Source organism: Salmo salar, chromosome 16, assembly GCF_965601325.2.
Source record: "Salmo salar chromosome 16, fSalSal1, whole genome shotgun sequence".
In the NCBI taxonomy this organism is placed as follows: Eukaryota; Metazoa; Chordata; class Actinopteri; order Salmoniformes; family Salmonidae; genus Salmo; species Salmo salar.
In genome coordinates this window covers 19029105-19317462 of record NC_138306.1, presented here as the reverse complement: position 1 = coordinate 19317462, position 288358 = coordinate 19029105, and the positions used below count along the sequence as shown (strand labels likewise).

Genomic DNA, 288358 nt, shown 5'->3' with positions numbered 1-288358 from the left:
GGAGCGGGAGAAGACTAGGATGTCATCAATGTAAACGAAGATGAACTGGTTCGACATGTCATGGAGGACATCATTCACCAGAGCCTGGAACACAGCAGGGGAGCCAGTGAGGCCAAAGGGCATGACCAGATACTCATAGTGGCCACTGGCTGTGGTGAAGGCGGTCTTCCACTCGTCCCCCTCTTGTATCCGCACCAGGTGGTAGGCGTTCCGTAAATCCAGATTGGAAAAAAAGGACTTTATCGAACAAAACAACCATTTGTTATGTAGCTGGGACCCTTGGGATTGCAAACAGAGCAAGATCTTCAAAGGTAAGTCATTTATTTTATCGCTATTTCTGACTTTCGTGACTCCTCTGCTGGTTTGGAAAATGTTTTTAATGCTTTTGTATGCGGGGCGCTGTCCTCAGATAATCGCATGGTATGCTTTTTGAAATCTGACAAAGCGGCTGGATTAACAAGAATTTAAGCTTTTAAACGATGTAAGACACTTGTATTTTCATGAATGTTTAATATTATGATTTTTGTATTTTGAATTTCGCGCTCTGCAATTTCACCGGATGTTGTCGAGGTGTGCTGCTAGCGGCACGTCTAGCCCAAAGAGGTTTTAACGGAGAGCCAAGCATCTGTCGGGGGTTTTTAGCTCAGTGTGCCCTCATTTTCGAGCTTCTGCCCTCCTCCTTCCACTCGGATCTCTCCAAGATAGCCTACCTCATCACGCTGTTGTCTGGGAGGGCTCTCACCTGGGCTACCGCCGTATGGAAACAACAGCTGGCCATGTGCGTGAGTCTGGAGGGGTTCGTGGGAGAGGTGAGGAAGGTTTTTGATGCCCCGTTCTCAAGGAGAGAAGCTGCTGTCGTGGAAATATACAGTCAATCATATTTCTCAAATTCCAGAGCCTGTGAGTTCAAATAGACTTTTATTACAACATAATAAAAGTCAAGCTGGTTCATGAATACAACTAACTTTCCAATCTTGGTACAGACTTCTTATACATTTTTCCTCCTTACGTCACACCCATAGTAACTCCTCCTAATGACTCATCCCCGCTGGCATTTAGCCACCGTTATCTGATAGCCTTGCACTAAGTTTAGTTTGGTTTCATGTTAGGGCATGGAAAGTGTAGAGCATCACCAATAGTTCAAAAATAGACATGTACTCACCTGAACCTCTCTGGGCCAGTGGGACGTTTATGTCCCACCCTAGTCAACAGCCAGTGGAATTGCATGGCGCGAAATACAAATACCTCAAAAATGCTATAACTTCAATTTCTCAAACATATGACTATTTTACACCATTTTAAAGATAAGACTCTCGTTAATCTAACCACGTTGTCCAATTTCAAAAAGGCTTTTAAACGAAAGCAAAACATTAGATTATGTCAGGAGAGTACCCTGCCAAAAATAATCACACAGCCATTTTCCAAGCAAGCATATATGTCACAAAAACCAAAACCACAGCTTAGTCTAAATAGCTAGCCCTGTGATGCCGGGCTATCTACTGAGAATATGGCAAAATGTGCTTTCACCGAAAAGCTATTTTAAAATCGGACATATCGAGTGCATAGAGGAGTTCTGTATCTATAATTCTTAAAATAATTGTTATGTTATTTGTGAACGTTTATGTGAGTAATTTAGTAAATTCACCGGAAGTTTGCGGGGGGTATGCTAGTTCTGAACGTCACATGCTAATGTAAAAAGCTGGTTTTTGATATAAATATGAACTTGATTGAACAAAACATGCATGTATTGTATAACATAATGTCCTAGGGGTGTCATCTGATGAAGATCATCAAAGGTTAGTGCTGCATTTAGCTGTGGTTTGGATTTATGTGACATTATATGCTAGCTTGAAAAATGGGTGTCTGATAATTTCTGGCTGGGTACTCTGCTGACATAATCTAATGTTTTGCTTTCGTTGTAAAGCCTTTTTGAAATCGGACAGTGTGGTTAGATAAAGGAGAGTCTTGTCTTTAAAATGGTGTAAAATAGTTATATGTTTGAAAAATGGAAGTTTTTGTATTTTTGAGGAATTTGTAATTCGCGCCACGCCCATCATTGGCTATTGGAGCAGGTGTTCCGCTAGCGGAACGTCTAGATGTAAGATTAAGGATGAGCTTGCTGCTCGGGAGTTACCCACGGATCTTGACTCCGTCATCCCTTTGACCATCCGCATTGATGGGCAATTGCGGGAACGACAGATGGAGAGGAAATTTGATTTCGCTCACACGTCCAGGGATTCCACCTCCCCACTGTTTCCCAAGCCTATGCAACTGGGCAGGGCTGGGCTGTCGCCAGAAGAACACAGGATCAACACAAAGAGCTGTCCGTATTGTGGGACTTTTGGTCATTTTGATTCCTTTTGCCCGGTAAAAGACCAGGCTCGCAGATAGGAGCTAGTACTCTAGTGGGCCATTTGGAGAACTTTTCTGCTTCCCTTACTCACACCCCTTTTCATATCATTCTGCAGTGAGGAAACCAGTCTAAATCTCTCCGGGTCCTCATTGACTCTAGGGCCGAGGAGAGCTTTTTGGACGCCACACTGGCTTCCGAGCTGAATATCCCCACTCAGCCCCTCTCCATCCCCATGGATGTTAGAGCACTGGACAGGTGCTCTATTGGTCAGGTCACCCATAACACCACTCCCATTAATCTACATGTGTCAGGGAATCACAGCGAGACCATTCAATTCCTGCTCATCAAGTCCCCCCAGATTCCCCTGGTTTTGGGATTCTCCAGGCTCCATCGACACAATCCTCTCATTTTTTTTTAAACATTTTAGTCATTTAGCAGACACTCTTATCCAGAGCGACATTTCATACATTTCATTTTTTTGTACTGGCCCCCCGTGGGAATCGAACCCACAACCCTGGCGTTGCACACACCTTGCTGGCGTTGCAAACACCATGCTCTACCAACTGAGCCACAGGGAAAGGCTCATCAGCTGGTCTACGAGTGCTATCATGGGCTGGAGTTTGCTCTGCCATGCCCATTGTCTGAAGTCGGCTCAACCTGCCCAGGGACGTCACCCTGGGGGCTTGGAAGTTGTTCCGGACCTCTCCGCCATTCCCGCGGAGTACCAGGACCTCCGGGAGGTGTTCAGCAAGTCGCGGGCCACTTCCCTTCCACCGCACCGCCCCTTATGACTGCGGGATTGACTGTCTCACAAGCACCACGCCGCCCTGGGGACGTCTGTACTCTCTGTCGGGACCAGAGACCAAGGCTATGGAGACCTACATTGGGGACTCCCTAGCTACAGAATTTATCTGTCCCTCCTCCTCTCCCGCTGGCGCAGATTTCTTCTTCGTGGAGGAAAAGGACAAGACCCTGCACCTGTGCATTGACTCCCGGGGACTCAATGACATTACTGTGAAGAGCTGTTACCCGCTACCACTCATTTCCTCTGCCTTTGAGCCACTCCAGGGAGCCACTGTTTTCTCCAATCTGGTTCTACGTAACGCCTATTCCCTGGTGTGGATACAAGAGGGGGGAGAGTGGAAGACCACCTTCAACACGGCCAGTGGCCATTACGAATATCCTGTCACGCCGTTTGGCCTCACCAATGCCTCTGCCATGTTCCAGGCTCTGGTGAATGATGTTCTCTGCGACATGCTGAACCGCTTCGTCTTCGTCTACATTGATGACATGCTTGTCTTGTCCCGCTTCCCCCAAGAACATGTGCTCCACATCCGACAGGTTCTCCAGCACATTCTGGAGAACCAATTGTTTGTTAATGCAGAAAAGTGCGAGTTCCATCGCTCCACCATTCCCTTTCTGGGCTAAATCATCTCTGCTGTGAGTGTCCAGACGGATCAGGAGAAGGTGAGAGTGGTGGTGGATTGGCCCCAGACTACATTCAGGGTGCAGCTGCAACGCTTCCTGGAGTTCGCCAACTTTTATTGCCATGTTATGCGTGGTTACAGCACCCTGGCTTCCCCCCTGTCAGCACTCACCTCTACCAAGGTTCCGTTCACGTGGTCCTCTGCCGCTGACCAGGCGTTCTAGGACCTGAAACATAGCTTCACCACCTCTCCTATCCTGGTTCATCCTGACCCCTCCCGTCAGTTTGAGGCGGAGGCCGACGCTTCAGATGTTGGAGTGGGGGCTGTTCTGTCCCAACGTTCTACCCTGGACCTTAAGCTGCATCCCTGCGCCTTCTTCTCCCACTGCCTCAACGCCATTAAGAGCCTTCCCTGTGGCTCAGTTGGTAGAGAATGGTGTTTGCAACACCAGCATGGTGTGTGCAATGCCAGGGTTATGGGTTCGATTCCCACAGGGGGCCAGTACAAAAATATATATATATATATTATGAAATCTATGCATTCACTACTGTAAGTTGCTCTAGATAAGAGCGTCTGCTAAATGACTAAAATGAAAATGTAAGAGGAAATACAATGTGGGGAATCGGGAGTGTCTTGTGGTGAAGATGGCGTTGGAGGAATGGAGGCACTGTCTAGAAGGGGCAGAACATCTGTTCATTGTGTGGACCGAGCACAAAAACCTGGAGTATCTCTGCACCGCCAAGCTCCTCAACTCCAGGCAAGCGAGATGGGCCCTGCTGTTAACCTGGTTCAACTTTTCCCTCTCCTACAGGCCGGGGTGCAAGAATGTCAAGCCGGATGACCTGTCTCGCCTCTATAACCCCACGGTTACCACCCCAGAGCCCGAGACCATCCTTCCCAACTCATGCCTGGTGACGGCACTCAGCTGGGGTATAGGGAAACAGGTCCAGGAGGCGCAGCAGTCCCAGCCGAACCCTGGGGGATGGCCCAGATGTTTGTGCCAGATGCTGTCCGCTCCGATTTCCTGGTGTGGGCCCATTCCTCCAAGCTTGACTATCACGAGATACTCGTTGGAAACTGTCTTTCGTGCGACACCGCTTTTGGTGGCCTACTATCATTCCGGATGTTGCCGCATTTGTCGCCGCCTGTACGGTCTGAGCACAGAACAAGACTTCTCCAACAAGACTGTCCCTCACCGTCCCTGGTCCCTAATATCCCTGGATTTCGTCACGGGTCTCCCCCCGTCTGAGGGCAACACTGCCATCCTGACTGTAGTCGACTGGTTTTACAAAGCCACCCACTTCCTTCCTCTCTCCAAACAACCCTCGGCCAAGGAGACGGCCCAGGTTATGGTGCAGCATGTCTTCCGGATCCACGGTCTCTTCGACTGGGATCCGCAGTTCTCGTTCTGGAAGGCGTTCTGCACACTCATCATCAGACCCAGGGCCCTGAGTTTAGTGATGAGCTTGGAGGGCACTATGGTGTTGAAGGCTGAGCTGTAGTCGATGAATAGCATTCTTACATAGATATTTCTCTTGTTCAGGTGGGACAGTAACCTGACGACTCACACAAAACGATTCTGCTGCTCTGTTGTTCGCTACATACACTACATGACCAAACAAAAATATGTGGACACCTGCTAGTCGAACATCTTATTACAAAATCATGGACATTAATATGAAGTTGGTCCCCCTTTCCTGTTATAACTTTCTCCACTCTTCTGGGAAGGCTTTCCACTAGATGTCGGAACATTGCTGTGAGGACTTGCTTCCATTCAGCCACAAGAGCATTAGTGAGGTCGGGAACTGATGTTGGGCTCGCAATCGGCATTCCAATTCATCCCAAAGGTGTTTGATGGGGTTGAGGTCAGGGCTCTGTGCAGGCCAGTCAAGTTCTTCCACACAGATCTCAACTAACCATTTCTGTATGGACCTCACTTTGTGCATGGGGGCATTGTCAAGAAAGGGCCTTCTCCAAACTTACAACAAAGTTGGAAGCAGTGAAATGTCTAGAAAGTAAATGTGTGCTGTAGCATTAAGTTTCCCTTCACTTGAACTAAGGGGCCTAGCCCAAACCATGAAAAACAGCCCTAGACCATTATTCCTCGTCCCCCAAACTTTAGATTTGGCACTATGGATTCGGGCAGGTAGCATTCTCTTGGTATCCGCCAAACCCAGATTCGTCCGTTGGACTGCCAGATGGTGAAGCATGATTCATCACTCCAGAGAAAAAGTGTCTCCACTGCTACAGAGTCCAATGGCAGCAAGCTTTACACCCCTCCAGTCAACACTTGGCATGAAACAGTTATTGTGCTGCCATTGCTTCCAAAGGCAGTTTGGAACTCAGTAGTGAGTGTTGCAACCGAGGCCAGATGATTTTTACACACTACACGCTTCAGCACTCGGTGGTCCCGTTCTGTGAGCTTGTGTCGCCTACCACTTCACTGACACTGTCACGGCTGTCGTATAAAAGAGACCAAGGCGCAGCGTGCGTATCGTTCCACATCTTTATTCTTATGTGAAACTTTGCAAGACAGACAAACTATAAACAAAAAACAACAAACCGTGACGAAGAGGTGCTACTTGCATAAACTCAGAATAATCTCCCACAAACACTAGTGGGAAAAACAACAACTTAAATATGATCCCCAATTAGAGACAACGATGACCAGCTGCCTCTAATTGGGAATCATACGGAAACCCCAACCAAGAAAAAAGAACCTAGAACACAACATAGAAAATGTAAACTAGACAAAAAACCCAACATAGAAAAAAGAACCTAGAACACAACATAGAACATTTAAACTAGACAAAAACCCCAACATAGAAAAAATTAACTAGAACCAAACATAGAAATAAATAAACTAGACAAAAGCCCGCAGTCACGCCCTGACCTACTCTACCATAGAAGAATACGAGATCTCTATGGTCAGGACGTGACAGACACATTGCTGCTCCTAGACGTTTCCACTTCACAATAACAGTACTTATAGTTCACCAGGGCAGCTATAGCAGGGCAGAAATTTGGCAAACTGACTTGTAGGAAAGGTGGCATCCTATAATGCTACTTTGAAAGTGCTACTTTGAAAGTCACTGAGCTCTTCACTAAGGCCATTCTACTGCTAATGTTTGTCAATGGAGATTGCATGGCCGTGTGCTCAATTTTATACACCTGTCAGCAATGGGTATGGCTGAAATAGCCTAATACACTATTTTGAAAGGGTGTCAACTTACTTTTGTATTTAAAGTGTACTTTAGTCTGATACGGCAATCATTGTAGTCGTTTGTGATGATGAGGGGCACTAGGGGCATTGTACTAAACAAAGTAATCAGCGATTGGTCTCAAATCAGAGTATCAAAGCTAATGACACATTTTCTAACTGCCACTTTACCCACATGTGTTCTGGCTCTGGCCCAACCCATCGGTTTCTGGACCAATCAAATGGCCCTGAATATGTTCGCATTTGGTGAAAGGTCCGGGAGGTACTCATTACAGAGAAGAAAGTAATGTCGGTGGGTGTGGCGTAGCATTTAGCTAGAGCAAGGAGTCTTGGTAGCCAGGCAAGTGGGATAGGGTAGTGTACGGTCCAATGGCGATTGCGTCTTCCGTGGATCTGTTGGGGCGGCATGCGCATTGTAGTGGGTCTAGGGCAGTGGTTCCCAAACTTTTTATAGTTCCGTACCCCTTCAAACATTCAACCTCCATCTGCGTACCCCCTCTAGCCCCAGGGTCAGCACACTCTCAAATGTTGTTTTTTGCCATCATTGTAAGCCTGCCACACACTATACGATACATTTATTAAACATAAGAATGAGTGAGTTTTTGTCACAACCCAGTTAGAATGATTGATTATTATTATATTATTATTTGTGCCCTGGTCCTATAAGAGCTCTTTGTCACTTCCCAAAGAGCTCTTGTAGGACCAGGGCACAAATAGTAATATAATAATAATCAATCATTTTGCTCTTTATTTAATCATCTTACACATAAAACCTTATTTATTCATCGAAAATTGTGAAAAACTCACCACAGGTCAATGAGAAGGGTGTGCTTGAAAGGATACATATGCAGTTGAAGTCAGAAGTTTACATACACTTAGGTTGGAGTCATTAAAACTCATTTTTCAACTACTCCACAAATTTCTTGTTAACAAACTGTAGTTTTGGCAAGTTCGTTAGGACATCTACTTTGTGCATGACACAAGTCATTTTTCCAACAATTGTTTACAGACAGATTATTTAACTTAGAATTCTCTGTATCACAATTCCAGTGGGTCAGAAGTTTACATACACTAAGTTGACTGTGCCTTCAAACAGCTTGGAAAATTCCAGAAAATTATGTTATGGCTTTAGAAGCTTCTGATAGGCTAATTTACATAATTTGAGTAAATTGGAGGTGTACCTGCGGATGTATTTCAAGGCCTACCTTCAAACTCAGTGCCTCTTTGGATGACATCATGGGAAAATCAAAAGAAATCAGCCAAGACCTCAGAAAAAAAAGTATAGACCTCCACAAGTCTGGTTCATCTGTACAAGCATCCGTCATATCGCTCAGGAAGGAGACGCGTTCTGTCTCCTAGATATGAACGTACTTTGGTGCGAAAAGTGCAACTCAATCCCAGAACAAAAGCAAAGGACCTTGTGAAGATGCTGGAGAAAACGAGTATAAAAGTATCTATATCCACAGTAAAACGAGTCCTATATCAACATAACCTGAAAGGCCGCTCAGCAAGGAAGAAGCCACTGCTCCAAAACCGCCATAAAAAAGCCAGACTACGGTTTGCAACTGCACATGGGGACAAATATCGTACTTTTTGGAGAAATGTCCTCTGGTCTGATGAAACAAAAATAGAACTGTTTGGCCATAATGATCATCGTTATGTTTGGAGGAAAAAGGGGGAGGCTTGCAAGCCAAAGAACACCATCCCAAACGCGAAGCATGGGGGTGGCAGTATCATGTTGTGGGGCTGCTTTGCTGCAGGGGGGACTGGTGCACTTCACAAAATAGATGGCATCATGAGGATGGAAAATTAAGTGGATATGTTGAAGCAACATCTCAAGATATCAGTCAGAAAGTTAAAGCTTGGTTGCAAATGAGCCTTCCAAATGGACAACTAACCCAAGCATACTTCCAAAGTTGTGGATAAATGGCTTAAGGACAACAAAGTCAAGGTATTGGAGTGGCCATCACAAAGCCCTGACCTCAATCCTATAGAAAATTCGTGGGCAGAACTGAAAAAGCTTGTGCGAGCAAGGATGCCTACAAACCTGACTCAGTTACACCAGCTCTGTCAGGAGGAATGGGCCAAAATTCACCCAACTTATTGTGGGAAGCTTGTGGAAGGCTACCCGAAACATTTCACCCAAGTTAAACAATTTAAAGGCAATGCAACCAAATACTAATTCAGTGTATGTAAACTTCTGACCCAATGTGATGAAAGAAATAAAAGCTGAAATAAATAATTCTCTCTACTATTATTCTGACATTTCACATTCTTAAAATGAAGTGGTGATCCTAATTGACCTAAGACAGGGAATTTTTTACTAGGATTAAGTGTCAGGAATTGTGAAAAACTGAGTTTAAATGTATTTGGCTAAGGTGTACGTAAACTTCCGACTTCAACTGTAACTCTGCAATGTTGGGTTGTATTGGAGAGAGTCTGTCTTAAATAATTTTCCACACACAGTCTGTGCCTGCATTTAGTTTTCATGCTAGTGAGGGCTGGGAATCCACTCTCACATAGGTACATGGTTGCAAAGGGCATCAGTTTCTTAACAGCGCGATTTGCCAAGGCAGGATACTCTGAGAGCAGCCCAATCCAGAAATTTGGCAGTGGCTTCTGATTAAATAAAATTTTCACAGAACCGCTTGTTGCAATTTCGATGAGGCCCTCTTGTTCAGATATCGGTAAGTGGACTGGAGGCAGGGCATGAAAGGGATAACGAATCCAGTTGTTTGCGTCATCCGTTTTGGGAAAGTACCTGTGTAATTGTGCACCAAACTCAGGTGTTTCGCTATATCAAATGTCCATAAGCTTGAATTCATTTTCACACAAAAAAAATCATAAAATGATGGAAGGACCTGTGTATTGTCCTTGTTAATGCAGACAGAGAAGAGCTCCAACTTCTTAATCATAGCCTCAATTTTGTCCCGCACATTGAATATAGTTGCGGAGAGTCCCTGTGATCACAGATTCAGATCATTCAGGCGAGAAAGAACATCACCCAGATAGGCCAGTTGGGTGAGAAAGTCGTCATCATGCAAGCGGACAGACAGGTAAAAATTATGCTCAGTAAAAATAACTTTAAGCTCATCTCTCAATTCAGAAAGACGTGTCAGTACTTTGCCCCTTGATAGCCAGTACACCTCTGTATGTTGTAAAAGCGTTACATTGTCGCTGCCCATATCATTGCATAGTGCAGACAATACACGAGAGTTCAGGGGCCTTGCTTTAACAAAGTTAACCATTTTCACTGTAGTGTCCAAAATTTCTTTCAAGCTGTCGGGCAGCAAGAGCCTCTGTACCTAAGTGGAGTCGAGAGCAACTGCTTGCACTCGCGTTACCACTCCACTATGTCTCCCTGTCATGGCTTATGCGCCATCAGTACAGATACCAACACATTTGACCGCCAAAATCCATTTCATGTCACAAAGCTGTCCAGAACTTCAAAATATCCTCTCCTGTTGTCCTGGTTTCCAGTGGTTTGCAGAAGAGGATGTCTTCCTTAATTGACCCCCCCATAAACATAACTGACATATACCAGGAGCTGTACCAGGCTCGCCACGTCGGTTGACTCATCCAGCTGTAATGCATAGAATACACTGGCTTGTATGTGAAGCAGTAAATGTTTCAAAACATCTCCTTCCATGTAACTGATGCGTCGTGAAACAGTGTTGTTTGATAAAGGCATTGTGTTTCTTTTGGCCTTTTCCCCCAGCATTGTCCCAGCCATATCCGCGGCAGCAGGAAGAATGAAGTCCTCCACAATAGTATGAGGCTAGCCTGTCCTAGCCACTCGGTAGCTCACCATATAAGATGCTTCTAGCCCCTTCCTATTAATGGTATCTGTTGATTTTATACATGTCTTACAACTCAAAAGTTGTCTTAATTCTCGCTCAAATAACTCTCGTGGCTTATTTTTCAAATTGGCATGTTTTGTTTCTAAATGTCTGCGCAAGAGTGAAGGTTTCATCGAGTTGTGAGATAGTACTTTTGCACATATAACTCACAGTGGCTGAGGAAAGGCACTACTCCCAATATAAGTGAACTCCAAATTAATGTAGATCTCATCATATATGCGCCTCTTCGATGGTCCAACGTCCCTGTCTGTTGTTCGGTGCATTCCCGGGTAAAGGGGCAGTAGCTCTTCGGCTGCATCAGATTCACAACTATCAGTGTCCATGCTAGCTGGGCTAACAACAAATGTAGAATTACTGATGCTAGCATTGGATGTGCTCGTGGAAGCAGAACAACTTGTGTCATCGACAGGTGCAGGTGTAATACTGCTGGCAGTACTAGTCTCTAGGGACACATACTCTAGGGCCATACTTTTTTAACCATTTATCAATTTTCAAGCAAAAGGAATGAGCAGCAGCTACGTTTGGCTACATACAGACCGTTAGTGGAATTCCCGTGAGAGAGTAACAGTTAATGTGATTGGATGTTAATTATTTGACTAGGCTACCTGTATTTGACATTGTGTTGTTATTTCGCTGAACACTAGATGGTTTAATTTATTTTTGGCAGTTAAACGAGACTACTCATGCGAGAAAAAAACCTCACCCAAATGTATAGCCCCGTTGGAAAATATAAATGGACTGTTTAAAAATGTGAAGAAAAATATACTTTTACTTTTTTTTACTTGTATATATATATTTTTTAAAATGTGTATCACATTTTTATTTGGCATACCCCTGACGGCATTGCGCAAACCCCTGGGGTGTCAGGTAAGGTGGAGGTGATTTGGTCCTTAACTATTCTCTCAAAGCACTTCATGATGACAGAAGTGAGTGTGACGGGTGATAGTAATTTAGTTCAGTTACCTTTGCTTTCTTGGGTACAGGAACAACGGTGGACATCATGAAGTACAACACGCAGACACACACACATTCACTCACACACACACACACGCATGCACGCAGACACACACACACACTGTCACGTCCTGACCAGTAAAAGGGGTTGTTTGTTATTGTAGGTTGGTCAGGGCGTGGCAGGGGGTGTTTGTTTTATGTGTTTCGGGGGTTTTTGGGTAATGTTCTATGTTAATCTATTTCTATGTCTGTGTCTAGTTTTTCTATTTCTATGCTTAGTTTGTTAGAGGCAGCTGTTCCTCGTTGCCTCTAATTGAAGATCCTATTTAATAGGGGTGTTTGTCATTGGGATTTGTGGGTAGTTGTTCCGTATGTAAGCTGTGTGCCTTACAGGACTGTTTTTCGTCGTTGTTTTTGTTTAAGTGTTTATTTTGGTTTTCTTCACAATAAAGATGAGTATTCACATTCCCGCTGCGCCTTGGTCCCATCTTTACGACGAACGTGACAGAACTACCCACCACCAACGGACCAAGCAGCGGGCCCAGGAGGAGCAAGGATCCTGGGCCAGGGAAAGAAGGGAGTGGAGGACATCATGGACATGGGAGGATGTAATGGCAGGGGACAAGACCCTGCCATGGAAACAGGTGGAGACAGCGAGGGAGGAACGGCGACAGTATGAAGAGCGTGCCCAACGACGGAAGCACGAGAGGCACCCCCAAGACATGTCTTGGGGGGGCACACGGGTAGTTTGGCTGGGCCAAGGGTGAGCCCTAAGTCAACTCCCCGTGCTTATTATGGGGAGCAGCGGATCAGAAGAGCGCCGGTCTATGCGGAAGTGCGCACAATCTCGCCCATGCGCACGCACAGTCCGGTGCGAGCGATTCCAGCCCCTCGCAAGTGCCGTGCTAGAGTGGGCATCCAGCCAGGTAGGAGTATGCCTGCGCAGTACATCTGGCCACCAGTGCATCTCCTAGGCCCAGGCTACCTTACGCCTGCTCTACGCACGGCAGCCATCAGGCCTCTCCTCAGCCCAGTTCGCCCTGTGCCAGCACACCGCCTGTGCAGGGCTACTGTTACCACCCAGCCAGAACGGGTTGTGCAGGCTGTGCGCTCCAGATCTCCAGTGCTTTTCAGTCCAGTACGTCCTGTTCCTGCTCCTTGCACTAGCCTTGAGGTGCGTGTCTCCAGTCTGGTACCTCCAGTACCAGCCCCACGCACTAGGCCTTCAGTGCATCAGCCCAGTCCAGTTCGTCCTGCTCCTGCTCCTCGCACTGGCCTTGAGGTGCGTGTTACCAGTCTGGCACTTCCAAAGCCAGCCCCACGCACTAGGCCTGTAGTGCGCCTGTCCAGTCCAGAGCTTCTGGAGACAGTTCCCTGTCCAGAGCTTCTGGCGACAGTTACCCATCCAGAGCTTCCGGAGACAGTTCCCCATCCAGAGGTTCTGGCGACAGTTCCCCGGCTAGAGCTTCCGGCGACAGTTCCCCGTCCAGTGCTTCCGGCGACGTCCTACAGTCCGGAGGCTGCAAAGACGGCCCACAGTCCGGAACCGACAGAGACGGCCCACAGTCCGGAACCGGCAGAGACGGCCCATAGTCCGGAACCGTCAGAGACGGCCCACAGTCCGGAGCCTGCAGAGACGGCCCACAGTCCGGAGCCTGCAGAGACGGTCCACAGTCCGGAGCCTGCAGAGACGGCCCACAGTCCGGAGCCTGCAGAGACGGCCCACAGTCCGGATTCTGCAGAGACGGCCCACAGTCCGGAGCCTGCAGAGACGGCCCACAGTCCGGAGCCTGCAGAGACGGCCCACAGTCCGAAGCCTGCGCAGCCAGAGTCGCCCTCCAGTCCGGAACCGGCGCAGCCAGAGTCGCCCTCCAGTCCGGAACCGGCGCAGCCAGAGTCGCCCTCCAGTGCGGAACCGGCGCAGCCAGAGTCGCCCTCCAGTCCGGCACAGCCAGAGTCGCCCTCCAGTCCGGAGCTCCCAGAGTCGCCCTCCAGCACGAGGTCTCCATCGACGCGCATCAGCCCGAGGTCTCCATCGGCGCGCATCAGCCCGAGGTCTCCAGCGACGCGCCTTAGCCCTAAACCTTCAGCGGGGGTGGACAGGTTAGGTTGGGGACTAAGGCCAGAGCCTGAGCCACCTCCATAGTAGGAGGATTGGGGAGGAGGGATGTAGCACAAGAACCGTCGGTGACGGTGGCCACCCTCCCTTCCCTTCCCTCCCATTAGTTTGGGATTATTTTTGTTTTGGGATTTATTTTGTTTGTTTTTTGTTTTGAGGTGCATCCGTGGTCTGCACCTTTGGGGGGGGGGGGGGGGGGTACTGTCACGTCCTGACCAGTAAAAGGGGTTGTTTGTTATTGTAGGTTGGTCAGGGCGTGGCAGGGGGTGTTTGTTTTATGTGTTTCGGGGGGTTTTGGGTAATGTTCTATGTTAGTCTATTTCTATGTCTGTGTCTAGTTTTTCTATTTCTATGCTTAGTTTGTTGGGTTGACCTTCAATTGGAGGCAGCTGTTCCTCGTTGCCTCTAATTGAAGGTCCTATTTAATAGGGGTGTTTGTCATTGGGATTTGTGGGTAGTTGTTCCGTATGTAAGCTGTGTGCCTTACAGGACTGTTTTTCGTCATTGTTTTTGTTTAAGTGTTTATTTTGGTTTTCTTCACAATAAAGAAGATGAGTATTCACATTCCCGCTGCGCCTTGGTCACATCTTTACGACGAACGTGACACACACACACACTAGTGTATGTTTCATCCTTGGCATATACACATGGACAGACACCACTAGGAATGTAACACATTGGTCCCATATTCACATTTTTTATATGACTGCATCAAACCCCAAACTGATTCAAATTAAGCATGCATCGGTCAGAAAATCGATTAAAATGTTATGAATTCACTTACAGTTTTTGCTCACTTTACATTCTTTCTACCTCCCGAAAAGACCTTATATTTTGTGACCACTGGTGTGTCCTATCCTTCAGTGTCATACTAAGCATGTAACTGTATCAGTCATTGATCTACAAGTCATTTTGCCAGCCGAACAACCCCAGGAAATAGCAGTAGCCTTGTCAAACTGTGCAAAGAAAGAAAATCACTTGTTGGCCGGTTTTGGACCGCGGGCCACCTGTTGCTGACCCCTGATTTACACACACAATGAACGAAAACTAGATTCAGGATTTGGCCGATTTTTATATCAGCCCCAAACAAAACTAAGGGTGTCATTATAATGGTACATAAAAAACTCTAAATCACCATCCTTGTTAAAGGCTAGGGCTGTGGTGGTCATGGCATTTTATCAGCTGGTGATTGTCAAGAAAATAATTGCCGGTCTCATGGTAATTGACAGGTAATTAACAAACACATTTAGCATCTCCTGGCTTCTACTGATAGGGCTTCCACTTATAGCCTACAAGCCCCTGATGCAGACCTTTGGAACATCTACATTTGAAAATGTCTAATAACTTCATGTAATATAGCCCCCGCTATATGCAACTTTTCAGGGAAGTTAGGAACCAATATACACAGGCAGTTAGGAAAGCAAAGACTAGATTTTTCAAACAGAAATTTGCATCCTGTAATAAAAACTATAAAAAGTTCTGGGACACTGTAATGTCCATGGAGAATAAGAGCCCCTCCTCCCAGCTGCCCACTGCTCTGAGGCTCGGAAACACTGTCACCACCGATAAATCCGGTCTCACGGTAATTGACAGTTAATTAACAAACACATTTAGCATCTCCTGGCTTCCGCTGATAGGATGCAGATCTTTGGAACATCTACATTTTAAAAAGTCACCTCCTCCCAGCTTCTCACTGCACTGAGGCTAGGAAACACTGTCACCACCGATAAATCCACGATAATTGAGAATTTTAATAAGCATTTTTCTACGGCTGGCCATGCCTTCCCCCTGGCTACCCCTACCCCGGTCAACAGCTATGCACCCCCCACAGCAACGTGCACCTCAGCCATGCTCAAGGTCCTAAACGATATCATAACCGCCATCAATAAAAGACAATACTGTGCAGCCGTATTCATCGACCTGGCCAAGGCTTTCGACTGTCAATCACCACATTCTTATCGGCAGACTCAACAGCCTTGGTTTCTCAAATGACTGCCTCGCCTGGTTCACCAACTACTTCGCAGACAGAGCTAAGTGTGTCAAATCGGAGGGCTTGTTGTCCAGACCTCTGGCAGTCTCTATGGGGGTGCCACAGGGTTAAATTCTCGGGCCGACTCTTTTCTCTGTATACATCAATGATGTCGCTCTTGCTGATGGTGATTCTCTGATCCACCTCTACGCAGATGACACCATTCTGTATACTTCTGGCCCTTCCTTGGACATGTCACGGTTGTCGAAAGGAGAAGAGGACCAAAGTGCAGCGTGTGTGTCGTTCCACATTTTTATTTACACTGTGAAACTATGCAACATATAAATACACTGAAATGAAGAAAAAAAAATCGTGACGCAGAGATGAACACCTACACAACTCAAAATTAATCTCCCACAAACCCTGGTGGGACAAACACCAACTGAAATATGACCTCCAATTAGAGACAACGATGACCAGCTGCCTCTAATTGGAGATCATCCCAAACAAAGCCCAACATAGAAATACAAAAGTAGAACAACCCAACATAGAAAATCTAACCTAGAAAAAAACCTGTCACGCCCTGACCTACTCTACCATAGAAAATAACAGCTTTCTATGGTCAGGACGTGACAGGACACTGTGTTAACTAACCTCCAGACGAGCTTCAAAGCCATACAAATCTACTTCTGTGGCCTCCAACTGCTCTTAAATGCAAGTAAAACTAAATGCATGCTCTTCAACCGATCGCTGCCCACAGCTGCCCACCCGTCCAGCATTACAACTCTGGACGGTTCTGACTTAGAATATGTGGACAACTACAATACCTAGGTGTCTGGTTAGTCTGTAAACTCTCCTTCCAGACTCACATTAAGCATCTCCAATCAAAAAATGAATCTAGAATCGGCTTCCTATTTCGCAACAAAGCATCCTTCGTTCATGCTGCCAAACATACCCTCGTAAAACTGACTATCCTACTGATCCTTGACTTCGTCGATGATGTCATTTACAAAATAGCCGCCAACACTCTACTCAGCAATTTGGATGCAGTCTATCACAGTGCCATCCGTTTTGTCATCAAAGCCCCATATACTACCTACCACTGCAACCTGTATGCTCTCATTGGTTGGCCCTCGCTTCATATTTGTCACCAAACCCAATGGCTCCAGGTCATCTATAAGTCTTTGCTAGCCCCGCCTTATCTCAGCTCACTGGTCACCATAGCAGCACCCACCCGTAGCACGCGCTCCAGCAGGTATATTTCACTGGTCACCCCCAAAGCCAACACTTCCTTTGGCTGTGTCAGGCGGTGGGTGTAGCTGGTGCATGAAGTCAGGCACAGGAGAGCAGAGATGAGTGAACAATGCACTTTAATTGCAAAAATAGCACAAAGTAACAAAACCAATGTGCGAACTATAATGGTTGCCATACAACACGGGTGAACACAGCACCCGGAACAAACCAGCCGGAAATGTACCGACCTAACAATAAACAAACACACACAAAGACATGGGAGAAACAGAGGGTTAAATACATGACCAGTAATTGGGAAATGAAAACCAGGTGTGTGGGAAACATAGACAAAACCAATGGAAAATGAAAAGTGGATCGGCGATGGCTAGAACACCGGCGACGTCGAGCACCGCCTGAACAAGGAGAGGAACCGACTTCGGCGGAAGTTGTGACAGGCTGCCTTTCCTTCCAGTTCTCTGCTGCCAATGACTGGAACGAATTACAAAAGTCATTGAAGCTGAAGACTCATATCTCCCTCACTAACCTTAAGCATCAGCTGTCAGAGCAGCTTCCAGATGATTGCACCTGTACATAGCCCATCTGTAAATAGCCCATCCAGCTACCTCATCCCCATATTGTTATTTATTATTTTTATTTTTATTTTTATTGTTCCTTTGCACCCCAGTATCTCTACTTGCACATTCAGTTTCTGCACATCCATCACTCCAGTGTTTAATTGCTAAATTGTAATTGCTTCACCACTGTGGCCTATTTATTGCCTTACCTCGCCAAATCTTACCTCATTTGCACACACTGGTTATAGACTTTTCTATTGTGTTATTGACTGTACATTTGTTTATTCCATGTGTAACTCTGTTTTGTTGTTGTGTCGCACTGCTTTCCTTCATCTTGGCCAGGTCGCAGTTGTAAATGAGAACTTGTTCTCAACTGGCCTACCTGGTTAAATAAAGGTGAAATTAAAAAAATGTAAGAAATATAGCCTACACCATCACAATAAATCCATTATTTATGTTAGACAGGTCTAAAGAAACATGATATGTTAGGCCCTGATATAGGGTATGCCATAATGCTGTGGGCTACACTAGTTCATTTAGCAGACAAGATTTGCTTAGAATTCCATGGCATTATTTTATATTATTTTATAGTATGAAGAATACAATTGAACATAGCTGAATAAAATAGAAAGGATATTTTCTCCTAACGATTTGAGGGAGTGCACACGTGGCTATTCTGTGTTGAGCGGATAACAAAGGAACAGATCCTCATATATGCTTTATTTATTTATGCAACTTCATAAAGTGGATGGGTCTAATCCTGAATGCTGATTGGTTAAAACCGCATTCCAGCCGGTGCCTATTCTATGTTAAATGAGTAAATGTGAGTAAATGTTATGAGTAAATGTTAATTGAAAAAAGGTAAAACGAAACAAAGTGCAGCTAGTTTGCAGTCTTTCCAGCTTCAGTTTGAAGTGATTGTGTTTGCTGTGTTGTTAGCTAGCGCCTCTGTACAGTGTCCTGACGAGAGAGAACATTTTCTATGCCAGGCAAAATCGTGCCTCATTAGCTCATAGTTATGGATGTATTCAAGAATGTGTTATTAGAAAACAGCTTAAACATATGCAAATGCAGCTACTGTTGTTATGCTGGCTGCAATGTTTGAGGTGACTGTATGTTAGCCGTAGATGGCTAGCTAGCAAGCAAGGGATAAGTACTTTGCCAGCCAGTATGGCAATGCAACAATTAGAACGAACGACTGGGTCGTGTCCATAGATACAGAACATAAAGACTGAATGACTGGGTCGAGTCTCTTGCAACCGAACCGAATTGCTTGGGTAGCAACCCTAGATTTCTGCCGGGACTATATATTGTGGAAGATTGAAATAGTATGAATACATTCATCAAAATAACGTTTTTATTGAAAATATGTCAGTCATTATTTGAATATGTTGGTAACCCTTTGTATAAAAGTGGTAATGCTCTCGAAGCCAGTGTTTAGAGGATATTTTGGCACGATTTGCCAGCCAATTCGACTTCATCTCGGGCCTAACAACACCTGTGCCAATATATCGTCCAAACACCGGCTTCTCGGGCATTATCACTTAATTATTTGTAATTAAGCAAAATGTATAGCGCATAGAACTAAAAAGGTATTGTCAGGTATTATTCATCCTAATCAGACAGGTTTTTAACATGGACGATATATTGGAGATAATACAAGACTGGAGATAATACAAGTACTGGAAACAATAGAACATTATGAAAAATCTGGGAAAACAGGCCTGGTATTATTAGCTGACTTTAAAAAGGCTTTTGATAAAGTGCGACTAGAATGTATATATAAATGCCTGGCATATTTCGATTTTGGAGAATCTATTATAAAATGGGTTAAAGTTATGTATCGTAAACCTAGGTGTAAAATAGTAAATAATGGCAATTTCTCAGAAATGATTTTTTTCTTCATCAATCTACAGTACACACAATACCCCATAATGACCAAGCAAAAACATAAGAATTCAGACCCTTTGCTATGAGACACAAAACTGAGCTCAGATGCATCCTGTTTCCATTGATCACCCTTGAGATGTTTCTAAAACTTGATTGGAGTCCACCTGTGGTAAATTCAATTGATTGGACATGATTTGGGAAGGCATGTCTATATAAGGTCACAGAGTTGACAGTCCAAGTCAGAGCAAAAACCAAGCCATGAGGTTGAAGGAATTGTCCGTAGAGCTCATGAGGCACATGACAGCCCACTTGGAGTTTGCCAAAAGGCACCTGAAGGACTCTCAGACCATGAGAAATAAGATTCTCTTGTCTGAGAAAACCAAGATTGAACTCTTTGGCCTGAATGCCAAGTGTCACATCTGGAGGAAATCTGGCACCATCCCTTATGTGAAGCATGGTGTTCGCAGCATCTCGCTGTGGGGATGTTTTATAGCAGCAGGGACGGGGAGACTAATCAGCATCGAGAGAAAGATTAACAGCGCAAAGAACAGAGAGTTTCTTGATGAAAACATGCTCCAGAGCACTCATGACCTCAGACGGGCGAAGATTCACCTTCCAGGACAACGACCCTGAGCACACAACTAAGACAATGCAGGAGTGGCTTCAGGACAAGTCTCTGAACGTCCTTGAGTGGCCCAGCCAGAACCCGGACTTGAACTCGATCGAACATGTATGGGATAGACTTGAAAGTAGCTGTGTAGCGACGCTCTCTATCCAACCTGACAAAGCTTGAGAGGATCTGCAGAGAAGAATGGGAGAAACTCCCCAAATAGAGGTGTGCCAAGCTTGTAGCGTCATACCCAAGAAGACTCAAGTCTGTAATTGGTGCCAAAGGTGCTTCAACAAAGTACTGAGTAAAGGGTCTGAATACTTTTATAAATGAGATATTTCAGTGTTTAATTTAAAAAAATGTTGCTTGTTTTTTCTTTGTCACTATGGGTATTATGTGTAAAAAACGATTTAATCAATTTTAAAACAAGGCTGTAAAGTAACAAAATAAGGAAAAAGTAAAGCGGTCTGAATACTTTCCGAATGCTCTCTCTCTCTCTCTCTCTCTCTCTCTCTCTCTCTCTCTCTCTCTCTCTCTCTCTCTCTCTCTCTCTCTCTCTATATATATACACACAGTATCTCACAAAAGTGAGTACACCCCTCACATTTTTGTAAATATTTGAGTATATCTTTTCATGTGACAACACTGAAGAAATTATACTTTGCTACAATGTAAAGTAGTGAGTGTACAGCTTGTATAACAGTGTAAATTTGCTGTCCCCTTAAAATAACTCAACACACAGCCATTAATGTCTAAACCGCTGGCAACAAAAGTGAGTACACCCCTAAGTGAAAATGTCCAAATTGGGCCCAAGTATTCATACACCTTGACTTATTCCACATTTTGTTGTGTTACAGCCTGAATTCAAAATGGATTAAATGTAATTGTTATCCTTTCCAATCTACACACAATAAGTGAAACATTTTTGACATTTTCGCACATTTACTGAAAATGAAATTTAGAAATATCTCATTTACATAAGTATTCATACCTTTGGCAGTGATTGGCAGTGATTACAGCTGTGAGTCTTTTTAGGTAAGTCTCTAAGAGCTTTTCACACCTGGATTGTATAACATTTGCCCACTATTATTTTAATTCTTCAAGCTCTTAAGTTTATTGTTGATCATTGCTAGACAACCATTTTCAAGTCTTGTCATAGATTTAAGCCAATTTAAGTCAAAACTGTAACTAGGCCACTCAGGAACATTCAATGTCACTGTGGTTAGCAACTCCAGTGTAGATTTGGCCTTGTGTTTTAGGTTATTGTCCTGCTGAAAGGTGTATTAGTCTCACAGTGCCTGTAGGAAAGCAGACTCAACCAGGTTTTCCTCTAGGATTTTGCCTTTGCTTATAGCTTAATTCTGTATATTTTTATTTAAAAAAAAACCTCTTTAGTCCTTCCCGATGACAACCATACACAACATGATGCAGCCACCAGCATTTTTTTTATTTATTTTTTAAATATGAAGAGTGGTACTCAATGATGTGGTTTGTTGGATTTGCCCCAAACATAACAGAGTTCATTTCTTTGCCACATTTTTTGCCATGTTAATTTACTGCCTTATTGCAAACAGGATGCGTGTTTTGTAATATTTTTATTCTGTACAGGCTTCCTTATTTTCAGTATGTCATTTATGTTAGTATTGAGGAGTAACTACAATGTTGATGATCCATCCTAAGTTTTCACCTATCATAGCCATTAAACTCTGTAACTGTTTTAAAGTCACCATTGGTCTCATTGTGAAATCCCTGAGCAGTTTGCTTCCTCTCCGGCAACTGAGTTAGGAAGGACGCCTGTATCGTTGTAGTGACTGGTTGTATTGATACACCATCCAAAGTGTAATTAATAACTTCACCATGCTCAAAGTGATATGCAATGTGTGCTTTTTCATTTTACCCACCTACCTATAGGTGCCCTTCTTTGCAAGGCACTGGAAAACCTCCCTGGTCTTTATGGTTGATTCTGTGTTTGAAATTCACTGCTCGATTGAGGGACCTTACAAATAATTGTATGTGTGGAGTACAGAGATGAGGTAGTCATTCAAAAATCATGTTAAACACTATTACTGCACCCAGAGTGATTCCATGAAACATATTATGTGACTTGTTAAGCAAGATTTGACTCTTATTTAGGATTGCCATGAAGGGGTTGAATACTTATTGATTCAAGACATTTCAGCTTTTCATTTTTTATTAATTTGTAAAATTGTCTACAAATGTATCTCCACTTTGACATTGTGCGGTGTTGTGTGTAGCCCAGTGACACAAAATCAAAATTTAATCCATCTGAAATCCAGGCTTTAACACAACAAAATTTTGAAAAGTTAAGCGGTGTGAATACTTTCTGAAGATGAGTTGTGGGGGGTGACTGACAAGCAAGGCACACTTATTTCATTTTCCTTTAAATACTAATTTTATTGTTACTTTTCCTGATAGGACATTATGAGAAAAAAACATGAAGAATAAGGGGAGATCTATGGAAATAGGTGGGGAGAAACGGTTGTGCCCATGGACAGAAAGAATGATAGAAAGAAGGAAAGAAAAGGAGAGAAAGAAGGAGAGAAATAAGGAGAAGTGTGTGAATAGGAAACTATTTTGTTAAGTTTCGTACCATCAATGCACTCATGTATTGAGATGAACTTGAGTGCCGAGAGGATACGCCGTGAACACAGTGATGTACTTGTACATGTCAAGTCGGCCCCCTTTCCCCCGATCATCAATTCATCCAAAAAACTAGTGATCAGGCAGGAGCTGTGGAGCTCTCACACAGGCCCTGAACTTTTCCTGAGTCTTCCAGTCCTTCAGAGTTCAGCTGTCAAATGGGTAGGAGAGAGGAACCATTATGGCCTTTATTGTGCTGTAACTGTTCATTGTGTCCCATCTCTGTGATGCTTCCCCCTCAGAGCTCAATGGCTCTCAATGGAACTGACAGGCATGCCCCTGAGAGAGAGAACACTAAGAGAGAACTCCTCTCTGAGAGAGAAGTCCTGTGCCAGTTCCATCATCCATGGAACACATTGTCTCACCACTGTCCTTCACTGCTCAATTCAGTGTTCTTCCCAGTTATGTCATTAGCACAAATTATTTTTCTCTAGAACTGTTGGCAATACGCTCAACATCTGTTTGTATAGTTCTGAACAGAGGACTCACAAAACGGAAGGACACTCATATTAACTATGAAGTGTAGGACGCGTGCTGATCTAGGATCAGATCCCCCCTTAACTGATTCTAGAATATCACTCACTGGTTGATTCACATGACAAGAAGCCATGCCTATAACTACTTACCTGCATATGTATTTTTAAATTATTGCTGCCAAATTGTCAGCAAGCCATTTCTCTCTAGTTTGAATTCTGGGAAATCTAACACTTCTACTAATGGCCTCAGTGACTGAAACACAGATACAGAGCTGCTCACGGTTACTGTAACATCTCTCCTAAAGAAATGTTTGTAGTGTTTCAGGGGGGAAATATTTTTTATTTTGAACACTGAAAATAACACACTTACTCTAGCTGCTGAGATACGGTGTATATAACCAGCCCATGATTTTATAACTCCAGAGACTCTCCTTCTCCCTCCACCAGCCCTGCATGCTCCTCTCATCTGTAACATGTTCAGGTCCAGCCGACATAAAGACCAAAGCACCACCGCCTGTGGCCTCTTTGATCCCTCTCCTCCTCAATAGGAGCCTGGATCTCCTCCAAGCCTGATGAGGGATGGAACAAAGTAGAACAGTACGTCACCCCCCTGGGATAATCTATGGGCGCTTTGCATCTGGGCCTCTCAGGTGAGCCATGAGCAGCGGTTACTGTAGGTCTCTGGTGCTGCCTCTCTCTCTCTTTCTCTCTCTCATACTCTTTCTCCCTTTCTCTAGCTTTCTCTCTCCACTCCATCTCTCCCCCGCTCTTTCTCTCTGCAGACCATGTCTTGGTCCTTAAGGAATGCCATTGGCTGCCAGCTCCAGCCTCTTGCGTCCTACTAATTCACACCACCAAAGGCAGAAGAGCCAATATCTGTCTTCATCCAGCCCACTAAACTGTTGAAGGTGTGCACTCACAAGGAATAGAAGGGGAGTTGTTTGGATGTTTTTTGTAAATAACGATTAAAGGGCTTTAGATGAAATTACACCCTGTAAGTGGCATTTGATTAGTATTTTACTGTTAAGAGGTTTATTTGAGTGGATGTCAGCTGTTTTACAGTAGTATTGTAAATAATTTTAGCTGTATGATACGGCGCCAGTGCTTCAACAATGTCTCGACAATTTGTATAAATGATCTACTGTATGTGTGTATAGAAGACTTAGAGGCTAAAGGCATGGCTGAGTGTGTGTGTGTGTGTGTGTTGTATGATTAGTATAGCACACCAAAAGGGTGAATGTTTGTGTCTGTAAGCATGTGCATTTGTATAGGTTCTGTTGTCATTTGTGTAAAGTTTGTATTTTCTTTTAGGAGTGTTTTTCAAATCAAAGTTTATTGATTGCGTACACAGATTTACATATGTTATCGCAGGTCCAGTGAAATGCTTAAGTTTCCAGCTCCAACAGTGCAGTAATACCTAGCAATACAAAACAATAAACAAAAGCAAAAAAATTAAGAAATTAAGAAATATCAGATCCATTTTGAATTCAGGATGTATTTGGAATAAGTCAAGGGATATTAAAACATTCTGAAGGTACTGTAATAATATACAGTGCCTTGAGAAAGTATTCATCCCGTTGGCATTTTTCCGATTTTGTTGCCTTAAAACCTGGAAATAAAATAGATTTTTGGGTGGTTTGTATCATTTGATTTACACATGCCTAACACTTTGAAGATGGAAGATATTTTTTATTGAGAAACAAACAAGAAATAAGACAAAAAAATTGAAAACTTACTTGAAAGCATACATAAGAATTTCCCTGTATTTAGCACCTTCCATCATTCTGTCAATTCTGACCAGTTTCCCAGTCCCTGCCAATGAAAAACATCCCCACAGCATGATGCTGCCACCACCATACTTCACTGTGAGGATGGTGTTCTCAGGGTGATGTGAGGTGTTGGGTTTGTGCCAGACATAGCGTTTTCCTTGATAACAAAAAAGCTACATTTTAGTCTCATCTGACCAGAGTACCTTCTTCCATATGTTTGGAGAGTCTCCCACATGCCTTTTGGCAAACACCAAACGTGTTTGCTTATTTTTTTCTTTAAGCAATGGATTTTTTCTGGCCACTTCTGTAAAGTCCAGCTCTGTGGAGTGTACGGCTTAAAGTGGTCCTGTGGACAGATAATCCAATCTCTGCTGCGGAACTTTGCAGCTCCTTCAGGGTTATCTTTGGCCTCTTTGTTGACTCTCTGATTAATGCTCTCCTTGCCTGGTCCGTGAGTTTTGGTTGGCAGCCCTCTCTTGGCAGGTTTGTTGTGGGGCAATATTCTTTCCATTTTTTAATAATGGATTTAATGGTGCTTTATGGAATGTTCAAAGTTTCTGATGTTTTTTTATAACCCAACCCTGATCTGTACTTCTCCACAACTTTGTCCCTGACCAGTTTGGAGAGCTCCTTGGTCTTCGTGGGGCAGATTGCTTGGTGGTGCCCCTTGCTTAGTGGTGTTGCAGACTCTGGGGCCTTTCAGAACAGGTGTATATATACTGAGGTCATGTGACAGATCATGTGACATTTAGATTGCACACAGATGGACTTTATTTAATAAATTATGTGACTTCTGAAGGTAATTGGTTGCACCAGATTTAGGGGCTTCATAGCAAAGGGGGTGAATACATATGCACGCAGCAATTATCCGTTTTTTATTTATTATAATCTTTGAAACAGGTAGTTTTTTTTTCATTTCACTTCACCAATTTTGAATAATTTTGCAAGGCACTGTACAGTTGAAGTCAAACATTTGCATACACTTAGGTTGGAGTCATTATAACTAGATTGAAATGACAGTTCAACATTAGTCATTGTAGCCAATGTTATATAACTAATATACATCAGCTATACATCTAAAACATCCATCCATCTACATGCATCCATCAACATGAAGTCGGAAGTTTACATACACATAGGTTGGAGTCATGAAAACTCGTTTATCAACCACTCCACAAATTTGTTGTTTACAAACTATAGTTTTGGCAAGTCAATTAGGACATCTACTTTGTGCATGACACAAGTAATTTTACTAACAATTGTTTACAGACAGATTATTTCACTGTTTCACAATTCGAGTGGGTCAGAAGTTTACATACACTAAGTTGACTGTGCCTTTAAACAGCTTGGAAAATTCCAGAAAATTATGTCATAGCTTTAGAAGCTTCTGATAGGCTAATTTACATAATTTGAGTCAATTGGAGGTGTACCTGTGGATGTATTTCAAGGCCTACCTTTAAACTCAGTGCCTCTATGCTTGACATCATGGGAAAATCTAAAGAAATCAGCCAAGACCTCATAAAAAAATTGTAGACCTCCACAAGTCTGGTTCATCCTTGGGAGCTAATTTCCAAACGCCTGAAGGTACCACGTTCATCTGTACAAACAGTAGTACACAAGTATAAACACCACACAGCCGTCATACCGCTCAGGAAGGAGACACGTTCTGTCTCCTAGAGATGAACGTACTTTGGTGCAAAAAGTGCAAATCAATCCCAGAACTACTGTAAAGGACCTTATGAAGATGCTGGAGGAAACTGGTACAAAAGTATCTACATCTACAGTAAAACGAGTCCTACATCGACATAACCTGATAGGCTGCTCAGCAAGGAAGAAGCCACCGCTCCAAAACTGCCATAAAAAAGCCAGACTGCAGTTTGCAACTGCACATGGGGGCAAAGATTGTACTGTTTGGAGAAATGTCTTCTGGTCTGATGAAACAAAAATAGAACTGTTTGGCCATAACGACCATCGTTATGTTTGGAGGTAAAAGGGGGATGCTTGCAAGCTGAATAACACCATCCGAATCATGAAGCAAGGGGGTGGCAGCATCATGTTTCGGGGGTGCTTTGCTGCAGGGGGGACTGGTGCACTTCACAAAATAGATGGCATCATGAGGTAGGAAAATTAAGTGGATATATTGAAGCAACATCTGAGGACATCAGTCAGGAATGTAAAGCTTGGTTACAAATGGGTCTTCCAAATGGACAATGACCCCAAGCATACTTCCAAAGTTGTGGCAAAATGGCTTAAGGACAACAAAGTCAAGGTTTTGCAGTGGCCATCACAAAGCCCTGACCTCAATCCTATAGAAAATGTGTGGGCAGAACTGATAAAGCTTGTGCGAGCAAGGATGCCTACAAACCTGACTCAGTTACACCAGCTCTGTCAGGAGGAATGGGCCAAAATTCACCCAACTTATTGTGGGAAGCTTGTGGAAGGCTACCTGAAACGTTTGACCCAAGTTAAACAATTTAAAGGCAATGCTACCAAATACTAATTGAGTGTATGTAAACTTCTGACCCACTGGGAATGTGATGAAAGTAATAGAAGATGAAATAAATGATTCTCTCTAATATTATTTTGACATTTCACATTCTTAAAATGAAGTGGTGATCCTAACTGACCTAAGACAGGGAATTTTTACTAGGATTAAATGTCAGGAATTGTGAAAAACTGAGTTTAAATGTATTTGGCTAAGGTGTATGTAAACTTCCGACTTCAACTGTATGTACAGTTCCGTGAAAATGTATTTGCCCCCTTTCTGATTCTCTGTTTTTGCATATTTATGATACTGAATGTTAACAGATCTTCAACCAAAACCTAATATTAGATAAAGGAAAGCTGAGTTTACAAGTCACAAAAAGAAATGGTACTTATTTTATTTATTCATTTTACAAAGTTATGCATCCCTTAATTCCACTGTGTGAAAAAGTACTTTCCCCTTTACACTAAAGTCCTGGTTGTGCCACCTTTAGCAGCAATGATTTCCACCAAATGCTTCCTGTACTTGTTGATCAGTCTCTCACATCGCTGCGGAGGATTTTTGGCCCACTCTTGCGTGCAGAACTGTTTTAACTCATCAACATAGGTGGGTTTACAAAAATGAACTGCTTGTCCTGCCACATCATCTCAAGTCCTGCCACAACATCTCAATTGGGATTAGGTCTGGACTTTGACTCGGCCATTCAAAAACTTAAAATGTGTTGCTTTTTAACAATTTTTATGTAGACATGATTGTGTGTTTTGGATCATTGTCTTGCTGCATGACCTAGCTCCGCTTCCGCTTCAGCTCACAGACGGATGGCCTGACATTCTCCTGTAGAATTCTCTGATACAGAGCAGAATTCATGGTTCATTCTATTAAGGCAAGTTGTCCAGGTCCTGAGGCACCAAATAATCCCCAAACCATCACACTACCCCCACCATGCTTGAATGTTGGTATGAGGTTCTTACTGTGGAATGCAGTGTTTAGTTTTCTCCAGACATAATGGGACCCATCTCATCCAAAAAGTTGACTCAAGTTTGCAAAAAAGCAGCTGGATTATCATAAAAACTCTTGGAAGAATGTTATATGCACAGATGAGTCAAAAGTATAACTTCTTGGATGACATGGGTCCCATTATGCCTGGTGAAAACCAAACACTGGTCTGATGAGTCCAAATTAGAGTTATTTGGTTCCAACCGCCGTGTCTTTGTGAGACGCAGACTAGGTGAACGGATGATCTCCGCATGTGTGGTTCCCACCATGAAGCATGGAGGAGGAGGTGTGATGGTGTGGGGGTGCTTTGCTGGTGACACTGTCTGTGATTTATTAGAATTCAAGGCACACTTAACCAGCATGGCTACCACAGCATTCTGCAGCGATACGCCATCCCATCTGGTTTGCGCTTTGTGTGACTATCATTTGTTTTTCAACAGGACAATGACCCAACACACCTCCAGGCTGTGTCAGGGCTATTTGACCAAGAAGGAGAGTAATGGAGTGCTGCATCAGACGATCTGGCCTCCACAATCACCTGACCTCAACCCAATTGAGATAGTTTGGGATGAGTTGGACTGCAGAGTGAAGGAAAAGCATCCAACAAGTGCTCACCGTATGTGGGAACTCCTTCAAGACTGTTGGAAAAGCATTCCAGGTGAAGCTGGTTGAGAGAATGCCAAAAGTGTGCAACGCTGTCATCAAGGCAAAGGGTGGCTAATTTGAAGAATCTCAAATATAAAACATATTTTGATTTGTTTAACACTTTTTTGGTTACTACATGATTCCATATGTGTTATTTCACAGTTTTGATGTCATCACTATTATTCTACAATGTAGATAATAGTAATAATATAGAAAAACCCTTCCGATACTGTATATATATATATATATATATATAGACACACAGTGGCAAGAAAGAATATATGTGAACGCTTTGGAATTACCTGGATTTCTGCATAAATTGGTCATCAAATTTGATCTGATCCTCAGCTAAGTCACAACAATAGACAAACATAGTGTGCTTAAACTAATAACACACAAATTATTGTATTTTTCTTGTCTATACTGAATACATCATTTAAACATTCACAGTGTAGGTTGGAAAAAGTATGTGAACCCCTAGGCTAATGACTTCTCCAAAAGCTAATTGGAGTCATTAGTCAGCTAACCTGGAGTCCAATCAATGAGACAAGACTGGAGATGTTTGTTAGAGCTGCCCTGCCCTATAAAAAACACTCACAACATTTGAGTTTGCTATTCACAATAAGCATTGCCTGATGTGAACCAAGCCTCGAAACAAAAGAGACTTCAGAAGACCTAAGATTAAGAATTGTTGTCTTGCATAAAGCTGGAAAGGGTTACAAAAGTATCTTTAAAAGCCTTGATATTCATCAGTCCACGGTAAGACAAATTGTCTATAAATGGAGAAAGTTCAGAGCTGTTGCTACTCTTCCTAGGAGTGGCCGTCCTGCAAAGATGACTGCAATAGCACAGCGCAGAATGCTCAATGAGGTTAAGAAGAATCCTAGAGTGTTAGCTAAAGACTTACAGAAATCTCTGGAACATGCTAACATCTCTGTTGACGAGTCTACGATACGTAAAACACTAAACAAGAATGGTGTTCATGGGAGGACACCATGGAAGAAGCCATTGCTGTCCAAAAAAACATTGCTGTATGTCTGAAGTTTTCAAAAGTGCACCTGGATGAGGTTTTGATGTTGATGTGCTGTGCCTTTTTTTCCTCCACGCATAGTGTTGTGTGTTCCTTCCAAACAACTCAACTGTAGTTTGGAAGGAACACACAACACTATGTGTGGAGGAAAAAAAGGCACATCACATCAACATCAAAACCTCATCCCAACTGTAAAGTATGGTGGAGGGAGCATCATGGTTTGGGGCTGCTTTGCTGCCTCAGGGCCTGAACAGCTTGCTATCATTGATGGGAAAATTAATTCCCAAGTTTATCACAACATTTTGCAGGAGAATGCTATGCTATCTGTCCACCAATTGAAGCTCAACAGAAGTTGGGTGATGCAACAGGACAACGACCCAAAACACAGTAGTAAATCAACAACAGAATGGCTTCAACAGAATAGTCCTGACCTCAACCCGATTGAGATGCTGTGGCATGACCTCAAGAGTGCAGTTCACACCAGACATCCCAAGAATATTGCTGAACTGAAACAGTTTTGTAAATAGTAATGGTCCAAAATTCCTCCTGACCATTGTGTAGGTCTGATCCGCAACTACAGAAAACATTTGGTTGGGGTTATTGTTGCCAAAGGAGGGTCAACCAGTTAATAAATCCAAGGGTTCACATACTTCTTCAACCCTGCACTGTGAATGTTTACATGGTGTGTTCAATAAAGACATCAAAATGTATAATTGTTTGTGTGTTATTAGTTTAAGCAGACTGTGTTTGTCTATTGTTGTGACCTAGATGAAGATCAGATCCAATTTTATGAAATCCAGGTATTTCCAAAGGGTTCACATACTTCTTCTTGCCACTGTATATACACCTCATGACCAAAAGTATGTGGACACCTGCTCGTCGAACATCTCATTCCGAAGTCATGAGGATTAAAATGGAGTTGGTTCCCCCATTGCTGCTATAACAGCCTCCACTCTTCTGGGAAGGCTTTCCACTAGATGTTGGAACATTGCTGTGGGGACTTGCTTCCATTCAGCCAAAAGAGCATTACTGAGGTCGGGAACTGATGTTGGGTGAATAGGACTGGCTCTCAATCAGTGTTCCAGTTCATCCCAAAGGTGTTCGATTGGGTTGAGGTCAGGGCTCTGTGCAGTCTAGTCAAGTTCTTCCACACCAACCACACAAACCATTGCTGTATGGACCTCACTTTGTGCATGGGGGCATTGTCATGCTGAAACAGAAAGCGTCTTCCCCAAGCCTGTTGCCACAAAGTTGGAAGCACAGAATCGTCTAGAATGTCATTGTATGCTGTAGCGTTAAGATTAAAAACAGCCCCAGATTATTATTCCTGCTACACCAAACGTTACAGTTGTCACTATACATTGGGGCAGGTAGCGTTCTCCTGGCACCTGCCAAACCCAGATTGGTCCGATTGGTCCGTCAGACTAACAGAGGGTGAAGGGTATCAATGCATAGTCCCATCACCCCTACCTACATGTACAAATGACCTTGACTAACCTGCACCCCCGCACATTGACTCGGTACCCCCTGTATATAGCCTCGTTATTGTTATTTTATTGTGTTACTTTTTATAATTTTTACTTTAGTTTATTTGGTAAATATTTTCTTAACCAACAGTGCAGTTCAAGAAAAGTTAAGGGCTTGTAAGTAAGCATATCACGGTAAGGTCTACACTTGTTGTATTCGGCGCATGTGACAAATAAAGTTGGATTTGATTCATCACTCCAGAGAACGCGTTTCCACTGCTCCAATGCCGAGCTTTACACCACTCCAGCTGAAGATTGGCATTGTGCATGTGGACGTTAGGCTTGTGTGCGGCTGCTCGTCCATGGAAACCCATTTCGTGAAGCTCCTGATGAACAGTTATTGTGCTGACGTTGCTTCCAGAGGCAGTTTGGAACTCGGTAGTAAGTGTTGCAATCGAGGACAGACAATTTTTATGAGCTACGCGCTTCAGCACTAGGCGGTCCAGTTCTGTGAGCTTGTGTGGTTTACCACTTTGCGGCTGAGCTGTTGTTGCTCCTAGACATTTCCACTTGACAATAACAGTACTTACAGTTGACCAGGAAAGCTCTAGCAGGGCAGAGATTTGACGAACTAACTTGTTGGAAAGGTAGCATCCTATGACAGTGCCATGTTGAAAGTCACTGAACTCTTCTGTAAGGTCATTCTACTGCCAATGTTTCCCTATGGAGATTGCATAGCCGTGTGCTCGATTTTTATACACCTGTCAGCAACGGGAGTGCCTGAAATAGCCGAATCCACTCATTTGAAGGGGTGTCCACCTCATTTTGTATATACTGTATGGCCAAAAGTATGTGGACACCCCTTCAAATTATTGGATTTGGCTATTTTAGCCACACCCATAAACATTATTAAAGTGGCCAGTGTTCAATGACTCTATGTACATAGGGCAGCAGTTTATAAGGTACGAGGTAGAGTACTGGGTGGTAGCCAGCTAGTAACTGTGACTAAGGTTCAGGGCATGGTACTGGGAGGAGGCTGGCTAGTGGTGACTGTTTAACAGTCTGATTGCCTGGAGAACGAAGCTGTTTATCAGTCTCTTGGTCCCAGCTTTGATACACCTGTAATGCCTTCTAGATGATATCTGGGTGAACAGGCCGTGGCTTGGGTGGCTGAGGTCTTTGAGGATCATCTTGGCCTTCCTGTGACACCAGGCGGTGTAAATGTCCTGGAGGGAAGGCAGAGTGTGACCCCACACCACCCTCTGGAGAGCCCTGCGTTCTCCCTGCGTTTGTGGACAGTGCAATTGCCGCACCAGGTATTGATACAGCCTGACAGAATGCTCTTGATGGTGTATCTGTAGAAGTTTGTAAGGGACCTATGGGGCTTTTGTGTTTGTTTTGTGAGAACAAATTATTGTGTGTGTTTTTTTGTGTTTGTTCACTTGTACATATGTTTTATTTTATACATTTTCTTATTTCACCTTTATTTAACCAGGTAGGCTAGTTGAGAACAAGTTCTCATTTGCAACTGCAACCTGGCCAAGATAAAGCACAGCAACTTGACACATACAACAACACAGAGTTACACATGGAATAAACAAAACATACAGTCAATAAAACAGTAGAACAAAAGAAAACAAAAAGTCTATATACAGTGAGTGCAAATTAGGTAAGTTAAGGCAATAAATAGGCCATGGTGGCGAAGTAATTACAATATAGCAATTAAACACTGGAATGGAAGATGTGCAGAAGATGAATGTGCAAGTAGAAATACTGGGGTGAAAAATAAATACAGTATGGGGATGAGGTAGGTAGATAGATGGGCTGTTTACAGATGGACTATGTACAGGTGCAGGGATCTGTGAGCTGCTCTGACAGCTGGTGCTTAAAGCTAGTAAGGGAGATATGAGTCTCCAGCTTCAGAGATTTTTGCAGTTCGTTCCAGTCATTGGCAGCAGAGAACTGGAAGGAAAGATGACCAAAGGAGGAATTGGCTTTGGGGGTGACCAGTGAGATATACCTGCTGGAGCGCGTGCTACGAGTGGGTGCTGCTATGGTGACCAGTGAGTTAAGATAAGGCGAGGCTTTACCTATTAGAGACTTGTAGATAACCTGTAGCCAGTGGGTTTGGCGACGAGTATGAAGCGAGGGCCAACCAACGAGAGCATACAGGTTGCAATTGTGGGTAGTGTATGGGGCTTTGGTGACAAAATGGATGGCACTGTGATAGACTGCATCCAGTTTGTTGAGTAGAGTGTTGGAGGCTATTTTATAGATGACATCACCGAAATCGAGGATCGGTAGGATGGTCAGTTTCACGAGGGTATGTTTGGCAGCAGAAGTGAAGGATGCTTTGTTGCGATATAAGAAGCCGATTCTAGATTTAATTTTGGATTGGAGATGTTTAATATGAGTCTGGAAGAAGAGTTTACAGTCTATCCAGACACCCAGGTATTTGTAGTTGTCCACGTATTCTAAGTCAGAGCCATCCAGAGTAGTGATGCTGGACGGGCGAGCAGGTGCGGGCAGTGATCGATTGAATAGCATGCATTTAGTTTTACTTGCGCTTAAGTGCAGTTGGAGGCCACGGAAGGAGAGTTGTATGGCATTGAAGCTCGTCTGGAGGTTAGTTAACCTCTTGGGGCTAGGTGGGACGCTAGCGTGCCACCCGTGGTGCACTCCATCAACAGCAGGTGCATTTCAAGAGCGGCAAATTTGAATCCAAATAAATGTCAAAATTCAAATTTTTCAAAAATACAACTATGTTACACCATTTGAAAGATAAACATCTCCTTAATCTAACCACGTTTTACGATTTCAAAAAGGTTTTACGGCGAAAGCATAAATTTAGAGTATGTTAGGACAGTACATTTACAAGAGTTGTGTGTAATGTTTTGTCAAGTCAAAGACAGGGTCACCAAAACCATAAAACCAGCTAAAATGATGCACTAACCTTTTACAATCTCCATCAGATGACACTCCTAGGACATTATGTTAGACAATGCATGCATTTTTAGTTCTATCAAGTTCATTTTTATATCCAAAAACAGCGTTTTACTATGGCATTGATGTTGAGGAAATCGTTTCCCTCCAATAACCGGCAGTCAAGTCAGCGTCAGAAATTAAATAATTAAAATTAGAAAACATTGTTAAAATATTATATTGTCATTTAAAGAATTATAGATTTACATCTCTTGAACGCAATCAACTTGCCAGATTTAAAAATAACCTTACTGGGAAATCACACTTTGCAATAATCTGAGCACTGTGCCCAGAAAAATACGCGTTGCGATACAGACTAGACGTCATGTTGGGGAGATCTAAAATCGAAAATACTATGTAAATAATCCATTACCTTTGATTCTCTTCATCAGATGTCACTTCCAGGTATCACAGGTCCATAACGAATGTAGTTTTGTTCAAAAAAGCTCATCATTTATGTCCAAAAATCTCCGTCTCGTTAGCACATGATGTAAGCCAGCCGGACTTCTCGTCATGAACGAGGGGAAAAAATATATTTCCGTTCGTTCAAACATGTCAAACGTTGTATAGCATAAATCATTAGGGCCTTTTTTAACCAGAACATGAATAATATTCAAGGTGGACGAATGCATAGCCTTTTATAACGTATTGGAACGAGGGTACCCAACATGAAGTAGCGCGCCAGGTGTCTAATGGGACATCACCGTTCCATGGCTCTTGTTCGGTCAGATCTCCCTCCAGAAGACTCAAAACACTTTGTAAAGGCTGGTGACATCTAGTGGAAGCAATAGGAAGTGCCAAAATATTCCTAAACCCCTGTGTTTTTCAATGGGATAGGTTTAAACTCAATACAACACATCAGGTATCCACTTCCTGTCAGAAAATGTCTCAGGGTTTTGCCTGCCAAATGAGTTCTGTTATACTCACAGACACCATTCAAACAGTTTTGGAAACTTTAGAGTGTTTTCTATCCATATATAATAAGTATATGCATATTCTAGTTACTGGGTAGGATTAGTAACCAGATTAAATCGGGTACATTTTTTTTATCCAGACGTGCAAATGCTGCCCCCTAGACCCAACAGGTTAACACAGTGTCCAAAGAGGGGCCAGAAGTATACAGAATGGTGTGAACACCAGAGGTGGATCGGAGAATCACCAGCAGCAAGAGCAATATCATTGATGTATACAGAGAAGAGAGTTGGCCCGAGAATTGAACCCTGCGGTACACCCATAGAGACTGCCAGAGGTCCGGACAACAGGCCCTCCGATTTGACAAACTGAACTCTATCAGAGAAGTAGTTGGTAAACCAGGCGAGGCAATCATTTGAGAAACCAAGGCTATCGAGTCTGCCAATAAGAATGTGGTGATTGACAGAGTCGAAAGCCTTGGCCAGGTCGATGAATACGACTGCACAGTAATGTCTCTTATCGATGGCGGTTATGATATCGTTTAGGACCTTGAGCGTGGCTGAGGTGCACCCATGACCTTCTCTGAAACCAGTTTGCATAGCGGAGAAGGTACGGTGGGATTCGAAATGGTTGGTAATCTGTTTGTTAACCTCTATGGGCTAGGTGGGACGCAAGCGTCCCACCCGTGGTGCACTCCATCAACAGCAGGTGCATTTCAAGAGCGGCAAATTTGAATCCAAATAAATGTCAAAATTCAAATTTTTCAAACATACAACTATTTTACACCCTTTGAAAGATAAACATCTCCTTAATCTAACCACGTTTTACGATTTCAAAAAGGTTTTACGGCGAAAGCATAAATTTAGAGTATGTTAGGACAGTACATTTACAAGAGTTGTGTGTAATGTTTTGTCAATTCAAAGACAGGGTCACCAAAACCATAAAACCAGCTAAAATGATGCACTAACCTTTTACAATCTCCATCAGATGACACTCCTAGGACATTATGTTAGACAATGCATGCATTTTTAGTTCTATCAAGTTCATATTTATATCCAAAAACAGCGTTTTACTATGGCATTGATGTTGAGGAAATCGTTTCCCTCCAATAACCGGCAGTCAAGTCAGCGTCACAAATTAAATAATTAAAATTAGAAAACATTGGTAAAATATTATATTGTCATTTAAAGAATTATAGATTTACATCTCTTGAACGCAATCAACTTGCCAGATTTAAAAATAACCTTACTGGGAAATCACACTTTGCAATAATCTGAGCACTGCGCCCAGAAAAATACGCGTTGCGATACAGACTAGCCGTCATGTTGGGGAGATCTAAAATCGAAAATACTATGTAAATAATCCATTACCTTTGATTCTCTTCATCAGATGTCACTTCCAGGTATCACAGGTCCATAACGAATGTAGTTTTGTTCAAAAAAGCTCATCATTTATGTCCAAAAATCTCCGTCTTGTTAGCACATGATCTAAGCCCGCCGGACTTCACTTCATGAACGAGGGGAAAAAATATATTTACGTTCGTTCAAACATGTCAAACGTTGTATAGCATAAATCATTAGGGCCTTTTTTAACCAGAACATGAATAATATTCAAGGTGGACGAATGCATTCTCTTTTATAACGTATTGGAACGAGGGTACCCAACATGAACTCGCGCGCCAGGTGTCTAATGGGCCATCATCGTTCCATGGCTCTTGTTCGGTCAGATCTCCCTCCAGAAGACTCAAAACACTTTGTAAAGGCTGGTGACATCTAGTGGAAGCAATAGGAAGTGCCAAAATATTCCTCAGCCCCTGTGTTTTTCAATGGCATAGGTTTAAAGGTAATACAACACATCAGGTATCCACTTCCTGTCAGAAAATGTCTCAGGGTTTTGCCTGCCAAATGAGTTCTGTTATACTCACAGACACCATTCAAACAGTTTTAGAAACTTTAGAGTGTTTTCTATCCATATATAATACGTATATGCATATTCTAGTTACTGGGTAGGATTAGTAACCAGATTAAATCGGGTACATTTTTTTATCCAGCCGTGCAAATACTGCCCCCTAGCCCCAACAGGTTAACTTGGCTTTTGAAGACCTTAGAAAGACAGGGTAGGGTAGATATAGGTCTGTAGCAGTTTGGGTCTAGGGTCTCACCCCCTTTGTAGAGGGGGATGACCGCTGCAGCTTTCCAATCTTTGGGAATCTCAGATGATACGAAAGAGAAGTTGAACAAGCTAGTAATAGGGGTTGCAACAATTTTGGCAGATAATTTTAGAAAGAGAGGGTCCAGATTGTCTAGCCTGGCTGATTTGTATGGGTCCAGATTTTGCAGCTCTTTCAGAACATCAGCTATCTGGATTTGGGTGAAGGAGAAATGGTGGGGGCATTGGCGGGTTGCTGTGGAGGGTGCCCGGGCAGTTGACCGGGGTAGGGGTAGCCAGGTGGAAAGCATGGCCAGCCGTAGAGTAATGCTTATTGAAATTCTCAATTATAGTGGATTTATCGGTGGTAACAGTGTTTCCTAGCCTCAGAGCAGTGGGCAGATGGGAGGAGGTGCTCTTATTCTCCATGGACTTTACAGTGTCCCAGAACTTTTTTGAGTTAGTACTACAGGATGCAAATTTCTGTTTGAAAACGTTAGCCTTAGCTTTTCTAACTGCCTGTGTATATTTGTTCCTAACTTCCCTGAAAAGTTGCATATCACGGGGGTTATTTGATGCTAATGCAAAACGCCACAGGATGTTTTTGTGCTGGTCAAGGGCAGAGTGAACCAAGGACTATATCTATTCCTAGTTTTTTTTCAATTGAGTGGGGCATGCTTATTTAAGATGGTGAGGAAGGCACTTTTAAAGAATAGCCAGTTATCATCTACTGACGGGATGAGGTCAATGTCATTCCAGGATACCCCGGCCAGGTCGATTAGAAAGGCCTGCTCGCTGAAGTGTTTTAGGTAGCGTTTGACAGTGATGTGGGGTGGTCGTTTGGTCGCAGACCCATTACGGATGCAGGCAATGAGGCAGTGATCGCTGAGATCTTGATTGAAAACAGCAGAGGTGTATTTGGAGGGCGAGTTAGTTAGGATGACATCTATGAGGGTGCCCGTGTTTACAGATTTGGGGTTGTACCCGGTAGGTTCATTGATCATTTGTGTGAGATTGAGGGCATCAACTTTAGATTGTAGGATGGCCGGGGTGTTAACCTCTTGGGGCTATGTGGAACGCTAGCGTGCCACCCGTGGTCCACCCTATCAACAGCAGGTGCATTTCAAGAGCGGCAAATTTGAAACCAAATAAATGTCAAAATTCAAATTTTTCAAACATACAACTATCTTACACCCTTTGAAAGATAAACATCTCCTTAATCTAACCACGTTGTCCGATTTCAAAAAGGTTTTACGGCGAAAGCATAAAGTTAGATTATGTTAGGAGAGTACATTGACAATAGCTGTGTGTAATGTTTTGTCAATTCAAAGACAGGCGTCACCAAAACCATAAAACCAGCTAAAATGATGCACTAACCTTTGACAATCTCCATCAGATGACACTCCTAGGACATTATGTTAGACAATGCATGCATTTTTAGTTCTATCAAGTTCATATTTATATCCAAAAACAGCGTTTTACTATAGCGTTGATGTTCAGGAAATCGTTTCCCTTCAATAACCGGCAGTCAAGTCAGCACCACAAATTAAATAATTAAAATTAGAAAACATTGGTAAAATATTAATATTGTCATTTAAAGAATTATAGATTTACATCTCTTGAATGCAATCGACTTGCCAGATTTAAAAATAACCTTACTGGGAAATCACACTTTGCAATTATCTGAGCACTGCGCCCAGAAAAATACATTTTGCAATACAGACAAACGGCCATGTTGGAGAGATCTAAAATCGAAAATACTATGTAAATAATCCATTACCTTTGATTCTCTTCATCAGATGTCACTTCCAGGCATCCCAGGTCCATAACGAATGTAGTTTTGTTCAAAAAAGCTCATCATTTATGTCCAAAAAGCTCCGTGTTGTTAGCACATGATCTAAGCCCGCCGGACTTCACTTAATGAACGAGGGGAAAAAATATATTTACGTTCGTTCAAACATGTCAAACGTTGTATAGCATAAATCATTAGTGCCTTTTTTAACCAGAACATGAATAATATTCAAGGTGGACGAATGCATTCTCTTTTATAACGTATTGGAACGAGGGTACCCAACATGAACTCGCGCGCCAGAGTCTAATCGGCCATCACCGTTCCATGGCTCTTGTTCGGTCAGATCTCCCTCCAGAAGACTCAAAACACTTTGTAAAGGCTGGTGACATCTAGTGGAAGCAATAGGAAGTGCCAAAACATTAATCAGCCCCTGTGTGTTTCAATGGCATAGGCTTAAAGGTAATTCAACACATCAGGTATCCACTTCCTGTCAGAAAATGTCTCAGGGTTTTGCCTGCCAAATGAGTTCTGTTATACTCACATATAATAAGTATATGCATATTCTAGTTACTGGGTAGGATTAGTAACCAGATTAAATCGGGTACGTTTTTTTATCCAGCCGTGAAAATACTGCCCCCTAGCCCCAACAGGTTAAGCATGTCCTTGTTTAGGTCACCTAGTAGCACGAACTCAGAAGATAGATGGGGGCAATCAATTCACGTATGGTATCGAGGGCATAGCTGGGGGCAGAGGGAGGTCTATAGCAAGCGGCAACAGTGAGAGACTTGTTTCTGGAAAGGTGAATTTTTAGAAGTAGAAGCTCGAATTGTTTGGGTACAGACTTGGATAGTAATACAGAACTCTGCAGGCTATCTTTGCAGTAGATTGCAACACCGCCCCCTTTGGCAGTTCTATCTTGACGGAAAATGTTATAGTTAGCGATGGAGATTTCAGTGTTTTTGGTGGTTTTCCTAAACCAGGATTCAGACACGGCTAAGACATCCGTGTTGGCAGAGTGTGCTAAAGCAGTGAGTAAAACAAACTTAGGGAGTAGGCTTCTAATGTTAACATGCATGAAACCAAGGCTTTTACGGTTACAGAAGTCAACAAATGAGAGCACCTGGGGAGTGGGAGTGGAGCTAGGCACTGCAGGACCTGGATTAACCTCTTGAGGATACCGTAGGATAGGGGGCGCCACAGCGCATTTTGAAAAAAAATCGTTCCCATTTTCAACGGCCTACTAATCAAACTCAGAAGATAGGGCATGCATATACTTATTATATATGGATAGAAAACACTCTAAAGTTTCTAAAACTGTTTGAATGGTGTCTGTGAGTATAACAGAACTCAAATGGCAGTCAAAACCCCGAGACCGATTGAAACAGGAAGTGGAATTCTGAATTGTGGACTCGACTTCTCATCTTTCCTTATTAATCACACCGTTAACCATGGTTCAGTGAGCACTTCCTATTGCTTCCACTAGATGTCGCCAGTCCTTTCACAGTGGTTTGAGCCTTATAGAGTCAAAACTCAGTGAATGACACGAGTTTGAAATTGGTCACAGGGGATGGGCCATCACCATTATGACGCCGGCGGCCATGTCTGCCCCCACCTTTGGATACGGTTTTAAAGGCCATGACATCATCCCCCTCGAATCTTATTGGCTCTCTTGGTGTTAGAGGCCCTGAAGATTTATTTTATACAACGTTTGACATGTTTGAACGAACCTACATGCGCGAGCATTGCATTTATTCTGAACTTCAGACCTGCGCTTGGAGAGAGCCATAGGACGCGCTACCAACATCAGGCTAATGGAACGTGAAGTATGGACTTTTTGACCGAAAATACATCTGTTGTGGACCTGGGATGCTTTCTGATGAAGACAACTAAAGGTAGGCGATTATTGACAATATTATACAAGATAAGATGTGACATGCGATTCTTTCCAAGATGGCGCCGAGCTCTGTATATTAGCTAATTTTCTGAGTATCGCATCTCCTTTTATCGCAAAGTGTGATTACCCAGTAAAGTTAATTTAAAATCTGGTATGACGGGTGTTCTCAAGAGATATTCATCTATAAATGTTAGATTGACAATATACATTTAAAAAATCGTTATAGGATAGTAATTTAGGGAAATGTAGCATTGTTTACCGGGACGCTTTTGAGGGGAAATTATGTAGTCAACCTCAGACAGAGATGTAAAATGCTGTTTTTATATATAAATATGACCTTTATTGAACAAAAGAATGCATGCATTGTATAACATGATGTCCTAGGGGTGCCATCTGATGAAGTTTGTAAAAGGTTAGTGCTGCATTTAGCATTTTGATTATATGTGATGCAAGTGGTTGGTCGGAAAATGGCTATGAAGCTGCTTTTTACGATGGACTCATCTAATATAATCTAATGATTTGCTTTTCCTGTAAAACCTTTTTGAAATCGGACGACGTGGGTCGATTCAGGAGAGGTGTATCTATAAAAAAAATATATATATATTATTTTTTTTTATTTTAAATTATGATTTTTTTTTAATGCTAATTGGCGATATGATTTTTCGCTGGATTTTGATCCCGCTAACGGGATCAGACGCTGAAGAGGTTTTAACCTCCACATCACCAGAGGAACAGAGAAGTTGGATAAGGGTACGGCTAAAGGCTATCCGAACTGGCCGTCTAGCATGTTCGGAATAGAGAGTAAAAGGAGCAGGTTTCTGGGCACGATAGCATAGATTGTGTGTGTGTGATGCCTAGTGTTCTTGGTAGGGACACTGAACTAGTAGCTAGCCCTGCTGGCTCCAGCAGTGTTTTGTTTTTGTTTGTCTTCTCAGTGGGAAGAGGTTGGCCTGCCTCTCTTGTTTGGGATAATTGTAACCTTGGTCTGTGGTCCGTTGCTCTGTCTCCCTATGGCCCAGGCTGCAGGATGCACATATGTGAACGACCGGCCCGATTTGGTCTTATGTAGCAAAATGTGAAATGGTGTTTTTTACATTGGATAAAAGTAGACTCAGAGCTACAAAATGGTATATCATACACTACAGTTGAGGAACAAAGGGAAAGTAATTCTCCTTTGAAAGTTGATAAACATGTAACCTAACTTTTGAGAAAATGGCCTTTGAATTTTTGATACCTACTGGAGAGCTCTTCTTTTGTCTACACCCATTCAACATCGTTCGCACCCTCGTAAGTTTTAGCCCCACCCATCTCTTTAAGGATTCACGTGAGGCTATGTACTAAACAACCAAAGATTTCAAGACTAAAGGCTGGTTTATACTACGGGTGTGTTCATAAATTCAATCTGGAGTGCCAGAGTGTGCTCTGGGCGTTCGTAAACTCAGAGTATTGTCAGATTGTCCGTTCGTAAATTCATAGCATTTTGGTCTCTGAGTATTCCGAGCGCACACTGGATGCTCTGGCAGAGGAGGATGGTTGATCCGAGCGTTCTGGCCTTACAACAGCAGTCAAGCACCCAAGCTACCTGGCTCTCATTGGCTAGCTACTTCCAGACACAAATTAGAGAACAGCTCAATCTGACTATGTTACACTCCCTAGCAGAGTTGGTTAGGCTATTTTTATGTTATCTAGAACGTTGGTGACTGCAACTGTGCTGCTGGCAACAATTTAATTACGCTTTTTTGCCAACGTTTACTGAGACCGGCCATATTAAAGGGATGTTGAGAATTTGTAAATTCGTCAGTTATTCTGCTCTCTGGCACACTCAGACGAGAGTGCTCTGATATCGGAGAAGATAGCCAGAGCGAATTTACCAGCTACGTCTATCGACAGTTGTTTCAGTGACATCATAAATATTCTATTGAAATTGCATATTGGAGTATTTTGTTTATACATGTAGCTAGCTAGCTAAACAATGAACCATAATCCCAACTCATAACGTTACTACATTGCATGAATCTACATGTAGTTAACCAACCAGGTTCAATGTTATCAAGCTAACATTAGGCTATACCTAGTAATGCAAATGGCTCTGAGATACAAATTATTTTACTACACAGATCATACGTAACATTAGCTAGCTAGCCAACCAGCTAACATTAGCAAGCTAGCTAACAGTACACTTTAAATTGAAATGAAAATGACTTTCTGACTAAATTAGAAACATGTAATATCTGAATGGATGGACGCTTCTCCCTCTCTGTCACGGATGCCATGGTTGCCCTTAGTTTGATGATGTAATCCGGAGACAGGTGTTTTATCCAACAGCCTTCTGCGTGTTCTCTTTTCTACTCTGTCTGCAAATTTGCAATCAAAATGCCAGAATTTTCTTAATCTCCTTAGCTATCATACTCTAATTCCACTTATTTCAAAACTCGGTCCACCAGAAAGTGGAGAGCAACACCTATGCAGTTCAACTACGTAATATCTTTAAAAAAAGACGAATTAGAAAGGATTACCTACACATACTGACCTGCTCATGTTATGGACAGAAGCGCGCTACATGGCAGACCAATCCGAACTCATCTCTCAGAAGGTCAAGCCCACTCATTATCTTAGTCAATCATGGCTAGCGGAAAGGTTGCTGTTTTTTTCCATGGCTAAACAAACTCTTAATTTAACAATTGTATTCATATTTACAGATGGCACACACGTTTGTTGTTAAGGCACATGAAGGTTCACATGTTCCAGAGCCATTTCTGCCAAAAACCGCATTTTGATTTAAAAAAAACAGTTTACGTTCAAATGGCGCTCCTGTGAAGTAGTGATGTGCGACATATGCCTACGTTCCTGAAACGAGTCACATATTTATATAAAGTCCCCTCATCGTCCCATGCTGTCCTTATCCTATCCCGTCCCGTCACTGGCTCACGCTCCTCTGTGAACCCAGTGAGGGGTTGTCTGTCCGGGAAACACAGTCACACAGCAGGTGCTGTAAGGTAACGATAAGATGTTTCCATTTTGGTCCTACATGCCCATTAAACCGAAAACCTTCACAAAACATTAGCTCAGATTCCCATTAAGTTCTAGTTAAGGTTTTTATCTAACATTAGGATGATAACATCCCCCCCCCCCCAAAAAATAATGTCTTTGATAACAATGTTTTTTTTTTTTTTTATATATTTTTTTATGAAATATCCTTGGGAATGTTCTCAAAACATTCACTAAAATGTTCCCAACACACCAAAACTTATTCTCTGAAATATCCCAGAACATTGTTAGGTTTTGGCAAATCTTCTCACAACACAAAAACTGTCCAGTGGAACACAGTGGAACACCGCACACATTTTTCTGTTCTTTAAAGGTTCCGAGATGTTTCATTAGGTTGTGGGAACAGTCTGGTGGGAAGATTGTGGGGACATCACAAAAGACTGTCCAGTTGTGCAGATGATTATACAATGGTTTTTTTTAAGAACATTTATGTTCTTTACAAGTTTCTTAAACATTTCTTTAGGTTGTATGAACATTGTGGGTACATTACAAGAGATAGGTTTCCAAATAACAAAATATGCTCAGTTGTGACTTTCATAGAATGTTTACAGTGCTTCAGAAAATAGCTAGATGACTCCAGCTATCTCCAGGAGTGAGACGTATGGTGTTTGTCTTAATCTGTTGTTGTGTAGTACTGTGTTTTTGCTAGTTAGGGCCTTCTACTTTAAGTGCTGTCTGTCTTTCCAGTAGCCTACCTTTAACATATGCATCAGATACATATCAACCCGCAAGGTGCAGCAAACAAGCACAAATGCTTGATAAATAGAGCATAAGCTATTATAAATGTGAAAACTTGACTTCAGTGAGTTCAAGACAACTGGGAATTCCGGAAAAAACGAGCTGCGACTGGGAAATACGTTTTGAACCAACTTGGAATTGTAAGTAGGGAACTTGGGCCTCTTTCTAGAGCTATGACCTGAAGATCAATGACATCATTATGATTCAACCTTGTTGTTTATTTTCGAGTTCCCAGTTGTCTTGAAAGCACCATAAATCCAGAGAGTGCCAGACTTTGATGACAAAATTTGCCCACGAAGAACCGCCGTGCCACCTTCCTGTTCAAGTGAGCAAAGCACAACAAGGTGAGTCCAAAAATGTGTTGTATGCTGCTGCATAAATTATGTAATATGCCAGGGCGATTTGTACAGTGGTTCTTCCTTTAAAAGTTGCGTCATACTGCAGCACACCTTGCGGGCTGCCGCAGAATTCTATGGCATGTTATTTAACTTCACTAGGGTAGGGGGCAGCGTTTGGATTTTTGGATGAAAAGTGTGCCCAAATTAAACTGCTTGCTACTCAGGCCCAGAAGCTAGGATCTGCATATAATTGGTAGATTTGCATAGAAAACACTCTAAAGTTTAATAATGTCTGTGAGTATAACCTGTTATGGCTAGGGGGCAGTATTTTCGCGGCTGGATAAAAAACGTACCCGATTTAATCTGGTTACTACTCCTGCCCAGTAACTAGAATATGCATATAATCATTGGCTTTGGATAGAAAACACTCCAAAGTTTCTAAAACTGTTTGAATGGTGTCTGTGAGTATAACAGAACTCAAATGGCAGGTCAAAACCTGAGAGATTCCTTTACAGGAAGTGGCCTGTCTGACCATTTCTTGAACTTCTTTGCCATCTCTATCTTTTACAAAGGAACTCTGCTCTAACGTGACACTTCCTACGTCTTCCATGGGCGCTCAGAGCCCGGGAAAAACCTGAATGTCGTCATCCCAGCCCCAGGCTGAAACACATTATCGCCTTTCTCAAGTGGCCGATCAAGGGACTGTGGGCTTTGTGATTTTTCCTCTGTTTGCCGAAAAGGAGATTCCCGGTCGGAATATTATCGCTTTTTTACGAGATAAATTGCATAAAAATTGATTTTAAACAGCGGTTGACATGCTTCGAAGTACGGTAATGGAATATTTAGAATTTTTTTTGTCACGAATTGCGCCATGCGCAAGACCCTGATTTACCATTTCGGATAGTTTCTGGAACGCACGAACAAAACGCCGCTATTCGGATATAACGATGGATTATTTGGGACCAAACCAACATTTGTTATTGAAGTAGCAGTCCTGGGAGTGCATTCTGACGAAGACAACAAAGGTAATAACATTTTTGTTATAGTAAATCTGATTTTGGTGAAGGCTAAACTTGCCGGGTGTCTAAATAGCTAGCCCGTGATGGCTGGGCTATGTACTTAGAATATTGCAAAATGTGCTTTCACCAAAAAGCTATTTTAAAATCGGACATATCGAGTGCATAGAGGAGTTCTGTATCTATAATTCTTAAAATAATTGTTATGCTTTTTGTGAACGTTTATCGTGAGTAATTTAGTAAATTGTTAGTAAATTCCCCGGAAGTTTGCTAGTTCTGAACGTCACATGCTAATGTAAAAATCTGGTTTTTGATATAAATATGAACTTGATTGAACAAAACATGCATGTATTGTATAACATAATGTCCTAGGTGTGTCATCTGATGAAGATCATCAAAGGTTAGTGCTGCATTTAGCTGTCTTCTGGGTTTTTGTGACATTATATGCTAGCTTGAAAAATGGGTGTCTGATTATTTCTGGCTGGGTACTCTGCTGACATAATCTAATGTTTTGCTTTCGCTGTAAAGCCTTTTTGAAATCGGACAGTGTGTTTAGATAAAGGAGAGTCTTGTCTTTAAAATGCTGTGAAATAGTAATATGTTTGAAAAATTGAAGTTTTTGTATTTTTGAGGAATTTGTAATTCGCGCCACGCCTATCATTGGATATTGGAGCAGGTGTTCCGCTAGCGGAACGTCTAGATGTAAGAGGATAACAGAACTGATATGACAGGCGAAAACCTGAGGAAAATCCATCCAGGAAGCACTATTATTTTGAAAGGCTGTTTTTCCATTGAAAGCCTGTCCACCATACAAAGACTTAGGACCCAGTTCACGATCTCTATGGCTTCTTCTACATGTGGCCAGTATTTAGGTATTGTTTCAGGCTTTTACTCTGAACAATGAGGGAGATACAGAACTTACAATGAGTGGACAGTGGAAATTTCCAGATATGAGTCCAGCGCGTGATCGGGAGCGCGCCTTTATTGTTTCTCCTTTTCTATTGACGAAGCTTTTGTCTGGTTGAAATATTATTGATTATTTATGACAAAAACAACCTGAGGATTGATTTTAAACATCGTTTGACATGTTTCTACAAACTTTTATTGTATTCTTGTGACTTTTCGTCTGGATGTTGAGAGCGTGCTTTGTGCCTTTGGATTACTGAACTAAACTGAGGTTGTTGGACATAAAGAGGGACATTATTGAACAAAACAAACATTTATTGTGTAACATGGAGTCCTGGGAGTGCCACCAGATGAAGATCATCAAAGGTAAGTGATTCATTGAATCGCTATTTCTGACTTTTGTGAGTCCTCTCCTTGGCTGGAAAATGTCTGTATGGTGTTTTGTGGCTAGGCGCTGTCCTAACATAATCGCATGGTGTGCTTTCGCCATACAGCCTTTTTGAAATCTGACACAGCAGCTGGATTAACAAGAGGGTTATCTTTAATCCTATGTATAACACTTGTATCTTTCAGCAATGTTTATGATGAGTATTTCTGTAATTTGATTTGGCTCTCTGCAATTTCACCAGATGTTAGTTGAGACAATGCAGTACTGAACATAACGCGCCAAATTAAACTGAGGTTTTTGGACATAAAAAGGGACTTTATTGAACAAAACGAACATTTATTGTGTAACATGGAGTCCTGGGAGTGCCACCAGATGAAGATCATCAAAGGTTAGTGATTCATTTAATTGCTATTTCTGACTTTTGTAAGTCCTCTCCTTGGCTGGAAAATGTCTGTATGGTTTCTTTTGGCTAGGCACTGTCCTAACATAATCTTATGGTGTGCTTTCTCCGTAAAGCCTTTTTGAAATCGGACACTGTGGTTGAATTAACAAGAGGTTTATCTTTAAAATGGTGTATAATACTTGTATGTTTGAGGAATTTTAATTATGGGATTTCTGTTGTTTGAATTTGGCACCCTGCAATTTCACTGGCTGTTGTCGAGGTGGGACGCCAACGTCCCAATGATACCAGAGAGGTTAAGTGTCAGCCATTGTTGCCATTAATTCTAGTTAGTGGTAGTTTGACTACCATAGGGCATCTTTGAGAAGTATTTGAAAGTTTTTAATATTGGCTGTACTAGAGAATTTAAAACTTTTTTGTAAGCGTCACGTCTGCTCCTGCTCCTCCCCTCTGGCATACGACATCGCCAGAATACTAACCACCGGTCCTGGGATTCATCATTACGCACACCTGGCACTCATCATTACGCACACCTGTGAATCATTATGATTCACACCTGGACTCCATTACCTTCAGCATTTCCTCCCTTTTATATGTCACTCTCCCATGTTCACTCGCCAGTTGGTATTGTTCTTGTGTATCAGCGTTCTGCCTTATGTTGGTGTCGTGTTCTTGGTTTTGTTGTTTTATTAAAATGTTTCACCTGCACCTGCTTCCGACTTACAGCCCCATCATTACAGTAAGAACATAGTATATGGGACTGATTTGAAGAAATGTAGCTTAATTAATTTGATTAATATTATGGTGTTTCTACTCCAAGAAAAATTGAAAAAAATGAAACCATCAGTGTTTCAATTAGGAAAATATGGCGCTGTACAACGTGACCAGTCGGGAGTAGGCTACTAAGAGAAAAATAATCCTAACATTCCCCAACCCTAATTGTAGGCTAACCAATACCCAAACTGAGATTCAGTGAAAATAAAGCTATTATTGATTTATCAAGACCAGTCCCCATGCTTGTCTCAGAGCAGCGCGAAGCAATGCTGAAATAGTTGACCACACACGGGTAGGTTATTGCTTCAGTAAGCAACAATTTGCTGTCTTCATTAGCCTACTTTATTCCAATATTTCTGAACATACTTTGGTGCGAAAAGTGCAAATCAATCCCAGAACAACAGCAAAGGACCTTGTGAAGATGCTGGAGGAAACAGGTACAAACGTATCTATATCCACAGTAAAATGAGTCCTATATCAACATAACCTGGAAGGCCGCTCAGCAAGTAAGAAGCCACTGCTCCAAAACCACCATAAAAAAGACAGATTGTACTTTTTGAGAAATGTCCTCTGGTCTGATGAAACAAAAATAGAACTATTTGGCCATAATGACCATCGTTATGTTTGGAAGAAAAAGGGGGAGGCTTGCAAGCCGAAGAACATCTAATCAAACCATGAGGCACGGGGGTGGCAGCATCATGTTGTGGGGGTGCTTTGGTGCAGGAGGGATTGCTGCACTTCACATAATAGATGGCATCATGTGGTAGGAAAATAATGTGGATATATTGAAGTAACATCTCCAGACATCAGTCAGGAAGCTAAAGCTTGGTCGCAAATGGGTCTTCCAAATGGACAATGACCCCAGGCATACTTCCAAAGTTGTGGCAAAATGGCTTTAGGACAACAAAGTCAAGGTATTGAAATGGCCATCACAAAGCCCTGGCCTCAATCCTATAGAACATTTGTGGACAGAACTGAAAAAGTGTGTGCGAGCAAGGGGTCCTACAAACCTGACTCAGTTACACCAGCTCTGTCAGGAGGAATGGGCCAGAAGCTTGTTGAAGGCTACCCGAAACTGTCAAGTGTCTGTGTGCAGCGGGTAGGACGGAGTCAGGCACAGGACACAGAACTGAGTAAAAACCTACTTTGCTCGAAAATATGACAAAAACTAATTCCATACAGGGAATACAATCCAGCTCTACACAAAAGAGCGAACACTTAACATAGAACAAACACGCACAAAACCTTGTGCGAAACAGAGGGTTAAATAGGGAATAAATTATAACGTAATGGAAACCAGGTGTGTACAATCAAGACAAAACAAATGGACAAAGAAAAGTAGATCGGTGGCAGCTAGAAAGCCGGTGACGTCGACCTCCAAACGCTGCCCAAACAAGGAGAGGCACCAACTTCGGCGGAAGTCGTGACAGAAACGTTTGACCCAAGTTAAACATTTTATAGGCAGTGCTACCAAGTACTAATTGAGTGTATGTAAACTTCTGACCCACTGGGAATGTGATGAAAGAAATAAAAACTGAAATAAATAATTCTCTCTACTATTATTCTGACATTTCACATTCTTAAAATAAAGTGGTGATCCTAACTGACCTAAGACAGGGAATTTTTACTAGGATTAAATGTCAGGAATTGTGAAAAACTGAGTTTAAGTGTATTTGGCTATGGTGTATGTAAACTTCCGACTTCAACTGTATATTTGTAGTGGTTGATATAAAAAATTGTTAGGGCAAATCTGGTTTTAGAGTACTTAAGCATCGAATATATTGCAAGTTTGTCCATTTTGGAATTTAGGCTACACTTTACAAAAGGATCAACTTATATTATTTACTTCCATAATTTTTTTTTTTAAATGTATATGTTTTATTAATTAGTCTTGCTTGTCTCAGAGCAGCGCGAAACGGTGCTGAAATAGTTGACCACACGCGGGTAGTCTATTGCTTCAAATCCTATCGTAACAATTGGATGACTTTGGGTGTTCCAGTAAGTAAAATTTGTTCCCTTCATTAGCCTACTTTATTACAATATTTCTGTCATTCAGTGATATTTATTCCCATAGTAATTCGTTATGGATCCATCCAGATGTGGTTAGAAAACAATGCATTTGGTGGACTCGGTAAGATGGACTCGGTAAGATGGACTGCTGGTTGAAGATGATGAGCGATGGGCAAAGGCAATCAACATCGCTCTAATCGCAGTCAGAAGACAGTTGAAGAAACTTGAGTGGACTTAGGGAAAGGCTCTGTAAGACATTTTATATACAATTATGTTTTATTTTTTCAGAACATTAAACATGTGTGTTCTCTTGTTTTGTACTGTTCTGTAGTTTCGACCCAATGATTTGTCTGACGAACAAAGATCTTTGCGTGCTGCTGGCCCATTCATTGATCAAAGCTGGCGAGACATTCAATGACATCATCAAGAGATATGCTGGACCCTATGTCAGAGAGGTGTTTTGGGGACCACATCATGTCTATTGTCCTGCTAATAGCCCTTGTGAATAACAGGTGTTTGAAAACATGTTTCAAAATGCCTCCAGGGCCGACAGAGAAGTTTCTTTCTTTTTCCCCCTTCCACTTGCCTTCCACTTGCCTCTTCCATTTATTCCCATAGTAATTCGTTATGGATCCATTAATATGTTTAAAATCCCTAAACTCGGCAAGAGTCCAATGTCCTGCTGATAGTTGGAATAAACATGTGCATTTTGAAAGAGTTTTATATCATTATTTTATCAACAAAAGCAGAAAGATGTTGATGATGTGCCATGGAATCTGTACATTTAAAAAACTATTTTGCAATCTATATGGCACAGCTGTCAATCGTTTGGTCCTCTTGTCCAAATGCAGACATTGACCCAAAACACATTGCCGCCCGGGTTTGCATTGCAAATGAGGGCATAAACTGGGTCAAGATGCCAGCAGAGTAAGTAGACCTTTGTGTAGTAAAGGTTAAATACAAGACCTACAACACTTTTAACAGCACATCACTCAATACTAGTGAGACTCATGTTGCCTATGGTAGTCCTACAGTATATATATATATATTTTTTTTTAAATCATCTCTACATGTAGGTCTCCTGATTTAAACCCCATCTAACTTGTTAGGCATCAACTGAAAACATTAATCCGTAACTCTGCCAAGCCTACAAGCAAACATGAACTGGTGGAGGCCATCAAGACGTTTTGGCTTGAGAAACTAATGATACAACAATGCAACAAATACATTGATCTGATCATCTCAGCAAGGTTTGACCCGTGGTCTTGGACCTGGGGGGGAAGTAGTTGAAATAAACATCTGCATTTTTAAAGAAATTGTTATTGTTATTTTATTCACGAAAGCATAAAGATGTTGATGAACAGATACTGTGTAAAACTTTAGAGTACTTAAGCATCGAATGCATTGCAAGTTGGGGGATTTTCACACCTACAGTAGCTATTAAACTAATCGTTGGATAACAGATCGTCCCTCGGAACTCATTAAGAGGCGGCTTCTATCTTCAATATGCTTTAAAATGCCACAATGTCACAAATAATTGAACGCACACAACATGAGCAGATTAATTTGGTCAAAACAGTCAAAATATTTATTTATTAAAGACTATCAGAAAGAATGTTGGTACTTATTTATTTTTGATCCAAGCCATTAATGAGTGAATAATCCAATAATACTAATGTCTTGCTTGCCATTCCAAATCAAAGGTAATATTTTTTGCACATATTATTTAAACAGGTCGCTAGGTGTAGGTAAAACCATAATTGAACTTGTATTTAAATAGGCAAGTCAGTTAAGAACATATTCTTATTTACAATGATGGCCCACACCGGCCAAACCTGGACAACGCTGGGCCAATTGTGCACCGCCCTATGGGCCTGCGGCTATGGAACCCAGACCTGTTCACCGGACGTGCTACCTGTCCCAGACCTGCTGTTTTCAACTCTCTAGAGACAGCAGGAGCGGTAGAGATACTCTGAATGATCGGCTATGAAAAGCCAACTGACATTTACTCCTGAGGTGCTGAACTGTTGCACCCTCGACAACCACTGTGATTATTATTATTTGACCCTGCTGGTCATCTATGAACATTTGAACATCTTGGCCATGTTCGGTTATAATCTCTACCCGTCACAGCCAGAAGATGACTGGCCACCCATCATAGCCTGGTTCCTCTCTAGATTTCTTCCTAGGTTCTGGCCTTTCTAGGGAGTTTTTCCTAGCCACTGTGCTTCTACACCTGCATTGCTTGCTGTTTGGGGTTTTAGGCTGGGTTTCTGTACAGCACTTTGTGACATCAGCTGATGTAAGAAGGGCTTTATAAATAAATTTGATTGATTGAAATTTGATTGACTCCCAATCACGGCCAGTTGTGATACAGCCTGGAATTGAACCAGGGTGTTTGTAGTAATGCCTCAAGCACTGAGACCACTGTGCCTTAGACCGCTGTGCCACCCTGGAGCCCATAAGCAATTAGTTAAACTGTGATATGACTAAAGAGTTAGTCAGGGGGATTTTTCCACAAATAGACAGGTATTTTCATCAAGGACACGTTTTTTGCAGAGTCCACAAACAAGAGGTGGAATTCCAGAGCTCATAGGTGTGCCTGGCATGGATTGTGACTCCATCTCATTCTTTGCCCTCTTCAACATGTCATTCTCTGCCTTACTCTCCGCCATCAAGACGTTCTGGCTTGAGAAACTGACGATACACAAATGCAACAAATACATTCATCTGATCATCTCAGCAAGGTTTGACCCGTGGTCGTGGAGCTGGGGGGAAGTGCAATTAAAATGTAGCTGATATGTACTGTACAGTAGTTGAAATAAACATCTGCATTTTGAAAGTCTTTTTTATCATTATTTTATTAGCGAAGGTATAAAGATGTTGATGAACAGATACTGTGTAAAACTTTAGAGTACTTAAGCATCAAATACATTGCAAGTTGGGGGATTTTCACACCTACAGTAGCGGGGCTATTAAACTAATCGTTGGATAACAGATCGTCCCTCGGAACTCATTAAGAGGCGGCTTCTATCTTCAATATGCTTTAAAATGCCACAATGCCACAAATAATTGAACGCACACAACATGAGCAGATGAACTTGGTAAAAACGAACGATATTTTGGAGAAGATTTCATTTCAATAACCGAAAGTGAGCGATTGTAATCTGAATAAAGGGAAAAAGGCCATTCTGGGGTGAGACATTCTTACTGATTTGTAAATAAAGCCAGTTTGTTATTTTGAATTATTTATTTCTATTTTTAGAGGGAGATAAACCAAAAGCCCACCGTGCCTATTTTTCGAAAATCGTCAGTCCACATGTCAAGTGAAATTCCCTCATTGTATTTACTCAAGTTCTCTCTTAACTCCAGGACCACCGACAGTTTTTGTTGTTGTTGTCTGATGCAGGACTCTAGTGCCAGAGGAGAGACTCAGACTGAAAACACCTCCATTAATTGCCACAGTTTAGACTAGATAGATCAGTGTTCTAACTCCCCCTTGTGGTATTGTGGTGCAATAACAGAATGCCACAATCTACCACAAACAGTCGTGGCATAAGCTTGTAACATTTAAAGGAAGAACCACTGTATACTGTAGCTAAGAAAGTAATACTAAGTGTATGTTGTGTAGTAAGCTGTTAGTAGCTCATATGCCTCACCGTAATAATTTGGTATATTTACCCTCTTAATTTTGTCTACTGGTCTGACCTGGTGGTGCACATTTAGCCTTTAACCTGTTTTAGAGAAATGTAATCATCAAATTTTGTAAGAGCTTTCATTGTCTGCTTATATGCCCCCTTTTTTCATCCTATGGTTCTGACTTGGTGTACGGGGAGTACAGTTTTATAAACGGCCCATGTTCTGAATTCTGTTGCTGTACATCTCAAAAGTGCTAAACAAATAGTTAAATTGACTATGTCCATCCTGGATTGCTCATTAATGTCTTAATCGAAATCACAGATTGCCTCTTATCCATTTGTCGTCCCCTTATGCCATAGTTTGTACATCTCAATTGTTTAAGCAGGTCAGCCATATCAGCTATGTTTTTTTAGAAGACAGTAAATGAGGCTGAATGAACTGCTTCGCTGCCAGACAAGGCTCCGGTCTAGAAGTGGTTAGATGTTGGGACTGCTGTTGGGACAGCTTTAATTAAGTAGGCCCCGACAGTTTGTGGTCACCGTTTGTTACCGTTATAGTGCAATTAATGTATTTTTAAGTGTTGTGTAGTGGCTTTGTTGGATTGCATCCAACATTATTATTATTTTTTGCCCCACCAAGATTTACATGCTAAAATTGCCACTGTATGTATATATATAATTTTATTCATATATCTTTGATAAATACATTTTCCCAATATATTTCAATATTATTTTATTTTATTGAAATATATTTCAATGTAGTATTTTTCCACATGGGTTGTCTGGGATGTCACAAAAATATTTTTGTGACAGAACATTCCCACAATGTTGCACAATGCACCCTCACAAACATGAATGTCAGCACAACTGCACAGTTTTAGTGTTTTGGGAACCTATCTCTTGTCATATCCCCACAATGTTCCCACATGTGTTCTGGGAATGTTCTTGTGACATCAGATTAGTTTTTTTTGCACCCTAAAACAAACATTGTATAATCATCCGCACAACTGGGCAGTTTTTCTTTTGTGATGTCCCCACAAAGTTCCCACCAGACTTTTCCCACAACCTAATGAAACATTCTGGGAACCTTTACAGAACATATTAATGTGTTCTGGGAACGTTCTTTCAGGATCAGGTGATTGTATTATACAAACATTGTATAAGCATCAGCACGACTGGACAGTGTTTGTGTTATGAGAACTTTTGCCATAACCTATCAAATGTTCTGGGAACTTTCACAGAAGCAATTTTGGTTTGCTGGGTGGTCTGTCTACGGTTTATAGTAGTATTCAAAGCCTTTGTTTTGGTTTAGGACCTGTTTTATGGATCTAGCTTGAGCTGCATGTTTTTTTTATTACATCAATTGTCTTTTCGGGGTTCTTTATGTAACCAAAGATATTTCTATATAGTGTTTTGAAATGGTGCCAGTTTACATATCTTGTTGTTCTTCTTTTGTCCGTGATATCATGGGGAAAGTGGCATATGTGGAAGAGATGGCCAATGTCCATGTGTGTTTGAAACTGTTTGTGGTGGTAGAGATTTTAGTTCATCCAGATGGGCAGGTTGAACACACATAATTAGGCCCCTCTCATCAGTACTTGCTCTGACTCCACAACATAGACATACTGTAGATCATAGACATAGATACCATCTGTGCACCTCATTTTACCTTATTATACCTTCAGACCTTTATTGAAATAGATGAGAAAACATCACCCTTTACTCTACTTCATATAGAAAACTAACTAAACCAGAGCTCCACTCCGCCCAAGATATTTCACAGTTTCAAGGCTACATTTAAACATCTATCTGAAATGTCCATGTTGAACCCTATGAAACTTAATTGTAATGAAGCCCGCTGATTACAGCAGCCTCTGTACAGCAGCCTCTGTACTTGTGAAACTACCTTCCGACTGTCTCCTCATATCTCTCCCTCTTGTGACTTTATTGTGTCTCCCAGCCAGTCTCCGCCCAGCCATTACTGGCAAACAGCTCTCTGAACAGCACAATTGATGGCAGTTTGTTTTCAATTAATAACCGAAGACTAAGATGAAAGGAAATGGTCTTATGGGATTGCTTTATCCTCCGCTCCAAATGCAAGAAAGGCAGAACAAACTGTTATATTCTTTCTAAAAGGATCCAGATTGTGTTTCTTTTCTGTCCCATTGTTCATTCTGCTTGTCTGAGGCAGAAGGCAGAGAGGAGCACACAGGACAGGCAAGTCTTTCATCTGGGTTTGTGTTCCAGAGAAGGAGGGGAAGAAGGAGAAGCTACCACGGATGGTTGGACACGTGCTGCTGCTGCTCACCACCAGACAACTACTAGAGCAGTGGTATTCAAACTTTTTCAGTGAGCAGCCCAAATCTAAACCCCAAAATATAAGCTTGTTATACTCTGTAAACAAGTATATAAACAAGCTAGGAAAAACTCCCTAGAAAGGCAGGAACCTAGTAAGAAACCTAGTGAGGTACCAGGCTCTGAGGGGTGGCTAGTCCTCTTCAGGCTGTGCCGGTGGGAGATTATAACAGTACATTGCCAAGATGTTCAAATGTTCATAGATGACCAGATTGGTCAAATAATAATAATCACAGTGGTTGTAGAGGGTGCAGAAGGTCAGCACCTCAGGAGTAAATGCCAGTTGGCTTTTCATAGCCGAGAATTCAGAGGTCAAGACAGCAGGTGCGGTAGAGAGAGAGAGTCGAAAACAGCAGGTTCGGGACAAGGTAGTATGTCTGGTGAGCAGGTCAGGGTTCCATAGCCGCAGGCAGAAGAGTTGAAACTGGAGCAGCAGCACAACCAGGTGGACTGGGGACAGCAAGGAGTCATCAGGCCAGGTAGTCCTGAGGCATGGTATTAGAGCTCAGGTCCTCCGGGAAGGGAGGGGAGGGAGAGGGAGCGAGAGAGAGAGAATTAGAGGGAGCATACTTAAATTCACACAGAACACCGGATAAGACAGGAGAATTACACCAGATATAGCAGATTGACCCTATCCCCCAACACATAAACTATTGCAGCATAGACACTGGAGGCTGAGACAGGAGGGGTCGGGAGACACTGTGGCCCCGTCCGACGATACCCCCGGACAGGGCCAACCAGGCAGGATATAACCCCACCCACTTTGCCAAAGCACAGCCCCCACATCACTAGAAGGATATCTGCAAACCATCAACTTACTACCTTGAGACAAGGCTGATTAGATGCCCACGAAGATCTCCACCACTGCACGAACCCGAGGGGGCACCAATCCGGACAGGAAGATCACGTCAGTGACTCAACCCACTCAACCCACTGACGCACCCCTCCTAGGGACAGCATGGAAAGCACCAGTAAGCCAATGACTCAACCCCCGTAATAGGGTCAGAGGCAGAGAATCCCAGTGGAGAGAGGGGAACTAGCCAGGCAGTGACAGCAAGAGCGGTTTGTTGCTCCAGTGCCTTTCCGTTCACCTTCGCACCCCTGGACCAGACTACACTCAATCATAGGACCTACTGAAGAGATGAGTCTTATAAATGATGATAAAGACTTAAACGTCGACCCCGAGTCTACGTCTCTCACATGGATAGGAAGACCATTCCATACAAATTGAGCTCTATAAGAGAAAGCCCTGCCTCAATCTATTTGCTTAGAAACTCTACGGAACAATAAGGAGGCCTGTGTCTTGTGACTGTAGCGTACGTGTAGGCATGTAAATCTGAGCGATAGTTACAATTGGAGCAAGCCCATGTAATGCTTTGTAGGTTAGCAGTAAAACCTTGAAATAAGCCCTAGTCAACAGGAAACCAGTGTAGAGAGGCTAGCACAGGACTAATATGATCACATTTTTTGGTTCTAGTCAAGATTCTAGCAGCTGTGTTTAGGACTAACTGAAGTTTATTTAGTACTTTATCCAGGTAGCCGGAAAGTAGAGCATTTCAGTAGTCTAATCTAGAAGTGACAAAAGCATGGATTAGTGTTTTTGGACAGAACGTTTTTGGATGATTTTGCCAATGTTACAAAGATGGAAAAAAGCTGTCTTTGAAATATTCTTGATATGTTCATCAAAAGAGAGATCAGGGTCCAGGGTAACGCCGAGGTCGTTCACAGTTTTATTTGAGACGACTGTACAACCATCAAGATTAATTGTCAGATCCAACAGCTGGATCTTGCTCTTATAGAAGGACTGTTTTGCTTCGTCAACCTGCCTTTGAACTGTATTCCTTAGGTGTTTGTAATTTGTGAACCCTGGATCAGGAATCTGGCCATTTTGACCTCTTAAAAACGTTAAGAGCGTTGTTTCATATGGTGATGTATTGAAGGATTTCCCTGATCCAGGGTTCTGTCCTTCATTTGATCCTCATCACCTTGGAAGAGTCAACATGCTCTATCAACATCCTTACTTTCCATAACATCAGACCAGTCTACCTGTCCTAGCAGTTCATTAACTTGTTCTTTGTCATAGTTTTTTAGGGATCTGGTCCTGATGGTACTGTGACAATTTACAGTTTATTTTCTTTCATAGTGCAGTGTATTAAGAAATGGTCACTAATTACATATGCAGTTACACTACTTTGGGATATCGTGTGATTATCTGATACCATAATGAGATCAATGGCATTCTGACTGGTGTTACAGATTCTTGTGGGCTCATTTATCACCGGAGTTAAACTGGTTCGAGCCCAGGTAAGGGCGAGGAGAGGTACGGAAGCTATACTGTTACTGATGCACACAACCCTGCCTCTCTGATTTTTGATTTCTGAGTCTTTGACGGAAGGATCCAGCCAAGTCTCTGTAACATCACTTTCTGGGTGTCACGTCCTGGCCAGTATAAGGGTTAATTAGTATTGTAGTTTGGTCAGGACGTGGCAGAGGGTATTCATTTTATGTGGTTCGGGGTGGTGTGTTTGTTAACCTAATGGGGCTAGGGGGCAGTATTTTCACGGCTGGATAAAAAAACATACCCGATTTAATCTGGTTACTAATCCTACCCAGTAACTAGAATATGCATATACTTATTATATATGGATAGAAAACACCCTAAAGTTTCTAAAACTGTTTGAATGGTGTCTGTGAGTATAACAGAACTCATTTGGCCGGCAAAACCCTGAGACATTTTCTGACAGGAAGTGGATACCTGATGTGTTGAATTACCTTTAAGCCTATGCCATTGAAACACACAGGGGCTGATTAATGTTTTGGCACTTCCTATTGCTTCCACTAGATGTCCCCAGCCTTTACAAAGTGTTTTGAATCTTCTACTATGAGATCTGACCGAACAAGAGCCTTGAAACGGTGATGGCCGATTAGACTCTGGCGTGCGAGGTCATGTTGGGTACCCTCGTTCCAAAACGTTTTAAAAGAGAATGCATTCGTCCACCTTGAATATTATTCATGTTCTGGTTAAAAAAGGCCCTAATGATTTATGCTATACAACGTTTGACATGTTTGAACGAACGTAAATATATTTTTTCCCCTCGTTCATGACGAGAAGTCCGGCTGGCTTAGATCATGTGCTAACAACACGGATCTTTTTGGATATAAATGATGAGCTTTTTTGAACAAAACTACATTCGTTATGGACCTGGGATTCCTGGAAGTGACATCTGATGAAGAGAATCAAAGGTAATGGATTATTTACATAGTATTTTCGATTTTAGATCTCTCCAACATGGCCGTTTGTCTGTATAGCAAAGCATATTTTTCTGGGCGCAGTGCTCAGATTATTGCAAAGTGTGATTTCCCAGTAAGGTTATTTTTAAATCTGGCAAGTTGATTGCGTTCAAGAGATGTAAATCTATAATTCTTTAAATGACAATATAATATTTTACCAATGTTTTCTAATTTTAATTATTTAATTTGTGGTGCTGACTTGACTGCCGGTTATTGGAGGGAAACGATTTCCTCAACATCAATGCCATTTTTGGATATAAATATGAACTTGATAGAACTAAAAATGCATGCATTGTCTAACATAATGTCCTAGGAGTGTCATCTGATGGAGATTGTAAAAGGTTAGTGCATCATTTTAGCTGGTTTTATGGTTTTGGTGACCCTGTCTTTGAATTGACAAAACATTACACACAGCTATTGTCAATGTACTCTCCTAACATAATGTAACTTTATGCTTTCGCCGTAAAACCTTTTTGAAATCGGACAACGTGGTTAGATTAAGGAGATGTTTATCTTTCAAAGGGTGTAAGGTAGTTGTATGTTTGAAAAATTTGAATTTTGACATTTATTTGGTTTCAAATTTGCCGCTCTTGAAATGCACCTGCTGTTGATAGGGTGCACCACGGGTGGCACGCTAGCGTCCCACATAGCCCCAAGAGGTTAAAATGCAAACAATGTAAACCTCTGGAGGCGAGGGGCCTAAAAGAGTCTAGCTACCTCAGGAAGATCCGTTTGGGGCACTTGGTTGAGTTCGCCCCCAGAGTCCTCCACTTCCCCAAGGAAGGCTGCTGACTCAATTGATTGGTCCTCTGTCCACTGTCCCACAAAGGGTTCAACTCTGTCCATCTTCACGCAGTGTTGGGCCTTCACCTCTGATGGTGGAGCGACCACCCCCTCCAACTGTCACCTGCCGGCTTTGGTTGCAGCGAGTCTCTTTAGCCGTTGCCTCACTCCCCCTCTTCTCCCTCGCTCCCAGGGCTGTCCAGTCTGAACATGGGCTTACTTGTGTGGCTTGACTATGTCCAGTATCTCATCCAGTCCTGGTGGAGAGTAGAATTGATGTCTTAGAAGAATAAGGCTCTCCCATGTGTACCAGTGTCTAGTTGCATCTTTAGTTTCCATGGTTACCACAGGTGAGAAGCACATCAAAATGCAGCTAAAAGTCCTTTGATTGAAAAATACCTCCCTTCAGCAGTTGAAGCAACCATTCCGAAGCAATGTACAGAAAACTGAAAAACACAATAGTCCTTGGCACCAGGATATGAGATGATCTAGGCTGGTATTTCAAAACAAGTAGTCAAATATCCAACCCAATTCAATCTTTTTCATAAAAAACTAGATTTCTGTATTCTATACTTGAATAGCTATCAAAAAAAGAAAAAGTTGATAAAAAACAATGCACATAAAACACACTTAAAACAAATACAGTGAGGGAAAAAAGTATTTGATCCCCTGCTGATTTTGTACGTTTGCCCAATGACAAAGAAATTATTAGTCTATAATTTTAATCGTAGGTTTATTTGAACAGTGAGAGACTGAATAACAACAAAAAAATGCAGAAAAACGCAAGTAAAAAATGTTATAAATTGATTTGCATTTTAATGAGAAAAATAAGTATTTGACCCCCTCTCAATCAGAAAGATTTCTGGCTCCCAGGTGTCTTTTATACAGGTAACGAGCTGAGATGAGGAGCACACTCTTAAAGGGAGTGCTCCTCATCTCAGCTTGTTACCAGTATAAAAGACACCTGTCCACAGAAGCAATCAATCAATCAGATTCCAAACTCTCCACCATAGCCAAGACCAAAGTGCTCTCCAAGGATGTCAGGGACAAGATTGTAGACCTACACAAGGCTGGAATGGGCTACAAGACCATCGCCAAGCAGCTTGGTGAGAAGGTGACAACATTTGGTGCGATTATTCGCAAATGGAAGAAACACAAAAGAACCGTCATTCTCCCTCGGCCTGGGGCACCATGCAAGATCTCACCTCGTGGAGTTGCAATGATCATGAGAATGGTGAGGAATCAGCCCAGAACTACACGGGAGGATCTTGTCAATGATCTCAAGGCAGCTGGGACCATAGTCAAAACAATTGGTAACACACAATGCCGTGAAACACTGAAATCCTGCAGCGCCCGCAAGGTCCCCCTGCTCAAGAAAGCACATATACATGCCCGTCTGAAGTTTACCAATGAACATCTGAATGATTCAGAGGACAACTGGATGAAAGTGTTGTGGTCAGATGAGACCAAAATGGAGCTCTTTGGCATCAACTCCACTCGCCGTGTTTGGAGGAGGAGGAATGCTGCCTATGACCCCAAGAAGACCATCTCCACCGTCAAACATGGAGGTGGAAACATTATGCTTTGGGGGTGTTTTTCTGCTAAGGGGACAGGACAACTTCACCGCATCAAAGGAACGATGGACGGGGCCATGTACCGTCAAATCTTGGGTGAGAACCTCCTTCCCTCAGCCAGGGCATTGAAAATGGGTCGTGGATGGGTATTCCAGCATGAAAATGACCCAAAACACATGGCCAAGGCAACAAAGGAGTGACTCAAGAAGAAGCACATTAAGGTCCTGGAGTGGCCTAGCCAGTCTCCAGACCTTAATCCCATAGACAATCTGTGGAGGGAGCTGAAGATTCGAGTTGCCAAACGTCAGCCTCGAAACCTTGTCCCACTCCTGCAAAGAGGAGTGGGACAAAATCCCCCCTGAGATGTGTGCAAACCTGGTGGCCAACTACAAGAAACATCTGACCTCTGTGATTGCCAACAAGGGTTTTGCCACCAAGTACTAAGTCATGTTTTACAGAGGGGTCAAATACTTATTTCCCTCATTAAAATGCAAATCAATTTATAACATTTTTGACATGCGTTTTTCTGGATATTTTTGTCGTTATTCTGTCTCTAACTGTTCAAATAACCTACCATTAAAATTATAGACTGATCATTTCTTTGTCAGTGGGCAAACATACAAAATCAGCAGGGGATCAAATACTTTTTTCCCTCACTGTAATTATAGAGAAATTCACAGGAGTAAACTACCAAGGCTGCGACTAGGAGCCACGGCAACCACGGAACCATGTAGGTGTAAGTATAAGAGAGAGAGAAAGAGGAGCCCTGCCAGATTCTCACTGGCTAAGCAATGACTCATGGGTTCAAGGCCCCCTTGTCCGTAAACAGCATTTTTCTCATAATTTGGCCGCTGAATCACAAGCCAAGCATGCATAATCTCAAATCATCTCAAATTGCATCCTATTGCCTATGTAGTGCACTTCTTTTGACCAGGGCCCATAGGGCACTAATGTGTGTATGTGCGTGCGTGTGTATGTATTTTCCATCTGTAGATGCTCTACAGGTTATCATACTATGAACAAACTACATGTTGATAAGCAACTGCTTGCTAAGTTTAGAACTAGGGTTAGGTTTAGTAGATAGTTAGTTGAGAGGTTACTAATAGTCTGTAGTAAGTCTGAGGAGCATCTACAGATGGACTATCCAAATAGTGTTACCAAAAGTGGTTGTCAACACTTTTCTCACACCTCTGATGACCATAGAGGATGATTGGGCTAATGTGAGGTACCACTGTGCTGTGGGATAGCTCTGGAAGTCACATAATTAATTAAATAAAGTCCAACTGTGTGCAATCTAAGTGTCACATGATCTGTCACATGATCTCAGTATATATACACCTGTTCTGAAAGGCCCCAGGGTCTGCAGCACCACTAAGCAGGGGCACCACCAAGCAAGCGGCACCATTAAGACCAAGGAGCTCTCCAAACAGGTCAGGGACAAAGTTGTGGAGAAGTACATATCAGGGTTGGGTTATAAAAAAATATCAGAAACTTTGAACGTCCCATTAAATCCATTATTCAAAAATGTTAAGAATATGGCACCACAACAAACCTGCCAAGAGAGGGCCACCCACCAAAAGTCAAAGACCAGGCAAGGAGAGCATAAATCAGAGAGGCAACAAAGAGACCAAAGATAACCCTGGAGGAGCTGCAAAGCTCGACAGCAAAGATTGGAGTATCTGTCCATAGGACCACTTTAAGCCGTACACTCCACAGAGCTGGAATTTATGGAAGAGTGGCCAGAAAAAAATCCATTGCTTAAAGAAAGAAATAAGCAAACACGTTTGGTGTTCGCCAAAAGGTATGTGGGAGACTCTCCAAACACATGGAAGAAGGTATTCTGGTCAGGTGAAACAAAAATTTAGCTTTTTGGCCATCAAGGAAAACGCTATCTCTGGAACAAACCCAACACCTCTCATCACCCCGAAAACCCTATCCTCACAGTGAAGCATGGAAACTGGTCAGAATTGAAGGAATGATGGATGGCGCTAAATACAGGGAAATTCTTGAGGGAAACCAGTTTCAAATCTCTGTCTTCAAATCCCAAGAATTTCTTGTTAACAAACTATCGTTTTGGCAAGTCGTTCAGGACATCTACTTTGTGCCTGACACAAGTCATTTTTCAAACAATTGTTTACAGACAGATTATTTCACTGTATCACAATTCCAGTAGGTCAGAAGTTTACATACACTAAGTTGACTGTGCCTTTAACCTGTCTGGGCAAGGGGGCAGTATTTTCACGGCCGGATGAAAAACGTACCCAATTTAAACAGGTTACTACTCTGGCCCAGAAACTAAAATATGCATATTATTAGTGGATATGGATAGAAAACACTCTGAAGTCTCTAAAACTGTTTGAATGGTGTCTGTGAGTATAACAGAACTCATATGGCAGGCAAAAACCTGAGAAAATTCCAAGCAGGAAGTGGAAAGTCTGAGAATTGTAGTTCTTCTTTTGATTCTCTATCGAAACTACAGTGTCTGTGGGGGACGTTGCACTTCCTAAGGCTTCCATTGGCTGTCTAAAGCCTTCAGAAAGTTGTTTGAGCATTTTCCTGTCACTGGGCAGATAATAGGAGCTCAGTTTCTGAGTGGACTGCCTGGCAACAAAGGGATTGGATATGCTCGGTCACGCGAGCACGCCGTTCCTTCTTTTTCTTCTTGAATGAATACGCTATTGTCCAGTTGGAATATTATCGCAATTTTACGTTGAAAATAACATAAAGATTGATTTTAAACAGCGTTTGACATGCTTCTAAGTACGGTAATGGAACATTTTGACTTTTTGTCTCTCTCTGACGAAGATCAGCAAAGGTAAGAGAATATTTCTAATACTAATTGTGAGTTTAGGTTGCCCCGAACTTGGCGGGTGTCTGAATAGCTCGCCGTGATGGCTGAGCTATGTACTCAGAATATTGAAAAATGTGCTTTCTCCGTAAAGCTATTTTAAAATCTGACACAGCGGTTGCATCCAGGGGTAGTCTATCTATAATTCTTAAAATAATTGTTATGTATTTTGTCAACGTTTATGATGAGTATTTTTGTAAATTGATGTGCACATTCACCGGATGTTTTGGTGGGAATACATTTTCTGAACATCATGCGCCAATGTAAAATGCTGTTTTTGGATATAAATATTACCTTAATCGAACAAAACATACATGTACTGTGTAACATATTGTCCTAGGAGTGTCATCTGATGAAGATCGTCAAAGGTTAGTGCTTCATTTAGCTGTGTTTTGGGTTTTATTGACACATGTCCTTGCTTGGAAAATGGCTGTGTGATTATTTTTGTCTATGTACTCTCCTAACATAATCTAATGTTTTGCTTTCGCTGTAAAGCCTTTTTGAAATCGGACAATGTGGTTAGATTAACGAGAAGTTTCTCTTTAAAATGGTGTAAAATATGTATGTTTGAGAAAGTTGAATTATGAAATTTTGTTGTTTTTGAATTTTCCGGCCTGATATGTCACTGGCTGTGTCCTGCAGGTGGGGAGCTAGGGTCCCACGTAGCTCATAAAAGTTAATACTTATTATAGGCAGGGTTAGATGAAGACCACTTAGTACCCACAGGGCAGGTAGCTGGCATCCCACCTAGCCCATAGAAGTTAAGTGTTTTCTTTAATAAATTAAAAAGATGAGCACTTTACCCCGCTGCGCCTTGGTCCAATCCTTACGACGCCCATGACAGAACCACCCACCAAACAAGGACCAAGCAGCGGGTATTGGATCACCGAGGAGAAGGATGGACGTGGAAGGCAGAACGACGTTTCTGGGAGAGGAAATTAAGGGAGCTACATGAGGCCGAGAGGCATCCCCCGAAAAAATGTTGGGGGGGGGGGCACACGGGGAGTTTGGCAGAGTCAGGTTGGAGACCTGAGCCAACTCCCCGTGCTTATTATGGGGAGCGACGGATAAAGCAAGCACCTTGTTAAGCAGAAATGAACACAGTGTCGCCCATACGCACGCACAGTCCGGTGCGGCCAATAAGGGCTCCGCAGCGTTGCCGGGCGAGAGTTGGCCGGCAGCCAGGAAGAAGTGTGCCGGTACAACGGATCTGGTCTCTAGCGTCCCACCTAGCCCATAGAAGTTAACCTGTTGGGTCTAGGGGGCAGCATTTGCACGTCTGGATAAAAAAAATGTACCCGATTTAATCTGGTTACTAATCCTACCCAGTAACTAGAATATGCATATACTTATTATATATGGATAGAAAACACTCTAAAGTTTCTAAAACTGTTTGAATGGTGTCTGTGAGTATAACAGAACTCATTTGGCAGGCAAAACCCTGAGACATTTTCTGACAGGAAGTGGATACCTGATGTGTTGTATTGACTTTAAACCTATCCCATTGAAAAACACAGGGGCTTAGGAATATTTTGGCACTTCCTATTGCTTCCACTAGATGTCACCAGCCTTTACAAAGTGTTTTGAGTCTTCTGGAGGGAGATCTGACCGAACAAGAGCCATGGAACGATGATGTCCCATTAGACACCTGGCGCGCGAGTTCATGTTGGGTACCCTCGTTCCAATACGTTATAAAAGAGTATGCATTCGTCCACCTTGAATATTATTCATGTTCTGGTTAAAAAAGGCCCTAATGATTTATGCTATACAACGTTTGACATGTTTGAACGAACGGAAATATATTTTTTCCCCTCGTTCATGACGAGAAGTCCGGCTGGCTTACATCATGTGCTAACGAGACGGAGATTTTTGGACATAATGATGAGCTTTTTTGAACAAAACTACATTCGTTATGGACCTGTGATACCTGGAAGTGACATCTGATGAAGAGAATCAAAGGTAATGGATTATTTACATAGTATTTTCGATTTTAGATCTCCCCAACATGACGTCTAGTCTGTATCGTAACGCGTATTTTTCTGGGCGCAGTGCTCAGATTATTGCAAAGTGTGATTTCCCAGTAAGGTTATTTTTAAATCTGGCAAGTTGATTGAGTTCAAAAGATGTAAATCTATAATTCTTTAAATGACAATATAATATTTTACCAATGTTTTCTAATTTTAATTATTTAATTTGTGACGCTGACTTGACTGCCGGTTATTGGAGGGAAACGATTTCCTCAACATCAATGCCATAGTAAAACGCTGTTTTTGGATATAAATATGAACTTGATAGAACTAAAAATGCATGTATTGTCTAACATAATGTCCTAGGAGTGTCATCTGATGGAGATTGTAAAAGGTTAGTGCATCATTTTAGCTGGTTTTATGGTTTTGGTGACCCTGTCTTTGACTTGACAAAACATTACACACAACTCTTGTAAATGTACTGTCCTAACATACTCTAAATTTATGCTTTCGCCGTAAAACCTTTTTGAAATCGTAAAACGTGGTTAGATTAAGGAGATGTTTATCTTTCAAATGGTGTAAAATAGTAGTATTTTTGAAAAATTTGAATTTTGACATTTATTTGGATTCAAATTTGCCGCTCTTGAAATGCACCTGCTGTTGATGGAGTGCACCACGGGTGGCACGCTAGCGTCCCACCTAGCCCCAAGAGGTTAAACAGCTTGGAAAATACCAGAAAATGATGTCATGGCTTTAGAAGCTTCTGATAGGCTAATTTACATAATTTGAGTCAATTGGAGGTGTACCTGTGGAGGTATTTCAAGGCCTACCTTCAAACTCAGTGCCTCTTTGCCTGACATCATGGGAAAATCAAAAGAAATCAGTCAAGACCTCAGAAAAAAATGTGTATATCTCCACAAGTCTGGTTCATCCTTGGGAGCAATTTCCAAACACCTGAAGGTACCACGTTCATCTATACAAGCAGTAGGACGCAAGTATAAACACCATGGGACCACACAGCCGTCATACTGCTCAGGAAGGAGATGCGTTCTGTTTCCTAGAGATGAACGTACTTTGGTGCGAAAAGTATAAATCAATCCCAGAACAACAGCAAAGGACCCTGTGAAGATACTGGAAGAAACAGGTACAAAAGTATCTGTATCCACAGTAAAACAAGTCCTATATCGACATAACCTGAAAGGCCGCTTAGCAAGGAAGAAGCCACTGCTCCAAAACAGCCATAAAAAAGCCAGACTACGGTTTGCAACTGCACATGGGGACAAAGATCGTACTTTTTGGAGAAATGTCCTCTGGTCTGATGAAACAAAACTATAACTTTTTGGCCATAATGACCGTCGTTATGTTTGGACGATAAAGGGACTTGCAAGCCGAAGAACACCATCCCAACCGTGAAGCACAGGGTTGGCGGCATCATGTTGTGGGGGTGCTTTGCTGCAGGAGGGACTGGTTCACTTCACAAAATAGATTGCATCATGAGGTAGGAAAATGATGTGGATATATTGAAGCAATATCTCAAGACATTAGTCAAGAAGTTGAAACTTGATCGCAAATGGGTCTTCCAAATGGACAATGACACCAAGCATACTTCCAAAGTTGTGGCAAAATGGCTTAAAGACAACAAAGTCAAGGTATTGGAGTGGCCATCACAAAGCCCTGACCTCAACCCTGCAGAACATTTGCTGTCAGAACTGAAAAAGTGTGTGCGAGCAAGGAGGCCTACAAACCTGACTCAGTTACACCAGCTCTGTCAGGAGGAATGGGCCAAAATTCACCCAACTTATTGTGGGAAGCTTGTGGAAGGCTACCCGAAATGTTTGACCAAATTAAACAATTTATTAAAGGCAATGCTACCAAATACTAATTGAGTGTATGTAAACATCTGACCCACTGGGAATGTGATGAAATAAATAAAAGCTGAAATAAATCATTTTCTCTACCATTATTCTGACATTTAACGTTCTTAAAATAAAGTGGTGATCCTAACTGACCTAAAACAGGGATTTTTTACTAGGATTAAATGTCAGGAATTGTGAAAACTGAGTTTAAATGTATTTGGTGTATGTAAACTTCCGACTTCAACTGTATGTCTGCACATGTCGGCCTACCAACTGCCAGATTCACACTGTGACTTGGGATAGCTCTAGACTGGTGAGTGTTTTAGATGGTTGGATATGTCTCTGGAAGAGGCAGATTGAAAGAGGGTGAGAGAGGGCATGGGAGAAAGAAAGATAGAAAAGTAGTTGGGGAGGAAGAGAGATAGAGAGGGTCAGAAAGAGGGAGAGAGAGAGGGAAAGACAGAGAGATAGAGAGAACTTTCCCCTCCATCTGTTCTACCTCCATTGTATTGTGTCAGCCACACAATGTCCCCCTTTGTCTTTCTTTCATTAATATTCGTGACGACGTACAGGTTCAGAAGGCCGCAGGTTATTCACCTCAGTCATTTGTCTATTAGTCAAATATCATGGACATATTGACAGTCAACTAATGAATGCAGTAGTTCAGAACATATTTTCATGCCGTCAATTTCATTATCATGGTGCAATCTTGTGATTGTTGTTAAAGAAAGTATTATGCCATTAGAATTGAACTAGTATTAGCTACATGTAACATGAGCGTAGATGACCCAACTCAAAGTGCAAGGTTTAATCACCTTAACAAATGTGTGCTTTGTGACAGTGAGGTATGCCCAACAGGTATGAATCTCCTGGATCAGTGAATAACGATGTCCGTTGCCCACCGTTCCCTGTGACGCTGATACACCATTACATGGTGTGATGGCTATGAGAGTCTCTAATAAAAATGTTATAACCAGATAGGTAACTGGGGGCAAGGTCATGTATAAATGTAAAAACAATCAACAATTTGATCTCCGCCACCTGGAGATCAACTGGAAGCCAGTTCAGCCCTGAAATTATTATTCTCATTAGTTTGTTTTGGGCTGTTTGAAGTTTGTCCTTCCGATTACTTGTTATTCCACTGCACCATGAGAAACAAGCATAGTCATAGTGGCACTGTATCAGAGATGTTGCCAGGATCCTCATAGTCTCTGTATCCAGGAACTTGGCTACCCTTGCCAGGAACTTTATCCTGGAGTGAACCCTCCCAATGTTACATCTGCTCCTGTCACGTACTTTACTTCTCATCCTGTGTCTCCCTAACCTGCCGCCACTCCCCAAGTGCTCTCTCCCTCTTCCTCTCTGTGTGTGTGATTGTGTGGGCGGAGGCAGAGCAGATCCCCCACCAGTTGCAACCTGTTCCAAAATCAAGACCTCTACAAATACTCAGCCCTGCCACTTCCACGCTGCCAGATCATAACCTCTGCTCAGTCAGTCTGTTTTTTTAGCCATTTGTTCCTGCTTAGATCCTGTTTTCGTGTTATGCTTGTTTTCCCTTACCCTTACCTGACACAGTTTTGCCCGCTCTGACTTTGGCATCTGTCTCCAGTCCCACATCTCGTCAGTCCTGCTACTCTGTCCTGGACCCCCACTCCACTGCGTCCTTGGATTCCTCTCTGGACCTGCTTACCCAGTCCCAACTCCCCTCGCTCCAGCCTCCGCCCCGGGCTTCCTGCAACCCACCCAAGCTTCCCCTGGCCTGCAACCCATATTCCCTCTGTTTCAATGAATACCTTGGTTAACTCGTCCCAGTCTCCTCGTCTGAGTCTGCTCTTGGGTTCACATGTTCCACTCCACGTGACACCCAATGACCTTTAGAGCCATGAGTTCACCTGTCATGTCACTTCCCAAGTAGTCTCAACAGTCTCCTTTTTCTTATGTGAAACCAAGAGGGCAGAATCATCTTCATACAGGAACAGAGAGCATGAACAGGCAGAGTCCATGTCATTTAGGTAGAGCAAAATAGCAAAGGCCCCAAAATTCTCCCCTGGGGGACACCACGGTTTATTTCCTTTAGCACCAGCCAGTCCCACCCATATCCACCCTTTGGAGCTCATCAGTTAGGTATGACAAAACCAATTGTTGGTGACAAAACCAATTGCTTTCAGTTTGTACAACAAAATATCATGGTTCACAGTAGAACATGCTTTTTGTAGGTCAAGCATGACCATACCACAGAAGTTGCCCTTATCAATGTTTTGCTTGATAAAATCTGTCAAGTATAGTATAGTAAGTGTTGGTAGAATAGCATTTTCTAAAATGGACTGAATATAAAATGTTATGGTCTTCAATGTACTTTAGGATCTGTTCTGCCAATCCTTTTTTGAATCCTTTTTTTCGTAGGTGTCTATTTACCACCACAGTCCGATGCTGGCACTGAGACTGAATTCATAAGCAAGCAAGAAAATGCGCATCCAGAGATGGCACTCCTAGTGGCCGGTGATTCTATTACAGGAAAACTGAAATCCGTCTTCCCTAATTTCTACCAGAATGTCACCTGTGCAACTAAAGGAGTAAAAACTCTAGATCAGCTTTACTCCACACAGAGAGATGCGTACAAAGATCTCCCTCGCCCTCCATTTGGCAAATCTGACCACAACTTTATCCTCCCGATTCCTGCTTACAAGCTAAAACTCAAAGAGGAAGTACCAGTGACGCGCTCAATATGGAAAGTTCTGATGAAGCAGATGCTAAGCTGCAGGACTGCTTTGCTAGCACAGACTAAAATATGTGATCGAAGCATTCTGTACTAACAGCAGTCAAGCACCCCTGTAAAGACCTTTTATTAAACACGGATTTAGAATAGATATTGATAACAAATGTGTATATTGTGGTTGTGACCCAGAGAATTGAGACCATATATATTGGGACTGTTCTGATGTCAGAAGAATTTGGAGTGAGTTAGAAGATTAATATTTTAAAATAAACTACTATTAATGTTAATTTGAAAGACTGATAATATGTTTTATTTTGATCCAAATTATATGGACCCTGATTTAACTTTCATTGTCAATTTGTTTATTTTTCATGGCAGATTCTTTATCCATAAAATGAAGTAGGAGGAGAACAAGCCCCTCTTCACATTGTTATAATTGAAATTGTTATAATTGAAGATATAATTGAAAATGATTTTTGAAATGATCAGTAAGTGAAAAAACAATAAATCTATACGTACCATAAAATGTTTTGAGAAATTGAAAATGTATCTCGATATGTAATACCCGTCTGTTAGGTTTATGTACTCTTGTTTGTATATTTCAGTTTTTGTTCATAATAATAAAAAAACAGTCAGGCACCCAAGCTAACTTGCTACTTCCAGACACCAATTAGAGAACAGCTCACTGAATATTACTCGCCCTAGCAGAGCTGGTTAGGCTGTTATCTTGTCCAGAGCGTTGTTGACTGCAACTGTGCTGTCAGACTGTCAGTTTGTAAATTCAGAGTGTTTCGCTCTCGGTACGTTCAAGTGCACACAGAACGCTCTGGCCAAGGAATAGGGTTGATCCGAGTGTTCTGACCTCACAGCCGCAGTCAAACACCCAAGCTAACTGGCTAACATTGGCTAGCTTGCTAGCTACTTCCAGACACATAATGAGAGAACACCCTACTCTGACCCTTTTACTCACCCTAGCAGAGCTGATTAGGCTGTTTTCATGTTATCCAGAGCATTGGTGACTGTAACTGTGCTGCTGGCAACAATTTAATTACGCATTTACTGACACTGGCCATATTCAACGGGTGTTGAGCGTTAGTAAATTCATCAGTTATTCTGCACTCTGGCACACTCAGACGAGAGTCTTTTGTTAAGACATGTAGCTAGCTAGGTAAACAATGAACCATAATCCCAACTCATGATGCTACTACCCTGCATGTATCTGCAGGTAGCTAACCGACCAGGTTCAATGTTAGCTAGCTAACATTAGGCTATAACTAGTCAAGCAAATGGGTCTGAGATACAAATAATAAGACCATACACATAACGTTAGCTAGCGAGCCAGCCAAGCCTGATCACCGACGACGATGAGACAGCCTACAGGGAAGCGGTCAGACACCTGGCAGTGTCGTGACAGGATCAACAATCTCTACCTCAATGTCAACAAGACAAAGGAGATGATGTGGACTACAGGAAACGGAGAGCCGAGCATGCCCCCATTCACATTGATGGGGCTGTAGTGCAGCGGGTCTAGAGCTTCAAGTTTCTCAGTGTCCACATCGCTATGGATCTATCATGGTCCAAACAAAGACTCCAGCCAAGTCATACACTGTTCTCTCTGCTACCGCACAGTAAGCGATACCGATGCACCAAGTCTGGAACCAATAGGACCCTGAACAGCTTCTACCCCCAAGCCATAAGACTGTTAAATAGTTAGTTAAATAGTTAACCAAATAGCTAACCGGACTATCTGCATTGATCCTTTTTGCATGAACTCATCACTGCTACTCTACTGTTTACTATCTGTCACTTTATTCTTAGTTATATGTACATATCTACCTCAATTACAACATACCCCTGCACATTGACTCTGTACTGATACCCTTGGTATATAGTCAAGTTATCATTACTCATTGTGTATCTATTATTACTTTTATTATTATGAGTTTTACTTTTCTATTATTTCTCTATTTTCTTTCTCTCTGCATTGTTGGGAAAGGCACGTAAGTAAGCATTTTACTGTTAGCCCACACCTGTTGCTTATGAACCTTGTCACAAATAAACATTTGTTTTGTTTTATTTTATTGAGTTCTTTCTGACATTACATAAATCCCTGCTGTGATTGGTGTAGGCCTGTTGTATGCAGCCATGACTGGGCCAAGCAGTTGAGATTCTGTAGACCTGGAAGTGTGCATGAGAGAGGAGGGGAATGCGTCTCTTTGAGCCACTGGGCCAGGGGGAGATAATGGGTTTATGGGCTTGAAAGATGAACATACGGCAGGGAGTGTGTGTGTAAGTTGTAAGTATAAGAGAGAGGGAGAGAGGAGCCCTGCCAGATTCTCAGTGGCTAAGTAATGACTCATGGGATCAAGGCCCCTTTGTCCATAAACAGGATTTATCTCAAAATCTGGCCGCTGAAACACACCCCAGGCCTACATAGTCTGCGTCTCAAATCTCATCATATTGCGTATGTAGTGCATTACTTTTGACCAGAGCCCATTGGGCAATAGTGTGTGTGTGTACTACTTTTGACCAAAGCCCATTGGGAAATAATGTGTGTGTACTACTTTTGACCAGAGCCCAAAGGGCCCTGATCAAAATTAGGGTCACACTTTATTTGGATAGTTGGGATTTTCCATCTGTAGATGCTCTACAGATTGTCATACTATCAAAAACGATCTGTTGATAAGCAACTGCTTGCTAAGATTATGGTTAGGTTTAGGTTTAGAAAAAAGTTTAGGGTGAGAGTTAAGTTTAGGGTTAATATAATGCTTAAGGTTAGAGCTAGGGTTAGGTTTAGTAGATAGTTAGTTGAGATGCTACTGACAGTCTGTAGTAAGTCTGTAGAGCATCTACAGATGGACTATCCAAATAGTGTTACCAAAAGTAGTGCACTATTAGCGAATAAGGTGCCATTTGGGACACAGACATAGTCTGCTTTGCATTTCTACTGTTGTCTCCCCACTCTGATTTCATCACCATTAATCCTGTGGAGAAAGCTAGGAGGGTGAGAAAGCAGGGGATGAAAAGAGTGGAGGAGGAGAGGTTTGTGCAAGTATAAGAGCCCATGTCATTCCCTATTAGGGGAACATCCAGAGAGAAAGATACATCTGTGGATCCTCATGAGATAATAATGTGGATGAGGTGATGCTAATGTAATACTATGAGCAGTAATCAGGTCTTGCTTTCATCCACAGTAGGAATGTGACTAAAGGTGAAGGGTTTGGGCTGAAGATCAAGTGATGGTTGTCAACACTTTTCTCACACCTCTGATGACCATAGAGTATGATTGGGCTAATGTGAGTGAGGTAGTATCTCCTTCTCTCAGTCGAAAGTCACTTTCTCTGATGTTCTCTGTTTAAGTCCACACTTAGTGCTTAAGATTATGTCTTGGGATTTGGAATCACTAAAATCAAACATACTGTTATGAAGAAGAAGATCTATGTGTGAAATAGGCTACTAACCATAAGGTTATACAAAGGTCCTTACACTATACACTTTTCTTTTTTACTTCGCATCTTCCCCTCTTAACCTGAGGTCATGGCCAATGTTCCCTCTAAGCTGCATGCGGGCGCACAGCTCCCCTGGGACTGCCGTGCAGAAGAAATATCTGCCAATGTGGAGAAGCACGTGACTGTACTTCACTCAACTTTCTAGTTTTCCCCCTTAGTTAACACTATCAACATTTCCTTTACTGTGGGAATTGTGACAAAATCAACACAATATTAGCCACTTTCAAAGCAACATACTGAAAAACTATGCAAAACTTACTATCCAAAACTAACTATGCAAGAGATCTTGATGTAGGCAGAACGATTCAGAGTAGGATTCTATTGCATTGACATGCACCACGTACTCTACACAGTCCGGTGCGCATAACCAATCAGAGCTGCTGTAGGTCTATATGCAAATGGACCATTGCCATTTATGGATCTGTGCCATTCACTTTGAACTGGACTGTGTTTACAGCACGAGTGGTCATGAGTAGATGTGCTTGTTTTGAGATCAAAGCGAGAGTTGCATGTAGCCACGTGTGCACATTTTGTTCATATCCTTTGCTAGTTAGTGAATTGTTAGCCCAGTTATAGATTATTTGTAGTCAGCAATGGGGGAGGGATTGCTTCCTACAAGAGCACAAAACGTCTATATTTCTAGACATCTTTAAAAAGCTAGTCTAGTAAAGAGTTTTTTTTGTCTTAAAGGGGAAGTTTTGTATCTGGAGACAGGCTTGCATAAGCTAAGTAGCCAATAGCAAAGGGTAACATAATTTGTCTGATTCTCTGTAACAATGGTATGGGAATAGTAATGCATTTTATTTTGTAAAGTGGTTTCTTGCATCAAACACAACAATATTTTCGGGTCACCTCTTTGTCTGAAGGACAAGTGGACAGGTTAATGTCAATGTAACGCTTGTCGTAAGTGGTAGTTGAAGTGGACCAAGGCGCAGCGTGGTAAGTGTTCATGATTTCTTTATTCATAAACACACTCAAACAAAATAACGAAAACGCACAGTTCCATCAGGTACAGACACTAAACAGAAAACAACCTCCCACAAACACAGGAAGAAAACAGGCTACCTAAGTGTGATTCCCAATCAGAGACAACGATAGACAGCTGCCTCTGATTGGGAACCACACTCGGCCCAAAAACAAAGAAACAGAAAACATAGACTTCCCCACCCGAGTCATACCCTGACCTAAACCAGCATAGAGAATAATAGGGATCTCTATGGTCAGGGTGTGACAGTCAAGCCCTGCATTTTTTTTTCTCTCAAGTCTCATGGAATGTAGCCCTACATTGAACACCACACATTGGCTGCTATTGTAGGCTGAATGATAGAACAGCTATTTCCACGTTAAAATGTTATGGAATGCATTTTCTCCATTGTTTTTGATGGTAGGCCACTCTGGTAGACCTACATTATGATCAAATAACCATAGCAGCCTACTTGGCCACTGTTAAAACTGTAACTTAAAGTGTGTACAGCCTCAGTGTTCACAATAAACATGTCCCGGAAGTTGCACAGAATTTTCACAACGTTCAAGTTTGCGCTCAGCAGACCTGAAATTTGCTCAGTGCTGGAAAGAATTAGAGGGAACATTGGTCATGACCCTTGAGGAGACTCCAGTGAGTGTGACGCTTAATGGACACAGTCACCAGCCAATCAGCAGGCTGCATTCCTCACATTCTGGAAAGAGAGTGTCAAGGCCATGAAACCTTCAAGAGAGTGTGTGCATGTGCGTGTGCACTCTTGTGTGTGAGTGTGTGTCTGCGTGCATCCCTGTGTGTGTGTGTGTGTGTGTGTGTGTGTGTGTGTGTGTGTGTGTGTGTGTGTGTGTGTGTGTGTGTGTGTGTGTGTGTGTGTGTGTGTGTGTGTGTATATACACTATCTGTGTGTAGGCAACTGCAGGAGAATTCCATGTTCATTTCCCAGAAAATTGTCTTGTCTTTTAATGACTCGCTGCTATTCAGACAGTTCTGGGAACTATACCTGTGCACCCATGACATCACAATTCCTGGAGAAGAGGAGGGATAAATGAGAGGAAGACATGAAGAGAATAAGATTATTATTTCTTCTTTACCTCCTTTCGGTGAAAATCATCCCCCACTTTAATAAGACCAGGGCAGGTGGGCAGGTGTGTGTCCCTCATCGAGCCAGCTGCACACCAGAGCAAGAGAGGGGGATACATGTAGAAGGGGATGAGAGGCAGGAGTTTAAGAGAGTAAAAGTGGTTCAGAGGAGACTTTCAAGGATCTGCGGAGAGAGGGAACCAAGAAGGCCAAGTACAGATTAAGAAAAAAAAGGAACAGAGAGAAGAGTGCAGTGGGGGGAGAAAAAGACAGCTTTTGCAGAGTGAAGCTCTCCAAATCTTTTCTCTCCCCAGGGTATTTTCCTGAGCCTCACTCATCAGTCTGGGCAGGAATCGCTCGTCACTCTTTTCCTACCTCCCTCCTCTCCCTCCCTTATTCCCTCCTTTCTTCCCTCTCTCCCAGCCGTGGAGCGTCACAAGAGCCACGCGATGAGTATAGAATGAGAAGAGAGAGAGTGAGTGAGAAAGAGAAAGAGAGGGAGAGAGGAACGGACCAGGGAAGCGAGAGACTTACACACACCACACGCATTGGAAACTGAAGGAGTTGGTGTGCAGCTCGCAAGGTGGGTGAGGAGCATATAAGGCATGCATGTGCATGTGTGATTTCTCTGAATGTGCCTGAATGAATGCTGGCATTCATGTCTTGATACTACTTCTATTGAATTTAATTGTGTTTTATTAAGAGTGTGTGACAGGTTTGACTTCCCAGTGTTTGGTGTGTGTATCACATTTTGGTGTGTCTATAAATTACCCTGTCATGCACAGATACCTAACGTTTAGCCATAAAGCATGTGTGTTTCTATGCATGTGTGTGACTGTGTGTTAGTATCACTTTAGTAACACCATAGTATCACTTTACAGTGAGTTAAATAGATCCAGACAGTTATTGATTGAAAAAATAAACGGATACAGACAGCAAATTAGAACAATCATCAATCAAAATAGGTGACAAAAGGGAAAAAAGAGATTGAGATGAAGAAAGGTAAAGAGAGTTACCTGTGCAGAGTTTGAAAAGTCAATGAGTGACCGTCATGTACAGTAACTCAATCTCCAATGGTCCTTGTCGTGGCGTGTTGAATGTACATGGTCTAATATATGGATGAATCGTTGCAGTTAATAAGATGCTAACTTGCATTTCCTGTGGTGCAGGAAAATTGTTTGCTGCAAGGACGTGATCAAATTAAGATCCCATCTGTAGACTCTTGAGTTTCTGTTGTTCAAGTTTTCCATGAAGAATATAACACTGTTATATTCAACCCAGCAAGTGAAGTGGAGAGAGTGTTTTTGAGGTTAGAGCTATTATTATAGTGTAAGAGATAGAGTGAGTAGTATGCTACTGTCAGACAAAGTTGAGGGTGATTCTATGGGTCAGCAGTGTGTGTGACACTTTAAAGATAACATTGAGTCTGAGTTGGAGCCTAGAGTTTGCTCTGAGGAAGTTGGAGGAGTTGGAGCAGTGCTGTGTGAGTGTGTGAGTGCATGTATGAGGTGCAGTTTGTCAAAGGCAGCAATTTAGCATGGTGTGTGTGTGTGTGTGTGTGTGTGTGTGTGTGTGTGTGTGTGTGTGTGTGTGTGTGTGTGTGTGTGTGTGTGTGTGTGTGTGTGTGTGTGTGTGTGTGTGTGTGTGTGTGCATGTGTGCGTGTGTGCACGTGTTAGTGTGTGTGTGTTTGCATTAGTGCGCGTGTGTGTGCACGTGTTAGTGTGTGTGTGTTTGCATTAGTGTGTATGTGCATGGGTGTGTGTTTGCATGAGTGTGTATGTGCGTGGGCGTATGTGTGTGGGTTTGCTAATGCGTGTGCATACGTGTTTGTGTGTGAACTGTATACCCTAGTGTATGTCAGATCAAAGGAAAGACAGACTCTTCTGTACATGATATATAGCAGTTTTACGTACTGTAACCTCAATCCCATCGCTTTTAGTTAGTGATTTTTCCCTGACAGCTTTGGATAGGTACACTATGGCATTTCGGCTTTTGGCATTATCTCTTTTTTTATTTATATATATATATATATATTATATATATATATATATATATATATATATATATATATATATATATATATATATATATATAATATTTTTTACGCTGCTGCTACTCGCTGTTTATTATCTATGTATAGTCACTTTACCCCTACCTACATGTACATATTACCTCAATTACCTCAACTAACCTGTACCCCGTACATTGACTCAGTACATATAGCCTCGTTATTGTTATTTTTTGTGTTAATTTTTTTACTTCAGTTTATTTAGTAAATATTTTTCTTATTTTATACAATCTTATTTTATTAAATCTCTATTGTTGGTTAAGGGCTTGTAAGTAAGCATTTCACGGTAATGTCTACACCTGTTGTTTTTAGCGTATGACAAATAAAATTGGATTTGATTTGATATCCCTTCATAGTTTGTCCACTGAAAATATGAACAATGTTTTGGAGCTCTGCAAGCTTCATGTTTTAGTAGCTCCCCCGCCCTCCTTGTTTCCCTATGCCAGAGTGATTCCTCCCTATCCCTCCTGACCTATGAATGAGCAATCTCTCTCTCGCTCTGTTCCTCTTAAGTTTCACCCCCAGCGCTGATGTGCAGGGCCAAGGGGCATGGCTCAGGTAGCCTTGGCAGGCAGCGAGGTCACTCTTGCAAGGTTAGGCCAGGCACTGGAATGTCAGGTATTTACTGATCACAGCCCTGGCTGTGTCCCTCGCTCCCTTCCCCCTCTTCCCCCTGCAGCCCTTCTCACCCCTCTTCGGCTCGCCCCTCCCTCCCCCAGGAGCGTGTATCTGTGCAACATGCTGGGTCATGCCACCCTGCCAAGCCATGCCGGGGCATCAACACATTTGTATAAGTGTTGGAAAATCACTTCCCCTGGTAAAAACCAAACAGAGAAAAGACAGAAGATATTATAGATGCCCAGTCTGCTGTTTATGGTTGCTGTGTGCCAACTTTGTGCCAGCGGCATGGGAACCCTGTGTATCTGCTGTGTGGCACTGGCACCGGAGATTAGTGTCGTGTGAGCTCATATCAACACAAGCAGATATTTTACCTCCCTCCCCTCGTCCTCCTCGCCATGGATACTGTGCTCCCTGGGCCTGTATCAGTGTTATGTGGTTCTCATCAGCCCTCTGCCCTGACCCAGTCCTCTCTGCTCCCTCTCTCTGACTGTCACCTGCTCTCTGTCTATATCTCTAGCTGTCTCTCATGGTCTCTCTGTCTCTCTTTCTCAGCTTTGGCTTCATTCTGTGTACCCAGAATCACATATTGTTGGAAATGCAAGGGCTCTCACAGGTGGGGAAAGCTAACACAGACAAGCTCTCACATGTAAGATTGTACTGCTTGTATCGTATGTGCGTGTGCACACAAGCACCAAAATGTGTATATAAATTAGAATTACCTCCAGGCACACATTGAAACACAACCATATACACACCCTTCCGCATTGCCCACAGCCATGCACACGCACACCGGGTTGGATAGATTACTTTTTAAAATGTAATCGGTTACAGTTACTAGTTACCTGTCCAAAATTGTCATCTGTAACGTAACATTTTGGATTACCCAAACTCATTAACGGAATCTGGTTACTTTATAACTTTTAGATGACTTTGTCCTTAAAAAGGCATTAGAAGAAGACAAAAAATAATATTACCAATTGAACGACATCTATTGCAGGATAAATCAATGTTAGAGTTTACATAGCTGGCCATAACAGCCAGGTCGCCCGTGATACAAGTCAGGATTCAACGTCCATCCATGTCTGAGGACGTTGGGAGATGACGTGGAAAGTGGCCACTAGGGGGCAACTGTGAGCGCTGTTACCTTCAAGTAAGTTTTGGTTTTGCTAGTTTTGTGGACGGGAATGGTGGATGGCCGTAAGCATCTGACTCTGATTCCAAAGGTTGCAAGTTGAATTCCAGCGATAGAAAGTTGTTTTTGAGATTTTTGTTTTAAGCCTATCCCAAACCTTAACCCTTACCTTAACCATTTGGAATTCATGCCTAACCTTAAGTTTTTGGAGTTATGACCTAAATTTAAACTTAAACACGTTTGAATTTTGAGTTTCCAACATGGATGAAAGTCTAATTCTGACATAAGACTGTGAGAGCTAGTTGGGTCATAAATGGATGTTGCATTTTACTTTATGGGTGATGTAGGCTTCTTATAACCCATTGTTTTCTACTTCAATACAGATAATAATGGGAGTAAGCTACAGCGCATTCGGAAAGTATTCAGACCCCTTGACTTTTTACACATTTTGTCAAGTTACAGCCTTATTCTAAAATGTTTTAAATGAATGTTTTTCCTCATCAATCTACACACAATACCCCATATTATCTAGCTCCTTTGCAGTATTTCATTTTTGTGTGTGTTATTTCTTACATTATTAGCCCAGAATGTTTTTTGTGTTATTACATACAGCCGGAAATAACTTTTGGATATCAGAGCTGCGGTAACTCAACAGCATTACAACCAGGAATATGACTTTCCCGAAATTGATTTTTTGTTCGTACCCCCCAGGGCAGTTGAACTTATCCCAGAGGCTGCTCCTAGTCGCCACCGGCGGGGAGAAGAGGTATTCGGAGTTGACTTCTAGTCCGACTCAGGAGGAGGGCACGCCATTCATCGCTTCCGAGTATATTACTCGCTAATGTTCAGTCTCTGGACAATAAAGTAGACGAGATCAGGTTGAGGCTCTCCTTCCAGAGAGACATCAGGGACTGTAACATACTCTGTTTCACAGAATCATAGCTCTCTCGGGGTATACTGTTCCCATCCATACAACCAGATGGGTTTTCAGTTCATCGCACAGATAGGAATAAAGTACTCTCCGGGAAGAAGAATGGCGTTGGTGAATGCTTCATGATTAACTACTCATGGTGTGATTGTGATGACATACAGAAACTCAAGTCCTTTTGTTCACCCGACCTAGAATACCTCACAATCAAATGCCGACTGTATTACCTCCAAAGAGAATTCTGTTCAGTTATAGTCACAGCCGTGTATATTCTCCCTCAAGCCAATACCACGACAGCTCTCAAAGAACTACACTGGACTTTAATCAAACTGGAAACCACATATCCTGAGGCCTCATTTATTGTAGATGGGGATTTAAACAAAGAAAATTTGAGTAAAACGCTACCGAAGTTCTATGAACACATTGACTGTAGTACTCACGACTACATCAGATCACAACTACATTTTGCTCCTCCCTTCCTATAGACAGAAACTCAAACAGGAAGTACCCATGCTAAGGTCTATTCAACGCTGGCCTGACCAATCAGAATCCATGATTCAAGATTGTTTTGATCACGCGGACTGGGATATGTTCCGGGTAGCCTCTGAGAATAACATTGAATTTAGTCACGGACACGTCGACTGAATTCATCAGGAAGTGTATTTAAAAAAATATATATTTAACCTTTATTTAGCTAGGCAAGTGAGTTAAGAACAAATTCTTATTTACAATGACGGCCTACACCGGCCAAACCCGGACGACACTGGGCCAATTTTGTGCCACCTTATGGGACTCCCAATCACAGCATGTTGTGATACAGCCTGGAATCAAACCAGAGTGTCTGTAGTGACACCTCAAACACATATATGCAGTGCCTTAGACCGCTGCGCCACTCAGGAGTATAGGGGACGTTGTTCTTACGGTGACTATTAAAACCTAACCAAATCAAAAACCGTGGATAGATCGCCCCGTAGCACCCACTTCTGTTATCATGAAATGCTTTGAGAGTTAAGGATCATATCACCTCTACCTTACCTGACACCCTAGACCCACTTCAATTTGCTTACCGCCCCAATAGATCCACAGACAATGCAATCACCATCGCACTGCACACTGCCCTATCCCATCTGGATAAGAGGAATATCTACGTCAGAATGCTGTTTATTGACTATAGCTCAGCCTTCAACACCATAGTACCCTCCAAGCTCATCCTTAACCCTACCCCTTGCAACTGAGTCCTGGACTTCCTGACAGGCCGCCCCCAGGTGGTGAAGGTAGGAAACAACACCTCCACTTCGCTGATCCTCAACACAGGGTCCCCAAAAGGGTGCGTGCCCAGCTCCATCCTGGACTCCCTGTTTACCCATGACTGCGTGGCCACGCACACCTCCAACACAATCATCAAGTTTGCAGACGACACAACAGTAGTATGCCAGATTACCAACAATGACAAGACAGCCTACAGGGAGTAGGTGAGTGCCCTGGAGGAGCAGTGCCAGGAAAATAACCTCTCCCTCAACGACAACAAAACAAAGGAGATGATCGTGGACTTCAGAAACCACCAAAGAGAGCACACGCCCATCCACATCAAAGGGACCGCAGTGGAAAAGGTGGAAAGTTCCTCTGCGTACACACTTCACTGACAATCTGAAATGGTCCACCCACACAGACAGTCTGGTGAAGAAAGCACATCAGTGCCTCTCCAACCTCAGGAGGCTGAAGAAATTTGGCTTGGCCCCTAAGACCCTCACAAACTTTTACATATGCACAATTGAGGGCACACTGTCGGGCTTCATCACCGCCTGGTACGGCAACTGCACGGCCCGCATCACAAGGGGCAAACTGCCTGCCCTCCATGACACATACAGCTGTAAAAAGATCATCAAGGACATCAACCACCCGAGCCATGGCCTGTTCACCCCGCTACCTACCAAGAAGGCGACGTCAGTACAGGTGCATCAAAGCTGGGACCAAGAGTCTGAAAAACAGCTTCTATCTCAAGGCCATCAGACTGTTAAACAGCCATCACTAGCCGGCCTACCACCCGGCTACTCAACTCTGTACCTTAGAGGCTGCTGCCCTATATACATAGACAAGGAATCACCGGCCACTTTAAAAATGGAATACGAGTCACTTTAATATTGTTTACATGCTTCTTTACTCATCTCATATGTTTATACTGTATTCTACTCTACTGTATTTAGTCAATGCCACTTCGACATTGCTCGTCCTAATATTTATATATTTCTTAATTCTATTCTTTTACTTTTAAATTTGTGTGTACTGTTGTGAATTGTTAGATATTACTGCACTGTTGGAGCTAGGAACACAAGCATTTCGCTACACCCACAATTACATCTGAAAAATATGTTCATATGATAAATAATATTTGATTTGATTTAATGACAAAGCGATAACAGGTTTTTAGAAAACCTTATTCTCATAAGTATTCAGACCCTTTGCTATGATACTTGAAATTGAGCTTAGGTGCATCCTGTTTCCATTTATCATCATTGAGATGTTTATACAACTTGATTGGAGTCCACCTGTGGTGAATTCAATTGATTGGACATGACTTGGGAAGGCACACACCTGTCTATATAAGGTCCCACAGTTGACAGTGCATATCAGAGAAAAAAATAAACAATCCCATGAGCTCAAAGGAATTGTCCATAGAGCTCAGAGACAGGATTGTGTAGAGGCACAGATTTGGGGTAGTGTACTAGCAAATGTTTGCAGCATTGAAGGTCCCCAAGAACACGGTGGCTTCCACCATTCTTAAATGGAAGAAGTTTTGAACCACCGAGACTCTTGCTAGAGTTGGCCACCCGGCCAAACTGAGCAATCAGGGTAAAAGGGCCTTGGTCAGGGAGGTGACCAAGAACATGATGGTTGCTCTGACAGGGCTCCAGAGTTCCTCTGTGGAGATGGAAGAACCTTCCAGAAGGACAACTGTCTCTGCAGCACTCTACCAATCAGGCCTTTATGGTAGAGAGGCCAGACGGAAGCCCCTTCTCAGTAAAAGGCACATGACAGCTCCCAAGGCACCTAAAGATGATCAGATCATGAGAAACAAGATTCTCTGGTCTGATGAAACAAAGATTGAACTTTTGGACCTGAATGCCAAGCGTCACATCTGGAGCACATCTGGCACCATCCCTACAGTGAAGCATGGTGGTGGCCACATCATGTTGTGGGACTGTTTTTCAGTGGCAGGGACTGGGAGACTAGTCAGGATCTAGGGAAAGATGAACGGAGAAAAGTACAGAGAGATCCTTGATGAAAATGTGCTCCAGAGTGCTCAGGACCTCAGACTGGGGAGAAGGTTCACCTTCCAACAGGACAACGACCCTAAGCACACAGCCAAGACAACACAGGAGTGGCTTCTGGGCAAGTCTCTGAATGTCCTTGAGTGGCCCAGCCAAAGCCCGGACTTGAACCCAATCGAACATCTCTGGCGAGACCTGAAAATAGCTGTGCAGCAACACTCCCCATCCAATGCAAATACAGGTGTGCCAAGCTTGTGGCGTCATACCCAAGAAGACTCGAAGCTATAATCGCTGTCAAAGGTGCCTCAACAAAGTACTGAGTAAAGGGTCTGAATACTTATGTGGTAAAAGTCAAGGGGTCTGGTAAAAGTCAAGGGGTTTGAATACTTTCAGAGTGTACTGTATATCATTAAATTAAAATCTGACAGATTTCCAGTCCTTCAAATTAATCTGCAACAATAGGACTTGTAAATATGGAAATATATATGTAAGAGTATAGCTTCCATCCCTCTCCTCACCCCTACCTGGGCTTGAACCAGGGACCCTCTGCACACATCGACAACAGCCACCCTCGAAGCATCGTTACCCATCGGTCCACAAAAGCCGCAGACCTTGCAGAGCAAGGGGAACAACTAATTCAAGGTCTCAGAGCGAGTAACATCACAGATTGAAACGCTATTAGCGCGCACCCCGCTAACTAGCTAGCCATTTCACATCGGTTACACTCACCCCCCTTTTGACCTTCTCCTTTTCTGCAGCAACCAGTGATCCGGGTCAACAGCATCAATGTAACAGTATAGCTTCCGTCCCTCTCCTCGCCCCTACCTGGGCTCCTCTGCACACATCGACAACAGCCACCCTCAAAGCATCGTTACCCATCGCTCCACAAAAGCTGCAGCCCTTGCAGAGCAAGGGGAACAACTACTTCAAGGTCTCAGAGCGAGTACCGTCACCGATTGAACCGCTATTAGCACGCACCCCGCTAACTAGCTAGCCATTTCACATCGGTTACATATAGATTAGCCAAATTGTTTTACCTGAGAATAAACCAAAAATGACTTATTTGGGTTGTCAGTTGTTACAACAGCTACAAATGTATAAACCCTGCCTACTTCTACAATTTTTCTTTAAATGATATTTTAAACTTAACACTTACCTTAACCCTAAACTTAAGCAAATGTAGTTTTCATGAATTTTTACAATATAGCCTATTTTGACTTTGTGACTGTGGTAACTATTGACAACCACATATTAGCCTACTCCAGGGTTCCCCAATAGGCAGCAGTGATTTTATTTTAATTTAGGAAATCTGTTCCCAAGTATTCCCACGCATAAATATTGAGACATGTTATAATATCCCAATGTAATCAAGGTTTGAAAGGATTCTGTTTTTGTCAAATAATATATCTGTTTAATATTTATAACTATGTTCCGCCCTCTGACCATCCACTCAGGGAAAAATCGTCCCAAAGCTGAATGTTATTGAGAACTCGCCTACTCTGTTGCTTATGATTTTGTTGTCATGGAGGACTGAATGAGCTGATGCTACTCTCATTGAATGGCACGCACAACCGAAAAGTGCTATTTGCATGTGAAAAATGAATGTCATATGCTGTATTTACTATAGGCCTATTGTTTACGTTTTTGCTGGTGACACTTTGATATCCTGATAATTTTCAGATGTTTAAGTCTATCAAAAGTGTGTGAGTTTGAGCATGGGTACGATAGCCCTTTATTAATCAGCATGAATTAGTTTGAGCAATAAAAGACCCATTTGTGGTGTTCTTAAATTAAACCCGTTTTTGACTGTATGTGGAAGACAATACTGAGTTTAGAAGGGAGGAACTCTCTCAAACTTTTATTCCATAGACTGGGATCTGCATTGTAGAATGCAGCTGTTGCAAGAGAACATGTTTCACTGGCTGGCCACTGGTCGCAAAAACAATGATTGATAGGCAGCTTCACCTTCTCAAATTCAACCATTATTGTGTTAAAATACACATATAAATGTGTGAACAGCCATCCACAACAACCACAATTTGTGTTGCGCAAATAGCTAAATGAGAGAACAGCAGTGTGATTCACGTCATTGCCCTGTATATGTATAAGTGCTGTCATCCTTACCTCCAAGCATTTATTCAAATAGGATGTACAATCTTTGGATGCCAACAGAAATAACACCATTGGAAGTCAAAGCTTGGACTGAAGCGTACAAAAGCCTACTCCTGCTGTTTTCTTGTGATCCATCAAACGCATTTGGTGTGTCATCATAGTGGTTTTTTCGATGTTGATTTGAATGTCATTGAGAAAACAAAAAGGTATCATGAATAACTTTTTCGCAAACATCCTTTCTGAACTTAAAAGTAATCATCTAGTTTTTCAAAAGTATCTGTAATCTGATTACAATATTTTAGCTGGTAACGGATTGCATTAAGTTATTTTGTAATCAGTGACATGTAACTGATAACATGTAATCCATTACTCCCCAACCCTACGCACACGCGCACACACCTCACATTTGTTAGGATATATTGTCAACGTCTCCTATGGAAGACATTGTAATTGTGGACTGCATAGATTGGTCTGAGCTGCCAAAACAATGTGAATTCAGGCAAATTGCACAGTCGGTTCTCACTTCATTCCAACAAGTACAAATGGATATAGGTCAGCCCCATGGCAGAAACTGATCAATTGGCAACCTTCATATGACTTAGGCCTTTCTCTTAGATGTTAAGTCCCCTATATGGGGACTGTGAGCGGTTCTGGACCGTCGATAACTGACATTTTGATGTACAAAATGCTCGGTGAATGTTATAGGGTCCAGTGACTTATAGTCCCAGAAAGCCCCATCTGTCTGCTCTCTGCTGCCACTCTATCAGTGGAGCTGACTTGAAGTGTCAGGTTTCAGGCCCCACATTTGCATTGGGAATGATGTGTCAACGGAGCCCAGCCTGGAGACGGAATATGAAAGAGGACAGTCAAGCATATCATCTCATTGTGATATACAGCGGCTTGCGAAAGTATTCACCCCCCTTGGCATTTTTCCTGTTTTGTTGCCTTACAACCTGGAATTAAAATAGATTTTTGGGGGGTTTGTATCATTTGATTTACAAAACATGCCTACCACGTTGAAGATGCAAAGTATTTTTTATTGTGAAACAAACAAGAAATAAGACAAAAAAACTGAAAACTTGAGCGTGCATAACTATTCATCCCCCCAAAGTCAATACTTTGTAGAGCCACCTTTTGCAGCAATTACAGCGGCAAGTCTCTTGGGATATTTTTTTACATTTTAGTCATTTAGCAGACGCTCTTAACCAGAGCAACTTACAGTAGTGAATGCACACATTGCATCCATTTTTTTCCCATACTGGCCCGCTGTGGGAATCGAACACACAACCCTGGCGTTGCAAACACCATGCTCTACCAACTGAGCCACACGGGACAATACTTATGTCTCTATAAGCTTGGCACATCTAGGCACTGGGATTTTTGCCCATACTTCAAGACAAAACTGCTTCAGCTCCTTCAAGTTGGATGGGTTCCGCTGGTGTACAGCAAACTTTAAGTCATACCACAGATTCTCAATTGGATTGAGGTCTGGCCTTTGACTAGGCCATTCCAATACATTTAAATGTTTCCCCTTAAACCACTCGAGTATTGCTTTAACAGTGTGCTTAAGGTCATTGTCCTGCTGGAAGGTGAACCTCCGTCCCAGTCTGAAATCTCTGGAAGACTGAAACAGGTTTCCCTCAAGAATTTCCCTGTATTTAGCACCATCCATCATTCCTTAAATTCTGACCAGTTTCACAGTCCCTGCCGATGTAAAACATCTCCACAGCATGATGCTGCCACCACCATGATTCACTGTGGGGATGGTGTTCTCGGGGTGATGAGAGGGGTTGGGTTTGTTCCAGACATAGCGTTTTCCTTGATGGCCAAAAAGCTCAATTTTAGTCTCATCTGAGCAGAGTACCTTCTTCCATATGTTTTGGTAGTCTCCCATATGCCTTTTGGCAAACACCAAACGTGTTTGCTTATTTTTTTCTTTAAGCAATGGATTATTTCTGGCCACTCTTCCGTAAAGCCCAGCTCTGTGAAGTGTACGGCTTAAAGTGGTCCTATGGACAGATACTCCAATCTCCGCTGTGGAGCTTTGCAGCTCCTTCAGGGTTATCTTTGGTCGCTTTGTTGCCTCTCTGATTCATGCAATCCATGCCTGGTCTTTGAGTTTTGGTGGGCGGCCCTCTCTTGGCAGGTTTGTTATGGTGCCTCCATTTTTTAATAATGGATTTACTGGTGCTCCGTGGGATGTGGGATCATGTGACAGATCATGTGGGATCATGTGACAGATCATGTGACACTTAGATTGCCCACAGTTGGACTTTATTTAACTCATTATGTGACTTCTGACGGTAATTGGTTGCACCAGATCTTATTTAGGAGCTTCATAGCAAAGGGGGTGAATACATATGCACGCACCACTTTTCCATTTCAATTTTTTGTAATTTTTTTAAACAAGTAATTTTTTATTTCACTTCACCAATTTGGAATATTTCGTGTATGTCCATTACATGAAATTCAAATAAAAATCCATTGAAATTACAGGTTGTAATGCAACAAAATAGGAAAAACGGCAAGAGGGATGATTACTTTTGCAAGGCACTGTATGTTTCGAGCTCTCAACATGAAAAATAATAAGTAATTTCTCTTGTGCTTAAAGCTGTAGTTGAAACAAGTCTACACGTATTTGAATGGTATCTCTGTGCCGCTCAGTGGACGTTTAGGAGAAAGGTCTCTTTTGTCAGTTATATGATATAGTGCCAATAATACTGTCACTAAGTATTATCATATTTATTTTACAGTTATAAGAAAGATGAAATCTTATAATAAGTCATTTATAATTTAATGTGTTACTATATTTAGAAAGCATTTTAGTAATTTCAAGCACTATTGCTCCAAATGTGTTGAATAGGAAAAAATCATATATACATTTCATAAGGTTTTTACTATGTACTTGAGCTTGTGTCCTTAAAACTGAGTACACCACCAATGGAATATTACCATTTATTGTTTATGGGCATCTCATGAAAAATCATTACATTTGGGTATGTCTATTTTGGCGGAAATAAAACATTTGGCCTGTGGTTCCAGGGTAACCACATAATTAAGGGAATACATGTTTTGTCTCAAACCCCCCAAAAGTAAAAGAATCGGATTAAATCAAATCAGACTTTAAATGCACTTTAAATACATTTTGATTTGATTTAGTCGTATTCTTTAACTTAGATTTTTCCTTGCGATGGAAATGTGAATCCAACATATCAATTATTAGTGATGGAATTGTTGAAGCAGAAGATACATCTCCTTCAAATGTTGAGATTTGCTTCCGTTGAAAATCATTTAAAATCAACCAGAGCTTGAAATGCTAAGCCTATTGCATTGTCGTTTTTTAGTTGAATTCTGGGTTCAATTGAAACATTAGCTATTGATGAGTTTGCTAATACTATATAGGCCTAAATAGCTTGCCTGGCTACCCAGACTTCTTGCTTCGGAAAAATGTTATGCCACACCCACGGAAGTTAGTTTCTTACATTTTTACATTTTAGTCATTTAGCAGACACTCTTATCCAGAGCGACTTACAGGAGCAATTGGGGTTAAGTGCCTTGTTCAAGGGCACATCAACAGATTTTTCAACTAGTCAGCTCAGGAATTTGTCCTGAGGCTCTTAACCACTGTCGCAATGTGTCTGTATCTGAATACCTCCCCGACCCTTCACCGAATGCGAACACATTTGGTGCCGTCTGATTGGTCCAGAAACCGATGGGTTGGGCCAGAGCCAGAACGCACGTGGGTTAAGCGTCGGTTTGAAAATATGTCATTGGCTTTGATATTCTGATTCAATAGAAACAATCCAATTGCTTATGACTTTGTCTTGTACAAACGACGTATGACCCTCCCGTGTTAAGCATGTTTCGATGCAAGCTTCAACGGAAAGTATGCCCAGAAATATGACGCAACCATGTAAAAACGATGCAAAATCTCTTGAAATCAATAGCAGCCATTATTTGAGCTGAAGCGAGAGAAAATAAACTTTGGAATGAAATATTGGCCATTTAAATCTCATATGTTGCCCAAATACTACATTTTATCATGATACATTAATAAATACATACTGTGTTAATTTTAGCATGTTTACCTGCCTACAATACCCACTGTAGTGTACGTAGATTGCAAGCCCATAGTAAGTCAATTGGGCTAATGTTAACTGGCTAGCTACTACTGTTAGCTAGCTAGCTAGATAGCCACAAAGAATTGGCAGCTAGCTACACACTTATTGACATCTACTTAAAAACAACATCAGTTTTAGGTCATTTTTGCCTGTTAAACTATTTGGTTAGCATGATTATTACGATTCAGATATAGCTAGCTGATAGTTATGAAGTCAATGTTTGCTTTGTGTATATCTTGTTTCATCTCTATTGTTGCCATTGTCCTGGCTGGAAGAATGTTCAGTGAATGGGAGGTGCAGCGTAAAGTAATACTGTATATGGAGTGCGAGTGCTTCTCAAATGTCATTTTTTATTTGTTCTTCACACTCTGGTCCTCACAAGAACGTACTTAAGAGGAGAATGCATGCTAGGAGAATGCACGGTAGTATGCATACTGAGAAACATCTCTGATGAAAGACATTGCAATTATTGACATTCATCTACAAAACAATTGCCGGGATTTATTTGTCTGTGCTGCCAAAACAAGGGGAATTATGGTTATAGGTCAGCGCCGAAACTGAACAATGGGCTACCTTCACATGATATAGGCCTTTAAAACCTCTTGCCGCTTGAATCCCGTTAGCGGGATCAACAGCCAGCGAAAAAATCAGAGTGCCATATTCAAAACCAAATCTAATAATTTCTATTTCTCAAACATAAGACTATTTTACACCATTTTATAGATACACTTCTCCTGAATCGAACCACGTTGTCCGATTTCAAAAAGGCTTTACAGCGAAAGCAAAACATTAGATTATGTTAGGAGAGTACATCGACAAAAATAATCACACAGCCATTTTCCAAGCAACAAGCATGCATCACAAATACCCAAAACACAGCTAAATGCAGCACTAACCTTTGACGATCTTCATCAGATGACACTCCTAGGACATCATGTTACACAACACATGCATTTTTTGTTCGATAAAGTTCATATTTATATATAAAAACAGCATTTTACATCGGTGCGTGACGTTCAGAAAATATTTTCCCTCAAATACTGCCGGTGAATCAGCGCCAAAATTGACAAAAATACTTGTCATAAACATTGATACAAAATTAAACTGTCATTCAAAGAATTATAGATGAACATCTCCTTTATGCAAACGCTATGAAAGATTTCAAAAAAGCTTCACGAGGAAAGCACTCTTTGCAATAATCTGAGTACTGAGCTCAGAAAAATACACTAGGCTATACAGATAGCCACCATCTTGGAGTCATCTAAAATCATACATTGCATTAGAAATATTCCCTTACCTTTGATCATCTTCATCAGAAGGCACTTCCAGGGATCCCAGGTCCACAACAAATGTTGTTTTGTCCGATAAAGTCCATAATTTATGTCCAAATAACTCCTTGTTGTTCGCGCGTCCAGTAAGCTACTCCAAGTGTAGGAAGCGTGCGGACGATGTCGCGACGAAAAGTACAAAAAAGTTGTATTTACGTTCGTTCAAACATGTCAAATGTTGTAAAACATCAATCTTTAGGGCCTTCAGAACGTGAAGATTCAGAGAATATTTCAACCGGACGGTTCCTGTGTCTTGAAAAAGGTTTTGGAACGGAGGATCCACTCTCATGAACGCGCGTCAAGAAGTGATGTCATCCCCTGCCTCAACAACTTCCCCTCCTTCTCATTCGGTCTCTGTTCATCGTAGACGCTTCAAACAACTTTGTAAAGACTGTCGACATTTAGTGGAAGCCGTAGGAAGTGCACAATTATTACTACCTCACTGTGTATTCAATAGGAAACAACTTGAAGAGAGCCCATGCATCCAGATTTCCACTTCCTGGTAGGATTTCTCTCAGGTTTTTGCTTGCCATATGAGTTCTGTTATACTCACAGACACCATTCAAACGGTTTTAGAAACTTCAGAGTGTTTTCTATCCAAATCTACTAATACTATGCATATCCTAGCTTCTGAGTTTGAGTAGGAGGCAGTTTAATATGGGCACATATTTTTTCCGAAATTGTCAATACTGCCCCCTATCCTTAAGGAGCTGTAAGAGGTTTTAATCCAGGGTAACCACAGAAGTAAGGAAATAATGTTTTGACAATCATACATTTATATAGTCAAAATGTTACTCACATGTTGGGAAAGCAAGAAAACTGTATGAAAACGAACAATGTTTTCTGACAATTATAAAATGACATTGTTAAAAAGTAAGCTTAGAAGTAATAAGTCCTGGATAACTGCATCTACCGGTCTAATACAATGTCAGTCAGTCATTAGACTAATGTTTACTTTGCTATTATAATGCCTATGTCATGAAAAGCATGTCCCCAAAATGACATAAGCCCTCACTAAGAGCTGAGCTGAGTCGTCGTCATCAGGCCACTGTGATTGTCTTTTTAGAGCAGTAGGGTAAACAGCTGTAGGATATTTAGTTGAGTGGTCCCATCGGGCTGTGTAGCTCCTAGCGCTAACGCTAGCCGAGAGAGGAGATGCTATAGTGCGATAAGGAAGAGGTTGTTGCGTGGGAAGGCAGTGCAGCCGCTGGTTGTTTGTTCCTGTTTTCCTCAGCTGACAGACATCAGAGTCGGGACTCTCCAGTGGAGCGAATAAAGTGCCAATCTAGTTAAATTGCACGAAATCAGAAACATATGGGAGCCGAGCCCACAAACCTTGGTTGGGGCACTGCCAAACTCTTACAGAGGAGCACCACAGAGTCTAGAGTCTCTCTCACATGCACGCACGAACACACACACAGACACACACACACACACACACACACACACACACACACACACACACTAACACACACACACAGACCCGAGACTCAGCATTTCCTACCCATTAAGCGCTTCCTCCCCGAGTCTTTCATCAGTTAAAGTGAATAATCTGGTGGAGGCCTATTTGGTGTGAGCTGAATATTTTGGCTGCTTTAACCACACGGGAGGCAGTAAGAATATTTGGATCGCCGAATTGTTATGTGTTGCAAGCACTTTCGGATGCCAATCCAATTTGTGTCTATTTAAATATTTTGGTCTGATTAAAATATTTTGGTTGTAATGGTTGCTGTGTATGAATAAGTATGCAGAAACGATATGATTATAGTAGACGAAAAATATGACGTTAGGGTTCACCATACGGCCGACATCTTCCCCACGGTCTGTGTTCAGAATTCTTTAATGTCGTTGGTATGGTAATGTGCGTTGGTATGGAATTCATGTTTGTTAATGTTTCTAAAGCTGTGTAATGTTGCTTTTTGTTCCTTCATGATATACCTGGCATCTGATCTTACTGTCGACGGATTTAAAGGTCTAACTCAGATAGACTATTCAACTTCCAAAAATGATTCACCAGAGAAAAATGTCCCTCTAATATCAGAGTTTGAATAGCTACTCTGTGTGTGTGTGTGTGTGTGTGTGTGTGTGTGTGTGTGTGTGTGTGTGTGTGTGTGTGTGTGTGTGTGTGTGTGTGTGTGTGTGTGTGTGTGTGTGTGTGTGTGTGTGTGTGTGTGTGTGTGTGTGACTGTAACAAGCTATCAAAATGTGACCCCTGAACTTAGTCAAGCACCTTCCCTTAAGGTGAGAGGTGTGGGTGGGGTGTGAGTGGGAGAAGGGTCCTGGTGATGAGGCCTCAGTCTTTTAGCTGCCTTTGAGACGGCACACATGACTTTTCGAACCAGCAGCACAATTCTTTGCCCGGAGCAGCAGCCAACCCACCTCTTAAATTAATTGTATGTTTATTATGACGGTAGTTAAAATATACGAGCCCTACCTGAGCACTATGTGAAACAGGGGGAAATAGTGGGGGAGAGAATGGAGGGAGCAAATTAACTAGCAATCACTAACACTCTGGTTCTTCAGACCAGGCTCCAGATTGCATCATCCACTTCACCTGATGTAGACGCCGACACACTGAGGTCATACACCTTAGCTGCAGGGAGGGTTAAGGAAAGTACCAGTGTCAGCCCAGGCCACTCACACACATGCACACACACACACGGACACACGCACACACACACACACACACACACACACACACACATAAGTGTGTATGAGGGTGTGTGTAGGCACACTGGTATAAACACTGCTGATACGCTATAAGTATTCATTAATGTTTGTGTTTGTGTGTGTTCCCGCATCTGTAAGTGTTTTATGGTTATGGTGTATATAATTAGATGGCGTCAGATGGTGGCAGGTTTGATTGGCAAACTTAATGTGTCCATACCGTGGTGTGTGTGTGTGTGTGCATACTGCATATGTGTGAGGCAGGCCTTCTGAACCTAGCTCTGGTTCCACAACAAGTCTGATAGGAAGGGAGAGGTGCTAAATCAGAATCAGCAGGCGGTGTACAGTAGAGTATTGGCCTGGGGCTGGGTGTTCACTTCTTGGCCACACTACCAGGGAAGTGGGAGCACAGACAAGAGAGCAGCCGAGATGCATGTCAAGAGTTCTACTGCTCTTACATTAGTTTGTTATTGTCCATTTAACAATTCTTGATATCCCAATGTGTGCCTTGCTTGAACATTGTTATTGTATTTGTCACTTCCATTCTTTTTCTTGGTAAATCCTTAAAGCCCCCATGCAGCCTTTGAAAAAAAAATGTTTTAATCATCATTAGTTGTCTAGTAAATCACTGTGTGTTTATGTAATTAAAATAATCATATCTTTTTTATGATTTATTTTCATGGGCCTTATTTGGCCCTTAAAATGTTTATTTCGATTGTGTGGGCATTAGGAAACAAATTTGAAGATATTTACATTCACAGCCCTGATTGGCTGACAGGATGGTCTAGAGCCCACCCCATTACCCAGATGAACAGCCAATACTGGGGGGCAAAGGTTCTGTCCCACCTGAACAGGCTGACATTATTTTATTTTTTCAAACAGCTCTTACACAAAAAGGGCATTATCCTAATTTTCACAATTCCAAAGAGTTATTTCTACCTCATAGTGTGGAAATATCATACAATCAACAGGAAATCACGTTTTGACTGGACTAGGCCTTTAATAAAAATATTCATTAAAAAAAAAGAGTTCTGCAGCTCTCCGTATGTCAGGTCTTTGTAGCAATTTGTCTGATTAAGCGTATGTCAAACACAGTTAGGGTCAGTGGTGGAGACTGGATAGGCTAGCTAAGCGCTAGCCTATATAGGGACGCTAAGCTATATAGGCATACTAAGCAAGGCAGGTTTGACATGCTATTCTGCAGTAGGGAAAACAGGTGGATGTAAATATAGGGACTGGACTGAGGAAATGTGGAAGTGATGCAAGTATGCCATTGGAGGCTTTTAGTGTGTTGAGTTTGTGATAGGGTTGCCCCATTCTGGGTAAACAGTGTGTGTGTGTGCGTGTGCATGTGCGTGTGTGTGTGGTGTTGATAAGCATATTGGACAAGGAAGAAAGGGCTACATTGAAGGTGTTGAGTGTTTCTTGAGTGTGGAGGGTAAATGGTGTTTTGTGAATGGTGTTGAGTTGAGAAGGATGGTTGGGGTGGTAGGGTGGGGTGAGGATGAGACCAGTGATGAGTACTAAATGAGGAATAGGCAGTGTCTTGGGCTGTTGATACTAGTAGGACTGACATTTTAGAAAGCAGTTGACGCTCCTCCTCAGAGGAAGGGGAGGACCATCCTCCACAGCAAATGTAATACAAATACAAATAGTGAAACATTTAAAAAGTTATCCTTTTAAATAAAACTATGCTAAATATATTCACATGTCACCAAATAATTGATTAAAACACACTGTTTTGCAATGAAGGTCTACAGTAGCCTCAGCAGCACTCTGTAGGGCAGCACCATGTTGTAGCTAGAGGACAGTTAGTTTCCATCCTCTGGGTACATTGACTTCAATACAAAACCTAGGAGGCTCATAGTTCTCACCCACTTCCATAGATTGCAAAGTAATTGTGACAACTTCTGGAGGACTTCCTCCAACCTATCAGAGCTCTTGCAGTATGAACTTACATGTTGTCCACCCAATCAATTGATCTAGTACTGAATGCCTAAGCTACCGCTAGCTAGCACTGGAGTGCATCAAATGTGATGAGTAGTTGAGTCAAAGAGAGAGAAAGACAATAGTTGAATAGCTTTGAGTTTAGCTGTGTTTAGCGGTTATTATATGGTTAGGCTTGGAATGTTTTTTTTGTCTGGTCACATAGAATGTGCCGAAATTGTTGCAACCCCTATTACTAGCCTGTTCAACCTCTCTTTCGTGTCTGAGATTCCCAAAGATTGGAAAGCAGGTGCTGTCATCCCCCTCTTCAAAGGAGGAGACTCTTGACCCAAACTGCTACAGACCTATATCTATCCTACCCTGCCTTTCTAAGGTCTTCGAAAGCCAAGTCAACAAACATATTACCGACCATTTCGAATCCCATCGCACCTTCTCCGCTATGCAATCTGGTTTCAGAGCTGGTCATGGGTGCACCTCAGCCACGCTCAAGGTCCTAAACGATATCGTAACCACCATTGATAAGAAACAATACTGTGCTGCCGTATTCATTGACCTGGCCAAGGCTTTCGACTCTGTCAATCACCACATCCTCATCGGCAGACTCAATAGACTTGGTTTCTCAAATGATTGCCTCGCCTGGTTCACTAACTACTTCACTGATAGAGTTCAATGTGTCAAACCGGATGGCCTGTTGTCCGGGCCTCTGGTAGTCTCTATGGGTGTGCCACAGGGTTCAATTCTTGGGCCATCTCTTTTCTCTGTATACATCAATAATGTCGCTCTTGCTGCTGGTGAGTCTCTGATCCACCTCTACGCAGACGACACCATTCTGTATACTTCTGGCCCTTTTTTGGACACTGTGTTAACAACCCTCCAGACGAGCTTCAATGCCATACAACTCTCCTTCCGTGGCCTCCAACTGCTCTTAAATACAAGTAAAACTAAATGCATGCTCTTCAACCGATCGCTGCCTGCACCTGCCCGCCCGTCCAGCATCACTACTCTGGACGGTTCTGACTTAGAATATGTGTACAACTACAAATACCTAGGTGTCTGGTTAGACTGTAAGCTCTCCTTTCAGACTCACATCAAACATCTCCAATCCAAAATTAAATCTAGAATTGGCTTCCTATTTCGCAACAAAGCATCCTTCACTCATGCAGCCAAACATACCCTCGTAAAACTGACCATCCTACTGATCCTCGACTTCGGCGATGTCATTTACAAAATTGCCTCCAATACCCTACTCAATAAACTGGATGCAGTCTATCACAGTGCCATCCGTTTTGTCACCAAAGCCCCATACACTACCCACCACTGCGACCTGTACGCTCTCATTGGCTGGCCCTCGCTTCATACTCATCGCCAAACCCACTGGCTCCAGGTCATCTACAAGACCCTGCTAGGTAAAGTCCCCCCTTAACTCCGCTCACTGGTCACCATAGCAGCACCCACCTGTAGCACGCGCTCCAGCAGGTATATCTCTCTGGTCACCCCCAAAGCCAATTCCTCCTTTGGCCGTCTCTCCTTCCAGTTCTCTGCTGCCAATGACTGGAACGAACTACAAAAATCTCTGAAACTGGAAACACTTATCTCCCTCACTAGCTTTAAGCACCAGCTGTCAGAGCAGCTCACAGATCACTGCACCTGTACATAGCCCATCTATAATTTAGCCCAAACAACTACCCCTTCCCCTACTGTATTATTTATTTTGCTCCTTTGCACCCCATTATTTCTATTTCTACTTTGCACTTTCTTCCACTACAAATCTACCATTCCAGTGTTTTACTTGCTATATTGTATTTACTTTGCCACCATGGCCTTTTTTGCCTTTACCTCCCTTATCTCACCTCATTTGCTCACATTGTATTTAGACTTATTTTTCTACTGTATTATTGACTGTATGTTTGTTTTACTCCATGTGTAACTCTGTGTTGTTGTATGTGTCGAACTGCTTTGCCTTATCTTGGCCAGGTCGCAATTGTAAATGATAACTTGTTCTCAACTTGCCTACCTGGTTAAATAAAGGTGAAATAAATAAAAAAATGTATGTGTTGTGCATTGAAGTCCAGAAGTGAAGGGAAGAGGTGAGTGGAGGAGAGTGCATAGATGCAAGAAATAATACAACGTGGCTGCTATGATGTGAACTGTGTTGACGTGTGATCAGAGGTCAAATCAAATCAAAGTTTATTTGTCACGTGCGCCGAATACAACAGGTGTAGACCTTACAGTGAAATGCTTACTGACAGGCTCTAACCAATAGTGCAGAAAAAAAGGTGTGTGTGTGTGTGTGTGTGTGTGTGTGTGTGTGTGTGTGTAGGTAAGTAAAGAAATAAAACAACAGTAAAAAGACATTTGAAAATAACAGTAGCAAGGCTATATACAGACACCGGTTAGTCAGGCTTACTGAGGTGTGTTCATTCCTCTGATTCTGTTGACAAACGTTTCTTAAACAGAAGCAAACGGAATGAAACTGCGATTAACATACCTGAATTTGGCCAATAGAAACTCTCTTTGCAACTTTTGGACTAATGATTACACCCTACTGTAGATCAGCTAGATGCAGGCAAATGTGTGCAAGGCGCTATTCCATATGTCACTGTCTGTCACCTCAAATTTTCCTCTCGACCTGTGTGCACCTACGTTGTAAACTTTCATTCATAGGCTAGGCTGTAGCAACCTCATGATGTGTATATTATCCTAAACCTATCGATTTTACATTCAACTGAGTGAATGGAATTTGAATGACAGTCATCCAAATGGCACTGACCGCCACGCTTAGAGGGATGAAAACTTGGATGAGTAGAGCAAGAGGAGAGGAGTGGAGAGGAGAGGGTAGCATGATGCCACCATCTGTTAGCCACATGCTACACCTCACCGCAGTTCCATAAATCTCAGCGGCCCTCAGCAATGCAAGGCCACATTCCGCCTGGCTAAACGTACAGGCATCAAGCGCAGTGGCTACCTCCTCAGAATTCCCGAAATGTTTACCTCATCCCTCACAGAAAGAGACAGCGAGGCAGGGAGGGGATTCATACAGTGAGAGGGAAAAAAGGGGAGAGGGGGAGACAGTAAACACAATGCATATGATTGCATAAACCATCAGGACATAGGACTGCTGTGAAGAAGGATAGTGTTACTGTGAGCTTCAAATCAATCTTTATGTGGTCTGTCTGGCCTAAAGAGAAAGGGTTTAGCTTATTTTTAGAGAATATATCTATAGTATTTCAGCAGTGGCTCTCTATAAGCATTCAGAATAACACAAGTGCAAATACACACACGTACAGTCACATGCGCACACACATGCACACTAAAACACACAAACACACACACACAAACATACACACACGCACACACACACAGCTATAGGTTATTCGGATCAAAGTCAAGTCCAAGCAGGTCCTGCAGTGTTGTCTATAGATGGCCTGGAGATGAGTGTGTGTGTGTGTGTGTGTGTGTGTGTGTGTGTGTGTGTGTGTGTGTGTGTGTGTGTGTGTGTGTGTGTGTGTGTGTGTGTGTGTGTGTGTGTGTGTGTGTGTGTGTGTGTGTGTGTGCGTGTTTGCGTGCGTGCGTGTGTGTGTATGTTTGTATGTGTGTATATATGCCTGCATGCCTATGTGTGTGTGTGTGTGTGTGTGTGTGTGTGTGTGTGTGTGTGTGTGTGTGTGTGTGTGTGTGTGTGTGTGTGTACATGACAGAGTGTGTGTGTGTGTGTGTACATGACAGTGTGTTTGTGTACATGACAGAGCGTGTGTGTGTACATGACAGAGTGGTGTGTGTGTGTGTGTGTGTGTGTGTGTGTGTGTGTGTGTGTGTGTGTGTGTACATGACAGAGTGTGTGTGTGCGTGATGTTATGACCATGTCCCCACCAGGCTAGTTTGGTTTTGACAGTGCTGTAATAACGCTGGCTTGTGTGTTTGTGTCCTGGAGAAAGAAGGCCACGATGACAGCTCCCATCGTCTCCATCCGCTCTCACAACCTCAGCCCTTTGCTGTTTGTGTATCTTCTCTACACACAAGCACGATCCCCAGGACACCGCGCCTGCCTGCCTGTGTGATCCTCAAGATAGTGTATGGGGTATGGTGTGCAGTATTCTGTGGCAGTATTCTTGTGAAGTATCAGGTATGTGCACACACCTTAATCAGGATGGATGCCATACTGGCTGCGTTTGTATCCAAATATCTCTTTCTTTCCATATTTTTCTCTATCCGTCCCTTCCTTTGTATGGACATAGTTTTTGTATCTATTACAAAAACCCAGGGCTTGTCTCTTAACCTCTCTCTCTCTTTCAGATTCAAGTTCAGATTGCTTTATTGGCATGAAATACAATGTGTAGATATTGTCAAAGCAGTGATACAGCATTTCCGTAAATACAGTACAATGCAATGATTCTATCTCTCTCTCTCTTTATGGAGATTCTGTACCTATTATAATAACAGTGTGCTTGTCTCTTCTGCCAGTTTGGGGTGTGTGAAGCCCAGTACTTTAGAGCAGGGCTGTTCAGTGTCGGTCCTGGCAGGCTGAAACACTTCTGGTTTTCAACCTCTTTTTCTAATAAGGGACTAATTCAGACCTGGGATAACAGGTGAATGCAATTACAGTAACTACCAGGTAGAAACAAAAAACAGAAGTGTTGTGGCCCCCAGGGACTGACACCGAACAGCCCTGCTGTAGAGTATCTATCTGTAAGTGTGCAGTTGGCAAACTTTGTATAGGTTGCTTTAATGAGTCGTGACCTTGTCCGTTGCATACCACTGTTTAGTAGCTCACCAGCTTACAGTTTTGTAGGCCTGTGGGTGTTACTGTGGTGATGTCTGGAACTATGAGGTGGAGGCTGGAGGTCAGGAGCAAGATGAACAGAGTATGACCTTTGACCCCCGGGGTTCAAGAATCAAAGACTCCCCCCATATAAACTCAATCTAAAGATTTTGTAAAGAAATCTGTTTACATATTATTTAGATTTTGGTCAAGGTTCGAAGCACCTGTGTAACTATCTAAACTCAGCAAAAAAAGAAATGTCCTCTAACTGTCAACTGCGTTTATTTTCAGCAAACTTAACATGTGTAAATATTTGTATGAACATAACAACAACTGAGACATAAACTGAACAAGTTCCATAGACATGTGAGTAACAGAAATTGAATAATGTGTCCCTGAACAAAGGGGGGGGGGGGGGGGGGGTTAAAATCAAAGTGACAGTCAGTATCTGGTGTGGCCACCAGCTGCATTAAGTACTGCGGTGCATCTCCTCCTCATGGACTGCACCAGATTTGCCAGTTCTTGCTGTGAGATGTTACCCCACTCTTCCACCAAGGCATCTGCAAGTTCCCGGACATTTCTGGAGGGAATGGCCCTAGCCCTCACCCTCCGATCCAACAGGTCCCAGACGTGCTCAATGGGATTGAGATCCAGGCTCTTCGCTGGTCATGGCAGAACACTGACATTCCTGTCTTGCAGGAAATCAAGCACAGAACGAGCAGTATGGCTGGTGGCATTGTCATGCAGGAGGCTCATGTCAGGATGAGCCTGCAGGAAGGGTACCACATGAGGGAGGAGGATGTCTTCCCTGTAACGCACAGCGTTGAGATTGCCTGCAATGACAACAAGCTCAATCCGATGATGCTGTGACACACCACCCCAGACCATGACGAACCCTCCACCTCCAAATCGATCCCGCTCCAGAGTACAGGCCTCGGTGTAACACTCATTCCTTCGATGATAAACGCGAATCCGACCATCACCCCTGGTGAGACAAAACCGCGACTTGTCAGTGAAGAGCACTTTTTGCCAGTCCTGTCTGGTCCAGCGACGGTGGGTTTGTGCCCATAGGCGACGTTGTTGCCGGTGATGTCTGGTGAGGACCTGCCTCACAACAGGCCTACAATCCCCCAGTCCAGCCTCTCTCAGCCTATTGCTGACAGTCTGGGCACTGATGGAGGGATTGTGCGTTCCTTTTCATAACTGTGACCTTAATTGCCTTCCGTCTATAAGCTGTTAGTGTCTTAACGACTGTTCCACAGGTGCGTGTTCATTAATTGTTTATGGTTCATTGAACAAGCATGGGAAACAGTGTTTAAACCCTTTACGATGAAGATCTGTGAAGTTATTTGGATTTTTATGAATTATCATTGAAAAGACAGGGTCCTGAAAAAGGGACGTTTTTTTTGTTGTTGCTGAGTTTAGCTAGCTCCCACATACTTGGTAGGAGTTTTGATGAAGTCAGTCTCTGCTACTGGGTTTACAAAGATTTTTAAGTTTGATGGTTAGGTGTTAGGAGTTGTATTCCAGTGGATTATAATGTATTGTTCTCTGACATGTTAAATGTTTGCATTGAGTGTTCTTGGGTATCTTTAACCTGGTTTACCTAAATAGCACTTCTGAAAGCCGTATCCAAATTATGTGCAAATATATGTTGGTTATGAAAGAAATGTGGATGTAGGAAATCTTCTTTTCCATCCCTTTGAGATGCAGAGGAACCACATGGTTTTTGGCTTTCGGTCTGATTTCATGGAACTTTAGATCGATTGAAATCATTTTGGTGAAGAAATTATATAATAACATGGTGGCCAGAGATGAGTCACCAGTAATTTTATGTTCTCCTTAAAACTCTGGCGTCCAATTGGTATTTGTGTCCTGTACGAGAGCTGTGGGTGATCCGAGCACAGCCAATAGGAGAGCCTGACGGTGACATCACAGTCATGCAATGTGTTGAACGGATAACGATGAAAGTTCCAGAACAAACAGAAAACCAGAGAGACGATGGAGAGATGGAGTGTGGCAAGCAGAAAACCCCTGCCTCATTATTCATCCATCAAAAACTAGTGTGTGTGTGTGTGTGTGTGTGTGTGTGTGTGTGTGTGTGTGTGTGTGTGTGTGTGTGTGTGTGTGTGTGTGTGTGTGTGTGTGTGTGAATTTTGCTGCTAGGGAGCAGTGCTGACGAGGCAGGAACATGGGGACACTCCAATTACCTCAAGATCAGAAACCATAAACCCAGCTTAGTGTGCCATCCGCTGTGTCCATCACAACCACTATATAGGTATGCATCCTCTGTAGAACCTCTGCCAGAACCACACTCAGAATAACGGAGCCAGTACCAAAATGGCCGCTTTTCATCCAGTAAAAGGAAGTTGAGTAGATAGCCACCAACAGAATGAAGGGTCATTGTCATTACAGATATGAGGCTAAAGTGTTTGGTGATTGTCGATCTATAGGACCATTCCAGACGATGACAGACGATGACAGACCCAAGCTGCCAATCAGAGAAAATAATATTAGCTCTGGGACAGTATCCATCCAAAGACAGATCAGAACAGATTTTGAGCCGGGCCGATCGATCATTGGGTAAATTGCTGTGCGCTGTCTGTACAGTACCAAGTACCAAGCCCAGATTCATGGAACAGTGATTTCATTGGGATAGGTTTATCCAGCCAGTCTCATAGCAAGCAACGTCAGGACAGGGACAGAGCATGCCTTCCCCCCAGTCCCCTGCTCTATCTGGGGCTGGAGCCACAGCTCCTCACAGCTGGTGCCTTCTCAGGGCTACCTTATACAGACTGAAGTATCTTACTGAGAGAGAAGTAGCAATAGTATAGTGTTGTCATTGTCACTATCTGGCCAAGGTGCAACGCCAAAAAACCAAAAAGCTACTTTTTGTGTTCATACGTTTTCACGATATAGACAATTTTGACTTTGCAACTTGGCTGTGTAGAGAGAACCTAGTTATAGGGATCGTTCTTCCTGCTCAGGTAACTTAGTTAGGGCAAACTCTAGACCTCAATCCCCTTAGCTATAAGAATATGGAGTTTTTCCTTGTCAGGTCATAGTCAGATCTCCTGGCCTTCCTCCTTCTCTTGTTATGAGGGGTGTTAACCAGCATACTTAGGTCACTGAAGGACAGTTCATGTCCTCAGAACCAGAGATGATGAGCAATCAAGAGTAGATCCAGAACGCACATGAGAACAAACCCAATGGGGGATGAAATCACAAAATCACATCCAACCGAAAGCCTAGGAATTTAGTCAGCAGGGCTGCATTTCTCCTCGACTTTATCAAATAAAGTGTAAAACGCGATTGGGTTTTAAGAGGTTTAACAGTGCTTAAACTTCATTACTGAAGGATGATAAGATGCACCGAGGCAATGAAAGAATTCTACCTCTTAATGTTGACGCCAAGGGCCTGCGCTTTGCATCAGCACCAAGTTTGTGTATGTGTCTGTCTGCGTGTGTGTGTACCTCGGAATGCATAAAACTGGGTGTTCATCCCTCTCTCTCTTTTCCCTTTCTTTCATCCTCTGCCAAAATAAGTTTTGGACATGTAAGATGGTCAGAGAAAAAAAAGAAAGGGAAGGGAAAGAGGGAAAGAAGAAAGAGTGGACCGTTCTGGAGGAATATGGCTCATATTAATCTGGAAATATTGCTTTACCTCATCTGAACTAAATTATGCTGGTCTGAACTCACTGTCCTCGGAGTTCGGGCTCAGCGCCACCGGCAGCCCAGATGGGCAAGGATACGGCAGTGCTGCGCAGCGCGATCCGACAGATCTGTCACCGCGGCGACAGCAGGCAATATAAACCCTGGGTCCGTTTGAGCTCCGTAGCTGCCCTTTTATACGTCGGATCAAAAGTGTCTTTCTTGTTATTGTTGGGCTCGGCTCGCTGTGCTCCGGGGCAGTGACACCGAGATAGCTCCCAGAAGTATCCGGCCTCTAGGTTCTCTCTCTTTCTCCTTCCCTCCCCCTCTCTCTCTCTTTCTCCCTTTCTCTCTCTCTTTCTCTCTTGTTCACTTTCTCTTTCTCTCTCTTGCTCTCTCTCTCTTTCTCTCTCTGCTATATATATCTGTGTGTTAACAATACAAATACATACCAAGATGGGGATAGATTATGTGTGTTTAGGAAGTGTTTACAGGAATGTAAAAGGTGTTTCGACACGTCTAATTTATGGATACAGTAGGAGAGAGTTGTAAAGAAACTTTCATTGTTTATAGATAGTGTCGTAATATTTGATTTACTTCATACCCTAGCTATTTCCTCTGCAGGCTGTATGAGCATGCAGAGGCACCCGTGTACGGTTGGTTACTGTGTACTGTATATACGCGATTCTGGAGGCCTTGAGAGCTATAGTTAGTAGAGCGGAGATGGCTTACTCTTTACTGTACGGCAAGGCTTAAAGCTCGCCAAGGCTTGTGGTTTCCACTGGTAAGAAACAGAGGCAGGTACAAGTGGCTGCAACTTCTCAGCTTCTCTCAGAGGCATTTAAAGGTGCGATAACACACGGTCAAGAGTAAATACAGCCCCATCTGTACTTACTCACTGTCAACGCAACTGGCAGATAGGATTTCACAACACTTACTGTAGTAGACGATAATAAAAAACTTTAAAGACAGGCCTCTGATGCTAATGGCCAATGGCAGTACTGTATCTCATGCAGGCTTACTAACGTGCACCTAACGCCTCATATTTTCACCTGTCAATGGTAGAGAAAGTTAGGGCAGCCTGTCAGGGAAAGAGAGATTAAAAGACTGAGGGGTAGAGATGCTGAAGGAAAGCCAGTCACATTTTATGAGTCTGATTTAAACAGAAGTAACAAACAGCACCTATCAAAAAGCTCAACTGCCAAAGGTATAAGAATTCGGAGAATTTCGCAATGGAATACTGAAATTCCACTGTGTGTAGGCTACTGCACGCAGCTTATTTTAGAATTTTTCAGAGATATTCCAGTGTGAATGGTGTGAAATAAACATGTAGCAAAGAGCTTCAAATCAAATCAAATCAAATTGTATTTGTCACTTGCACCGAATACAACAGGTGTAGACCTTACAGTAAAACAACAATAGTAAGGCTATATACAGGGGGTACAGAGTCAATGTGCGGTGGCACCGGTTAGTTGAGTTAATTGAGGTAATACGTACATGTAGGTAGTGTTATTAAAGTGACTATGCATAGTTAATAACAGAGAGTAGCAGCAGCGTAGAGGGGGTGGGGGGGGGAATGGAAATAGTCTGGGTAGCCAATTGATTAGATGTTCAGGAGTCTTACGGCTTGGGGGTAGAAGCTGTTAAGAAGACTTGGCGCTCCGGTACCGCTTGCCGTGCGGTTGCAGAGGGAGCAGTCTATAACTAGGGTGACTGGAGTCTTTGACAATTTTTAGGGCCTTCCTCTGACACTGCCTGGTATAGAGATCCTGGATGGCAGGAAGCTTGGCCCCAGTGATGTACTGGGCTGTATGCACTACCCTCTGTAGTGCCTTGCGGTCGGAGGCCGAGCAGTTGCCATACCAGGCAGTGATGCAGGATGCTCTTGATGGTGCAGCTGTAGAACCTTTTGAGGATCTAAGGACCCATGCCAAATCTTTTCAGTCTCCTGAGGGGGAATGGGTCTGGTCGTGCCCTCTTCACGACTGTCTTGGTGTGCTTGGACCATGTTAGTTTGTTGGTGATGTGAATGCCAAGGAACTTGAAGCTCTCAACCTGCTCCACTACAGCCCCGTCGATGAGAATGGGGGCGTGCTCGGTCCTCCTTTTTTTGTAGTCCACAAACATCTCCTTTGTCTTGATCCCGTTGAGGGAGAGGTTGTTGTCCTTACACCACATGGCCTGGTCTCTGACCTCCTCCCTATAGGCTACCTCATCGTTGTCGGTGATCAGGCCTACCACCGTTGTGTCAAACTTAATGATGGTGTTGGAGTCGTGCCTGGCCCATCCTACCCTCCCTACCCAGCCCAGAGGACCAGAGTTGGAGATTTTACAAAGAAACTTTCTGTCTTTCATTGTGCCAGGGAATTTAAAGGGGTTCTCTTTCTTTTTGTTCTCTCATCATCCCAGTCTTTCACCTTAAAACATTTACAAGACAGACAGAGGCTTTGATATCTCAAACTATTATCTCTCCCTGAAAAAAAAACATATAAACTAGCTGACAGATGCCGTGCGTTGACAGAACGCAGCAGGAATGTGAAGTATGGGGAGCTTTCGCCAAGCCCAACAGTGAGTTAAACATTGTGGCACCCCACCTGTCCCTCCCTCACTCGTACAAGGGGGCATGTCCCATGTACCCTGTTCCCAGGCACCCCGTTCCCATGCAACCCGGCCCGTGTGTGACCTCTAACCTACGCCCCTGTCTCCATGGGAGAGGGAAACATGCCTGAGAGAGGGCCATCTGAGGGGAGTGGTTTATACCCAGACTGGCATTATGCTGCATCTCTCTCTCTCCCTGTAGTCACAGAGGACAGCCAGGGGCCCTAAATATAACCTACCATTCTAAGGCCAAGGAGCCTCCTCCTTCTTCCTACCCAGGCTCCTCTTGGCTGGGTAGGGAGGGTAGGATGGGTCCACGCGGACCACTGCTTAGGCCGAAAGCCAATGACACGACTGCCATTGCTGCCGACCTCCTCGGAAAAGTATTTTTAAGGTCAATTACAGGGTGCAGCGGCTTCAGATGGCCGAGTGCTGCTTAAGAGGCCTTATATTAAAGATTTATGTGGAAAGCGAGAGAGGAATCGCTGAGAAAGATCTGCTTCTGGTTACTCAGAGTCCCCTAGTCTGTCTCCCTCCGTTGTTACTTACCACACACAGCCACTGGAGGCGCAGTGCTATTGTGAGACATGGACACATGCTCCAGACAGTTAGGCCAGGATTTAATCCGAAGTACGCTATGGAGCAGCACACAAGACAGCCGACAATGCACCTTTTGAGCTGACATTCAGAGTGTGTACCATGAATGTCAGCTGTCCAGTGCTGCACTGTCATGTGCCTCCGATTGAATTCCAGCCTTTGTGTCTCTGTGTGTGTGAGAGAGAGGGTACGCACGATTGCGTACACCAGCTTTCATCTTGAAGATGTTTTTGTGTTGTGTACCGAGTTCTTATAACGAGACTCAGTCTTGTGTTTTGTTCTGGGATGACTGTTTTGTTTGAAATGTGTGTTTTATTTATGTGTTTCTGGAGTGAGTTGGAGATTACTTGTGGAATGTGCCAGGGTGAATGCTGCATTAGATGTTTGTTTGTACATTACAGTATGCAGATGTCTTGGGTCTGCATGCAGCGTGTTTCCTGCTGGCCAAAGATTACAACAGCCTTATGGAGACAGGTGATGATGGGAATGACTGGTTACTGGTGATATGTCTGTGTGATCAAGATGCTTCATCAGTGCATGTATATTTATGATGTGACTCAGAGTTTGCTGTGTTTTTCCAAACCTAGAGCTAAACATCTGTTGTTAATATTGTGTTTATTTGTGATATTAGCGGTGGTCCTAATCAATGTTCCCTCTAATATTTTGGGGCACTGAGCAAATAACGTGAACATTGTGAGAATTCTGTGCAACTTCCGGCGCGTTTACAGTGAACACTGAGGCTGTACCCTTACAGTTTAAGACAGTAGCTAGTAGGCTATTGGAGCATAATGTAGGCCTACCAACAAAACCAATGGAGCAAATTCCATAATATTTTCACATGGAAATAGCTTTTAATTTCTATGATATAGCCTACATGATGATATGTGGTGTTCAATGCAGGTCTACATTGCATGAGACTTAACTTTATAAAAATATTATGAAGGACTTTGACATGAATTAGAGTTTTTTCCAACTGCTTACACACGTTTTCAAAACTGTCTCCTTTTTTCAAAACTCTACACACAAGTCCCAAAACTGCACTCACAAAATGCAAAATGTCTCACATCTCCTTCAAAATGTAACACTGCATTCAAAATGCCATAAACACATGTCAGAATGAAGCATTTGCATCAAATGGCAAAAACTGCTTTCATAATAGTACATTTTTGGATATACCATGTAAACACTGTTGTTCTAAATCTAAAGCTCTTTGGTCTTTCATAGGCTTATATCTACATTTCAATACAATGTTCTACAGTGAAAGTAATCTGCTGAGAGGGGTAACAAGTACACTGTAAACACCAATGCAATGTAGAAACAGAAAATATTTATTAGGCCAAACATTACTGTTGTATACAGTAGCATATAACAAAACCATAAACATATGTAAACCAAAAGTATATTCTTTAGAATACAGTAAAGAACACAAATGTGTGTGTGGGGTCCCGGGTGGGGGCAGCCCAGGAATTGGTAGGGGGGTGGCAGTCACCAGTGCTAAGCTACGCTTCATCTCTTCTCCGGGGTGGGTCTGGCCACAATACTTCGTCCACATCACAAGATACGTTTTCTCTTGCCAAACATTGAGGGAAGCATCTCCTAGCATGGCGTATCCAACCTTGGACAGAGGCAACCTCTATGTCCCCACATGCGTCCTCCATTGCCTGGAGAAGCGGCATGCGGGCATAGGGTTGGCGATCATACACTTTCCAGAGCCAGGCTGAGAAGAATTCCTCTATGGGATTTAGAAAAGGTGAATATGGGGGTAGGTACAAAACTACAAATTGTGGATGGGTGGCAAACCAGTTTTGGACCAGAACAGCCCGGTGAAAACTAACATTGTCCCATAAAACCACAAATCTAGCAGGCTCCTGATCTGGATCAGGGACAAGCATTGTGTAAATTGCATCCAGAAAAGTGAGCATATGGCCGGTGTTGTACGGACCCAGTGTGGCATTGTGATGGAGGACCCCGTTTTGAGTGATGGCAGCACACATAGTTATATTACCCCCACGCTGTCCAGGGACATTGGTAATTGCCCTCTGTCCTATTACTTTTCTTCCGCAGCGCCTGGTTTTGGTGAGGTTGAAGCCAACCTCATCCACATAAATAAATTCATGGCGAATTACATGGGCATCCAGATCCAATACTCTCTAACAGACAAAAGGATATACAGATGAGTAAATATGGCATGTCTGAAGTACTGGAAGTAGTGTTGCATACCTCTACAAAGTCATGTCGCATATTCTTGACTCTGTCAGTTTCTCTCAAATGGCACCTTGTAAAGTTGTTTCATCGTCACTCGGTGCCGTTGGAGGATGCGTTGTATGGTCGACAGGCTTACAGCATTGATGTTGTTAAATATGGTGTCATTATTCAAGATATGCTCTCTTATCTCTCAATTCCTAATTGCATTGTTGGCCAAAACCATATTTATAATTGCAGTCTCTTGTACATCTGTAAACAAGTGTCCTCGTCCTCCATGATGTCTTTCCCTTTCCACTCCCCAACCAACCTCATTCATTCAATGCAGTGCAGTAAATGGATGGCTTAGAGTTACAAATGTTTATGCAATACTATGCAGTCATACGCATTTTACAGTACATTACTGTAATGCTAAAATAGTCATTAGATAGTTGCATACCTGTTCTCATTTCTGAAGGTTCGAATTATGGACGCCACTGTAAATCGACTCAAGTTGGGCTGGACTCTCAGTCCAGCCTCTCTCATGGTCAAATCGTGGTTGATCACATGATCAACAAGTGTTGCCCTAATCTCATCAGAGATGGCTCTCCTTCCTTTTCTTCTTTGCCCTCGTCCTCTTCTTCCTCTTCCTCCTACTCCTCCTCCTCTTCCAACTCTTCGTCTTTGAATTTGTCCTCATTGTTGTCCCCTGCCTCTCCCTCCTACTCCTCTTGCTCTCTGTCCATTGTTGGCATCCATTGTTCAAAACAGGTAATCTGACCTTTGACCTATTTATAGGCCTATACTACAGTAAAGCAGTGATTGGTTAGTGATCAGTTATGCAATTAGTGTTTGCACATGTGAGAAGTGTGTGTGTGACCTGGTGAATAAGTGTAGCATTTTGATTGGTTGTGTTTGGAAAAGGAAAGCAAGTCACTTCCTGTTAGATTTTTGTGTTTTAGGTAGAGAATTGTGTGTAGTGTTTTGAAAAAAATGTTTTATGCAATTGACAACTGAGTCAAAGGCTGAGAAATAGCTTATGGTTTTGGATATTTGGTGTGTAGTTTTACACTTTGAGTGAGAGGTTTCAAAAATTGTGTGACAGTTGGAAAAAACTGTAATATTTGACTTGGCCTGTAACACCATGGGCCAAATAGGTAACTGTAAATTGCATTGTAATGTGATGTGATGTATGATGAAATAAACCACTTTACAAAATACAATTAATTGTTATTACTATACAGAGAATTAGACAATGTAGGCTACCCCTCCGTATTTTGTCTTATTTGCATATTCAAGCCTGTCTCAAAATACAACACTGCCCCTTTAATTAAAACAAACGTTTACCTGACTGGCTTTTCAAAGACAGTTTGAAATGTAGCCTACATATTTTGTTCTCTTGTAGGAAGCAGTAACTCCTCATTGCTGACCTATACTCAGGATTGGGGAGTAACGAATTACATGTAATCTGTTACATGTAAAGGATTAGAAAAAACGGTAACTGGTAATCTGTTACATTACCAGCCAAAATATTGTGATCGGATTACAGATACTTTTGGATAACTAGATCATTACTTCAAGGAATACTTTTAAATTCAGAAAGGATGTTTGCGAAACAAAATATTTGACACTGCTCTGTTTTCTCAATGATATTCAAGTCAGCCTTGAAAGAAGGCGCTTTTTTTAAATGCACCTGAGCGAATCTGACCACAAGTCGGAGACCACAATGATGACACATCGAATGTGTTTGATGGATCGCGGGAAAATAGGCTTTTGTAGGCTACAGTCCAAGTTATGTCTTCCAATGGTGCAACTGCTGTCGGCATCCAAAGATTATCCAATTTGAATAAACGCTTGGAGGTAAGGATGACAGCAGTGGTGTAGTCTACAGCGTTACGGATATCACTTATTATTGATATAGCGCATTGATGTGAATCACGCTACTGCTCTCTCATTTAGCTATTTGCGCCTTACGGATTGTGGTTGTTATGGATGGTTGTTCACAAATCTAAATGTGTATTTAAGCCCAATAATGGTTGAATTCAAGAAGTTTAAGCTGCCTATCAATCATTGTTTTTGAAACCAGTGGACAGCCAGTGAAAATGCCCTCTTGCAACAGCTGCATAGTGCGGATCCCAGCCTATGAAATAAAAGTGAGGCTTCTATCGCTCAATCTAATTCATGCTGATTTAAAAGTATATATCTGTAGACCTAATGGACACATGCTCAAACTCGCACAATTTTGACAGACTTAAAGAGGCAATCTGTAGTTGCTACATCCATTTTTTTACTTATAAATTATATATACTGTATATATACAGTGGGGGGAAAAAGTATTTGATCCCCTGCCGATTTTGTACATTTGCCCACTGATAAAGAAAGGATCAGCCTATAATTTTAATGGTAGGTTTATTTGAACAGTGAGAGACAGAATAACAACAAAAAAATCCTGAAAAACGCATGTCAAAAATGTTATAAATTGATTTGCATTTTAATGAGGGAAATAAGTATTTCACCCCCTCTCAATCAGAAAGATTTCTGGCTCCCAGGTGTCTTTTATACAGGTAACGAGCTGAGATTAGGAGCACACTCTTAAAGGGAGTGCTCCTAACCGCAGCTTGTTACCTATATAAAAGATCATCTGTCCACAGAAGCAATCAATCAATCAGATTCCAAACTCTCCACCATGGCCAAGACCAAAGAGCTCTCCAAGGATGTCAGGGACAAGATTGTAGACCTACACAAGGCTGGAATGGGCTACAAGACCATCGCCAAGCAGCTTGGTGAGAAGGTGACAACATTTGGTGTGATTATTCGCAAATGGAAGAAACACAAAAGAACCGTCAATATCCCTCGGCCTGGGGCTCCATGCAAGATCTCACCTTGTGGGGTTGCAATGATCATGAGAATGGTGAGGAATCAGCCCAGAACTACACGGGAGGATCTTGTCAATTATCTCAAGGCAGCTGGGACCATAGTCACCAAGAAAACAATTGGTAACACACTACGCCGTGAAGGACTGAAATCCTGCAGTGCCCGCAAGGTCCTCCTGCTCAAGAATACATATACATGCCCGTCTGAAGTTTGCCAATGAACATCTGAATGATTCAGAGGACAACTGGATGAAAGTGTTGTGGTCAGATGAGACCAAAATGTAGCTCTTTGGCATCAACTCAATTCGCCGTGTTTGGAGGAGGAGGAATGCTGCCTATGACCCCAAGAACACCATCCCCACCGTCAAACATGGAGGTGGAAACATTATGCTTTGGGGGTGTTTTTCTGCTAAGGGGACAGGACAACTTCACCGCATTAAAGGGACGATGGACGGGGCCATGAACCGTCTAATCTTGGGTGAGAACATCCTTCCCTCAGCCAGAGCATTGAAAATGGGTCGTGGATGGGTATTCCAGCATGACAATGACCCAAAACACATGGCCAAGGCAACAAAGGAGTGGCTCAAGAAGAAGCACATTAAGGTCCTGGAGTGGCCTAGCCAGTCTCCAGACCTTAATCCCATAGAAAATCTGTGGAGGGAGCTGAATGTTCGAGTTGCCAAACGTCAGCCTCGAAACCTTAATGATTTGGAGAAGATCTGCAAAGAGGAGTGGGACAAAATCCCTCCTGAGATGTGTGCAAACCTGGTGGCCAACTACAAGAAACGTCTGACCTCTGTGATTGCCAACAAGGGTTTTGCCACCAAGTACTAAGTCATGTTTTGCAGAGGGGTCAAATACTTATTTCCCCCATTAAAATGCAAATAATTTTATAACATTTTTGACATGCGTATTTCCGTTTTTTGTTGTTGTTATTCTGTCTCTCACTGTTCAAATAAACCTACCATTAAAATTATAGACTGATCATTTCTTTGTAAGTGGGCAAACGTACAAAATCAGCAGGGGATCAAATACTTTTTCCCCCCACTGTATATATATATATATATACAGTTGAAGTTGTAAGTTTATATACACCTTAGCCAAATACATTTAAACTCAGTTTTTCACAATTCCTGACATTTAATCCAAGTAAAAATTCCCGGTCTTAGGTCAGTTAGGATCAACACTTTATTTTAAGAATGTGAAATTTCAGAATAATAGTAGAGAGAATGATTTATTTCAGTTTTTCTTTCTTTCATCACATTCCCAGTGGGTCAGAAGTTTACATACACACAATTAGTGCTTGGTAGCATTGCCTTTAAATTGTTTAACTTGGGTCAAACGTTTCGGGTAGCCTTCCACACGCTTCCCACAATAAGTTGGGTGAATTTTGTCCCATTCCTCCTGACAGAGATGGTGTAACTAACTGAGTCAGGTTTGTAGGCCTCCTTGCTCGCACACGCTTTTTCAGTTCTGCCCACACATTTTCTATAGGATTGAGGTCAGGGCTTTGAGGTCAGGACATTACTCCAAACAGTACAATCTTTGTCCCCAGGTGCAGTTGCAAACTGCAGTCTGGCTTTTTTATGCCGGTTTTGGAGCGGTGGCTTCTTCCTTGCTGAGCGGCCTTTCAGGTTATGTTGATATAGGACTCGTTTTACTGTGGATGTAGATACTTTAGTACAGGTTTCCTCCAGCATCTTCACAAGGTCCTTTGCTGTTGTTCTGGGATTGATTTGCATGTTCATCTCTAGGAGATGAACGTCTCCTTCCTGAGTGGTATGACGGCTGCGTGGTCCCATGGTGTTTATACTTGCGTACTACTGTTTGTACAGATGAACGTGGTACCTTCAGGCGTTTGGAAATTGCTCCCAAGGATGAACCAGACTTGTGGAGGTCTACCATTTTTTTTCTGAGGTCTTGGCTGATTTCTTTTGATTTTCCCATGATGTCAAGCGAAGAGGCACTGAGTTTGAAGGTAGGCCTTGAAATACATCACCAGGTACACCTCCAATTAAATCAAATGATGTCAATTAGCCTATCAGAAGCTTCTAAAGCCATGACATAATTTTCTGGAATTTTTCAAGCTGTTTAAAGGCACAGTCAACTTAGTGTTTGTTAACTTCTGACCCATGGAATTGTGATACAGTGAGTAAGTGAAATAATCTGTCTGTAAACAATTGTTGGAAAAATTACTTGTGTCATGCACAAAGTAGATGTCCTAACCGACTTGCCAAAACTATAGTTTGTTAACAAAGCATTTGTGGACTGGTTGAAAAACGAGTTTTAATGACTCCAACCTAAATGTATGTAAACCTCTGACTTCAACTGTACATATGTCCATTATGTCCACTTTAAGAATGTAATTTATAAAATGCCACATGAGATCAGTTCAACTGTCACACTCCATGAGAACCCAGAATATAAACTTGTTTTTCTCCAATGTTTGTAAACATTGTAAATGTAAACAAACATTGTATAACCTCATGACAACATGGTTAAAACAATCATTTCGATATCATGGATGGTCAGTCCTTGCATCCATAGCTCTGTCTATTAATTTGAGAGTGGTTACATTTCTCCAGGCCCATCCCTCAGCTTTTTACCAAAAGAGAGGCAAGGGGTCATTTTGTTATTGTTTCATCTGTGTATTTGCCCTTTAAATAGTTGCATGTTATCAAGATATCAAAGTGTCACCAACAAAAAGGTAAGCAATAGTCCTATAGCAAATACAGCATATAGTATTCATTTTCCACATGTAAATAGCACTTTTCAGTAGTGCTCAAAGTATGCCATGAGCGCAACATTTATTTTAAATCAATGAGCCCAATCAGTCCTCCATGACAACAAAATCATTCACAACAGATTAGGGCTGGCTAATAAATCCTTAGTTTTGGGGTCATTCTCAGGTAAAACAATTTGGCTATTCTATACTTCCATATTTCCAAGTCCTATTCTTGAAGATCAAGTGGTATAACATTTATTGAAATGACTGGAATTCTGATAGACTTTGGTTTTTAATGTAAAGATATAATTTAATCATATTATTATATGTCGTAGAAAGCGATGGGTTAGAAGAAGCCTACATAACCAACCCATAAAGTAAAGTTTAACATCCATATATGGCCAGCTATGTAAACTTTAACATTGATTTATCCTGCTATAGACGTTGTTCAATTGGTAACATACATTTTTGTCTCCTTCTAATGTCTCTTAAGGGGAAAGTAATCTAAAAGTAACTGAATGTAATCAGATTACGTTGCTGAGTTTGGGTAATCCAAAAGTTACGTTACTGAAGTCCTAATGATATTCATCCAGATCATCTTCCAGGGGCCTCATGGAATCACTTTATACACAGCAGGTAGACTACACAATGACTCACACATGCCTGCATGCACATGCGCGTGTGCACACACGAACATGCTCACCCACCCATAAATACACACTAGCACGTATACACACACACACACTGACAACACAGGCAGATAATACATACAGAGCACACTACACATACAGACACTTGCCCAGATAAACACACCAGACTATGGCTGCACAGTGCGTACACACACACGCCAAACAGAATACACACATACACATGCGACCACACAAATGACACACACACGCTATAAAAATGAACATCCCAAGAGATTACATTTGTATTTTTTTATGATTCATTCGTGCCATTGCTGCCTTGTCCCTAACCATACTGTAAATATTGAGCTGTCGAAATGTGCTATACCACACAGAGAAGGGGGGGTACAGTAGGCACCATTCACCTGTGTGTGTTTGGAGGGGGGGGGGGTAGTGGTGGGCTCTGGTCTCCATGAGAGTACACTATTGATGGAACAAAAGTGGGGGTGGGATTCAAAGGCCTATTTGTGCCGGGTTGAAGACTGTTGGCTTTGCTGTGGGTCAAAGGCTCCAATACTGCAGCTGGAGCTGAAAATCTGCCTAACTGGTACAATCCATATCCTCTGTATTAGCATTTGATGTTTTTCAATAGGCCTACAGACAATTGAAACATGTCTTAGTTCAATCACACTCCTTCACAGTGTTCCCCACATTCTGAGGTGGGAACCTATCAATTAGCTGGACTCTGCCACCAGTCTGGGGAGAGGTTTGACACACGGCTCGTTTTGTTTTTACTATGTTTCCGTCTTGACTACTCAGGCTGTGCCTCAGGCCTATTTTTGGCTGTGCCTTTGGGCTCTGGTGGAGCACCATAAATATAGCTTGTGTCAGTAATATGCGTCTTTAGTGGTGATGATGAGGCTCTCACCTTATGAGAGTCGGTGTAGGCTCGGCCCTAATTTATGTGCTCTCTGTCGTCAAATAATACCTTTGTTTTGCATTCTCTTCTCGTGGCCATTTCTTGATCTTAGTCAGCTAAACTCATAATAATTGATTGCACAGGTTAAACTTTAATATGGAGTCAGATAGTCAGATTTATTAAATGTGGATTGTTAAATATTATTTACCCCTACAGTAAATGGTGACCCAGACGTGATATTACAATAGGAACGGACGCGGGTGAGTTCATTATTTCTCATGTAGAGGATTGACCCTTTAGTGTGTATACCCGCCGGTCTGCAGAAAGTGTTTATTGATACTTCCATTTGATTCCATGATATGTAATGAACATGTAGCCGACTCGATGGATAAGGTGTAAGCTACAGACCTTTTTTAGTTATGGGAATCTCATATTAATGATTTGGCTCAAAAGCTGATAAAGAAAGCTAAGAATGGCCTTAACATTAATTAGACAAGCAATGAAATACTTTATTACTGACAAACAACTGGCAAGCATAAAAAGGAGGCGGAGAAAAAACAAATTCTCGAGGTTAGTGTGCATTTGCTTAGCAAACACCGAAACAGGGAATTGAAAGAAAATATAGGTGATTTGGAACTCTTCTCAGAAGAGATGCATTCCAAAAACTTTTCTTGGGAAAATGTGAAAAATGTTGAAGAGTGAGAGACAATGACAAACGATGCAGGTGCAGAGTATGCCATTTCGCACTGGTTAACATGCAGTGAGGCCACCTCTCACTTAAAATAATATTGAACCATTCCCAGTGAAATCTCCATTCACACAACGGTGGGAACGGGTGAAGACCCAGTACAATGCTTATAGTCTTGAAATGCTTTGGCTCTCAATTCCAAGTGAAATTATCCACAGAGCCACGGATGATTTTAAGGATGGCACAAATGTCAACCAGATTTTTGAAGAGGTTAAAGAAAACTAGCTCGCTCTTCGGGGTCCATCTCGTGTAGACTGGACTAGGGTCATTGCCTGTGAGCAGGGTATACAAGAATGCAGAGCGACTGTATGCAGAGCAACTGTGGAAACTTTTCTGTGAATATTCTGGCCACGAAACCCCATCAAGTGACAATGACATGTTACTAACAATACTCACAATACACCCCCAGTTAATGTACTGCCTGTCACAGGACAGGTCATCTAGCATCGGTGTAGGAACTTTATGTGTCTTAAATTAGGCGCAATGGAGAAAAGGTTCCAGACTTGAATAAGGCTCATTTTACCCTGGTGGCAGCTGCATCCATGCCTCTCTCCAGTAACAAGACAGGCCAAGCTACAGATCCTATTCCTTGAAACCCTAATTCATGAAGCAATCCTTGTTGTTTTAACATGAAAGTTTTAACCAACAACGCGATCATTGGACAGACCACAGGGTTTTTTGGAAACATGGGCGTTTAATATGCTGCGGTTTTCTTGGTTGCGCACAGAACAGATTTCAACTTTAGCAATTACAATGTATAGACATCCTCTCAATGCGTGGTGTGAGCGGATAATTATGGAGCAAATTATCCTGCAATCCCTCTTTGATAAATATCCTGACCTATTTGAGAAACGGTGCAGTGTCTATCCCAATGTTTTAAACAAAAAATTCAGCTGGCCTGGAGCTCAGACTAACTTTAATTCTAACATAGTGGGGTAGGCTGTGCCAATGTAGTCTCAAACATGTATTTAACCCTTTTCCTTGTGTGGTAATTTGTTGTCTTCGAGGTTATACGGAGTGCTAGTCGAAAGGCTCCTGACTAGTTCATATTACTATGCGTATTGTGCATGTGGCCAAGTTCATCTCATATGTGAAGATGTGTGAGACTTATGAGTTGTGTCCCACCCCTCTGCTAGCCAGTGTCTGGCTGGCTGGGTGGCTGTTTGCTGATAAGCTACACAGGATGGTCTAAGGTAATTGATATGTTTCCTATGTTTACATTTGTTTGCTTATTGGTCTAATGATGATTGACTCTTTTCCCCTTACGCTGCAAAGATTCGATTCGATTTCAGATTTTAACTTTTTATGACTCAAACTATTGCTGTTGATTATTTTTCAAGCATTTTATCTATTCACTGACAATATGGAAAGCTAAGTCCTTGGATGGAAGTATTTGCTTCGGCTTGACGTCCCTTTAATGTGCACAATAAAAGGGAATCACTTCGGCCTGGCTGGTTTTCCATACCAAACTTAGCTCTCAATCTGACACATGTATTTGAATGCGTTTTTTGATGTGAGATTATAATTCTCCCTCTTTTGAACTGACTTTAATAGAAGTCCTTGGCCAAGGCAACTCCTTCACTTTGTCCCATACAGTGCCTTCAGAAAGTATTCACAACCCTTTGCGTTTTCCACGTTTCTTGTGTTACAGCCTGAATTGAAAATGGATTAAATTGATCTGCACAAAATATCCCATAATGTCAAAGTGGAATTTTGTTTGTAGAACATTTAAGAAATTAATACAACATTTTAAACTGAAATGTATTGAGTCAATAAGTATTCAACCTCTTTGTTATGGCAAGCCTTAAGTTCAGGAGTAAAAATGTGCTTCACTAATCGCATAATAAGTTGCATGTAGGGCTGTGGTGTTCATCACATCTTTTCAGACGGTTATTGTCATGCAAAAGTCTGCTGGTCTTACGGGAATTGATTGTTAATTAATATAAACACATTTAGCATCTCCAGGCCTCCACAGCATACAAGCTGCATACAAGCCGCTGATGTGTTCCTTTGGAAAATCTACATTTAAAGAAGTCTAATAAATAAATGTAATATACACCACAATACCCAACTACAACATTTTCCATCAAGATAGAACTGCCAAAGGGGGAGGAGTTGCAATCTACTGCAGAGATAGCTTGCAAAGTTCTGTCATACTTTCCAGGTCTATGCCCAAACAGTTGGAGCTTCTAATTTAAAAAATGAATCTCTCCAGAAATAAGTCTCTCACTGTTGCAGCCTGTTATAGATCCCCCTCAGCTCTCAACTGTGCCCTGGACACTATATGTGAATTGATTGCCCCCATCTATCTGCAGAGTTCGTTCTGTTAGGTGACCTAAACTGGGATATGCTTAACACCCCAGCAGTCCTACAATCTAAGCTGGATGCCCTCAATCTCACACAAATTATCAAGGAAACCACCAGGTACAACCCTAAATCTGTGAACATGGGCACCCTCATAGATATTATCCTGACCAACTTGCCCTCCAAATAGACCTCTGCTGTTTTCAATCAGGATCTCAGCGATCACTGCCTCATTGCCTGCATCCGCTATGGGTCCGCGGTCAAACGACCACCCCTCATCACTGTCAAACACTCCCTAAAACACTTCTGTGAGCAGGCCTTTCTAATCGACCTTGCCCGGGTATCCTGGAAGGATATTGACCTCATCCCGTCAGTCGAGGATGCCTGGTCGTTCTTTAAAAGTAATTTCCTCACCATCTTAAATAAGCATGCCCTTTTCAAAAAAATGTAGAACTAAGAACAGATATTGCCCTTGGTTCACTCCAGACCTGACTGCCCTTGACCAGCACAAAAACATCCTGCGGTGGAATGCAATAGCATCAAATAGTCCCCACGATATGCAACTGTTAAGGGAAGTCAGGAACCAATACACACAGTCAGTCAGGAAAGCAAAGGCTAGATTTTTCAAACAGAAATTTGCATCCTGTAGCTCTAACTCCAAAAAGTTTTGGGACACTGTAAAGTCCATGGAGACCAAGAGCACCTCCTCCCAGCTGCCCACTGCACTGAGGCTAGGTAACACGGTCATCACCGATAAATCCATGATAATCGAAAATTTCAATAAGCATTTCTCTACGGCTGGCCATGCTTTACTCCTGACTACACCAACCCCGGCCAAGAGCTCCGCACCCCCCGCAGCTACTTGCCCGAGCCTCCCCAGCTTCTCCTTCACCGAAATCCAGATTGCAGATGTTCTGAAAGAGCTGCAAAACCTGGATCCGTACAAATCAGCAGGGCTAGACAATCTGGACCCTCTCTTTCTAAAATTATCCACCGCCATTGTTGCAACCCTTATTACCAGTCTGTTCAACCTCTCTTTCGTATCGTCCGAGATCCCTAAAGATTGGAAAGTTGCCGCGGTCATCCCCCTCTTCAAAGGGGGTGACACTCTAGACCCAAACTGTTATAGACCTATATCCATCCTGCCATGCCTTTCTAAAGTCTTTGAAAGCCAAGTTAATAAACAAATCACTGACCATTTCGAATCCCACCGTACCTCCTCCACTGTGCAATCCGGTTTCCGAGCTGGTCATGGGTGCACCTCAGCCACGCTCAAGGTACTAAACGATATCATAACCGCCATCGATAAAAGACAGTACTGTGCAGCCGTCTTCATCGACCTGGCCAAGGCTTTCGACTCTGTCAATCACCGTATTCTTATAGGCAGACTCAATAGCCTTGGTTTCTCAAATGACTGCCTCGCCTGGTTCACCAACTACTTCGCAGACAGAGTTCATTGTGTCAAATCGGAGGGCCTGTTGTCCGGACCTCTGGCAGTCTCTATGGGGGTACCACAGGGTTAAATTCTCGGGCCGACTCTTTTCTCTGTATATATCAACAAGGGCGCTTTTGCTGCGGGTGATTCCCTGATCCACCTCTATGCAGACGACACCATTCTGTATACATCTGGTCCTTCTTTGGACACTGTTAACTAACCTCCAAATGAGCTTCAATGCCATACAACACTCCTTCCGTGGCCTCCAACTGCTCTTAAACACTAGTAAAACCAAATGCATGCTTTTCAACAGTTCGCTGCCCGCACCTGCCCGCCCGACTAGCATCACTACTCTGGACGGTTCTGACCTAGAATACGTGGACAGCTACAAATACCTAGGTATTTTACCCTTATTGGAATGTAAAGACCACCTTCCACCAAAAGTGTGTTTTTTTATCAGTTTAATAACATGCTTAGGGAATGTGATTTTGGGAAAGAGGTCATCTTAATGGGAGATTTTAATATTAATTATGAAGACAAGTCTTGTAGAAAAACCCTCAAACGGATCACTAATACCTTTGACCTTACACAGCTAGTTAAAGGGCCAACCAGGGTGACTTGTTGCTCTAAAACACAGATTGATTTGGTGTTCAGTAATAAACCAGAGAGAGTGACTAAATCATTCAATATGGTTACTGGGCTATCTGATCATAATCTGACACTGATAGCCAGAAAGCTGTCTAAGAGCAGGTTTAATCTCTCTACTGTTAGAAAGCCAGATCAACTAAGAATACCTAAGAGTGAGTTAAACTATTTTGAAAATGCAATTAAGGGAATTAACTGGAATGATCTCTTGTCCTATACAGACGTGGGAGCTGATAGTCAGGTTTTTCTATCCACAATCCAGACTACAATAAATGTTTTCCTAAAGAAAATCAAATCCAAACCTGGCCAAAAGAGCACTATTCCTTGGCTAAATGGAGAAATCTGGAAATTGATGAAAGAACGAGATTATGCTCTAAAAACAGCCCTAAAATCCAAATTAGAGCATGACAGACGTAGGTTTACCATGTTGAGAAATAAGGTGATGAAAGAAATCAGACAGGCCAAGGTAAACTTGTTTTAAATATTTGGTGAGGCAAAGGGAAATTCTAAACTGATCTGGGAGAATCTAAAAAAGTTAACAGGGAAAGACCATAGTAACACTGTAAAAAGACTAGAAATCATGGTGAATAACAATCTAACACAGGATGCTGTTGAAATAGCAATAGCCTTCAATTCCTACTTTATTGACTCTGTCAGGGTACTGACACAGAACCCCTCCACTGGTTTATTGGGCTTAGTGCTAGTGAATGACGCTCAACCTGTTTTCATCATAAGGGAGGTTTCTGAGTCAAAGGTGAACAAGGTGATTAGCTCACTAAAGAACTCTAAATCCAAAGATGTGTTTGGGCTGGACTCTACCTTTCTTAAAAACTACAAAGAGTCATTGATTGGCCCCATTACTAAGGTCACCAACACATCTATTGGTCTGGGGGTGTTTCCAAGGGTATGGAAGTCGGCTAAAATAACGGCCATCTTTAAATCGGGCGACCCTGCTGACGTGAGTAACTACAGACCCACTGGTATACTACCTGTGGTGTCGAAGGTTGTTGAAAAGTGTGTAGCAGAACAACTGATTGCCCACCTCAACAACAGCCCCTTCACATTACACTCCATGCAGTTTGGCTTCAGAGCGAAGCACTCCACAGAAACGGCCAACTGCTTTCTTCTGGAAAATGTGAAAATGTGTGCTTTATCTTGGCCAGGTCGCAGTTGTAAATGAGAACTTGTTCTCAATTAGCTTACCTGGTTAAATAAAGGTGAAATAAAAAATAAAAAAATAAATAGGCTTGTTCATTTAACCGACAACATATAGTGCCTTCAGAAAGTATTCACACCCCTTGACTTTTTCCACATTGTGTTGTGTTACAGCCTGAATTTAAAATGGATTAAAATTAGATGTTTTATTTCTGGCCTACACACAATACCGCATAATGTCAAAGTGAGAAAAAAAAATACGATATATATATATATATATATTGTTTTTTTTATGTATTAAACATTTTAAACTGAAATTAGATGGTTTGGGATGAGTTGGACTGCAGAGTGAAGGAAAAGCAGCCAACGAGTGCTCAGCATATGTGGGAGCTCCTTCAAGACTGTTAGAAAAGCATTCCAGGTGAAGCTGGTTGAGAGAATGCCAAGCGTGTGCAAAGTTGTCATCAAGGCAAAGGGTGGCTACTTTGAAGAATCTCAAATATAAAATAGAGGTTTGGTTCCATAAGCTGGACTGAAGACACAAGAACAAACTCTTGTGGTGCGGGCCATTTCTTCCTTTTTCGGACACATTCTGTACATGTACAGTTATGTACAGCTTCTGTCCAGGGCGGATGTGTAGGCCCTGCCCTAGTTTATGTGCTCTCTGTCACATCTGGCCGCATCGCCCAACAAAACACAAAATACTTTTAGGGGCCTGTTGAGAGGCTAACATGTGTATCTCTCTCTATTACGTTATCCAGCAGACTGACAACTGGAACGTGGGAATAATACTACAGCAGCCATGTTTGGTATCTATCTGAACTTTGATGCCATCTAGATGGATGAATGATCTCTGTAGTTACTTGTAGTTGTTCAGAGTGAAATCTGACGACACTGTATGCACAGATCTCTTTTTCCTCTCAGAAATGCAGTCTTATCTTTATTGTACCCATCCCACCCCCTCAGGTCATCAAATATAGATGTGACCCCCTTCCTAGAGGATGTTGGCTGGTTCAATATGTTTGGAGAACTTCGTTTTATTATATTTGGTTTGGTCTGTGGATTGGTCAACAATTGATTTTGAATATAAACAAGTCAGATCTGGTATAAATGGAATGGAAATCTTTTCTTCTTTTCTTCTCTCTCTTGCTCATGTTATCCACTCAACAGGAAGGTTGTATGGACATGTTTTTCTTATAGGCTACTCGGCCTTAGGCCTGAGTAGACCCTTTATGTTCATGCTTTGCTTTGTGACTCTAAGATCTTCATGCCTAGAATAATGTGATGCTTGTTAAGGCTTTGTAACAAGCTTTATGCCTTGTATGTGAATCCATTCATTTTACAGTAATTTTAAAATATACTTGACACACTGCTCAAATTATTTTTACTATGTGTGCATCTTGACTACTCAGGCTGTGCCTCAGGCCTATTTTTGGCTGTGCCTTTGGGCTCTGGTGGAGCACCATAAATATAGCTTGTTTCAGTAATGTGCGTCTTTAGTGGTGATGATGATGCTATCACCTTATGAGAGTCGGTGTAGGCTCGGCCCTCATTTATTTGCTCTCTGTCATTAAATAATACTTGTGTTTTGCATTCTCTTCTCATGGACATGTCTCTCATGGGGTGAACTTCCACTTCAGTCACATTTTCACATAGTCTCCCAATGACATTGACATGCATGACAAAGTGAAAGTTAGGATTCGCCCCTAATGCATATTTCTGGGGGTTGATAGGTTCGAGGTGTAAAGGTGAGCCCTCCCTTCTTCAGCTCTGGTACCCTGATCCAACAAATGCACACACTCATCCAGCCCCTGCTGTCTCCCTGGGAACATCCTCACTCCCGGTCAGCACGGCAGGGCGAGTACACATCACCCTGGTGCTAAGCCCACAGCGTCCCGTGTTTGCTCTGGGAGAGAGCATTTGTTGGTGGCCGCCCGGCCCAGCCCCGCTGGGTCAGAAATGGCACACTAGGGTGCGATTGGCCGAGTCATGACGGCATTGGCAGCCATCTTAGGTGTGAAATTCGCAGAGCAAAGGGAGACTGACTGATACTAGAGTGACTGGTCCTAGAGCAACTGAGCTTCGGAATGACAGAGTTAGAGAGGAGGATTGGAGTAGAGGCTGTGAGGGATGATTTCTAGCTCAGGCTGTGCATCCCTCTATATGTTTGTTAAACTGTATGAGGGCTATGGTAATACACAAAGACTGTATGCAACTGTGTTTTTGAGTTTTACCCTCCACCGCTAATTAAAAATAAACTTCTGTGTATTTCATATCCTTCAGTTTTTCTAGGCATCTCAGGTGTGTCGCAGGCAAAGGAGTAGGCAGAAATTGCTGTGTGGCTGGGTCTGAGTAAAAGTGACTGGGCCAACATTTTCCTGCAAAAATACAGCAAAAATACCCAGACATCAGTGGTGTAGACGTGGTGCATAGAGAAGTGGGTATACACTATTTTTGCAAAAAAATTCCCAAACGGCCTGCCTGGCGAATGAAAGGCGCCCTGTGAGAAAGATTCTATGAGAAACTGATGTAGATTACTCTGAGTGACCTAAAATCATGGCAATGAGAAATACATCCACCATGATATCCAGAATTAAATAATAGGCCTAGCCCTTATGGCTAATATGTTAGGCTGGGACCAAATAAGTGTGGTGGTAAGAAAAGGACATGATCTCTGTGGTGGTGCGTTACATGAGAACGGGATACTCAAGGAGTTCCTACACTTCACAGCAGCTGAAGGCCTGGATGCTAGTCGCTGCTGATTCATCTGTATTTTGCGTTTTGCTAGAGGAGATTTATGGGTTACAAAAAAGGCCTCGGCTACATTCAATTCCATATTGCTACCGGATAGAGTCAGGGCCCTAGACTTAATCTCATGTCCCTAAACTCTTCTTTCGAGAAGCAGAATAAAGAGGCTAGGCTAAACTGTAGAACTCATGAGACATGGGAATAAATGCACAATTCTCGTTGTGAATGCAACTATTAGGAGTTAGAGAACAGAGCGGAGAGTGGAGCTGTCCGGTGCTGAAATCTTTGATCCAACTTTCACAGGCTCAGCCAGTGCCGGACAAGCCGCATTACCTGCCTGTGGTGCTGAATAATAATCTGCTATGGTTTGTATACGCAATGCCACTGAATAAATGTGGGAATATGGCATATACCTGCGTACAACCTCCCCTACACCACTGCCCGACATATGCAAGCGAAAATTTGTGCAATCACATTGCATCATTTAACACATAACACAGGATAAAAGTGACCAAAAAACACAACAAATGTCCCTTGACAAACAAGCCTTTTATAAATAAACAGTATTGAGGCTTACCTTTCTTGTGTGTTTTAAGTTTTACAGCACAAGGCGTAAGAAGATGTTGAAGATGGAGATTATTTCATAATAATCCAAAGAGTCGCTGAGTTCCCTTTCAAAGGACAACAGGGCAAAATTGTTGAGATGTGCAGTCAGCATGCAAGATCTGATCGATGTTTTGATACCGTATGAAGTCATAGGAAGGGTGATGATGGCCCTTAGTAGTCTATTGATGTTAGGAAAAATGTCAGGGCTGCAGCTGTCCAAAACTTCAATAAGGGATGGGAATTACTGACCTCCCCCATTTTCCGGTGCAGTTGCTGAATAAACACGGTTAATTCAACACCTAAAACAGAGATATGATATCACATTGGACCAGCAGTGAGGGAGACTGCTGACTCAAGCAGCTCGTTTTGAATATCTGGACTCATGAGTCTAGCGTTTTTGGGCAGCTGCTGTAGACGATTTGAGCATTTTTGGATCATATTTGGATATGAATTCAAACATTTTCAAAAAGTTGCCCATATTAAGGACCTGTTCCTAAAACCACTTTGTCGTGATCATGACTCCTCTGTACAAATGAATAGTCCATGGACTCGTGATTAAGTTGATTTAAAACATTATCCCGGCTTTGATTGTGATGGCTTGCACTGTAGCCTTCAAATGTTTACAGTGCAAAAGAGTGGGGTTTTCTAGCCTGGTGCTTGAAGCATGCCTTGCGAAGGTGCTTCCAATCCTTACATCCGTATCTAACAAATGAGCCTTCCAGAGTGGCCTGGATTGACCTGGTCCATCCCCATTGAAATAGTATTAATTTAGTACTTTGCCTGTTCTAGTATTTCTAATTGAAAGTCCTTCCCATACCACTGTGCCCACACTGACAACATAGAGTATTATGACCGTGGTGATTGTGACGGTGTGACCACACCACCACTATCATTGTCTTATCTCTTTTTGGCAATTGACCACACAGTTTTACTCCACTTTAGAAGTGCAGTCACCAGTCACCATGGCAACAAAGGATTGTAATAGACTGTCACATGCTTCATTTACAACAGCTGTAGACTAACAGTGAAACACTTACTTACAGGCCTTTCCCAACAATGCAATGAGAAAAAACGTAGAAAAAATAATAACATCAGGAAAAAATATAGAATGAATAGCGATAACTTGGCTATAAACACAGGGTACCAGCACCGAGTCAATGTGCAAAATGATTAGGTTATTGAGGTAGGTATGTACATACATTACCAGTCAAAACTACTCATTCAAGGGTTTTTCTTAATTTTTACTATTTTCTACATTGTAGAATAATAGTGAAGACATCAAAACTATGAAATAACACATATGGAATCATGTAGTAAGCAAAAAAGTGTTAAACAAATGAAAATATATTTTATTTTTGAGATTCTTCAAAGTAGCCACCCTTTGCCATGATGACAGCTTTGCACACTCTTGGTATTCTCTCAACCAGCTTCACCTTGAATACTTTTTCCAACAGTCTTGAAGGAGTTCCACATATGCTAAGCACTTGTTGGTTGCTTTTCTTTCACTCTGCGGTCCATTGCATTTGAGTGACAATGACATGAACATTCATGTATGACATGAACATACATGAACAAAAGTATGTGGGCACCTGCTCATTGAACATCTCATTCCAAAATCATGGACATCAATATGGAGTTTGTTCCCTGCTTTGCTGTTATAACAGCCTCTGCTTCGGGGAAGGCTTTCCACTAGATGTTGGAACATTGCTGCGGGAACTTGCTTCCATTCAGCCACAAAAGCATTAGTGAGGTCAAGAGCTGATGTTGGGTGATTTGGCCTGGCTCGCATTCGGTGTTCCAATTTATCCCAAAGGTGTTCGATGGGGTTGAGATCAGGGCTCTGTGCAGGCCAGTCAAGTTCTTCCACACCGATCTCAACAAATCATTTCTATACGGACCTCGCTTTGTGCACGAGGGCATTGTCATGCTGAAACAGGAAATTAAGCTCCCGACGAACAGTTCTTGTGCTGACTCTGCTTCCAAAGGTAGTTTGGAACTCGGTAGTGAGTGTTGCAACCAAGGACAGACAATTTTTACGCACTTCAGCACTCTGTGGTCCCGTTCTGTGAGCTTGTATGGTCTACCACTTCACGGCTGAGGCGTTGTTGCTCCTAAACGTTTCCACTTCACAATAACAGCATTTACAGTTGACCAGGGCGGAAATTTGTCAAACTGACATGTTGGAAAGGTGGCATCCTATGACAGTGCCACGTTGAATGTCAGTGAGCTCTTCTGTAAGGCCATTCTACTGCCAATGTTTGTCTATGGAGATTGCATGTGCTCGATTTTATACATCTGTCAGCCACGGGTTTGGCTCAAAGTAGCAGAATCCACTAATTTGAAGGGATGTCCACATACTTTCGTAATTACTGTATAGTTTATATTCAGCATGACATTCACGTGAGCATTATAATATGATTACACAAACCAGAAGTAATGTGAAATGAACTCCTAACAAGACAGCAATATATTTAGACTACTTTGCATCCAGAAGTCCTGGGCGGAACATCAAATGAAATTTTGTTGTCGCATACACATATCTACCAGGTTATTGCGGGTGTAGCGAAATGCTTTTGTTCCTAGATCCAACAGCGCAGTAGTATCTAACGATTCTAACAATACACACAAATATAAAAGTAAAAGAATGGAATTAACACATATAGAAATATTAGGACGAGCAATGTCGGAGTGGCATTGACTACAATACAGTAGAATAGAGTACAGTACATACATACAAAATGAGTAAAGCATTATGTAAACATTATTAAAGTGACTAGTGTTCCATTATTAAAGTGTCCAGTGATTCCCTGTCTATGCATGTAGGGCAGCAGCCTCTAAGGTGCAGGGTTGAGTAACCGGGTGGTAGCCGGCTAGTGATGGCTATTTAACAGTCTGATTTCCTTGAGATAGAAGCTGTTTTTCAGTCTCTCTGTCCCAGCTTTGATGCACCTGTGCTGACCTCATCTTCTGGATGCTAGGCCGTGGCTCGGGTGGTTGTTGTCCTTGATGATCTTTTTGGCCTTCCTGGGTTGTAGGTGTCCTGGAGGACAGGCAGTGTGCCCCTGGTGATGCGTTGGGCAGACCGCACCACCCTCTGGAGAGCCCTGCGGTTGCGAACGTTGCTGTTGCCGTTCCAGGCGGTGATAAAGCCCGACAGGATTCTCTCAATTGTGCATCTGTAAATGTTTGTGAGTGTCAGTGATGTATACGCCGAGGAACTTGAAGCTTTTCACCTTCTCCACTGTGGTGACGTCGATGTGGATAGGGGCGTGCTCCCTCTGCTGTTTCCTGAAGTCCATAATCAGCTCCATCATTTTGTTGACATTGAGGAAGAGGTTATTTTCCTGGCACCAATCCTCCAGGGCCCTCACATCCTCCCTGTAGGCTGTCTCATCTTTGTTGGTAATCAGGCTGTTGTGTCATCTGGAAACTTGATGATTGAGTTGGAGGTGTGCGTGGCCATGCAGTCGTGGGTGAACAGGGAGTACAGGAGGGGGCTGAGCATGCACCCTTGTGGGGCCCCAAGCTTAATGATGAGCTTGGAGGGTACTATGGTATTAAAGGCTGAGCTATAGTTAATGAACAGCATTCCTCTTGTCCAGATGGGATAGGGCAGTGTGCACTGCGATGGTGATTGTGTCGTCTGTGGATCTATTGGGGTGGTATGCAAATTGAAGTGGGTCTAGTGTGTCAGATAAGGTAGAGGTGATATGATCCTTAACTAGCCTCTCAAAACACTTCATGATGACAGAAGTGAGTGCTACGGGGCGATAGTCATTTAGTTCAGTTACCTTCGCTTTCTTGGGTACAGGAACCAATGGTGGACGTCGGCCAGGGAGAAGGAGAGCCCACAGTCCGTCGGAGGCACTTGTGTTATCCTCAAAGAAGAAGGTGTTTAGCTTGTCTGGGAGAAAGACGTCGGTGTCCGCGATTTAAGAAACAAACTTTCAAACAAAAGGAAACTTCTTGGCGAGGAAAAAATGAATTTGAATAATGTAGGTGTCTTAACCAGCGATAAAATAACGTAATATATGTCAAAACAGGTGTAAATATATGGGTCATGACATATATTCTATTAAACTATATGGAATTGCTTTAAGAAGGTCATACCAAGGATCATTTTGCTACTTCATTTAGAAATGTATGACCCATTTATAAGAAAATATTTGGTGTCACGTCCTGACCAGCAGAGGGAGCAATTGTATTAGTTTTGGTCAGGACGTGGCAGGGTTTTTGTGTGTTAAGTGTTGTGTTGGTGATTGGACTCCCAATTGAAGGCAGGTGTGTTGAGTTGCCTTTGATTGGGAGTCCTATATAGTAGTGTGTGTTTTTCTTTGGGGTTGTCGGTAGTTGTTTTTGCACTGCATTTTGTGAGCCTGCAAAACTGTTCCTGTTGTCGTGTTTATTGTTTTTTCCTGTGGATGCCTTACTTGAGTTTATTAAAAGTATGAGTATTCACATTCCCTCTGCGCCTTGGTCCTCCCTTCAACAAAACGACAAATTCTGTGACAGAACTACCCAGCACCAAAGGACCAAGCAGCGGAAGAGGACGGAGCCACAGGAGAACAGCGTGGATGGATGGACTTGGCAGAAGGAGCGAAGATTCTGGGAGGACAAGTTAAGGGAACTAAGGGAACCCGAGAGGCAGCCCCAATAATTTTTTTTGGGGGGGGTACAAGGGCTGTTTGGCGGGGCGAGATTGGAGCCCCAGGCCAGCTCCCCGTACCCTTGTAGGGCAGAGACAGACTGGACAGGTCCCGTGCTTTGGGGTTGGGGCTGTGGTGAGGCCTGGGATTTTCAGGCCGGTAGGCACAGTACCAGCGCCCCGCATGTACCAGGGCGAAGTGAGCATCGAGCCGGAAGGAGTGATGCCAACCCTGCGCTCAAGACCGCCAGTGCGCCTCTACGGTCCGGTGTTTCCCGCTATACGCACTAGCATGGAGGTGCGTGTCTCCAGGCTGGCACGTCCAGTACCAGCCCCACACATCAGGTGTCTAGTGCGTCAGCCCAGCCTCGCCAGTCAAGAGTCACCAGAGCTGCCCGCCAGTCAAGAGTCGCCAGAGCTGCCCGCCAGTCAAGAGTTGCCAGAGCTGCCCACCAGTCAGGAGTTGCCAGAGCTGCCCGCCAGTCAGGAGTCGCCAGAGCTGCCCGCCAGTCAGGAGTCGCCAGAGCTGCCCGCCAGTCAGGAGTCGCCAGAGCTGCCCGCCAGTCAGGAGTCGCCAGAGCTGCCCGCCAGTCAGGAGTCGCCAGAGCTGCCCGCCAGTCAGGAGTCGCCAGAGCTGCCCGCCAGTCAGGAGTCGCCAGAGCTGCCCGCCAGTCAGGAGCCGCCAGAGCCGCCTGCCAGTCAGGAGCGGTCAGAGCGGCCCGACTGCCCGGAGCTGTCAGAGCGGCCCGACTGCCCGGAGCTGCCAGAGTGGCCCGACTGCCCGGAGCTGCCAGAGTGGCCCGACTGCCCGGAGCTGCCAGAGTGGCCCGACTGCCCGGAGCTGCCAGAGTGGCCCGACTGCCCGGAGCTGCCAGAGTGGCCCGACTGCCCGGAGCTGCCAGAGTGGCCCGACTGCCCGGAGCTGCCAGAGTGGCCCGACTGCCCGGATCAGTTAGAGTGGCCCGTCTGCCCGGATCTGCCAGAGTGGCCCGCCTGCCCGGATCTGCCAGGGTGCCCCGCCTGCCCTCCGGTCCAGCCCGAGTGGCCCGCCTGCCCTCCGGCCCAGCCCGAGTGGCCCGCCTGCCCTCCGGCCCAGCCCGAGTGGCCCGCCTGCCCTCCGGCCCAGCCCGAGTGGCCCGCCTGTCCTCCGGCCCAGCCCGAGGGGCCCGCATGTCCTCCGGGCCAGCCCGAGGGGCCCGCCTGTCCTCCGGCCCAGCCCGAGCGGCCCGCCTGTCCTCCGGCCCAGCCCGAGCGGCCCGCCTGTCCTCCGGTCCAGCCAGAGCGGTCCGTCTGCCAGGGTCAGCCCGAGTGGCCCGTCTGCCCGGCGCAGCTATCGGCGCCACCGAAGTGGGCAACGCCGAAGGTGGAGCGAGGTCCACGTCCCGCACCTGAGCCACCTCCAGGATAGGTGGGTTGGGGAGGGAGGGTGTAGCACAGTGCCGTCGTTGACGGCAGCCACCCTCCCTTCCCTCCCTTATTGTTTAGAGGTTATTGTTTATGGGTTTTGTTGGGGTATTGGGGATTTTTTGGGGTTTTCTTTTGTAAGGTGCATTCCGGAGTCTGCACCTTGAGGGGGGGGGGGGGGGGTACTGTCACGTCCTGACCAGCAGAGGGAGCAATTGTATTAGCTTTGGTCAGGACGTGGCAGGGTTTTTGTGTGTTAAGTGTTGTGTTGGTGATTGGACTCCCAATTGAAGGCAGGTGTGTTGAGTTGCCTTTGATTGGGAGTCCAGCTTTTTCCCGGGCTCTGAGAGCCTATGGGAGCCGTAGGAAGTGTCACGTTAGAGCAAAGATCCTCAGTCTTCAATAAAAAGAGCCAAGATGAAGAACAACTTGTCAGACAGGCCACTTCCCATATAGAATCCTCTCAGGTTTTTGCCTGCCATATGAGTTCTGTTATACTCACAGACACCATTCAAACAGTTTTAGAAACTTTAGGGTGTTTTCTATCCAAAGCCAATAATTATATGCATATTCTAGTTACTTGGCAGGAGTAGTAACCAGATTAAATCGGGTACGTTTTTTTATCCGGCCGTGTCAATACTGCCCCCTACCCCCAACAGGTTAAGTGTTGTGTTGGTGATTGGACTCCCAATTGAAGGCAGGTGTGTTGAGTTGCCTTTGATTGGGAGTCCTATATAGTAGTGTGTGTTTTTCTTTGGGGTTGTGGGTAGTTGTTTTTGCACTGCGTTTTGTGAGCCTGCAAAACGGTTCCTGTTGTCGTGTTTATTGTTTTTTCCTGTGGATGCCTTACTTGAGTTTATTAAAAGTATGAGTATTCACATTCCTGCTGCGCCTTGGTCCTCCCTTCAACAAAACGACAAATTCTGTGACATTTGGTGAAAAAATATTTTTGTCCTTGCTGCTATTAGCCCATACAAATTAATTGAATAACAGATTCACTACATGGAAGAACAGATTAAAAAGGAAGGTTGTTCTGAAGTGTCTGTCCTATATCAGAGAAATATAAGAAAGATCAGGAAAATGTTTTACTTGTATTTAACCCCTTATTTTTCTAAATTAACAGTCTCCATATATACTCCCATAAATCTTTCAACTGGTACCGGGGGATTTTCAGACGAGTCTTGTGAGGCCTGTGGGCGTTCTAAAGCAAAACAACCGACATGTACATGTTTGTGAGAGTCTCACAATTTGGCAGATCGGCTGTACCGACTTTACGAGTCCCAAGATGCTTTGTGAGGGTCGTAGAGCAAAGTTGAGAACACCATCGTGAGAGTCTCCTCTTTCCATAGAGTGGTCATAATAGTTTGTTGGCCAATCCGTTCGGACGTCTCATGGTCTGACAAACACCGCTCTAGCTCTGCCACCTTTCACCGCAGATGCGCAAGTGCAACATAGGTGGATGCGGTGGATTGAGACACATCTCTAGCTTAAACTGAGATTTTTTATGGGGCTTTTTTTATTATGCTAATTATTTTCCCACAGGGCACGGACTTCGACCTTTGGGGTTAAAGTGACGAAAAGGAGTTTGAAAGCATCTTTATTTCTGAAGTAAACTCTGTCATTGTTTTATAAGGAGTCAGCTCCAAGTAGCAATAAGCTTTTCCCATGGATATATTTAGCATAAAATACATTTACTTAACAGGCAATAACATTACAGCGAGTCAATAATGTCTGTCTCACGAAATGCTTCTTAATTAACATTTTTACCCAGAAATAAATGTGACCCTCGTATTTTTTATTAATACACATTATAAACTATATATTTACAGTGCAATTGGAAAGTATTTCGACCCCTTGACTTTTTTCACATTTTGTTACGTTACAGCCTTAATCTAAAATGTATTAAATTATTATTTTTCCTCATCAATCTAAACACAATACCTCATAATGACAAAGCAAAACCAGTTGTTTTTTAATTGTTCCAAAAATAAACAATAAAAAAATTATAAATATACAATTTACATAAGTATTCAGACCCTTTACTCAGTACTTTGTTGAAGAACCTTTGGAAGCAATTACAGCCTCGAGTCTTCTTGGGTATGACGCTACAAGCTTGGCACAGCTGTATTTGGGGAATTTCTCCCATTCTTCTCTGCAGATCATCTCAAATGCTGTCAGGTTGGATGGGAAGCATTGCTGCACCGCTATTTTCAGGTCTCTCCAGAGATGTTCGATTGAGTTCAAGTCCGGGCTCTGACTGGGCCACTCAAGGACATTCAGAGACTAGTCACAAAGCCACTCCTGTGTTGTCTTGGCTGTGTGCTTAGGGTCGTTGTCCTGTTGGAAGGTGAATCTCGCCCCAGTCTGAGGTCCTGAGCGCTCTGGAGCAGGGTTTCATCAAGGATTTCTCTGTTCTTTGATCATCCCCATGGCATGATGCTGCCACCACCATGCTTCACCGTAGGGATGGTGCCAGGTTTCCTCCAGAAGTGATGCTTGGCATTCAAACCAAGAGTTCAATCTTGGTTTCATCAGACCAGAGAATCTTGCTTCTCAAGGTCTGAGAGCTCTGTAGGTGCCTTTTGGCAAACTCCAAGTGGGAAGTCATGTGCCTTTTACTGAGGAGTGGCTTCCGTTTGGCCACTCTACCATAAAGGCCTGTTTGCTGGAGTGCTGCAAAGATGGTTGTCCTTCTGGAAGGTTCTCTCATCTCCACAGAGGAACTCTAGAGCTCGATCATCGGGTTGTTGGTCACCTCCCTGACCTAGGAAGAGTCTTGGTGGTTCCAAACTTCTGCCATTTAAGAATGATAGATGGCACTGTGTTCTTGAAGACCTTCAATGCTGCAGAAATAATTTGGTACCCTTCCCCAGATCTGTACATCAACACAATCCTGTCTCGGAGCTCTACCGACAATTCCTTCGACCTCATGGCTTGGTTTTTGCTCTGACATGCACTGTCTACTGTGGGACCTTATATAGACAGGTGTGTGCCTTTCCAAGGCATGTCCAGTTCATAGAATTTTCTACAGGTGGACTCCAATCAAGTTGTAGAAACATCACAAGGTTGATCAATGGAAACAGGATGCACCTGAGCTCAATTTCAAATTTTATTTAATCAATTTTAAGATAAGGATGTAAAGTAACAAAATGTGGAACAAGTCAAGGGGTTTGAATGTTTTCCGAATGCACTGTATGTTTTATTTGCGTTTTTATAATGTTTTTCAGCAGTAGGAAAATACCATTTTAACACCTGAGGCTGCTGTGTGAGTAGGAGAATGTGTGTTATATAGTCAAATCTGAAACGGCTATTCTACTGATCTTTGCTGCGCACCAAATGTGCTTGTTTGGACTAGTATTATACAAGCCATTACTGTCCTTGTATGAACAAGCTCCAGGACCGGACTGGAACAATCTCCATATTCAGTCTGGAAACATTGAGGATGTTAAGTTATAAGTTATTTATTCACTTTGAGACATCACAAAGGTTTTCTGTGTGCGACACAGCATTCCTTCCCTCTATTCCATCTGTGTCAGGCTCTGCTTCAAATTCAGGCCCTTATGGGTGAAATATCAATTTCACAACAACATTAGATTAATCCCAGAATCCTTACCAAAAGCTGACCACAGTCGCACATGCACCCCCAACCACTCTCTTCTAAATTCAATACAATCTTTACCGTAGTATACTGGAGTATTAAGATTTTTACTCTACTTAGGCGGGATCTCAACCCACAGTTCACTCTTAAGTGCTAAAAACGTGCTACTTATAACCATAAAGAGATCTTCAGTTGCCCAACGAAGAACCCTCAAAGAACTCATTTTTGTAGAGTTCTTTGAGGGTTCTTCGTTGGGTGAAGAGGTTCTACCTGGGGCCAAAAAGGGTTCTCCTTTAGGGACAAGCCAAATAACCCTTTATGGTTGTATTAGGGTTTTTCATTATGACACAATAACCTTTTGGTCCAATCCCAGCATGTCAGTGTACCTGTCTGTTTACATAGTGTGTTTGGTTCATGACTACAGTGGCCTTGTCAGAGAGCCAGGGCATTATATTGTACACGCATAGACTTTTCCGCTGGGCGTTGAAACCCAATCACAGACACTGTGTGTGTGTGTGCGTGCGTGTGTGTGTGTCTGTGCGTGCGTGCGCATGTGCGTGCGTCACGATCACACTTGTGTGTGTGCATGTGTCAGTCTGTTTTTATACTGTGCAGTCCTTACTCCTTATGTGATGCTGGTGTTGTCCTTTCTCCGGGGGCCTGCCTCTGGTCTGTGTACATTGGCTTCTCTAAAGACACCGTGTGTTTGGATAGCGACTCCTATAGCTGCAAAATCTGATATTGAATGTTGTCCTTTTAATCAGGCTGTCATTATGGTTGTTTTCATATGCAATCAGGCAGGCTTTTGAAGCATGCTGCTGTGTCCCTGTATTGAGTGTATACAGATACTTAATAGCCATGGTTCAAGGCTTGGGGTATGCGCTGTTTGTATCTGATTATAGTCACAACATTAGTTCAACAGTAATTCAAAAGCTTAGAAAATCTCACCTTCTTTGTCTTTATTGTGCTCGCTTGCTTTCTCACTCTCTTTCCATTTCCTCAGTCTCTGTCTGTCGCTCTCTCACCTCTGTCTCTCTGTCTGTCTGTGTCCGTCTCTGTATCTCTCACTCTCCCTCCCCCTCTTCCCTTCTCCCATCTGCCTCTCTTTATTAGTCTGTTTAAGTCAATATTGGGTGCTGTGAATTAACCAGAATAAAGGTGGGACATATTGCTCCTGACAAGGACCCCTAACTTTGACCATAATCCATCTAAACTGACAGGGACCACTGGCCATTCAATTAACCTCCGTCATGAAATTGAGAGCCACATTGGGCATCCTTCCATCCTCCCCTACTGAGACAGAAAAAGAGTGGCAGACCAGGGGGGTGGGTGAGAGAGTGCGAGAGAGAGCAAGAGAGAGCGAGCGAGAGAGAGAGAGAGAGATTCTTTATTATTTTGGAACTTTTGTAAGTTTAATGTTTACTGTACATTTTTTATTGTTTATTTCACTTTCGTTTATTATCTATTTCACTTGCTTTGGCAGTGTAAACATATGTTTCCCATTCCAATAAACCCCCTTAAATTGAAATTGAATTAAATTGAGAGAGAGAGAGAGAGAGAGAGAGAGAGAGAGAGAGAGAGAGAGAGAGAGACTTTGACTTTGACTCAACTCTGCCTTAGAGTGCCTGCTTCAGCGCAACGCAACAGAGCCCCTACTGGTCGATTGGTAAGACATTTGCCTCACTGTGTCCCAGTGTGCTTGTGAATCTTTCTCTATGGCAATGCCATGGCACCACAACTAAGGGATTTTAAAGACTTAAGTGAGTGTCAGACAAAGAGACTCGTTCCTCCTCCCATTGCCGTATTGTCTTCCCACTGTTGCATGCTGTTTTAATGTCTTAACCATCGCCACGAGAGTAGAGCTGTTTGATTCCTCAGAAGACATTACAAACACAGGCTTTCAGTGGGTGGATTAACACTGGATTAACACTCTACCTCTGAAGACTCAGATTAAACCATAAAACAGCCGCGTAAGGGCCGTGTGTGTCTCTGAGGGACCCCATTATGCCATTGACAGGGTCTGTGTAGGTGGTAATGTTTCCCAGATAACCACATACACCCTCCCTCCTTCCCCTTGTATTCCCTTCCGCACGCACTCTCTCTTTTTATCTGTATCAATTCACACTCTCTTATTTCTCTCTCTCTCAATAGTTGTTGAAGTATACTAGTCTCTCTCCTTGTAATGTTTTTGAACCCTTTAAGCCTTTTCTCAACCGATTGGTAGAGCATGTTTTGACAATGGATTTAGAAGTGGATTTTAAATTTCACTTGATTGGTCAACAACCCCAGCCCTCCTGCATCGATTTACATAATTTGTATCCTTTTGGGTTACTGCAGTTCAGTGTTATGGCCCTCGAACTTTGCCCAGTCAGAGGGCTGTAAGAAAACACAAAAATCTGTCACCAACAATACAGGATAAAAGGCAGGGATTCAGTTGGTGAGGGATTAATATTGCACCATTCCTGTTAGTAGAGACCTTGAAGAGTAGGGATATGAAAATAAATAGTTAAAATGTAAAAAGGTTAAAAAGCACGCATTTTGTAAAAATTTGGACAACCAAATGGTTGGTATGTTAGTAAAAAGTATGGTGGACTAAGCATAGGGAACATTTGTTTTTTATTGAAAATACTTATTTTGGTGAAAAATATGATTGAATTGTTGAAAACAAACTATATGAGGAAACACTCACTACCGGTCAAATGTTTTAGAACACCTACTCATTAAAGGGTTTTTCTTTTATTTGTACTATGTTCTACATTGTAGAATAATAGTGAAGACATCAAAACTATGAAATAACACATAGCCAAAAAAGTGTTAAACAAATCAAAACATATTTTCAATTTGAGATTCTTCAAGTAACCACCCTTTGCCTTGATGACAGCTTGCACACTCTTTATCATGACACAAGGCGAGACCCAAATGCAGACACAGTAGGCAGATGGTTGGAGTTTAAGATGTTTCATAAATCCAAACGGAACCAGATCAGAGTCCAGAAGGTACAGAGTGGCAGACAGGCTCGAGGTCAGGGCAGGCAGAATGGTCAGGCAGGCGGGTACAGAGTCCAGAACAGGCAAGGGTCAAAACCGGGAGGACTAGAAAAAGGAGAAAAGGCAAAGCAGGAAATCGGGAAAACCCGCTGGTAGGCTTGGACATACAAAACGAACTGGCACAGAGAGACAGGAAACACAGGGATAAATACACTTTGGAAAACAAGCGACACCTGGAGGGGGTGGAGACAATAACGAGGACAGGTGAAACAGATCAGGGTGTGACACTCTTGGCATTCTCTCAACCAGCTTCATGAGGTAGTCACCTGGAATGCATTTCAAATAACAGGTGTGCCTTCTTAATGCATTTGAGCCAATCAGTTGTGTTGACAAGGTAGGGGGGTATACAGAAGATAGCCCTATTATATTATAGTCCATATTATAGCAATCAATTATAGCAGTCCATCATTACTTTAAGACATGAAGGTCAGTCAATACGGAAAATGTCAAGAACTTTTAAAGTTTCTTCAAGTGCAGTCGCAAAAACCATCAAGCGCTATGATGAAACTGGCTCTCATCAAGACCGCCACAGGAAAGGAAGACCCCAGAGTTACCGCTACCTCTGGATACGTTCAATAGAGTTACCAGCCTCATAAATTGCAGCCCAAAAAAATGCTTCACAGAGTTCAAGTAACAGACACATCCCAACATCAACTGTTCAGAAGAGACTGCGTGAATCAGGCCTTCGTGGTCAAATTGTTGCAAAGAAACCACGACTAAAGGACACAAATTAAATGATGAGACTTAATTGGGGCAAGAAACATGAGCAATGGACATTAGACCGGTGGAAATTTGTCCTTTGGTCTGGAGTCAAAATTGTAGATTTTTGGTTTCAACCACCGTGTCTTTGTGAGATGTAGTGTGGGTGAACAGATGATCTCTGCATGAGTATTTCCCACAGTAAAGCATGGAGGAGGAGGTGTGATGTGTGGGAGTGCTTTGCTGGTGACAGTGTCTGTGATTTATTTAGAATTCAAGGCACACTTAACCAGCATGGTTACCACAGCATTCTGCAGCGATACGCCATCCATCTGGGTGGGCTTAGTGGGACTATCGTTTGTTTTTCAACAAGACAATGACCCAACACACCTCCAGGCTGTGTAAGGGCTATTTAACCAAGAAGGAGAGTGATGGAGTGCTGCATCAGATGACCTGTCCTCCACAAATTGAGATGGTTTGGGATGAGTCGGACTGCAGAGTGAAGGAAAAGCAGCCAACAAGTGCTCAGCATATTTGGGAACTCCTTCAAGACTGTTGGAAAAGCATTCCAGGTGAAGCTGGTTGAGAGAAGACCAATAGTGTGCACAGCTGTCATCAAGGCAAAGGGTGGCTACTTTGAAGAATCTCAAATATAAAATATATTTTGATTTGTTTAACACTTTTTTGGTTATTGCATGATTCCATATGTGTTATTTCCTAGTTTTTAATGTCTTCACTATGATTCTACAATGTAGAAAATAGTAAAAGTAAAGAAAAACCCTTGAATGAGTAGGTGTTCTAAAACGTTTGACCAGTAGTGTAAATTGGTTAAACCACATTTCATGACCCATGGAGTCAATTAATTAATATTCAGACTTAAGGTTACCTATAATAGTAAGAAAACGGGCGCAGGCAGGGCGGATGTAGTGACGTTGTGTTGTGGTGGTGGCTCTTTTTAATTGGATCATGGCCCTGACTAATGCAATACCATGAACTGGAGCATGACCTGAACACTTTCCAGAACCAAATTGAAGGTGTTGGGAAACAAGTTTGCAGTTACAGCTTGAGGAAGTGGGATGGAAATAACGTTTTTGGTTCCTTTTCTGTTTTGCAATCATCTCCATTTAATTCTGACTGAGACCCAGTCCCCCTTCTCCATGATGTTTCTGTAGTTTCATGAATACAGATCTTGAATTTGGAAGTTTCTTTCTCTGTCTCTATCTCGCTCTCACCCTCTGTCTGCCTTCTTTCTCCCTTTCCTGTCCCATTTCTCTCTCTCGGTGTCCCTTCCCTCCTTTCTCCTTTCTCTTGCTAAGTCTCTCCATTCTCCTCTCTTTTCACCCCTTCTTTATTATTTTCTCTCCTTCCCCCTTCTCTCCTTTTATCTTTTACTCTACCCCCCTCTCTCTCCTCTTTCTCTCTTTCTCTCTCCATTCCCTGGTTTGGCTTGGTCTTCTTGGGTCTGTGTGTGGTGGCATTGGGGGCAGGGCTTTCTAACTGCCTTGTCTGCCTGGCTGACTGGTTGGGTTGAGTGCAGTCAGTGTGCCCGGCCCCTCTCATAATTATAGACAGTAAACAGCCAGTCCTTTAAGGCCCAGTTTCCTGTCTGATGGGGTGAGCGTTCACAGGAAGAAAAAAGAGGGAGCCAAGGAGAAAGGGAAGGAAAAGGAGAGGAAAGGAAAGGCAAAATGGTGGGCCGAAGGCTGACGAATGTAAAGTATCATCCTCATGTACAGTTGTTGAGAATGAAAGAATGAAAGAAGAGGGAGAGGAGAGGAGTTGGTGACACACATTCCTTCAGTTCCAGAAAGCCAAGCAGCCTGTTTGATCGGATGTTTCTTACAGCAAACCCTAATTAGAACCTCCAACATCCCCCTGATTAAACTTTTTTTTGTCTCTCTTTTATTCTTCTTTACTTCTCTTTCTCCCCCTATCTGTGGCAGCTGTCTTCTTCCTCCCTTTCTCTTTCCTTTCTCTTTTTCTCTCTCCCTCCCTTCTAGCCCCCCTTCTCTCACACACATGTTCTCTTCTATTCCCTTCTCTCTCTCTCTCCTTCCTTTTTACCTTCCTCCTCTCATTCACTCTTACTTTCTACCCCTCTTAATCTCTTTCTCCTTATTTCTAATCTTCCACCGTCTTTCTTTTCTCCAGCCTTCTTCCCTCCCTCTCTCTCTCATGCCCTTTTTCTCGCTCACACTTTTTCTCTCTCACACTTTCTCTCTCCCTCCCTCTCTCTTTCTCCCTTTCTCCCTGTGCACTGCACTGGCAGGCGAGTGGGACTTGAGATTTTCTTTGGCAGTCTGATCCCTCTCACTTGGCTGGGACAAGACCTGGAGCGTGCTACTGGCTGGGAGTGTGGAGGGGAGGGAGGGAGAAGGGGAAGGGAAGGGAAGGAGGGAGAGGAAGGGGGACTGAGGGAGGAGGCGTGTTCTGCAGCTGGTAATGAAGACTTCTCTTTTCATCCTCAGAAGGCAGAGTCTGTGTGGACGGGCCCAGGGGCTGCACAGCTCCAGTGCTCTCTCTGCTTCTAACGTGTACTGAGCCCTGCTCTGCTCTGCTGTGCGCTCCACTACGCTCTGCGCTGCTAGCCTGTGTGACTGGCTGTCTGCACTCCGCTGAGAAAGAGAGAGAGAAAGGGAGAGCAACTACTACTGCTACAGATGTGAGGCTTTCCCCAGTGCTGGCTATACTATACCGCTCCTGAGGTAAGAGTTTAGACAACTACAGCTGCTGTTGATGTGTCAGTGTGTGTTGTCTGCACCAGTGAAGTCTGTATGTCTGTCTGGATGTCTGTCTATCTAGGTGTGCGTGAGGGGTGAGGGGGTGTGGGGGCAACCTCCATTCATCCCTCTTCCCACCGCAAACAAATTCAGACACACATACACAGACGCATACACACACTCTGTCACAGATCTTTTTCCATTATGTACTCTTCGTCTTTTGTCCCTTTTTGACAGTTTGGTGATGCTGACAGTGTTCCTTTTGCTATGTTTATGTTAAGTTCACTCATAATGTGACTTTATAAAGGACTATAAATACTGAGAATTCTCTACCAGGCTTGGACTAGACTGGTCTGGGTTAGACTGTCTGGACTAGAATGGGCTGGACTACACTGTCTGGACTAGACTGGGCTGGGCTAGACTGTCTGGGCAAGACTGGGCTGGGCTATACTGTCTGGACTAGACTGGGCTGGGCTAGACTGCCTGAACTGGGCTAGGTTGGACTAGAATGGGCTGGACTCAACTAGGCTGGACAAGACTGGGCTGGACTAGAGTGGGTTGGACTCAACTGGGCTGGACTAGGCTGGGCTGGACTCAACTGGCTGGGCTGGGTTGGACTTTTTTCCAGCTTTGATAAACTAGTCTGCAAACATGGCTGGACTGTACAATGATTCTTATCTCTACTGACCTACTGTAAACTTCTAAACTGGACTAGTCTAAACTGTGCTCTGCTGTACTTAGCTGAGCTGTGATGGACTAATCTGTGCTAGGCTGTGTCAGGCCCTCTCCTGTATGTATGAGTGAGTGAGTGAGTGAGTGAGTGAGTGAGTGAGTGAGTGAGTGAGTGAGTGAGTGAGTGAGTGAGTGAGTGAGTGAGTGAGTGAGTGAGTGAGTGAGTGAGTGAGTGAGTGAGTGAGTGAGTGAGTGAGTGAGTGAGTGAGTGAGTGAGTGAGTGAGAGAGAGAGAGAGAGGACTATGTGTGCCGGTGAAAGACATAGTGTGTGTCAGTGACAGTGTGTTTATTTGCTCTGCTGCGGGGCAGGCCGATCCTCGGGGCTGTTTGGAGCTCATCTCTGTAAATAAGACAGAGGGAGAGAGAGGAAGAGAGACAGAGTGGAGAGGGAAAGGAGACAGTTTGCATGCGTTCCTCATCTGCAGCCCAGTGACAGCAGCTTTGATGTGAGTCCTACTGCATCTGTCCCCTCTCCCCGCCGGGCACCACCGGCCCCAGCCCCACCACTTCACCCCACTCGCTTTCATCCACATTCCCATGGAAATCCGTCCATATGCACTACTTCAACTCCCCCTCTTTTAGGCCCACTATCCCCTTCAAGTGCACACTGACACCCTGCGGTGAAGCCTTCACCCCTATCATCACAGACTCCTACATGCTTCCAAGTAGCACCCTATTCCCTATATAGTGCACTAGTTTTGACCAGAGCCCTATGAGAATAGGGTGCCATTTGGGATGGAGTATAGGCCTCTTGCTTTATTTTCTCCTTTTAATTGTCTGATTGTGCTACTACTACTGCTCTGTTTCTGGGACTTCTAGGGGGAATGGGTCTTTCTGAAGTCTCTCCCTCCCGGAGGGAGATCCTAAGTGACTTTCCATTTGTTTTCTGCCTATGCCGGCCAAATGCTCTCCTGAATAGTGTACAGGAGCCTGGGTTAATTGAAAAAACATAGGCTGACGGTCTGGTCTGCCATGAAGGAGGGAGAGGAGACAGTCCTTGTGTCACTGTGTGAATGGACTTTCCAGAGCTGGCTGGAGAGAGGGGGAAGGAAAGAAAGAAAAGAAGTAGGAGAGAAAAAGGAGGACACAGAGAAAGAAGATTATGAAAGACAGAGAAAATAAGAGAAGAGGGAAAGGTAAAAATAGACAGAAGGATAGAGAGAATAGAGTGAAATAGGGGATACATCATGTAAAGAGATTTAAAGGGCAAGTTAAAAAATCTCCACAAAACAAAGAAAGAGAACAATCTTCAGTAGACTTCCTTAGTTACATAATAGGATATTTTATTTCTGTAAGGAGTCTATAGTGTGCAACAGTAGTGTGTTTAAAAGGGGGTTATAGGTCTGTAGAAGACTGGGATGACACACACACACACACACACACACACTGGGAGAAGAGAGAGCATCATGGTATCGTTGGCTGGTCATTAGAGCCCCACTCGGCAACAGTAAAAGCAACACTAAAAACCACTTTACTGCAGTCCACCCAACAGCGCTGTTTGTTCCATAATCTTCTCCATGGGGAGTCTTTGCAGGAGTTAACACCACTTTACTGCAATGCCCCTCAGCAGTGAAAGTGTCTGTACTATAATCAGCCTACAGTAAAGACCTGATTACTGACATCAGGTCTTTAGGGCAGTTTTTTCTGCTTTACTGCACTTTACTGATTACTGACATCAGGGCTTTAGGGCAGTTTTTCTGCTTTACTGCACTTCCTCTTCCGTCAAAACTGTAAGTCGAGAGAGATTGGATCTCACTCTACAGTGGCCTGCCTGCTTGCCTGCCTGTCTTCCTAGCTCTCTCTCTCTCTTCTCCCCTTAACCCTATATCCCTCCCACATTTCTGCATTGTTTTCCTGTTTGCGGTGCAGTCTTGTTTGGTGCTGATTGCAAAGCTGTCACTGGGTACAGATGGCATATTCGTTGCACACATGTACTGTATGCCAGTGGCTGCTCTTGTTGCCGGTGGCTGTTGGTTGTTGCCAGGGGGGCCACAGGGTTTACAAAGGAAGGCATCTCTTGTTGACTTCCTCTCTGGGTGGTTGATGCCTCTGTTTGTTAGGCCCCTAAGCCGTCCCAAAGCCCTCCTACTGCCTTTCCCTGTGTTAGTTAATGTAACATTACACTTCACCCCTGTAAATCTTATTATACACAGACAGACACACATACACAGGCACGCGTGGACACGAGCACAGACAGACACACATACACAGGCACGCGTGGACACGAGCACAGACAGAGACACATACACGCGGTATGGAAAGATCAACAGTGTCATCAATGCTGGGTGGCAGGTAGCCTAGTGGTTAGAGCGTTGGGCCAGTAACCGAAAGGTTTCTAGATCGAATCCCTGAGCTAACAAAGTTAAAAGAAATCTGTCGTTCTGCTCCTGAACAAGGCATTGTTCTTAGGCTGTCATTGTAAATAAGAATTTGTTCTTAATCTTAACTGACTTGCCTAGTTAAATAAAATAAATAAATAAAAACACATCTTCAAAGTCTCCTAGAGGGGGCTATCACCATTAAACCAACCCCCCTTAGTTTAACCCTCAACTCAGTGAGGAGACAGCAGGGTGAGGCAGGGTTAACCTCAGGAGCTGGCATCAAACATCCAACAGCACAGGAATAAATGACTATAACCCCAACTACAGATGTAGGATCTTAATTTGATCGCCCTGTTGTAGGAGAACTTTCCGGCAATTCAAGAAATGTAAAACTTGCAGTGTCCGTTAATTATAATCCATGTAATAATTAACATTTCCTGTTGCTGCAGGATTATATTCCTGCTGTATCAAATTAAGATCCTACATCTGTACTGTGATTAAGGGGTTTGAGCTCACCCTGACTAAAGTGAAGACTTCAGTGATGTGGTCTAAATAGGGGCCAGGAGTTTTTTTGTCATGAACTGACCAGGAAAAACTCTGGGCCCTAGTTATAGCAGGATGCATAGCTATATATGGCCAAGTACCTCGAGATCAGATCAGTCTGATTTACCTTAGCTACTGTGTAAGGCCAGGAGTTTTTCCCGGGTAGGTCACATGCACATGGTCGGAAAAAAACTCCTGGCTTTAACATATGCATAAAGGACATGGTCATGGACAATGTTGTTTACCATATCAACAACGCGGTTGTTGGAATGGTTATGTAACATGACAGAGGTTTTTGAAGCCTTAATTCCCCGCCTGAGTGTCCACCGTGTCTCACCAGTGTTGAAAGGAGAAGACTGAATCGCTTTTAGCTGCGGTAGTGAGTGTCTCACACACACAAACACACACAGACACACACACACACACACAAACAAACACACACACACCGGCAACAACTTGAAAAGGAAGAAAAGTTTTGTCCTTTATACTTATGGTGCGTTCAAGACAACTGGGAACTCTGAAAAAACAAGGTAAAATCATGACGTCAGTGATCTTCTGGTCGGAAAGTCATAGTTCTAGAAAGAAGCCGGAGTTCCCGACTTGGAATTCAGAGTTGGATGACCTTTCAACATTATTTTTCAGAGTCGGAGCTCATTGTTTTCCCAGTTGTCTTGAACTCACTGAAGTCGGAAGTCAGAGATTTCCGAGATCTCAGTTCCCGGCAATAGTTGCCCTTGGTGACCGATGGTGATGTCATGGTTACATCACAGGAATGGCACATTGTGAAATAGTGAAATGAGGTGTATTTCTAACCTGATCCTAGATCTGGTTGTGCTGTCTTAACAACTCCTATTGTCATTGTTAGGAGTTGGCAAGACATCTAACAGCTTCGGGTAGATACATGTGAAAATAGATGGGCTCTTGGTAAAGGTTGAGTGATACATTTTATTTGGGATGGTATGTTCTTAAATAGGATGTGTTCAGGTCTGACTCAGTGTTGATCTCCAGTAAGTGATCTTCTGTGTGAAGTATCTGCTTGGTACAACACAACACTGTTCCTCAGCAACACAATCACCATCTACTACACTGCTTCCTCACAGAACAACTAACACACACACACTGCAGGTCTGACTGAGCACACACACGGGCGCACGCACACATGCACATGCACGCACATGGGCATGCACACATCACACACGCACACAATCACCAAGAGCCAGCTTGGGGCATTATTTCCTAGCTGCGTCCAGCAGCAGGCAGCAGCAGGTATGTAGATGATGTGTAATGAATAGGATTTGGAGGCTGAGGCTCTTGAAGCTGAGCAGACTCAGGACAGAGCTAATGCAAAACACATGACAAAGAGAGAAAGAGGGGGAGAGTCCTTCCCTTCCTCCTCCTCACACAGAACACATTTCCCCCAAAAAAATCAGTCCTACCATATGTCTCTGTTTGTCAGGTCACACCTTCCATGTGAAGAGCCTCTCCTCAGCTCCCCTGCAAATCCCCCCAAAAACAGACCTGACTGGACTGGGGAAGAGACTGCTGGGGCTGACTGGCTGGCTGTGTGTGTGTGTGTGTGTGTGTGTGTGTGTGTGTGTGTGTGTGTGTGTGTGTGTGTGTGTGTGTGTGTGTGTGTGTGTGTGTGTGTGTGTGTGTGTGTGTGTGTGTGTGTGTGTGTGTGTGTGTGTGTGTGTGTGTGTGTGGACTGGACTGGGGAAGAGACTGCTGGGGCTGACTGGCTGGCTGTGTGTGTGTGTGTGTGAACAGAGTTCTGTGTGTCTGTGTGTGTGTGTGTCTGTGTGTGTGTGTCTGTGTGTGTGGTTCTTTTTCTGTGTATGTTTGTGTCTTTCTCACGCTCTCTCGCTTTTTCTCTCTCACTCTCTCTCGCTCAATTCAATTTCAATTCAATTTTTATTCAATTTAGAGCTTTATTTGCATGGGAAACTTATGTTAACATTGCCAAAGCAAGTGAAATAGATAATAAACAAAAGTTGCAAAAGAATAAAGACGTCAAATGTCATTATGTCTACATACAGTGTTGTAATGATGGGCAAATAGTTAAAGTACAAAAGGGAAAATAAATAAACATAAATATTGGTTTAATTTACAATGGTGTTTGTTGTTCACTGGTTGCCCTTTACTTGTGGCAACAGGTCACAAATATTGCTGCTGTGATTGCACACTGTGGTATTTCACCCAATAGATATGGGAGGTTATCAAAATTGGATTTGTTTTCGAATTCTTTGTGGGTCAGTGTAATCTGAGGGAAATATGTGTCTCTAATATGGTCATACATTTGGCATCAGGTTAGGAAATGCAGCTCAGTTTCCACCTCATTTTCTGGGCAGCGTGCACATAGCCTGTGTTCTCTTGAGAGCCAGGTCTGCCTTCGGCGGCCTTTCTCATTTGCAAGGCTATGCTCACTGAGTCTGTACATAGTCAAAGATTTCCTTAATTTTGGGTCAGTCACAGAGGTCAGGTATTCTGCTATTGTGTACTCTCTGTTTAAGGCCAAATAGCATTCTAGTTTGCTCTGTTTTTCTGTAAATTCTTTCCAATGTGTCAAGTAATTATTTGTTTTTTTCTCATGATTTGGTTGGGTCTAATTGTGTTGCTGTCCTGGGTCTCTGTGGTGTCTGTTTGTGTTTGTGAACAGAGCCCCAGGACCAGTTTCCCCGGGGGGTCTCTTCTCCAAGTTAATTTCTCTGTAGGTGATGGGTTTGTCATGGAAGGTTTGGGAATCGCTTCCTTTTAGGTGTTTGTAGAATTTAACGGCTCTTTTCTGGATTTGGATAATTAGCGGGTATCAGCCTAATTCTGCTCTGCATGCAATATTTGGTGTTTTACATTATACACAGAGGATATTTTGGTGTTTGTCCCATTTTGTGAATTCTTGGTTGGTGAGCGGACCCCAGACTTCACAACCATAAAGGGCAGTAGGTTCTTTAACTGATTCAAGTATTTTTGACAGGTCCTAATTAGTATGTTGAATTTTATGTTCCTTTTGCCTTGTCTCTCAGATTGTTCACAGCTTTGTGGAAGTTACCTGTGGCGCTGATGTTTAGTCCGAGGTATGTATCGTTTTTTGTGTGCTCTAGGGAAACGGTGTCTAGATGGAAATTTGTATTCGTGGTCCTGGAAACTGGACCTTTTTTGGAACACCATTGTTTTTGTCTTACTGAGATTCACTGTCAGGGCCCAGGTCTGACAGAATCTGTGCAGAAGGTCTAGGTGCTGCTGTAGGCCCTCCTTGGTTGGGGACAAATGCACCAGATCATCAGCAAACAGTAGACATTTGACTTCAGATTCTAGTAGGGTGAGGCCGGGTGCGGCAGACTGTTCTAGTGCCCTCACCAATTCGTTGATATATATGTTGAAGAGTGTGGAACTTAAGCTGCATCCCTGTCTCACCCCCCGGTGAGACAGGGATAGGATGTGTTTTTTGCCAATTTTAACCGCACACGTTTTGTTTCAGTACATGGATTTTATAATGTCGTATGTTTTTCCCCCAACACCATTTGTATAACAGGCCCTCATGCCAAATTGAGTCATAAGATTTTTTGAAATTAACAAAGCATGAGAAGACGTTGCCTTTGTTTTGGGTTGTTTGTTTGTCAATTAGGGTGTGCAGGGTGAATACGTGGTCTGTTGTACGGTAATTTGGTAAAAAGACAATTTGACATTTGCTCAGTACATTGTTTTCGCTGAGGAAATGTATGAGTCTGCTGTTAATGATAATGCAGAGGATTTCCCCAAGGGTACTGTTGACGCATATCCCACAGCAGTTATTGGGGTCAAATTTGTCTCCACTTTTGTGGATTGGGGTGATCAGTCCTTGGTTCCAAATATAGGGAATATGCCAGAGCAGAGGATGATGTTAAAGAGTTTAAGTATAGCCAATTGTAATTTGTGGTCTGTATATTTTATCAAGTAATTTAGGATACCATTAACCCCACAAGCCTTTTTGGGTTGGAGGGTTTGTATTTTGTCCTATAATTCATTCAATTTAATTGGAGAATCCAGTGGGTTATGGTAGTCTTTAATAGTTGATTCTTAGATTTGTATTTGATCATGTGTATGTTTTTGCTGTTTGATCTTTGTTATAGAGCCAAAAAGATTGGAGAAGTGGTTTATCCATACATCTCCATTTTGGATAGATAACTCTTTGTGTTGTTGTTTGTTTAGAGTTTGCACATTTTTCCAGAAGTGGTTGGATTATATGGATTCTTCGATTTCATTGAGCTGATTTCTGACGTGCTATTCCTTCTTTTTCCGTAGTGTATTTCTGTATTATTTTAGTGAATCACCATAGTGAACGCCTCATGACTCATGACTCCTGCATGCTTTGTTGACTATAAACTTTGTTGTTTACCCAACCGTGGGACAGACTGTTTGTTCCCACACTCAGGATTCTGACTCTCTATTGGTAACACAGACTTTTGGCCTCCCATCCTATTCTAACCACCTCTCGCCGGCTTTGTAGTCATGTTACCTGATGAAATTGCTGTATAATATGATATTGTTGCCATCTAATGCACATTCAAATGTCATAAATCAACACTGCAGAGCTCTCCCTGTCCTATGCCGTGCCTTGATTGTATTACTGTTGATGATATCTGGAAATATGCATGTACACCCTGTCCCATCTACTGTTGCTAGCCCCAATTCTGACTTGTGCTCTGATATCTGTTTCACTGATTTTTGGTCTCATAAAAGCCTGGGTTTTCTGCACGTTAACTTTTTGTGGATTAGTGGGACGCTAGCGTTCGAAAACTTTCGAAAACTTCCGGTGAAATTGCAGAGCGCCAAATTCAAATTCAAATTCAAAATACTATAAATATTAAACTTTCATGAAATCACAAGTGCAATGCATCAAAATAAAGCTTAACTTGTTGTTAATCCAGCCGCCGTGTCAGATTTCAAAAAGGCTTTACGGCGAAAGCAAACCATGCGATTATCTGAGGACAGCGCCCAGCACACAAATGCATAACAAATCATTTTCAACCAGGGAGGTGCGCACAAAAGTCAAAAATAGCGATATAATATATGCCTTACCTTTGAAGATCTTCTTCTGTTGGCATTCCAAAAGGTCCCAGTTACATTACAAATGGTCCTTTAGTTCGATAAAGTCCTTTTTATATCCATAAAAACTCAGTTTAGCTGGCGCGTTTCAGTCAACAATCCATTCGGTTTCCCTCCTTCAAAATGCATACAAAATGAATCCCAGACGTTACCAATAAACTTATCCAAACAAGTCAATCAACGTTTATAATCAAACAACAGGTACCCTAATACGCAAATAAACGATCAAATTTAAGACGGAAAATCGTTATTGTCTTTACCGGAGAAAAATACCAAAGAACGCGCTCTCATTCACACGCTTGGAAACACTACAGCCAAAATTAGAGCCACCTAGAAAAACTACAGTTTCTGGCTTATTTTTCTAAAAACCAGCCTGAAACTCTTTCTAAAGACTGTTGACATCTAGTGGAAGCCCTAGGAACTGCAATCGGGCACGATTTCGCCCTATTATAAAAGTGCCAGCCATTGAAATCCGTGGTAGGATAAAAAAAACTAAAATTGGGGATGGTTTGTCCTCAGGGTTTCACCTGCCATTTCAGTTCTTAAATTACCGCCCCCTATCCCAAAGAAGTTAACACTAGAAGCTTATTACCTAAAATGGATCAATTGAAAGTGTGGGTTCACTCCTCCAATCCAGATGTGTTGGTCATTACTGAGACGTGGTTAAGAAAGAGTGTTTTGAATACTGATGTTAACCTTTCTGGTTATAACTTATTTTGGCAAGACAGGTCTTCCAAAGGTGGGGGAGTGGCAATCTTTACCAAGGATCACCTTCAGTGCTCGGTTGTCTCCACCAAGTCTGTCCCCAAACAATTTGATTTGCTGGTTTTAAGCATTAAACTTTCAAATAGCTTTTTGTTGACTGTTGTTGGGTGTTATTGTCCTCCATCAGCACCGGCCTGTACCCTACCTGCCCTAAACTCTCTCCTGGCCCCTTACACTAAGTCTGAATTTGTCCTGCTAGATGACCTAAACTGGGACATGCTTAAACCACCTGACCAAGTCCTAAAGCAATAGGACTCCCTAAATCTTTCTCAGATTATTACCAATCCCACAAGGTATGACTCCAAACACCCAGAAAAGGCTGCTCTCCATGATGTTATCCTCACAAATAATTCTGATTGTTATCAGTCTGGTGTTTCCTGTAATGACCTTAGTGATCACTATTTTACAGCCTGTGTTCGTAATGGCTGCTCAGTGAAACGACCTGTCCTGATTTGTCATAGACGCTTGCTAAAAAACTTTAAGGAGCAAGCCTTCCTTCATGAACTGGCCTCTGTAAATTGGTATAGAATCAGCTTGATCCCCCTCTGTTGAAGATGCTTGGACCTTCAGTGATATTTTTAATAAACACACCCCCATAAAGAAAATGAGAATTAACCTCTATGGGCTAGGTGGGACGCTAGCGTCCCCCCCGTGGTGCACTCCATCAACAGCAGGTGCATTTCAAGAGCGGCAAATTTGAATCCAAATAAATGTCAAAATTCAAATTTTTCAAACATACAACTATTTTACACCCTTTGAAAGATAAACATCTCCTTAATCTAACCACGTTTTACGATTTCAAAAAGGTTTTACGGCGAAAGCATAAATTTAGAGTATGTTAGGACAGTACATTTACAAGAGTTGTGTGTAATGTTTTGTCAATTCAAAGACAGGGTCACCAAAACCATAAAACCAGCTAAAATGATGCACTAACCTTTTACAATCTCCATCAGATGACACTCCTAGGACATTATGTTAGACAATGCATGCATTTTTAGTTCTATCAAGTTCATATTTATATCCAAAAACAGCGTTTTACTATGGCATTGATGTTGAGGAAATCGTTTCCCTCCAATAACCGGCAGTCAAGTCAACACCACAAATTAAATAATTAAAATTAGAAAACATTGGTAAAATATTATATTGTCATTTAAAGAATTATAGATTTACATCTCTTGAACGCAATCAACTTGCCAGATTTAAAAATAACCTTACTGGGAAATCACACTTTGCAATAATCTGAGCACTGCGCCCAGAAAAATACGCGTTGCGATACAGACTAGACGTCATGTTGGGGAGATCTAAAATCGAAAATACTATGTAAATAATCCATTACCTTTGATTCTCTTCATCAGATGTCACTTCCAGGTATCACAGGTCCATAACGAATGTAGTTTTGTTCAAAAAAGCTCATCATTTATGTCCAAAAATCTCCGTCTTGTTAGCACATGATCTAAGCCAGCCGGACTTCTCGTCATGAACGAGGGGAAAAAATATATTTACGTTCGTTCAAACATGTCAAACGTTGTATAGCATAAATCATTAGGGCCTTTTTTAACCAGAACATGAATAATATTCAAGGTGGACGAATGCATACTCTTTTATAACGTATTGGAACGAGGGTACCCAACATGAACTCGCGCGCCAGGTGTCTAATGGGCCATCATCGTTCCATGGCTCTTGTTCGGTCAGATCTCCCTCCAGAAGACTCAAAACACTTTGTAAAGGCTGGTGACATCTAGTGGAAGCAATAGGAAGTGCCAAAATATTCCTCAGCCCCTGTGTTTTTCAATGGGATAGGTTTAAAGGTAATACAACACATCAGGTATCCACTTCCTGTCAGAAAATGTCTCAGGGTTTTGCCTGCCAAATGAGTTCTGTTATACTCACAGACACCATTCAAACAGTTTTAGAAACTTTAGAGTGTTTTCTATCCATATATAATAAGTATATGCATATTCTAGTTACTAGGTAGGATTAGTAACCAGATTAAATCGGGTACATTTTTTTTATCCAGCCGTGCAAATACTGCCCCCTAGCCCTAACAGGTTAAAAACAGGTTCAGCCACTGGTTCAACCGTGATCTTGCAGAGTTACTCCACCTCAAGAATTGCATTTGGTGAAAGGCTCGGCACACGCATACTCAGGCTGACTGGCTCTCGTTCAGGCAAATGAGAAATAAGTGCACTCAGGCTATCCGGAAGGCCAAAGTTACTTTAAGGAGCAGTTCTCTCACTGTGAGTCTAACCCTAAGAAGTTCTGGAAAACGGTTAAAGACCTGGAGAATAAACCCTCCTCCTCACAGCTGCCAATGTTCCTTAAAGTTGATGATGTGGTTGTTACTGACAAGAAGCACATGGCTGAGCTTTTTAATCACCTCTTCATTAAGTCAGGATACCTATTTGACTCAGCCATGCCTCCTTGCCCATCTAACATTTCCTCATCTTCCACCCATTCTAATGTGACTAGCCCCAATGCTCATCCCTCTTTTTCCCCAGCCCCACTACAAAGTTTCTCCCTGCAGGTGGTCACTGAGTCCGAGGTGCCAAAGGAGCTCCTTAAACTTGACCGCAAAAAAACATTTGGGTCAGATGATTTAGACCCTTTCTTCTTTAAGGTTGCTGCCCCTATAATCGCCAAGCATATTTCTGATATTTTTAAACTGTCTCTCCTCTCTGGGGAGGTTCTTATTGCTTGGAAGGCAGCCACGGTTCATCCTTTATTTAAAGGGGGAGATCAAGCTGATCCTAACTCTTATATGCCTATTTCTGTTTTGCCTTGTTTATCAAAAGTGTTGGAAAAAGTTGTCAATAGTCAACTGACTGGCTATCTTCATGTCTATAGTATTCTCTCTGGTTATTTATTTAGGCAAGTCAACTAAGAACAAATTCTTATTTACAATGACAGCCTACCCCGGCTAAACCTGGACAACTGTGCACCGCCCTATGTGACTCTCAATCACGGCTGGATGTGATACAGCCTGGATTCGAACCAGGGACTGTGGTGAAACCACTTGCACTGAAATGCAGTGCCTTAGACCACTGCGCCACTCGGGATGTGTCACTGCAACCTTAAAGATCCTCAATGATGTCACCATTGCCCTTGATTCTAAGCAATGTTATGCTACTATTTTTATTGACTTGGCCAAAGCTTTTGATATGGTAGACCATTCCATGGGCCGGCTAAGGAGTATTGGTGTCTCTGAGGGGTCTTTGGCCTGGTTTGCTAACTACCTCTCTCAAAGAGTGTAGTGTGTAAAGTCAGAACATCTGCTGTCTCTGCCACTGCCTGTCACCAAGAATGTACCCGAAGGCTCGATCCTAGGCCCCACGCTCTCCTCAATTTACATCAACAACGTAGCTCAGGCAGTACAAAGCTCTCTCATCAATATATATGCAGATGATACGGTCTTATAATCAGCTGTTCCCTCCCCGGACTTTGTGTTAAATGCTCTATAACAAAGCTTTCTTAATGTCCAACAAGCTTTCTCTGCCCTTAACCTTGTTCTGAACACCTCAAAAACAAAGGTCATGTGGTTTGGTTAGACGAATGCCCCTCTCCCAACAGGTGTGATTACTACCTCTGAGGGTTTAGAGCTTGAGGTAGTCACCTCATACAAGTACTTGGGAGTATGGCTAGACAGTACACTATCCTTCTCTCAGCACATATCAAAGCTGCAGGCTAAAGTTAAATCTAGACTTTGTTTCCTCTAAGGTAATCCCTCCTCCTTCACCCCAGCTGCCAAACTAACCCTGATTCAGATGACCATCCTACCCATGCTAGATTACGAAGACGTAATGTATAGATCGGCAGGTAAGGGTGCTCTCAAGCGGCTAAATGTTCTTTACTATTCGGCCATCAGATTTTCCACCAATGCTCCCTTAAAGGACACATCACTGCACTCTATACTCCTCTGTAAACTGGTCATCTCTGTATACTCGTCACAAGACCCACTGGTTGATGCTTATTTATAAAACCCTCTTTGGCTTCACTACCCCCTATCTGAGATATCTACCACAGCCCTCATCCTCAACATACAACACCCGTTCTGCCAGTCACATTCTGTTAAAGGTCCCCCAAGCACACACATCCCTGGGTCTCTCGTCTTTTCAGTTCGCTGCAGCTAGCGACTGGAACGAGCTGCAACAAACACTCAAACTGGACAGTTTTATCTCAATCTCTTCATTCAAAGACTCAATCATGGATACTCTTACTGACAGTTGTGGCTGCTTTGCGTGATGGATTGTTGTCTCTATCTTCTTGCCCTTTGTTTTGTGCTGCAACCATGTTGTGCTGCTGCCATGTTGTGTTGCTAGCATGCTGTGTTGTCATGTGTTGCTGCCATGCTATGTTGTTGTCTTAGCTCTCGCTTTATGTAGTATTGTGTTGTTTCTCTTGTCGTGATGTGTGTTTTTTCCTATATTTGTATTTCATTTATTTTTAATCCCAGCCCCCACCCCGCAGTAGGCCTTTTGCCTTTTGGTAGGCCGTCAATGTAAATAATAATTTGTTCTTAACTGGCTTGCCTAGTTAAATAAAGGTAAAATAAATAAAAAGACGTTTGGCTCAGGTTTTCTGGGTCTCTATGTTTTTGGTTGGATAGGTTTCTCTTTCTTAGGTTTTTGCCTTCTTCATCAAACCATTTGTCATTGTTGTCAATTTTCTTAGATTGTCTGCTTGACATTTTTAGATTTGATAGGGAAGCTCAGAGGTCAAATATACTGTTTGGGTTTTCTAAAGTTTACACATTCACCATTACAGTGAAAAATTTTGTCCAGGAAATTGTCTAGAAGGGATTGAATTTGTTGTTGCCTAATAGTTTTTTGGTAGATTTCCACCTCTCTCTCTCTCTCTCTCTCTCCTCTCTCTCTCTCTCCTCCTCTCTCTCTCTCTCTCTCTCTCTCTCTCTCTCTCTCCTCTCTCTCTCTCTCTCTCTCTCTCTCTCTCTCTCTCTCTCTCTCTCTCTCTCTCTCTCTCTCTCTCTCTCTCTCTCTCTCTCTCTCTCTCTCTCTCTCTCTCTCTCTCTCTCTCTCTCTCTCTCTCTCTCTCTCTCTCTCTCTCTCTCTCTCTCTCTCTCTCTCCTGACAGATGCCCATTCCTTAAAATACCCATAATTTTTTATTACATGCTTTGTCCAGCAGGCAGATAATTGGCCTGAATATTTGCGTGGCTCTCATAGTGCAGAGCCCAGCATAGCTCTGATTACTTCTGACAGGGACAACAGGAGTTCAGGCTGCCAAATAGAGGCTTTCTGAGAACCTCATCCACTATCTACAACATGCACCCTTGGAGAGAGAGACAGAGAGGGAGGGGAGAGAGAGAAAGATAGTCTGAGAGAAACAGAGAGAAAAAACACAGGGCGAGAGAGTAAAGAGCGATGGAGAGAGGGAGAGACAGACAGAGGGGGAGGGGCATTTGGAGGGTTTCAGTCCCGAAGCTCTGGGATCCCTCATAAAGCTCCCAGTCTATGTGGGACTGTGTGATCTATATGTATGGCATACCGCTATGTGGCTGTGCTGAATGGTATGTGTGCATCTGGTGAAGAGAGGACTGTTGTTGACTACAGTTGCCTGTTTTGTTTATCTGTGGTTTTGAACTGGGGGTTATAGAAGACATGTAGACTGTACTTAGACTGAGAGTAGACTGCAGTACTCCAGCGGAGTGACTGTTGTGTTGTAGTGGTGTGAGGGCTGTAGTACTGTAGCAGAGTGACTGTTGTGTTGTAGTGATGTGAGTGCTGTAGTACTGTAGCAGAGTGACTTGTGTTGTAGTGACGTGAGGGCTATAGTGCTGCAGCAGAGTGACTGTTGTGTTGTAGTGACGTTGTAGTACACTCTTAGAAAAAGGGGTTCCAAAGGGTTCTTCAGCTGTCCCCATAGAGGTTCCCCTTGCGGCCCTCCCCTGAGCCCTCACGTCACTAGAACATATACAACAAACCTCGTGTCACTGTAAACATTATAACATATCCAAACTGTACCACTGGAGTACTACAGTTTGCTTAAGTACTACGTACGGCCCTTACGACATTCAAGCCTCAAGTCACTAGAACATATACAACCTAAAGGGTGCTACACTCTTAGAAAAAAAGGTGCTCGAACTTAAAACTTAAAAGGGTTCTTCCCCACAGGATAACCATTTCAAGAACCCTTTTTGGTTCCATGTAGAATCCGCTGTAGAGAGGGCTCTACAAGGAACCCAAAAGGGTTCTACCTGGAACCCAAAAGGGTTCTTGAAATGGTTATCCTGTGGGGAAGAACCCTTTTAAGTTTTAAGTTCGAGCACCTTTTTTTCTAAGAGTGTAGCACCCTTTAGGTTGTATATGTTCTAGTGACTTGAGGCTTGAATGTCGTAAGGGCCGTACGTAGTACTTAAGCAAACTGTAGTACTCCAGTGGTATACAGTGACTCGAGGGCTGTTGTATATGTTCTAGTGACGTGAGGGCTCGGGGGGAGGGCTGCAAGGGGAACCTCCAGTAAATTAGAGTTCAGGCACATCCCCAGACGCCTTGGCCAGGGTCCTGAAAAGTTGGCTGCTTCCCCCCATTTTTTCATCTCCACTTTTCCGCTACATTCCTGTTCTTCCCCTCTCTCTCTTCTCTGTCTCCCTCAATCCTGCATTTTGCTCCAGATGTGGCATTGTTTCGACCTATTAGTTTTTGACTGCGGCCTGCAGAAATGCAGTTCTGATGTCACGCTCTATTTAAAGGGAAAGGCCATGTGAACTTGGTGGAAGACTACTGAGAAGCGTGTGCCAAACTTTAAATCTTTATAGGTTATGTCTGTTTGTGTCTGCTGACTGCTATTATGGCACGGTAAAGACAGGACGATGTGTCATGGACATGCGACAGCATTCAGTTCCCCCAATGTTGAGTGAGGCTTCCGATGAAAGAGGGTACTGTGTCTTTCAGCCTGATTGTAGATCTGATTCTATATCATGTGTGACAACAACCATAGGAGTTACATAATCCATGTATATACAAATTATGTTGACACTAGCATATACAGTGCATTTGGAAAGTATTCCCATTGACATTGCATGTCAGAGAAAAAACCAAGCCATGAGGTCAAAGGAATTGTCTGTAGAGCTCGAAGACAGGATTTTGTCGAGGCACAGATCTGGGGAAGGGTACTAAAACATTTCTGCAGCATTTAAGGTCCCCGAGAACACCGTGACCTCCATTATTCTTAAATGGATGAAGTTTGGAACCACTAAGACTCTTTCTAGGGCTGGCAGCCCGGCCAAACTGAGCAATCAGGGAGGTGACCAAGAACCCAATGGTCACTCTGACAGAACTCTAGAGTCCCTCTGTGGAGGACAACCATTGCAGCACTCCACCAATCAGGCGTTTATGGTGGAGTAGCCAGACGGAAGCCACTCCTCAGTAAAAGGCACAAGACAGCCTGCTTGGAGTTTGCATAAAGGCACTCTCAGACCATGAGAAACCAGAATCCCTGGTCTGATAAAACCAAGATTTAACTCTTTGGCCTGAATGCCAAGCATCATGTCTGGAGGAAACCTGGCACCATCCCTACGGTGAAGCATGGTGCTGGCAGCATCATTCTGTGGGAATGTTTTTCAACAGCAGGGACTGGGAGACTTGTCAGGATCGAGAGAAAGATGGACGGAGAAAAGTACAGAGAGATCCTTAATGAAACCCTGCTCCAGAGAGCTCAGGACCTCAGACTGGGCCAAAGGTTCACCTTCCAACAGAACAAGAACCCTAAGCACACAGCCAAGACAACGCAGGAGTACATTCGGGACAAGTCTCTGAATGTCCATGAGTTGCCCAGCCAGAGCCCTGACTTGAACCCAATCGGACATCTCTGGAGATACCTGAAAATAGCTGTGTAGCAACGTTCCCCATCCAACCTGAGAGAGTTTGAAAAGATCTGCAGAGAAGAAGCGTAAAAACTCCCCAAATAGAGGTGTGCCAAGCTTGTAGCGACATACCCAAGAAGACTCCAGGCTGTAATTGCTGCCAAATGTGCTTCAACAAAGTACTGACTAAAGGGTATGAATACTTATGTAAATTGTATATTTCTAAAAACCTGTTTTTGCTTTGTCATTATGGGGTATTGTGTGTAGATTGATGAGGGGAAAAAACGATTTAATCCATTTTAGAATAAGGCTGTAAAGTAACAAAATGTGGAAAAAGTCAAAGGGTCTGAATACTTTCCAGAATGTGATCATAGTGTAATTGATAGTAAGTTGATACTGCAGTAACTATAGTGTAGTTCAATAGGTTGAGAAGTGCCCTGTGCCCATTTTTTTATGGGAAAGGATGGCATTGGCAGAGCATGGCAGAGGGCACTGTTTCTCATGATCGAGAGTAGTCACATGCTCCCTGCCCTGCTAACCCTGGCTCTCTGCTGTAATTGGTCCTGTCAGTCACTGAGTCTGGCACCTCATGCCACTGTGGAATGGGATAATGAAGCTCCCTCAGTATGTGTACTGTGTGTGTGTGTGTGTGTGTGTGTGTGTGTGTGTGTGTGTGTGTGTGTGTGTGTGTGTGTGTGTGTGTGTGTGGCGCACATGTAGACAACTTTGCAATGTGTGTATGTGCATGCATGCATGTCTAACTGTGTGTGTATGTCTATGTTTGTCTGTCTGTCTCTGAAGAATGCATGATGTTATATGTTAATGACTCACACGTTCAATATTTAGGCTATAACAATCTCATTGACTCTGTCTTCCATAGGAATTGATTGTTTCCCCTCCTTGGGGGATTAACATTTCAAATGGCAGCAGAGGGGGACATGTGTGTCCCCTCTCTCTCTCTCACTTCCTCTATAATGACTGAGCTGATTGTGCCTCTTTATTGAGCCTGTCTACACAGCAGAGGTCCCAGCTAACAGCAGCAGCAGCTGACTAGCAGGCCCCTAGCTAGCTGTCAGATTCCCCATGGGAATGTTCCCTTCAACACTGTTTGTGCTTCAAACACACATGTTCTTTCTGGGCCTGTCCTTGTACACCCTCTTCAAACATCCATGAGGGCCATAATGGCTTCAGTTCGGTTGGCCCTAGCCGAAAAAACTCTCACCGAAGTCCAAAATGAACAGAAACGTCACAAAATGTCGTCATAATATATGCACAAACTCTTCCGAACTGTTTCGGCTGGGAAGCATGCAGCATGCATTAAGGTGACAACCCCTGTGTGAGTGCATGTTTACCAGAAATGGAGTCTCTCTCTCTCTTTCCATTGTTCCTTCTCTTTTCCTCAGTTTGGAGTGAATGAAGTTAGTGAAGTGAAGGCAGGGAGTTATGGGCATGTTTCCATTCAGACATTCAGACATGTTTGAGTGTACACACACATCCATAAAGCAGGGAAAGCCTTACCCATTAAAACACACACACACTTTCAACCCCCACCCCCCACTTCACCCGACACACCCATAAAGCCAGGGGAAAGCTGTGTACCTGTGAAATATAGTAATCAGCTGGCTGCTGTTTGCTTGGCCTCTCCCTGACCCTGCTCCCTCAAGGTTCTGCCTACTGCTGTTGCAGACACATCCATACAGGGCTCACAGCCTTCTACCATAGCTTGTTTTTCACAAGCATTGTTGCTCTAAGACACTCAGCGTTGAGGGTTTTAAAAGCGCAGCCCATTTTGTGATCCCCTGGGTTTGAATGTAAAAAAGTATTAGTCTAAGAAAACAGGGGTTTGAATGTTTTAAAAGTATTGGAATCGATCATCGCTGTGGAATAAGGGTTTGGAGGTCTTGAAAGCCCAGGTTATCCGAGTTGAGGCTGTGAGGTGATCTCTCAGGTGTTCAAGGATGTTTGTGACTACCGTTTGTGTTGTAGATGTTTCGAGAGCTGCGTTCAAGACATACTAGTGTGCCTTTATCAGGTGTTCAAGGCTGTTTTTGAACAGTGCTGTAGTCATCTAAAGAGCTGCGTTCAAGACATACTAATGTGTCTTGGTCTGTAACAAAAACACTGTGTTCCAACAGCACAGCAGCTTAAATATAATTTGGGTGTTGGTGTTTTATGTGTGATGTATTTGTTTGACTGCAGATGTGTGTTTGGACCCAGACAAGCTGCATGTGTCCCTCTCTCAGAAACACAAAGTGTCTTGGATGCCGTACAGATCAACGCCCCCGGGGTCAACATCAAAGGCACACACACACACATACACACACACACACACACACACACACACACACACACACACACACACACACACACACACACACACACACACACACACACACACACACACACACACCACACACACACACACACACACAGAACCCCCACCCATCTTCCCAAACATACTCTTTGACTGGCCTTGTCCAGCACTGCACCCTTTTCTCCTCTCTCCTCCCCGGGCCAAATCTTCCACATGACCAAAGCATAAAAGTGTCGTCTCGAGGACCAGATGGTCAAACACATCTAGGTGATCAGTGCTTCCGCTCCACATTCTGTTTATGAGGAGATGTATATTACACAGCACACATCCCTGAGGGGGAAGTGTATAAACCCCACACCCAGCCTAGAGCTGGCATGGCCAAACATTCACAGGCTCAGTGTGAGGGGGAGGAGGGAGGGAATGTGGGGGAGGGTGGGGTTGGAGGGGTGAGCTGTGTACCTGTGAAATATAGTAATCAGCTGGCTGCTGTTTGCTTGGCCTCTCCCTGACCCTGCTCCCTCAAGGTTCTGCCTACTGCTGTTGCAGACACATCCATACAGGGCTCACAGCCTTCTACCATAGCTTGTTTTTCACAAGCATTGTTGCTCTAAGACACTCAGCTTTGAGGGTTTTATAAGCGCAGGCCGTTCTATGATCCCCGGGTTTGAATGTAAAAGTGTCAGTCTAAGAAAACAGGGGTTTAAAGATCATTGCCCCTGTGGTCAACATCAAAGGCTCACACATACACACACACACACGAACACACACTGATCTCAACCCACCCACCTTCCCACACACACTCATTGACTGGTCCCTTTTCTGCTCTCTCCTCCTAACAGTGTCGTCTCGAGGACCAGATGGTCAAACACATCTAGGTGATCAGTGCTTCCGCTCCACATTCTGTTTATGAGGAGATGTATATTACACAGCACACATCCCTGAGGGGGAAGTGTATAAACCCCACACCCAGCCCAGAGCTGGCATGGCCAAACATTCACAGGCTCAGTGTGAGGGGGAGGGTGGGTGCGGTGCATTCACACACACACACACACACACACACACACACACACACTTTTGAATGCATGTGAGCGCAACCGATCACATACACACTATAGACACACAACCATACACAGGTAGGCTGATAGTCACACAGATACACAAACACACACAGAATATACAGAATACAAAGATTACGCATCATTCATTAAACAGAATACTTTACACACAATTTATTCATTCATATATGCGGGGAGCAAACATTGCCAAGCGTCCTGATTGATCGGTCTTTGACCTCGGTGCCAAATTCACAAACTCTGTGTGCAGCCTACTTCATATGGCAGCGCCAGTCATTTCATTTCACCAGTCATTAGTTTTTTACACAGGACCTCATATGGGTTTTAATGGGTTTTATAGTAAAGACATGTAATTTAACTGTAAAAATGTATTACCTTTTAATGTGGCATGAACACAACCAGTCATGTTTTCATCTGATTGTCAAACAAATCACTTCAAAAAGTAGGTTACCTTCGCACGTTCGTCCAAAATCACCCCAGCATCCGAACGATGGACTGTGCACCCGCCAACTTTTCTTCAATAGGTGAGGGAGCGAAACATTTTATTTAAAAAATTACATCATTTCTCTATCTAAGTTTGTACCAACAGATGTAGCCTATTGAATATCACTGTAGAATAGGCCTATGCATAAAATGCATCCTCCAATTGCAATGTCTGTTTATGCCCACACATTGTCTCAAGAACATTTTCAATGTTTTATACCCTCAAACACCACGTTAGGCATATCCCATTTCAAAAATAAGCCATCATCACTATCAATTGTGTATGATAATTCTTAATGTTTTACCGGTGGAATGTCCAAACTGCATCTCCAATCATTTGATCTCAATCAGTTTCATGTGAAGCATTTAGATCTTCTTGAATGACTGTTTCCTGAGCCAATTAGAGCAGATGATGTGAACAAACTATTAGACTTTCTTGTATGGAAGTGTGTATGCGGCGAATGTGTGCCTGTGTGTACATGTTATGTGTGAGTGTATGTGTTGGAGTGTCAGTGTAAGCATGTGTCAGTGTGTGGGTAGAATCCAGTGTGTGTGCATAGAGTAAAAAATAGTTAATGCAGGGTCAATGCAGATAGTCCAGGTAGCGATTTGGTTAACTACTTAGCATTCTTATGGCTTGGGGGTAGAAGCTCTTCAGAAGCCTTTTGGTCCCAGACTTAGCAATTTTTGTCTGCCTGGTATAAAGGTCCTGGATGGCAAGGAGTTCGACCCCAGTGATGTACCAGGCTAAACGCACTACTCTCTGTAGCGTCTCGCACTCGGATGCCAAGCAGTTGCCTTACCAAGTGGTGATGCAGCCAGTCAAGATGCTTTCAATGGTGCAGCTGTAGAACTTAAAGTATATATCCTGCCTTGTGGCACGCGCTGTTGAGTTTTGGCTGCATGTAGGACTGTGGCAGACACAAAATTTCTTCAGCCGGTGAATGTCAAGCAAATAACTGTCGATCTCACGGTAATTGACCGTTAATTAACATAAACACATTTAGCTTCTCCTGGCTAATAAATCCATGTAATATAGCCTACTGTAACGGCTGTCGTGAGAGAGAGTAGACCAAGGTGCAGCGGAGTTAGTGTTCATCATTGAATTTAATAACAGCAAGAACACTATACAAAACAAAACAAGAAAACCGACAGCCAAACAGTCCTGTCAGGTGCAAAACACTAAACAGAAACAATTACCCACAAAACCCAAAGGAAAAACATGCTCCTTATGTGTGACTCCCAATCAGCAACAACGAACTTCAGCTGTGCCTGATTGGGAGCCACACACGGCCCAAAACAAAGAAATACAAAAACATAGAAAAAGGAACATAGAACGCCCACCCAATGTAACACCCTGGCCTAACCAAAATAAAGAACAAAAACCCCTCTCTATGGCCAGGGCGTTACACCTACGCCTTAACAAAAAATCAATTTATTTTAGACAGGTCTAAAGAAACATGATATGAAGAAAATATAGTGTATTTCAGAAGAACAGAACAGCACACTGAGTTGTCCTTATGTTAGGTCCTGATGTGGCTATGCCAAATGGCGGTGGCCTACACTAGTTCCTTTAGCAAACAAGATTTGCTTATAATTCCATGGCATTACTTTGTTATTTTTTATTGTATGAAGAATACAATTGAACAAAGCTGAATAAAATAGAAATATTGTCTACAAACGATTTGAGGGAGCTCGTACATGCGGCTATTCTGTGTTGAGCGGTTAACAAAGAAATAGTTTTTCCTATATGCTTAATTTAGAGTTATTCATGTAACTTTAGTTGTTCTACAAACATTGAGCTATATGTTTTGATTTTTAATACATTGTAAAGCTGCATGATGAGATTCTAATAATGATTTGAAAAAAGTTGCCTGAAAGGCATGAGCTCTGCTTTGTTTTTTTGCGCAGTGTGTACACACTCCAATAGTCTCTCATTCACAATTTGACAAGCACTTGATAATGCCTCGAATTTCACGGCGGCATCCCCTTTGTGGCGGTAATGCACGCAAAAAAAATCCATGCCTTTTGCGGCCCAGAGTGCTGCGTTGTGCCCTTCTCCCTGAGTGTGCTGCGCAATCGGAAGCCCTCTCACTCACATGGCTCTCCGTCACGTTATCAGATCTTTCTCACAGGCTACAAGTGAAGACAGACACATTGGCGACGCAACTGCGCGCATCCTTATCTAATTCCGAGGTGCATATTGGAAGAATTGTCGACATGTACTTTTCGTCAGCCAACAAGATGAGTAGGTCTAACGAACAGAAAAAGCACTAGCCTATGTCAATCTAAACAAAAAATAAGTTAACATTTATATACAAATATTATATTAATAAAGGCTTTAGATTTATGGCAGCATAATACAGCATATTATTATAAAATAATATGTGATCATTGCTACAAAAGTTAACCTATTCTATTCTATGCAAGAAATAAATATTCCAAACATAGTCTGGGACATTTGTGGGATGCAATAGATCCCAAATTAATACAACCACTAGCATCAAAACACCTTTTTTATGCATTGTTGCTGACACAACAGATCAGAACGTTTAGCTTAAAATTTTGATAAACTAGGCTATTTCTTCACATTATAAGCGCAGCAATGTGCACATGGTAGTAGGCTATAAGCGCACATGTTCCATTAATGGAAAACACCAACATCAAAAGTTACTGCAAATGCAATTATTTATCTAATGCTTTTATTATTAAGGTGCATTTTTATGGTGAAAATTATCTTCCCCAAACTTGAAACTCACGCACTGTTTATATATGCCAGTTAGGTTCTACACCCCTTGTAGAGTGGATTCATGTGCTTAATTTTCAGAAGTTATTTGGCCACTTTAGTTGTGATACAAACCTTATTAAAACATATAGGCCTATGGGCTAGGCTACATGACGTATGCGACTATGAGTCGAAAAAGTCGCAAAAAAAAGGCATTGTTTCTTATGCTGGGCATCATTCACAAGTGATAATGCATCATTCACAAGTGACAGGCTAATATTGTCACCCATCAGAATTTTCTTAATTTAATCTTGTCTTTACATATACTAAATAATATATGTGTCAAATTTGTTTTGATTTAGAATGGACCATTATCATGCAGCTGTCTCGAAACAGGGACGGCGGGAAAAAATACATGTCCTCTATGCACTTAAATAGCGAATGGAGGATGCTTTTCCCCATGGCTTATTTTCATGCCAGCTAGGTAGGCTATACTCCTGTTGTAAATATAAGCAATGTGCTTAATATTAAGAAAGTTGAGAAATAAATATAGTAGGCCTAGCCTATAGAAAGCTGATGGGATCCTCGTCTTTTTATTAGTGGCCATCACATGTTTTCTCCCGCAATTGCACAGCCTATAGAAATGTTGCTCAACATAAACTCATGGGCTCTCATGAAGTGTTTGGTTAGATTTTCCAATACATTTGCATTTATGTCAGAGTGATAAGAGGGACAACAGAGTGCTGAGTACCAGGCAGTTAGCAAGTTTGGTAGGCTACTAATGACCATCAGCAGCATCAGAGCTTGGAGAAGCATAATTACCGTGACCGGTGTGGCGGTAATACGGTCACCGCAACAGCCCTAGCTGCATGATACTTTTTTTTTTACTATTCAGCTTCAGATGAGAATATGCCTGAGGATGTGTTTTTGGTGTAAGGTATACTATGCTACAGTATATGCCATTATATTTGGTTCTATTATGAGAAAACAAATTAATCATTGTGTGATCTTGCGAGACATTTCTGTCGGCGCACGTCTTGGTCAAATAAATGATCAATATTTCTATATTTTATATAGGGCAAGGAGGGCAAGGACAAGGGCAAGGAGGTACTGTAGGGTGGACCAGGCCCCCTAAGCCCGCCTATAACAGCGGGCCTGCCTGTCAGTCTATCCTCTCCTCACCACACTTCGATTAAGCCAAACGTAGTACAGTACTGTAGAGTGATGTGGATTGGAAAAGCACCAAGTGGTGAAGTGATGGGGTCCTTTTCAAGCTGTTAAGAGGGTAGAGATGAGAAGAGTCATTTGGAATCTATGCCTTATAGTCCTACTCGTCACTTCAAGATCACTTCTCACAATGGTGCTTGCTGAGTAAGGGTAGATCAAAGCTAAATCATTATCTCGCAAGATTGTCATGCATATACATCTGGGATGGAGGGAGAGAGGGAGGAAGGGAGAGAAGGATGGAGAGAAGGGGGAGAGAGGGAGATAGCGAGAGAGCGAGAAAGGGGAGGGAGGGAGATAGATGGGGGGAGAAGAGTGAGTGTGTGTGAGAGAGAGCGAGTTAGAGAGAAAGGAAAGAGAGTTAGAGAGAGAGAGAGAGAGGAAGGGAGATAGAGAGAGAGATAGAGAGAGAGTGAGAGAGGGGGGGGAAGAAGGAATGAAGGGAAAGACTCCAGGTGTGACCCATCTGAGTGTGCTATCCCACTCCATGGAAAGAGGTGTGGTTTGCAAACCCTCCTTATATGATTCACACACATTCTTTACGAACCCACTTTTACATACTGTACACACTTTAACAAGACTAAATTCATGTTGTCCAAGCTGGAAAGATGGGTGGTAAAGAGAAAAAAGATGGTCAAATTAAGAAGTGGGGTAATGAACAACAGTAGCCTATCGTCTCTCTTTGTATTTTACCAAGCTAGAGTGTTTTCAAGTGTCTGTAGGCCTAACATGTAGTTCTACCAGCCAGAAAGCAAAGATAGTGCATCTGTTTGGATTATTTATTTGAGAGATTATATAGCTATTTCCCCTATGGTGGGCATGCTAATTCTTGCAGGGCCATTTAGTTTTCATCGAAAGCAGAAATAGTTTAAAATAGTTTAAAAGGAAGGTGAGTTGTCATCAATCAAGCAGCCTGGATGATGAGCAACAGACCCTAAGGCAGGGCGCTGGATTAACTTTTTCTAGTAATCATTGTCATTACAATAATAGGATCACATTTATGTAAAGGTCATAGCACTTAACATTGTAGGTTATGTAAGTCATCACAATCAAAACCAATATGTGCCTGATATTTTTTGGCTTGTTTGGTTTGAGCTCTTTACTGTGATCTTTGGGACATATTTCTCACAAACAACCATGGTATGTGTGTCTCCCCGTTTCGCATGCTTGCATACCTGTGTGTGTGTGTGTGTACATGTGTGTGAGAACCCCTATTAATGCCTCCTCTCCTGCCCTCCTGTCCTCTCTCTGTCATCTCTACATAGGACAGTGCATGGCGACTCCTGTACCCCTGCCCTTTAGCATTCAGCCTCCGTGCAGCGGTGTACATCTCATTTCCGTTGCTGCATGTAGCTATAAACGGCCAAGGATATGAGAAGAAAGAGATATGTTATGTGAACCATGTGTGACTCCCGACGCAGATGGAATGAAGGGCAAAAAATTGGGGAGCTCAAAGGATGCTGCGCCTCTCTGCCTTTCCATTCCTCCATCTCTCCATCACTCCATCACTCCTTACCTTCTTTCAGGCTGAAGCTGAAATGCCTGTTACCTAGATGCTAATTGGCGATCTAGAATTAATAATAATTTGATGGGTGCTTATACGCATGTGTGAAATGGACATTTGTTGTTTTTGCATATCCCAACTCCCCCGAGACACCCTCGGAGAACTGGTCTGATCCTTGAGTCCTACTGCTTATATACAGATAACTGTCAAAATAAATGAAAGGGATACAAAGTATATCGAAAGGGTGTGTGTGTGAGAGATTCTTATGGGAGATTCTGGAGCGTGCCTGAGACAGTGTTTTCGACCACCATCAACAAACACCAAATGATGGAATTTCTCATGGAAGTTCCAGACACTTGTAGAATCAATGCCAAGGCACATTGAAGATGTTCTGGCAGCTCGTGGTGGCCCAACACCCTATTAAGACACTTTATGTTGGTGTTGACTTTATTTTGGCAGTTACAGTACCTGTAGATAGACACACATTTGTCCCGTGAGGTTCAGTAGGTAGAGGTTGGCCCTTGCAACGCCAGGGTTGTGGGTTTGATTCCCACGGGGGACCAGTACAAAGAAGTATGGAAATGTATGCACTCATTAGTGTAAGTTGCTCTGGATAAGAGCGTCTGCTAGACTAAAATGTGAATGTGATATAGATAAGGTGTTGATCTCTATTTACTTACTCTCTTTAGGTTACACAGATTCCCAGTTGCTCTCTCTTCTCTTTAGGGCCCAGTGTTATGATATTGGTACGCATGGTACTTTCATAGTAGTAGCCTATACAGTATCTCTACCTGCACACTCATCTTCTGCACATTTATCACTCCAGTGTTTAATTGCTATATTGTAATTATTTAGCCACTATGGCCTATTCATTGCCTTACCTCCCTTATCGTACCTCATTTGCACACACTGTATATATACTTTTTCTATTGTATTATTGTGTAAGGGGTGCGTACTGGCGGCAGAGAAGTCAGGCGCAGGAGAGCAAAAACTGTGTTTACAACGGAGCAGTTTAATAATAAAAACCACCGGAATCAGAACAAACAATCAATGGGTACAAAACCCGTCGCACACCAGATAAACGTGCACATGCACTTACAATAAACAATTCCGGACAAGGACATGGGGGGAACAGAAGGTTAAATACACAACATGTAATGATGGTATTGAAACCAGGTGTGTGGGAAAACAAGACAAAACAAATGGAAAATGAAAAGTGGATCGATGATGGCTAGAAGACCGGCGACGCTGAACGCCGCCCGAACAAGGAGAGGAACCAACTTCGGCGGAAGTCGTGACATATTGACTGTATGTTTGTGATTCCATGTGTAACTCTGTGTTGTTTGTGTCGCACTGCTTTGCTTTATCTTGCCAGGTCGCAGTTGTAAATGAGAACTTGTTCTCAACTAGCCTACCTGGTTAAATAAAGGTGAAATAAAAAAAACACCAAAAAACAGTAGTCTATACAGTGATAAGTCTTCACACATGATGATGAAATCCATGCTGGTTAACGCTCTCTTACTTGTTATTCAGTCTTCGGTTGGGATTCATTCCAACACTTTCCCGACGTTCATGAAGATCATATTCACAGTACATGTTGCTAATGTATTTTACAATCAAGTACAATCACCACAATTGCAGTGCACAGGTCATGTATCTGCATTTGAAGAGTTTGGTAAATTAGCTTTTATTGTTTAAAGAACTTATGAAAGAGATTGGTGTGTTTTTTCACTATCTAATCATGGCATGGGGTTGTTCAATGACAGACATGTATTTGTTTAAAATCTATCACTTGATGGTTTAATTTCAGATGAGACAAATAATCATGTTTTTTTGCAAAATGCTATATATTCGCCTCACTATCAGAGAAATGAGTAGTACAGCTAGGTTTTACACAGTCAATTGTAACAAATAACTACATTTTTTAATAAACTGTACAAATGATACAAAAATAATAATAATGTTACAAAAATGAATCAATACAGAAATATGAGATCTGTATGTAAAACATTAAATTTGACATGTTAGTCATTTATCAGACACTCTTATCCAGAGTGACTTACAGTTAGTGTATTCATTTTAAGATAGCTAGGTGAGACAACCACATATCACAGTCAAATACAGTATATGAACATTCCATTCCAGCTAAACAATGGATATATGTGACTCACCACCTGGATTCGGTTTTATGTAGCAAAATGTGAAATGGTCTTTTTTACATTGGATAAAAGTAGAGACTCAAAGCTACAAAATGGTATATCATACACTACAGTTGAGGAACAATGGGAAAGTAATTCTGCTTTGAAAGTTGATCAACTTGTATACTCACTTTTGAGAAAATGGCGATTGAATGTTTTGGTATCTGGCTGATGATTTGTTTACCTCTGGATAACATGAAAAAAGCCTAACCAGCTCTGCTGGCAACAATTTCATAATGTTTTTTTGCAGATGTTTACTGACATCGGCCATATTCAACGGGTGTTGTACACACGTCACGTAACGAGCCAGCCAGCCAGCTAACGTTAGCTAGTTAAACAACAATGAACAAAGTGCCAACAATGAACAAAGTGCCAGCAATGCCTAACAATGCCTAACATTAGGCTCTAACTACAAAAGCAAACAACTCTGGGAAATGAATAATAACGACTGCTAGCTAGCTAACAGTACACTTTAGCTTAAGACCAGTGATGCCAACTTAGCAATTTTGATGCTAGATTTAGCAACTTTCCAGAATACCCTGGCAACTTTTTTTTCAAACAGCACATAGCAACAAATTTAGCTACTTTAAAAAATGTATTTGGAACATTTAGCAACTTTTGAAGAGTGACTCAAATGCTAAAATGCACGTATTTTCCCTCTAAATGACACAAAAACGATTTTCTTTGTCACACACTCAGTCACAACACACATGCATGGCTGCAAAAGTGCATTGTGAGTGACGTCAGCAGCAGGCGCTCAGCTCGTGCACAGGCAGCAGCAGGCCAGAAGCAATTTCAGTAAATTGCAAATCATTGTTGGCTGACTGCAGCAGCAGTAGTACGGGTTCGACGAGCCAAACCCAATGAATATAGTTGGTCACGAATGTTTGATCTTGAACAGAACTTACAACATCATGTCTCAATCACAATTGTACAGCCAGAAGTACAGAAAAGAGTGGGAGTCTGTACCTGAACAAATGTCAAATCAATGTCAATTTGAGTAACGTTATTGTGTATTCTACGTAATGACGCAGTTTTACGTTATCACGCAATGACATCACAATGTCATTTAGCAACTTTTAGCAACAAATAAACCTGCCTCTAGCAACTTACCCTGAAAACTAGTTGGCAACACTGCTAAAGACATATAGCTAGCTAGCTAGGTAAACAATTAACCTAGCTAGCTAAACAACGTTTAAGATCACACACGTCACGTAACGTTAGCACGTCATGTAACGTTAGCTAACGAGCCAGCCATCTAACGTTAGCTAGTTTTGCAAAACAAACACATTTTAATACACACCTAAAATCAATGAATAAAACATCTGAGAACAGTAATATTTTACACACACATGAAGGTACCCATAAGCAATCATTTCTGGTGAAAAAACACGTGACAAATTGGTGCATATAGAGTTTTGGAAATAAATTCTTCATTTGTTTGAATCCAGGACTTGCTGCTTTCATACAGGTATGACATAGATATAGGTATTTTAGAGAGGTTTGACTCCAAATTTGACTTTTACATTATTAGCTCACACACACTATTTTAGCAGCTTCCCTTCTACATTCCCTCATATTGTCTGATATGAGTAACAGATAGATAGATTGACCAGACCAGATCGCAGCCAGACAGATATGTTATCACAGATGATAAGGGGAGCATCTCCCTTACCCTTTCCTCCCAGTGAGTGAGCGTGGGCCCGCAGCGGGGATGCCCTTTTAAGGCTGTCTGCATTGGGCCCTAGTTGTGTTTGTCTAGCCCTGGGATGGCCCTCCCGTTCCATGTTAAGACAGTATTAAATCATGGCCATGTCCACAACATTATTATAACCTTGTTGATCCTGGCCATCCTATTGTTCCAACTCATCCAAATCCCACAGAGTTACGAGAGATATGCTGTGCATACCATAAGACACACACACATTAGCGTAACCCATACCTCTGTGCATCTCATACTTCACACAACAGGGGCATTATTGATTTAGCATCTTAGAGAAGAAGGGCTGATTTAGAATCAGTTTAGCCTTTTAAATCATAATGAATAAGATTACATGGATGTGGGGGACCTGATCCTAGATTGGCACTACACGCTGTCTTTATCTCACATGCATAATATGAGACATACAACCGGGTGCGGTCACAGCACAATACAGCCGCTCAGCAGTTACAGTACTAGAACTGCAACACCGTTGCTTTAGTTTACAACCACCTACTGTAGCACATTGAGCCATATAGCCTTTACGATTGAGGGTTACGGCAAAGCAGAAAGCACGGTAGCTTGCCTTTGCAACTGAGAGACGCAGGATTGAAGCTAGCGTTAGTATTGTGTCACGTCAGGTTAAGGGGCTAGGTTAGGGCTACAAAATACAAGCTGAATAGAGAAAAGAGGGATGGTTTAAATGAAGCCCTGCCAACTATGAGGCCTATTGTCTGTGTATGTGTTTCAATGCACTAGGACTTCTAAGCCAGCTTCCTTTTAACCTTATTTACCTCAACCCAAGCATCATTAACCTCACCAGCCTACTGTGGTATGCAGTCGTGTCGGATTGAAGAGACTACTTTGAGGAACGAAGAACTAGAAGCCAGCGGCTTTAGCATTCTTTAGCATCCATTCTTTAGCTACTCTCAGTTATTATCAATGCATAGCTACTTTAATAACTCTACCTATATGTCATTAATTACCTCAATTACCTCGATACCGGTGCCCCCACACATTGACTCCGTACTGGTACTCCCAGTATACAGCCCCGCTATTGTTATTTACTGCTGCTCTTTAATTATTTGTTTTTCTTATCTCATACTTTTTTTAGGTATTTTCTTAAAACTGAATTGTTGGTTAAGGGGTTGAAAGTAAGAATTTCACTGTAAGGTCTACACATGTAGTTCACTGTAAGGTCTATTCACTGTAAGGTCTACACAAATAACATTTGATTGATTTTTAATGGCCAGCAGCTGATGACAATGCTCCATTTCTGTTCCAATTCTTCAAACATTCTTAGAAAGAACAGCCAGGTCCATTCACAGTCTCAAGCCCCTCCAGCCCTTCATTCCCATACAAACTCTTGGCTGAATGAGGTGTATTTCACACACACACACACACACACACACACACACACACACACACACACACACACACACACACACACACACACACACACACACACACACACACACACACACACACACACACACACACACACACACACACACACACACACACACACACGTGGTGGTCGGTGCCGTTTAAGCTTAGGGAGGATTTTTTTTTCATGAGCATGGCCTTATTTCTATTACAGCATGTAAGATGATTGTCATTCATATTCCATTCACCCAGCTCAATGTAACATCGATAGGTTTAGGCTACTACATTATACTAGAATTTGCGCTATACCCATCATGATGTTGCTACAACCTAGCCTACAAATTAAAGTTTCTAACAGTAAAGAGTAAAGATGGAGTAAAGATGACAGACACCGACACATTCAATACCGCCTTGCACACTCTTGCCTGCATTTAGCTGATGTAGGGTGTAATCATTAGTCCAAACAGTTGCAAAACTAAAACGAGAGTTTCTATTAGACAAATCCAGGTAGATCTGTCTCCGTTTCGTTCCGTTCGCTTCCATTTAAGAAACGTTTTGCAACAAAATCAGCGAAATGAACACACCCCTGATCGTAGCAGCCACATAGGCCTGCAGCATCATCACTTTGCTTGTTGTATAATTCCTTCTGGCATCTATGCGCTCTCCTCATCTCACCTTTTCCCTTTGCTTGTGGACTTCAGTGCATAACGCAACAGCTGTCTGTGCCGCAACAGCTGTCTATGACCAGGCAAAAAAACTCTCCAAGCCAAACCTTCATACCATAACCACTACACAGCCTACATTGTTGTCACCATATTAGTTAACGTCATAGTCAACATAGCTACTAGATCTAATCCAATGCATGTGTACAATCACGCAGTACAGTGAAGGCTCCAGCAAGCAATTTAGCAGTTACACCGGTGGGAGTTTTATTTTATAAAACGAAAAGCTTACCTTGACTTAGAAGAGTTGCAGTGTTGGAGCTTACCTTGACTTGGAAGAGTTGAAGTGTTGGATAGCCTTAGCCAGCTAGCTAACATAAATACCATTCCTCTCTGTCAGGTTGTTGAGTAGGCTAAATTAGCTGCATTAGTTAGCTAAGTAAGTAAGTGAAAGGCAAACTGGAAGAAGAATACAACTAAATATAGCTAGCTCTCTATCGCACTGATGCTTCTCCTTCATTTTTTAATAAATGTATTTGTTCAAAACTGTTCAACTATTGTCTTTCTGTCTCTTTGAGTTAACTACTCACCTCATTTTATGCACTGCAGTGCTAGCTAGCTGTAGCTTATGCTTTCGGTACTAGACTCATTCTCCGATCCTTTGATTGGATCGACAACATGTCAATTCATGTTGCAAGAGCTCTGATATGTTGGAGGACGTCCTCTGGAATGGAAAAGAGCTGTTGAGGCAACTGTAGACCTTCCTTGCAAAACAGTGTGTTTTAATCAGTTATTTGGTAAAGTGAATATATTATTATAGTTTTATCTAAAAAGGATAACATTTTAATGTTTCACTATTTTTAGGAAATTCATTGAGTAGAATGGTCCTCCCCTCCTCCTCTGAGGAACATCCACTGACACACACACACACACACACACACACACACACACACACACACACACACACACACACACACACACACACACCACACACACACACACACACACACACACACACACACACACACACACACACACACACACACACACACACACAAACAAATCCTGAGGCGAGCGAGGCAGAGCTTCAGGTATGCTAACAACATAAACGCTGTGCTGTGTTAGCCCCGGAGCATGAAGAGATTTTCCTGCTGTGGTTGCGGCTCTGAAAATGTAAAACCTGGGGGCTTTCAAGGATTGTCTTCCTTCCAACAATAGGAAGCCTAATAGCTAGATCATCTCCCGTGACCACAAATGCCTCTCTGTACATGGTACTTTTATTAGCAGAGCTTAAATGTGATTAAGGAGACTTAGCGTGCAGCTGAGTGACGTATGCAGGTGAGGAAGAGGGGCAGGGGACCCTATACTGATTCTCATGAGATCACCCTGACTTTATGTCTCTCACTCACTATTTTTTCTACTTTCTGTAGCTTTTCTCTAGCTTCTTCGCTCAATATTTTTGTCTCTCTCTTCTCCTCTCTCTCTGTTCCTCCAGACACAAACACAGCCCCTCCATCTCTCATACCCCAGCAGGGTAAACCACCAAGACCCGAAGAGACCCCACACTAGTCCTGTTAGTCCTCATCTCTCTATGTCTTATCGTGCTACCTATGTGGTCCCGTCTCCACTCTACAAAGTAGTCTTCTAATGGGACACACTCAGAGGGTGGAAGGGAGAAGGGAGTGGAGTTGGAGAGGGGGTTGGAGCGGAGAGGGTAGGCCCAGACCAGAATGCCTGCTATTGGGCTTCCCAATAGGGTCCGTGCAAGACCTCTGCCATAGTCCTCCTCTGCATGTTCCCAGAGGCACTTTACTAGCATCCTGATTATTAAACAACACACTTGGGCTGCCACTATTCCATTTCATCCCCATTATTACGGAAGATAGTCGCCATTACTGCTGACATTCTATTTTCCACTAGACAGAGAGAGAGAGAGAGAGAGAGAGAGAGAGAGAGGAAAGAGACAGAGAGAGACATAGAGAGACACGACAGAGAGAGAGAGAGAGAAGCCAGAGTAAGTGATATGGAGGAAGACAGAGATCCTGTGTTTTGGAAAATCAGTTTGCAAAACTTCATTTTTTTCTTGTGAAGTTGAGAGCATGTGTTTTGGAACACATTAGTTCAAGTGTACATCTCCCTCCTTAGATATTCATTCAACATAATAGACTATTAGTCCTCGCGCACTGCTGATCTGCAAGTCCCAAAAACATTCAGCTTGAAGTCGTTAGATGTGAACTTAACTTACTGTAGGCTGCTCTGTGATTAACCTATACTATTCCATCACTTTGCCTTGATCACTTTTTCTCCCCCTTTACACACCACATCCTCTCGCTTTCTTCCTTTACAAACACTCTCGCTGTCTCCTTTCAATTTTCTCTCTGCTTTTTACTTCATGGCGCGTGTTTTGAAAGTCAATGGATAAAATACCCAAAGATCTTTTTGAACACTCACTCAGAGACCACGGAAATTTAAATCAAAGATGTCAATCAAATCAGACACTCACCAGTCTACAACATCTCCTCTGAATTCTTCTATAGACTCCTGCTGTGCCTGTATTCATAAAGCGTCTCAGAGAAGGACTGCTGATCTAGGATCCGTTTTTCCTTTCAGATCACAAGAAAGAAGACCAATACGAACAACAGGGGGATCTGATCCTAGATCAACCCTACTCTAAGACGCTTTGTGAATACAGGCCATGCTGGTTTTCAGCTCAGTCCCCAGCGCTAATGGCATAGAACAGTGATGGATGGAGTGTTCCTACTCCATACGATGATTGCTCAGTAATCTTGAAATATCAGTATCTGTCTCCATACCCTTCAGTCATGTAGGGCCTGAATTCTTTTTTACTAAATATTTCCTGCCTCTCTACCCTGCCAGCCTTGCTAACAATTCAAGGGTGAGAGAACGTCCCATGAAATGTGTCTAGAACATTAATATTGGATATTCTGAGAACATGGTAAGTTCTGTTTGACATTATAAAAATAACTTCCTACATGACTCAAGGGTATAGAGACAGGTACTGATAAAAGGAGATCCTTTCAAGATGAATTGACTGTGTGTTATACTGAGCAACTATCGTATGGTGTAGGAATACTCAATCCATCACTGTTTTATGCCCTTAGTCCCGGGGACTTAGCTGAAAACCAGCAAGGTATTGCAGCTTTCCCATTAAATGTGTCTAGAACATAAATATCTTATATTTGAAGAACATGGCAGCCATGTTCTGTGTGTGTTTGGTGTGACATTGATGGAATATTATCCTAACCCTCAGAAAACTGGACACATTAATGTTCTTGCAACGTCCCATGAAATGTGTCTAGAACATTAAAGATGCACTATGCAGAAATCGCTCTGCCCTTTCCTGGTTGCTAAAATACTAATAGTTCGCCTAATGTCAATGTATGTGACAAAACAAGCAAGCATGGTGCAGAAAATCATTGTACCATCTAAACCACTGTGAAATATATTTTCCATAACCCAAAATATTGAGTTTTCAGCTGTTTGAAGCTGGTCTACGAAACCGAAAGTACCATACGCTCTAACTTCTAGGCTACCTGCCGTCCCATCTAACACACATTTCAAATCAAATGAGTGAAACAACAGAGTGAAATGCTTATTTACAAGCTCTTTACCAATAATGCATTTTTAAGAAAATACAAAAAAAAGTAAGAGATAAGAAAAACAAATAATTAAGGAGCAGAAGTAAATAACAATAGCGGGACTAAATACAGAGGGTACCGGTTCAGAGTCAATGTGCGGGGGCACCGGGGTCGAGATAATTGAGGTAATTATGTACATTGACGTAGGGTTATTAAAGTGACAATGCATAGCAGCAGCGTAGCGGTGGAGGGGTACAAATAGTCTGGGTAACCATTTGATTAGCTGTTAAGGAGTCTTATGGCTTGGGGGTAGAAGCTGTTTAGAAGCCTCTTGGACCTGGACTTGGCGCTCCGTTACCACTTGCTGTGTGGTTGCAGAGAGAACTGTCTATGACTAGGGTGGCTGGAGTCTTTGAAAATTTTTAGGGCCTTCCTCTGACACCGCCTGGTATAGAGGTCCTGGATGGCAGGATGTTTGGCCCCGGTGATGTACTGGGCCGTACGCACTACCCTCTGTAGTGCCTTGCAGTCGGAGGCAGAGCAGTTGCCATACCAGGCAGTGATGCAACATGTCAGGATGCTCTCAATGGTGCAGCTGTAAAAACCTTTTGAGGATCTGAGGACCCATGCCAAATATTTTCAGTCTCCTCAGGGGGAGTAGGTTTTGTCGTGCCCTCTTCACTGTCTTGATGTGCTTGGACCATGTTAGTTTGTTGGTGATGTGGACGCCAAGGAACTTGAAGCTCTCAACCAGCTCCACTACAGCCCGATTGATGAGAATGAGGGTGAGCTTGGTCCTCCTTTTTCTGTAGTCCACAATCATCTCCTTTGTCTTGATCACGTTGAGTGAGAGGTTGTTGTCCTTGCACCACACGGTCAGGTCTCTGACCTCCTCCCTAAAGGCTGTGTCATCGTTGTCAGTGATCAGGCCAACCACTGTTGTGTCATCAGCAAATTTAATGATGGTGTTGCAGTTGTGCCTGGCCGTGCAGTCATGAGTGAACAGGAAGTACAGGAGGGGACTGAGCACGCACCCCTGAGGGGCACCTGTGTTGAGGATCAGCGTGGCGGATGTGTTGTTACCTACCCTTACCACCTGGGGGAGGCCCGTCAGAAAGTCTAGGATCCAGTTGCAGAGGGAGGTGTTTAGTCCCAGGGTCCTTAGCTTCGTGATGAGCTTTGAGGGCACTATGGTGTTGAACGCTGAGCTGTAGTTAATGAATAGCATTCTCACATAGGTGTTCCTTTTGTCCAGGTGGGAAAGCGCAGTGTGGAGTGCAATAGAGATTGCATCATCTGTGGATCTGTTGGTGCAGTATGAAAGCTGGAGTGGGTCTAGGGTTTCAAAGCATTTCATGGCTACAGACGTGAGTGCTACGGGTCGGTAGTCATTTAGGCAGGTTACCTTAGTGTTCTTGGGCACAGGGACTATGGTGGTCTGCATGAAACGTGTTGGTATTACAGACAGGGAGAGGTTGAAAATGTCAGTGAAGACACTTGCCAGTTGGTCAGTGCATGCTCAGAGTACACGTCTTGGTAATCCGTCTGGCCCAGAGGACTTGTGAATGTTGACCTGTTTAAAGGTCTTACTCACATCAGCTGTGGAGAGTATTATCACACAGTCATCCGGACCAGCTGATGCTCTCATGCATGTTTCAGTATTACTTGCCTCGAAGTGAGCATAGTGAGCATATTTAGTTCATCTGGTAGGCTCATGTCACTGGGCAGCTCTCGGTTGTGCTTCCCTTTGTAGTCTGTAATAGTTTGCAAGCCCTGCCACATCCACGAGCGTCGGAGCCGGTGTAGTACGACTCGACCTTAGTTCTGTATTGACGTTTTGCCTGTTTGATGGTTCATCGGAAGGCATAGCGGCATTTCTTATAAGCTTCTGGGTTAGAGTCCCGCTCCTTGAAAGCAGCAGCTCTGCCCTTTAACGCGGTGCGATAGTTGCCTGTGATCCATGGCTTCTGGTTGGGGTATGTATGTACAGTCACTGTGGGAACGACGTCCTTGATGCACTTATTGATAAAGCCAGTGACTGATGTGGTGTACTCCTCAATGCCTTCAGAATAATCCCGGAACATATTCCAGTCTGTGCTAGCAAAACAGTCCTGTAGTTTAGCACCTGCTTAATCTGACCACTTTTTTTATAGACCGAGTCACTGGTGCTTCCTGCTTTAATTGTTGCTTGTAAGCAGGAATCAGGAGGATAGAGTTATTGTCAGATTTGCCAAATGGAGGGCGAGGGAGAGCTTTGTACGCGTCTCTGTGTGTGGGTGAAGGTGGTCTAGATTTATTTTCCCTCTGGTTGCACATTTAACATGCTGATAGAAATTTGGTAAAACTGATTTAAGTTTCCCTGCATTAAAGTCACCGGCCACCAGGAGCGCCGCCTCTGGGTGAGCATTTTCCTGTTTGCTTATGGCGGAATACAGCTCATTGAGTGCGGTTTTGTGCCAACTTTGCTCTGTGGTGGTATGTAGACAGCTACAAAAAGTACAGATGAAAACTCTCTAGATAGATAGTGTGGTCTACAGCTTATCATGAGATACTCTACCTCCGGTGAGCAAAACGTTGAGGCTTCCTTAGATATCGTACACCAGCTGTTGTTTACATAAATGCATAGGCCTCCGCCCCGTGTCTTACCAGAGGCTGCTGTTCTGTCTTGCCGATAGAGTGTATAACCCACCAGCTGTATGTTCTTAATGACGTTGTTCAGCCACGACACGGTGAAACATAAGATATTACAGTTTTTAATATCCCGTTGGTAGGATAAACGTGCTTTCAGTTCATCCCATTTATTTTCCAGCGATTGAATGTTAGCTAGCAGAATGCAAGGCAAGGGCAGATTAGCCACTCGCGGCCTGATCCTCGCAAGGCACCCAGATCTTTTGCCTCGAAATCTCTGTTTCCTTCTCCAGCGAATCACGGGGATCGGGCCTGGTCGGTGTCTGCAGTATATCCCTCCCGGCCGACTTATTGAAGAACTCCTCGTCCAATTTGAGGTGAGTAATCCCAGTCCAGAAGCTCTTACAGTAGCAGCAACATTATGTAAAAAGAAAGTTACGAACAATGCGAAAAAACTAACAAAATAGCATGATTGGTTGAGAGCCGATAAGACGGCAGCCCTATGCTCTGGCGCCATCATACATAATTTCTATGTGAATTTCGTCAGGTCATCCAAAAAGTTACATATTGCAGCTTTATTATCGTATATTCTGAGAACATGACAACCATGTTCTATGTATATTTGGTGGGACGGTGATGGAATATTATCCTAACCCTAAACTGGACATATGAATGTTCTTGCAACGTTCCCATGAATCGTGTCTAGAACATTCATAACTTATATTCTGAGAACATGGTAACCACGTTCTAGGTAAATTCTGTTTGACAGGGAATGGTCCCTTGGAAACAGTCCTTGCACAACACTAGAACCTTCCTATGAAAACGTTAGGTAATGACCTAATGAAACTCTTAAGGGAACATTTTCTAAAGTTGTGGGAATGTTTGTTGTTAGCTGGGAGCCAGTCTCCCATGAAGCTACTTCAGGAACTCTTCAGGCATGAGGTCCTCGGTTTAAATCAGGGGGGATAGAGAGAGATGGTGGCCATGTTGAAAGCTAAAAACAGCACACAAAAAAAAACAGCTAGTGTCTCTGGTCCTGGAAAGATTGCCTGATCCCAGATCTGTCAGTGACAATAAGTTGACAAGAGAGGACAAGCAGATCTAGGATCAGGCTAGTGGAGAGACACAGTAACAGCAACCAGGTTGCATCCCACTATATATGGAATAGGGTGCCATTTGGAGTGCATCCCAGGAATCAGGGAGTATAACAGTAGTAACCTCCTGCACTTAGACTTAGTAGTCACAGACATGGTTCAGGGAGATGCAGCCTAGTAAAACCCACAGGGCCGTGTCTCCCCTCTCTCACTCCATGGCCCCAGGCCAGGGATGATGTGATCCGCACTAGGGGAGGAAGGTAGAGTGGTGGGGCGCTGGATGGGGATACTGCAGAAGCAGTGGAAAAAAGGAAAAAAGAGTTGAGAGCCCGGGCTGAGAAAGTGCAAGAGGGGGAAAACGCTGAAGTACGCTCCGGCGGTGGTAGCGGCGTCATATCCCAGACTCCCTTACTGCTGGAGAGGCGCGGCGCCCACTTACAAGATGAGCTGGCTGCTAAATTACAGCTGACGCGTTACAGCGCCCTGATTTATTCCTGCTTTTCACACTTCTTCAGATGAGTGTGTGTGAGCATACACACCGCAGGTCTGCTGTGGTGTAGGGAGGGGTGTGTCACTGGGAGAGGTCATTTGGGGAAAGCTGCTGTGCTGCTGATGTTGTGGGGATGTACTGTTTATGCATTAGGCTTGTTTTCCTGCAGCCCCAGCCGTGTGTTCTGACAACATGTTTTACTCTCTTCCCACCCCTGATGTGTGAGTGTGACAGGGGCACAGACTCACTTGACTGGCTGGCCCTGTACAGTATAGTTTAGCTCAGCCTAGCATTTCTCTGCTCCGCTTCGGCAGGGGGTAAGAATCTGTCTGTCTGACCAATGATCAGGGTTCTGGAGAGGAGGAGTGTGGAAAAGAAGGGAGGGAGAGACCGAGGGAGAGGGAGAGAGTGTGACGAGTCTGAGGGCAGACAGAGGGAGAGAGGGGGGAGGGACAGGGTGGTGAGGGGGGTAACCTGAGAACCCCTACTGAGGAGCTGATCTCCATCACAGACTGAGGGAGAGAAAGGGGAGGAAGAGAGAGAGAGCGAAGACTATGCGGGATGAGGAAATAGTTCCACTTTTAATCTGTATGCACATCTAAAAATAGCCTCCCCCTTCTCTGTCTGCCGCTGCCCACTGGGACACGCTTGTTAAAGTCTGGTCTGCTTGCTGAGAGAGAGAGAACACTAGAAGCAGAGTTTTGGAAAGACTAACAAACAGAAGAGAGAAAGAAAGAAAGACAGAACCGAAGACAGAGCGCTGGGAAAAAGAAGCCGGGGAGAAAGAGAGGAAGCTTTCAGAGAGAGTGCGAGTGAGTTTATAAAGCTTTCCTCCCTCCCTCACTCCCTCCCCAGTCTGTGTGTCTGCTTAGGGGATCAGACGTACAGCCATGCTGTCAATTGTTCCCTCTCATTCAGCCATCATCCTTCCATCTATCCAGACTGCCAAGTAGCCAGTTGGTCTAGGCACATCACCATTCCTCACCTATTTGGCCCCCGGGGCTTTTTTGTGAGCTTTACTGTAGCAATAAAAAGCACCTAGCGCTTAGAAACGTTCAATAACAGACAGGATTTTACAGGGCCCGGTGGCAAGGACCTTCTCTGAGAGGTTCACCACACACACAGGCCGTGAATCACATCATACACAACCACAAAGTCACCCCATTCTTTAAATGCCGGTATGCCTGCCTCCTCCCTGCCTTCCAGTCCCAGAGCTTGAGTCACTACTAGCTACTGTATCAGTGTAACCAGCAGCATGCTTCCATCCCAGGCTGCATCTGATACGGTACTTTTGACCAAAGCCCTTGAACAGGGCCCTAGATAGGGAATAGGGTGCCATTTCGGACGCACACCTCCCAGTCTCTGTCCCAGCCGCGTGGCGTGCCTGTAAAGGTTCAGTCTGATGTGTAATCTCTCTCTCTCTTTCTTGGTCTCTCTTTGTTTCTCTCTCTCTCTCTTTCTCTTTCTCGCTCTCTCTCGCTCTCTTTTTCTCCAACCCCTCCCCTCTCTCTCTCTCTCTCTCTTTCTCCCCCCCCCTCTCTCTCTCTGTTACTGCTATGTCTGTTGCGTCGCTCTTTTTCCGACTTCCAGGAATATGAGTGGAACAGGACAGTGTGCCGCTGTTTGTTTTGAGTGGGGATTTTTCCCAGCCTGCCAAAACCTTATGAAAGGCTTCTCTAACACACAGAGAGAGAGAGAGAGAGAGAGAGAGAGAGAGAGAGAGAGAGAGGAGAGAGAGAGAGAGAGAGAGAGAGAGAGAGAGAGAGAGAGAGAGAGAGAGAGAGAGAGAGAGAGAGAGAGAGAAAGAGCATACTCTTAAAATAGCAGGATTCTGTCTAGGACTCCCTGAGTTATTGAGATCCTCCATCCCTGGAATCCAAAACAATCTTTCTGTCTGTCCTATTCAACCTCTAATCTAGAGCTACCCTTGGAATAGAATGGAGTAGAGTAGAGCAGAGTACAAACAAATATAATATAATAGAGCACAATAGAATATAATACATGGAATTGCCCATCAATAATGGGGAGAATGGAAGTTTAGCACCAGTCAGACATTGTTGATGGTATGAGATTTGAGAACTCTCTAGGCTGAGTGCTGGGTATCGCACAGTGTCATACCTCTCTTCACATGGACCAGACTGGAACACATCTGGTTTAGGGCCAGTAGTAGAGGTGATGAACCCTGTTGCTTCTGATGAGCACCTAAAACACTCTCTCAATCCCTCTGTACACGCCCAGGTCGCTTCACTCTCTCACTCCCTCTGTACACGCCCAGGTCACTTCACTCTCTCACTCCCTCTATACACGTCCAGGTCACTTCACTGTCTCACTCCCTCTATACACGCCCAGGTCCCTTCACTCTCTCACTCCCTCTGTTCACACCCAGGTCACTTCATTCTCTCACTCCCTCTGTACACGCCCAGGTCACTTCACTCTCTCACTCCCTCTATACACGTCCAGGTCACTTCACTGTCTCACTCCCTCTATACACGCCCAGGTCCCTTCACTCTCTCACTCCCTCTATACACGCCCAGGTCCCTTCACTCTCTCACTCCCTCTGTTCACACCCAGGTCACTTCACTCTCTCACTCCCTCTATACACGCCCAGGTTGCCAGCAATTACATTTGTTCAGACATTTGCTCAGACGACTTAAAGAGCAAGCGCATCGCCTGCCAAGGACAAAATTACAGGGGCACAATTACTCCCCGGCATAGCTGATAAATTACTTACGGGCCCTTTAAACTTCAAACTTCACAATGGCAGCGAAATCACAAAACTATGCTGGCTCTGATCTGTCTCTGGCTGGTTGGCCCCGGCATCGCGGCAGTGATGATTCACATACTCTCTGGGTGCCTTTTTACTGCCCGGTTGCCGTGGATGACGTCATTCTTCCCATTCGCAACCAGAACTTTTTTTTATAATGGAACATCAGCTGGGGAGGGATGGAGGGATTGTACCACTGATGAGAAGGAGAGGTTATGGAAGCCTGCAGTCAAGTAGGAGCAGAAGCAGCGGCAGCAAGAGGCGTAAGGCCAAGTGCAGCCCAGTGCTGACTGACTGAACCCCGACATTCTGACCAACCAGACCAGACACCATTCATAAATTCCCCCTTAGTCAGGCGATTTGCACGTACAGGGGCCACTCAAGTGTGGATTGTGTGGAGTGTAAATATGGACTTTATAGCTTGTATAGCTATATAGCTATCACACGCACACTGTCACATGCATGCAGTCATGCACACACACCCACACACGCACGCACACACACACACACACACACACACACACACGCACACGACTCTGGCCCACTGCCTTCTCCTTTCCTTTCCTTGGGAAACATGGTCTCTTGCCTCGCCATACAAAGGAAGGAAGATATGCCTAAATCCTAATTCTGATTGGAATGTACCCATACTGTGTCCTTGAGTAGTCTCCATCCCTCTAGTTGGGATGTTATCTGGGGTGCTTTAAAGGGCAATTGAGAAGACGTGGATTGTACGTCCTCCAAGGTGGGTCAATCCTTTTAACGTTTCAGATCCTCTTAAAACTTTACGACCTTGTATTTCATTTGAATTATCCCCCCTTCTTCCTCTCCTCTGTCTGGATGCCTGATAGAGAGATTAATAAGGAGGGATATAGAGAGACTAAGAAAGACTCTTCCTCTGGAGATGAGTGTTGCAAGGATGGGAATGCTTGGGGTAATTTTTTTCCTGGAACTCTAGCAAAAATATTCCCTCCCCTCCACATACACTATTATTTACGGTAAGACCCTGCGAGACCCTCAGAAATGTAGAAATGTTTAACTAAGCTACTTTTAAACATACTGGACCAGGCAGCTTCCACGGCGGCTGTATGCCTGATTATTTTAAGCTGTTGAAAGAATCAGCAAAATGTTTAATTTAAAGTACATTCAAGCTCTTTCTATTACACACAGTTGGTGTCTGTACTGCATTTGTGTGTTTGCGTGTGTGAGATCTGAGCGGGGCTGTACGTTTTTATCCCCCTGCATGTGTTACTAGAAAGTTCAGGCATACAGTATGTCATTTCAAGCAGGGTCACCGAGTGTGTGTGGCAGTTTGTCTCCTCTCTCTTTCTCTCTCTCTCTCCCTCTCTCTCTCTCTCTCTCTCTCTCTCTCTCTCCCTCTCTGTCCCTCTCTCACCCTTTGCCCCTAAACCCTCACTAGTCCTAGATTAATGGACTTCCTCTCTTCTCGGCCCAGGGATGCTGCGTGTGCCAACACAAATGCCAGGCCACGCGATGCTGGGCGGCATGACGAATGGCAGTCAGTGAGTGCGAGACCGTGTGTGAAGGCAGGCATGCAGGCAGGGTATTTCTATACTGTAGCTGAGGGGCGTGGGGTTATCCTGCGTCCCAGATCTTTTTGCGCTGTCTTGCTAGCTCCATTGTTAGCATTAATGACAGCATCAATGACAGCAATGTATCTGGCAAGACAGCACAAACACATCTGGGACTCAGGCTAGCGTGGTGCTGGTCATGGTGGTGCAGTGCGCTCAAGTCAGGGACCACAGAGGATCCACAGACCCTGGCTTGTCCCTGCATCTGGGCCCTGTAATGGACTGTGACCGGGCTTCTGATCTCAGGAGGCCCATCCAAATGCTTTATAAATGGTTTATTAATATGTTAGAGATGTTGTTTATAAGGATTTACTGTGAGGAGTGAGGTGAGGAACACCTGCTACCTACTTTAAACCTAACCTGAAGGTGCATCATAATAGTCTAGAGTAGTCTCCTTCCATTGAGACTGACCACAAATAGCTGAATGAATCTGATGAAAGAAGATCCTCTGATCCCCTGATCTATCCTGTTTTGACTATGGAGATGTACCCCAGCAGTTTTTCTACTTCTTCTTCCACTTTTCAGCTTTCATTTCCTGGTTTGTGGAGCCGCTCCTTTCTCTGTGGTGACCCGTAAACTGTCCCCACCCCATCAATGAGCCCAATGACTCCTCAGCTCCAGGGGTATAATGCTTGTTTAAATGCTCTAAGTGTGTTCTATAAATGTACGGTTTCATACCTTTAGCATAGTGACTGTCCTATATGACAGTCTTATTTCCCCCCTGCTTTTCTCTGTCAACTCCCAGCCGTAGGAGAGCATAGGGCATAAGACTGGAAAAGCAGTGCTACAAACTCCCTCCTTTAGACCATATAAGCTTGTGTGTGTGTGTGTGTGTGTGTGTGTGTGTGTGTGTGTGTGTGTGTGTGTGTGTGTGTGTGTGTGTGTGTGTGTGTGTGTGTGTGTGTGGTGTGTGTGTGTGTGTGTGTGTGTGTGTGTGTATGCGAGTGTACGTGCCCACTTTAGTGCGTGCGCACACATGTCCCCGCGTCAGTATGCAGCATGCATGCGTGTGTGCATAAGTCAGAGGGTAGACTGGGTTGTTTATGTGTGTGGAAGGAGAAAGACTGTGAGAAAGTGAGTGGAGAATGCTCAGGATTCTCTGGCTGTTCTCACTCAGCGAGGAGCAGCAAAGCGTTTGAGCAGATTTGGTTGTGAGCAGCTGTAAAAATAGGAAGGAGGAGAGAAGGAAAGTATGATTCATGTGATGGAGGACAGAATCACTCAGCTGTTTACAGCTTTATGTATCCTTCCAACATAAAGAAGAGTTACCTGGTTTCACCACGGCAACCCGATATCTTTCAGCAGCACCAGGCAAGATGGTCGATGTCGGGATCGAAAGAGAAGGGGTAGATCTGAAATGAATGCGGTTTCTATCAGGATTAGATATCGCAGCTGATGCTACCTATCGTAAGTAGTGGGATAGGTGTAGTAGCACAGTTTATCTCTGAACCCAGAACCACATATTTGGCCTTTTCACACTGCATTGTTCTTAGCCCTGGACGAGTTTATTCTGTGTTCACACAAGCATGTGTTAAGTCTGGGCTAAGATTAGCCCTGGGCTAAGTATTCACTCTTAGCCCAGGGCTAACGGACAAACAAAACACACACAATGTCACAATCTATCTCTCACACACGACCAATATTACATTCTATCTAGAGTCCTGCTGGAGCATTACATTTAAGCCCAAACCCTACCCATACCCACGACCTCAGGCCCTGCTTTATTAACCCAAATCAGAAATACAGTAACTTCCTCTGCAAGTTAGCTAGCTGTTTGTCTCTGTCTGTCTGTCCCTCGCTCCTTACTGTGTGTGTGTGAGTAACCATAGCATCGGCTACCCTGTAAAAAAATAAATAAAATAAAACATAGCAACGGCTCCGCTTTGTTCTGTCCTCAAGTGAGAGCAGCTGTTAGTTGATATTAGCTAGCTACTTTTGGTCACCAGAAATGATTATTTTCTGTCAGATAATCTCTCCTGTTGACATGGACAATGTTTTGGTCATTGAGGTAGCCTAAACAAGAGTGGCAGGTGTCAGGAGCGTTTGCAAATTAAGTGAAAGTGCAGCTTTTGTGATTGGACAGTGAAAATTCTATACGTAATTGTTCTTGACCCTGTTTGACACTGGCTATTTTGGCACTGTGTGTGTGTATACCTTTGTATAGGAACCCCCCCAAAAAAATTACGCTAACCCTGCTCCGGAGCAGGGCCAGCTAGCCCTGGGCTAAGGTTGGTGCTAGCCTACTTTAGAATGTGCAAGTGTAAACACTCACTTAGCCCCAGGCTAAAATCCCCCTTAGCCCAGAGCTAAGGAGGCTCTTAGTTCTGGGTTAAGGTGCAGTGTGTACTCTAGCCAGTTACTTTACACGTATAAGACTGTCACCAGACTATATAGTAGTAGAAGGTGGTGTTTTGAGAAATCCAGTGGTTTCCATACGGCTGTCATGTGGCATAATGCATCCATACACTTCATGTTGGAATTGACAGAAAGCAGTAGCAGAAAGTACATCCACTCCAAGCGCTACCCAGCGGGATTTGATAATGTTCTGCTTAAAGAACTTTCACACTCTTAGGGGTTTGGGTCCCTGGAGTGTTTTCTATCTCTACTACGGTCAAATTGTTGACATATCACAGAAAAGTTTTCTTTATCAAGGTTTACATAAATATTAAGTTCCTCTTGAAAGGCAACATAAGTCCCCGGTTATGCGAAAAACGTCATCAAAGTACACAGCCTTCTCCCCGGGTCGCTCTTTGGCTTGGCCTAGCTGCCCACCTCACACGCAGGCTCCGGGAGCCAGAGGGGCAGGATTGGGCTCCGGCGGACAGGCACACAGAGGACCATTTTCTCTGACTTGCTCAGTGTCTTTCCACCTTCAGGCCTCCAGCACTGATCTCTACTGTGACTCACTAGGACTGTCCACACAGAGGGGGAACAGAGTGGGAATAGAGGCAGCCTCTGCCAGGGGGTTATGACTTCGGTCTGGTCCAGCTGCCTTCAGCCAGTCACTGACCCATACTAAGACGCCCAGGCCGTCATGGCACATAGGGAACATTCTGTCTGCCGGGCGAGGGGGTCTCACACTCTCAGAAAACCTACATGACCTTTTAGCTTTCCCAGATTTCAGTCTGTTTCAAGAGGAGATTCACGTCAGTCGGTCATTCAGATATAATGTCCATACAATCCACTTCCTCCTCACCAGGAGGTATGTGTGTGTCTCGGTCTGTAAGCAGTTGTTTGATTTGCTAGACCCCTCCATTTTGCTTCTCTTCATGTTCTACTCTCAATATGGCTCTACCTTCAAACTCTGATATAGACAGCAAGTAAATATACATACAAATAATCAACAAATTTGAAATATGCCATACAGGAAGAAATAAACACTGTTTTATATAAAAATCATATTCTAAACTCTGACCCACCCATTCATAATAAATCATCTCTGATATGGTAGCTAAATTATTCTGTCACTTTTCTACACAGTAAATGGTATCTTTGCGCTGGCACAAGGGAGAAAGATGTTTGTTTTGATAGTTAGTTACTGTATACACTGAGTTTACAAAACATTAAGAACACCTTCCTAATATTGAGTTTGCCCCCCTTTTGCCCTCAGAACAGCCTCAATTCGTCAGGGCATGGACTCTACAAGGTGTCGAAAGCGTTCCACAGGGATGCTGGCCCATGTTGACTCCAATGCTTCCCAGTGTCAAATTGGCTTGATATCCTTTGGGGGGTTGGAGCATTCTTGATTCACACGGGAAACTGTTGAGCGTGAAAAACCCAGCAGCGTTGCAGTTCTTGACACACTCAAACCGATGCGCCTGGCACCTACTAACATACCCCGTTCAAAGGCACTTAAATATTTTGTCTTGCACATTCACCCTCTGAATGGCACACATAGACAATCCATGTCTCAACTGTCTCAAGACTTAAAAATCCTTCTTTAACCCGTCTCCTCCCCTTCATCTACACTGATTGAACTGGATTTAACAGGTGACATCAATAAGGGATCATAGCTTTCACATATATTTACCTGGTCAGTCTATGTCGTGGAAAGAGCATAGTGTTCATAATGTTTGTACACTCAGTGTATATTGCAGGTAGGATACCGTTAGCTAGCTAATTTAGTTAACTCTTAGCAAGTAGGATTTCATTAGCTAGCTAGCTCTGATTTGGTTAGTGGTTAGCTAGCGATAAGCTTGCTAAATCCATTTGCTCTTCATTGGCAATGAGTCACGTGGGGCAGATGAGGCGGATAGTACTAACAATATCCAAGAGATTTGCATGCAATTCTGTTATTTAATGTCACAACAATATATCATATCAGTTAGCAAACAATTCACATGGTCGCTTTCCCATTGTATGGTTGTTTTAGTACATTTTCATTAAGTAAGTCAGCTCCAAAATGCAGCTGTTTAAGCCTCGCTCAGTGCTTTCTGTGGTGGGGGGCAGACAGAGAAGTTACACTGTGTAGGCGTCGTTGATCATTTCTGGTTGCACATGATTTGTTCAGGGTGATGTCGCTCATGGGGACACTACGTCACTGCAGCACTTGCTGGGAGAGCTAGCCAGCAAAAGCCCATTTTAGGTGCTCCATTGGTTTACAGTAGAAGTGCCTGCCCAAGATTGCTCATTGTCATTGGCCACAGGTAAATCAAGATATTATGCCCGGTAACTTTGATTGGACTGATGTGTCAACTTCATAGCTAGTTGTTTACCACGCACTGTTACCACGTACGTTACCACGTCTTCAAGCTAAGTAGCTTAGCTAGCTGAAACATGTCAGCTAGCTTAGCTATCGCCTAGCAAATAATTTTCAAACTTAGTGTTATGAAGGAAATGAGAGAGTTAAAACATCCCGGTGCTCATTAGCCACCTAAACTTTAAAATATGGCCATCCATTAAAATAAAGGATGCTGGAAAAGAAGATTCAAGTCAAGTGGTTTGTGGTGGATCATGGAGCAGAGGCTAACATCAGTTTTAAGGTAGGCTAGCTATAATATCCTATATGCTACATGTCTTATTGTTGATGTCTGATGGCAGACTGTGATACCCCTGGAACCACATGTACAAGAAGGGTTAGTTAGATGGAACTGGAACTGCAGTAGAGGAAGCGAGGGAATAGCGTTATAAATGTTGCATATTGTAGACTGGGCCCCTTTGTAACAGGCGGGCGGACGCACACAGTGTCGCAATATTGCAGACCAATTACTAGCTAATTTACTCTATAAAAGGATGCTCGACTGCCGTGGTCTTCCGTGAAATAAGAGCTAAAGAAATGGATAACCATCAACGGATCATAACCTAAATGTTATTACATTTGTGTGTGTTTCCACTGGGCTTGCTTAGATCTAGGAAGGAACTGAAGGTTTGTGTCAGTGTGTCTGAATCAGTGCAGGTGTTGTCTTAGCCAAACGGTTTGAACTAAAGGTGCTATCTAGAACCTAAAAGGGTTCTTTGACTGTCCACATAGGCAAACACTTTGAAGAATCCTTTTTGGTTCCAGGTAGAACCCTTTTGGGATAAATGTAGAACCCTTTCTACATGGAACCCAAAAAGGTCCCACCTAAACCAAGAAGGCTTCTCCTATGGGGACAGCCAAAGAACCCTTTTGGAACCCTTTTTTCTAAAAGTGTACCCATAACCGTTCCCCCAGTCTGTGGCTGAATGACTGGTGATGTTATGTCCCTGTCTGGTCTGATCCTACTGGTGATCTGACTGGATGGATCTCTGAATGATGTCTTAGTATTACTACTGACCCTATCTGTCCAGTGGAAGCAAAGGGACTGGATCAATACCTGTGTTGTGTGGCTATTAGGGGTTGTTAGGGGCTCGCAGGTCTGGGATCAGTGCTGGTTCTGTTCTAGCCACTGTGGGTCAGTGCTGTACGCTGCTCTACTGTGGCTGGGGCTGGGGCAGAGGCTGAGGCCTCGATGAATGGCTCCTTGCAGTGGCCGTACAGAGCGTCATTCTTCTCCAAGCCTCATCTGGGGCTGAAATCCGAAGGGGGGAAGCCCGGGGAGCAGGCAGGGGCCAATATTTTTCTATCCCCGGTAAAGGAATGGTGGACATATCGGGTGCTGTTTTAATGCGTTTAACGAAGAAAAACAAGGCCATGTCCATTGACGGAGAGGGAACGGACGGAGGAACGAACGACAAGGACAGTAGTGAAAATATCAGGCTTTAGGGTCTCCACCTCTCTCTCCATCTCCCTCTTATTCTCACTTTCTCTCTCTCTCTTTCTCTGTCTTTCAACCCCTAAGATGAGCTGATGGAGTGAAGGAAAAACATCCAGCCCAGAGAGTAACTCCAGCTCCATCATTAATGCCCTGGGTTTGTTTGTGTTAAGAGTTATTTGCCCACTTTGCCATTTCCCCAGGAGTCTTAAATACCCCCCCCCCCCCCCCCCATCTCCTCTGCTGTGGTCAGGACCAGATGGGACAAAGTGGAGCATTCTAGGAATAGCACCCCACAACGACCATCATCCCCTTTTCCTCCTGCTGCTCGCTCAGCTGCACCTCCACCCCCCCACACACACAAGCACACACACACCTCACTGTGGTGACTCTGGTGTGTGGGGGGGTAGAGGGATAGGGATCCCCACATAGCTACAGCTTTTCCACAGGAAGCTTCAAAACCCATGGAGCATCTCTAGAACTCTTTTATCTGTGACCCCTCCTTACATAACGAGGTAGAGGCCCGGTAGTGTTCCCTCCTCAAAGACAAACAGACAGATGGACAAACAGTCCATGGTCTCTTTCAGACGGATAGACAGACAGCTCATATCCCCAACGCTCGAATCAACACTGACACCCTTCACATTCTCCTGCCTGCCTGCTGCAACACTGACACAGGCCAGATGTCAAGCACCCCCCATTGGAAAGTAGGAATGAGTGGCTGTTGATCCACAGTGCCTCTAAAGAGAGGAATATTTGTGACTTTAAAAAAAAATTAAGTGGAGAGGGACCGGAGGGGTGGAGAGGGGGGCAGAGGGAAGGAGTGAGGGGGGATGAATAGGATCCTGTGCTCGGTCCTGGGGCGGACTGAACCCCTCTGTTTGGGCTTTTTTCAGCACGGGCACACAGGGTCGCCTGTGAGGAGTGGGTCGGAAGCAGGAAGTGGCCGTGTAAGACGATACACTAGCCGATGCAACAGAGCCCCTTTTCAGCCAGGGAGAGGAGCGAACGCATCCCTCGGTCCCATCCCCCGTCGTTCCCCATCTCGCACAGCAGCGACACATCGGGCAGTCCTCCGGAGGCTTGCGCAGCCTGTCCCCAAGGCCGTAGAACGAGAGGGGGGATCAGATAGGAAAGGGGGGAAAGCTATTCAACAGAAGACTGACACAGTCTTTGCCAGAATATGACATTCAGGCTACTGAGTTCTACTAAGATACCAATGGCACTATTTGACAGTGAGGAATCAGCATTTACTAGTTGCGCTAGTGCATCACAGATGACAGTCAATGGTGAGAAAGGAGAACTAGGAAGATTATTCTGTTAGAGGTTTATTTTCATGCAGCGCCTGGCAGAAGAGAATAATAAATCAGTTAACATTTGCGAGGGGACATTGATCTTCACCTCATCACACCTTTATTACTCACACGAAAGCTTCTGCATGACCCTAGCTTCTCATGACCCTAGCTTGACCTGTATGGAGGGTCAGTGGGTCAGTAATCTGGCCCTCCTCAAGACCTAAGACCTCTCTCTTTCCTTCCATTTCTCCTTCCTATTCCTCTTACATCTCTTTCCGTCTGCACTGACCCTCCGCTTCATCTCAGGCATCATAAATGTCCTGTATGTAGCCTATGCGGGATCGGTAGAAAGGCGTTTCTGTTACGCCTGCTACATTAGATTATCCTGATAGTGGAGCACCGACTCTCTCTTGCGTCTGATTGGACAGAGAGTCAGAGACCGCCCAAGGTCATGATTGCCCCCCCCCCCCTCCGCTTGGTATTTATAGCCCGGCTTTTGCAGCTGCAAATAAAAAGGACTTCGCCTCCCAAAGGTGGCCCGACGGTAAGGCACTTAGTTTAAGCACTAGTTAAGTACTAGTTAAGTAGTTTTTTGGGGTATCTGTACTTTACTTTACTATTTATATTTCATTACATTCCTAAAAAAAAGAATGTACTTTTTTCTCCATACATTTTCCCTGACACCCAAAAGTACTCGTTACATTTTGACAGGAAAATGCCCTACTGCCTCTGATCTGGTGGACTCACTAAACACAAATGCTTCGTTTGTAAATTATGTCTGAGTGTTGGAGTGTGCCCCTGCTATTCATCAAATTAAAAAAAACGAGAAAATTGTGCCATCTTGTTTGCTTAATATAAGGAATTTGAAATAATTTACACTTTTACTTTCATTTTTGATACTTAAGTACATTTTAGCAATTCCATTTACTTTCTATACTAAAGTATATTTAAAACCAAATACTTTTAGATTTGTACTCAAGTAGTATTTTACTGGGTGACTTTCACTTTTACTTGAATCGTTTTCTATTAAGGTATCTTTACTTTTACTCAAGTATGACAATAGAGTACTTTTTCCACCACTGCCAAATTCCGATGAAAAAACAATCTGGTTTAGTTGTCATCTAAATGTGTTATCACTGCTCTTTCAACCATTTTAAAGCACAACAAAATTCAAATGGGAATACAATCTCAGATATTTTGTATTTATACAACTTAATGTGTTATCACTGTGCTTCATCTAATAGCACAACCAAATGACCTGGATTGCAGTTGAGATTACATTAAAAGTACATAGTACAAGTGATCAATGCTGTTCGAGATTCTGCACAGATTATAATAGCAATTGTGAAGAGCTCCACAGGCCTGCGACCTTTGCGTGCTATCTTGAACATTCACGCTTTCTATGATGACATAAGAAGACAGGCTAACCTCAAAATGTGGCCATGGATGTGTTACTCATTTTGTGTTACCTCCCTTGTACTTTATTGATGAATTGTGGTCTCTAACTCCCCTCACCTGGTTTTCTAGGTCTTAATTGATTAGGAAAAATCAGCAGACACTAGGCCCTCCATGGAATGAATTTGACACCCCTGATTTAATGGAAAGAGTCAACATTTTATCACCTTCTTCAGGGAGCGTTGAGGAAGCCACATAGGGTTGGACCTTGGTTCTTTCTATAACCCTAAATGGTTGGACGTATACGTATGTATAACTTAATTTTTGTAAAGTATTATTTTTGTTGGTCAGCATCTCAATTTGGTGTGGTGGGTGGGGGGATGTTATCTATCTACTCATTTGATTGGCTATTTAAAGTGTCATAAACACCTGCTATAAGACAGCAGATCGCTGAGACATGACTTGTTTATGCAGGTTTTACTTCTAAAGCTTTTGGCCTGCCAGGGTGGAGGTTGATGTTTTCGGGGGGATAGCCTGTAATAAAATGTGTTCATTCAAATATTTCACTGTAAAGTTTCTGTTATCAACCTACTAATTAAGCATATGGCCATACATTACATCAAGGACTTGCTTTCTTGGCAATATTCTGGAGACAAACTTGGAAGACACACTCACAACGTAGTCTAGTCTTCAGTGCGACAGTAGAGGTCTCTCAAGTGACATAAATTAAAGCAAAAACAGATGCTTTTGGAGAAATAGCACTAACATGGAAATCATAGTAGTATTGTTGCTAGTTGATTTGGCTTTACCACAAATTAACATTGCATGTATTTGCAGTGCTGCCATTTAGTTTCCACTCAAGGATTGCTCCAGCAGAGAGGCAACCATGGTACTGTTGGCTTTGGGTAATGTGAGAGACAGTGGGCAATGTTATCAGATAGCTAGCTGATGAGAAATGTAATGAGCTAGCTAGTTGTGGACACAAGCTAGTAGTACTAGCTAGCTAGCTATTGTATCATGTGATACATGAAATGGCATATAGCTAGCGCAATACATTTGGTTCTCAAAATGTCAATGGAGATGTGAAACAGTTGTTTATACTATGGCTATTTAGCTATACAAAAAAGTAAATCAAATGCGAGGGAGGGTGTAAGAGAGAGACATCCACACGAGCTCAGCCATCCACATAAAGAGACACACGTGTAATTATTGAACTAGGAACATTTTCATGCTGGGAGAAATTTTACATGACATCACAATCAGAACGATTAGAAACTATTTCACACTGGGAAGATTTTGGAACAGTGGCTAGAATATGCGGATGCTGAGAGAGCGACCAGACCAAACTGTGTTGGAGGACAGAGAAAGACTGTACTACCAAGACAGAGGCTCGTGGTATTGTGACATACAGGTAACTGCCAAAATAATGGAAACACTTGAGTAAATGAGGGATATAAAGTATATTGAAAGAATATACTAAGCAATTAACATCCCGTCATGCTTAGGGTCATGTATAAAAATGCCCAGTTGCCCATTATTTTGGCTACCATGACTAGAAGAAAAGATCTCGGTGACTTTGAAAGAGAGGTCTCAAAGGAGAATAGGGGGTTTAAAGGGTGTGTGTGTGTGTGTGTGTGTGTGTGTGTGTGTCAGTCACCAAATCTCAACCCAATTGAATGTTTATGGGAGATTCTGGAGTGGCTGAGACAGCGTTTTGCACCACCATTAACAAAACACCAAATTACGGAATTTCTTGTTGAAGAATGGTGTCGCATCCATCCAATAGAGTTCCAGACACTTGTAGAATCTATGCCAAAGCACATTGAAGCTGTTTTGGCAGCTCTTGGTGGCCCAACGGCCCTGGGCTCCGTTTCTACCACAGCTATCATATTAAATTGTTTAAAGATGGTCATACCAAGGATAATTTAGCTATTTGATTTTGACGTTTAGGACCCCTGTAAGTATATATATAAAAACGTAATGAACTATTATTTGATGAAACATTGAATTTGGCCTTACTGCTTACTTTGTTACTTACCCATAGAAATGCATTGAATAACATATTCATACATGGCACTCAAGTATTTTCATATATACTGTACTTCCATTAATTTCTTTAACTGGTACCGGGCTACCTTCAGGTGAGGCTTGTGAGGCGTGTGTGCATCCTAAAGCAAAACAACCAACATGTATGTCTTCGTGAGAGTCTCACCTTTCAATTGTAGGGTCATATTAGTGTGTCCACTGTTCGGACACTACAGAAAGACGTTGGCAGATCGGTGGTTCCGACTTCAGATGAGTCCCGTGATGCTTGTGGGGTTTGTAGCAAAACAGTATCGTGTTCGTGAGAGACGTTTTTGTGAGGAGACCAATTTTCGGGATGTCTCCCAGTCTGACAAACACTGCTGTAGCTCTGCCACCTTCCACTGCAGATGCAGAAGGCCGATATCGGCATCGGCAGATGTGGTGGATGGAGACGCAGCCCATGTAAAAAACAGATATCTCTAGCTTAAACAGACGGATTGTGATGTTTTTTTTAAATCATGCTAATTAGATGTCCGCGGGGGCGCAGACATTGACTCTAAGGGGTTTTAAGACACTTTATGTTTTGTGTTGGTGTTTCCTTTATTTTGGCAGTTACCTGTAGATGAAAGTGTTATGAGCTGATCTGGTCAAGTCCAGGACTCTGGCAAAGTCCTCAGCATTCAGCTAGGCTTTGAACGTCTGCCCAGTCCAGGATACCTCTCAGGACCCAGACTCAACAGACAGAAACAGACAAAAACACAGACACAAAGACAAACCGCAGACTCATCGCTCACCATCCCACTATGAGAAAAACTACAAACCAAACAAAAGAAAAACACTTCTGAAGGGTTACCAGGGGTCTATTTCTTACAGGTACATTTTTGGAATACCACATCATGTGTTGACATACTTACAAAATGCTGAGTCGTAATGAGGTTGTTTGGACGCTTCCTCTGACTATTTCAAGGCAGGCAAGCAAGCATGGTGAATTAGGAAAATGCTGGAATAAAGTGACTCACACATTCAGTTCCTTGAATTCCCTCTCTTTGGCCAGGAGAACTATTGGTTTTGCCACTGGATGCAAATTGAAATAGAATGTGAAAAATAAATAGAATAATGATTACTGACTGCATTTCAACACTCAGCTTTGACTCTAATATGTGTGTCACCATTTAAAAGTTTGTATGCAGTGTTACTGTATGTTGTTGGATACCCCAGCCTGACCTTAACCGCACTGGATATGTGGGAGTTATATAACCTCTTTTGGAGACAATGTTTAAGTTTGTATTAAAACAACTTTATTGTTACAAATAACCCTCTCAGATATGTATTCATGCACCTTAGTTACACTGCAACGTAGTACAACCAGTAGCAACAGAAAATGGTTTCCTTTACCTTAAACAGGAGACCTGCCCCGCCCAGCGAACCTCCTTAACTACTTCTTAAACCTTAAACATACAACCTAACCTACCTGACGTCGTCCTATCCTTAAAGTTCCTTCAAGTTTTACATGGCTGCCCCCAGTGTTCAGCAGGCCCCATCTGTCAACCAAATCACTACAACTCCCAAAGTTCATCGTGACTCATTCAAAACCATTTTCCTTCCTCCTGACCCCCACCTGCCCTTCATCTCCTGTGACCTCATGCAGAATAGTGTCTCTCTTTATCTTCTTCTTTAATAGAACCAAAGAAAAGGCCTTGGAAGTGTGTCGAGCCCGTAGAAATACGATGACTAGAACAAACTCTATTTCTATTGTTGACCCAGTAAGCTGAGGAGAAGTATTAGAGAGAAAAAAAAATATGCTAAAAGAAGGTGTTCCATTTATACCCGGCGGCCTGGTTTATCCCAGAAAACAGTATGTGGCTAGTGGCAGGAGGGAAGAGAGATGGATTTGTATAATACTGTATGGACAAGAGAGGAAGTAAAGGATAAAGTAGGACAGGGCTTGAGAGAGAGAGAGGGAGAGAGAGTTAGAGGGGGAGAGAGAGATCATTTTTCTGTGCTTTTCTACTATTCTTTGCTCCGCCTGCTTCACCTCCCCCCATGACCTGGCCTATCTCCCAAATGTAAGTGCACATTTAACCAGGGCCCTATTCCCTATATAGTTTGGGACAGAGGCCAGGTCATTTGGGACACAGCCACGGTCTCACACTAGTATTTTCCCTCTGCATTGATAACAGTGCATGAGGTGCCAGGGCTATAAATGTAGGACTTCCTGTCCATCAATCAGCCAATCCACTTTCCACTGGGCTGTCTGTTTGTGAGCCAGCCTGTGCCATGCCCTTTAGCTATGTTTGTCTTCCACCTTTTAAAATTCATCTACAGCGGTCCGGAAACACTCTTGTCATTCATGCATGTACAGTACACACACTGAAAGACAGCGACTCCGTTTGGGCTGATCTGTGATCCACTAGCACCTCCCGCGGTAAGGGAATAAGGCAACCTCAGAGTTACACACAAGGATACTTTATTGACACACACAGAAAGGTACATGGGAAAGTAGTGGTTCTGTAACAGGAGAAAACAAGAGGCATTGAATATACATATACCGAATGAACACACCAAGGCAAGAATGCACCGATACAGAACCTTACAGAACAGAGCAATAATACACAGTCTGTATAGAAATATAAGGTGATAAGCTGCTAAACAACTAGCAGTAACATACAAAAATACACAACTCACTTTATACACGCACACCATCCCACATGTGCAGGAGATATGAATAAGTCCAGTTGTTGTTGTACAGGACAGAGCTTGCTGCCTTCTCTGTGGCTGCTTGATGGAGACTTAAAAGTGTGTGACCTGGAGAGTCAGAAGGATGGACAGATGTCCAGCCCTCTAGCAACCGCCCTGTCAACCAATCGGTGACAGGGCAGTTGCACACCAGGGCCCTAGGTGTGAAAGGACAGTTGAGGACGGTATGACCCCTAGCCTGCTAGGCTCCAGTGGGGTAGGGGTGCCTACTGCAAATATGAGAAAGTTAGTGAGGTTGTTTCTGAGAAAGGGCTGTTAGATGGTGTGCTAATAGTCACAAAGAAGGACATTTGTAACACACATGTGCACACGTACACTCACTCATTCACAGCCAGAAACTCTCACACACACACAAACACACTCACACGCTCCCGCTCTCACGCTGCCAAACATTAATCCACATTAAAAACCCATTCAGTAATATGTGTGTACTTTTACATTCACAAGACTTTTAAACAATAAAATACGCACCTTTTAGCTTTGATGGAGTAGCCTGTTTTGAGAGAGCATGACATATATGTAAATGAACAAATGGAATTATCATACACGCTTATAACAAGTAAAGAAGCGTTCAACCTGCAGGCTTAGAGGGACTCGGTTGTTACCCATCTAACCTAATGAAACTTCTCTGTAGAGAACACCCTGTCCAAAGTACATGTTGACACTCAATGTTCTACCTGTTTGGTGGATATGTGGACAGATTCCTCCCTCACAGACAGTCAGTCATGAGCAAAGGGCCGACCCTAGGGGTCAAAGGTCATGAGTGTGGCCTGCAGGCAGGGCCCTTTAAGCTCTTACAAAACTCCCTGTACATTCCCTCCCTACTGGAATCCAAGGTTACCTCACTATGGTGTAACCGTTTCCAACCTGTCCCATCCCAACCTTCCACACCGGCGGATATTTTCCAGAGACTGGGAACACCGGAGGCATGGATCCAATCAGAGTGCCTCACAAAAGTCCCAGGCATGGGTGCTGCTTCATCATTCTATCTTCCTCCCTAAATGTCAGTGCCTCTGAGCTACTGCATACGAGTGCAACAAATTCCACTCGAACAGGATAAGACTTGATTATAGGACGTAAAACAACAAAGACCCAAATCACTTACTCAATACATTTTAATGTATAGTCATTAGAGACTATATACTGCAGGAACGTGAAACCTATACGTGGCCTATTTATCACCTTTAGAAGTACCTATCCTAATAATGTGTCACTAAGGTAGGGGTCAGGAGGGCTCTGTCTACCCCGGGCGCTGACACTCTGATTTGTAGGTCGGCGGGTCGGGTCCCTGCTCCAGCAGGCCCTATCTCCTAGCTCTGTCAATGGCCTCACTGGCCTTTCCCTCTTTCCCAAGTTGTCTGTGGGAATGGGCCCCACTGTGGAGCTCCGCACTGGGGACCTCCTGCAGCCCACTGGGCTTCCTCTGGGTTAGAGGATATGTAAATGTTAATGGAGCAGAGCACGAGTCCTTGTGTCAATAAGGTCACTTCCTTTGTAATACAGTCACAAATGAGTCTATGATCAATGGGAGACTGTTCACCCAACCCACCCAGTAGCCATCTCTCTACAATGGGTCAACTAACTAGGCTAGCAGAAGCAGGGATGTTGACATACAACTAAAGGCTGGACTAGTGTGTAGAGTAAGTGGAGGAAAGCAGTATGTGCATGTGTGTGCGCATGTTTGTGTGTGTGTGAGAGAGAGAGAAAGGGAGAGAGAGAATTTTAAAATAACATATGTCACATCTCCCCGAGAGAAAAATGCACTTTGTGCAGACTTTGTTTTCCTAAGGATTTGTGTGGGGGAAACACTTTCAATCAAACTTACTTGAAATGGCTAGGTGTTGCTTCAAAGAACACTTTCTGCTTCTCGCTACAGTCATAAGGCAATGATTGAGTTGCGATTCTGACATAGATGTAGGTTGTATAGCGTCGTACGGCTTCCATTAGAAGTTTTCAGTGTAAATACTTTTTCAGTGTAAATGCTATTTTATGATTTCCTAACAAACACTGAGGAGTCAGGATACGGTTCTCCTGTTTACGTGTGTATGTGGCGTGTCCATATATAGACCTAGACTTAGACTCAATATTGTTCCAATCAATTGAGGGCAACTAAATGGAGTGTACTTTGAGAAGTCCACTTAACCAATGCTTTATTAAAGAAGGGTCAAGCGATATATAACGGTCTCTTGTGATGTGTGGTCAGGTGTGCGGCCAGGTCAGGAAAATGTTGATGGAGTGTGTCCTTACCTTCCAAATATCTTCCACTTGAGTAAGTCACGGCTTCAATATAAACCGTCAGTTTATTCAGTTATATTTAGCCGTAGACGATTGTAGACATTGACATAAACACACTCGTGGTCAGACACACACAAACACACGCATACACACACACACGCATAGACATAGTTGATGGACTGAGGTCTTTATGGCTAGGGTTACAGATGACTATCGTTAATAAATCCACTTCTCTCTCTCTCTTTGTCTGCTCAGCAAAGCTTATTTTACAGCTAATTAAACGTTGCTCCAGTTGAGCGGCAACCAGATCCTCTGACCTAGCTAGAAGTATGGGCTAGCAAGTATCGATACGCTGAAATTAGAAATGTTGGAGGGTGACCATTCATTTGGAGGAGGGGGATCTCTGAAAGAGGACTTTGTTCATTAAGGGTTAGGTTGTGACGGCTATGGACCGGAGTCAGTAACCGTTGTCTACCTTGCTCTTAGTAATATCTTGTGTCTGCAGTCATCCAAGGTTTATATCGCACGCTTTTCCCATCCGTTTCTCTCTCCGACCAACCGCCACACGACAGATATTCCACTGCCTTGTAGAAATTAGGGAAATTGTGTCAAAACGAGGGGGGGGGGGGGAAATTAAACTCACCGAAACAAAGATTCCATAATGTTTGTGGAATTTTGTGTTTAGCAATATAGAAACAGACTAAGTAAAAAAATCCAGTGGTTAGAAAAAAACAACACAGACATACACGCACACACCCTTCCCTCTTACCATCTCCCCCACTTTGCAGCTAACCACGTTTGGGGTTTTGGTGGAGGGACTGGTGGGATGGGGGAGAGACTAGAGAAAAACAAGCCTCCAAAGTTGCTCCCTGTTTCATTTGAATCAGCCTTGACTTGTTTCTATGGCATCCTGAAAACAGACAAAAACGTCACCCATAACGAGGCAGAGCGACAAATTAAACACTGTACTGAAAAGTTTTAAAATTTTAATAAATAAGCAACAGCCATGTTGACACGTCTAACATCCAAACCACTCGCTAACAAAACAAACATGTCAAAGCTAGCCAGCTACAGTGGTGGGTGTATAATGAATATGTGTCAATATTAGAGCTTTTTCTCGCCTTGTCTAATCACTGTTGCCTGGGCTGTCCTCAAAATCCCAACTATACTGACATTTCTCTTTTCCCCACCCTTCGGTCCACACAATCCTCAAAATTCTGACACACACATACATACATACATACATACATACATACATACATACATATATATTCTTCCCCAGTACTGCCTTCAAAGCAGCACAAGCATGAAGGAGACCTTTAAGGCAAATTGCTTGGATAATGGATGTTTCCAAAAATATAGGAGAGTAGGCAGGCCCCCTGACCGAGGTTTTGGCCCAGCGCCTAGCCAGTTAGTGGCCTTGGGCCAGCTGTTCTCGTTAGCTGCTGAGCATTCCGTTCCCTGAGCCTGGCTGGGCTCGTCACACTGCCACTGGGAAAGGTGTGAGGAGAGCAGTCAATCTGCCTTCTCTGCTGCTACCTGATCCCTCGCTCCGCATCCCTCAGCTCATAGCACCCAGCTAGCGCCCAGACACACACACACACACACACACACACAGACACACACACACACACACTAACTCCTTCTCTACCTCCTTTGCGACTTTGTTACTTCTTCTTCCTCTCTTTTTCTCTCCACGCTCCTCTGACTCAGGTCTTGGAGGCTACTGTGAGGTGATATTTCACTACAGGCAGCGTCTGGAAAAATGGAAATTTGGGGGAAATGCTACCTAATTCTGCTTATTGATTTACATTGTCATAAAGGGAGCCTTTGTGTGTAGAAGTGGACTGCTTTTCTGGCGGCTGACCTTCCCTTGGCTCCGGCACTACTCACTGTCTCTGGGGGTCACTGGCTGTAGTATTGTATGCGCTAAGTCTACTGTTTGCGTGTGTGTGTGTGGCTTGCATAATGGCCTGGTATACCACTCAGTCTTTGGAGGCAATGCCTCACCAAAGGCATAAAGTCCTATAGACGTCGCTAGGAAAATAGCATTTATCTTAGGTAGTCTCTTCCCATAGCTTGTGGCAGGCGATAGTAGTCACAGATGACATTGGACCGAATAAAATTGTCAATATAGAATGAATCTGAAATTGAATAGGATTTACATTAATCTATCACCTCTAGTATGATGCATTTAAAAAAGGTGGCAAATGTACTGTGGTGATACAATTTTATGAATAGGCCCTATGTCTGTGCAAGAGCACAATTTTACTGTACATTTCTATACATTACTCAGCATTATGAACTCTTAGCTGAATGCTCATAGACAGATATTACTGGGAAATAAGCGTTCGGTGCACAGAGCTCATGGGGTTGAGGGCTCTTGGAAAATAGAAAATGCTAAAGCGATTATGGGCTGAAGCCACTGATGTGATGGATGGAGAAAAGTCCTAGCAGTGTATTTTCACTTCAACCTACACCACATACATCCTGCACCAGAACGACAAGGGAAAGACGTTCAGGAAATGCTGTTTGCACTCCGCCGGAGTTATAACTTTTCCCCCACTCTGCTGTGAGAGGAAAACAGTATAGGCTGTAATAATATATACCATGTAGCAGATGCTTTTATCCAAAGCTACTAACAGTCATGCCTGCATACATTTTTAAGTATGGGTGGTCCCAGGAATCAAACCCACTATGCTGGTTTTGCGTGCTCCATGCTCTAGCTACTGAGCTACAGAGGATCACTGTCTACCTAGTCTTGAGTCATACCCACATAAATACCCTTGCTCACGTAAATACTGACACCATCTTACTCTCTCTGTAGATTTCTCTGTCTGTCTCTCTCTCACACACACACACACACACACAGAAGTACACTCTATAGTTACGACTGAATGACACACATACACAGATAGTCATGCATAAAAAATATGCTAACAATGTGTTTTGAACACACACACCAAACCTCATCAGAACACCCACGCTCAGCACTGCAGTGTCTGGGTGGTGTTATGAAACGGTGCTTCCATATGGGGAGCTGCTGCTGCTGATGGTGGTGAGGCTTAATGATTTGACACCAGCCCTGCAGAACAGACACACACACACACACACACACACACAGCCTTAATTGACTTGTAAAACCCACTAAAATGCATTTTTATGGGACCAGTCACACGGGATTTGATATTTGCCCGGCTAACAATTCTGTCATAGCCACACTGCCTTTATTCCCGATTCAAGACCACTTTATACTTATATCGGATTTTAAAAAAGAAAAGCGTATCAAAGATGCTCATCACATTGGCAGATTGATATGTGTAAACCTGGTGTGTGATGTCATTCTGAGCCTGAAAGGAGACTGACTGAGGATTGTGGATGGAGTATGGCTGGTGTGCTGGTCAGGCCCTACCCTGGAAGTCAACCAGGCAGTTGTAAAGATATAAATGAGTCCGTCCTCTTTGTGAACTGACAGCTCGGACTTGGGTGCTACTTCTGTGAGGCCCCTGCGATCCCCGCCACTGCTCTCTTTGTTGTCGGAGTCCCGTGTTGTCCGCACCCTCTTACCCCCACTGTGCAAACCCAGGGGCAAACACCAGACGAGGACATAATGTATGGGCTTGGCTGTTGACCGTCCAGACCCTCAGGGGGCAGATCAAGCACTGTGAGGCCAGTTGAGGGGAGTTTTCAATTGGGCCAATTTGCACCCATCTGGCCGACCGCTGGCGGAGAACACGGCAGACACAGTAGACACTCCGGCTTTCAGAGCCCTGTCAAGCTGAAGAGGGGATGTGACTTTTCACAGCCAGGCCCCAACCAGCCAGGACCACAGACCCCCAGCCATCCCTCCCAACCTGCTAAATACCACTCAGAGGTTGGCTGGAGGCTGGACCAGGCTGGACGATAAGGAAACACACATAACAGTGACCTAACAGTAACACTCAGGGCCTGTCTGCATAGAGGGACTTCCACATTTAGTGGGGCCTTAACTCACCACTGCATTTGTCATACAGATAGAGGAATTTAGAGCAGGGTTGGGGGTCATATCCATTCCAGTACAGTCAATACAGGAAAGGAAATTATATTTCCATGAAGAACTGAAAATAAATGGAAATCCAATAAATCTCCTCTATTGAATGGAAATGCAACCCTGGTGCGCACCTCTGGTACTGGTTGTGGGTCTGTACCCTCCAGATTCACCTCTCTCACACCTGGTGTCTTTCCTCCTCTCTGTAGCAGAGACAGGGCCATAACCCCAGGCTGAATAACAGTCACCTATGGGACTTACAGTCCTGCTCCCACTGTAAAGCTGTCAACACACCACACAGTTTCTCCTAGTGACGCCACCAAGGGTATAAGCCAACTAGACATTATCCCTTATGCTTTTCAAAAGTACTGAGACAACTGCATTTCATCACAGCTATATTTCATCATGATCTTATTTGGTTTTCTTATCGATGTGCCCTTGTGCAAGGCATTTTAACCCCAATTTGGTTCAGGGGGTGACAGTGTAAAAAAAAACAAAAAAAAAACATTTCATTGCACCTATGCAGTGTGAAAATAAAAAGAAATTGGTGCCTGCAGAGCTCATGGGGGCATCACTGTCAGGCATATCAGCACTAATGGTATGAGAGATGGCCTTCATGAGATGATCTGATAGGATCTGAAGGGAAGGAATGTGGGTGTCTCCTGGCAGAAGTAAAGACTCATTTGTACACGTTAAATACATATAGGCTTTAGGCTGTTCCCAATTCACACGCGAGCCAATTGTGTTACTTACTCTATTCTTTCCCATACTGAACATATTTGAGTCTATTTGTAACTGTTGCATACCGTATGTACTGGCACAGGGAAAGGGATATTCATTACCCAACAAATTCAGTGGAATTGCACAGAAGAATTGAGAAGACTGAGGCACTTTGGAGCAATATTGTATAATTGGGCATCAGGTTAGTCTCCTCATGCCCTGTTGTTCGTTTCAGCTTAGCACATTTCTGTGGGATCCATTTACATTTTAATAATTTAGCAGACACTCTTTCCCAGAGTGCATTCATCTTAAGATAGCTAGGTCAGACAATCCCGTCAAAGTCGTAGCAAGTACATTTTTTCTCAAATACGTTATCAGCAAAGTCAGTGCTAATAGGAAAAGACAAGTGCATGGTTGTTTTTTTTGGGGGGGGGGAGGGATAAGACAGACAGCTTAATTAAAAAAACGTTTTGAAGAGGTAGGCGCCAGGTAGCCTAGTGTTGGGCAAGTGACCGAAACTTGGCTGGTTCGAAACCCCAAGCTGGCACAGTGGAAAAAACCTGCAATTCTTCCCTTGAGCGAGGCAGTTACCCTACAACAAAAACTACTCCATGGACATCGATTAAGGCAGCCCCCCGCACCTCTCATTCAGAGGGGTTGGGTTAAATGCGGAAGACACATTTCAGTTGAATGCATTCAGTTGTGCAACTGACTACAGTAGGTGTCTCATTCTCAGATGTTTTTGGAAGATGGACAGAGACTCTGCTGTCCTAGCATCATTGGAAGCTGGTTCCACCATTGGGGTGCCAGGACAGAGAAGAGCTTTGACTGTGCTGATCGGGAGCTGCCCTTCCGTACGGGTGGGAGGGCCAAGAGACCTGAGGTGGCAGAATGGAGTGCTCGGGTTGGGATGTGGGGTTTGATCATTAGCCTGAATGTAGGGAGGGGCAGTTGCCCTTGCTGCTCCATAGGCAAGAGCCATCGTCTTGTAGCGGATGTGAGCGTCGACTAGCTTTGAGTGTACGAAGGATCGGGGTGACATTGGAGATTGGGAAGGTTGAACACCAGGCGGGCTGCAGTGTTCTGGATAAGTTGCAGGGGTTTGATGGCACAAGCGGGGAGCTCAGCCAAGAGAGACTTGCAGTAGTCCAGACAGGATATGACGAGTGCCTGGATTAGGACCTGTACCGCTTCCTGTGTGAGGAAAGGTCGTACTCTACAGATGTTGTGGAGCATTAACCTTCAGGAGTGACACTGTTTTGATATTTGCGACAGGGTGTTGTCCAGGGTCATGCCAAAGTTCTTTGCACTCTGGGAGGGGGACACCATGGAGTAGTCAACCGTGATGGAGAGTTCTAGGAACGGGCAGGCCTTCCACAGGAGGAAGAGCAGCTCTGTCTTGTTGAGGTTGAGCTTGAGGTGGTGGGCTGACAGCAGAAGCTTTTGTATTTGTGCATTAAACAAAAGGAGAGGAGATATATTCTGACTGTTTAAAGTCTATCCTGTCCCATGCGAATAGGCTATTTAAACAAGATACCTTTTCTTTTTATATGCTATATACAGGCATCAAATAGACAAAACACAAAATTGTGAATCCACTCAAAAGTGCAATAAAATAATGAATAAAAAGGAAAGTTGGATAGAACTTAGGTGCTGTTGTAATGAGATAAAACATAGGAATTCCTCTCACTAGAGGTACAGCCTTCACTGGAGGAGCCATAGGGCTAGTGAAAGTGGTCTGCCCCTGTCCGCTGCATTTGGAGAGCCATTCTGCTAGTGAAAGTGGTCTTTCCCTGTCCATACTCTCTCCTTCTGTGTACGGCCACCACGCCCATCCCCAGCCATTGTCAGAGCTTTGTAATTACAGGGCAGGGCAGTGCAGTTAAAAATACAGGGACAGAGCCATCCATGTCACAGGTCCATGTAGGTCAATAGGCCTGCTGGTTAGAGGGCAGGGAAAGCCAGGAATCCCTAATTATGGGTTGCACTGTACTGTGTGTGCTTGTTTTTGTGAGTGTGCGTATGTGAGAGAGATATAGGGTAATTAAATCAAGTCCTATATCAATTCAGTGAAATTACTGAATTGTCTTGCACACACAGAGAGGAAAGGAACTAAAGCAGGTGTAGGTGTTAATGTGGCCCCAGGCAGCTCCATAACAACATTATGTCTGAAGGCGAGGTCAAGCTTTTGCAAAACGCATCATATGACGACATGGTTGGCGACACTTTGCTTCTTAATAGTCCAATGTCTTGAAAACTTGACTGCTAACATGCCCAAAAATTGGGACTGTATCAACAGTGGAATGAAAGAAATACCAAAAGATAGTTTGAGCGGATTTTACAGTTTACATGATCTTATTAAACTTTCTTTAGCCTCCCTTTAACCAATCATGTGCAACGATTAACGTTACCTACTGGCTATTACAGCTGCTCTTACTTATTTAGGGAAAGAATCTGTTAATGGCCAAAAATGTTTTATTGCCAGGCAAAATAACAGTTGGACTGTTCATCAAGAGAACCAGTGAACTACAGTATTTGAATGGGTAAATACCCACATTCATTGCCTTTTTCATTGGTGTGTGATTATTTTCTCTCCCTGTCCCCAAATGATCCCTAAGTACAGAGAGCGCACACGGTCAGTCACCACGGGTAGGTGTGTGACTTTTGCCAGCTGTCTATGGTACTCCGCTGGGGAGCAGGAGTCAGACTTCCCCTAGGACGGGGTGGGGCACCCCTTCACAGCACACAAACGCAGCGTTTTACTTACCCTCTCACTGAAATGTTGGTTTAGGTAGGGGGGGGGGGGGGGGGGGGGGGGATGAGGAGATGTGGGGGGGCTTCTTGGCTAACAGGCCCAGAAATGACATTCTGCCGCCAACTTTCAGCTGCTTCTGGTCTAACCTCAAACGAAGGAGTGGAGGGCCAAAGTAAACCAGGATATAAGCAGTGTCTGGGATGCCTGAGGGAAAGGCAACAAACGTCCCCTGCCCTCCTCACTGTCTAAAGGCCTACTGACTAATCCCCTGATATTGCTCCATGAGCTAAACCTGCGTCCCTCCTCAACCGGCCAAACAGTCTAGCATTGTGTCGCTGTTCTTTTACATGAGTCACTCATTGGCAATGTGTGTGTCCAGCGTTGAATCCTCTTCTTCCTCAGAACCCACAGTGTTCCTCAGAACTCAGTGTTCCTCAGAACTCACAGTGTTCCTCAGAACAAGAGCACACTGTTACAGTAACATGGTCAGATGCATTTCAGCTCTTGCAATATGTTGTGACATCCCTTTTGTGATAGGGTCTACTGAGTGGATCTGACTGGAATACTATCTTATGGTATGCACAGAGGCAAGCCTTGTCGATAAAAGTAAATTGATCCATTTCATAGTGTTACGCACGCCTCTGGGAAGAGGGAATGCAACACCCTGCTACTACTCAACTCTCTGTGGTGTGAAAGAGGTATGGACCATAGGTGTGAGCAAGGATGACAAAAGGCAGAGAATTACCGTTTACAAGGAATTTATGCCATTACGCGGTAATTTGGGGGAAAAGGGGCTGGAAGGAACCAAAGCAAAGAAAGAAAATATCAAAGCCCCCTCTCCTACCTTACCTACCTGCCTACCCACCTAACTAGCACCACCTGGTGCACTGACAAAAATACAGGGGGTGGTCCGCCCAGGTCTTTCCTAGTGTGCATAGACAGTGAATACTACAGGTTATGTATGCCCGCAGGCCTCTTGCCAAAGCACTCCCTATGCGCCTTCCCCTTCCCCCCTGGGAACAAATGAAACAGAAGATTCTAAACAATTTCACACAACAAAGGGGAGAAACACAGGATATCAAATAAGCTCTCTGACTGAGCAACAAACTAACACAGAACATACCAAGGCTGCTCCCAGCAACAACTAACATAGGCAGTTTTGGTATGTACTGTCTCACTCTCAGCAACAACCAACCTATGATATAACCATCAGCCTTCTCTCTCAGCAATCATCTAACACAGTACATACCAACCCTGTTAGCAACAACCAACATGATAACCCTTAGCACTCTGCCTCCACCCTCAGCAATCATCTGGTGCCCTCTTCAGCAACAGAACACTGGCTTATATTGCTTCAGAAGGAGAGTAAATTGAAGACAGCTGCGTCCTGACGAGGGGGCAGGGTCAGCTCTCCAATCATCAATGGGGGCCAACCAATCAGCTGCTTGGGGAGAATTTCAAGAATCCATTTCCTGAAACACACAAACTACAACACAGAAACTGGGGAACGTAACACGCCCACCACAAAAAATGCAAACATACAGTTTGCAAAAACCAACACATCCTGTTACTAAACCTGTGAGAGCGTCGGCAACGACATTCGCCAAACCCGTCACATAGGCTATTTCTACATTGTACAAGGATACAATCAGAGCCCACCGCATAAGGCGGTGGTTCTGATTGTACATTTGCTTCAAAAACACCAAAGGATTATGGTCCGTGAAGACCAGTATAGGCAAGGCACTGGAGCCCACATATACTTCAAAGAACTGTAAGGCTAGCAATAAAGCCAGCGTCTCTTGTTCAATGGTGGAGTACCTTGACTGACACGAGCTGAACTTACGGGAGAAGAAACTGACGGGCCGATCCACTCCATCTTCCTGCAAGACAACCGCACCCACCCCCACTATACTAGTGTCTACCTCCAACTTAAAAGGTTTGTCAAAGTTGGGGGCGGCAAGCACTGGAGCACTAAAAAGGTAGCGCTATAGCGGACTCAAAATCATAGTTACAGTCCTGGGACCACTTAAATGGTACCTTGGGACTAAGCAGAGATGAAAGGGGAGCTACTACCGTTGAGAAATTCTTACAGAATGTACGATCGTACCCTACCATCCCCAGGAATCTGCGCAACTGGCGGTGAGTTGTGGGAGCAGGAAAAGCAACAATTGCTTCCACTATGCCAGTTACTGGGCGCACTTGTCCTCATCCCACTTGTTTCTCTAAGTAAGTCACAGTAGCCTTCCCAAACTTGGCCAAATTGAGGGTTAAAGAAGCATTCTCCAACCACTGAAACACTTTAAGGTGGCGAGATGATCAGACCAAGTAGACGAATGAATCACCACATCGTTAAGATAAGCAGTACAATTTGGTACAGCCGCAAACACAATGTTAACTAGGCGCTGAAAAGTAGCAGGTGCATTACACATTACAAAGGGCATCACAGTGTATTGTACGAAGTTATCTGGCGTAACGAAAGCTGAGATGTCAGAAGCTCGAGAGGTCAGAGGCACCTGCCAACAACCTTTTAGCAAATCTAACTTACTAACATAAGCAGCAGAGCCAATTCTATCAATGTAGTCATCTAAGCGAGGTAGAGGAAAATAAATCAGACTTTGTAACGGCATTTACTCGACGATAGTCCGTACATAAGCGAGACGTACTGTCAGGCTTAGGAACAAGAATACACGGGGAACTCCAGGAGCTGTTACTGGGTTTTGCCATGTCATTCTGTAATAAATAAGCTACCTCACTTTTCATTACCTCCCTTTTCTTTGCATTAACCCAGTACGGATGCTGAGTTATAGGAGCAGCGTTCCCCACATCCACGTCATGTTCCAAGATCGACGTGCGACTTGGAACATCCTGAAACGCATTGAGAAAACTGTTTATCAATAGGATAAATCCTTAGTTTGATCGTTACCCAAATGTTCCATTTGAGAGGGTAAACTTTTTTAGCATCTCTGAATTACATAAGCGTTCACACTGCTGTAACATATGGCGTAACTCCAACCCGTCCTCCTCTAGGTCCCAGCCAGGCTTCAGCACCACCGCAGCCACACTGGAGACGGCGGCCTGGACCGGCTTACCTGAGGAACTGTTGGGAGAATCACGCACATAATATGCTTTCAGCATGTTAACATGACACTCGGGAAGAACGCCTCCGATCTGGGATCTTTATCACATAATTGGTGTCACCGAGTTTCTCTTCCACAAGATATGGTTCAGAAAAATGTGCTGACAGAGATGAGCCAGGGATTGGCAACAAAACTAAAAAACTTGATCCTCTGGTGCAAAAGAACGGCCAACAGCCTTTTTGTCATAATGCAACTTCATGCGTTTTTGAGGAGAGAGACTTTTGGGCTAACGCACATGCGGCGTCCACTCTCTCCCACATCTTACTGACATAATCCAACACATTTTTAGGGGCGCTACTGGGTGTAGGAGATAAGATAAGCTCCTTCAAAACTTTCAGCGGACCCATGGGGTGTGTCCAAACACAAGGTCAGCAGGACTGAACTCTAAGGACTCTTGCATTGTCCTATTTGCTAGTAGGGAAACAAAGGGCACCCCCTCATCCCAATCGGTACTGGTATCCATGCAATACTTGCGTAGCATTGCCTTCAGTGTGATGCCAGCATTCGAGAGCCCCTTGACTCTGGATGATACGAACTGGAGACCTGATGGGAAATACACAGCGTCTTTAACCTCTTACATCTAGACGTTCCGCTAGCAGAACACCTGCTCCAATATCCAATGATAGGCGTGGCGCGAATTACAAATTCCTCAAAAATACAAAAACTTCCATTTTTCAAACATATGACTATTTCACAGCATTTTAAAGACAAGACTCTCCTTTATCTAACCACACTGTCCGATTTCAAAAAGGCTTTACAGCGAAAGCAAAACATTAGATTATGTCAGCAGAGTACCCAGCCAGAAATAATCAGACACCCATTTTTCAAGCTAGCATATAATGTCACAAAAACCCAGAAGACAGCTAAATGCAGCACTAACCTTTGATGATCTTCATCAGATGACACACCTAGGACATTATGTTATACAATACATGCATGTTTTGTTCAATCAAGTTCATATAAAAAAACCAGCTTTTTACATTAGCATGTGACGTTCAGAACTAGCATACCCCCCGCAAACTTCCGGGGAATTTGCTAACAATTTACTAAATTACTCACGATAAACGTTCACAAAAAGCATAACAATTATTTTAAGAATTATAGATACAGACCTCCTCTATGCACTCGATATGTCCGATTTTAAAATAGCTTTTTGGTGAAAGCACATTTTGCAATATTCTAAGTACATAGCCCAGCCATCACGGGCTAGCTATTTAGACACCCGGCAAGTTTAGCCTTCACCAAAAATCAGATTTACTATTATAAAAGTTTGATTACCTTTTGTTGTCTTCGTCAGAATGCACTCCCAGGACTGCTACTTCAATAACAAATGTTGGTTTGGTCCAAAATAATCCATCGTTATATCCGAATAGCGGCGTTTTGTTCGTGCGTCCCAGACACTATCCTAAATGGTAAATCAGGGTCGCGCGCATGGCGCAATTCGTGACAAAAAAATTCTAAATATTCCATTACCGTACTTTGAAGCATGTCAACCGCTGTTTAAAATCAATTTTTATGCAATTTATCTCGTAAAAAAGCGATAATATTCCGACCGGGAATCTCCTTTTCGGCAAACAGAGGAAAAAAAAAATCACAAAGACGGGGGCGGCCAGGGCACGCGCCTAAGCCCACAGTCCCTTGATCGGCCACTTGAGAAAGGCGATAATGTGTTTCAGCCTGGGGCTGGGATGACGACATTCAGGTTTTTCCCGGGCTCTGAGCGCCTATGGAAGACGTAGGAAGTGTCACGTTAGAGCAGAGATCCTTTGTAAAAGATAGAGATGGCAAAGAAGTTCAAGAAATGGTCAGACAGGCCACTTCCTGTAAAGGAATCTCTCAGGTTTTGACCTGCCATTTGAGTTCTGTTATACTCACAGACACCATTCAAACAGTTTTAGAAACTTTGGAGTGTTTTCTATCCAAAGCCAATAATTATATGCATATTCTAGTTACTGGGCAGGAGTAGTAACCAGATTAAATCGGGTACGTTTTTTATCCAGACGTGAAAATACTGCCCCCTAGCCATAACAGGTTAACACATTAGAGAACAGCTTTGACATAAAGTTGGATCCCTGATCAGTTTGGATTACTTTAGGGAGTCCAAACGTAGAGAAGAACTTCACAGGTGCCTTCACCACAGTCTTAGCCGTTATTGTACAGAGAGGAATAGCCTCTGGGTATCGAGTAGCACATTATTGTTAGTAAGAACTGGTTACCTGACCTGGTTTTCAGCAACGGACCTACACAATCAATTATAACTTTTTCAAATGGTTCCCCCACCACAGGAATCGGGCAGAGCGGCGCACGAGGAACTGTTTGATTCGCTTTCCAAGTGAGTTGACATACATGACATGTTTTACAAAATTGGACAACGTCAGACTTCAAACCTGGCCAAAGAAATGAAAAAGAAAAAGTTGAAGGACTCGGTTATAAATCGTCGTGATCCCTAAATGTCCGGACCACGCCTGGTCATGGACGAGTGACAACACCTGCTGTCGGAACGGTGTAGGAACAACCACTTGACACACTTCACTCCAGTCACCAACGGTGTCATGAGCTGCCCATTTACGCATCAAAACTCCTGCTTCCATAAAGTAGGCGGTCTCCTTAGTTTTAGCTCCCTCAGTGGAAATTACCAAAGCAAAACACTTGCGAAGACTGGCGTCTCCCTTTTGACATTCGATCACCTTCAAGGGTGACAGACAAAAGAATGTCATGTAACTGGGGTGTGATTTCGCTTTCCCCTGCCTTAGTTTTTACGGGGGTAAAAACTGTCGGCATTGCAGAAGGAATATTCAGTGCATTGTCTTCTACCTCAACATTCTCAAAAACGGAACTAGACAAATCCACCACATCTCCTAGCTTGCGAGATTGTGCCCTCGTTAACACACAACCTGGAAAACATGTGGAAAGGCTTGAACCAATTATCATCTGCAATTCTGATTTCTGGGTTGTCTACTACCTCTAACACAGGAGTGACTTTACCGGCAGCAATATCATTCCCTAGTAACAATGTGACTTCTTTTTCTGGCAGTGTAGACACTACACCAACACGGAAACGTCCTGATACCAAGTCTGACACTAAGTGGACCCAGTGTAATGGTACAGGTACTGTTTGTCTCTATCCCCTGTAATATGACATGCGAGCCACAATACGTTTCAGGAGACCAGGGTAAAGCATCAGTAACAATTACTGACTGCGCCGTCCCAGTGTCTCGTAAGATTGGTATAGGCTTATGATCAGCTTGTTCTCCAGTTAAGGAAACACAACCGGCAGTTATAAACTGAGCATAGATAGGATCTGGTTTCCCAAATGTGAATCAATAACTCGGTCCAACGGACGAGCCATAGACTTGACTAAACCCACACTTTTCATTTTTGGGGACGTGACAGGGACTATTTCGGTTTATTTTTCAAAATCGGGCAGTCCGCAATCACATGACCCTTTTGGTGACAGTAAAAACATTCACGGATTTCATGAAAAGGCTTAGGGTTTCAGAGGAAAAGCGACCTGAACGAGGCACTGATGATGTAATCGTTCGGCCTTCAAAATGAGGTGCACCAAAGACAGTTGTGTCAAAGCGTACTCATCTGCCAACACTGCTGCCTGGGCCAATGTCACCACTTTCTGTTCATTTAAATGAACTACAATTCTATCAGGGAGGTTGCTTTTAAAATCCTCCAACAGCATCAACTCCCGAATATCAGCAAAGGTGTTCGCTTTGCTGGCTGAACACCAGCAATTAAACAGAGACTTTGTCCCTAGCAAACTCAACAAAAGTACAGTGAGATGTTTTTTTGTGGTTCCTGAAGCGGTGTCTATAAGCTTCAGGCACCAACTCATAAACCCGCAACACGGTAGTTTTAACTGTATTATACTTTAAACTGTCTTCCATGGAGAGAGCAGCTACTACTTCCTGGGCTTTCCCAGACAATTTACATTGTAACAGGAGCGGCCAAAACTTGAGTGGCCAATGCAGCGGCCACACGCTCAAACGCAGAGAAATAGGAATCAACTTCCGACTCTCAGAATGGAGGGACTAAAGCTATAGTTCTACTCACATCGAAGTGGGCTTGATGATCAGCAGCTTGTGGAGTCGCACTGGAGCCAGCGTCTAGCGCCAGTTGTCAGATCCTCACTTCCTTGTCAATTTCCATTTTCCTAATTTCAAGTTCAAACTGCATCTGTCTCTATCTTTTTGCTCCATTTCTAACCGGGCCAGCCTCACCAGCCTAGCGGTCCCGCCTGAACGACCTAAAGCAGAAGATAAAGGATCGAATCGGGGCAATGTAAAGGGGGTACGAGCAACCCCTTCCTCCGCCCCGTCCTCCGACTTGGCATCGGAAGGTCTACCAGTCTCCTCTCCTGAAGCCTCCCTCTCGTCATCTTGCAATGAGAAAATGTATTTTCTCACTAAACCCTCCCTGACTTGCACCAAAAGCTCAGCCTTTAGGGCTTTCTCAGGGATGAGAAGAGGCAGCCATCTTGTACAATGCAGTCCACTGAACACACAAACTAAACAAGCCATCCAAACTCACAACCTACCATCACACCTCAATCACCAATCACAGACAGCTCAGTGCAGCAGGGTCTGGTGGGTTTAATAGAATCCCAGATTAGCCCCCATTATATTACGCACGCCTCTAGGAAGAGGGAACGCAACACCCTGCTACAACTCAACTCTCTGTGGTGTGAAAGAGGTATGGACCGTAGGTGTGAGCAAGGATGACAAAAGGCAGAAAATTACTGTTTACAAGGAATTTATGCCATTACGCGGTAATTGGGGAAAAGGGGCTGGACGGAACCAAAGAAAGTAAATATCAAAGCCCCCTCTCCTACCTTACCTGCCTACCTAACAAGCACCACCTGGTGCACTAACAAAAATACAGGGGGTGGTCCGCCCAGGTCTTTCCTAGTGTGCATAGACAGTGAATACTACAGGTTATATATGCCCGTGGGCCTCTTGCCTAAGCACTCCCTAGGTGCCTTCCCCTTCCCCCCTGGGAACAAATTAAACAGAAAATTATAAACAATTTCACACAAAAAAGAGAAGCACAGGATATCAAATAAGCTGACTGAGCAACAAACTAACACAGAACATACCAAGGCTACTCCCAGCAACAACTAACATAGGCAGTTTTGGTATGTACTGTCTCACTCTCAGCAACATCCAACCTATGATATAACCATCAGCCTTCTCTCTCAGCAATCATCTAACACAGTACATACCAACCCTGTTAGCAACAACCAACATGATAACCCTCAGCCATCTGCCTCCACCCTCAGCAATCATCTGGTGCTCTTTTGAGCAACAGAACACTGGCTTATATTGCTTCAGAAGGAGTCTGTAATTGAAGACAGCTGCGTCCTGACGAGGGGGCGGGGTCAGCTCTCCAATCAATGGAGGCCGACCAATCAGCTGCTCGGGGAGAATTTCAGGAAGCCATTTCCTGAAACACACACTCACAAATACACAAACTACAACACAGAAACTGGGGAACGTAACACATAGCTATATGAGTTTTATATCTATTGACCATGACAGTGCACTGAGTGATTAGCTGAATTGCTGTTGTGGTTTTCAGATGTATCTGGACAACTTAAAAAGGGTTTATAATGTGCCTGTATACTGTACAATGTGTCTTTGTCCCTTGTGTGGCAGTACTGAGGCAAAACTGTGGCAATACTGCCCTCTCCTGGCAACAGCTGGAAAACAGCTTTTTACTGAATCACTCACCTCTCATCCTACTCTGTAGGTTTAGTAAAGCTAATATCCCTGCTGACTTATGTACCTGTACTGTTCTTTGTTCTACAAATAGTTATGCAACTATATACATGAATGAATGAATGAATGAATGAATGAATGCTGGTCAATGATATATTATTATTATATTTATTTATTCTGGAGTTAGCATTTTATTATTCTTAAACCATACATTTATAGAAATGCATTTAGAATGGCAATTGTCATGCTTTTTTAATGGAATGCAACTTGAACGAAAGCAAAACAATGTAAAATATGTTTCAGAAATCTGACCCCCTCTTTCTCCTCTCTGTCTCTGCAGGATTCCCAGACGGTAAACTGACAGATTGGTGGTCCACGATGAGAATGGAGAGATAATCGCGCAGAGCCGCCCTCCCATCCCTGCCGTTTGTGCCAATGGAAGCAGCGTATTGATCCATACTCCCAGACTCATCATGCCTCTGCCTCCCAGATAGCATCTCTGAGGACCAGGCCTGCCCAGCAAGCCTCGCCTGCACCATGGCAGGAGAGACTCAGCACACGTACGCTGTCAAAAAGCTGGACGCTGAGTTCAAACTGCAGGATGAGGGCACTGCACTGGAGCAGTACAGCAGCAATGAGAAAGCCACAAAAGAGTCTTCAGAGCACTTCTCAAGTTCGGACTTGGAGGAGCGGACAATCAGCAGAGGGGCCAAGTTTGTAGACAAGGACAGGGACTATACTCAGCAGCGCGAGGCTGTGATCCGACCTCAGCAGGCGGGGAAAATAGACTTCAAGTCACTGCAGAACAAGCCTAAGTTCGCCAGCAACAGGACGTGGCCCAGTGGCAAAAGCAGCCCCCAATCCCCCAGCGGAAAGAACCGGAGCCGAGACAAGGGTAAGCGGTCAGGGAAGTCGGAGCGCGGCAACCCACAGCAGCTATACAGACTCAGCATCATCAACCCACGCTCTAACCCTACAATCGGCATCGCCTACCCACAGCAGAAGGTCTCGCCACCCAAGAAGCTGGAGGCCAGTCGAGGCCCTGTGTCGGGCAGCTACAGGTTCCACGTGCCCAGTATACCAGAGCGAGAGGCCGAGCTGCAGCAGGAGGAGCTCAACTACAGCCGCTGCTTCCAGGAGACCTCCTCCAATCTCACCTCCCCAAGCTATACCTCACAGGCACTGGGAACCACAGGTGGGACATCCACACACCAGCAGCCACCCCAGCAGCAGCAGCAACCAGGCCCAATGGAGAACAATAATAACACACAGCCAAGCGGCCAGCTGCTCTTCCCAGACTTTCAGTTGAGTGGCTCCAATGACTGGCAGTCTCCAGAAAGGACTTTTAATGGTTCTAACTATGGGATTTCCTCACAAAAATCCACAGTTCTCTCGGAGGTGAACAAGGCAAATGTCAGCTTTCTGCCATTTCAGTACGGATACCTCTTATTGGAAGACTCAAACCCAGACCCTTTTCCCTGTGATCAGAACCCCCAATCCCAGGACTATATAGACTCCTCTTTGACTCCTGCCCAGGTGACTCTTAACTCTTTTACCTTTCAGACATCTGTGGAGGGGCAGGAGGGGGTTCAGAATAACACTCAATTCAACAGTGACCAGCGACAGGACAGGTCTTCCTACCCCCATCCTCCACAGCCACCACAGTACCTGCAAGCACCACAAGGGGCCACGTCCTCTATGCACTGCACCAGGGGCCTGAGTGAGGACTCAGCTAGTAGTGAGAGCTCTGGCTCTATCTCCCAGCAGTCAGATCAGGGTAAGAGTTCCCTGCCAGATAGCACGGACACTTTCGTCCAGGCAGACAATCGGGATGTAGCCCTCACTTCAGGGAGCAAGAGGAGTTGCCACCCCAAAGACAGTGCTGCTGCCAGCCAGAGAACACACATTCAAGCCAGTGTACACCATGCCAGAAATATTGCACAAGGTCCAAACTCCCAAATGCACTTTTCAAACAAAGCCTACAACAGCAGCCCTCGACTCAATAGCATCCACATGGGCTCAGTGCCTTTTGACAAAAGCGTCAACACCAAGCCCCATAGTAGGTTACCACACTCATGGGAGGGACCGAATAAGACCTTTTCACCAGCAGACCAAAACACTATGGCTTATCCTAATATGAATGATAAGTTTCAGAACCAACCAGCCGTCGATCAAAGGCCAAACACATCCAAAAGCAGTAGGATGCCATGGCAGCAGATACGCCTAACTTCTGTCATGCCAAACCAAAACAGGACTGAGTTGTCTAGGCAACAAAGCAACCAAAAGCTCACTTTTTTGGTAGCACCCTCTGACTGGCAGGATGACACTAAATCACATAAGAATGGCTCACTGAAAAGCCCCAGCTCCTTCCAAAACAATAGACCTAGTGAAGGTCTATCAAACCCAAGGCAAGAGAGTGTCAAACAGGGCTGCAGTACAATACCACATTTTAAAGTTGAGACAAGTCACGCACAGGTCTGTGAGTCCAAGAATAAGCCTATATATTTTGGAATGAATCAATCAGTACCTGGGGCATCATCAAGTACATATGGATATCCACCATTGCAGGTCCCACCAATGGGACTTATGATGGTGTCACCATATGACTCTCCCTCGCCCTCCCCAATTCATAACCCAGCCTCTAGCAGCACATGTTCCTCACTCTCCCCAGCCTCAACAAGCCCTGTCAACCTCTCTGAGGACAGTCAGATATCAAAGACTGGGCATCCCCCTCCATTTTATCACCAGCACCAATTGAAGGCACAAGGACCCACAGATCACCTCAGCACTAACTCTCACCATTTCCACTCAGACGCCTCCCGTAATCTGCCTTATGCCCCAGAGAGGGAAAAAGATGACATGATGAGCTACCTGCAGAATAACGAACATCAAAAGCCTAGTATGGAAGGCAACAAGGGCTATATGGAGGGCTTTGGGGTGGAGCACCACCCACCTCCACCACCATACTCTGCACATCAACTGTTAGCCACGTCTTTAGCCACGGCAAACCTTGACCAACTGGATGTGCTTCTCACGTGCAAGCAGTGTGATCAGAACTTCACTAACCTGGCCTCATTCCTTGGCCATAAGCAATACTGTGGACAGCATGCATTTTCACAGAAAGTGGACGACACCAGAACAACTCCAGGAAGTTCAACACAGTTTCACAATGACATGACAAAAGATTCATCCTCTGGGACCAGTTTATGTCAACGTGTCTCCATGCCAAGGTGTCCAACTGACCTTCACCTGTCTCTCCTGGGGCTCAATAAGAATGGAGAGCTGATGTCTGACAGCGAAACAAAAGGAGATTCTAAGGATGACCCCATGAAACTTAACCTGTTCACTGGGGCAGGTAACCTTCCCGTCTCTCTTCCTGACTTGGAGATGGAGGATGCAAAATTAGATAGCCTAATCACTGAGGCTCTAAATGGACTGGGCTATCAGTCAGACAATGCAGAGATTGACAGCAGCTTCATTGATGCATTCGCAGATGATGATCCCACCACTGTCAAAGTATCGTCAAACAGGCAGACTCTGACAACCAAAGACTCAATGGTCTTTGAGGGCAAAAGCAAACAATCTACTGAAAATGATAGGTCTCTGACACAAGGAAAATATCTTTATGACTCAGACAAAGCGAGCCTTCAGACAGACAACAACAACCACACAGAAAGCAAACTTGAGAAGACCACTCTGAATTTTGAGCAGGATGAGAAAATCAACATCAAAAAAGAACTATCTCATATAAATTCAAGGATCGCCTCGGGGGAGAAACAGAGGGAGCAAGAAAATAAAGTGAAAGATATAAGAAAGCTGTGCAAGAGTGAAAAGGAAAACACTAACACTCCAAGGTTTCTCTTATCCAGCACATTTTCAGAACGTTGTGGAGTTCGACGCCTCCGGGATAGCTCTTTGTTGAGTGGCTCAACCTCTTCCCAAGTCTCCTCTGCAAACAGGAGTTCCCCAACCCCAAGGATTGCAGCAAGGGAGAATAAAAGGAAAAGGACCGGTGCCGGTACCTGGAGCAAAGAACTCATCCACAAAATAGTTCAACAGAAAAACAAGTTACACAAGCTCCATGTAAAAGGCACCAAAAACCTCCAGTTCTCACTGGTGATGGAGAGATTGACACCCACAGTGCCAAACCCTACATTTGGGGAGTACGACTATGTCTCAGACTCAGATGACGAGTCTGAGCCTGTGAAGATAGCAAGCCAAGGTCGCCTGAGCCAAAGCAGCCGCTGCAAGTACACCTACACAAAGGAGTGCAAATGGAGGGCTAGGAGTGACAGGGACAGTGCAGCATGGAGGCACGAGTCAAAAGAGTGCTTTGAGTTAAAGAAAGCTGAAGATGTCTCCTTGTCTCTAGAGAAACCTGGCTCTCACCAGAGACTTCGGAGGAGAGGCAGCAGGTCATCCACTAGCAGTGAAGTCAGCACGTCTGTGAGTATCTCCAGCGATGGCATCAACAGCCCCAAAAGCACTGACCGCACAGACTCAGACTGTGAGAAAAGGGTGGAGATCAGGAGGAAAGACTCTTCCGAGCAGAGAACCTACGAGCGATCTCCACAAAAGTTATGCAAAGAGTCTAGCACACAACTAGCACTGACATTCACCAAATCTACTCAGAGGTATAGCACTGATAAGACTTTCCTCTCTACTAATAAAGACACGTCAATGGCCTTAAGTATCACTAACTCGAACATTGAAGATGTTGATCCAGTATCAGGGCTACTAAAGGTGGGGAGTGCAGTGAAAACCCTTGAGAAATGCAGAAGCACAGATGTGTCCCAAAGGGAGAAGGACGACTCATTTAGCAGACAAACTGAAACGAAAGCAAGTTCAGACAAAAACGCACCACTAAGAACAGCCGTCAAGATCTCCAAAGGGGAATCAATAAATTTTCAGTCTATTAGTTCTGATCTCAAATCACATCAGCTTCAATCAGCACATCCTGCCACAAACAACATGGAAGCACATTCTTATAATAAATTCAAAAAAGATGAAACCATCTCAAAGGAAAAATCTGTACACAAAAGACGAGAAAGTGTGGGATGTCAATCTATACAGCCGCATTCAAAGCTATCAGACATTTCTATGTTTGACAAACACAATGAGAGTGTCTATCCAATGAAAGATCCAATGACTTTCACTAATGACTTAGTCCCCAAGTCCACACCTCTTTGCAGTGCACTCATGGATGAAGTGTGCCTGTCTCCAATTGAACTTCAGGAGCCTCTGCCACAGAAAGATACATCAGATCTGATCCCATACCCCCTAGAGCAGGACCAGAGTCTTATGAAGTCTCCTCTCTCATTTGACACATCGTCAATGTTCGGGGACCTCTCAGTGGCAGGATTTGAAAATGGCCTCTACACTGACATTCCAATGCACAAAGAAGGTTTCAACTCCTTAAATACCACCAATGACAAAAAGGAGGTGTTTAGCTCATCATCCTTTCTTTCTCCTTTCTTGGATCAGAGGGACTGGGGCCTTATGGTCGATGTCAGCCCCATGTTACCGGATGAGATATCCCAATACAAAGACGGCTCTGATAAATTAAATGAAAAGAAATCAGATTACAATCATGTTCCTTTGTCTCTGCCAGACAAAATAATTGACTACAGTACAAATCTCAACAGCTGTGTGTCAGAAGATGAGCTAGAGATAAAGAGGATTGTGACCGAGTTGGAAAATCAGCTCCAGACAGCCAAGCTGAGTCCACCACTGCTTACTGAGGAGTCCCCAAAGCAGCTGAAGATGAGCAAATTCTCCCCTCTGCGTCTGGACGACGAATCTGAGAATGAAGACACTGGTCTAGATATGTGCTGCCCTGTGCAAAGCATGGCGCTGGCAGTGTCAATTATGCCATCTGACCCACATTCAGAGTCCTTTGCTGAGCATAGTCTACCATGGTCCAGTCCATTTGAGTTTGAGTTGATGGAGGGACAGCATACTCCAACCCATGATGAACCCATTGTCCTTGAACAATTTAGCAAGAAGGATGATCGTGAACACAGTATGACAACCACAACTTCAAATACAGAGAAAGTGAAAGAACAACTGAAACAGGAGGACCACAGAGATGAAGACATGGATGTTGACAAGAGAACTGACATAGAGAAATCTGAGGAGATTCTAGAGAGTAAGGCCTATGCCGAAAACCTGATGAAAAGCCTGGAAGTGATATCAGATTCCATTTTAAAAAATGATCCGATAACACCTGAAGAGGAGGAGCCAATCCTCACCTCACGTAAGAGCCCAGCACACTTACACAGTGAAAGCCAAACTCCATCTGCTGATGCTGCTGAAAGCAGAGATCATAATGAAATGGTGATTCCTGATGAGGCGAATATTAAATCCACACACTTTAAGTCACAGCCTCCTCTCTCTGAAAAAACAGAGCTCCCATCTGATGTAAAAGAGATTGTTTCACTCCAGCCAACTGAGTCACTACATAACAACGACAGTGGGTCAGAATTCAAAGACATCCCAATCATGAGCAATGTCACTGAAGACAATAGTGTTATAGAAACTGATTATTGCTCAAAAACTGAAATGGATAATCAACCAATGGCTGAGGAGACCTGTGAGAACCAGAAGCTAGAGGACTATGGGGATGAAATCCTTGAAGCCAAAAGTGCCCTCCCTGATCATACAGAGCGTCTAGATACTACCATTGATGAGCATACAGTGCTTCTAGATACTACCATTGATGAGCATACAGAGCTTCTAGATACTACCATTGATGAGCATACAGAGCCTCTAGATACTACCATTGATGAGCATACAGAGCTTCTAGATACTACCATTGATGAGCATACAGAGCTTCTAGATACTACCATTGACGAGCATCCAGGGCTTCTAAATACTTCCATTGACGAGCACACAGAGCTTCTAGATGCTTCCATTGATGAACACACAGAGCTTCTAGATACTACCATTGATGAGCACACAGAGCTGCTAGATACCACCATTGTTGAGCATACAGAGCTTCTAGATACTACCATTGATGAGCATCAGGAGCCAGTGGAGGACATCAGTCTCAATGCTAAGTCCGTGAGTCAGCCCTCCAATGGGTCCAACCTAGCAGAGCAGGAAATGGATGTCAACTTGGATAATAAGCCTGAAGAGGTAGAAAATGCATCTGAGGAACAATCCATATACATCCAAAGTAACTGTAAGAGTGTATGTCCTTCACCATCTGCAAATGAACAGACGGAGGACAGTTCAACATGTGTAATGAAGGAAGACAACATTGAATCCAAAAGTGCAATACAGAATGAAGTGCTAAGTCACACAGTTTCTCTGAGGTGTAGCCCCCCCGTGAATGATATTGCCAATCAATCAACCCATGTCTTCATGGAGACTGTCGCAGTTAAGCCTTGCAGTCCACTGTTGATGGAAACCAATACAGAACATGCTAGCCACATATCACCCTTTTCCAACATTGACTCAGATGATGAAAGCACCATGTTGGTCATTGCTGAGTGTGACAGTGACCTTGACAGCGATGCACACATGGAACATACACCTGAGGACAAAGAAACAGAAATGGAACCTGAATGTGAGGCTAACCATAGACAAATAGAAACGATTCCAGAAGTGGAATACATCCAGGAAAAAGTTCCCTTACATCTCATGGCATTTCCCCAGCACTCACCATGCAAAGATGATTTGCAGATGGACGAAAGGCTGGATATTATTCCAGAGGATGCTCCTCCATCCAGTCCTGTTCTACCAGCTTCTCCACACACACCTGTGGACAACCCTAACACACAAGAACAAGAACATTCACAGCCAATCACATGCAATAATATAGATACTATCCCAGCCTCAATCCAATCTCCCAAGGAGGAAAATTGTGACGACATAAATGCCAAAGAAGCACTGCATATTGATGACTCATTGACCATAACAGCTGAGATGGAGTACTCTTCAGTAAGTCCTCCTCAACTGGACTTGGGAATCACAGACAGTAAAATATGTAGCACTGAAGCCTGCATTCCCTCTCCTCTACCCTTGACCATTGCAACAGAGGAATCTGAGGCAATGGAGGCCCTTACGAAGAGAGTCTCTGTATCACTGTATGATTTCAAATTAAGCCCACTGAACTACAATTACATTCCAGATGAGCCTCCACAACTGAGTCAGTTTGATTACACTCCTATCTCCCCAGCCAATGTGGATGAGGAGGAACCAACCATCAAGCAGAGCCCCAAGGATGACTGTGAACCGTGTGATCGTAGTGATGACACGACATTGACATCAGACAAAAGACTGTGTGACATAGAGACAGAGGTACCTATGAGTCCAGACCATACAGCCAAGCAAAGTCCACCAGATGAATCTTTGAACAAGAGCAACATCCAAAATGACATAAAATGTCCATCCATTTTACTGGGTCTCCCTTCTCAGAGCACTGCTCCGTCCACTGGCGATTTGGACATTTGCCCGGCTCCCCTTCAAACGATTGATTATTTGGACTTACATGTTGACTTGCTGAAGAGAGTGGATCCAGAGGCCCTGGATATTTATAAGGTCCCTAGTGAGCTGAACACCCTTGCTTTTATAAAGGACATCTCAGATAATCAGCACACACCCAAACCATTGATGATCTGTGAGAATGAGCCAACCCCATTACCATCAGACCAAACAGAATCACTAACAGTTGAGGAAGGTCAGTGCTCAGTAACCCACCAGCAAGAGGAAGAAACCACGCAGAAAAAGATACATCTGTGTGAGATATGCTCAACGTGTTTCCGGACAGTGCAAGGATTGAAGAGACACAAGGCCATGAAACATTTGATCAGGACTGAAAGAAGCCCAATTTTGGAAAATGCAAATCATCAAGGGAGTCTACACAGTTACCAAACATCCCAGTCTATAGAAACAGGAAACAAAGATGATCTAGAGCTCCTGGTTCCACACACCTGTTTGCAAACAGAAAGCAATGAGTTTTCTGAGAATCACTGTCCTGAGACAAGTAATAGCTCCTTCGTAACCAAACAAGGAGAAACAAATTTTATCCTGGAGAACATCACAAGTGAAACAAATATGGCAGTGCCAGCTGATGACATAGTCCAGCAAATGCCTCCTCAGTTTACAAAAGCCAAGAAAATCTACAAACCACGGAAGAACAGAAACAAGGAAGTGAATGTGAAGCCTGACCCATTCTCTGACGAGCTTCTCAATATATTGAAAACAGACATATTACAGGCTATTACTCCTGAATTCCAAACCCGGGTAAAGCAAGGATGCTGCAAGTCACCTGAGAAACAAGACATAATCAATTATCTTGTAAACCACAAAGTTACAGAGCAGGAGGAAGTCCCATTTACTGTAACAAGTAACAGTGGCATTGAACAGATGCCAATGTCTCCAATAGAGATTACAAATCTGGCTATGGACTTGACTCAAAGCAACAATGATACAGAAGAGGTGAAAAGCACAAATCTGCCAGAGATCATCAATGGAGTAGCGGAAGTTAGTATGGAAGTATCTGTAAGTAAGGATATTAGTAGAGAGTATGATATGTCTAGAGAGAATTTGTATGAAACAAAAGAGGCATGTGAGCAACAAACTAAAGATGAGAGTAATGCCAAAGAGATACTGGGAGAGGTTGCAGTAAAGATTGAACGTGAGAAAAACAGTGGCCCGACAGATGAGGTGGATAATCTCTCCTGTTTTAAATCTTCTCTTGCAAGCCCTCCAAGCCTAAGCGCTGATTTGAATGCTTTTCTTGATGATGAAAGCACATTCTCCCAGTTATTCCCCACTAGGAATGAGGAACTGAAAAGGAAAAAATTTGCAAAGGTTTATGGTAAGAAGAACAAGAAGCAGAAACTATCAACCGATTCACCATTAGTTCAAGGCTATCCTCCTCCTGACCTATATCTCGAAAAGAAAGATGACTATACAGAAAATCAGATAGACCAAACATTTGTCAACAATCAAAATGACCCTTGTGAATATGAAACAATATCCATTGACGATGCTATCATGTTGAACATGTGTCATAATAGCACATTAAAGAGTGATTCCAAAAAACTATGTAGCATGAAAGGAGACACAACAGACCACAAAGACAATCATGAGAATGGTGTGGACCATGGCAGTGACTTCCTATGCCAACCTGAGAGCACTATCGACAAAGCATCATTGTCATGGAGTGCCTCCAACGACTCCGTTACTGATACTGTGATCTCCTCTGACCCAACTTCCTGTAAAGCAGAAGCCCCAACCCCACCATGTCCACTTCCTATTATAGCCTCTTCTGCACCTTATACTGGAGAGCCATGTGCTACAGACAACGTGTCTCCTTTCCACAGCATTGACATCCCAAACCTCAATACCACATTCCAGCTACCCGAAATTCAATTATTTGACTCCAATAAGGACATCCCATTAGAAAGACCCATTGGCACTGATTATGCAGAGACCAGAGACACTGCAAAGGCCAAGAAGCTCACAGAACGCAAGGGAAGGAAACGACAAGAGGGCAGCGTAAAGATCAAGGACAAACAGTACAAGTGCAAGGTGTGCTTCACCTGGTTCCTCACCCTGGGGGAGCTCAACTTCCACAAGTTATCCCACAATCCCTCTCCACCTCCCACCTGCTACATGTGCGTCCAGCGCAAGTTCAGCTCCCGGGAGCAGCTGAGGGACCACCTGAGGGAGAAACACGCCAAGAACAAGGCCGGCATCTGGACCTGTGGCATGTGCCTGAAGGAGATATCAGACGTGTGGATGTACAATGAGCACTTACGGGAGCATGCCACGCAGTTTGCCCGCAAGGGCCAGTCACACAGCGCTATCCTGGGGAGTCTGCCAGGCTCTGGCATGCAGGAGTCAGCCGTGAAGAACTTCATCACCTCCATCATGCAACGCCGCCCCAGCAAGGCCAGCAGAGAGTCCAGTAAGGTATTCAACAAGGAGAAACTAGCCGTAGTAGAAAACACAGAGCAGGAGGTGAAAACTACAGAGGTAGCTCAGCCCAAAGTTGTCAAGCCTAAAGGGAACAGTGAAAAAGTGGGGAAACCGAGCACGCTGACACCAGTTGAGGTTCTGCACAATACAGAGCCAGTGCCAAAGAATGTGGAGATGCACCCCAACTGTAAAGACCCCTCGAGAGACTGCCACCACTGTGGCAAGCAGTTCCCCAAACCCTTCAAGCTTCAGAGGCATCTGGTTGTGCACAACTTAAATAAGATTTTTCTGTGCCACAAATGCCCAGTAACCTACCAGGAGCCACATGAACTAAAATATCATCTGAAGAATGAGCATGAGGAGGTGGATGAGCTTGACTCAAAGCATACCACCCTCTACACCTGTGAGCTGTGTGCAGACGTCATGCATGTGATCAAGAAATCTTTCATCTGCAGCACCTGTAACTATACCTTCTCTAAGAAAGAGCAGTTTGACCGACACATGGAAAAGCACTTGTCAGGAGGGAATAAGATCTTCAAGTTTAGAGGCGTTCTCAGACCTATCAAGACATCTCCCTCCAAAGAGAACGATGAGTGTGAATTGCCAGCTAACAAAAAGAGAAAAATCCTTACTGACAGTCTACAAGAGAACAGCTCTGACAGTGGCATCGCCAGCATAGCTTCACTGCACTTAAATAAGAGTGCTGAGATGCCAGTTCTGAAACTCTCTGTACACACAACAGAGGACTCTACACAGACCAGTGCAGGTGAATATCATACTGAAAATTATGCCAGTGTGAAGACGGAGGACATGGCTGAGGACTACTCTGACATGCTGGTAGAGCTGGAGCATTGTACGTTTCACCTGGGCTCTGAAGGTCTCTCAGCTGCTACACCCAAAACAGAGGACATTGATCCCAGTCCTTCACCTAAGCTGCCTGTTAGAGACATTGGTGAGGCCGATGGCAAATCATTCACAGAGCCATGTGATGTGAAGGAAGAGCATGATCCACTTGAGAGCAGTATAGCTGAAAAGGAAAGAGAGTGCTTTGCCAATGCTAAGCAGAGCACTCCTGAGAGCAGCATACAGACTACCACAGCAGAAGCTGAAAAGAAGATACAGAGCGGAGATTCCACGGCATCGGATGAGGAGTTGTATGTTAGTTTCCGTGAAAACCTGATCAACAGCTCAATTACACCCGATACACATGATATCCACCATCCTCCTACAAAGCATAAATCATCTACCATTGTGATGGACCAAATGAGGGAGGGTGAGCTGGGGCAACAGACAACCAGCCCTCACAGCCATGACAACAAGCAGAATGACAAAACCTCCACACCCAAGCCCCGTGAAAACACTAAACACAGCTCCAACAACAGCCCCAGGGCCATGGAGTTAACACCAGTCCACCACACTAAGATCACTTCCCAGGGCCCAGCATCCAATGAGGACAAAGACTCTGCGAGAAGAGAGCAAAAGAAGAGGAAAGAGATGAGGACACCTCACAGTTTACAGAGGGTCTCCTCGTCTGCCACATGGGAGAACCTTGCTGCCGACGTCAAGACCAAAAATAAGTTCCGTCCCAGCAAGTGCGAGAGTCCGGCAGTTCACAGGAAATCGGACGACTCCAGCGAATACCCGGTGCTCTCTTCAGTGAAAGAAGATGTGGTCAGCAACAAAATAGTCTCCAAGCACAAAACATCAGGGAGTCTAGGCCTTCAAGCAAAGAGAAGCTCCCTCGATAACTGCACGCCAAGGAAAGCAGAGATGGTGCATCATATTAATGGGGATTACAAAGTCAAAAAAGGGCCTCTTGGACGGCCTCTTCATTACCCAGTTTCTAAAGCGTCAGCGCTTCCTATGAACAATTCCTTGAATAAGTCTAGGCCAAAGACAGGGGTGAGGTCCATGGAGAGCCACTCCTATAGGACAGCAGAGTCACAGAACAACCTCCTGAGCCAGCTGTTTGGCCAAAAGCTCACCAGTTTTAAGATTCCTTTGAGGAAGGACACTTCAGAACCAATAAACTGATTGCGGGAAGGATCTGTGGGATAGAAAACAAAGAGACTGAATAGTTGTTCACGTTATTGATGACCAAGACAATTCATGACCATGAATGAGATTGCATGGCTCTCTGTGAAATGTTTGTCTAAATACTTATGTTGTCACTTTATTTCTTCTTCTCTTGTAAATGTGTTATTACACAAATGTGAGGAATAATGGCAGAGATTATTTTATTAATCTAGAATGAAAATGCTAGTAGGGCAAATCATTGACTAATTCCTGCTATTCCTAGGTTGAACATTATCTTTTTCAGAGACTATATTTCATTAAAAAAATACAAAAAGAATACTTGAAAATATATATATATATTTTTTTTTTTACAGCTAATGCATGTCAGTTTCACAATCAAAAAGTGTTCATAGAGAATATTGCTTTTTTTAATGCAACAGGACCAAATGACCTTGCACCTTTTGTATATGCTTCTCCAAAAATTACTCTATTTGTATTTTTACCTTACTGTACTTCATTGACATTCATTATATTAGCTTTTGTATAAACATTAACTGGTGCTATGTTATTCTTTATTGTAATGTGAACACCAATGTCCTCTAACTGAAGGGAACATGAGATCTGTAGCAGTTGCATTCATCCAACCGTTTGTGCTGGTTCTCTGTAGTTTCTTTAAAAAAATTGTAAAAAAAGACTGTGTAAAACCTCCTGTAGTAAAATATTCATCTGTACGTCCTTAGGAAAGAAAATTAGGAAAGCTTGCATCTGTACAAACTCAGGTGCATCCAGGGACAATTCACAGTCCTGAGACCTGTTTTAGGAGATTCTCCCATGCACTGATATTACCACACACAAAACACACACTCAGTCCTCCATGTCTGTCCTCCAACTGTTTAATTATGAATATTATTTACTAAGACAAAAAAGGTGCTTTATCTTGTTTATATGTATCTTACATTGTATTATATTGTAGGTAGATGATTTTCTGGTGCAATGCTCAATGTCAAAGTTTTATTTTAATAATGTGCAACAGAATCAGAGAGAGAGAGCGAGAGCGAGAGAGAAAATACATGGAAATGCAATGCCTCTTGTATTGTAAAGTGGTTCACTTAGTGCCTCTTAAAGTTGGTTATTAAAAATATGCATTGGTTTCTCCGCGCTTGTTTCTTCCTTTTGTTTATGGCATCTTTTGCAAATGTTCCAACATCCGTCCCTGCAGACGCCCGCTGTCACCACAGCATCATAAATTGAAAAACGGTGAAGGCCGTTTGTGCCTGGAAGCAAAAAGAGGTGCACCGACAACCATAACAGCATCTGACTCACTCTTCTCTGAACACTTCAATGAGCTGCTAGCTCATTATCTGAAGGAAGAGCACAAATGTAGCCTTACTACAGGGAACATGAAACCAGAAGCAGGAAACATTCATCAAACCATATGTACCAGGCATATGGGACATTGTAAAGCAAGCCAACTAGGACTGGTACAATTCCAGTTTTTTTTCTCTCCCCGTGCTGCCTTCATGAAGCTCTTTCACCGTGTGTTAAGTGGCTTCTATCCCTACATAAGCCCAATCTGACATCATATAGGAATAAAAAGCCATAGGACACAGCGGCAGATAGAGACACAGGGGGCGGGGCTGGGGTGGAAGGGGGGGGTTCTCTGTCCTCCTCACGTCATCCACGGAATGACCCAGCAACCTGAGAGTGTCGAGGGAATGAGAAGAGAGACGGATGATAGATGGTGGGAGGGAAGGTAGACAGACAAGAAGAAAAGTGAGAGGTTATTTTCTCATTCAAGGACCTCAGAGCTCAAAGAGACAGCTTCTGGGGAATACAATAGACATGCTTCTGAGTGTTATAAAAGAGGCTGTGGTTCTCTCACACACCATTGTTGTGTCCCAGAGGAGAATGTGATGACTTTACCGTGATAGAGTCAGGAAGGTCAGTGTGTTTAGATGGATTGCATTCCATTGTTTGCGTATGTGTCCCTGTTGAATGTGGACTGTTACATTCATCCAATGGGATTCTCAGTAGGTCCAGTGCTCCACTCAGCATTCCTCCTTCACTTTGCAAGTGGTCCATTCAAAACATAACAAGAAGCTCTAGCATATCCCATCTGCTCATTTGGACACGTGTGGTTCATTGGTCAATCGCAAGTCAACATTTTATGTGGTGAATTTATATTGTAATACAACCCAATTATTTTGGCCATTATATCATCAAAAGCCTGCAAAGTCAGGATGCCAAGTAGTTCATTCTCTCTGTGTAGGTGCATCCAAAGGTTAATAAGAAATCATCCACACCAAAACATGAATCATATCCTGTGTCAAAATGATGCACACGACTTCAGCAGAACATGTGTGCCATATGAATCACATAATAAGACCGTTGAATATGAAAGGAAATGTGTTTGTCAAATTAAGCTGTCAGAATTGTGACATGGGGACACTGACATGCATCATACTCAGCTGTTATTTTTGTTAGTCTGTATTTAGTTCAGTGACATTCTAATACAAAAGCTCTGTATATGCTGTGTACAAAACCATATGAACACCTGCTCTTTCCATGACAGACTGACCAGGTGAATACAGGTAAAAGCTATGATCCCTTATTGATGTCACTTGTTAAATCCACTTCAATCAGTGTAGATGAAGGGGAGGAGACAGGTTAAATAATGATTTTTAAGCCTTGAGACAATAGAGACATGGATTGTGTGTGTGTGTGCCATTCAGAGGGTGAATGGACAAGACAAAAGATTTAAGTGCCTTCGAACAGGGTATGGTAGTAGGTCCCAGGCGTACTGGTATTTGTGTCAAGAACTGCAAAGCTGCTGGGTTTTTCACGCTCAAAAGTTTCCCGTGTGTATCAAGAATGGTCCACCACCCAAAGGACATCCAGTCAACTTGACACAACTGTTGGAAGCATTGGCGTCAACATGGGCCAGCATCCCTGTGGAACGCTTTCGACACCTTGTAGAGTCCAGGCTGTTCTGAGGGCAAAAGGGGGTGCAACTCAATATTAGGAAGGTGTTCCTAATGTTTTGTTCACTCAGTGTCCTTATTGACTATATTACCTTAATGATGTCTTTAGATTGATTGGACTCATTCGGCATCTACAGGTGTCCTCCATTGCTTCTGGTCAGCAACTGTGGGTCGATGAACACACGATTAAACAAGGAAACCAAGTAGCCTACTTTTCATCACAATCTAGCCTAGAAACGTGTCAAATAGAATGTGCGAGCGCCGCACACTGCTGTCAGGCTTCCTCGTATCGTCTGGTCTAGGAGGGAATTCTCCAGAGGCGCAGTGATGCAGGAGCATGACAGGAGCGCTTTGCACTTTGAAGTAGAGTGACATTATCAGTAAGTTCTGGCCTTGAAATAGCATTGCATTTCTCTCTCTCTCTCTCTCGCTTGCTCGCTCGCTCAGTCTATCCTTTCTCATTTGATCTGCCACTCTCCTCCTCTCTCCCTACTGCTCATACCTTTCTCTCTGTCTCTCTTTTTACCTTTCTCATTTGATCTGCCACTATTTCTCTCTCCGTACTGCTCCTACCTTTCTCTCTCCCTCTCTCGCTCAGCCACTCTTTTTCACTTTCTCATTTAATCTGCCACTCTCCCTATATTTCTCTCTCTCCCTTACTCTCAAATTTCTACCATCTGTTCCTCTACCTCTCCCCCATTCTCTCATTCTCTCTAATATATCTCTCCATCACTAATTCTCCCCTTCCTCCTCTCTCTCTCGTTCCCTCTCTTCTTCTTTACTCTTGCTCACTTCCCATTTTCTCCCTTTACTCTCTCTCTCCCTCTGCCCATGTCTACCTGTTGCTCTCCCTTTTTTCTCTCTCCATCTTCTCTTACTCTATTCCCTTCACTCCCTCTTGTTTTGTCTCTCCCTCCCTCTTCCACCACCTCCTCCTCCTCCTCCTCCTTGACACACTCGACCCTCTCCAAATCGCCTACCGCCCTGACAGATTCACGGACAACGCAATCGCCATTGCACTGCACACTGCCCTTACTCACCTGGACAAAAGGAATGCATATGTGAGGATGCTGTTCATCGACTACAGCGTGGCCTTCAATATTATAGTGCCCTGTAAGCTCATTACAAAGCTCACAGCCCTGGATGTGAACCCCTCCCTATGCAACTGGGTACTGGACTTCCTGACGGCCTCCTCGAAACACTGATTCTCAACATGGCGATTCCATAAGGGTGCGTCCTCAGTCCCCTCCTGTACTCCCTGTATACCCACGACTGAGTGGCCTCACACAGTTCCTACTCCATCATCAAGTTTGCTGACGACACAACAGTAGTAGGCTTGATTACCAACAACGATGAGACAGCCTACAGGGAAGAGGTAGGCACTCTGACTGTGTGGTGCTAGGTAATCAACCACTCTCCCAGCGTTAGCAAAACAAAGGAGCTGACTCTGGACTTCAGGAGGAACCAGGCTGGACACGCCCCCATCCTCAACGAGGTCGCTGTGAACACGGTCAATAACTTTAAATTCCTCGGCGTACACATCTCAGAGAAGCGGAAATGGTCTAACCACACGGACACCGTGGTGAAGAAGACACGACAGCGACTCTTCAACCTCAGGATACTGAAGAAATCCGTCCTGTCCCCGAGGGTCCTCACAGTGTTCTACAGGAGCACCATCAAGAGCATACAGTCGGGCTGCATCACAGCCTGGTACCGCAACTCCACCGCCGCGGACCGCAAGGCGCTTCAGAGGGTGATACGTGCAGCCAAAACACACCATTGGTTGCACACTGCCTGCCCTAGAGGACACCTACAACACCAGGTGTCACAGGAAGGTCAAGAAGATCATCAGGGACCCGAGCCACCCGAGCCATGCCCTGTTCTCCCCACTTCAATCACTCAGACAGAGGTAGTACAGGAGCATCATGGCAAAGACTGGAAAATAGTTTTTACCCTCAGACTGTCACCCTATGGTCATTCCCCCCCGCTACTCCCCCTATGGTCATTCCCCCCGCTACTCCCCCTATGGTCATTCCCCCCCGCTACTCCCCCTATGGTCATTCCCCCCCGCTACTCCCCCCGCTACTCCCCCTATGGTCATTCCCCCCCGCTACTCCCCCTATGGACATTCCCCCCCGCTACTCACCCTATGGACATTTTCCCCCCACACCCCCTCAATGGTCACTTACCTTACATGCTGCTCCCCCTATGGACATTTTCCCCCCACCCCACAATACTTTTACTCTGCCCCCACCACAACGACATTTATCACTGTTGCAGTTGTTAGTATGTATATTAGAGATTTTTTTATTATAATTTGTACCATGTCAATGGTCTTGATGCTCCCTCTATGGTCATTCCCCCCCAACCACTAAACAGTCTTTCCTCTGCCTCCACCCCTATGGGCATGTATTTATTAATCACTGCTACAGTTATGATGTATACACTGCTATTTCTATTGCTGTTTTTTTATTACCATTTCTATTATTCTAGTCCTGCATGTTGGAGCTCGGAGCCTAAGATTTTCACTGTACCCTGCAATCCCTGTACATGTGACTAACAAACACTCTGAATTTCTCTTTCACTCTCTCTCTCTCTTACTCATACTCCTCATCCTTTCCTCCCCCATCTCCCCTCCCCCTCTTGCTCCTTCCCCTATCTTTCCCTTCTCTCCTACCCTCTCCCTCCCTCCCCCTCCTCCTCCTCCTCCTCTCGACCTCTTCTCTCCTGTCTTTCTGGCGGTATGGTATGTTTGGCTGCTGGCTGCTGTCTGGCTGCCGCTGAGGGAGGTTGGGAGATTGGGGCTAGATAAAGACGGGCTGCTGGTCAGCGGTAATGACATAAAGGCTGAGGGGCAAAGAGGTCACCTCTATCGGGATTTTTTGGCTCCAGCCTTAACAGATAAAGAAGGAAGGAGAGAGAGGGAGGGAGGTAGGGAGGGAGGGAGAGCTGTAGCGTGAAGGACAGAATGAACCAAACGATCCATCTGCATCATTCTCCGCATCGGGGAGAACCCTCCCTACATCACAAGCATAGAGGTTTATGATGTTTTTCTACCAGGATGATGTCTCTGAAATTACCACAGTGTTTTAGAAACACACAGAGAATAACGTATGAATAATGCAATACAAACAAGTTCCCCCGGCATGAACAAAGGAGACAAAGGAGTCTTTGAAAACTAACTCAGCCCCCGACAACCATCAAAACACTATCTGCCCCTTTAGAATTTACAGGGGGAGTAGATGAGTAACTACACAGGAAAAGCTACCTTGGGACTCACACCTGAAAATAGGAGTTAAAGTAAGTAGGTCATTTACAGCAGTATAACATAAAAATGAACAAGGAGATACAGTCTATGAATAAACAGATGAAGGTAGTAACAAAAGGAAATGGAGCAACATCAAGTCAGCATAGTTTCTTGGAACACAGAACAATAAAAACATATTAGAGCCCAGCCAGATATCCGTTAGATCTTCTATTTAACAGAATATCAGTGGGGAGCCTGGTGTCCTGTAGTGCCTATGGGGCCTTTATCTACAAGAACATTTGTAATTTTCCCAGTTACTTACAGCACAGGAACAGACAGTGCACAATAGCTAATAGTGGTTGTTTGATGTTCCAGATTTAGCAGGAGAAATAAATGGGGTTGCGATGCAGGGGCTATGTACATAAAGCAATCGCCTCGTGCTTCGGCTGGCCTCTGTGTTTGCGTGCTTGTATGTGCCTGACTGAAACAGTTGGCGCTGAACAGCTTGTTTCCACAGAAGTGCTGCCCTAATACGTATGGTAATCTGACATTTTCTATAAAGGTTGCAAGATAAATCATTTATAAACAGTTTAGTTGTCCAAAATAACAATGTTTGGATGACTCTTTGAATATATATTTGAAGTTTCTCCTTCTGATATTTACTGCTATTCCAACCGTTTTCAGGCAGTGTGGAACCTCTATAGAAGACTCCAAATTTAAAACATCACCACTACAGACTTGGGTTCAAATACATGTGTACTTGAGTATCTGGTATATAAAATACTGGTCGAATCAACATTGTTTCAACGTTATTTGTCAACGTATTGTGATGTGGAATCTATGTTGAAAATACAATGGATTTTCAAAAGGTCATCATTGACAACCTGTTTTGGTGGTGAAATTTCAACCACAGAATTATGTCATCACGGTAACCAATTGTCAACATAGACAAACCTTGTATAAAATCTGTTGAATTTGTACATTTGAAACAATATCAGATCTTCAACGTTATATCCTGTATCAGAAAAAAACAATAGGCTGGGCAGCACCTCCTACTGGAGAGTTGATTTATCTACAACAGTGGTCACCAACATTTTCTGGGTCAACGTCACATTTCGCAATCAAAAAGCAAGCCGAGATCTACTGCCCAGATTTATTTATTTTTTTACGTTAACCTCACACAAACAGTTTTGTAGGAATGAGGTTTGGGCAGTAGGCCTAATACATCATCACAGCATATTGGCTATATGATTGGCCTGCCAATACTGTTAATCAGACCATATTATATTTCAAAACTCGAGCTTTGATAACAAAATAGATCAGTTGGTTTAGTACTAGTGAGGCATTGTGGAGCATAAATTTGAATAATTCGCTTTTTTATTTTACTGGACTGATGGTACCTGCATCTGATGATCAACAAGGTCAAATCACGACGTCAGTGATCTTCAGGTCGAAAAGACGGAGCTCTAGAATGATGCTTGAGGTTCTGACTTGGAATTCCGAGTTGGATGACCGTTCAAAACTATTTTTCCCAACCGCCTCTCGAGGTCCCTGCTCTCTCCTTCCTTTCCTCCGGTGAGACTGACCAGAGAGGGGACACCGTCTTCCACCTGATGGCGAAACTCGAGTCGCACCGCATCTGCCTCATGCACAAATTAGTGTTGTTCCTATGACCAGAGAAAGTTAAATATTCCTTAATATTAAAATCGTCATGACGAGCTGATAATAATAATTAAACGCAGGGCTATCGATACTTGGCCACTCATTCATTGCAGCTGCAGCCCGAGCGGAAGTACGGAGAAGCACTTTTTTTTAGTGTTGAATAAAAACTGTGGCAGTGCTGAATATAAACTTAAACATGAACTCACTCATAAAAACTGCAGCTCTTTGCTGTATTCGTTGGCAGTCTCTCTGTGGTCATGGTTTTACAAGTTACTAAATCTTACGTAGGCTGGAAGCCTATTAAACTTGGCTGTGGCCAGGGTCATGGAAGCTCTGTAGCCACGGTGATTTGAGCTGTCCGATTGGGCAGCGCAGGAGGTGCACTCAATTTAGTCACAGATTTGCCGGTCCGCCGAGTAGGCGCAGTTTGTCTCATGGGAATACTTTGCTTACCCGGTGCGCAGGACTTTTGAACCAAGTGCACCTACTGGCAACAGCTCAACGCGATTTTAAAAATTGAGCGCAAGCCTTTATCGTTCGTTGGCTTTTCTACAGAGATATTTGTTGATCGACTAAGAATGCCTTGAAGATCGACCAGTCGATCGCGATCGACCAGTTGGCGACCACTGATCTACAGCTATCCATTTTGCTCCCGTCCAGGGTTTTAACCAAGCCCAGCTATGATATTTGTCACAGAGTACTACCAATGTGCTATTGTGAGAATGATTATTATTATTATTAATAACTAAATAGAGTCACTGCTCCTATCAAATTCATTCCAAAGGGGGGGAGTGCCCCTGTGGCAACAATTTTAGACCCCCTTGTGGCCCCCCTAAAAGAAGACTATGAAATAATTTTTACATAACACATTTTTGCTATGTTATTTTTTTACATCCTTTATTAGACAGTGGCAACGCAGAACACGCGGACCCCCCCCCCCCCCCCCCCCCCCCCCCAGTTGAAATAGTCTAGAACCGCTACTGTTAACAGAGCAAATGAAATGTAACCAAACTCTATTAGTCATATACTGTATCATCAGTTATGTTATTTAGGCCTATATAGCATTTGCAAAGTCATCAACAGCTATTGTTTCAATTCAACCCAGGGTTCAACAATAAATACATATACTGTATCTGACGTTGTATTCCCATTTTAACTTTGTTGTGCTTTTAAATGGTTGAAAGCACAATGATACGACATTTAGATGACATCTAAACCAAAAATCGGACATTATTTTTTCCATTGGACTTCTATTGTGCTTTTAGATGGTTGAAAGCATCGTGATAACACATTGGGAATTCAACGAACTTCCGGCTGTCTTTTTGAGTGGGTGAATAAAGGTTGAAATCTCATTGATCAACATCTCAACCAAATATTACCCAAATTTCCATGTTGAAATGACGTGGTGTGCCCGTTGGGATTGGAGTGTATTTGAATCGGTGTACTTGAATTCTTCAAATTCTTCAAGTATTTCCAAATACAATTTTCAACTACTTTTCTTTTCAAATAAAACATTCTTATTTTGAAATGTACATGGAAGTAATTGAGATACTGTATTTGAAATAGTATTTGAAATCAGGTCTGCACCACTATGCTCTTTTAATATCTCAAGGGGGAAATAATTAAATGCACCATGACTGGTGATGTAATAAAAAATTTGCACGTGCGTATTTAGACTTTATAAACTGACACAGGACTGTCTTATGTCAATAGAATGACAACTGAGAAGCACTCTGTCCTTTTCATGGCTAGCGCGAATGGTCAGTTTGCCCACATCTCTCACTGCATCATCCGCCCCCTTTCCCTTGACCCCACCCACCCCTCTCCACACCCCTTTCTCCACCTCCCTCCACGCCCCTCCACCGGCGTAACGCACCCACATCCAACTCGCCACTATCCGCCCCACTTCCCTTACCCACAACCCTCCCTCCTCCACACACCCCTCTACCACCGTCATGCATTCTCTCAGCCTCTGTTCACGGTTTTTTTTCGTGGCCGTCACAGAGAATCTTAAAGGATCGGAAATGTGATGTGGCATGATAGGATTTTCAGGGTGATTCTCTCTCAGAGCCTCTCAAAAAGAGTGTAATCCATGCTGTGACTAACTGAGTGGTTTACCAACACACTGTGAATGGCTGGCTGTCTGTCTAGCTGACTATGAGTTTTATCTGTGACCTGCTCTATTGTCTGACTGTCTGGGAGATTTCTCAAGCCTACGTTCAATACGTTCAGTTATGATAGGAATGGGAGCAAACGTTGGCCAACAGAAACTGTACTACCTGAACTTGTTCAGTAATACAGATGTTAGTGCTGAACGATTGGTGCTTTTTGAGGTCGGTTTTGGTTCAATTATTTAAAAGAATATCACGTTTTTTCTATTTCGGTTTTGATCATTTGTTTTTACACATTAAATGCATTATGAAATAATGACATAAAAATTATTTGTGAGCTTTTTAATGGAAATTACAAAGCCAAAAACAGTGAACATTCAATTGCCAAAACATTGAAAACATTCAATTGTCTCTGTCAGTTCCACATTGGGTATACATCAATAGGAAATAGGAAATTACTATGAAATAATAAAATCTTACTTTGTTTCTATTTGATGACTTAATGAAGTCTTCATCTCATCTCTGCTCAGACAGTAGAAGCCTGCCAGCCAGACAACGTTATCTCTGTGTTCCCCATACTGTACTGTCTTTAGTCATCCTATTTAGCTAGGCTAGCCTTCCTATATGTAAGTATGCTGCAGAGCTGTCTGACGAAGTCATTTAGCTATATCTTCAAAGTGGATAAGGCATACTTTCACAAACTGTCTCTATCCCTCTCTTTCGTCATTGTGTTGTTTACATTCCTCTCTCATGCGGCCCATGCGGTCTGTGTGTATCTAACCTAACGTAGCAGGCGTAAAAGTGCATCTATCCATCTCTGTCTGAGACGGAAATGTAAAACTTGTAATGTATTTCAGGTTAAAAAAAATGCTTCTGAAGATTATAATTTCCACTTCGAAATGTCAGACTTGATTTTCCCTTACGAAAAAATATATCAACCCATACAAAAATGTCCATAAAATATAATCTACATAACAATTCACATTTCCTGTTGCTGCAGGATTATATTTCCTGCTGTAGCAAATTGGCTCAAATTAAGATCCTACATCTGTAGCTCTCATTTAAATTTATTTTATTTTTAGACAACGGGTGATTTTAGAGTAAATTAAGATAACCCTGCGTCATGTTCAGTAGGCACAGAATGGAAGAAAAACTGTCCAAAATGGATGAAACAAGGATGTTCCATCTGAATCATGTCCAATAAGAAATGCTTGTTCTTGTTTTCTGTTGCAAAATGTTTTACTACAGTATGCCTTAATGAACATGACCCAAGTCTATAGTGGTCTTTCATTGGTTTATAGAAGGCAGCAGGACAGCGAGTGTCGGACGAAGTGCCATGTGCAACAGGATGACTCACCACAGCTGTGACACCTATCTGACCACCAGTATCACTCAACCCCGCACGGCCCCGACCCGCTACGACACACACTCTGTGAGACACCTTTAAAAACCACTCTCCTCCACTGTTGCACTCAAAGTACTAACCAGAGCCTTATATTGAGAAAATAAGGCTTAGGTACTAACCATCCACATGATAATTCACATTTTCTGTTGCAGCAGGATTATTTTCCTACTGTAGCAAACTTAATCAAATTAAGTTCCTACATCTGTAGAGCAAATGAGCAATCTGTTAATTGAAAACTTTATGTTAATGACAGTGCCCTTAAATCTAAGGTGAATACCCCCACACACACACAAGTGAAAACACACACAAACACACACAGACATATACGCACATATGCATTTTCACAAGCGCACACACACACACACACACACACACACCAACAAACGCACACAAACACACACACTTTGCTGCTGCTGTGACAGAAAAGGATTACATTAACGATCAAGTTAAGACAGATGAAGCAGATTCTAGATTCCAGACTCCCACTCCTGTCGATCTGTGCTAGCATCTGAGAACTTAAACCCAACATACAAAAGGCATTCATGTCAATGAATGAACCCAAAATAGAACACCGGTAGGTAAGTGACTCGGTATACTCACCTGCTTGATTCCATTCATTCAGTCTATCCCGTTCTCTCCTCTCCTTCTCTCTCCCTTTCTCCTTCTCTCTCTGTCTGTGTTTCAGACTGGGGCAGGAGTGTTCAGCTCGGTGTCGGGGACTGTGGGCTCAGCTGCAGACTGACATCATCTTTACTGGTGAGGAGGTTTTCTCACTCCTGTTATCTGCACCCTCCTCTCTCTCTCTCTCTCTCTCTCTCTCTCTCTCTCTTTCTCTCTCTCTCTCTCCCTCTGTCTTTCGCACTGTGTCTATTTTTCTTTCTCCCTCTATCTCTCTCCCTCTCTCACAAACTCACTCACTCTGTACATACGTCTACCCATCCTCCTTCCCTTGTCTTTCGCATTCTATTTCTCTATCTTTCTCTTTCACTCTCTTTTCTCAGAGTGTCATCGGTTTTAGCATAGGCCAAGTCTGTGAGACACAATGGCGCTAAAACTAAGACTCAATCTTCCGAGGCAGGTGGTACACTAAGCTTTACACTGCCTGCCAGACTTTCAGTATTTTAAACTAGTCCTCAGAATGGCTGAGGTTGGCTGTGCTCATGAGTGGCGCATTGGTCGAAGGCACTGCATCTCAGTGCAAGAGGCGTCACTACAGACACCCTGGTTCAAATCCAGGCTGTATCACAGCCGTGATTGGGAGTCCCATAGGGCGGCACACAATTGGCCCAGTGTTGTCCGGGTTTGGCCAGTGTAGGCCGTCATTGTAAATAAGAATTTGTTCTTAACTGACTTGCCTAGTTAAATAAAGGTTGAAAAAGATTTAACAATTTAAATAGCTTTCCTAAGGTAGTCTAATTCCTCAGAGGTTTAAATCACAGAGGAGCAAGCCTGGGATATTACCTCAAATGTTTAAAATGGCTTCCTCTCCTCATCTCCTAAATCCTAACCTCCATCTGCACTGATCTGAACATTATTAGATGAAAACAATATGGTAGGTTGGTAAATTGACTAGGGAACCTGCTTTCGAATCATTGTGGAGGAAGGACAAGGGAAGAGGAAGCCTCATAGACTATTGAGATTCAACCCTGAGAGGAAGCCTGTGTAGACATTTGAGATTCAGCCATAATCCCTGCTGTGGGGGAGCTCTAGTGGTGCTGCTGTCCATGGTGCTGATTACAGCTGAAGGCGACATCAGGAAGGACAGCGGTGACCCTGCATAGGCCTGCACCGTATAGCCTTGAGAGAATGGGCAGATAAACCTGTTCTCGATGGTGCAGAGCCTTAAGGAACGCACAGGCACACACACGCATGCACACACACACACACACACACACACACACACACACACACACACACACACACACACACACACACACACACACACACACACACACACACACACAGATCCTCCCCTATCTCCCATGGGCATTTCTCTATGTCTCAACTAATTTAGGCTTACATTCTTCATGGTAAGGTAACAGTGGCAGGTGGGATTGAAATGGATTATCCCTATTAAAGGAATATGTGGTGCCTATTACACTAAAACCCACACATACACAGCTTCCTACAGAACCACACACACAGGATCTCTTTCACACTAACACTCCCGAGTGGTGCAGCGGTCTAAGGCACTGCATCTGAGTGCTAGAGGTGTCATGACAGACCCTGGTTTGATCCTGGGCTGTATCACAACCGGCTGTGATCGGGAGTCCCATAGGGCGGTGCACAATTGTCCGGGTTAGGGGAGGGTTTGGCTGGGGTAGGCCGTCATTGTAAATAAGAATTTGTTCTTAACTGACTTGCCTAGTCAAAATAAAGGTTAAATATAAAAGTATTGAATAAAAGACACACACACACCTACCCATAAAAAAGGCAGTGAGGTCTGACAGGTCTGGTTTAAGGTGGTGACAGAGAGAGAGACTGAGATGACATTCTGAATATTACTGCTGCTCTGCCAGTCACACTGTGGACAGCTTTTTGTTGTCTTAACTCTCCTCTCAAGAGGTAGCTTTTAAAATCTCTACTAGTTTCCATAGTGACACTTCTCCTTTGTGTGAGCGTGTGTGTGGCGGAGGGGGGGGGGGGGGGTTGTATGTGTGTGTGTGTGTGTGTGTGTGTGTGTGTGTGTGTGAAAGGAAGAGAAAGAGAAAGGGAGAGAAATAATCTGGTGGACCGATATTTGTATGCTTTAAAAAAATAATGCACAATATGCGTCAAAACCTAGTTCTTGGAACGATTTCAATGCCACATATACTGCTCCAAAAAATAAAGGGAACACTTAACAACACAATGTAACTCCAAGTCAATCACACTTCTGTGAAATCAAACTGTCCACTTAGGAAGCAACACTGATTGACAATAAATTTCACATGCTGTTGTGCAAATGGAATAGACAACATGTGGAAATTATAGGCAATTAGCAAGACACCCCCAATAAAGGAGTGGTTCTGCAGGTGGTAACCACAGACAACTTCTCAGTTCCTATGCTTCCTGGCTGATGTTTTGGTCACTTTTGAATGCTGGCGGTGCTTTCACTCTAGTGGTAGCATGAGACGGAGTCTACAACTCACACAAGTGGCTCAGGTAGTGCAGCTCATCTAGGATGGCACATCAATGCGAGCTGTGGCAAGAAGGTTTGCTGTGTCTGTCAGCGTAGTGTCCAGAGCATGGAGGCGCTACCAGGAGACAGGCCAGTACATCAGGAGACGTGGAGGAGGCCGTAGGAGGGCAACAACCCAGCAGCAGGACCGCTACCTCCGCCTTTGTGCAAGGAGGAGCAGGAGGAGCACTGCCAGAGCCCTGCAAAATGACCTCCAGCAGGCCACAAATGTGCATGTGTCTGCTCAAACGGTCAGAAACAGACTCCATGAGGGTGGTATGAGGGCCCGACGTCCACAGGTGGGGGTTGTGCTTACAGCCCAACACCGTGCAGGACGTTTGGCATTTGCCAGAGAACACCAAGATTGGCAAATTCGCCACAGGCGCCCTGTGCTCTTTACAGATGAAAGCAGGTTCACACTGAGCACATGTGACAGACGTGACAGAGTCTGGAGACGCCGTGGAGAACGTTCTGCTGCCTGCAATATCCTCCAGCAAGACCGGTTTGGCGGTGGGTCAGTCATGGTGTGGGTGGGCATTTCTTTGGGGGGCCGCACAGCCCTCCATGTGTTCGCCAGAGGTAGCCTGACTGCCATTAGATACCGAGATGAGATCCTCAGACCCCTTGTGAGACCATATGCTGGTGCGGTTGGCCCTGGGTTCCTCCTAATGCAAGACAATGCTAGACCTCATGTGGCTGGAGTGTGTCAGCAGTTCCTGCAAGATGAAGGCATTGATGCTATGGACTGGCCCGCCCGTTCCCCAGACCTGAATCCAATTGAGCACATCTGAGACATCATGTCTCGCTCCATCCACCAACGCCACGTTGCACCACAGACTGTCCAGGAGTTGGCGGATGCTTTAGTCCAGGTCTGGGAGGAGATCCCTCAGGAGACCATCCGCCACCTCATCAGGAGCATGCCCAGGCGTTGTAGGGAGGTCATACAGGCACGTGGAGGCCACACACACTACTGAGCCTCATTTTGACTTGTTTTAAGGACATTACATCAAAGTTGGATCAGCCTGTAGTGTGGTTTTCCACTTTAATTTTGAGTGTTACTCCAAATCCAGACCTCCATGGGTTGATAAATTGGATTTCCATTGATTATTTTTGTGTGATTTTGTTGTCAGCACATTCAACTATGTAAAGAAAAAAGTATTTAATAAGATTATTTCTTTCATTCAGATCTAGGATGTGTTGTTTAAGTGTTCCCTTTATTTTTTTGAGCAGTGTATTTCCCATTCACTTTGTTTAGCACAATACATAGTTTTTCATTTTTTTCATTTTCACCGTAACTCATTATTGGAGATAAATAGGAAATGGAAAATAACTTTTCCTCAAAGCCAGATGGTGTTTATTTTGTAGGTCATTTCTATGTAAAAGGACGCATGAGCGGCACCATGTGAAGTTCCTATAAGCATGTCAAATGAAAGCTAAGAGCTAAGAGATAATTTCGGAATATATACACTTTTCGACCATTTTCAGGCTTTGATTTCTGGTCAAACAGAATGGGGTCTTAGAAAAAAAAGAATAATAATACTGTTGAAGTAAAGACCCCTGCTAACTAATGTCAACATTTACAGTACCTTCAGAAAGTATTCATATCGCTTGACTTATTCCACATTTTGTTGTGTTACAGCCTGAATTCAAAATGGATTCATTTATTTTTTCCCTCACCCATCTGTACACAATACCCCATAATGACAAAGTGAAAACATGTTTTTAGAAATGTTAGCAAATTTATTGAAAATGAAATACAGAAATATCTAATTTACCTAAGTATACACTATCTACAATCTAAAAGGGTTCTTCAGCTGTCCCCATAGGAGAAGACCTTGAAGAACCCTTTTTGGTTCCAGGTAGAACCTTTTTGGGTTACATATAGAACCCTTTCCATAGAGGGTTTTACATGGAATCAAAAAGGGTTCAACCTGGAACCAAAAAGGATTTTCCATGGAACCTAAAAGGGTTCCCCGATGATGACAACCAAAGAACCCTTTTTGAACCCTTTTTTATAAGCGTACACCACTAAGTCAAAACATGTTAGAATCACCTTTGGCAGTGATTATGCCACTCAGGAGTGGCGATTAGGTCGCTCAGGAACATTCAATGTCGTCTAGGTAAGCAACTCTAGGGGATTTCTGGCCTTGAGGTTTAGGTTAATGTCCCGCTGAATGGTGAATTTGTCTCCCAGTTTCTGTTGGAAAGCCGAAGGAATCATCTTTCCCTCTAGGATTTTGCCTGTGCTTAGCTCTATTCCATGTATTTTTATCCCAAAACACTGCCTAGTCCTTGCTGAAGACAAGCATACACCTAACATGATGCAGCCACCACCATGCTTGAAAATATGAAGAGTGGTACTCAGTGATATGTTGTGTTTGAATTTGCCCAAACATAACACTTTGTACTCGCGACATAAAGTTAGTTTCTTTGCAGTTTTACTTTAGTGCCTTATTGCAAGCAGGATACAGGTTTTGGAATATATTTATTCTGTACAGGCTTCCTTCTTTTCACTCTGTGATTTAGGTTAGTATTGTGGAGTAACTAGAATGTTGTTGATCCCTCCTCAGTTTTCACCTATCACAGCCATTAAACTCTGTAACTGTTTTAAAGTCACCATTGGCCTCATGGTAAAATCCCAGAGCGGTTTCCTTCCTCTCCATCACCTGAGTTAGGAGGGATGCCTGTATCTTTGTAGTGACTGGGTGTGTTGATACACCATCCAAAATGTAATTAATTACTTCACTGTACTCGAAGGAATATTAAATGACTGTACTTTTCTTTTACCCATCTACCAATAGGTGCCCTTCTTTGTAAGGCATTGGAAAACCTCCCTGGTCTTTGTAGTTACATCTGGGTTTGAAATTCACTGCTCGACTGAGGGACCTTACAGATAATTGTATGTGTGAGATACAGAGATTAGGTAGTCATTCAAAAATTATGTTAAACACTATTAGTCCATGCAATTTATGTGACTTGTTAAGCACATTTTTACTCCTTCACTCATTTAGGCTTGTCATAATTAAGGGGTTGAAATGATTGTCTCAAGACATTTCAGATTTTAATTTGTTATTCATTTCTAAACATGTGTAGGCCAGTGACAGAAAATCTCAATAAATAAATGTTTTATTCAGGCTGTTACACAACAAAATGTGGAAAAAGTCAATGGGTGTGAATACTTTCTGAAAGCACTGTATGTTTAGTTTGGGATAAATGATTTGCCTTGTGTAAGTTTAAGAAACATTACCTTGCACCTTGAAATGTCGTTACCAAATACGTATATATCTTTAAGATATTTTCTAATTTCTCTCCCTCATGAGGAGGGAGGATAATGAAAGTTCACAGAAGTAACAAGTAAAGGTAGACCTTACCAATTAGTTATAGTGTTTCTATTTGGTTTACAAATTATTAAGTGATTAAAACTCGAAATTCTGTTACCACATTGGTAACGGGATTTCACAAAAATCTGTAATGGAATTATTGCAATTGAATTGGTTACAATGGGAACTCCAGCAAGGTCGCCCGTAATACAAGTCAGTATTCGACGTCCATCCATGTCTGAGGACGACGGGAGATGACGTGGAAACCAGCCACTAGGGGCAACAGTGAGCGCTGTTTCATTCAAGTAGGTTTCAATTTTGTTAGGGTGTTGTGGATAGGTATTGCAGATGGGCGAAAGCATCTGCCTCTGATACCAGAGTTTGTGAATTTGAATCCAACAATAGAAAGTTATTTTTGTTATGAGCCTATCCCAAACCTTAAACCTTACCTTAAAACCTATTTTGGGTAGGGGGCAGTATTTTGACGTCCGGATGAAAAGCGTGCCCGTAGTAAACTGCCTGCTACTCAGGCCCAGAAGCTAAGAACTCATCTGATGAAGATCATCAAAGGTTAGTGCTTCATTTAGCTGTGTTTTGGGTTTTATTGACATATATGCTTGCTTGGAAAATGGCTGTGTGGTTTTTCTTGTCTAGGTGCTGTCCTAACATAACATAATATAATGCTATGCTTTTGCAGTAAAGCCTTTTTGAAATCAGACACTGTGGTTGGATTAATGAGAAGATTATCTTTAAAATGGTGTATAATACTTGTATGTGTGAGAAATTTCAATTATGAGATTTTTGTTGTTTTGAATTTGGCGCTCTGCTATTTCACTGGCTGTTGGCGAGGTGGAACGCTACCGTCCCACATACCCTAGAGAGGTTAAACATTCTGAGTTAATGCTTAACCTTAAAAATGTGGAGTTAATGCCTAAACTTAACCTTTAACACTTCGGAATTTGACGTTTGGAACAACTTCGAAATATGACGTTTGAGGAACATGGCTGAACGTCTAATTCTGACTTGCGACTGTGAGAGCTGGTAGGGGAAATCATAGCAATCACAAATCATAGTTGGGTCAATTGCTACAGTCCTCCCTTCCACTGGCATACTGTTATATTCAACTGATAACTGTTTTCTTTCCGTCATCTGGTGTTCAATGCAAGATGTGTAAACAGTCTGGACAATTCCTCCCTCCCTCTCTCTTTTCTCTCGCTCTCCAGTTAATTTCACTTCTCCCGGCTCTTATTGACACCTACCCATGAGCCCCCTCTCTTTCTATTTACTGTAACCAGAATCCTTACCCACTGTGCACCGACCGACACAGGACATCCATGGACGTTGAAATTTGATCAGTCCTCCCTAGCCTTGAATTTTTGTTTTTTGATATAGTCCAGACCAGCTTTAATTTCAACGTCCACAGATGTTGATTTTTGGTCTGGTCCAGACTGGCCTTGATTTGGCCCAAACATAGACATCCATGATTGGTTCAGATTTTGTCCAGTCTGGACCATACCAAATCTGAACCAATCATGTTTCACAAGTGTGGAGAGCACAATACAGTACAGTAGAGCACAGTAATGCACAGTACTTAACATTACAGTACAGTAAAAAAAAAGTTGAGGAGAGTATAGTTCAGTACCAGGGATTCCATTACCTGGTAATTAACAGCTTTTGGGCAATTTAGCAAATTGTTCTCCCCACGCTGCAGACACTATTTCGGTCCACTCATACAGGAGTAGTAAAGGACCATTACACTTCTTTTGTGGATAATTTTTTCCTACTCAAGGGTTTTTCTTTATTTCTACTATTTTCTACATTGTAGAATAAGAAGACATCAAGACATCAAAACTATGAAATAACACATACAGAATCATGAAGTAACCAAAAAAGTGTTAAACAAATCAAAATTGTAATGCGATGCTACTGGCGGCAGAGAAGTCAGGCGCAGGAGAGTGGAAATTGATTTACAACGGTTGTGTTTAATAACCATAACCACCGTCAACAGAATAATACAATAAATGGGTCAAACAAAACCCGGTAACTACCAGCATACCGTGCACAAGCACTACAACAAACAATTACGGACAAGGACATGGGGGAGAACAGAGGGTTAAATACACAACATCTAATTGATGGAATTGTAACCAAGTGTGATGGAAGACAAGACAAAACCAATGGAAAATGAAAAATGGATCGGCGATGGCTAGAAGGTCGGTGACGTCGACCGCCGAACGCCGCCCGAACAAGGAGAGGGACCAACTTTGGCAGAAGTCATGATAAAAATATATTTTAGATTTCAAAATCTTCAAAGTAGCCACCCTTTGCCTTGATAACAGCTTTGCACACTCTTGGCATTCTCTCAACCAGCTTCACCTGGAATGCTTTACCAACGGTCTTGAAGGAGTTCCCACATATGCGGAGCACTTCTTGGCTGCTTTTCCTTCACTCTGCGGTCCAACTCATCCCAAACCATCTCAATTGGGTCGAGGTCGGGTGTTTGTGGAGGCCAGGTCATCTGATGCAGCATTGGGTGGTAGGCTAAAACGGCAAAGTTTTTTGTACATTAAATGTATGTACTGTTAGATTAATACATGGCACTAGCATTGGGTATTATCTTTAAAGTTAATGATCTAGCTAATGTGTTTTGAGTTTCCCCTTACTCAGGGAGCGTGTGTGTTGGGGGGGGGGGTGTTGTCTGTTCATGCATGCATGCGTGTGATAGCGTGCATGCGTAAATCTCATTATGTGTGTCTGTCATTGTGTCTGTGTGAGTGCGTGTGTGTGTAAATCTCTACTCATGGCCCAGTAGGAATCAGCGCAGAGAAAAAGGCTTAACCCCCCACCATCTCAGCCAGCCAGCCGGGTTCCACATCAGTGAGTCAAAATCAGGAGCAAGGACATCTTTAAGCAGCCATCTCACAGTGTGTTGACAAATCATGGCAGGATTGTCTAAACAGAGACGTCCACCATACTGGGGTGTCACAACATTGGGCTCTTGCTACACCTGACATCCATAATTGAATGATTTATGAGCTAAATAATTCTTGTAAGCAGGGTAAAGCTTTTTCATTTATTGTCTAGCATGCATGATATTAGAGTGACCTTAACCCTTGTCAAGAGGTTCAGATATTTTGGCATAGCGGCTAAGATGTTAGCAAATATGTTTTGTAGCTAAACCAAGAAAGACCAAAGTGTCACGCCCTGACCTGAGAGAGACGGTTGGTTTCTCTATGTGGTTAGGTCAGGGTGTGGGGTGGGCATTCTATGGTGTCTATTTCTTTGTGTTGAGCCGAGTATGGTTCCTAATCAGAGACAGCTGTCTATCGTTGTCTCTGATTAGGAATCATACTTAGGTAGCCTTTCCCCACCTGTAGTTGTGGGATCTTATTTTTGTACTGCTTGTTAAGCCTGCAAGACGTTACGGTTGGTATCATTGGTTATTATTTTGTTTTTAGTGTTCTGATTTAAAATAAATACAACGATGAACACTTACCACGCTGCACCTTGGTCTACTCCTTTTTACGATCGTGACACAAAGCCTGTTGTTTCCAATGGGAACAAATGAGTCATAGTGGGCAGAACAAGCAAGAAGGTGAGCAGAGCCAAACACGAGCTAGCGAGATCATTTTGGCACGTTCTAGCATTAATCTGCATATTTCTGTTGGGGAATGCCTCCTGAAGTGCGCGTGTGCAATGATTCAATTCGCCTTGGCGCTCCTTCGAAACAACGCGATTTTTTAAAAACTTTCACGAAGGTTAAAGTCTACAAAACTTAGTCCACTCTGTTCATAATAGATTATAGTTTTGGGAACAGAAAACTGTATTGAGATCAAATGTTTCATTTATGAGAACATTTGCAGAATGTCAGCCAAAATCCATCTTTTTCCATCTTCTTCCACCGGCCGGTGGGCTTCCTCTCACTACCATATTTGGCAGGGAATGCCTACCATATTTGATAGTGAGTGGAAATGCTAAGCGGATGCTTCACATTTATACTTCCGGTGAAATATCTGTCTCAGTGTTCTCTGTGCTGTTAGTACTCTGAACTGAATTTCGTTTTTGTTTTTTCCTGTTGTGATCATCTTTGCTATTATTTATGTACTATGTTTTTTTTCATAACATATCCTAAATTAACAAGACATCTCAAAGCATTACTGCCCCAGCACTACCCCAGCACCTCCCCAGAACTACCCCAACACTACCCCAGCACTTCCTGGGAAGTGTAGACTCTTCCCTACAGTTCGAGTTGTCGTAAAATAGTCTGCGCAGCAAACTGTCTAACATCTGAATGTGACGTTCAGCTGTGCTATTGCATTACATTGGATATTTTCTCCATGTGGTAGCAGTAGGTAAGTGGAAGTTCCTGACATGAACTGGTTCAACTGTCAGTTCATCAGAGAAAGAGAGAGAGAGAGAGAGAGAGAGAGAGAGAGAGAGAGAGAGAGAGAGACGAAGAGACAGAGAAGCAGTGGAACGGGACAACTCTTGTCAGTCTTGCTGATTGATGTCTGTCTCAATTGCAGTCCAAACAGCAGGAGACTCAGACGTTCTATCTGAGATGCAACATATCTCCACTGGTCCACCTATAGGCATCTCTTTAAAAGAACCATCAATAACTGTGTAAGGTGTCTAAGTGTCTACAAAGTCTAATAAGACCATGTCTGGCTGTAAGTTTCAGTCTTCTGGCAATGCAGACAGGGTGTTAGTTATAGTATGTAACGCTTACAGCAGGCTTTGTGAAGTTAACCTCCATTTTGTAACAATACTCATATTACTATCTGCAATTCTGATTTATGTAGTACTTTCTATCAGTACTGGTTGAGGAAGTTTTTTGTAGGTGTGTGTGTGTGCAAATGTTGGTAAATATTTCATAGCTTATAGTCCTTTCTTTACTTTTCTATTTTGTCTTGAATCAATCCCCGGAGTATAACAATACCTATTTCTCTGTGTATAATTGGACTGGATGACAGGCACATCTGAACTCAACAGATGAAAGCCTCTCCTGACAATAGTGTCTGGCCTGTGTCATGACTTGAATGACTAGGAGATTGCAACGCTGATACACACACACACACACACTCACTGGCTCACACGCACACTGACAGACACACTAATGGGCACACAAACAGACACACACACACACACCTAACAATGATATGTTCAGAGATGTACACAAAAATCCTCAACCATGGCCATACAGTTCCTTCAGAAAGTATTCACACCTGTTGACTTTTCCCATATTTTGTTGTTGCAGCCTGAATTTTAATTTAATTAAAATGTAATTTAATTCACATTTTGTGCCACTGATCTACACACAATACCCCACAATGTCAAAGTATAATTTAGTTTTTAGACATTTTTTACAAATTAATAAAAAATGTAAATCTGAAATGTCCTTAGTCAATAAGTATTCAACCCCTTTGTTATGGCAAGCCTAAATAAGTTCAGGAGTAAAAATGTGCTTAACAAGTCACATGGACTGTTGCAATAATAGTGGTTAACATGATTTGTGAATGATTAACCCATCTCTGTATCCCACACAATTATCTGTCCACAAAGACCAGGGAGGTTTTCCAATGCCTCGCAAAGACAGGCACTTATAAGTTGATGGGTAAAATAAATTAAAAAATAAGTTGACACTGAATATCCCTTTGAGTATGGTAAAGTTATTCATTACAGGCTGACTACACCAAAATACATTTAGGAATCTATATTATTCAATTATTGCACCCACACTGCTCGCGCGCGCCAACGAGCATCTGCGTTGCCATGGGCTAAAATAGAAGTCAGTTCTATTTCTGACGCAGATCGTGCTGCAAGTCCTGCCTCTCCCATCTCCTCATTGGTTTATAGAAGCAGGTACCCACGTGCCATCTCCTCATATACCCACGTGGGTGACTGAAAGACAAACGAGGTCGGTGGCAGTAATGCACCTAATTTATGAAAGTTGCCAATCGCAATAGGAAGTCCAGAGAATAAAAAGCCTAGAAGGAGGAGAGATGACTAGAAACGATTCGGTTGACCATTTTATGTGTGGATTAATTGTCAGAGTAGAGGACCTTGTGCATTTCAGGTAAAATAACAACTCAATGTCTATATCCCAGGACAAATTAGCTAGCAACAGCAAGCTAGCTAAATAGGACAAATTAGCTAGCAAGTGCAAGGTAAAAAAAATTGCCATAAAGGTTTAATGCTTTTCGACCTGTCCCCAAATTAATGTAATTGGTTCAGTTTGTTTCTATTTTTTTTACCTGCGTGTCGTGATTGCATTTGGTGTGGGGGGACAAAATCTATTTATGCACGGTGGCGCATGCATGCAGCTGGTTTAGGTTCGGCTTTGGATGGTGTATCAACACACCCAATCACTACAAAGATACAGGCGTCCTTCCTAACTCAGTTAATGGAGAGGAAGGAAACTCAGAGATTTCACCATGAGGCCAACGGTGATTTTAAAACAGTTAGAGTTTAATGGCTATGATAGGAGAAAACTGAGGATGGATCAACAACATAGTAGTTACTCCACAATACTAACCTAAATAACAGAGTGAAAAGAAGGAAGTCTGTGTAGAATAAATATATTCCAAAACATGCATCCTGTTTGCCATAAGGCACTAATGTAATACTGTCATACCTTTTTGTCCTGAATACAAAGCGTTATGTTTGGGGCAAATCCAACACATCACTGAGTATCACTCTTCATATTTTCAAGCATGATGGTGGCTGCATCATATTATGGATATGCTCGTCATTGGCAAGGACTAAGGAATTTTCTTTGGGATAAAAATAAATGAAATAGAGCTAAGCACAGGCAAAATGAGAATACCTGGTTCAGTCTGCTATCCAACAGACACTGGGAGACAAATTCACCTTTCAGCAGGACAATAACCTAAAACTCAAGGCCAAATATACACTGGAGTTGCTTACCAAGATGACATTAAATGTTCTTGAGAGGCCTAGTTACAGTTTTGACAAAAATCGTCTTCAAAATCTTTTGCAAGACTTGATGGCTGTCTGGCAATGATCAAAAACCAACTTGAAAGAGCTTGAAGTTTAAAAAAGAATAATGGGCAAATATTGCACAATCCAGGTGTGCATAGAGACTAACCAAAAAAGACTCACAGCTGTAATCGCTGCCAAAGGTGATTCTAACATGTATTGACCCAGAGGGTTGAATACTTATCTAATCAAGATATATTGTTTTATTTTTCAATAAACTTTTTTAAAAAGTTAGAATTTTTCTTCCACTTTGACATGACACAGTATGTTGTGTAGATCATTAAAAAAGACAATTAAATCAATTTTAATCCCAATTTGTAACATAATTAAGTATAAAATGTATCACTTGCAAAACCCCGGACATTTGTCATAAAATAATAGAATAATGCTTGCTCTGCATATTGTCAGTATAATGCAGACTGTAAATTTGAACAGATGCCAGCATAACAAATTATTATTCACTTTTTCAGCAAATCTCACTTCGATATTTATACATGGACACACACAGGGACACACGCACGCACGCACGCACACAGGGACGCACGCACGCACGCACGCGCACACACACACACACACACACACACACACACAGACTGTGAACCAAAAGACTGGGAATCAGTTTTCAAACAGCACTCAAGGGGGCATTAGTAAACAAAGCAACTGCAATCCCAACTTTCCAAACAGAAAAACGTTCCAAAAGCATAAAGTGTTTCTGCGTCATTGTATTTGCTGTTTACTTTGTTGCCAGGGAAACCACCATTACCCAAACATCTCCACTTTGACAGACATTTACATTAAAAGCGTTGTCTCCCTCCCCCCTCACTCTATCTCTGTCTGTCTCTCTCTGTCTCCATGTTGCTCTCTCTCCCTCTTTCAATCTCCCTCCCTCTCCCATCTGTCCAGTAAACATTTCAGGGAAATTGTGTAAACTTCCCAGACAAATGTTTTTATCTCCAGAGGAGAAGCCCATACATACATAAGAGGATAAATTCACTCTTTGAGTCAAATAAGATCAAAGTAAAAGCTCATTCTTATTCTACATTAATTTCAACGTATATTAAAATGACAGTGACTACTATGTGGTACAGTACATGATTCAGTACTGCTTCTAGTTTGAAAATTGAATAATTCTCAAAATATAATATTGATTTACCACTCTCCAGTTGGCTCCAGTTAAGTTTTGCAATGATGTCCCATGTGTATCTGTGTAGGCATATACTGTATACATGGGAAAGACCAGTTTACATGGACAAATAAAATACACATTGTAGACATATAATAGCATCCATAGATCACATTGACACGATGTCCAACAGTGATTGGTTTTCTGTTTGTCCTTTATACCTCCTTCGCATAGATCTGAAACAGCCTCTAGTAGAAATATGTACATGTATTTCCATACCAAGAGGGAATAATAAGCCAGACAGGGATTTAGAAATAAATTCATTCAAGTGGAATCTTTCTGTTGCACATGTAAAATGAAACCACCGTGCACCGCAAACATTCTCATAAATAGTAAAGGAAGTCCTCCCGTCTTCCATAATACTGTGCCTTGTCTTTCCAAAAGCAAATCCTTACTTACAGTTAAATTATGAATAAAAATGCAACTCCCTATTGGTAACATTAGCTGGCCATAACAAAGAGGACAGTGGATCTGATGTAATGATCTTCATCACAGCTGAGTGTGTTCATCATAGAACTCTTCCCCGACACATTGGTCAGTAACAGTAGGGGGTAGCTATGAGTGTGTCTGGACTGTAAGTGGCTTTCACAATGCAGGATATTCTGTCAGATAGAGGCCCTTAGGGGGCCATCACCACACCATGCCTGGCTGCAGAGGGGCCTCTGTGTCAGTGTGTGTGCATCTGTGTGTATGTGCGTGTGCGTGCGTTTGTGTCTGTCTCTCAGTGTGTGTCTGTATGTGTATAAATCTCTCTCCATCGGCAGCGTGTGGAGATGGCTGTTAGGGGACTGGCTGGAGAGGAGAGCTGGCTCACAGGGCCCCAGATTGATGAAGTGATAGTGATGGATGGAGGCAATAAAGGCCTGGATGTCCTGTCTGTTGCCTGTGATGAGGCTGGTATGAATCACCCGTCTGGGGCTGCTACTCAACAGGAGGCTGCTCAATCCACAGCCTGGATCTTCCAGCCCAATAGTCTGTAAAGCCAAATGCACAGCACTTCTTAAGGGGATGCTTGGCCAAAGAAAACGTATAAAAATTATGACCAGCACACATGATTGCTCCACAACATACCTTTAATAAATACAATGTTTCGATCCAAGAGTGGTCTTCTTCAGGTCCGAGTGTGTCCTATTTCATTTCTACATGGATACTCCATCCCTTTAGCCATTTATCCATCCTTTCATCTATCCCTCCAACCCTTCACATTCTATACCTCCGTCCCTCCACCCCTCCGTCCCACCACCACGCGCAATCGTGACTTCCCATAACCATCCAGGCAGCATGCCAAAGTATATCAATTCAACAAGATGACATTTAGTGTACATTTATTGCCTATATTACATACTTTCACTGGATCTAAAGCATACCATTATGCAGGCTATATGGTTGCCTGCGTAATGGTAATTTAATTAGGCACTGTTTACCCTTCTTAGATTAGTGTTCAAACATTGTTAAGTGATTGCAACTTTGAAGGCAAAAACAACCCAATCAACTCAATCAAGCCAGTCTTCCTTGAGAGGGTCATTTGAAAACACAAGGCCATTTAAAAAAGCAGTGTTTGTTTCAGCATAATCAGTTAAAGGGGAACAACATCAAATTTCAGAAATTTGTCTAATGTATTTTGAAAACTACCGGTGACAGTGGTGTGTCGGTGACAGTGTTCCCTCGTGTGTGTGTGTGTTGTTGCATGCTGTTTCCCTCTAGCTTGGCAGAGATCTCAGAAAAGGTCCAATTGTAAACCTGTGACCCAAATGTATCATAGAAATGTATATGTCGTATCTCACAACTGATTGAGCTTTTAGCTGTGACAGAGCGTTTATTTATTTCCATTGGTTTGCTGTATTTCACAAAGTTCTATCTAGCGCTGCATAACCATGTGACGTAGCTCTCACTCTAGCTCCACTTCGCTCTCCCGGAGTGAGAGAGGTGCGCACTTTGACAGACAGTCCAACACTAAGTCAGAGAGGTTTAGGCACTTTGTGGTAACTTCACAAGGAATGTCCACTCGTGTATCAATATTCATTTCCTTTACTTCCAAACTAATAAATAAATGGTGTACAGCCATGTACAAATGGTACAATACAGGAGAGCGATATGCCAGCTCAACATGTGGTAGTATCACGTTGTACTACTCCGAATCTGGATAATGACATCACAGGAGGGTAAAGGTCAGGGTCAATACAAATGTCCACAATAACAATGCTCACGTGAATAGTAATAATACTATACTGCAGTTAAGTACAACACAAAGTCAGTAGGAATTGTTTATAGTGTCCACACTATAACACACAGACAAATTTTGGAAATGTTCTGTTGTTCCCCTTTAATGATCTGAGATGATAATTGGTAGTTTGGTTGTTCCGGATGCCGTGCTGTGGTCTGTGAGGGTTCAGTCGCGAGGCCACCCTATGATAAAATAGACAACATGAAGGGCTTTCAAAGTGCCACAATGCCTGGAGGGAAAGCAATTTATCACTGTTTGCATGAATATTCATCATCAAGCTTCTTTTTCTACCATCAGGGTTGTATGGAAACGTGGGTGTATAATGTCTTCTTCTGTGGCGTGCTGTTGGAAGACACCGGAACCTAGCGACCCCTCATTACTGGCTGGTATCTTCCCCACATAGTATAGCTGCCTCACGGGAGGAAAATTCACTTTTCCCTTCACTAACATGGCAGAGGTCAGACTGACACAGACGATTGTGGATTCACTCTTCGTTCTGCCTAGTTGTGGGGTTGTGTGATTTTGCTTGGGCAATGTGGTCGTGCTCGATAATGGGAAAAAGGGCACAGACAGGCGACAAAGGAGTCAAGGTTATTATATTAAACTGAAACAAAAATCGAATCATGAAAAAATGAAACTGAAATAAAATAATTAACTAACCCGTTTGAAAAACTAAAACTCTACTGACACTAATATCTTTGACTCCAAAACAAATAAAAATAAAATAAAAACCATCATGAATTATGTTCAGATTTAGTATTTCTTCTAAACTTTGGGCCAAAATCAAATGGGGTTTTCAAGCTACTGAATCTGGCGCTAAATTATTATGCGACGAGGAGATAGGAATGCTTCAAATAGGCATGTGCATCACTATGACTAGCTAACAGGAAAAAATAGGACTAGGTAACTAACTTGATTCTTACTAAAAGTTAAAAAGCATTGAATTGGTGTAAACATGGGCGAAAGAGAGTTTCCTTGTCCCATATTTTTTGCACAAGTCTCTGCACTATTCTTTTTAAATCCAAGTCACATTGAGATTGAATTTATCATTTAAACCTAACCTAACCTATGACCTGACTTGAAGATTGATGTTCACCACCGCTCTCCATCTAACTTTACAGAGCTTAAGAAAATCTATGGGGAAGAATGGGAGAAAATCTCAAAATTCAGATGTGCAAAGCTGAAACAGACATACCCAAGACGACTCAAAGCTGTAATTGCCGCCAAAGGTGTATCTACAAAGAATTGCCTCTGGGGTGTGAATACTTATGTAAATTAGATTTTGCTGCATTTCATTTTCATTAAATTTAGCTAGCATGCAACATTAGCTGATGAATTCTTGAGTAAACAACACATTTTGCAATGATCACAAGTTCATAACTTTTTCGATTATATATCTTCATATGTTTATGTCTTCTTCAACATGTTATTTGTGGGGGATGTTTGCTGATACAGACTTGAAATTAATTGACAGGATCAGATAAGTGTCTTTTACTGCGTCAGCTTCATGATTTGTGTTGCCTTGAGGCGTCGTCTCAGTGGGTTCCTGGAGTAGCTGCGCCCTCTACTGGACACTTGGTGAACCTAGCCAGATAAGTCAATTTACACTTTGTTACGTCTGATCAAATAATCATAGTAACATAGTTAATTGCCTTCAATAGGCTATAATTAACAATAATTGAAGAAATGTATAATTAGTGTGTGCATTTTGAAAGAAATATTGAAAGAAATATTGAAGAAATATTGAATCAGTAGGCTACGAATTAGCAATAAAAAATCCCCACTCAGTCTTTGTAAATTAAACTAAACTAGTTTTGAACTAAACTAGTGTGGAACACAAACCTACCAAATACAATACCACCACAGCACAGGAGGTTGGTGGCACCTTAATTGGGGAGGACGGTCTCATGGTAATGGGTGGAGCGGAATAGGTGGAATGGTATAAAATACATTAAACACATGGTTTCCATGTGTTTGATTCCATTCCATTTGCTCCGGTACAGCCATTATTATGAACTGTCCTCCCCTCATCAGCCTCCTGTGCACCACAGAGTTTATAACACAAGCACAGCTATTTGATACCATATATTAAAAATACAATTCCACCACTTTATAATGCTCCGTTAGCAATCAGCACACACAGCCAAAGTCTAAATATACATGCTATTACACATTTATTTGGGGTTATGATCATATTATAATGCTCGCATGAATATAATGATGAATATATGTTCATACCATTGTCACCAAACAGCTGCATTACACTCAAAATAATTCTAATTCAGATGCTAATCTGGTTGACGACACTAGCTAGCTAATCAAAACCAGTATGATTGTTAGCTAGCATGCTAGTTACCCTTGACTGCTACATCCAAAATAATTGTGTTTGCAACAATAACAATCGAGTTTAATCTTAATGAATGTCTTAAACAACAGTCCAAAGCCTGTTAGAAAAAAAACATGTATTATGAAATGTACAGGCAAAATGCAAATCACTACGGAATCTGCTCAGATCTGGTTACACTTTTACATCCAGTTGAGCAGTGGCTCTCCCTGATGGAAATGTCCTTGCATCAGGCTCAACATCCGCTTGAGGGCTCCAAGTAGGACTGTATAGCACACCTGGATGGCCCCACCAGGGGGAACCATAGAGGGGATGTTGAACTGGATGCGTCCAGGTGCGCTATACAGTCCATCCCCATTCACCTCAGAGTTAAAGCTGCCTCACTCATTTCATCTGACAAACAGGTAGGCCTACACTACTACAAAAAATAGGCTCCCACAAAAAGCCTTTGTGTTGTAAGTAAAGTTGAATTAAAATGAAGACAGTTTAAATTAATTATGCCCACTCGAATTTGCTTACTTTCAGCACCATGAGCTGTCCATTTCTGATTGTGCCCTGGTTGCCGCTTCAAGTTCAAGTTACTTGAATCTGGCTTATTGTGATGTCAATGTCCCACCCTGATCTGTTTCACCTGTCTCAGTGATTGTCTCCACTCACCTCCAGGTGTCTCCTGTTTTCCCCATTAGTCCCCAGTGTATTTATCCCTATGTTTCCTGTCTCTCTGTGCCAGTTCGTCTTGTTTTGCCAAGTCAACCAGCGTTTCTCCTAGCTCCTATTTTTCCCAGTCTCTGTTTTTTCCTAGTCCTCCTGGTTTTGACCCTTGTCTGTCCTGACGCCGAATCCGCCTGCTTGACCACTCTGCCTGTTCTGACCTAGAGCCTGCCTACCCCCTTGTACTGTTTGGACTCTGACCTGTTCACTGAACCCATGCCTGTCCTGACCTCGAGCCTGCCTATCCCCTGGTACTGTTTGGACTCTGACCTGGTTTATGAACTCTCGCCTGTCCCTGACCTGCCTTTGGCCTACCCCTTTTGTTGTAATAAATATCGGAGCTCAACTATCTGCCTCCTGTGTCTGCATTTGGATCTCGCCTTGTGCCCTTATGACAGACCCAGCAGACTGGGACCAGCTCTGTCACGCTGTCTCCCTGCAGGGAGCCACCATTGGGAGGCATGAGGAGCTACTGCTGGACCTTTTGGAAAGGCTTCGTTCCCTGACGGAACGCCACGACCAAGGGATCAAGGCTATAACTGAGTAAATCAGTGAGTTAGCGCATAGGCAGCCCGCCACCTCTGAGACCTCCCAACCACCCAGTAACCTTTCTACTACTAGTGGATTTGTTCAACCTACCCTGGATCCTCAAGAACCCCGCTTACCTCCTCCGGCGCGTTATGCAGGCAATCCTGCTACCTGCCGGGCGTTTCTTTCCCAGTGCTCTCATTTTTGAACTCCAGCCCTCTTTGTTCCCATCGGATCGATCGAAGATAGTGGATTTAACCTGTCTGGGCTAGGGGGCAGTATTTTCACGGCCGGATAAAAAACATACCCAATTTAAACTGGTTACTACTCTTTCCCAGAAATGAGAATATGCATATTATTAGTAGATTGGATAGAAAACACTCTGAAGTTTCTAAAAGTGTTTGAATGGTGTCTGTGAGTATAACAGAACTCATATGGCAGGCAAAAACCTGAGAAAATTACAAGCAGGAAGTGGTCTGTCTGAGAAATTGTAGTTCTTCTTTCTAGTCCCTTTCGAAACTACAGTATCTCTGGGGTTACGTTGCAATTTCTAAGGCTTCCATTGGCTCTCTAAAGCCTACAGAAAGCGGATTGAGGCGTCTCCTGTCTCTGGGCAGAGTATACTAGCACAGTTTGTCAGTGGTCTGCCTAGTGACAAAGAGATTGGAAATGCGCGGTCCCACCACCATGCTGGTTTTTTTTCTCTTTGAATGAATACACTATTGTCCAGTTGGAATATTATCGCTATTTTACAAGAAAAATACCATAAAAATGTATTTTAAACAGAGTTTGACATGCTTCTAAGTACGGTAAAGGAACATTTAGATTTTTTTTGTCTCGATATGCGCTCGCGCGTTACCCTTTGGATAGTGACCTGAATGCACGAACAAATTGGAGGTATTTGGATTATTTGGAACAAAAATAAAATTGATTGTGAAAGTAGCAGTCCTGGGAGTGCATTCTGACGAAGATCAGCAAAGGTAATCCAATTTTTCTAATAGTAATTCTGAGTTTAGTGAGCCCCGAAGTTGGCGGGTGTCAAAATAGCTAGCCGTGATGGCTGAGCTATGTACTCAGAATATTGCAAAATGTGCTTTTGCCGAAAAGCTATTTTAAAATCTGACATAGCGATTGCATAAAGGAGTTCTGTATCTATAATTCTTAAAATAATTGTTATGTATTTTGTCAACGTTTATGGTGAGTAATTTAGTAAATTCACCGGAAGTTTTGGGTGGGAATGCATGTTCTGAACATCACATGTCAATGTAAAAAGCTGTTTTTGGATATAAATATGAACTTGTTTGAACAAAACATGCATGTATTGTATAACGTAATGTCCTAGGAGTGTCATCTGATGAAGTTCATCAAAGGTTAGTGCTTCATTTAACTGTGTTTTGGGTTTATGTGACATATATGCTTGCTTGGAAAATGGCTGTGTGATTATTTGTGGCTATGTACTCTCCTAACATAATCTAACGTTTTGCTTTCGCTGTAAAGCCTTTTTGAAATCGGACAATGTGGTTAGATTAACGAGAGTCTTGTCTTTAAAATGGTGTAAAATAGTCGTATGTTTGAAAAATTGAAATTATTGCATTTTTGAGGTTTTGTATTTCGCGCCACGCTCTTCCACTGGCTGTTGAATAGAGTGGGACGGTGACGTGCCACCTAGCCCATAGATGTTAACCTGTTAGGGCTAGGGGGCAGTATTGACACGGCTGGATAAAAAACGTACCCGATTTAATCTGGTTACCACTCCTACCCAGTAACTAGAATATGCATATACTTATTACATATGGATAGAAAACACCCTAAAGTTTCTAAAACTGTTTGAATGGTGTCTGTGAGTATAACAGAACTCAAATGGCAGGTCAAAACCTGAGAGATTCCTTTACAGGAAGTGGCCTGTCTGACCATTTCTGGAACTTCTTTGCCATCTCTATCTTTTACTAAGGATCTCTGCTCTAACGTGACACTTCCTACGTCGTCCATAGGCGCTCAGAGCCCGGGAAAAACCTGAATGTCGTCATCCCAGCCCCAGGCTGAAACACATTATCGCCTTTCTCAAGTGGCCGATCAAGGGACTCTGGGCTTAGGCGCGTGACCTGACCGCCCCCGTCTTTGTGATTTTTTCCTCTGTTTGCCGAAAAGGAGATTCCCGGTCGGAATATTATCGCTTTTCTACGAGAAAAATGGCATAAAAATTGATTTTAAACAGCGGTTGACATGCTTCGAAGTACGGTAATGGAATATTTAGATTTTTTTTGTCACGAATTGCGCCATGCGCACGACCCTTCTTTACCATTTCGGATAGTGTCTGGAACGCACGAACAAAACGCCGCTATTCGGATTTAACCTGTTGGGTCTAGGGGGCAGCATTTGCACGTCTGGATAAAAAAAATGTACCCGATTTAATCTGGTTACTAATCCTACCCAGTAACTAGAATATGCATATACTTATTATATATGGATAGAAAACACTCTAAAGTTTCCAAAACTGTTTGAATGGTGTCGGTGAGTATAACAGAACTCATTTGGCAGGCAAAACCCTGAGACATTTTCTGACAGGAAGTGGATACCTGATGTGTTGTATTGACTTTAAACCTATCCCATTGAAAAACACAGGGGTTTAGGAATATTTTGGCACTTCCTATTGCTTCCACTAGATGTCACCAGCCTCTACAAAGTGTTTTGAGTCTTCTGGAGGGAGATCTGACCGAACAAGAGCCATGGAACGTTGATGTCCCATTAGACACCTGGCGCGCTAGTTCATGTTGGGTACCCTCGTTCCAATACGTTATAAAAGAGTATGCATTCGTCCACCTTGAATATTATTCATGTTCTGGTTAAAAAAGGCCCTAATGATTTATGCTATACAACGTTTGACATGTTTGAACGAACGGAAATATATTTTTTCCCCTCGTTCATGACGAGAAGTCCGGCTGGCTTACATCATGTGCTAACGAGACGGAGATTTTTGGACATAAATGATGAGCTTTTTTGAACAAAACTACATTCGTTATGGACCTGTGATACCTGGAAGTGACATCTGATGAAGAGAATCAAAGGTAATGGATTATTTACATAGTATTTTCGATTTTAGATCTCCCCAACATGACGTCTAGTCTGTATCGCAACGCGTATTTTTCTGGGCGCAGTGCTCAGATTATTGCAAAGTGTGATTTCCCAGTAAGGTTATTTTTAAATCTGGCAAGTTGATTGCGTTCAAGAGATGTAAATCTATAATTCTTTAAATGACAATATAATATTTTACCAATGTTTTCTAATTTTAATTATTTAATTTGTTACGCTGACTTGACTGCCGGTTATTGGAGGGAAACGATTTCCTCAACATCAATGCCATAGTAAAACGCTGTTTTTGGATATAAATATGAACTTGATAGAACTAAAAATGCATGCATTGTCTAACATAATGTCCTAGGAGTGTCATCTGATGGAGATTGTAAAAGGTTAGTGCATCATTTTAGCTGGTTTTATGGTTTTGGTGACCCTGTCTTTGACTTGACAAAACATTACACACAACTCTTGTAAATGTACTGTCCTAACATACTCTAAATTTATGCGTTCGCCGTAAAACCTTTTTGAAATCGTAAAACGTGGTTAGATTAAGGAGATGTTTATCTTTCAAATGGTGTAAAATAGTTGTATATTTGAAAAATTTGAATTTTGACATTTATTTGGATTCAAATTTGCCGCTCTTGAAATGCACCTGCTGTTGATGGAGTGCACCACGGGTGGCACGCTAGCGTCCCACCTAGCCCCAAGAGGATAACGATGGATTATTTTGGACCAAACCAACATTTGTTATTGAAGTAGCAGTCCTGGGAGTGCATTCTGACGAAGACAACAAAAGGTACTCAAACTTTTATAATAGTAAATATGATTATGGTGAGTGCTAAACTTGCCGGGTGTCTAAATAGCTAGCCCGTGATGCCTGGGCTATGTACTTAGAATATTGCAAAATGTGCTTTCACCAAAAAGCTATTTTAAAATCGGACATATCGAGTGCATAGAGGAGGTCTGTATCTATAATTCTTAAAATAATTGTTATGCTTTTTGTGAACGTTTATCGTGAGTAATTTAGTAAAATGTTAGCGAATTCCCCGGAAGTTTGCGGGGGGTATGCTAGTTCTGAACGTCACATGCTAATGTAAAAAGCTGGTTTTTGATATAAATATGAACTTGATTGAACAAAACATGCATGTATTGTATAACATAATGTCCTAGGGTTGTCATCTGATGAAGATCATCAACGGTTAGTGTTGCATTTAGCTGTCTTCTGGGTTTTGTGACATTATATGCTAGCTTGAAAAATGGGTGTCTGATTATTTCTGGCTTGGTACTCTGCTGACATAATCTAATGTTTTGCTTTCGTTGTAAAGCCTTTTTGAAATCGGACAGTGTGGTTAGATTAACGAGAGTCTTGTCTTTAAATAGCTGTAAAATAGTCATATGTTTGAGAAATTGAAGTAATAGGATTTTTAAGGTTTTGAAAATCGCGCCACAGGCTTCAAGTGGCTGTTACGGAGGTGGGTCACCAATTCGTCCCGCCTAGCCCATAGAGGTTAATCACGCTAATGTCCGGAAGGGCGCTCTCCTGGGCAACGGCTGTGTGGGAGCAGCAATCCGCTGTGTGCCATAGCCTGGAGGAATTCATGGCAGAAGTGAGGAAGGTTTTTGATTCTCCGGAGGGAGGCGGCTCAAACTACTGCAGGTTCATCAGAACTCCTGTAGTGTGGCAGACCAAGTAGTAGATTTTCGCACATTGGCCGCCGAGAGTTCCTGGAATCCGGAGGCTCTGTTTGACACCTTTCTCCACGGACTGTCGGAGGGGATAAAGGACGAGCTCGCAGCTCGGGAAATACCACGGGACCTTGATTCCCTTATCGCCGTGGTGATTAGGATTGATGGGCGCCTACGAGAACGCCGGTGTGAGAGGAGGTCGGGTCTTGGGAACACTCGTTCGTCTGCTGATGCTGGTGCCCGTCCGAAGGAATCCGGAAATCCCCGAAGTTGGTATTTCCGAGGAGAGCCGAAAACACTCGAAGTTCCCAGAGAATCATCGGCGACGGGTGAGTTGGATACTCCTGATCCCATGCAACTGGGAAGAGCTAGGTTATCGGTTAGAGAACGCTCACATAGGTTGCATTCTAACTGTTGTCTGTACTGTGGAGAGGCAGGACATTATATAGCCACTTGCCCAGTTAAGAAACCCTTTTTAGTGGGTACAAGTACTCTGGTGAGCCAGACTTGGAGTCCCCTAACTTCCATCACCTGTCCACCTTTTTTTTGTGATTCTGCTGTGGGGAGACCATTCTAAGTCTCTCCGGGTGCTCATTGACTCTGGGGCTGATGAAAGTTTTATGGATGCTACCCATGGTTTCTGAATTAGGTATTCCCACTCAACTTCTCTCTGTCCCCATGGATGCAAGGGCACTGGATGGCCGCTCTATTGGAAGAGTCACCCATAGCACTGTGCCCGCTCATATACGGGTATCAGGAAACCACATACAGTTCCTCCTAATCGATTTCCCCCCATGTTTCTGTGGTTTTGGGATTTTCTTGGCTCCAGAAACACAATCCTGTCATTGACTGGACCACGAGCTCCATTCTGGGTTGGAGCCCATTTTGTCGTTCTCATTGCCAAAAAGCGATACAGCTGTCCTTGAGATATCCCCCTCAGGATGTAAGAAAAGCCACGGATATCTCTGCCGTCCCCACTGAGTATCATGACCTCTTGGAGGTCTTCAGTAAGGCACGGGCTACTTCTCTTCTCCCACACCGTCCTTATGATTGTGCCATTGATCTTCTCCCAGGCACCACACCACCTCGTGTTTGGCTATATTCTCTATCCGGCCCAGAGACCAAGGCCATGGAGGAGTACATTGAGGATTCTCTAGCTACTGGAGGCATCCGTCCGTCTGCATCTCCTGCCGGTGCAGGGTTTTTCTTTGTGGATAAGAAGGACAAGACCCTGCATCCGTGCATTGACTAAATGGGTCTGAATGATATAACGATGAAGAATCGTTACCCCCTACCACTCCTCTCCTCAGCCTTCGAACCTCTCCAGGGGGCCACCATTTTTTCCAAACTGGACCTTCGGAATGTCTACCACCTAATTCGGACACGCGAAGGAGATGAGTGGAAGACAGCCTTTAACACAGCCAGTGGACATTATGAGTACCAGGTCATGCCGTTTGGACTCACCAACGCCCCCGCTGTCTTCCAGGCTCTGGTAAATGATGTGCTCCGGGACATGCTAAACCGTTTCGTGTTCATCTACCTTGACAACATCCTGTTTTTTTCCCGGTCTGTCCAAGAGCACGTTCTTCATGTCAGACAAGTCCTTTAGTGCCTCCTGGAGAAACAATTGTCCGTGAAAGCCGAGAAGTGTGAGTTCCACAGCTCTACAATCTCCTTTCTGGGATATGTCATCAGTGATGGAAATGTCCAAATGGATCCTGAAAAAGTGAAAGCAGTGGTAGAGTGGCCTCAACCTACGTCCAGGGTGCAGTTACAACGTTTCCTGGGGTTCGCAAACTTCTACCACCGTTTCATTCGGGACTACGCACCCTGGCGGCCCCCCTCTCTGCACTCACCTCTCCCAAAGTACCGTTCACATGGTCTCCAGCGGTCAACAGAGCCTTCGTGGACCTGAAGCATCGGTTCACCACAGCACCCATCCTCGTCCATCCGAATCCGTCCCGTCAATTTGTGGTAGAGGTTGATGCTTCTGATGTTGGAGTGGGGGCCATCCTGTCCCAGCAATCTGCCCAGGACCAGAAGATCCATCCCTGTGCCTTCCTGTCCCATCCTGCAGAGAGGAACTATGATGTAGACAACTGAGAACTCCTGGAGGTCAAGATGGCGCTGGAAGAGTGGAGGCACTGGCTGGAAGGAGCAAAACAGCCATTCTTGGTTTGGACCGATCATAAAAATGTGGAATATCTCCGTACAGCCAAGTGCCTTAACTCCAGGCAGGCCCAGTGGGCTTTATTGTTCACCAAATACAACTTCACAATTTTCTACCGCCCAGGGTCCAAAAATGTGAAGCCTGATGCCCTCTCCCACGTATACAGTTCCTCTGCCACACCCTCGGTCTCCGAAACCATTCTCCCTACCTCATGCCTTGCGGCTTCAGTGGATTGGGGTATTGAAACCTTGGTCCGCAAGGCACAATGTCCCCAGCCTGAACCTGAAGGGGGCCTGGCTAACCGGTTGTTTGTCCCTAACTCAGTCCGGTCCTGGGTCCTAGAATGAGCTCATTCCTCCAGGCTGATCTGATATCCAGGTTCCCGTCGTACCCTAGCCTTCGTCCAACAACGTTTCTGGTGGCCCACAATGGTTCCTGATATCTCTGCCTTCGTCGCCACGTACACAGTGTGTGCTCAGAACAAGACTCCACGGCAAGCTCCTTCTGGCCTCCTTCAGCCACTACCTGTCCCTCTTCATCCATGGTCCCATATCTCTCTGGACTTTGTCACTGGGCTCCCTCCGTCTGATGGCAACACTCATTCTGGCGGTAGTGGACCGGTTCTCCAAGGCCGCCCATTTCATCCCTCTCCCCAAACTTCCATCTGCCAAGGAGACGGCCCAGTTTATGGTGCATCACGTCTTCCAGATCCATGGACTCCCGGTGGACATGGTCTCCGACCGGGTCCTCAGTTCGTCTCAGTTCTGGAAGGCGTTCTGCACCCTTATTGGGTCATCGGCCAGCCTGACCTCCAGATTCCATCCCCAATCCAACGACCAGTCGGAGCATGCTAACCAGGACCTAGAAACCACCCTAAGATGCCTGGTCTCAACCAACCCCACTACCTGGAGCCGACAACTGGTCTGGGTAGAGTATGCCCAGAACATCCTTCCCTGTTCAGCCATGGGACTCTCCCCTTTTGAGTGCTCTATGGGGTATCAACCTCCACTCTTCCCAGAACAAGAGCAGGTGGTCAACATACCCTCGGCCCAGATGTTTGTCTTCCACTGTCGACGTACCTGGAGAAGAGCTCAGGGGGCACTTAAGACCAACTCCAGGTATCATCAACAAGCGGACCGCCGCCGGACTCCAGCTCCCCTCTACCGCAGAGAGTATGGCTTTCCACTCGGGACCTGCCCCTTTGGGTGGAGTCCCGCAAACCACCCCTTTTATTGTAATAAATATCGGAGCTCAACCATCTGCCTCCTGTGTCTGCATTTGGGTCTCGCCTTGTGCCCTTATAGTCAATAACTCTGATAAATACATAATGGGAACAAAAAAACATATATATAGATTGAATTGAAATAAATTATAGCAGTAGCAAGCTATCATCTTCACACTCTCCTTCTCGAACTGAAAATATGGGCTCCCCTGGTGCCGATAACGTGGATGTCAGCCCGCTGCACTTCTCTGATTCCGAGGGGTTGGGTTAATTGCGTAAGACAGATTTTGGTTAAATGCATTCCGTTTGTGCGCATAATGTGGAATTTTTTGGACTATGCCTAATCAAAAATTATTTTCAGGAAGAAGCCTTTGACTCTCCTCCTGAGCTGCCACCGTAGGCCTACACAGCAAAGGCTTTGATCAGCAAGAGCAGAGCAGGCCCGGGGCTCAGAGTTGGAATATCCATTGCAGTGTGTAATGCATGGTTTTGTTTACACCATACCAGCAGCGCAAAAGACTCTGAAAGGAAGAACATTTTTACTTAGAAATATACCTATAATCCTCTATGCTTCTCCGAGCATGGACTTCATATAGGCTCTGGATCCATTGATTGAGACCACACTAAATAGCCTATAGACGCACTTGATATTGCACACCCAGCGGAGAATCGGAGCTGACATGCAGCATCAGGCACACATCGATATATAGCCTAATAAGCAACTAATTCTAGCAAATCAACAATTCAATTTTAATGTTGATCAAATTCTACACTCTTCCATTATTGACCTCCATTCAAAAAATATCCACCTCCACTGGTTAACGCTGTATTTTCGCACTGACAGATTTTGGGGCGGAGTCAGCACTGTCACCATACAACACAAATGTCTCCTAGCCTGCTTTCTGTCCCTAACACTAAAACTGAAACTAAATAATATAAAAACTAAATACAAATATTTTTTATACAACTCATACTGATAAAAAAAGAACAAATCAGGTCTGAAAACTAACAAAGTAAACTATTTGAAAAACTAAATAAAAAAAACTGATAGAAATTAAAACTAATATAACACAAAACTATAATAACCTTGGAGGGGATGGAGGATTTGCCTGTCTGAGTTGAGAGGGTTTGGGTGGAACCAGACGAGGACTTGGGCTGTTATCAATTTGGGAACATTTGCCATTTCTCATCCCTCCCACCTCTCCCTCTACCCCAGCATGGGCCCAGAGAACCAGGGACTGGTGTCTGTTTGTCTTCTTTCAGTGCTTTATCAGACCTGCAGGCTTCTCAGTGCCGTCCCCAGATTACAGAGCAGGGAGGGGGGGCTGTGACTGACAGGCCTCGGACTAAGCTGTCCCTAGGGGGGTGGAGGGGCGGGGGGGATTTGTGAAGGCTGCTCAGACTCATACTTCTCTTACAATTTTCTCTCCGGCAGGTCTCCGACTTGTCTGGGAGAGAGAAAGCCCTTTCTGCATAATTTAACGGATCTCTTCCCTCTCAGTCTCAATCTGTCTTTCTCTGCTGCTTCATGGTGGGTGCTGTAGCCCAGGTTCAACAGCTCGATTGTTTTCTTCACAAGATATTAAAACATTTTATATTCCATGGTGACAATCTGAATACAGCTAAACTCCCATTTGAACATAATACTCTAATATTTCGTATCAAACACGCCAGAGATAATTACAGGTGCGTAAAAACATGAGCAAGACCCACTTCAGCAAGACGACAGGATTCAGGACTGAGTCTGAGCATAATTAAATAGTGCTTACATCGTGATCAATATAATAAGTCAATTATACAACAACAATGTTGGCTCCACCAAAAAATACATTTCAACCAGTTAGCCACACATTGTGTGATGCTATTCTAGACATGACATTCACAGAGCAATATCCTTAATGTTTGTTGTCTCCGGACTTGATCCCTCTGGAATTTATTCCATGACAAACGTTTTTGGAAAATATAAAATCCTTGATGTTACATGGCAGGGCCTTTCACAAAGTAGGACAAAACAAGCATACTCGTCTTTTGTGAACAAAGCCAGAGAAGAGTGTCTGACACTCCACTGTAGCAGTGATATGGCTATTGCTGTAGACTAGATGGTGCTGGTGAGTACTGCAGCTGGAAGTCAGCCATAAGGAGCGTCCATCTGTCTGCTGGAGAAACCACCCAGCATGACAACAGAACATGTCAAAACACCCACGTTAACGGCTGCTTATAGGATTAAAGGCATGTCTTCATCAGGTGTCAAAGACACGTCCATGGTCCCCAAAGTAGTCGTTTGACAAAGATCCAGCTAAAATGGAAAAAAGATCCAGTGAAATTGTATAGATATGAACTAAAGGCAACTGGAACAAAGACAGTACAGTATGAAGATAGGCAGAAACTGCTTCTCCAATAGAAGTCCCCAATCACGCTTGTAGGCAATGTCATGGCGACGATGGCTAGCTAAGCTCATGCGTAGAAACACGCCATTGGGGCAAACGTTTCGCGCCAAACTGAGCATGAAAAGGCTGTCAAATCAAAGGCACTCCTTCGATATAAAGTTGTTTTTGACGAAAATGTTAACGTGTCAGTTTGTCACTATGTACGACAAAACGGGGGTTGGAGTAATAACATGTTCAACTACTTAAGACATTGGCTGGAGTCTAGGTTGTGCCTTTAGATTTTGAGAAAATTAACAAATAAGGAAGAATACTTCACTTTACTCATTGACTTCTCAAAACCCAAACCCCAGTCTGGTCTGCTTTGCAAGCGTTCCCGGAGGTCTCTCGGTATTGCACCTCTGGGTTTAGAAACTCTGTGACTGGAATTTTAGTTTACTCCTGAATTCAGTGAAATGATATTGAATTGACCCAAACCTGGTATGTGTTGGCTTCTCCATTCTATAGTTTTGACAGGCATACAGATTAACCGTACATAACTGAAATGATTTAATCAAATTGGATTAACATACTGTTATGTAGTTGGTGTCCTTATAGAATGTGCGATATGCAAATGACTGTCAATCTGGGGGCTCCATTCACTGGTGACACTTTATGCTCTGGCTGTGAGCCTGTCAGACACAGCAGAGTTAGGAAAACAGTGGCCCCTGCTGGCAAAACCCATGACATGACAGCAGTCTGGCAGAGCTACAAGACTACAACCCTAAACAACTATTCATCTATTGTACAGTTAATCCACTGTCACACACACATGCATCTTCATGTTATACATGTTTGCTAATATGTCTATCAAACTAATATACTGTATCTCAGCCAGCATGATAAACTAGTTGTCTGAGGGTTTTGTGTATCCAGTGCTTCTATCCAAACCAGACTCATGATCAAGCATCCCTAACTAACAGCTCCCTCGTGTTCATAAATAACGATAGAATAGCACACAACTCCACCAAGGAATGTGTGAGTGTAAATATGACTTTAGATAGATAGTCCAATAGGTCTGTAGCATTGCATTACGAACTGGCAGACAGCACCGAAGTAACAATTACTTGACACAGATACAGTGCCTTCATAAAGTATTCACACCACTTGACTTTTTCCACATTTTGTTGTGTTACAGCCTGAATTAGATTTTGTCACTGGCCTACACACAATACCCCATGATGTCAATGTGGAATTATGTCTTTTATTTTATTTTTTTCACTAATTAACTAAAAATAAAAGCTGAAATGTCTTTAGTCAATAAGTAGTCAACTCTTTTGCTATGGCAAGCCAAAATAAGTTTGCTTAAATAATAGTATAAATTAGGTTAGTATTGTGGAGTAACTACAATGTTGTTTCTCCGATCACAGCCATTAAACTCCGTAACTAATTTAAAGTCCCCTTTGGCCTCAGGGTGAAATCCCTGAGCGGTTTCCTCTCCGGCAACGGAGTTAGGAAGGACGCCTGTATCTTTGTAGTGACTTGGTATGTTGATACACCATCCAAAGTGTAATTAATAACTTCACCATGCTCAAAGGGATATGTTTTTATTCATCTACCAATAGGTAACCTTCTTTGCAAGGCATGGCAACCTCCCTGGTCTTTGTGGTTGAATCTGTGTTTGGAATTTACTGCTTGACTGATGGACCTTACAGATAATTGTAAACAGTGAAGAAGGAAGCCGGTACATAACACAAATATTCCAAAACATGCATCCTGTTTGCAAGGCACTAAAGTAATACTGCAAAAAATGTGGCAAAGAAATTCACTTTTTGTCCTGAATACAAAGTGTTATGTCTGTGGCAAATTCAAGAAAGCAGAGTACCACTCTCCATATTTTCAAGCATAGTGGTGGCTGCATCATGTTATGGGTAGGTTTGTAATCGTTAAGGACTGGGGAGATTTTCAGGATAAACAAAACAGAATGGAGCTAAACACAGGAAAAATCATAGAGGAAAACCTGGTTCATCCTGCTTTCCACCAGACACCGGGAGATTAATTTACCTTTCAGCAGGACAATAACCTAAAACACAAGGCCAAATCTACACTGAAGTTGCTTACCAAGAAGACATTGAATGTTCCTGAGTGCACTAGTAACAATTTACTTCAAACTGCTTGAAAAATTAAGACCTGAAAATTGTCTAGCAATGATCAACAACCAATTTGACAGAGCTTGAATAATTTTGAAAAGAACAATGAGCAAAAGAGATTTACCCAGAAAGACAGAAATTTAATCGCAGCCAAAGGTGATCGTAAAATGTATCGACTCAGGATGTTGAATAGTTATCTAATCAAGAACGTTTTATTTTTCATGAATCTGTTACAGCCATTTGAATTTTTCTTCCACTTTGACAGGGCATTTTGTGTAAATCGTTGACAAAAACTGATTAAATCCATTTTAATCCCACTTTGTAAGAACAAACTGTGGAAAACGTCAAGGGGTGTGAATACTTGAGGCAATATGTCACTATGACCAATGAAAACAGAGCCAATTCCTCTTAATTGTTTTGTCTTTATTACACATTAAATAGGAGTGGTGAGATTCATGGCAAAAAAAAGACAGATTTGGAATCAGATCACCACTCAACACAGTGACCAAAGAGAGCTCTCTATGGATGTGTTCAACAGTGGTCATTCATTCACTCCCCTAGACCTGGACCCAGTCACTCTCCCAAGTCCCATCATACACAAGAGAGAGAGTACTGAAAACTCCATTAAAGCAACATTAATTTAGACACCAAAGAAATGAAGCACAATTTACAAAATGTGCACCTTTCAGTATCACAACTATACAAAAAGGTTGTTAAAATACAATCCAGGTATAAATGCTACTTCTTTTTCAGAAATCAGCAGTTGGCACGCAAAATAAAAGGGAGGTGGAACATTTTGGTAGAATTACTTTCTGTGATACAGTATTGTTAACAAATGGCATCCCATAATCAAAAATGTGCTAACAGTTCATATCTAACTTTAGGAACAAAAAGGAGGTAATAAAAGTGGGCCAAAAATGCATAAATCCTAAATAAATGTATTGTATATTATGTTTCACTTTAGAATCTCATTCCTCTCAAACAGCAGAGTTTGTAGCTGTTGAATAGATGTGACAAAGAAGCCTAATGCAGTCTCGGCTCACATGTATCCCACTGCTGTCTGACTGAAGCACCCGATGCAAGCACAAAAAAGGCAATGTTTAAGAAGCCTCAAGGTAAAACCCTGGTATTAAGGTTGTGCAATAACGCTGAAAAACAACTATTCCGTGTTTTTATAAATTAATACTTTTTTTTCTCTAAAAACGAATTTAATGGTAATTGCCTCATTTACAGACATCAGCTCGTTACATCACTAGGAAGCAACAACCTTTAAGGAATACATTTGACAAAAATTATTGGACTGGACCAGTCATTTCACTTGAAATACAGCCCAGCAAAACCCACTCAACACCTTCCCACCCAAGCTCTAACCCAAAAAATCTAACTTCACGGGGAAGAATGAGAAATTTATATGAACAATACATTTTTGAACACTCTTTGCATGACAACGATTCTATGGGGGTGCATCTTTTGTAGAAGTAAAACAAAAACAAAATAGAGAAAGGAAGATCTGTGGTTGGACAAAAAGAAAAGAAGGCCTTTAAGATTTTCTTTGCCTAATCTAGCCAATCCAAAAACAGGAAAGTACGTTTATGGCAGCAATAAGTACAAAGGCTTGGGGAAATGTGCAAGGCATATTCTGTTAGGATGTGATGGGGTATTTTATGTCTTGCATCTGAAGACAGTAACTCCCTATTCTTTAAGACAGTTCACCTGAAAAAACACATATACGTCATTAGATTACTTGGTTTAAAGTTTAGGTTTAATTTAGGCATGCTATTTGTTTGCACTCAAAACAATTTGGATGTTACGCTGTAACAAGAAAGCCCAAATCTTGATTTGCTGGTTCAATAACTAAGATGAGGTAAAATGTGTAACTTCAGTAAAATCACTTGAATGGGCAAGGTTTGTCTTTCAAAAACACAGAACATGACACAAAATACACCAATCCTGAGGATGTGAGGGGAATTTCATCACGCAAACAAGATCTCTTGATGAACAATTAACTCATCTTTTAAAACGTTCAGAATGAGCAGGGTATATCAAATTGAATGATAAAACTACAGGAGACACTGGATTGTGTAGAGACGTTTGTTTAAGCAACATGCAGTGCCACTGAGCAACAACATTAGCTGCATGTCCTCTTCAACATTACTGAGAATCTTGCTGTTCTGATGCCTATGTAAAAAAAATCTATTTTGCTTCATACCTGCCACCTGGAGCGTTTCAGTTGTTGAAGAGGTTTCCCACCATTTAACAACTGGTTTCCACTCAAAAGATCAGATATGGTGAATATAGATTGACTCGAGGCCCGAAACACTATAAAAGCCTATGTGGCCCAACTGGACAGGAGCTCCTCGTTCCTGGCCCTAGTGGCTGTACCAGTATCGTACTGTGCCATTCCCCATTGACTAGTAAGAACACATTGCATGCAAAAAGGAAAGTCCTGTAGGCAGGAAATCACTACCCACAAATGACAAAAAAGCATTAACAGATTACAACTTAATTAAAATGGGTAACCGGGACATTTTTTAAACTAGATACAGTAGTAAAGTTCACATGCATGCGTCAAGTACAGCATGACATTATTGAATCATATCTAGGAGTTTAAAGTCGGAGGATGGGCATTATTACACACAGTGGCCGGGACATTTGGAATTTCCCCCAATCAAGTGTTGGTCCTGCCTCCCAGTTGTTACTCCTTGTCCAATGGAATGGGATTGAACTATTTGGCGTCCCATACTGTTAAGAGCATCTCATGCTTTCCAGCAGAGGGAAAATAAGGTTTTTAGGCTTGCTTTTTCTGTTGTCCAAAATTTCCCTACAGTTATGAACTTGGCTGTTGAATCAAGTCCTTTCGTTTTACTGTCTACCATCTCCTAATTGATAATCAACCTATCGGACCAACACTTCTGGGTAACTGGCACTAAACAGAAAGTAAAGCTTATTGGTTTCAAAATAAGAGAAAACGGCAGAAAAATAGGGTTCATTTCCATATTCAGTATTTTGGGTACTAAGATAAAGAGGCTAATAATTTAGCGTAATGTACAAAAATGTATTACGTGAACTGTTTTAACATTTTTTTTTTGTCTATCATGAAAAGGGGGCTGGTCATTATTCACATGAGTATACACTTTGTCTTGGACTTCTTTTTCTTCTTCTTGCCCTCCTTGCTCATCTTCTCCTTGTGTTTTCGGATTTCCCGCACTAATGTGTAAAATGCATCATCGACACCCTGGGGAAAAGAAAAGAAAAAGTTAAGGTTTGTTTTGAAAAAAACTCTTCTCAAAAACACTTACTTTCTCATCTGTGACTAACATGAAAGCTTGGCCAGATGCAAATGTTTGAAATGGAACCCCTATTCCCCAATATATTGCACTACTTTTGACTATATAGGGAATATGGTGACAATTTCAGTGTACACTCCTAGTATGCAGACCAACATGCGTTACAAATGTGCTCATTGCATATTGATTCGTTGGTAGGTGGATTTGTGGCATGAGCTGGCCCAGCATACAACAGCAAAGACACAATGGCTATATCAATGATGCCAAAGAGAGGCAGGGACCAAAAATAACCAGGTCTTTGTCATTCACTGAGCACAACATTGTCACCTATTGTATCAGAGAGGAAACCAAAGTCATTTCAGATTGTGAGATAGAAAGAACAAGACAGCGAAAGAGAAAGACAGAAACAAAGGACGTTATGTGCGACATCAATGCACACAGTTGCCCCAGGACTTCAGTGGAACATCTCCGTGCTGTCCTCTTAGTAATCACACTTCCTTAGTCACCATTTCAAGACTTCATTTCGGCCCAGATTATCACAACCGCCATCGGTCACACAGATCCAGTCTTACCTGCTCCCTCGTCTCTCACCACTGATTTGTCGAAGTTGAGCAGATTACAAAATGATCATCACCCACGATAGTATAAACATACCCCACAGAGAGATACAGATACCACAGGAGGAGAAACTAAGACGGACGCCTGGTTTCAAGGAGACCCCACAGCAGATCCCAGGAGGTTAGCTTAAATAGGGATGAATCCCACCCGCCAAGCAGCAAACATTACCACTTTCCCTGCTCGCTACCACACGGACGACACCCTCCCACACACCACAAATACACACCTGACGGACGTGAGGGAGCGCGGATGATACACACTTACCCCTTTCACATCACAACACACTTTTTAAGCTTGACGCAGCGCGGGGTCTTTTCTTCCTTGCTGAGCTTTTTCAGCCGGTACAGCCTGATCTCCCGTACCAGACTGTAAAAGGCATCCTCCACTCTCTGCAGTGCGAAACACAGCTCTCCTCAGTTAGGGGATACAGGGACACTGTTGACCCCTCAGTGTTCAAGGATACAGGGACACTATGTGGACTGTGTTTCCTCACAGTGTTAGAAAACATTAGGAACACCTGCTCTTTCCATGAGAGACTGACCAGGTGAATACAGGTGAAATCTATGATCCCTTGTTGATGTCACTTGTTAAATGCACTTCACAAATCAGTGTAGATGAAGGGTAGGAGACGGCTTAAAAATACTTATTTAACCTTTGAGACAATTGAGACATGGATTGCCTACGTGTGCCATTCAGATGGTGAATGGGCAAGACAAATGTTTTAAGTGCCTTTGAACGGGGTATGGTACTATGTGCCAGGCGCACCGGATTGAGTGTGTCAAGAACAGCAACGCTGCTGGGGTTTTCACACTCAACAGTTTCCTGTGTGTATCAAGAATGGTCCACCACCCAAACTGTGGAAAAAAGCATTGGAGTCAACATGAGCCAGCATCCCTGTGGAACGCTTGACAACTTGTAGAGTCCATGCCCCCATTAATTGAGGCTGTTTTGAGGGCAAAGGTGAGTGCAACTCAGTGTTAGGAAGGTGATCCTAATCTTTTGTACACTCAGTGTATTGGCATTCTATGTCGACCAAGTCTACATTTAGCTGTGTATAGGCTGATGTATAACTCGGAGGACGCATTTTTTTTATACAGTTTAAAACATAATGAATAATTGAACCTCACAGGGGAATGACAGGTACAAACGTGTGTGTATTATTTGTGATTTCAGTACAAGTGCAACACCAGGTAGCCGGGCGATTCGACCATCGGAGGAGTGAGCTGGAAGAGACCAATCAGCAGCCCCAGAAGGAGTTGTGATTGGACCGATGCAAAAAGTGCAGGAGAAGGTTCACCGACTGACAAATCACCACACACATCACAGCACCAGCCAACCACGCATAGCCTCACACGACACGCACCACTGAAGCCAAGCCAGCAACCACATAATCAAACAGACAATAGTGCACCATACAGCACACAATCACTTCCCACTGTCCATTAAGCATGATTATAAGCCCGCCACAAAACAATTACTGACAACTTCCCCTCTGTCGTGACGATTCAGTGACAAAGATTGACTGATTTGTTGATTAAAACAATGCCAGATCCATTATGGAGCCTCTAATGGTGAAAGAAAGCCACATTTCCATGACAGAGGAGCATGCACGGACACAGTAATTCAGAAATCAAGAATTCAACTAAGCAAAGGGACTGTAATTATGTACAGTACATTACCCGATACGTTTCCAAGCACCATTTAGAAACAGAGCACATTTGCCATTGATACCAACGCAAATCAAAAAGGCAGCTTGGGAGTCAAAAGAGGACCACGGCATTTTGTGAGATTGAAGTGGCCATGATTGTAAAAAGCCATTGCAAGGACACCTGACACAGCTGGTAAGAAGTAATCTTGCTACAATAAAGAAAATTGATCTGTGGAGAAAATGGTTGAATGGCTGCTGTGTTCACGCAAGCAAATACCCTTGACGCTACAAGGGCTCGATTTACTAAGGTGCAAAGTTATACCAGGTGCAAAGTTAGGACCGTTTTTTGCCCTTCTCCCCCAAGATGAAATGGAACAAAAATATAAAATAAAAGGTTGTGAGACATTAAGGTGAAGCGCACATTTCAGCTTATTAGAAGTTATCCCACATAAAAATAAAAAAAACTAGAGGAAACTTTTCACCTGTTTTAGTAATCTGTCTTCAACTAGATATGGAGTAGAGCTAATGTAGACGTGAAATCCAGACTGAATAACGCTACATTTCACTTTACTGAATTCAGTCTGGATTTCCAGGCTAGCTAATGGCCGTCATGTTAAAAACCAAGGTGATAGTTGCTGTTTGAGCCATGGCTGTGTCCACACAGCCCACTAGGGCTTGTGGTCTCCGTCTCTCACCTGTCTGGTTTTGGCCGAGGTCTCGATGAAGGGGATGCCGTAGCTGCGCGCCAAGTCCTGAGCCTGTTTGGTGTCCACCGTCCGGGACGGCAGGTCACACTTGTTTCCCACCAGCACCATGGGCACGTCTTCCGAGTCTTTCACCCGCTTGATCTGCTCTCTGGTGAACAAAGATGACAGGGAAGGCAAGGGTTAAATACCAGTGCAATGCTTTGGTCATCCAAAGTATGTAATGGACTCCTTTTTGGGGTTATTGATTTCACACACAACCTTGTTAAAGGGTTGGTGAAAGAGTGGGCTGTATAGGTCGAGAGTGATGTTGGCTTTGACACAGTTGACAGAATATGGTTGGCACAACTGTGTCTGCTTGGAAACAGATGCAACTATAGTCCGCTGGTTTAACTATAGTCCGCTGGTTTAACTATAGTCCGGCTTAACGCCATCAGTGCAATCGGCAGTAGTACTTCAGATGTTGTGGCAGAACCTAGCTCACCTATAGTGGTGGATGTCCTCGAAGGACTTGGTGTTGTTGATGGCGAAGACACAGAGGAAGCCCTCCCCTGTCCTCATGTACTGGTCCCTCATAGCGCTGTACTCCTCCTGACCTGCAGTGTCCAGGATGTCTAGCAGACAAGTCTCCCCGTCAATCACCACCTGCTTCCTGTATGAGTCCTGAAGGAGGGAGCAAGAAAGAGAGAGATGGATGGTTCAGGACTGGACACCTATGAATGAGCACATATTCATAGGTGTCCAGTCTACCTGACTAGGGCTCTGAAATCCTGTATGTAACTATATGGTCATAGAATGCTCATTTGATAAAGTTCCAAAGGAAATACAACAGTATTAGAATTGAAGAGAATGGATGGGATGACCAGGTAAGAGACTATATGGTCACCAGGGAAGAAATGCATTCAGTCTTCAAGCAGTCATAAAATGTATAGCTTTCAGAGTAATAATTTCTGACATGTCAAACGTCATCACGTAGCCATCTACAAATGTTAAACTGACTGAATGACACCATGTTGCGGATATTATATTCATACATTCAAATAGAATCTGGAGCACATTTTTACTTGCATTTGCACACAATTGTTTTTGCCTATTCTGATTGCAGATATTTTTCACACAGCTCTGCGCAGTCCTCTGTGCGGGCGGAGCAGGCAGCCACAAAAATTGTACACAACTTTTTTTCAAAGGAACTTTTCCTCTTGACTCCCAGGCATGCCTTGTAGTAAAAGACACGTGGTTGTACTGAAACAACTTTTTACCTCGATGGTGGGGTCATATTCATCCACAAAGTGGTTCTGGATGAGCTGGATGGTGAGTGCGCTCTTGCCCACGCCTCCTGCTCCCACCACCACCAGTTTGTATTCGGTCATCGTTCACCTGTGGGACAGAAGACACAGAAATACAGTCAGTGAATATAAAAATAAACATTTCATGAGCTACACACTAACTATCGACTAAACAAGAAATAGTCACATACATAGGGTTGCAGAATTCCAGTATCTTTCCCAAAATGCCCATGTTTTCCAGTTGGAGGATTCCTGGAATAAGGGAGGTAAAATCCACCAACGGGGAATACTCCACCTGGGACTTCTTTAAAACCCGCTATGTTTTTTTACCCCACTCCCGCCCACACGGAATAAAGCTGATATGAACCATTTCTTCACAGCCATCTGGTCAAGTTGTATTCATTCCTTATCAGTTAAGCTACTCTAAAGTGCTTGTGTGCACAGAGCCCGCCAAATGCAAAATTTGATTTTGTCCCGATTGTCTCCACATTGCCTTTCATTTGCAACAATGACCATCCTGTGTGTCTAGAGCTGCAGGGAATGCATACAATCACAGATCTCTGTGGATACAGGAATGTTTACATTCTATTCAATTTCATCCTGTGATTTCAGAGAAAATGCAACGAGAGGACCTAATATACTCTATTTTATTATAACATTGTTTAAAATGGGCTTATCAACAAGAAGGAGAAGATATGTAAAACCATGAGTGATCTTGGAATTCTGCAAAGGTAATTTACGTAGACTATTATATTGATATTATAGGACACAAGCAAGGTTCTTGCTCATAAAATGATGACTTGTCATCATTAACTAACATCGTTTGAACAGAGAATTTACTGATACAATTCCCTCAATCATCCCCATAAATGTTGCTACTAAATCTTCCTGTATCTCTAACTGTAACACAAATTCAATAGTCAATTGTGAGTAACAGCTACACAATGGGATCTGGCAGTAGACACACATGACGTTACTTTATGACCCCAGAAGTATCAAGCAACACTGCTATCCAGACAGTTATGTTAAAAAAAAAAAATTCAAAACACTTGTTCTCAGTTGAGGTTGACATTTAACTCAATGTGAGTAGCATCTCAAAATACAACGGAAATAGAATCACCAAATCACCTAGTAATTTCTGATAAAAACATAACAAAATAGACTGTCCAATCAATGATACGAATCATGGATGCTATATTAGACAATCAGTGCTGAACACAACACAACTGTACAGTATGTCAACAACACTGTACATTATGTCTGATACCCAGCACCTATGATCCAAATGAGAGCTAGGCGGAGCTGAGCACTCGTACCTTTGGTTATGGAATTGTATTATTATCTAATGAAAAATCGTTGTCCACATTAACATTTTCCTCAGTCAATACCACAAGCAAGTAACAGAATTGATACTCAGACATCTTACTTTAAAGTCTATAAATAAAAACCATTGATTTCAAAAGTTGAAAAAAACCATACAGCTCTATGCACAAGGACTACTTTACAATTTACACAGAGCATTTCACAAAAACATATCTACTGGAAGAACTGTGTAGACGCAAAGTTTGGTAACAGAATTACGATATAATCTCAGTTTTTTTAATTTATTTTTATGCGGCGATGTTTTCCAAAAACATAAATATCTTCCACATAATTAAGATTCCAATATGTCTGCAGAAAGAATGGGGTGTCAGCTATGACATTATACAATATTTTTGTTACAGGTAGGGTAACGGAATAAAATCATGGGTCCCGGATCTGTACTACAGAAATGCATAATTTATATGAATGTCATTCTCTCCATGGTGACGTATCCTGAATAGGTACATAA

The 288358-nt window shown here is 43.2% G+C and overlaps 2 protein-coding genes and 2 long non-coding RNA genes across 6 annotated transcripts in view; 1 reads left to right on the top strand and 3 right to left on the bottom strand.

The window, feature by feature from the left end:
* The first annotated feature begins 78022 nt into the window (after positions 1-78022).
* Positions 78023-235598, top strand: LOC106573312 (uncharacterized). Of its 2 annotated transcripts, none has more exons than XR_001321308.3 (3): positions 78023-78263; positions 144305-144541; positions 170903-173898. XR_001321308.3 is itself a non-coding variant. In XM_014148259.3 (3 exons), exon 3 carries the CDS (start codon positions 222033-222035, stop codon positions 234459-234461), a length of 12429 nt encoding a protein of 4142 aa, XP_014003734.2. In that variant the 5' UTR covers positions 78098-78263; positions 144305-144541; positions 221836-222032; the 3' UTR covers positions 234462-235598. The 2 variants fall into 2 exon arrangements, 1 of the variants encoding a protein (XP_014003734.2); XM_014148259.3 differs by lacking the exon at positions 170903-173898 and adding an exon at positions 221836-235598 and having other exon boundaries at positions 78098-78263.
* LOC106573314 (uncharacterized) lies at positions 202589-205730 on the bottom strand. The gene is made up of 2 exons (XR_001321310.3): positions 203367-205730; positions 202589-203104 (listed from the first exon to the last, which is right to left on the bottom strand). It is a non-coding gene; the product is annotated as an uncharacterized LOC106573314 (long non-coding RNA).
* Positions 235319-242799, bottom strand: LOC106573313 (uncharacterized). Its single transcript, XR_001321309.3, has 3 exons — positions 242072-242799; positions 237517-237588; positions 235319-236141 (listed from the first exon to the last, which is right to left on the bottom strand). It is a non-coding gene; the product is annotated as an uncharacterized LOC106573313 (long non-coding RNA).
* Positions 242800-279392: 36593 nt separating this feature from the next.
* Positions 279393-288358, bottom strand: part of rask (GTPase KRas) — a 16499-nt gene continuing 7533 nt past the window's right edge. Inside the window, 5 exon segments of one of the 2 annotated variants that reach the window (NM_001173721.1) lie at positions 279393-282219; positions 283154-283278; positions 285233-285392; positions 285726-285904; positions 286501-286618. In NM_001173721.1, the coding sequence (NP_001167192.1) occupies positions 283159-283278; positions 285233-285392; positions 285726-285904; positions 286501-286611 (570 nt within the window). In that variant the 5' untranslated portion in view covers positions 286612-286618 and the 3' untranslated portion in view covers positions 279393-282219; positions 283154-283158. 2 annotated transcript variants of the gene reach the window in all.

Excerpts from the sequence above, each read along its gene's own strand:
- LOC106573312 (XM_014148259.3), top strand. The coding sequence starts at position 222,033 with ATGGCAGGAGAGACTCAGCACACGTACGCTGTCAAAAAGCTGGACGCT.